The 287,122-nt window shown below is 41.1% G+C and overlaps 2 protein-coding genes across 12 annotated transcripts; both read left to right on the forward strand.

The window, feature by feature from the left end:
* Nucleotides 1-1,509: 1,509 nt before the first annotated feature.
* Nucleotides 1,510-225,044, forward strand: UNC80 (unc-80 subunit of NALCN channel complex). 9 transcript variants are annotated; one of them, XM_089672076.1, is made up of 65 exons: nt 1,510-1,689; nt 6,417-6,465; nt 12,537-12,693; nt 13,403-13,698; nt 13,820-13,943; nt 18,366-18,439; nt 18,655-18,803; nt 18,891-19,152; nt 19,677-19,808; nt 20,572-20,788; nt 21,708-21,848; nt 21,954-22,222; nt 24,478-24,867; nt 26,832-26,963; nt 36,327-36,474; nt 39,388-39,536; nt 42,101-42,264; nt 45,073-45,171; nt 51,567-51,817; nt 52,136-52,242; nt 55,819-55,878; nt 60,596-60,752; nt 63,831-64,003; nt 75,284-75,496; nt 76,040-76,211; nt 86,862-86,995; nt 89,744-89,909; nt 101,449-101,652; nt 102,535-102,632; nt 107,640-107,840; nt 108,309-108,416; nt 123,768-123,906; nt 133,659-133,840; nt 133,931-134,062; nt 134,257-134,443; nt 135,258-135,389; nt 135,481-135,624; nt 141,756-141,856; nt 142,864-142,950; nt 143,243-143,426; nt 143,511-143,605; nt 146,200-146,289; nt 149,299-149,400; nt 161,945-162,125; nt 162,221-162,489; nt 162,827-162,961; nt 164,011-164,152; nt 165,280-165,376; nt 165,493-165,663; nt 167,042-167,134; nt 167,225-167,443; nt 167,569-167,769; nt 169,554-169,677; nt 169,882-170,007; nt 171,836-171,959; nt 174,326-174,532; nt 175,576-175,760; nt 175,941-176,106; nt 177,989-178,168; nt 178,387-178,525; nt 184,861-184,917; nt 191,332-191,413; nt 195,791-195,953; nt 205,452-205,648; nt 219,240-225,044. In XM_089672076.1, exons 1-65 carry the CDS (start codon nt 1,598-1,600, stop codon nt 219,504-219,506), a joined length of 10,188 nt encoding a protein of 3,395 aa, XP_089528202.1. In that variant the 5' UTR covers nt 1,510-1,597; the 3' UTR covers nt 219,507-225,044. The 9 variants fall into 9 exon arrangements, with proteins under 9 accessions (XP_089528202.1, XP_089528210.1, XP_089528219.1 ...); XM_089672084.1 differs by having other exon boundaries at nt 135,261-135,389; XM_089672093.1 differs by having other exon boundaries at nt 134,296-134,443.
* A 19,589-nt stretch (nt 225,045-244,633) lies between these two features.
* Nucleotides 244,634-274,166, forward strand: RPE (ribulose-5-phosphate-3-epimerase). Of its 3 annotated transcripts, none has more exons than XM_089672159.1 (6): nt 244,634-244,812; nt 256,749-256,828; nt 259,333-259,472; nt 267,777-267,911; nt 271,049-271,135; nt 273,701-274,166. In XM_089672159.1, the coding sequence occupies exons 1-6, from the start codon at nt 244,691-244,693 to the stop codon at nt 273,821-273,823; spliced, it is 687 nt and encodes a 228-aa protein (XP_089528285.1). In that variant the 5' UTR covers nt 244,634-244,690; the 3' UTR covers nt 273,824-274,166. The 3 variants fall into 3 exon arrangements, with proteins under 3 accessions (XP_089528285.1, XP_089528295.1, XP_089528303.1); XM_089672169.1 differs by having other exon boundaries at nt 244,779-244,899; XM_089672177.1 differs by lacking the exon at nt 244,634-244,812 and adding an exon at nt 247,504-247,524.
* Nucleotides 274,167-287,122: the final 12,956 nt, after the last annotated feature.

Raw genomic sequence — 287,122 nt, forward strand, 5'->3', positions numbered from 1 at the left:
CCAAACACGGAAAGGTTTCTTCATAGTGAGAGCTGTGAAAATGTGGAATAAACTCCCTCAAGAGTTGGTTCTGGCCAGCTCAGTGGATTGCTTTAAAAAAGTCCTGGATTCTTTCTTGGATATACAGAATATAACTGTATACTAACATTTCTAGGTAAAGTTGATCCAGGGAATATCCGATTGCCTCTCGGGGGATCAGGAAGGAATTTTTTTCCCTACAGGACCAAATTAGATCATGCTTTGCTGGGTTTTTTTTTGCCTTCCTCTGGATCAACTGTGGGTATAGGATTATAATTTTTTTTTCTTTTAATTGTTGAACGGGATGGTCTTTTGTCTTTTTTTCAGCCAGACTAACTATGTAGCATGAGTTAATCAGCAGGTTTCAGCCAATGATTTCGGCTGAAACCTGGTGATTGGCTGTGTTCAATCACAGAACAGAGTCCTGTGTTTACAAACAATCTGGATGTTTCTTCTCCCTGCCAAGCAGGGATAAAAAAAACCCACCAAATCTCTTAGTAAAAGCAGCACATGTTACACACATTACACTTGTTAGGCGTACAGTTAACACCTTGATTGCCCCTAGATGTTAACCCCTTTCCAGCCAGTGTTATAAGTACAGTGTATTAGTGTCACTATCGACCTCAGTGTCAGTTAGTCAGCTAGTGTACTTCCCAGCAAGTGTCTGTTTGTGGCAGATTGCCCACAACACTATCACAGTCCCACTATAAGTGTGTTACCAGTATCGCATCTATAGCTGCATAAATTCTACTATATCATCATTTGTAGATGCTATAACTATCACACAACCCAATTACTATTCACTTATTGGGATTTTTTTTATTTTACCAAAGATATGTAGCACATTGCATTTTGGCCTAAATTTGGGAAGAAATTTGATTTTATTGGATATGTTTTATATCACACAGTAAAAAATATCTTTTTTTTCAAAATTCTCTTTTATTGTTTATAAAATAAAAATAAAAAACCCAGTGGTGATCAAATACCACCAAAAGAAAGCTATATTTGTGTGAAAAAGATTAGATAAATTTAATTTGGGTACAGTGTTGCATGACCGCGCAATTACCAGTTAAAATAGCGCATTGCTAAATAGCGCATTACTGAATAGCAAAAAATGCCCTGGTCATGAGGGGGTTAAACCTTTCCGGAGGTCAAATGGGTAAAGGTCAGCTTCCTCAAATAAACCAAACAAAATGATTTTTCAAAGTTAATAACAGGAAAGTCCATTGCAATTCTAAAGCTGAGCTAAAACCATATATGAATGAAAAGCAGCTGTTGGCTAAATTCCCTCAATGATCTATTCTGTCTATTCAATAGTAAATCATAATACAGTCTGAATATCAAAGCCAAATACTGTACATTAATAATTCGTTCATCCATTGAAGGGATGTTATGAAGCACAAGCAGCGATTCCTGGGCTCAGGGTGCAGTTCTCCGACTCTCCGCTAGAGACAGGGCGCTGTCCACAAGGGGAGGTGCTGAAAGCAGAAATCACAGGAGCGGACATCTTCCTGAGCAGAAGACGGGCAGCGGAGAGCCGCGGAGGGGAGACGAGGCTGGAGGACTACAGGCTGCCATCATGGTGAAGAGGAAGAGTTCGGAGGGCCAGGATCAGGAGAGACTCCGCGGGATCCCACTGCCCATCCAGATCTTCCTGTGGAGGCAGACTAGGTACATGACAGCTTCCTATTCAATCATATATTATAGAGATGTCATTATTTCCAGGTCATCCTACTCATCCTACCATCTCCGAGTCATACATGATTGGCCATGCAGTATATATATATATATATATATATATATATATATATATATATATATTAGCCTTCCAGATGTCTGTCTCATCTAACATAGATGTCAGTGTTTCCAGATCATCCTACTGATCACAATCACCCTAAGTAAAACCACACACACACACACACACACACACACACGAAACAATCACGTAGGAGGCTTTTATATGTATATATATATATATATATACATATATCTATTCCTTCTACGTGATTGTTTCATTTCATAAAGATGTCATTATTTCTAGATCATCCATCCATCCTGATGCTACTGATCTCAATCACATCTCTAAGTGATACATGATTACCTATCACTGCCTCTACATGTATATATATATATATATATATATATATATATGTGTGTGTTTTCACTTGATTGTGATCAGTAGGATGTTCTGGAAACATTGACATCTATGTTAGATGAGACAAACATCTGGAAGGCTAATATATATATATATATATATATATATATATATATATATATATATATATATGTCTCCTAAATGCTTGTCTCAAAAATGTGTGTCAGTTCATATCCAATGATCATATTCACACTTTTTAAATGATGTCTCTCTCTCTCTCTCTCTCTCTCTCTCTCTCTCTCTCTCTCTCTCTCTCTCTCAATATGTGTGTATATGTATGTATATTTATATTGGGCTCCCCCCGGCATGATCATACCCCTTCCTATATCTATCATTTCTGTGTCGCTGAGCTTTCCCTCCGACTGTTAAATCCTATACACACATTATTTTTATTTCATGCTTTTTTTTAACCACCAGATGTCTCCATTATTTTTTTTTGTGTTACATCACAGTATTAATTACTTCCAGTGCATCTACAAATTGGTTTTCTTTCAGACTTGCCCAGCAGTGCATAGATATAAACCTCTATAATGCACAGTATATTGTCATGTTGTAGCACAGGCTATACAGATGCAGACATAGATAACTATATGGTGACAATAAATGGCTTCTGATCATAGTGGAGGTGACTTCTGTTACCACTGGACACACAAGCACAGAGCAGGAATAGTGCAGCACAGATGAAAATCAGGATTCATGTATATTTCATGAGTGTAGCAGAGCAATTGCACGGTTCAGTTCCAGCAGCCACCACAGCTTTCATGTACTGGAGAAAATACCCAACAAGTGGTAAGGAGAATGAAGCAGAAATGAGAGTGTTTTATAGAGGAGTATCAGCCATGGCCATATGACAGATAATAGCAAGCCTAGAGCAAGAGGCAGGGCAGGCTGTCACTGAGAGCAGAGCCAGTGCATCTCCATCCTCATTATTATTGCATTTCTTAATAATGACCCAAGCCAGCAAGATAAGGATACATTGAGGTTGATTTACTAAAGGCAAATATGTTGTTCACATTGTAAGAGAAATTTCCTATAGCTTAGCGAATGCGGTTAAGTTCTGTTGGTTTCCATGATCATCACATGCAAAAATACAGTTGTTTTTACATTGTCCCTGCATTTGATTGGGTATTCTATGCAAAGTGAAATCTCAATGCCTTCAGTAAGCTATTGGAAATTCCTTTGCAAAGTGAACAGTCTATTTGCTTTTAGTAAATCAGCCTCATTGTGTGAAAGAGCAATGAATAACGATCACATTGAGGTGTAATGGGTTTGAGTTACTAAAAGCAAATAGACTGCTCACTTTGCAAGGGAAGGGAATTTCTCTCATGACGCGTTCCTTCAATTTTACACTGCAACCTCTGTGTTTCTGCTGTTAGGCAGGACGCTGCACAGAAATCATATTAGGCTATTCATTTCTATGTGGTTACCAGAAAAGATATCATTCATGTGTTTGAAAATATCAACTCCTTATATACCGGGTTCATTTTAAAGTGGACGTTTTGTCATTTTTTGGGATACAGAACCAAACACATTAATTACATGTAATGGTGTGCTAATCATGTTCTAAAAGCTGTTGCTTCTTGTAAAGATCCTCCCTATATGTCATTTTCCTAGCGGCCAGATATTGCCTGAAGCGGCTATCTTCTGTTGCTGTAAGGGTTAACAGCAGCTAGTGTGAAGAGTTGTGCCATTTGCACTCTGCCTTCTGCCTTCTCCACCATTCAGAGATCTGCAATGCGTTTTGTGATTGGGCGGTGGGGATCCTGTTCTCCTCCATTCACAGAACAAGATACATTGTGGGAGAACCCTCCACCCCCACCCCCCTAAAAAATGAATAAACTTTAGTTTTAGTAAGTGTGTCATTAGAGGAATATGGAGGATACCCTTGCTAACCTCCTTTTGAAAATGCTAGTTGTCACGCCATTATGCTGCCACACTGCCATCATTACTTTTTGAGTAACTGATCTGAAATTAATATGCAGATTAGAAAAGCTAGAAGTTCTTATTGGCATACTTAATTTCAGTAATCCAAAGGGGTCACCAATACAGCCAAGCAACTAGCATTTTCAGATGGAGAGGTCAGTAATGACAGCTTCTGTGCTTCCATCATGACAAGTTTCCATTAAACAACTTTTCCTCTCACAGTCTTAGAAGGTATCCATCAGCACATGGGATTCAAGTCTTTTATTGGATGTAATTTTACAACCTCCAATTTTACAGCCATTTTTTGTACATCAAGCTAGAAGTGTATACAGTGATTTTCTGATTAAAGGGGCTCTGTCATCAAATAAAAAGATACAAATAATAATAAACCCCACATAAGAAGAATATTCATACTCGCTGGGCCTGTCACCCAAGATTTGAATCTTTGCTCTTTTTAAGAGCTACACCGGGTGAAGAATATTCAGCATACAACATGTGTTTGATATTTGGTCCCCCACTGTCTGCTGTGGTTCAACCCCCCACTGTTATGTCACTACAGAACACAGTAGCAACATAGCAGCCTACAGGTGGAGCCACAGTGCACAGTGGGGGACCAGGCACCCAACACATTCAGAAGTAGACTTGTGCAATTTGTTTCATTTTGATTCCTCTTTTGGATGAAAATTTCATTTTCAGAGATTCAGATGTATCCGAATCTCAGAATGAACACAGAAACTAATGGTAACAAGTAAAAAAAAATTAATGAATACATTTGTTTCTTTTGTTTCATTTGGATGACATCACGTGATGTGTCAGTAGTTTGGGCCTATGAGGAAATTAACTCAATTTTCAAATTTGTTCGATAATTTGGATAACAATTGGATCTGAATTTCATTCTATTCATTATTTCGGATGTACACGAGGCCAGTTAATATTGTCCAAACTGCTTATGCCATTTCTCCTGGTGGGTTGGACTAACATCTAAAAATATTTTTGTTTCTGATATTTTCAGAATGTTTCTGATTCGATTCCATCCAATTCAATAATATATTGAATTTATAGCAATCTTCTGGAAAAACTGCAAAATGTTTCGAATCCACCCAGACCAATGAATATATGAAACGAATGCCAAAGGTGTGAAATGAATTCCGAAAAGGAATCAGTTAAAAATAACGAATATGACAAAATTAAATTAGTCAATTAATAAATGCATCTGAAACAAAACAAAAATTGCTTGTGTGCAGAAGTATGTGGGATGCTGAAAATTCTTTAGGTAATGACAGCAGGGAAAGTAAATATTAATACTCTTCTTTTTTTGTGTCCTTTTAATTTAGTTTGGTAACAGAATTCTTTTTTTTTAAGCTTCACACTGGACAGATATAAAAATGCATCCCAGTCTAGTATTCTGTTCATTGAGATTATTAAATGTAGTTTTACATACATTTAGCATATACCTAAGTCTGTCTTGATAATAGCCTGTATTCCCCTGCACAGCAGCAGTTACACGGGGAGAACAAGGGGCTGCAATGTCACTCATGGCTATAATAATTTGCAGTTCTGTCGTACTTCAGTTGAGAGCTGAGAGAAAACTTCGTCAGTCGGCTGCTTTTCCTTCATTGTTCACTCACAGACAGGCTGGAGGCAGGGAGATGTCCAATTATACTGCTTAGAGGCAATGGAGTGAGTTATCAACCGGTCTGTACAGTCTGGCAGGGGGGCCAAAATAGAATACTGGCTGCAGAGACTTCAAAAACTTTTAGCAGATAAAACATTTCATGTGTATATCTTTCAACTCTGCATTTATATATTACACTGCAGTTCAACTCTAAAGGATTATGTTTAAAGCTGAACTCCGGGATATGTATTTTTTGTCTAAATACAAGAGTCGTGTACTCTTATTTAAATCTTGGTGTCCTTTGTTTTCTTTTCTTCCATATCTGGGTAGTAATCCAGTGTGATTTGTCTTTGTGCAGGAGCTTCCTATAATAAAGACCAGTTACTTCTGCTGTCTTTCATTGTGCAGGGTGGCTGGTCTTGTATCCAGTCCATCCTGTAGTTTTCTGCAGGCAGCCTGTAGGGGAGAATCTCCCACAGCTCTGCTGTCTGCTAAGGCTATTTGTAGTACAGTGGTGATGTCACCACTAGTTTTACAAGGTAAAATCTGGATTTTTAAGCTATTTGAAGCATACAAGGAGGATTTATATCTTTTGTGGCTATTGAACAATATTTTCAAATAAATATGTTGTGTCTGGAGTTCAGCATTAATCAATAATGTAATGTGTCTAAAGTCTGTATGAACCAGTCAATCTTGTTGTTGCAGTGCATTTCTGAGACCCAAGCTTGGCAAGCAGTATGAAGCATCTTGTGTGGTAGGTATCATATTTTTTAGGGGTTTTTTTGTCTGAGGAGTGTTTTTCCCCAATTATTATTATTATTGCTATTTAATATGTATCAGCCTCTTCAATCTTCACAGGAGATTGCCATATACTGTGCAAAGAAAAACAAACTAAGGCTGGCCATACACTATACAATTTTCATACAATTTTCTGTCCAATTTCTACCCAATTTCCTTTGGATTTACCTACAACTGTGTAGCGCAAGGGCCTGCCTGATTGGATACAACTGAAAGTGTTGTTTAGGTTTGACCTCATATTATATGGTTTTTGGTAAATCTACAGCACAAATCTCAAGAAAATTGTATAATGTATGGCCAGGCTTGATTTGGCTTCTAACAGAAAGCTTTTTGGATTCTGAGATCCTTCAGGCTAAGACTGGCCACACATTATACAATTTTCTTGAGAATTTTGCTTTACATTTACCGGAGGGATTTCAGAATCCACAAAGCTTTTTGTTAGAAACCAAATCAAGCCATACAGCAATCTGCACAGGTTGCCTTGATGTGTCTAGCATGTCTGTTCTCATTCATAAGACTTGAGTGGACCATTTTGTTTGTGTGGTTCAAGTATACAGGTGAAACTCGAAACATTAGAATATCGTGCAAAAGATCATTTATTTCAGTAATGCAACTTAAAAGGTGAAACTAATATATGAGATAGACTCATTACATGCAAAGCAAGATAGTTCAAGCCGTGATTTGTCATAATTGTGATTATGGCTTACAGCTCATGAAAACCCCAAATCCACAATCTCAGAAAATTATAATATTACATGCAATCAATAAAACAAGGATTGTACATAGAACAATATCAGACCTCTGAAAAGTATAAGCATGCATATGTATTCAGTACTTGGTTTGGACCCCTTTTGCAGCAATTACTGCCTCAATGCGGCGTGGCATGGAGCTATCAGCCTGTGGCACTGCTGAGGTGTTATGGAAGACCAGGATGCTTCAATAGCGGCCTTCAGCTCTTCTTCATTGTTCTGTCTCATGTCTCTCATCTGTCCCATAGATTCTCTATGGGGTTCAGGTCAGGTGAGTTTGAACCAGGTTTTGGTGCTTTTGGCAGTGTGGGCAGGTGCCAAGTCCTGCTGGAAAATGAGTTCAGCATCCCCATAAAGCTCTTCTGCGGAAGGAAGCATGAAGTGCTCCAAAATCTCCTGGTAGACGGCTGTGTTGACCCTGGACTTAATGAAGCACAGTGGACCAACACCAGCAGATGACATGGCTCCCCAAATCAACACATACTGTGAAAACTTCACACTGGACTTCAAGCATCTTGCAGTGTGTGCCTCTCCATTCTTCCTCCATACTCTGGGTCCTTGGTTTCCAAATGAAATGCAAAAGTTGCTCTCATCAGAAAAGAGGACTTTGGACCACTGAGCAACAGACCAGGTCTGTTTTTCTTTAGCCCAGGTAAGACGCTTCTGACGTTTGTTGCTCAGGAGTGGCTTGACAAGAGGAATACGACATTTGAAGCCCATGTGCAGGATCCGTCTGTGTGTGGTGGCTCTTGATGCACTGACTCCAGCCTCAGTCCACTCCTAGTGAAAGTCCCCAACACTTTTGAATGCCCTTTTCCTGACAATCCTCTCCAGCCTGCGGTCATCCCTGCTGCTTGTGCACCTTTTTCTTCCACACTTTTCCCTTCCACATAACTTCCTATTAATGTGCTTTGATACAGCACTTTGGGAACATCCAACTTCTTTTGCAATTACCTTTTGAGGCTTTCCCTCCTTATGGAGGGTGTCAATTATGGTTTTCTGCACAACTGTCAGGTCAGCAGTCTTTCCCATGATTGTGATTCCTACTGAACCAGACTGAGAGACCATTTAAAGGCTCAGGAACCCTTTGCAGGTGTTATGGCTTAATTAGCTGATTAGAGTGGGACACTTTGAGCCTAGAATATTGCACCTTTTCACAATATTCTAATTTTCTGAGATTGTGGATTTGGGGTTTTCATGAGCTGTAAGCCATAATCATCACAATTATGACAAATCACGGCTTGAACTATCTTGCTTTGCATGTAATGAGTCTATCTCATATATTAGTTTCACCTTTTAAGGTGCATTACTGAAATAAATGAACTTTTGCACAATATTCTAATTTTTTGAGTTTCACCTGTATGGCAGCTGAGTAAGGGCTGTGGTCTGGGAAAGTGATGGAAAGGAGATGTGTGGCTGCAGTTTTCTGCACTGGAAGTTCTTGAGTCTGTAGACAAATGGAAGCTTAGAAGAGTACAGTAGATAGCAGTATCATGATTGGGATAGCAGCATGTTTTCTCATAGGTGGTAAGATTGTAGGAATGAGTAAAGCCTACTGTGTATGAATAAGTGAATGCCAAAAGCGACTGTATGTGCTTAACATCATATTAATTTTAGGAAGCACTGGCTCTTATTCTGTTTTGAAAGATAAAAGAACATTAACAGGATATTACACATAATATTCCACATATGTGTCTAATATGTGTGACCTGTCATTTTCTATTTATTTCCTATGATTGTCAGCTACATGTGGCTATTGTGCAGTATTTTCCTGACTGCAGTATTTCCAAAAAATACCATATTAATGTCATTAGATGGAGCTGATGATCATAGGAAATAAATAGAAAACAACATTTAATGCATATTACACATACTGTAGTATAGGAATTATTTGTTGTGGCTGTAAAGAGGCTGAGACATTAGGATTTTTATTTGACTGTGTAAAAATACAGGGCACAGTGTACTAGTCAGGAACTTGAGATCTTTTTAGACAGTTTTATTCTTCCACAGTTGGTCTCTAAATAAGGAATACCTGGATTCTCCCCTGATGCTCTAGGAGTTGAAGGATGTGGTGGCCAGTTTCTCTAATAATGGCCGTCAGATGGAAATTTCTAAATAATATCAGGATACTGCCCTCTCTTTTCTCCTTTAGACATATAATGAGGCCACTCAATGGAGGCCTTACCTATTCCTGTGCATAAAGCCACAACTGTTGTCCTTTTTAAGAAAGATAAGAATACCTCCCCATCTCATTATCATCCACAGATGTAAAAATCCTTTCATGTAGACCAGGTGTATCCAAACGTTCTAAACAAAGGGCCAGTTTACTGTCCTTCAGATGTTAGAGGGGCCAGACTGTGGCCAGTGGGAGAAGGAAATGCCCCAGCTTCAGTGGGAATACACAACGTCTCAGGTTTGGTGGTCAGTGAGATTAACAAATTACATAGCACCTGTGCCCAGTAGGTGGAGGAATAGTTCCCCATCAATGGTATTAGTGAAAGGAATAGGGCCCCATTGTTGGTGTTAGTAGGAGGAACAGTGCCTAATCAATTATACTCTACCAGTGGGAGGAATAGTGCCCAATCATTTATATCAGTGAAAGGAATAGTGCCCCATCGTTGGTGTCAGTAGAAGTAATAGTGCCCCATTGTTGATGACAGTAGGAGGAATGGTGTCCCATCGTTGGTGTCAGTGGAAAGAATAGTGCCCTATCATTAGTGTCAGTAGGAGAAATAGTGCCCTTTCATTGGTGTCAGTGGTAGTAATAGTACTGCTCAGGGCTGCCCTGTATCCCCTATAATTTTCAATCTCTCTATTGAACCAGCTGCTGCCCTGATTAGATAATCATTAGATAAATAGTGGGATTTATTACAGGAGAAGTAGAGAACAAAAGCTAGCTGTTACCCATTCTTCTCTCCTTCATGTATATCTGTGTAGAATTTAAATGTTTCTAAGGACTTTTTAATTAACTGGGACAAGTCCATACTTCTTCCAATGTACTCCATTCAACAACTTCCTACAAGTTCAGTGTCTCCTATTGAGATAGTGTCTGAAATTAAGTACTTGGATGTCTAGATTCAATACCCAAAGTTCTCCTTGTGATTAAAGGATTTACTAAATATACCCCTTTGTGGCTTAATGATTCCCTGACTTATATCTACTAGATAGGTATATTCCCCAGTGGAGACAGGCACATATTGAAAAAACCATAGTTTAGGCACGTGTCACTAAAGGTTTGATCTCACATCTGTATGCTCTTGGTAACCATTCAGCTTCTATCTTTCATTTTCAAAGCTTAACTAAACTAATTTAAGATAGAAGCTTATTGGTTACCATGTACAGCTGCTCCTGATACTGTCAGCTCAAGTTTTGATACATTTCCTGCAGCAGAGTAAACACAGATGGAAGCAAGACTTGGGTATCATATCAAATGATTATTGGGAAAAGATCCTCCGATTGCTTCCAAGAGTTTCTCTCTCACAATCCAACAGGCTCCCATTATTATGTATTCTGCACAATACCTATCAAACATGTGGTTGCGGAGTTATCCTTGTTGCTCTAGGTGCGGTAGAGATCAGGGTGATCTCTGTGTTAGTGTTACATTTGCTATGAAAGTTCCCCAGTCTGGTTTGATATTGGAACACCAAAAATCAAACAATAATCTCAATAAAACAATGTCTTTATTATATCTGTCAATTTACCCTATTATTTGTATCCTGGGCTTCTTTGATGCTTTAAAACTTGGCCAATTCTGGTATTTTGTGGTGTGGACCGTAGGTATCAGTCTGCTATTTCAGCTGTAATCATGTCTGACCTACCCCTATTTTCTTTTGTTCTTGTTTTGTGCTTTTATTAATTTTTTTTTGTTTTCTCATCATTATGTGTTGTTAACCTTTAAAACTAACCTCTGGATAAAATAGTCAGGTTTTTATTGCTAATAATTCATCAGGATATTAATTGCATCTTGGGCTTTTTTGATGCTTTAAAACTTGACCAATGTTGGTATTTTGTGGCGTGGACCCTAGGTATCAGTCTGCTATTTCAGCTATAATCATGTCTGAACTACCCCTATTTTCTTTTGTTCTTGTTTTGTGCTTTTATTTTGCTTTATTTTTTGTTTTCTTGTTGTCATTATGTGTTGTTAACCTTTAACACTAACCTTTGGATAAAATAGTCAGGATTTTATTGCTAATGATTCATCAAACCATACCACACAGACATCCATAGGTAACCCTTGTAAGTGCATGATTTTACAGTAGCACTGTACAGAATCCAGCAGAAAAGAGAAGACCAGCACACCAAGGAGCTTCTGAAGTAGGATTTACTGAAGTTCCATATCGGCAGAAGAGTTAATCTGGCCATAGATGGTTTGAACTTCGGCCAGTCCCTGCAGGGGCAGACTGATTGTACCCAATTAGATTGTTTTACGACCTGGGTACAACCAGCCTGTTGGATTTTTCATGTAACTATTGCCAGTGGCTATAGCTGCTAGCAATAATAACTGTGCTCTCCCGGCAGGGATGCCCCCCCCACACAGGTTGTAGGAAAGAAAATCACATAATCTATGGCTTGCTTTACACCCACTTTTTGCTGATATTGGACTTGAGTAAGATTCTATTGACTTTCTCTACATTGTCCTTTCTATTTGTCCTGATGTCCTTTATCAATGGGACTGAGAGTGAAGAGAATCCAAAAAATGTTGGTTGTCACCAGAAATCTTCCTGTGGGGATACTTGTTTTGGTAACAACAGTCTGAGTGAGTTTTTAAAAGTCTTTGAAGAGATTTCCTCTATCCTTCTGGTGCACCTCTGAGACATGAATTAAAGAAACGCCCCCTAATGGTACACAGGCAGTGAAAAAATAAAAAAAATTGACAAGGGTTTAAACCAATCTCTGTTGTGCATATCCTAAACTGAAAAAAAGTATTGGCTTTAGATATGTTTTAAGCTGTAAATGGCAGACTGTAATAGATCTCATTTCAGCTTCATGAAGTGCATAGTCTGCACTGCTGCCCTTTAACCACTAGATGTTACTGTGTATACATCAAGTATTTGATTAACAGCCCAATAGAAGACCAGGCAACAAGTGCTGAAGGTGCAAAAATCCCATATTTGTCCTGGAGGACTAGAGTATGTTGTGTACAGATAGTCAATTATTGTAGTTGCCAGGGAACCCTGGCATTCTTGGAAGATATTTAAAGCTCAGCAATAACAAAAGATTTGTAGTACAATATATCTGCACAGTGTTAATGATTACTATTATTTTCTTTCTATACTAGTCATTTGAAAGAGTTTTGGTTGAAAACAAGTTGCATGGCCTTTCTCCTGCCCTCTCAGAAGCTATCCAGAGCATCTCTCGATGGGAATTAGTCCAAGCTGCACTTCCACATGTTTTACATTGTACAGCGACATTGCTCTCCAACAGAAACAAATTAGGTTGGTATTATACCTGGTGTTTGAGACGTTTGACCTAAGTGTTTCGCAGACGTGTGTTTTCTAGTAACTGTAATATTTAGTTTGCCAACATATAAAAAGCTTCATCTTTCTTCTGATCAGACTAGTCTTCATGGCCTGTTTGACTTACACTGTATTAAAGTGTTACTAAACCCACAACAGTAAAATCAGTCTGTATTTGCAGTAAAGCATTCTTGTTGTACTCACTGTGGAACCAAAGGGGTTAATCCTTCGCATTGTGTAAAAAGGCTGTTTTATCCTGTCTTCTCTGATCTTCCCCTTTTTCTATTGTCCCCAATCCACCTGGAAATAGCACAGAGCTCTAGAAGTCACTCTGCACATGCTCAGTTTAGTGTGTATTGCTAGAGAGTCTTTTTTTTTCTTTCGAGGGTGCATGTGATCAGCACAGGGCCGATCGGCGCTGTGCAGATAGAAGTTCAGGGGTTATGCAGCCTCATAGGACAGTTAGAAAACTCCTCCTACAAGCTTTGACCAGTGCTCAGCTGGACACTGATAGAGGTCACAAGACTGCTATATACTGTTGATGAGAAATGGTATTGAGAAGTTTATATTTACTACTATATTTGCATTTCCATGTAGTGTGTACTGTGGGAGACTAGATGTGGTGAATACAGGGTAATGGGTTTTGTAACACTTTAAGGTCCTAATCATAGTTTTATTTTCCACATAGGTCATCAGGATAAGCTTGGTGTTGCAGAAACTAAGCTTCTACATACTCTTCATTGGATGCTTCTGGAAGCTCCACAGGACTGCAGTAATGACAGGTTTAGCACTGACCGGAGTTCTAGCTGGGGTGCTGGTAGTGGTGCCTTTATCCATCAAGAAAACCAAGGCTCTCCAGGACAGCCTAGGCAAAGTAATACCAATGAAGAGGATGAGAACAATCGGAGGAAGTTCCTACAGAATTCTATGGCCACGGTGGAACTCTTTGTTTTCCTTTTTGCTCCTCTAGTCCACAGGATTAAAGTAAGTGGCTCAAAATCCGATTGCATGGGTATTTTTTTATCATGAACCATCTTCTGTGTTATTCTAATTTGCTTGTGTAAAAAGCTAAGAGCTAATTAACAGGGTTTTTTTCTTTTTTAAGGAATCCGATTTGACTTTTCGTCTGGCAAGTGGCCTTTGCATCTGGCAGCCAATGTGGGAACACAGACATCCTGAGGTTCCTGCTTTTACAGCACTGGTTAAACCTATCCGTAACATCATAACAGGTAATTTTGTTTATTTCTTTGTTCTGTACTTAATGGGAAAATAATACTACTTTTTAAAGCAGAACTAAACCAATTGATTTAACAGATGGCAGCTTCCTTGGCTGAAAAAGACAAGAGGGTATAGTTCTGCTTTAAGTAAAATTAAACCTGTCACAAAGCTGAGTTAAAACTCATGTGGAAAAAATGCATACTTTAACTGCTTTCCACCCAGCCACTGTACTGAAACAGCTGGGTGGGACAAGCGCCATTCTTAGAGGACGTACCTGAACTTACTCTCAGACCCTGGGCTCCTTCGTGGCCCTAGGGTCATGCAGCGGTGCAACCCTGTGATGATGTGTCCCTCTGACACAGCGCATCAAAGATCAGGATATGGGCTCTCTGATTGGCTGCCCAATCATGTGTTGGCTGTGTCTAATCACAGCCATTACGCAATGTAAACAGAGGCACGTGCCTCTGTATCGGCTGTCCCCCTGATCTCAGTGAGAGCTCAGTGAAGAGGGGGAGATGGGGAGTTGCTGCAGCCTTTCAGCGATCTGTGTATAGTTGCTGTTTTTACTGTGCAGATACACGCCATTCCACACCACTGCACCAAGCACCATCTGTCCCTGTCCAAGTGCACACCAACATCTGTACCAGTGTCCCATCAACATCTATCACAGTGTGCCAGTGCACAAAACATCTGTCACAGTGTACCAGTGTCCCATCAACATGTGTCATAGTGTACCAGTGCACAAAAACATCTGTCACAGTGTACCAGTGCGTATCAACATCTGCAATAGTGTCTCATTGCAACATCAACATCTGTCAGTGTTCAGCTGCAACATCAACATCTGTTGGTGTCCCTAGTGGACTGGAAACATCTGTCAGTGTCCACAGTGAACCAACAACATCTGTTACAGTATAGCAGTGTCCCATCAACATCTATCACAGTGTACCAGTGCACATCAACATCTGCAATAGTGTTACATTGCGACATCAACATCTGTCAGTGTCCCATTGCAACATCAGCATTTATCGGTGTCTCTAGTGGACCATCAACCTTTGTCAGTGTCCACTGTGGACAATCAACATCTGTCACAGTGTACCAGTGCACAAAACACCTGTCAGTGTACCAGTGTCCCATCATCATCCGTCACAGTGAAACAGTGCACAACACATGTGGCAGTGAACTAGTGTTACATCAACATATGTCACAGTGTATTAGTGTCCCAGCAACATCTGTCACAGTGTACTATTTTCCCATCAACATCTGCAATAGTGTCCTATTGCAACATCAACATTTCTCATTATGCCTACTGGACCTTCAACATTTGTTGGTGACCCTAGTGGACAGTCAACATCTGTCAGTCTCCAAAAATGTTAAAGGTAGACAGGAAATTGGATGTGTGATTTATGCCCCTATAATACCTTATTTTGGGCCTCTGTAGGTAGCTAGACTGTGAAAAAGTCTCACACATGTTGTCTCGCCATACTCAGGAGAAGTAGCAGCATGTATTTTGGGGTGTATTTTTTTAGTATATGCATGCTGTGTATTCAAAATATTTTATAAATTGACACCTTTGTGTAAAAAAAAACATTTTTTCATTTTCTTCCACATCTTCCAAAAACATGTGGCAAAAAAATGACATGTTCAAAAGACTCATAGAAAATACATTGGGGTGTTTGCTTTCCAAAATGTGGCCATTGTGAGGGTGTTTTCATTGTCCTGGTGCACCAGAGCCTTCAGTAGTGTGATAGATAGTCAAGAAATTAGATGCGTAATTTGCGCTCCTTAAAAGCCAAAAGGTGCTTCTTGGATTTTGGGCTCCTCTATGTGGCTAGGCTTTGAAGAAATCTAACTCATGTATCTCCTTACTTGGGAGAAGTAGTAGAATGTGCTTTGGGGTGTAATTGTAAATGTGCATATGCCGTGTGAGAAATAAGTTGTTAAATTGACATTTTGTGGAAAAAAAAATGTATTTAGTTTCTTCGTTATCCAAAGAATTGTGGGAAAAACCAGGGCATGGGCCTGTGCAGTAAGGAGCTGCAATATAAAAGCCTGTATACAAAAGAGCAAGTGCAACAAAATAAACCATAATACAAAATTATAATACAATTATAAATCAAAAATGTATAATATATTAATGTCCAAAATGGTGATATTAGTCCGTTAAGTGTCTGCTTATTTCCACTTTTGTGATCCCACAAAATCCCCAAGGGCTCATGTACACTGCAGCTGCTAAACTCATGTTTAGGAGCTGTTCAGTGTTTTTTTCAGCAGCCCCTGAACTCACCCTAATGTTTTCCTATGTGTCCGTGTACTCATCTTCGTTTACAGTCGTTTACAGGCAGTTGAATTTACAGTCGTTTACAGGCAGTTGAGTTTACAGTCATTTTTTTGAACACAACAAACTTGCATTCAGATGTCGATGTTATCAGCGTTTCAAATGCAAAACGCTTGTAAACACGGCTAAACGTGGCGAATCACGTTTATAAACGTTTGCGGATTTAAATTTGTATTTTAACTCTTCCAGCTCCCAATGCTGTCCAGAGCCTTTTTTCATCATGAAAAATACTTGCAAAGAGTTTTCAAGGTGTTCAGATGGACAAAACACTTAACAGAGGATGTTCCTACCAAGCTTGTCACACATTGTAATGACCAATTCACACCTCAGACCTCTCCCACCCTTGGAAACAAAAGATATGTTAATGCACATGCACACCTCAAATTCCTCATGCAGACCCCCTGCCAGGTGACCTTAATGACTCACTCCACCAGACACCTTTCCCACCCTTGGAAACAAAAGAAATGGTAATGAGCAACACCTAACTAATGTCAACACATACTGCTGTGTCTGCTTCTACTGTGTGTATTTCCCTGAAACAGTCTAAAATAGTTAATAATTTACCACTTTTCAGTGCATTCTGGGCATTTGGGTGGTTCTCCTGTGCTTGTCTTTAAAAAACGCTTCTAAACGCAAACGCGCATAAACATGCATAAACGCGTTATGCAAACGCGGCCAAACAGACGTTTTTTAATCTACGTTTTGTAGTAGATCAGTTTCCATAATTCAGAAATGTCCCTTGTACATGGGGCCTTAGTAATAGATGTATGATAAACCGTAATCTTCACAGAGTCAGAAGAACACTCTTGTGCTCAGAGGAAATCCATGTGCCCAGCTCCAAAGCCCAAAAGGACACACTCCAGCTCCTTGCTGGATCCCAATGACCACTGTGTTTACAAATAATCATTCAACGCTTGAAGGGTTAAAGCATTCCGTCGGCAAGCGTGTCAGCTCCACAGAACTAGCACAGGATGTACAGCCACAAACTTTCAGAGATAAATGATAAGAAGCAATTCTATAGTGTAAAATTGCTACATAAGTTTTATTAAAAGAAGCAAAGTGCACACTCAGAATAAAAAACAAGCCTCTAGGCATCAAGCTATCAGCCATAGATTAGCATTCCTATAAGAAATAAAGGGAATAAGACAATAAATGGAATTCCTATGAGAAGAGCCAGAAAAGTAAGCTGAGAGAGGGGTGCAGGAACACAGAGGGACTGTGGGAGACACCCAGAGGGACCAGTCAAAAGCCAAAGGCCAAGGTTTAAGGCCTAAGCAATGACACTGCTGAAGAGAGGAAGCCAGGTGGCTCGCTATTATTTTACAGTTCCTGTTTTGATGGTGAAATACTCCTGCCTGGGTAACTACTTTATGTTGGACTTTAAAGTGGTTCTCACACAGGACTCAAGCAGGACTTGGCTACTGCTGCTGTCAATCAAATGCAGTGAGGAGGAAGTGGGGGCGGGGGATAAGCCCTACTGTATGTCTCTATAGAGTATGGGTCCATAGACGCACACAGCTTAGGAGCAAACAAGCACTTTGTGCCCCTTAGCAAGTGGTTTACTATGGGGGCACGCGAAGAAGAGGAAGAGTCAAGATTGGCAGCGGGGGACCCTAGAAGAGGAGGTTCAGGGCCGCTCTGTGCAAAACCATTGCACAGAGCAGGTGAGTATAACATATTTATTATTTTAACTTAAAAAAAATTACCTTTAGTGTCACTTTGATTTTGTTTAATAAAAATGGTCCGACAAGCCCAAACACATATCTATCTTGTATATGTACTGTAGTTTTTTGTTTTGTTATGGGTTTTTTTTAGAGATTTAACCATGACCTATGACTCAACAGTAAGTAAAGGGGAAATCACTTTAATGAACAATGTGATAACAATAAAAATGGAGGTTCTAGTACCCCACCCAAAAATGTTTAAATAAATACAGTCTTGACATGATAAATACAGAATAAAGTATTTCATTGTGAAACAGTCAGTGTAACAGGTATTTGGCTATGTTTTGTGTCTTTTCCATAAGAACAGTAAAAGTGGAAATAATACACCTGACATATATTGTAATGTTTAAACTATTTAAACATCTATATTTTAGCAAAACGAAGTTCACCATGCAACAGTCAGAATCAAATTGTGGATTCACCAAAGCAGGATGTAGGATCCACACAGGTACAGCTCTTTGAATACAGTATTTTCCATGATTAATTGCAACATCTACCAAGGGTGTTAAATAAAGCTAGAGTTGGAGAAATGTTCAGGTTCTACCCATAATTATTCAGATCATAAAAAGGTCCTTTGTACAAACCCATGTGCCTATTATACTGTGTTTTTAATATACTGTATTATACACTTGGTGGTATATCAAATATTCTTTATTACGGCAGGGATTTGAGGTTGTGTCTGAAGTAGCTCAGCCTGACTCCATATCCCCCAGTCCACGACCTACTGCATCCAGTTGTCAGAGGGCCAACTCTTTTGATGGTTGTGCCACCTCTCAAACATCACAGGAAAGAGGACCTCCTCCACTTCCAAGGTACCATACTTATTATTAACTTTCACACATAATTAATAATTATGGAATGTTTATAGCAACTTTTATATGTTTTCTGTTCATTTTTAGACCATCACTGGTGATTCCACCATGCCAAAAATCCCGTTATGCCACATACTTCGATGTGGCAGTACTAAGATGTCTGCTCCAACCCTATTGGTCAGAGGAGGGGACACAATGGTCACTTATGTATTATCTCCATCGGCTCAGACACATGCTGGAGGAGAAACCAGAGAAGTCACCTGAGCCTGAGGAGCCTCCAATTCCACGTCCTCGCAGTAGCTCCATGGTGGCAGCTGCTCCTTCTCTTGTCAACACCCATAAAACCCAGGTGGGAATTTACTTGGATAAAGCTTTATAAAATGAAAGTTTTTATATTTAAAGAATTGTTATACTTGTATAGGAATTAGGACATTTGTCATTATTTTGAACAATATTTGCATTTTTTACACTACCACCATTGCATAGATAGCCTTAACACTTCCTCTACCAGCCCTTTACTATTTCTCCTAATTAGGCAGAAGATATGTTCCATAACAAAGAGTGAAAAACCTATATTGGTTGTGACATGCTGCACTCCAGAATTTAACTTGTGATTTTAATCTGAAAATATTTATGAACTTAACGTTGGGAATAAAATAGAGTTTTGTCATAAATAGAAATCTGGAGAATTTCTGATTGGTTTGTGCCCTTGTTCTGTCCAGGTCACACTCTGTTGATCGCAGTGCTCCAGCTAAGTTCTGTCATAATGAAGGCTATGAAAAATAGGAAGATCTAGTGATATTAACTCAGCACTGAGTATAATTGAAGATCTGGACAAATACTTTTGAAATCCTTACCTCCTTTATTTTATAGGATATGACTAAATGTAATGAAGAAGACAGATCCTTGGGCGCAGAGCCATATGCCAAAGTATCACTGACTAATCTTCGAAGACCAGCAATACCAGATCTTTCCTCTGATCTTGGGATAAACATCTTCAAGAAGGTACGATATCAAGTTTTAAAAAATCTAGAAGGTGCAGAACAGCTAATGAAGAAGCATGGATTATAATGTGTAAAAGCCTTTACCTCCACTCTACAGACCACCTAATTTACACCTCAAAGTATTGCATATTTCCATCTCTGTAAAGTTTGGTTTCAGTAAAAAAAAACTTTTGCCTGTTAGCAGTGATAGATGGTGGTTTCCTTCCACTGGGCACTTAATGTTTGGCTACTTGATCCCTTCGATGGCAAAATATTAAATGGCATATTTTATTGTTGGTTGCTTTCCTGTTGGAAAGATTACCCCCCACTTCCTGTCAGTACAGAAAATCATGATATTTCCAATAAGGGACACAGACAAAAGCAGAAACACATTAGCAATGGAAACTGTTTTATTAAAAATGTTTTTATTGCTCTCCATGCAGGTGACAGTCGCTCCCCCATTTCTTTTACCGGCTTCACAGGGGCAGCAAATAAAGGAAAATCTTCCCAATAGAATTACAGACAGAAACTTTAGCTCTGCCCTCACTCTATTCAATTTACTAAAAACTCTTGTCTGTTAGAACAGCACTATATTAGCAGGGTCAGGGGGATCTGAGAAGCATTATAATGCAAAGGTTGTTTGCAATTTTCTTTGCTAAGTGAAGAATTCCATTTATTGTTCTATTCTTTTTAGCAGACTGGAGATAAGTGTATATTAAGAACTTTTCAGCAATAACATACTGGATTAGACATTAATATTGAAACTCAGTTATGTACTTTTGCAGTTTAAGAGCAGAAGAGAAGATAGAGAGAGAAAAGGATCCATACCATACCATCATCAAGGGAAGAAGCGACAGCGCAGAATGGGGGTGCCATTCCTACTTCATGAGGATCACTTGGATGTATCCCCAACCCGCAGTACGTTTTCCTTTGGGAGTTTTTCTGGTATTGGAGAGGACAGGCGCACTATTGAGAAAGGGGGCTGGCAAACCACAATATTAGGTGAGTTTGGTTGCTCAAGGCTTTGCATATTAGTTGTGAGTGGGCAGCCATGTGTAGGGTGTAGGCTGGAAATAACTGCATATTTTTCACAGCCCTCACTTTTTACTACCTATCAGACAGTAAGAGGAGAAAAGTTTTAGGTATACTGGAGAGGATTGTAAATAATTTTTGTAGTTTTGAAATAGGGTGGGATTATCAAAAAAACCTATACACACTGCTTATAAGGATACCAAAAAGTTCAGGAAAGGTTATGCCAAAGCATAATGCCGCTTTCATCTGAAATAAAGATCTAGCATGATATCATTATACAAATATAGAGAAAAGAAGAGAGAGATATTCTAGCCAAGACAAAGTAGCTTGATTTGTATTCAAAAGTTTAAAATAGCTTTTCTATTTATATAGTGCAGCAAGTGAAATCCAAAACTCCATCGATTCTTTGTCAAGCTTGGTACAAAATGAAAAATATAGAAATTTGGCAAGGTTAATCTGATTGTTTGCTCTGTTTTCTTACTATATATGGGAGGCAACTGACACTGAAATGCTAAACACCTTAATGCCATTTTGAGAGTATTTCAGCTATATGATCTTGCTTTCCTGGATTCTTGTATTAGATGGGAGGAAGTAGATGTCTCTAGATTTTGGGATGTGATCGTTCTATAAAAGGATTTAGAAAGGGTAAAGTCAAGTGTTTTGGTCTAAGCCAAGCGTTTTGGTCTTATGGGGTAAGCCTAGTTTGTAACCTCTACTGATTCAGCTAATGTTTCTGCTTGTTAACTGTATATCATATTAAGGTGCTAACATGGTGCATTTTCTTAGAATGGTTTTCATGTATGCTATCCAGTAATTACAAGATTGCCAAAATACTATTTTTAAATGTTGATTAATTGCTAACAGTTGTAAAATGTTAATATTGCTCAAGGTAAATTCACCAGACGTGGAAGCTCTGATACAGCTACAGAGATGGAAAGTCTGAGTGCAAGACATTCCCACTCCCATCATACTTTACTAAGTGACATTCCAGACCATTCTAACAGTCATGGAGAGAACACCAATAAAGAGGGTAAGTACAATGTAAAGGGTGGTCATTTAAGTCATGTGTATGCTATGTAAGATTCATCATGTGATAGATATAGTAAGATAACATAAGCATACTGAATCATTGCAGTGAGATCTCAGATTTCTACCATAACCGTGGCCACTTTCAACACCACGTTGGCTTCTTTCAATGTGGGCTACGCTGACTTCTTTACTGAGCATATGAGAAAACTCTGCAATCAAGTTCCCATCCCTGAGATTCCACATGAACCTCTTGCCTGTGCTAATCTGCCCCGTAGTCTTACTGATTCCTGCATAAACTACAGCAGCCTTGAAGACACAGATCACATAGATGGTACCAACAACTTTGTCCACAAGAACGGAATGCTGGATCTAGCTGTAAGTAAACAGAGTATTTAAATTTATAGATATCCATAGAACATACATTATAAAGGAAACTATAATTGATTTAGGTCAATTTATCTTATTTTGTTTTAACATGTTTAATAGCCTGTTCTTGCACAGAGCCTTCATAGACCTATGAAGCTATCCACATAAAAGTTAGAGCTGCCTCCTGGGACAGCTCCATACAACTCTATGAGCAGGGACAATGCTAGACTATTCTATTTTGTGCCCTAGGCAAGACACCCCCCCCCACATCGGCAAATGCAACCTGTGCAGGGAGAGCTGGGAGGAAGTGATGTTGCGGGCAGCATGGGATGTTTCATCTCCCACGGAAAGAATGAGGATGCTGGAGCAGAATTATCATTTAGCGGCAGGGCATATGAATGGCTGAATGGCCGGGGGTCATCCTGTGCCCTCATTATTTATTTATTATAGGTACTTGTATAGTGCCGTCAATTTACGCAACGCTTTACATATATATATTGTACATTCACATCAGTCCCTAACCCTCAAGGGGCGTACAATCTAAGGTCCCTAACTTACATTCATACATACACATACTAGGGACAATTTAGACAGGAGCCAATTAACCTGTGTATGGTCAACAATCCAATCCAAGATGCGGGCTTCATGGCCAGTCATCATCCCTCCTTCACGTGCCCAGACTCCCCCTCCTATCTACCCCTAGGCCAGAGCAGGTGGAGATGGAGAGAGGGTGAGATTGGTAGAGCTCCCGGGAATCCCCCCCACTTACGTGGCTGGCCTGGCTAGCTCACCCCTATCCATATTCCCAAACAGAGAAGGCTGAGCCTGAGCTGGGGCCTCTGATCTCCAAGCCAAAGCCCCTGTGGCAGCCCCTGGGTAATTGCGAGCTCTGGGGGAGGGGGTCGCTACCTGCTCCTTCTCCCAGCCCAGCGACTCTGCACCAGCAGCTGCCCAGATGGAGCTTATTCCTGCTACACTCCGCAGAAAAAAAATCAGATAATCTGACTCTGTCTATAAATTTCAAGTTGAGCTATCAAGCTCTGTAAACAACCAGATTTTATAGCAAAACACAAATAGCCAGGAAAAGTAGCCTTGCGCTCTACTGACTACCATTTTATCCTCTTGGTGTTGAAATGTCTCATATCAGATGAAAAAATTGTTAATTTTGCATGACACAATAGGAGCTTTTCCTGCACTGCTTCTGTATGATCTGTACTGTCAGTCACATAATCTACTTTCAGTACTCAATTTAAAACCCTGTCCTGCTTTTTAAGTGCACCTAGTAGATTTTATCCACATTGTTTAGCTTATCTGCATACTAGACAATATGCAATACATGCAGATATGCATTACCTCTCAAGGTAATCACATTACTCCCTGGGACAAAGTCTTCATCTTCTTTTCTCCTCAACAGATTGCCACTATCTCTGTTCATGCAACATCTAGATTAAGAACCCACATACTGGATTGATGACACAGCTAGCCCAATACCAACACTTGGTCCTAATACCAACACAACAGTCTTTAGCCTTGATACCCAACCTGTGTCCATTGGTACTTGTACTTGTTTTGCAGCTCTTAAACCCCAGCAGCCAGGAATTCGTGATTTTTCTACCCAAGCGCTTACTCAGACCTCAAAGAGCAGGAATGTGATAGTACTGATTTGTAAAGTGGTCTTTAGCAGTCACATGTAACAAACCACAGGAGTTTGTCAGAGACCGAGACATACTGCAGGAACGATCAGAGATATGCTGCAGAAGAAAGTCAGAAACTGGGGACTTGGATAGCACTGGTTGGTCCTTAGCAGTCTCATGTAACGTCCCCAGATTCTGACTTTCTTCTGCAGGATATTCCCAGTCTTCAATCATTCCTGTAGTATATCATCAGTCTCTGACCATCTCCTGTGTTTTGTTTACAGGCTCTGACATGCTGCTGTAGCGTTACATATACTGAACCTAATGTGTGGCCATATGAGGATGTCTGAGGACACATACAGTATATGGCACTTTATATTTAGTAAGTCAACCACCCTGCTCCATGTTCTTGGCAGTTTGCACATAAGGCACGGTCACCTAATTAGACCTCAGGGGCCTATTTATTATTAGTAAAGGTTCATAACATATTATGCTATTGCTATACTGTATGTTAGAGATCAATAAATGATTGATGTGTGCCTGCTGCTGCAATTTTCATTAATGTATTAAGCCATGCAATAACTTCCCCAACAGACTGCATATGACTCAGATATTTTATTTCCTCTCTAGGTTGTTCTTAAAGCAGTTTACCTTGTTTTGAACCATGATATCAGCTCTCGTATCTGTGATGTAGCCCTAAATATTGTAGACTGTCTGCTGCAACTTGGGGTAGTGCCGTGTGTGGAGAAAAAGAGGAAGAAGAGTGAAAACAAGGAGAATGAATCAAGTACTGTTTCAGGATCTAGCTCAGTTGCTGCAGAGAAGAGGCAAAGTGAAGGAAACTTCCAGATAAAATCAGGGACCCGTGGATCTAGCTGTGGTTTTGGGGGCCCTTCAACTGGTGGTGGTGGAGCAAATAGTGGAGCAGGAGGAGGAGGAAGTGGTGGAGGAGGAGATGGTGGTGATGATGGAAGTGGTGGAGAGCGATATTTTGAAAAGAATGAGAAAAGCTCAGAAAAGGTCATTATCAGACACAGAAACTCTTGTATGTATGGAAACAGAATATCATATATTATTGCCTTACAAAACGTGTTTATAAAAATCTCCTTCTGGTTAGCTATATACATTGCAAAAATTGTAGCTATTTCTAGTGAAAAGCCTTACATGCAGGGGCGGACGGACAACTCACGGGGCCCCTGGGCAATAGGTGATCATGGGGCCCCTGTGTCCTAGCCCACACTCAAACCACACCCAAAAAAGCCTATGAAAGGTACCAGGGGCACTTCATGGGGCCCCCTACTGACCCCGGGCCCTCAGGCAGTGCCCAAGTTCCCAAATGGTCAGTCCTCCCCTGCTTCCATGTTTCTGTTCTGTAGAAACTGAAATAGGCAATTCCCTTGCACTTGTAGAAATAAGTACCATGTTGGAAGTTCTGTCTTTGCTATAATTATATAATCATTCACAATGTGGTGTCAAAAATATTTCTACTTGGCATTCCATATAGCTCCTTGTGTACATATCTCACAAAAAGCAGCCTGCCCATTTGACCTTTGTCTGTGCAAACTTCTGGAAAAGGCCATGAACCAGTGACAGGGGCAGGGACAGGGGGCTGAGGTTCCTGAGACAACATGACTATAACGTGAGGTCTCTTTGCCATAGTTGCAAGAAAGAACATTTGGATTTTTTTTGGCAGTTACAGAACTTTATGGCTAGGTTCCATAAACAATACACTACAATATACAGTACACCAAATGATTACGTAAATAAATATGATTTCTTAATTTTTTCTTAATGTTCACCTCCTGGAAGGCAATTTCAACATGGAAAAAAGATAGAACCTCTGTCAGGTTTTTATTAGCAGATGTTGTCTTTATTGGGAATACATTTCTTTACTAACTGTTGAAAAGAAAGTTATATAAATTTCTCCATTGAGGTCATCGACTACAATTTTTTATTAAAATAGGGAAAAATCATAACCTGTGTCATGTAATTATTACGATATAGAGAATTCTTTGGCATGTGTACATCATCATACAGTGTGCTGCATATATATAATTATTACACTCTGGGGTTTATTTACTAAAGGCAAAACCATTTCAAGTGCAACTGTATTCATTTTCATTAGTAAATGTAATGTAGTAAAGCTTCACTTTGCACAGAATATCCAATCAGATGCAAGCAGAATAACAAAAAAAATGTTTGATTATGGAAATCAGCAGAGCTTTATCACATTTACTGCGTTCTGGTAAAATGTGGTGACTGCAACTGAACTTTTAAAAGTTTGCCATTTGTAAATTCACCTTTCTGCATTTACTTGTTTCAGTGATAACCATGCTCCTTATTTTTTTCCCTGCTCTCGCCGGGACAGAAGATGATGTGAAATCTCTACAATAGAATCATGGACAGCTGTTTTGGCTGAAGCTGTACTGTGAATATTGTAGCAGCCTACTTACACATTCTGAAGCTGTATGCAGAACAGCCTCAGCATATGTGAACAGTGATGTGGTTATGTGCAGGAATATGGCCCCGACTCCCAGCCAAGTACTCTTTGTTTACATACACTGGAGCTGTTTTTGGGAGCAGCTCTTGTACACATAGTCTCAGCATTGTAATTCCAGAGGTTAAAGGGGGCAGAGCAGCAGAGGGCAACCAGAAAAAACAGAATCCAACACACCTAAATGTGCTGAATAATTCTAATTCTTCTGCCTATACGTCTGCAGTATATTACTAAAAATATTGTGCAGAGGAGCAATATGAAGAACATAAAACCGTAAAACACAGTTTTATTAAAGAATCAAAATGGTCTTGGCTTGGTGACTGGGTCTCTTTATGAATATCCGTTGATCGGTTGTTTACTGAATAAGGCATCTTTTAAAAGATCCACTAGCTTTGCAATTTTTAAGGATTTTCTTACTTAATTTTTCATCAATTCTGAAGTTATCAAATATTGTATATCCCCACTTATCTGTTCTCTGTTTTATTAGGATGAGAACATTCCAGTCACTACTCACAAGCTGGCACTCACCATGCTGATCAAGCTGGTGAAATCACTGGGCTGTGCATATGGTTGTGGTGAGGGACATCGAGGGTTATCTGGAGATCGCCTTAGGAACCAGGTACAGTATGGAATTGTTTTGCTAGAACATTGATTATAAGCATGCCATATGCATTTCTTCATTCTTACTGTATATGTTATTTTGCTTTGATGCAAGATAAAAGTGATGGCTGATTACATTCAGTATATTTTACATAAACACAAATGATGTAGCGCTCAAGCATAAATGCAATACATGATGGTGATCACCACGTGGGATAACTAAATGCTCATTACTGACATAAATATGTGCGCAGCAGAATGTGTAGAGTCCTTAATGCACACATAACACTGCAACCGATGCACACAGGAAAGTCCAGTGATCCGTGTCACATTCCTCCTAAGCATGCAAAGTGGAGGAATGTGTATGAACCCACACACACTCCAATGTGATCCAAAAATGGCTAGAATGGCCTCTCACCTCCAGCCTGCGACCCTGCAGGGCCACAGCGCATTGAGTAAAATACCACCACAAGGACTAGGGTGTCCTCCTCTCGATACCGTATCTTGGGGATATAAGTACAGCTTCCACCTCTCCTTTGATGTTTTTATGGGCCAGTAAGCGGGATGAATCTCAGCTCAGATCCCCATAAAACAAAAGAACATATCCTCCATAGTGCAAACTGTTTATTTACGTTAAAAAAGAAATGACGAACACACTCACATGGGCAGAGTGACATCCAGCGTTTTCCCCATATGCTGGGTGTAAGCATAGACCTCAAAGGTGTTCCAAGATGGCGCCACGCCGGAAGTGCGTCACCACGTCAAGCCGTCGACGCGTTGCGTCACGTGACCTCGTGACTTCATCAGGACTAACGTGATTGGCCTATCGCACTTCCTTAAATAGGTCTGTATTAGCACCAATGGGAATCCATTGGGCGGGATCACGGCGGCCATATTCCTGTAGCCCATAGTTAACAACCGCAACACACAGGATCCAGGACATAAAATACCCGGGACTTGATAGAATAAGGTCGAAGCTATGCCAAACTAAGCTGCAACCAAACATAAAGTGACCCGAATATTGGAAACTATATGCCAAACTTCCCAAGATAGGGTGTACATTAATACCCACCCAATACCACTTATAAAAACAATATATGGTTAAAAACTAAATGATGTATAAAAAATCCATATAGGGTATATCATATAACTATGATCAGTCATTGAAGCCCAAAGTAAAATCAATAGGATATATCTGGGTCAAAATTGTATATATACAATTCCACCCAACCATAAACATAGCATAACATAGAAAGACACATAAATAAAAACAACTATAAAACTCAAAAATGTAAAAATAATATAATGAGATATCAATAAAAATTGATGGACCACCTTTAAGCGTATGCTCATCACCCCTCATATTTACAAATGATATACCAGAAGAAAATATTAATGATAGTAGTACTCAGAATATACGAAAGGTCAAAAAAACATGGATGATACAGATATGATGTCAACATTGAAACAATAAATAAAATCAAAAATCGCTAATAAAACAATTTAAATCAAATTCAATATTGAGTCCTTTCGGTACCTGTGTATCCATATTGAAAATCCACTTTGACTCTGTTTGGCTCAATACCCTGACCTTGTGACTCCCTCTCCAGTGTCTACGGTATTTCTCCACTCCCCAAAAAGAGAGACTTGCCGGATTTTTATTATGATATTGTAAAAAATGTTTGGAGACACTGTGTTTCGGAAAGCCCTTTCGGATGTTTTGGACATGTTCTCTAAGTCTGACCCATAATGGTCTTTTTGTCCGTCCTACGTATTGGAGGCCGCACCCACATTGCAACACATATACCACCCCCTCCGTCCTGCAAGATATAAAATCCTTAATCTGGAATTCTTTTTGGTTACTGGTGGAGATGAAGGACTTACGTCTGGGGTTAGGGACTTTGATAGCTCGACATGCATAGCACGTTTTACAAGGGAAAAACCCCTTTTGATCCAAAAACGTACCTTTCTTATTATTACTCGGTGGGTCCAGAACATTATGTACTAGTGTGGACCTCAATGTAGGTGCTTTCCTATATATAAATTTTGGGGCTGATGGTAACATTTTACACAATACCGGGTCAGTAAGTAGAATCGACCAGTGTTTTTTGAAAACATTCTCTATTTTTCTATAATTAACCGTAAAGTCTAACACAATAGCCAATTGGTTATCAAATTCTGTGGTCTTTTGTTTGTCCACTAGAAGACAACTCCTATCCATATCACCTACTTCGGTGATTTTATTTTGTATAATATCTCGTTGGTATCCTTTATCCACAAACCTCTTTTCCATAATTTCAGCCTGCTTCATGTACTCTTCTTTTACAGTGCAATTCCTCCTTAGTCTAATCAGCTGACCTTTTGGGATGTTCAACAGCCATGGGGGGTAATGGCAACTATCCAATGGGATGTAGCCATTACAATCTACTTTCTTAAAGAAAGTTTTGGTGCACAACTTACCCTCATGTGTATAGACACATAGGTCCAAAAAATTAATAAATGACCGATTAACCTCCCATGAGAATTTGATATTCCGATTATTACCATTCAGCCGATTAAGAAATGCCAATAGGTCATCTTCTGTACCATCCCAGACGATGAAAACGTCGTCGATGTATCTTTTGTACAGAATTAGTTGCTGTGGGGATTGATGGTATACTGCCTCTTCCTCCCAGTGGGCCATGAAAAGATTGGCCACACTGGGAGCGAATCTAGCCCCCATAGCAACACCCCTGGTTTGCTTATAGAAAACATTTTTGTACCAAAAATAATTGTGAGATAGGCAATAGTCCAAACATTCTGTAATATATCTCCTCTGCGTCCAGTTGAGATGACTAAATTCTCTTAGACCCCAATTGACTGAGTTGACTGCATCCTCGTGGTTAATTATTGTATATAAAGCCGATACATCAGCACTTGCAAGAACCAATTGGTTACTCCCCTTTATATTATCCAGCACCTGAATGAGATGCTTGGTATCTCTCAAATAGGCTTTAGTATTACTAACTAGAGGTTGGAGGAAGACATCCACATACTGTCCCATTCTTGACATTACGGAATCTATCCCATTCACTATGGGCCTCCCTGGTGGGTTCTCCGAATCTTTATGGATCTTGGGTATCATATATATAACTGGTATTCTGCATACTTCTGGATTTAAATATTGTGCCTCTTTTTTGTTTAATAATTTCTTGTCTTTTCCTTTTTTGATAAGCTTCACAAGATCTTTTTTGTATACATTGGTCGGATCCTTAGGTAGGGCTAGATAAGTGGTCACATCACTAAGATGCGTATCCATTTCTTTTTCATAGTACTCTTTAGTTAGTATTACTATACCCCCACCTTTATCAGCTGGCCTGATAATTATGTCATTTCTCTTCTTTAGTCTATTCATGCCAATTGACAACGCTCTATTTTGTGTTCCTTTCGTAAGTTTTAATTTCTTCATGTCCATATCTATCATTTTTTTAAAAACCTCAACCTGACTGTTGCTATTCAGCTGAGGGTTAAATATAGACTTGTTTCTCAATCCTGAATGAACAATATCATTAGCAGATGCATTAGATATCGTATTTTTCGCTCCTGGTAATCCCGAGAAAAACTTTTTAATATTTAATTTTCTGGCATATCTAAGAGTATCAACATAAATATTGAACCCATTACCTGTTTTAGGGGGTGCATATTTGAGTCCCTTGTCTAGGACTAATAATTCTTCAGTGGTCAATTTGATCTTACTCAGATTAAAAACTCCTTTTCCTATGACTCTCTTTTTCTTTTGGATCTGGTGGCCTCCTCTGCATCCCCTCCTCTGTTTGGGCTTCTCCGGCCTGGACTGAATTCCGCCCTGTCCCTCCACAAAAAATCCCTGTCATGATATTCTTGTCTTAAAGGGTCAAACCGATTATGTGTGGGAACTGGGCTCCTCTCATTAGGACGATAGTAGTGTTCAGGATTATGATAAGGTCTAGGACTCCTATCATAATAGGTCCTAGAGTTATGTCTTGATCTGGCATTATTATAATAGTTATTATTGTAATTATTATTATTATATGGTTCCTGTCTTGGTGGTCCATTGTAATACTGGGCTTGTTGGTAGTTTGGTCCTCGTGGAGGATAAGATCTAGGTGGATAATAAGGTCTCCATTGTTTACCTTTGTTTGGTGGTTTCTTTTGGTAAGAGCTGTTATTCTTTGACTTTCCCCCATTTTTTGGGGTCTGCTGGGTGGGTTGATGATAATAATTCGTATGTGAATTACGAGGTGTGTTATTATTTGAAGTTTTAGAGGGGAAATGGTTATCAAATTTAATCTCCTTTACTGGTGTAGTATTTATTGATGCTACTTCATTGTCGATCAGGGAACTTTGCCATTTAAATACCTGATCTTTCTTAAAATCGTTACAATCCCTTTGATATTTTTTAATTTTACGATGCTTAACCTCTTGATCCAGACTATCTAGATCTTTGCATAATCTTTTAGTGAGGTTAATCATATCCGGAGTATCTTTAAGAGGTTCTAATTTGGTTTTGATATCATTGATCTGTAATTCTACACTTCTCATTTTCCTTTGTTTCCTTTTAAGGAGAAAATTAACCAACTCTAACCCCCTCTCCTGGAAAAAATTAAACCATTCTTCTACATCCTCTACCTCTAATAAACCGTCACTAATAGGTACCTCCCATCTGAGACGCCTAGGTACCAACTTCTCTTTCAAATATTTTTCGTAAGTGATTAGATCCCACCATATACTTATTTTTTTCTCCATAAGGTGGCCTAACTTTCTAAAATGTGTTTCTAGATCACTAATGTGATCATTGTTAGGTTTGGAGAAGATATCTTCAATATTTATAGCTCTACTTTCTATAAACCCAAACACATCCATAATATGCAGCAAAAAGGGTAAAGTAGGTAAAGAATGTGTACAATATAATACAGAAATCCTTTTGCGCTCTTATGAAGGCCAAAAACGATTCTATCTGGCATACACCAAATATTCTGCGGCTGCTAACATCCAATCCTATACCAAGCAAGGAATAATAACATACATAAACACAAATGATGTAGCGCTCAAGCATAAATGCAATACATGATGGTGATCACCACGTGGGATAACTAAATGCTCATTACTGACATAAATATGTGCGCAGCAGAATGTGTAGAGTCCTTAATGCACACATAACACTGCAACCGATGCACACAGGAAAGTCCAGTGATCCGTGTCACATTCCTCCTAAGCATGCAAAGTGGAGGAATGTGTATGAACCCACACACACTCCAATGTGATCCAAAAATGGCTAGAATGGCCTCTCACCTCCAGCCTGCGACCCTGCAGGGCCACAGCGCATTGAGTAAAATACCACCACAAGGACTAGGGTGTCCTCCTCTCGATACCGTATCTTGGGGATATAAGTACAGCTTCCACCTCTCCTTTGATGTTTTTATGGGCCAGTAAGCGGGATATTAAGACAAGAATATCATGACAGGGATTTTTTGTGGAGGGACAGGGCGGAATTCAGTCCAGGCCGGAGAAGCCCAAACAGAGGAGGGGATGCAGAGGAGGCCACCAGATCCAAAAGAAAAAGAGAGTCATAGGAAAAGGAGTTTTTAATCTGAGTAAGATCAAATTGACCACTGAAGAATTATTAGTCCTAGACAAGGGACTCAAATATGCACCCCCTAAAACAGGTAATGGGTTCAATATTTATGTTGATACTCTTAGATATGCCAGAAAATTAAATATTAAAAAGTTTTTCTCGGGATTACCAGGAGCGAAAAATACGATATCTAATGCATCTGCTAATGATATTGTTCATTCAGGATTGAGAAACAAGTCTATATTTAACCCTCAGCTGAATAGCAACAGTCAGGTTGAGGTTTTTAAAAAAATGATAGATATGGACATGAAGAAATTAAAACTTACGAAAGGAACACAAAATAGAGCGTTGTCAATTGGCATGAATAGACTAAAGAAGAGAAATGACATAATTATCAGGCCAGCTGATAAAGGTGGGGGTATAGTAATACTAACTAAAGAGTACTATGAAAAAGAAATGGATACGCATCTTAGTGATGTGACCACTTATCTAGCCCTACCTAAGGATCCGACCAATGTATACAAAAAAGATCTTGTGAAGCTTATCAAAAAAGGAAAAGACAAGAAATTATTAAACAAAAAAGAGGCACAATATTTAAATCCAGAAGTATGCAGAATACCAGTTATATATATGATACCCAAGATCCATAAAGATTCGGAGAACCCACCAGGGAGGCCCATAGTGAATGGGATAGATTCCGTAATGTCAAGAATGGGACAGTATGTGGATGTCTTCCTCCAACCTCTAGTTAGTAATACTAAAGCCTATTTGAGAGATACCAAGCATCTCATTCAGGTGCTGGATAATATAAAGGGGAGTAACCAATTGGTTCTTGCAAGTGCTGATGTATCGGCTTTATATACAATAATTAACCACGAGGATGCAGTCAACTCAGTCAATTGGGGTCTAAGAGAATTTAGTCATCTCAACTGGACGCAGAGGAGATATATTACAGAATGTTTGGACTATTGCCTATCTCACAATTATTTTTGGTACAAAAATGTTTTCTATAAGCAAACCAGGGGTGTTGCTATGGGGGCTAGATTCGCTCCCAGTGTGGCCAATCTTTTCATGGCCCACTGGGAGGAAGAGGCAGTATACCATCAATCCCCACAGCAACTAATTCTGTACAAAAGATACATCGACGACGTTTTCATCGTCTGGGATGGTACAGAAGATGACCTATTGGCATTTCTTAATCGGCTGAATGGTAATAATCGGAATATCAAATTCTCATGGGAGGTTAATCGGTCATTTATTAATTTTTTGGACCTATGTGTCTATACACATGAGGGTAAGTTGTGCACCAAAACTTTCTTTAAGAAAGTAGATTGTAATGGCTACATCCCATTGGATAGTTGCCATTACCCCCCATGGCTGTTGAACATCCCAAAAGGTCAGCTGATTAGACTAAGGAGGAATTGCACTGTAAAAGAAGAGTACATGAAGCAGGCTGAAATTATGGAAAAGAGGTTTGTGGATAAAGGATACCAACGAGATATTATACAAAATAAAATCACCGAAGTAGGTGATATGGATAGGAGTTGTCTTCTAGTGGACAAACAAAAGACCACAGAATTTGATAACCAATTGGCTATTGTGTTAGACTTTACGGTTAATTATAGAAAAATAGAGAATGTTTTCAAAAAACACTGGTCGATTCTACTTACTGACCCGGTATTGTGTAAAATGTTACCATCAGCCCCAAAATTTATATATAGGAAAGCACCTACATTGAGGTCCACACTAGTACATAATGTTCTGGACCCACCGAGTAATAATAAGAAAGGTACGTTTTTGGATCAAAAGGGGTTTTTCCCTTGTAAAACGTGCTATGCATGTCGAGCTATCAAAGTCCCTAACCCCAGACGTAAGTCCTTCATCTCCACCAGTAACCAAAAAGAATTCCAGATTAAGGATTTTATATCTTGCAGGACGGAGGGGGTGGTATATGTGTTGCAATGTGGGTGCGGCCTCCAATACGTAGGACGGACAAAAAGACCATTATGGGTCAGACTTAGAGAACATGTCCAAAACATCCGAAAGGGCTTTCCGAAACACAGTGTCTCCAAACATTTTTTACAATATCATAATAAAAATCCGGCAAGTCTCTCTTTTTGGGGAGTGGAGAAATACCGTAGACACTGGAGAGGGAGTCACAAGGTCAGGGTATTGAGCCAAACAGAGTCAAAGTGGATTTTCAATATGGATACACAGGTACCGAAAGGACTCAATATTGAATTTGATTTAAATTGTTTTATTAGCGATTTTTGATTTTATTTATTGTTTCAATGTTGACATCATATCTGTATCATCCATGTTTTTTTGACCTTTCGTATATTCTGAGTACTACTATCATTAATATTTTCTTCTGGTATATCATTTGTAAATATGAGGGGTGATGAGCATACGCTTAAAGGTGGTCCATCAATTTTTATTGATATCTCATTATATTATTTTTACATTTTTGAGTTTTATAGTTGTTTTTATTTATGTGTCTTTCTATGTTATGCTATGTTTATGGTTGGGTGGAATTGTATATATACAATTTTGACCCAGATATATCCTATTGATTTTACTTTGGGCTTCAATGACTGATCATAGTTATATGATATACCCTACATGGATTTTTTATACATCATTTAGTTTTTAACCATATATTGTTTTTATAAGTGGTATTGGGTGGGTATTAATGTACACCCTATCTTGGGAAGTTTGGCATATAGTTTCCAATATTCGGGTCACTTTATGTTTGGTTGCAGCTTAGTTTGGCATAGCTTCGACCTTATTCTATCAAGTCCCGGGTATTTTATGTCCTGGATCCTGTGTGTTGCGGTTGTTAACTATGGGCTACAGGAATATGGCCGCCGTGATCCCGCCCAATGGATTCCCATTGGTGCTAATACAGACCTATTTAAGGAAGTGCGATAGGCCAATCACGTTAGTCCTGATGAAGTCACGAGGTCACGTGACGCAACGCGTCGACGGCTTGACGTGGTGACGCACTTCCGGCGTGGCGCCATCTTGGAACACCTTTGAGGTCTATGCTTACACCCAGCATATGGGGAAAACGCTGGATGTCACTCTGCCCATGTGAGTGTGTTCGTCATTTCTTTTTTAACGTAAATAAACAGTTTGCACTATGGAGGATATGTTCTTTTGTTTTATGGGGATCTGAGCTGAGATTCATCCCGCTTACTGGCCCATAAAAACATCAAAGGAGAGGTGGAAGCTGTACTTATATCCCCAAGATACGGTATCGAGAGGAGGACACCCTAGTCCTTGTGGTGGTATTTTACTCAATGCGCTGTGGCCCTGCAGGGTCGCAGGCTGGAGGTGAGAGGCCATTCTAGCCATTTTTGGATCACATTGGAGTGTGTGTGGGTTCATACACATTCCTCCACTTTGCATGCTTAGGAGGAATGTGACACGGATCACTGGACTTTCCTGTGTGCATCGGTTGCAGTGTTATGTGTGCATTAAGGACTCTACACATTCTGCTGCGCACATATTTATGTCAGTAATGAGCATTTAGTTATCCCACGTGGTGATCACCATCATGTATTGCATTTATGCTTGAGCGCTACATCATTTGTGTTTATGTATGTTATTATTCCTTGCTTGGTATAGGATTGGATGTTAGCAGCCGCAGAATATTTGGTGTATGCCAGATAGAATCGTTTTTGGCCTTCATAAGAGCGCAAAAGGATTTCTGTATTATATTATTCAGTATATTTTACCTTCACCAGGAGGTAAAAAGTCTAATTGCATTTTTTATTACTCTTTCAGGCTCAAAGCTGCCTTACTAAACTATATAAACTGGACAAAGTCCAGTTTCGGCAAACAATGAAAGACTATGTAAACAAAGACTCATTAAATAATGTAGTGGACTTTCTTCATGCTCTTCTGGGATTCTGCATGGAGCCTGTTACTGATAGTAAGTGTTTCAAAACTACAATGGAAAGTAACAGTGTGTAAATTCATCGTAATGTACTTAAAGTATAAATCTACAGTAGTTCTCAGGGCTACAGTGACTTTACAGGTAAATGGGGATGTTTAGATTAAAATGTGTGTTATATTGTAAATTCTACAGTCATGTCCATAAATATTGGGACATCGACACAATTCTATACACCACCACAATGGATTTGAAATGAAACGAACAATATGTGCTTTAACTGCAGACTGTCAGCTTTAATTTGAGGGTATTTACATCCAAATCAGGTGAATGGTGTGTGTGTGTATCTTTCTATCTATCTATCTATCTATGTATCTATCTATCTATCTATCTATCTATCTATCTTTCTATCTATATATATATATATACAGATGTGTTCAAAATAATAGCAGTCAGACATCACTAACCTGATCAATCACTGTTTTTGGTACAAATCATATTTCTACATGGCAAATAATTTACTAACAGGTGTAGTAGAATAATAGAAATCCAACAGACCCAACAGTCATGACATGCATGCTGCTGATTCTGTGTAATTGAATCACTAATTGAAAGGGGCATGTTCAAAATAATAGCAGTGTGAAGTTCTATTAGTGAGGTCATTCATTCTTTGAAAAACAGGTGGCAATTATTGCCCTTATTTAAGGAAGGAAGGCAGCAAATGTTGTACATGCTGGTTACAGTGCATTTCTCTCTGACATTCTGAGGAAAATGGGTCGTTCCAGACATTGTTCAGAAGAACAGCGTACCTTGATTAAAAAGTTGATTGGAGAGGGGAAAACATATAAGGAAGTGCAGAAAATGATAAGCTGCTCAGCTAAAATTATTATTATTATTATTATTATTATACAGTATTTATATAGCGCTAAAAGGTTTGTTCAGCGCTGTATATTATAGTGGGGGACAGTACATGAGACAATACAGTAACAATACAATACACGAGGGGGTCAAGGGCCCTGCTCTTTCGAGCTTACAATATAAAATGATCGCAAATGCTTTAAAATGGCAACCAAAACCTGAAAGACGTGGAAGAAAGCAAAAAACTACCATTCGAATGGATAGAAGAATAGCCAAAATGGCAAGGACTCAGCCAACAATCAGCTCCAGGAAGATCAAAGAAGGTCTAAAGTTACCTGTGAGTACTGTTACAATAGAAGACGCCTATGTGAAGCCAAACTATCTGCAAGAAGCCCCCGCAAAGTCCCACTGTTGAAAAAAAGACATGTTCTGAAGAGGTTACAATTTGCCAAAGAGCACATTGACTGGCCTAAAGAGAAATGGCGCAACATTTTGTGTAATGATGAAAGTAAGATTGTTCTTTTTGGGTCTAGTGGCCAGAGACAGTTTGTCAGATGACCCCCAAACACTGAATTCAAGCCACAGTACACTGTGAAGACAGTAAAGCATGGTTGCGCAAACATCATGATATGGGGATGTTTCTCATACTACGGTGTTGGTCCTATTTATCACATACCAGGGATCATGGATCAGTTTGAATACCTCAGAATACTTGTAGAGGTCATGCTTCCTTATGCTGAAGAGGAAATGCCCTTGAAATGGGTGTTCCAACAAGACTACGATCCCAAACACACCAGTAAACGTGTAACATCTTGGTTCCAGACCAACAAGATTGACATTATGGAGTGGCCAGACCAATCCCCGGATCTTAATCCAATAGAAAACTTGTGGGGTGACATCAAAAATGCAGTTTCTGAGGAAAAACCAAGAAATAGAGAAGAACTGTGGAATGTAGTCCAATCATCCTGGGCTGGAATACCTGTTCACGGGTGCCAGAAGTTGGTTGACTCCATCCAACACAGATGTACAGCAGTTCTCAGAAACAGTGCTTATACAACTAAATATTAATTAAGTGATTCAAAGGAAAGCAAAATCTTCAAACATTTTTCAGTTTATATAGTGAATGTTTGAGTTTGTAAAGAAGAATACAAACACTGCTATTTTTTTGAACAGTCTAATATTCACTTTTCTTCAATTTTTTTTAGAGGAACAACACAAATTTGGTATATTTTTCTTCATGTTTTGATTTGGAATATAATGTGTAGTGTTTCCAATGCATTTGTGTGTATGGAAATAAAAGCTATTAGAAGGATTTTGAGCTTTATTCACTTTTTTCAACACACTGCTATTATTTTGAACACAACTGTATAAAAAACATAAAACTAATATGAATGTTCATTTTAGCATGCTGACATTTCATAATATAATCCAGGGCTACTTTTTAGGAGAACAGCATTATCTAAGCATGCAACATGTATTATATAGGGTTCCATACGAATATAAAATGCTTGAAAATACCCAACAGTAATATGAGAAGCATCCATGCCCAATGAAACACAGATAACTCTTTCTGTGTATCTTAAAGGATGTTATTTTTTTCCATTAGAATGGGCCTATTAACACAACTATTCCTTCATTTCTATAATTTCATCCCAATGTATACTCACAAAACAGCCGCTTGATTGGAGGACTTTTCTGTGTGGGCCATAAACACTGGCCAGTACTGACTTCTTTAATAGTCCAGCCCTGGTGGAAGTTGGTTCAACAACTGAAAGCTCTTGACCTTTCCAGAAAGACTATGGGGTATGAATGTTCACACAACTTTCACCCAAAATGAACAATTTGTCAACTGAATCCAATTAGAAAAAGTTCTTCGGTGAAAGCTGTGTGAATCTTAGGTGAAAAAAATATAAATGGACAGTTGTGTGTAAATTGAAACCTGGGCACCCATATTGAGTAATACTGATACCCCTGTTTCTACAAAGGCCATTTTTATCACAAAACTAAAATTGATGTCTGTTATAATGGCTTTCTCTTCAATGTCTCTATTAATAAGGGTGTAAGAATTTTTTAAATGGTTTATGTGTTTTTCAGACAGAGCTGGTTTTGGGAATAATTTTGCCACAATGGACAACAAGTCTACATCTCAGGGTGTGGAGGGCATCATTGTGAGTTCAATGTTTAAGTCTCTAATCACACGCTGTGCTTCTACTACTCATGAGCTGCACAGCCCTGAGAATCTGGTAAGATCCTGAATAAACATTGAGGTTAACATGAATGTTTAATCTTTTTGAATAACAATGATAAGAGCTAAGGAGATATACAGTAGAAATGAATAAAAATGTTGTTGCTGTGTGACAATACTTCTTTTCTTGCTGAATGTAATTTTAATTAATTATATTACTACAGTAAAACATTGTAAATTGTGTCAATGCATAATAAATACCATTATAACAGTAATGGGAATCTGTTGGGATAGAAACATGAGAACTGTCATTGTTTATTGTTTTTAGGAATGCACGCTCCATGGCTGTCATTCTTTTATTTGCTGTACTACTTGCTATCTCTGGCCTGGAACAAGCATATATTATCCATACAATATATGTTGGACCACCTTGACAAGTGGTGCTCAATCAGAATTTAAAACTTTTAATGTAGCCTCTGACTCTTCAGAAGAGCTTCAGGACATATGATCTTGCACATCATAAAATCACTAGTTTTTATTACCAGTAAAGGAAATAGGGAATAATAGTAATTCAGTGTTTTTCTATGTAACCTGCAGTTTTTAGGCATAATCACTCTAGTATTGTAAAACTGTAGCACAGAAGGTCTGGCCTAGCTCTACATGACAGCGAAGCATCAGTCAGCACCAAGTATGCCAACAATAACACCCTGTAGTATGTTCAGTGGAGGTTTTGATTTCATTCTCAACTCTACTTACACAAAAGGCTATAAGTTCAGGAAACAATAAGCATTATTTTGTACTTGATTCTCTAAAATGTTTGTGAGGTTACCAAGAAGTTGATTTGTATGTGTGCTTATCTGCCATGACGAGGAAAGTACATAAAATGGATAGTTAGTAATATTTAGTCATTTCAATAGCTATTTATTTTAAAAAAGAAACTAATCAGAGCAGAGTTTGTTTTTGATTGTCTCTGAATAGGGAATGGTACACATTGACTTGACACACTTCAAGCCAAAATGTTCCTCAAGGGCTGCCAGGAATGACATCAAATGCCACTACCTATTAACATTTTTCAGCATTGTGGCCCATTAGACTGGTGTTAACTGAATAACTGGGCTGACCTTCTAAAAATTCCACTCCCCTCACTCTCTCTGGCTCTCTGTTGATGAAAAAAGCATGAAGCAGGTAAAGTCAGAATTAAGTCAGAGCTGACTGACAACATGTTCTGGGTCAGTCACCACCACTAAGGGAAGCCATTTGTTTCAGCTGTAAAGCGATCGATTATTACACTTAGCAGTCAATTTAGTAGTCTTGCAATACCAAAAGTGCCACACTATAAATAGTGTAATGTGAACATTCAATCAAAATCACAACACTGCAATAATTTATATATACATGGGTTATAAAAGCATATTTATAGTATAAATCAAAAGTGCCAAATCAATAAATAATTATATATATATATATATATATATATATATATATGTGTGTGTGAAGTAATAATAAAGTCCATAAAGTGTGTTCCAACAAAGAAATTGGCACAAAATTTACAAGAAAAGGTGAATCTTCATATGGATACAGCCTGAAAACGACTGTGATAGTACAATAATTCCACCATCAAGGTAACAAATGGCCACTCACCTTGAATCATGGACCTTTACATAATAAAAGTCAATAGTGCTTGTGTTTCCCTTTACCAACTAGGAGAAACTCAATAAGCTGAACTCACTTTTGAAACTCTTAAAATCCACCATGTGAGTGAGAAAATCCACCACCTAAGCAAAAGATGGATGCTCACCTTAAATTATAGATCCTTAAAGATTAAAGGTTTCAATGTGTGTATTTCCCTTTAACTGCTGGAATGAGCTTAAGGCAGTGTTTCTCAACTCCAGTCCTCATGGACCCCCAACAGGTCATGTTTTCAGGATTTCCCTCAGATGAAACAACTGTGGTTATTACTAAGGCAGTGAAACTGATCAAATCACCTGTGCAAAATAATGGAAATCCTGAAAACATGACCTGTTGGGGGTCCATGAGGACTGGAGTTGAGAAACACTGGCTTAAGGTAATGGGCTCTCTCCCGAACTCCTTTTCCAATGTAACCAGCTCCACTGTAAAAAGATGTAGCTCATAAAAATATAAGACCCAATAGTGCTCCTTGTCTTACAATTCTAGGTCTCTTTTATTAAAAATGTAGAATCACACTCAAAGAGTAAACAAAAATATTGTGGTAAGTTAAATCACGGAGTGGGGTAATACCCATGGATCACCGTTCAATCCATATTCCAGCTGACAGCTCCAGTATCACACAGGTTAGGCTACTGATGTTAGAAGGAGAACCACTGCTGTGGACAAAGTGCCTTAAATAGCTCCACCCTCTCGTTAAATCAGGATTCATTTAGTAGTAACCAATATAGTAGCGTCACTGAGCTCTAAACATTGCTTGTGTAACTCTAGCCTTAGATATGCATTCTTTGAACAATTTTAAAGATAGGAATAGACTCATTTGAGACAAAGCTTTTTTTGGGTTTGGTTGAGTTGACAGTAGGACAGTTGTTTTATACAATATTGATCTTTGTTGTGATTTCACTGCATCTGTCTCATTTGCTTTTACATCGACAGGGTCTGTATTGTGATATTCGACAACTGGTACAATTCATTAAAGAAGCTCACGGCAATGTGTTTCGGCGCGTGGCCCTCAGCGCCTTGCTGGACAGTGCTGAGAAGCTAACACCAGGGAGGAAGTCTGATGATTCACAAGAGCCAAGACCTTCAGGAAGCAAAAGGTTTTCCTTTTAAACATACTAGCTTTGCTACAGGCTCTTTATATACATGCTGTGCTCTGCTGCTGGATGTGTGGCCGCTTCAAGCTCTTGACTTCCATTTTCTTTCTTTTACCTTTTACTTTGTTTATTTTGTTTTGATTATTGTAACATATTCGCAGCTCTGGTGTGTAGTAAGACTTATGTACAAAGAGGCAATAAATGAATGTGACTTTTGTGGTGCCATTGGCTTACACTAAAATCAATGAAAAACCTGCCAAGTTATAAAATGATAATAAGGCATGTTATACAACCCTGTTTTTCAAACTGTAGTGTGCATGTTTGTACATAGGCCCTGCTCTATATGCTGCTAAAGCTATCTTTCCATCTCCTAGATAGTTCTTTTTTTTGCTACTATCACTACAACTAGTATATTTAGAAGCTACAAGGATATCAAGAAAAAGAAAAAATATGTATACACTAACAAACTTTCTTTTAACTAAGGGCTTGTTCAAATCATTAGTGTTGGGCTGTGTTGGACAGATATCCATATGTCCCATGGCTTCAGTTTACCCCAACCACTGAAAAATCATGTTTTTCTCAATGCAGAGCATTCTGACAAGCTGCAATACACTGCAATGTGTGCCAGTGGTAAAAAAGCCTCAAGTTGGAAAAAAATAAAGGTTAATCACAAAAGCCATATTAAAAACACATTGCTGCACACCACATTGTAGGGCAAGTTAAAAACTACATACATGTGCGCTATTGCATAAACATGCCCTAAAATCGTGTCTACACTTTGTGGCCACTGCTATTCATTGGAGAAAACAGAGAACAGTGAACCTAATAAGTAAAATCAGAGAGAGTCAGCTTCAGTCTTTGCTGCTGTCAAAAAGCAGAGCTGGTGACTGAAGGAAGGACGCTCAATATGATTCAAATAATCTCACACATTTTTCTAGTGCCAAGATTAAAATTGCAAACTGCAAAGAGTTTGGTTTCATATGCCAAAAGTTTTTTACAGTTTTAATGAATATGGTACAAAAAAATGCTCTCCAGGGGAAGTAATGCCACATCATGAGCTCCTGACAGTATATTGTATGAAACACTTTCCAAGGATACATTAGCTGTTCAAGTTATGTCAGTTTTCTATGCTAAAGAAATAGTGAAAGGTCAGTGTGTTTTAATAAAATACTGAACTTTTCATATTGAGAAACCCATTTATTTTGCACTGTTAATTTACTACTTGCAACTGTCTTAAACAACCAATCAAAGGTCCTCCCTAATCAAAAAATAGATTTAAGGGGTGATTAAATATGGAGTAATGAGTGAACTTTTACTTCAAACACATATACACTTACAATATATGATTTTTATATAATTTTATTATGTATGAATTTTAACATGATCCTGAACCAGTATTTGAAGCAAGCACGGGCCAGGCTCTATTTTTTTTTTAAAGCTTTGCAATACAAATATATTATGTTAGTCAATATTAGCCATAGGTTTCTGCTTCTAATTACTACTAGAATATAATTCTTGAAAGCCAAATTGTAGGTCATGCATACCTCAAATTTGAAGTGCCTAAGCAAACCCACTTTACAACAATATTTAAATGTGGGTGGGCAGTAAGGATAAAGCATCAGCATTGACAGAAGATGCATCGTTGCTCAGTGAATTTATCCATTTAAGCATCTGTGCTTATTAAACCATTTGTCCCAGGACTTGCTTTCTTTTCTGGGTTCCATATCGAAACGTTAGGGCCTGGGCATTAAGAATGCATTTGAAGTGCTCTATTTTTACACCAAAGTGTGCCCATATGTGATCAACTGCAAAGAGAAGAACATGCGTGAAAGTTTCCCTTTTGTTTGTGCAATCATTTTTCCAGGCAGTATTTACATATATCATATATAATTAATGTATACATAGGTCAAGTACAAGCACTGCAGAATTCTCTGTAACCAGTGTAAAAAGTTCATTGTTGATACTCATTGTGTTTCGACATATATCGATTTTTGTGAATCCCAGTTATTTACAGTAATTTATGTGCAACAGCCTTGAATACTTGACTTCTGGAGACTGCAGTGAAGGCTGCAACAATGTTTAGTTTGCATTTACCCCACTAGCTAACCATGCTCACTTCCTTCCCACTAGTTATTATTAAATTGATAGCCTCCATAGTCTTGGTTATTCTAAGAGACATGTCACTATGTTTAATGACAGTGGGCCTACAAGACCAGAGCCTGGGCTTGTACTTAGTTGCCACCTCTGTGACCCATGAACTATGATCCATCTTTAGTGAGTTAAAGTAACTAGTACATCCATGTTGAAAACCTTATAACACCTTCTGAAATCTGTGCAAGTCAGTTTTGACCTCAGGGTAAAAATGTGTTTTAGGTGAAACCATATTGTTTGATTTTACTGAGTTTAAAGTTGATAACAATTAAATTGTTTATGAGCCCCATTGCACATGGCAGCTTTATTATGCTGTGGTTGAAGAACTTTTAGATGACAGATATTGTACACCTTCATAGGCTACACCTAATATCTTGTAGAACGAATAGGCATACAGCTACTGTATACTGTTCGCTATATTTCAGCGTTGAACTTTTGCTTCCATGCTGTTTCATTCCATTGCTTGCTGCTGCTCAATAAAATTCACTTAGTAGAGGAACTGCAAAATGAGATAACTGTTTATTTAGAAGCTTTGTTGTGGATAACACCTGAAGCTTGTTTTTTAGCATTCCTTGGTGACAAATTTATGCTAGTCAGTACAAAGGGACCAGGGCATTGGTTGACTTTTCTTTCCTCTGGTTGGCCCTATTGCACCCTTAGACCAGAAGAAGGGAGCGCTCCTGAAAAGGGTCGGGTGTCCTATGCGCCCGAGGAGTGCCGAAGTTACATCTCTAGCCACCCCCCACAGACTCCAGAGCAGTAAGTAAGGCAATTATTCCAAAGACCTAATTGTGTCTTCACTGTGTCCACTGATATCAACTTGTGTTACAGAGAGCTTCCAATGTGCTTGGGTGAACTCATGGCTGAATCATTGCTTCAGTTTTGATATTAGTATTTCATGATATTTAGCTTTTGAAATTGCAGTGTATGCTATTAAATGTGTTTTCATTATTGTCTTGGACCAGGAATCCTAAAACACCCTTTTGGCCTATACCAGTCTTTTCAATGTACTGCTAAATTATCACCAGTAAGAAACAACTTCCCTATACTCCATCTCCTTCCTATGCTTTGCTTCCCTACTTTGTGAGACCCACTTGAAATTTCCTAGTTTTATGTGCGCAGCATCAAAGCCTCTAAAATTATATACATACTCTCTAGATACACATGTGCCATTCAAGAAATGGACATACTTTATTAGCGCCATTAAAAGGATAAGTTCACCTTTGAAATATGTTACATACTCCATCCATTTTATGTGATAGCAACCTGTGACAGTGGGAGGGGGATCTGATGTTACAGTTTGAAACTAATGTGGTCTCAGGGTCCCCGCCCACACAGCCGCGTCATTCATTTACAGTTTCCTGTAAATGAATGCCTACAAGTACCATCATACATTACCCAATGAACTACAAGGGCGCTGGTGAGTGCTCTGGTAGTTCATTGGTCTTCCTGCTTTGAGGTATCAGTGTGCCTGTATGAGGTACGGACAGACAACTATGCTAAGAGTCTGCAGGAGCCTGAGATTGCACCTAGGGTCTGCTGATCATGAGTTCAATACTATACAGGCTCCTTAGAAAAAAATAATAAATGCACATTTTCTTACCTGCAAGGAAATGTGCATTTATTATTTTTTGCAAAAGGGGAACTTATCCTTTAATGTATATAGGGAATTTACTACATATTATGGACAAAATCTAAAATTAGGACTAGACCTAGCAACGAGCCTTATGACAAAATGTGTCTAAAAAGGAAAGGGAGGTACTTTTTTGTCTATAGTATGAAACCCGAAACATGAAATTCAATTTTTATTAAATACATAAACAAATTAAAAAAGACATCCACTGTAATCTATATCTGTCATTTATGTTAGCATGTGTGCTTCAAATTGTTTAAATCACTAGTGAAAAAAAAAAGATTATTATTGGTAACTTTTAAGTTGCTATTCTGTTACTTGCTATTAATTGTGAAATTATGGATAGAAAAAGGGTTACTTCCAAGCCTTCTCCTTGCAACCTAGATTACAGCTTTACAGACATACTGTTATTATTTGCTTAAACCCAACAGCAAAAATGTAATATATTGCAGCTTACCAGTCCTTAGACCCAGACTTTTTTCCCTTTTGTTGACCTGGTGATCCTGCCAAGTTCACACTGCATGACAACATTCACTCACTGTAGTATAATGTTGGAGAATCCATATTTTCACCCTAGGACAGGGCTACAGAACACCTCTGTAATACTGGAGGGCAGATGTTTTGTAGTCCACATAAATGACATGATCAAGGCCAATAACATTTCTATTTGATAACAGTGCAGCAGGGGTAGAGAGTATAGGATGTTATGAAGATCAAATAGTTCTTTTGCAATTATCAAACAGATATAACAACATGCTTTTAGTGGTATGTTTAATAGACCAAAAGGAAACAAAGTTAAATATTAGAGTTTACATACACTTTAATGTATGTAAGTGAACTCGTGCAACCTCAATGAATCTGAAAAGTATTGCAAAAAATAGTCTACAACATTTTTATCCTACTGATTTTAATCAAAGTAGATCTCAAATAATCTTCTCTTTTTTTAAAGTAATGTTTGTTTTCAAAGCAGACCTATTGTCAGATATCTGAATGCTAAGTAATGTGTAAGGATAACACTTGAAGGTGTTTATTGTCACTCACCACATTTTCAGTACTCCCACTAACAATGACTTTTCCCTCTAGAACAACCTTTTTCAACCAGGGTGCCTTGAGGTTGAAGTGCCTTGGCAAAATGTCTAAAAATTTCCCAAAACTTGTATACAAGCAAGCAGGTGGAACAAGCCTGCCTTTTAGGTACACAAAGCCAAAGGTTTTCATTGTGCACCATTACAACCTTCTATCCACCGGCATTGATAAGGAGTTGATAAGGAGGATGTTGGTTGCCTGCCCAGCATCCTTGTTTGACCCTCCCCTGTCCCTCTCCATCAGCACTGAGGTCACATTAGCTCTGTGATGGTAAAAAACTGAGGGACAAGAAAAACTTTGGAATATTAGTCAGTACCAGTGTGTAACAGTGTATTTGCTTTGGAAGGATAAATCACCTCTAACATTGGGTGTCCTACATGTATGGATGTTGCTGCATTATATAAAACTATTAGAATAGTTTTTTTACATTTTAGAATGGGTGTCTCAAGACAGTCCATAATTTTAAAGGGTGCCTTGACTGAAGAAAGGTTGAGAAACAATGCTCTAGAAGGTCGGTGCTATATTTGTTCAGGCACTATCCAGGGTCAACATCTACTTTATGGACAAAGATGGTTCAATCATGTACATTTTAACAGAAGGGTCAGGGTAGTTTGACATGGAAAAGGATCATTTACTTTTACATTTATTTACCCTTTAATGTATATATATTTATTCATATTTCCATATTTCTGCAGTAATCTTGTTCGTTAAAATAGGTGATTGTAATACATGGGGCATTCAAGTCAAACTGGGACTTTTGAGTTTATATAATAAAAGAACAAATTTCAAGGAGTGGTAACTGCATTTATTTTTCAACATACTCCCCTGCTACATTTATACACGTTTCCCAGTGTTTAATGCCTGGAAAGCTTTGGCATAGAAAAAATTGTCAGTACACCCGAACCATCCTAAGACAGCCGGCTTCACTTTGTCATCATGTTCACTGTTCCCACAGAAAGATTTGTCTCTTGTGCAATTTCATGACAGGTTATGCATCGATTATCCAGCATCAGCATCAGGCATTTCACTCGCTGAATGTTCACAGGAATGACTGCTGTGGGCTGGGAACCACCACATCTGGGATTGTCACTGATGGACATACGGCCATCTTTGAAACATTTACACCATTCACATTTCTTACTGGGGCTGAGTGTCTTCTCGATGCTTGATGTCTTCTGTAGATATCTGTGGGTTTTATGCCTTCATTCACAAGAAACTTCATCACCACTTGCTGTTCCATGTATGCACAAACACTGTTGTCTGCCATTTTGATTATCGGTCTCTGGACTGGCCAGCATCATGTTCGCTGCCTATCAGTAATAGGACACACTTGCCACTTACTACTGCATGTAGTACTGTACCCTATCATCACTTTTATAACTGTAAAACTAAAAGTCTCAGTTTGACTTGAATGCCCTCGTAAATAAGAGCTGCACAAAGCCAACTAATTGAAAGAAAAAGTCAGTAAGAATCAATTTCCATATTTCCAATCAGCAAGCTCCCTTTTTGAATATCTAAGATGCTCTAAGAACAAGTGGAAACAATATACTGTATTTTTGGGGTTCTTATCTAAGGCAGTCTTCTTCTCCTAGAGACAATCTCCCTTTCTGAGCAGCTTCTTCTTCCACTGAGTAAAGAACCCAACTCCCTTCATGCCCTTGAGCTGCAGAAGTTACAGTGACAGATCTGTTCTCTGCTTCGGAAGTGTAGAGTCATCCTGAAGAAATCTGTTTGCTTGGCTTATTTGTGTTTGAAATCAGGAATCAAAGTCTCTGCAAAAGCCCACTATTTATAAAATAGAAGAAGGAAGGGGAGTTTACTGATATATGTCGTGCACCAGACGTTTTGTGTTCCTTTATTTGTACATTATCAGCACAGGATTGCCAGAACATCATGAGTCATTTAAATCCTGTATAATAGTCATTTTGTTTTGTATTTTTGTTAATTCGGTTTTGTTTAGGTTAAATTACTAAATAGACCTGCTTTTTTCGTGCTTAAGTTTTTATTGTTCTATTTTCTTGTTAATGTAAAACTCCAGTTTTTGTTGTTTTTGTCCCCATTAGTGATTCCTCCCTTAATCCATGTGTGTCACCAGTACAGAAAAAACGTGGAGACACACACAGCAGTAACATTTTTTTTGACAGTGAGGGAAAGGGGTTAGAACCTCTGTCTGGTTTTAATTGCTGTCTGCGTCTCCTTTGTTCAGAATTTGATAACTTCTCCGTCTGACAATGCTACTTGGCTATCTGCCCTGCTGACCCCACTGCCTTGTATACACTGATCTGAAACAATTATGCAAGTCAGGTCTTCTGAAATGTCTGTCATTCCTGAGCTGCAAATAGCACCTTTTGCGGGTCAGTGACTAAAAAAGTATTAAAACTGCATTGAAAAAAGACCCAAGCAACTAGCATTTTCCGAAAGTGGTCAGCGATTGCAGCTCATCTTCTGAAAAAAGGGGAAATTAGTAGAATTTCACTTAATTAAGCATATTTAAAAATAAAATTCTGTTCTTTGATTCCACTTGCAAAGTCTATTGCCTTGTCCATTTTGTGTGCTGAGCTTCAATTTGTATTAAATTGCGTAGCATTTGGAGGTATGGGAAGCAGGGGTGGACTGACCATTTGGAAACTCGGGCACTGCCTGAGTGCCCGGGGTCAGTAGGGGGCCCCATGAGATGCCCCTGGTACCTTTTTCATAGGCTTTTTTTAGTTTGGGCAAGGACACAGGGGCCCCATGATCCCCTATGGCCCCATGAGTTGTCAGTCCGCCCCTGATGGGAAGTTATAACAATAGATAGTTCTTGATTTCAGCTCTGTACAACACGTGTGTTATTGTGGTGAAATATTGCTGCAGAAAACATAAAACATACTGTACTATAATGTTTTTGTTCAATTTTGGACAGGGAAGGGTTAAAACACTGAGATTTTTATTTGTTGCTGTCTGTGTCCCATTGGAAAGATTTTCCTTAACTTCCTGTCATTTTTTCTAAGTGAGGGGAAATCCTCCTTTAGACTGCTGTAACCAGAACAAGACCTGCCTTTCCACTTGTTGTGGTGACAACTGTAACATTTTTGATTTTTATATCACTTTCTGTCTCAGTGACAGTGGTCACCAAGTAAAACAGAGAAGGTAATTCTCTAGAGTGGGGATGCAGACAATAAAAAAACTGGAAAGGAGACTAACTCTTTCCTACTCAATCAAAACAAAATTATAAGGTTTTACTAGACATTCACTTTTAAGATAGAAACCCCTACACAAAAGTTTACATTTAAATGGGCCTCATTTAACATTAGATATTTGAATATCCAGATGCCAAAAGATGTTTTGCATCTGTACACTCTTAACTTTGTTCCCCTTATCTCTACAGAATTATTGACATGGGCAACATGAACATGGGGAGATGCAATATAAGTAAAGCATAAGTATGGCCAGAGCTTTTTGGCCCTACTTCCCTGTGGATCACAGGAGTGCAGTTAGGAGTCCGAGCCACTGAGAGCCTGAGCCAGCTGCTCCCACCCTTGCCACAGTGAGCGCTGGAGGAGCACAGCAGAGAGCCAGTGACTGACAGTCACTGGCTCTCTTCTCATTGAAGACTGGTCAAAGTGGTCTTTGATCACTCAGTTCTTAGTCTCAAAAGCAGCGGGGAACAGATGTAGCATCAGACCAATGCTTCATTCACCTAGATGAGTATAATTTTTTAAGAACTCCATACGTCTCTTTTAAACAAAATGCCCTACCCCCAATTCTTTATCTTCTCCAGACAATCCCAATTTATATCCACTTGACTTATTTCAAATTGATTCAATCCATCCTTAATAACTTAATTTGGTCATTCAAACCAGCTCACATTAAACAGGTGGTCCTTCCCAGACCGAAGATATCCAGAGGCATGGAACTCCCCGAATTCGAAATCTACCAAATGGCAGTACACCTTGCACTAGCCCTTGACTAGTGCAGACACACCTTGACTAAACCATATCCCCTGCCTTCACCATTGACCACACGCCTGTGGTGCTCAGGGATCTGCCCTGACTGCTGACCTATGCAAACAGCCCACCATAGCTCACCGACAAGGCATGCCTGTAATCAAGCATTTACCACATATAGCATCTCGCCTTCACATTCTCCACTTTATCTGGTTGGGGGGAATCTTGACTATCAAGACAGAGTATTTGACTATACCATATACAACAAAGTCTGTATACTGTTGGGGGTTTTACTGTAAAGTATAACCTGTGACATAACTTCTATAATGTATTCAATGCAATCTTTGCCGATATCTTTTGTACTTTTTCCAAAATAAAAATAAAGAATGCAAAAAAAAAAAAATGGCCACACTTATGATCATCAGTTGATAAAGAATGTTATAATAAAATAATAACTATTTTAACATTTACAGTAAATGTAGATTTTCCCACTTTGCTTTATTTCACAGCAATGCCGACAATTTAAATGTTCACCCCGATCTGTCTCGCAGTGATGAACAAATGCAGGGAGCGGGACTGGGACGCAAGGATTTTTGGCGCAAGATGTTCAAGTCACAGAGTGCAGCCAGTGATACCAGCAGTCAATCAGAACCAGACACTTCGGAGTGCACTACAGCTCATTCTGTCAATACCAATGAGAGACGCTCACGATCCAGGTCTCGCAGGATATCCCTCCGGAAAAAACTGAAGTTGCCTCTAGGTTAGTGCTCTTTGATAATATTTATCAGTTATATGTATATACAGTAAGTGGGCTTATTCAACCAGGCAAATAGTAGCAATGTTTAATAACCTGTACCAGTCAACAGAATCTGACCAGATAATCTAAAATTTGATTTCCTTCCCTAGATTACTGTATTTTGTGCATCATTGCATTCCTCGCATTCTTTTTTTGAATAAGCCTATTAATGGGATTCTGTACAGCAAAGCAGAAAAATGTAGACATCTTGGGCATAGGAATTTAGAACTGCAATGTGTTTCATATTGTATTAATATTATTTTCACATGTCTGCATATTTAGGCAACTGGCTGAAGCGCTCCTCGCTTTCTGGGCTGACTGACAATGTTGAAGATCTTTTGGACATTAGCTCTGTGGATCGGCTTTCATTTATCAGACAGAGCTCTAAGGTGCACTTTCATATTTAAAAAAAAAAAAGCCATATTAATCATTCACAAGAACTATGCATGATGTTTAATGCAGAATAACACCTTGGAATAAAGGTGACCTTATTTGGAGGTGTAAAAGCTCCACATGTAGCATAGTAATGATTCACTGCTACTAAGAAACCTTTGGACCATTATGTATGCTATGTGGGAATATGTACTGGATTGCTATCTGGCTGGCTACAATCAACTTCTACAATGAAATCTCACCATATCAGGGCAACACAGCTCATTGAAGGCTGATCCTCACATACATTTAGCACTGGGGTTGATTTTTTTAAAGGCAACCATGCTGTTCACTTTGCAATGGATTTTTGCTTTAGTTTAGTGAATGCGGTGACATTTCATTTTGCAAAGAATACCCAATCATGTGCATTGAAAATAAATTAAAATAAAATAAAACAATACTTTTGTTTTCACATGATTGGATAATGGAGGTCATCCAGATTAGATGATGGAAGCCAACGGTCACCTCATTCAACAAGATGAAGGGAACATTCCCTAAAAAAAGTAAAATTTTCTTTGCAAAAGCCTTTCTGCCTTTAGTAAATTCACCTCTCTGTGTGTAAATTCCTGATGATACAGAATTTGGTGGCATTTAGTTAAAAAAACAATTATACATTGCTACAACACTCCAGTATTTTGTTTTTGAGGACTGATATAGGACAGCTCTGTAATAAAATAAAAAAAACTCCGCACATGAAAAATGACTTTTGCTCAACATGTCAAACCCAAAATATTTGAAACATAAAAAGAAATCTCATTTGTGACTGAATATTAACAGAGATCATTGCCAGCAATAATGCATCTTCATTGGTTAAAATAACATATAAACACAATGACATAAACCCAATATAAAAGAAAGGTATGGGTCTGAGGTAGTGACCCTGGATCTAATTAATCAAATGTCATTCATATAATTAATTAATAATTACATTTTATAAATATATAATTATTGGTTGGACTGAGAGCTCTCAAAGAAGAGGGACAGGCATAGAGAGTGAAGAAATGCAGAAAAAGAGTGGCCACTAGAAAATGCAGCTGCTATATTGGTGTATCTATTCCCTGTCCATTGGTCATTTTGTGTAAAGATATGCTGGATAAGCCATAAGGATCCAAGATGTAATGGAGATGAAGGAATGAACTGGAAGACATAGAAATGACCAAATAGTGATTTCACTGGATCAATTGCATTGAGTCATCCTTAATACATGTGTATGGCTATAGAGTGTCCAGGTCAGGAAAGGAGCAGCTGATGTAATAGAGGAGGACAATAAAATGTGAAGACTGCCTGTGGATATAGATCCACTTTCATATGTGTATAGACAGATACCTCCCTGGAATTCCACTGGAATGCCCTTGACTAGGGTGTGGGTGAAACTGTCTGCATGTAATAAACTGTTTGTAACAGTCGGCTTTCTATATAAAGTAGTCTTGATGGTTAATTGGAATGTTATTTCTATTGACAAGTCTAAGAATGTAACTTTGTTTTGGTGCCAGTTACTCGTGAAATGAAGATTGTAAGGATTGATCGAACGTTGTATTAAGGATGGCTCAATGCAATTGATACAGTGAAATCACTATTTGGTCATTTCTATGTCTACCAGTTCATTCCTTAATATCCATTACATCTTGGATCCTTATTGCGTATCCAGCATATCTTCAAAAAAGTGAGAAACAGACAGAGAGGAGATACACCAATATAGCAGCTGCATTTTTAGTGGCAACTCTTTTCTGCATTTCTTTACTCTCTATGTCTGTCCCTCTTCTCTGAGAGCTCTCAGTCCAACCAATTATTATTATTATTATACAGTATTTATATAGCGCCAACAGTTTGCTCAGCGCTGTACATTATAATGGGAGACAGTACATGAGACAGCACAGAAACATTACAATACAGGAGGGGTTCGAGGGCCCTGCTCCTTGGAGCTTACAATCTAGGAGGGAGGGGAGAGTGGTACAGGAGGAAATAGCTGTGGGGGATGGAGTGGTGGGAAGAGTGGAGGAGATTGGCAATTAGGTGAGGGCAGGGTAGGCTTCTCTGAAGAGATGGGTTTTCAGGGTACACCTAAAGGTGAGGAGGGTAGGTGACAGTCTGATGGATTGGGGTAGTGAATTCCAGAGGATGGGGGAAGCCCTGGAGAAGTCCTGGAGATGGGCATGGGAGGAGGAGACCAGGGAACTAGAGAGCAGAAGGTCTTGTGAGGAGCGGAGAGTGCGTTTTGGGTGGTAGATGGATATCAGGTCGGTGATGTAGTTTGGGGCAGTGTTATGAACAGCTTTGTACGTCAATGTTAGTAATTTGCATTGGGCAATCGGAAGTTAGTGGAGGGATTGACAGAGAGGGGTGGCGGATACGGAGCGGTTAGTAAGGTGGATGAGTCTGGCCGCCGAATTCAGGATAGACTGAAGCTGGGATAGCCTGTGTTGAGGTAGGCCGGTGAGGAGGGAGTTACAGTAGTCAAGTCGTGATAAAATAAGGGAGTAAATGAGTTGCTTTGTAGATTCTGGAGTTAGTAGCGGACCTATTTTGGAGATGTTGCGGAGGTGGAGTCTGCATGAATTTGTCAGCAATTGGACCTGGGGCTGGAAAGACAGATTGGAGTCTAGGATAATAATAATTATATATTTATAAAATGTAATTAAAAAATATATGAATGACATTTGATTTATTGGATTCAGGGTCAGTACCTCAGATCCATAACTTTCTTTTATATTGGGTTTATGTCATTGTGTTTATGTGTTATTTTAACCAATAAAGGTTCATTATTGCTGTCAATGATCTCTGTCAATATCCAATCACAAATGAGATTTCTCTTTATATTTCAACTATTTTGGGTTGAGTAAAAGCCATTTTTCATGTGCGGAAGTATTTTGGATGTTGTGGCAAGCTCTCCTTCCCCTTATTTACATATTCTGAGACACAAGCCTAGTAGAATAATTTTTTAATTAAATTTTTGTATGACAGTTCTGTACTACTTGATTTGTTTGGGTATCAGAATGACAAGTTAAATGTCATCAAGTCTTCGTAAATTTTGGCGCCGAGTTTATATAAAAAAATATTTTACATTTGGATCAGTCCTACTGGTTTAAATTATTAACTGGCTTCCTTTATGTCTCACTGACTGCTGCAGTAAGACCCTTTACTTACAGTGCTAGATCCACGTACTTTATTTATCATATACAACAGTTCACACTTGCATATTTGAAAATTCATATAGTGAACATTTCCAAATTCAGTAATGATTTTCTTAGACAATTAACTCTAATCACTGACTTGTGAAAAACAGGGAATAATGAATTGCATCAAATGGTTATTGAACCTGTAGGTTAAAATCAGCTAGCAACTGTATCAAGTGTGAAAAAAGGATGTGATATGCTCTCACCTATGAAATAGAAGCAACAAAATACATGAAGGTTGCAACTGAATGATTACTGCATTTGTATAGGTTTGTTTTGAGAGGGAAATGGCATGACCCATTTTCTTTTATTATCAAATAACTACTAGCTGAACCTGTCTGCTCCTTCTCATTTGCATAGAATGCCACTGGCATTAGGAAGAGCTTGCCAGCAAAGGAGATGGAGGAGATAGACAAAAAGGTAAATAACTTTAAAAGGAGCAAATATCTAGCATGGCATGTAAGCATATATAACTTATACACAACTCCTTGTTTTGCCATATACCATTGAGAGAGAAGATTGTGGAACGCTACAGGTAACTGTTCTACTGCTCTACTGAGTATTAACCCTGCTGTCCCTCTACTGATTGCAGGCATAGGGGTTGATTTGCTAAAGAGGCTGTTCACCTTGCAAAGAAAGTTGCACTTTTCAAGGGGACTTCCCCTAGACTTTATTGAATTGCACTTTGCAAAGAATACCCAGTCGCATGTAAGGAAAATAAAAAAAGCACATTTTTGATTGCACGTATTTGTCTGATGGAAATCAACAGAATTCCACCTTATTCACTAAGCTCTGGGAAAAGTTCCTTTGCAAAGTGCAACTTTCCATGCCAAGTAAACAGACTATTTGCCTTCAGTAACACAATCCCATAGTAATAGTCAACCTGACTTGCTTCATGAGATGCAAGGACAATTGTAGCAATATTCAGCTGTTCACAAAATACATGGTCCAAAAAAAAAGCTTAATGTCAGTTAATGGGGCGCAGAGTCAATTTGCAGTGATCCAGTAGTGTGAAAAATTAAATATTGTGCAGTGTAGTCCTTGTGTGCAAAAGTGCAGTGATCTTGCTGTACAGCTTTTAAGGCTTCCTATATGTTTTTTTTTTAAAGCTTAACATAAATGCTAATCTGATAAAAATGCTAAAGGTGGTTAGTAGAGGTTAGTCAAATTCATCTGCAATTGTTCTGTAGTGCAAGGTGGGGTAGTAAATAAATTTGCATCACCCCACCCATGGAACCATGGCAGACCCCATTAGATCTTTTGTTGAAGCTGTTCCCCTTTAAATTCTGACTTATCTAGGCCAGTGGTCCTTGCAAGAAGACAGGTATAATAGTCTTCTCATGTGCCAGTCAGGATCTTTAATTAGAAAAAGAGATGCGTCATCAGTCAGTTATGGTAGATTGGCAGCTACAAGAGCATCCTCCCTTGTCACGGCCGTAATTGTGTGGTTGTGTCCCTTCGATACTTAAGGTGACATTTCTTCATTTATTGGTGGTTCAGTTGATTAGCTTGAGCTGTAATAGCTGAGCTAGGTTTATGGTTAAAAAACTTTTATTAATTAAACATAGATGATGATTATCTTAATAAATACAACTACATGGCTATTTATAAACCAATAATAAAGGGCTGCAGCCAATTTTAATTTTATAAGCACGTGTAACATATTTATGTATTGTTATTTTTATTAGTTCTGCCTATGGTCCCATATGTTTCAGAACTTTTTAACATTACAGACCAAGTGAGTTGAATGTGATTAATCATTTTTTTTCTTTGGTGATGTACTTGCTGCATTTTAGCTTGTGTTTAATGTCCATGTGTGGCAGTATTTTGTAGAAGCTTCAAAAAGCATTTTAATTAATTTGAAAGCATACTGCATTTAATGAAAACATTTTTTAAAGCTGAATTCCAGGCAGATAATAATTTTAATTTTTCATAGAAATAGCATAGGTACATGAATTCAATGGAATATCTTCAAGCTCCTTCGCAACAGCACTTGGACTGTAGGGAGGAGGAGCAGCCATCTGAGATAATCAGGGCTCAGTTGCTTACAAGAAGTATGCCTATAGGATAGTACAGTGATGACCTCATCAGTGTTCTTCAGCTCCTTCATTTTCTATGTATTAAGATGTTATAGGCTGTGAATAGGACTGCATTACATCAATATGGGGTAGCCTGCTGAGACTGTCATGACATGGTTGTACTTACCGACATCGGAACCGGAACCGGTATCTGAAAAGATTAGCTGAACAGAGTTACATTTCCTTTGTCAGGTAATACATTAGACCTGTATGTATTTAACTATATCTTTTTGTCTGGAGTTCTGCTTAAAAAAGCATATTAATAAAAAAAATATCAGAATTCCATACAATGTGACTAGAAATGACATGTGCATTTGTCAACTTCTAGTAAGCACCCAAATCAATGTTCTTTTAAAATGAACCTGTTCTTTGTACTTACAGAGCAAGGTGACAGATTTACTTCACCTTTCAGGGTATAAAGTACATGCAGTTACCTTCCACTCACATTCCACCACTGTATTTCATCACCTTCCCAACCCAGGATATACCCACAACTTCCAGGTATGGGATAACATACCAGGATCTACCCCGTGGTGGTCAATTTAGTTACTATATAGGGCCTCAAGTGCAGACATGACATGTCTTGAGGACCCCACAATAGCTTTGATTTTGTTACGTAGCTGACACACTCACCGGCACGTGTCCATGACAGCCTGGGCCCACACTAAGTGGGTTGAATGATGGTGACCATCATCCAACCTAGGAAATGAGCAGAGCTGGACCTTGAAGGAGTAAGTCTGTAGGGACAGTACCAGGGACAATATATTTTTTAAGGCTGGATATAACAAAAAAAAACCTGTTGCTGCAGCTGTATACCCTTTAACCTTGTTTACTTTAACTCAGGATTTTGCACATGGAGTCTCAAGGCCCCCAAATGCTCAACATCAAATTCCCATGCTTTTAAGTTGTGTCTGTTCAATATGACCGCTCAGGAACCTGTAAGTGAAAGCCTGAAGCCCAAAAAGATAAATTAGCTACTTTTGAAGCAGAATGAGTCATTTTGTGGCCCCAAAAACTTTAACGGGAGCACCATATAAACCTGAAATTAGCACTTTTCCAACCTAAACTACTATCTCTAGTAACTGGCTTTTCTTTGGCTAATTACAAAAACACTCAAGCCTGAAAACACCTGAAAAAATGTGCAAAGAATAAAAAGCTCCAGAATTAGGTGTGAATGCAGCTTTATAGTTGTAAAAAAGTTGAAACAGCATAAAATGATTTTGTTTAATTGTCATATTTATTTATTTAATTTATTTTACAATTTTGTCTATAATTTTATACTCTTATATTGTATCAATTATTTCCTTTTTTAAACATTTATGGATGGATTTGTGCGTGTAAATAAATCCATTCATGGTAAACTGCTGTGAAGTGAGTGCAGTTGTGAATCACAACAACCTTATGCAACAAACCTACACTGAGTGCAGCAAAACAGGCTTCACACTCCATCATTCCCTTTGTTCTTTATGGGAGTAAAAGGAATGTATACAGCCCCTATTTAACTTTTGATTTTTCTCAAAAAATAAAAAACAATCAATTACCACTGAAAGAAAGCTCAATCCATGGGAAAAAAGGATGAAAATTTTATTTGGGTGCAGCGTTGCATGACCGCGCAATTGCCAGTTAAAGTACTGCAAAAAATGGCCTGGTCAGGAAATGGGAGAAATCCTCAGGAGGGCAAGTGGTTAAATTAACAGTTAGCAGCAGCTTTGCTATGCAGCACAGACCTGTTTTGTATGTAGTTATAAACCCCTACATATACCCAGTGAAGTGACTTACCTCACAGGATACACAGAGATTTAAAAAAGTCCTCCTACATAAGCTATACCTTTTTATCTGCAGCCTCCCTTCTCTACAGCTGTTAAAAGTCAGAATTTATACAGCTTGCCTGAGCTTTGAAAGCTGAGAGCAGATTGGAGGGAAGAAACAACCCCCCCCCCCCCACACACACACACACACACAGCACACAGGAACAGAGCTGAGTCTGTCAATCACAGGCTGTGTGCTGGAGCTCCCCGTCACCTTTTTTTCTCAGGGTGTCAGGAAACTTGTCAGAAGTGACTCAGAACGAGACAGCAGAAAAAAATGACACTGCTCTGGATTCAGACAGGTACACACTATAGAGGGATATGCTTCATTCATATTTTATGTAAGCTGTTTGCAACTTTAAGTAATACCTACGCATGTAGTCCCTCCCCCAACATGTGATTGGACAGTGAAGGAATCAGCAACAGACTATTTCACTATGGTCTTCTTCTATCAGCATATCTCTTTTTTAGCACATCGGCACTGCAGCACAACCGATTGGTTCCTTGTGTTGCTCCCCCCTCTTCCATTCTTAAATTGGAAGGAAAGTCAAAACCTAACTAAGCTTAAACTCCCACTACTATTCTAAGCTTATTCTTAATACGTTGCAAAAGGAAACATGTCTATACTTACCTATTCTGAAGTCGCTCTGGTCTGTTCACATGATCGGCTTCCAGTGCAAGCTTCAGTGTAGAGGAGGAATAGCCGACAACAAATGCCCCATAGTAAGCCTATGGGTGATATCACCTCCCAGGTTCTGCAGCCCGTTGTTGGCGATCTTTCCTCTACACTGAAGCCGGCGCTGGAGAGATCATGTGATCAGACTGGAGTGACTTCAGAATAGGTAAGTATAGGCATCTTTCCTTTCACAGGGTAGATAGAATGGAGGTGGGAGTGGATTTAAGCTTAGTTCAATTTTGACTTGCCATCAACATTACCTCTGCTGTACACTGGATTGCAAGAGGCTGATATGCAAAAGTCAAATGCAGGTACATACACAGCTTGCATTTAAATCATACATGTAATGATTTAATAATGAATACAGAGCTGCATTAATTTGGGTCTTTTATATCTGCCTGGAGTTCAGCTTTAAAATGAAATGTTCAAGCCACAGTTACAGAATGCTAAATGATTAAAGCGAGTAGCTGGTTTTTAAATACATGTATTCAGTTAACAGTCATGACTACTTGGTTAACTTTTTTTCTGAGCGAGTCCTAATCACGTAAGTATACTCTTGCTTCTTCTTGGTGTAGGTGAAATTTACTAGTGCTGTAAAGCTGTCTGAAGCTGGGCCAGGATCAGGAATGGATGGCGGGCGAGATGAAGAAGAAAATTTTTTCAAGCGTCTTGGTAAATGGCGCTCAAGCAGAAGGAATACATCCAGGCTTCATCACACAGAAGAAAAAGATGGTTAGATATCAGGGTTCTCTTTTTTCTGTTCCTTGACAATTATTTTACCTTCTTCCATTGAAATTTTTAACACTTTTGCTGCTGAGGTGACTTGCAACAGATTCACTGCAACCTCCTTCATTAGCAAAATGTGACCCATAACAATACCTATTTCTCATAATTCTTTCACAGAATCTCCAGCAAACTTATTCAATCCACCCATCTATCCTATCTTTTACATTTCCATTTCTTTCCTTAATTCTCATGAAATAACACCATAGCTTCACTGAATGAAAAAAAATCAATTGTGTTTCAAAATGCATCTGTTACCTGTTTGAAAAGAAACAGAGCAATTATCTGATTCAGGTCAATGCTTAATCTATGATGGTAATAGTACCAAACAAGTCTATGGAGGCATTGTAAATATTCTGCTAGCCTCGGTGACTCATTTATAGGACTGTGTTTTTAAGCACAAGCCTGTACTCTCAAATCATTTGCCTTAATTGCTGAATAATTGGGTGACGGTGCATTTTTGACACATGAAATTTGGAAATGACCAAACGGCATGTTTCAGAAAACATCCCTCACAAAATCTTTCCTCCATTTCACGGCATGCTTTCTTTAATTTACCAGCACAAATTTATCAAAATTTGGATGCCCAGTATCCCAAAATTTGCATTCCAGAATCAGTTCCATATATTATGGACTCCTAATTCATACTATTATTTTTAGTTGTCTATTTTATACAAATATATTTTTGTTATGACTCCAAAGCATTTTAATAAGACAAAAATTCCACCCGGATACCTTGTTTCAATTATCTCTTTTCTTCTGTGTTTGCATGACCAGCATCTGCATAACCATTTCCAAAATAAGACACTGTCCTTCTTGCATCAGCACTGTTATACTGAGATTATAATAATGTGATAAGTCTGCTGAAAAACTGTATTCATGTACAGCATTGATATTCATCATAGAGAATAAGAAAATGGTGAGGCTATTAAGGAAAAGAACATTGTTAATATACTCAGTGAAATGATGGATGCATGAGTAAAGCAAGCTATAAGGGGCTGTGATGGTAAACGTGAACACAACCTATTTGTCATGTTTATGGCTAATTGCCAATTTAGCCTTAATACTGTGTACCCTACTGAAATATTCACTTTAGCCTTACTCTAAATGAAGAAATTTGGAATATCCTTTAAGCAGATTGATACCATATACTGGGGTACACATATGCTGATATGTTTTTGAGTCACTGTACTGAGATGGGCAGAGTTGAAGACTTTTGTTTGACATGGGGTTCTCGGCAGATGATGGTTGTGATGGAGCTGACCTCAGGACACTGCCTTTGGCTGCATTCAATCTCTGTCTCTCTGCTCTCGTGGTGACGTGCTTTGTGAAGTGTTGTACTCTGCTCACATTTGTTACTGTAGTTTTTATCATGTGTTAACTTTTATATATACAACAGGTCGAAAAACATTAGAAATGACTCAGTGAACCTGTTTTGATCATAGGGGATTAGAAGTGCTTAAGAAGGTATAACTTGCTTGGACAGCAACGAAAATAGAGCGACAGATGTAGATAATGTCCAGATTGAATTAATGTATTATTATATCCAGTTAAAACATCCAAAGCATTTTGGGGGTTCAAAGGAGTCCCCTTCACCAAGACTTGAGATTATAGAGAGTCTTGACTGTTGCTTGATGTAATTTTTCTAAAAACAATGTGCTGGATAATAACCTATCAAACCAGAGACTGGGAGCTGGCTTGTTATCCAGTACTAATGCTTCTGAAATATCACACTAAGTTATAGTTCAGACTTTGTACAATCTCAAGCCCTGAAAAGGGGGCCTTTTGGATCCCCCAAAATACTGTTGATGTTATTCTTCACTCAATATATAGATAAATAATCTTTTTTTGGACATTATCTAAAATTTGTGTTCTCTTTTCTTGCCTCTTCAAGCATATTTTTCCCAGGAACCAAGAGTCAGTTTCTTTAAACCAGATTGCAACTTATGCAGATCTTTATAACTTTATGCCTAATCACAAACAAAAGTGCTCCTCATCTCCACTACTATGTCAAAAGTGATAAATGTCGACCACGTTTCTTCTTAATTCTGCTCTACTGTCTTAGCTACCGACTGATATATTATACATTTTATATAATATACAGTATATGTGTACTATGTAGAGATGTGAGGATGTCGATTACACCTCCCTACTGTGCAATACCATGTTACTATTTCTGACTCCAGAAAAATACTTTTCAATATTATACAGTATAGCAAACTTCTTTGTTTAGTGTTTAGTTGGTAGATGGAATAGATAGATTCAGAACGCAAATATATTGTAGGTGAATGCTGCAGTTACTGATTGATTCAATATACAGTACAGTTCTGCTTATTTCGCATATGAATCTCCTCATTAGAAATGTCTAACATTGGAAAACTGATGCAACTTGAAAACATGTATTTGCCTTTAATTAAAGTCTATTCAATCGAGAAAAAACAGCAGATGGTAGATGCTTAACAAACATGAACATTATTCAGCAATTGATTGATGAATGCTTTAAAATAGCTGAGTTAATAAGCAGATTAGTTTACCCAGTGTTATTCCAATCCCTATGTGCAAACTACAGAGAACAAAAGTTAAATTATTTCTACACTGGTTTAAGCCAAGCTGAATTAGGGATAATGTATTAATTTTTATAAGCTATTCCACACCCTAGCTTTGATCACAAGTGATTACGCTGCTTGTGTTCTGTTGGCTGCAATGCTTTAATTGTATTTTCATGTAAACAAACTTTTATATATGCTAATATAAGAAGCCACAGGGATTGTGTGGATCCCAGTAGATATGAAAACTGTCATTTTTAAGGCAACGGTGTGTGGAATACCTTGAAAGATCATTGTGTATACATGTACCCCATAATACGCTGGGTGTTGTGGGTGATTTCACCATGTGCGCTTAGCTTCAGACCACGCATTAGATTAGAATTCTGGGGAAATCCAGTGTTTCGGGGTTCAAAATTGGCTTTTTTATTTGTGAGATCTTGTGCTCTTTCCCCTTCTTTCCTCCCACCTTTGCATTCTCCAGGATGTCACAGCTATGATGACCATGGCATAGCTCATCTGGAGGCTGGAAAAAGTAAAAATGTGGTCAATCTGGGAGCCATAAGACAAGGAATGAAGCGATTCCAGTTCCTCCTCAACTGCTGTGAACCAGGGACTATTCCTGATGCCTCCATTCTTGCTGCAGCTTTAGATTTGGTAAGTGGTCAACTAAGGGCTTTATTTATCAATAGAAAAAGGAAAGTTCCAGCCAGAATCAAAAATAGCAGTTATGTGGACATCAACAACCAAATTCAGAACTGACTGCGCTTCCTGCATACCCAAAACTTTGTAGAACATTTTTCATCTGTAATCAGACGACAGTAATTGTTTCCTCTTTTGGATATACTGTATATTCCAGAAAGTTGTGCTTTATTTGAAGTGTAAGTATAAGTGGAGCAATTTTGATGGGATTCATATTGCTGTGATTTCACCTATGTGATATTTTTCCAAAGCAAAAACTCACAGTTTTTTTCTTTGAGATGCTTAGGCAGAATTTGCTAGAAGGAGAATTATCTTCTCTTTTAAAGGGTGTGTTTGGTTTGGGTGTATTTAGGGTAGTTTAAATCATTTAGTCTTCTTTGGATTTGTGTTTTTTTTTCCTTTTTTTGTGTTATTGGTCATTATTTATATACTGTCATTTGAAAGTTTTTTTATTTTAATCCTTTTTCAGTTAGCATAACCTGAATAAATATGTCTAAATGGGCTGTGAACCATAGCTCCACTTCTCAACAGGGTTAAAGTAAAAGAGGTAGAAGATATAAGGAGTGAACAGAGCCTGAACTTTACTTATATTAAAAGCAACACTTAATTTTTCCTTGCACATTTATCACATACAGTACTGATCTACATTGTGGAAATGCCAAGCAATTTAAACATGTGTGAAGATAATGAGGGTCTCTACACTACTGGATAGTGTATAGTCTATGAGAAATTGTCATGTGTGAAACATGTAATAGCACAGATTCTGTATGGTTTAATTTAGTAATGAGATTGCTATACAGTTATATGTGATCCATTAGTACTGTTTTTTCTTGGATAGTGTACCTATTACTTGTATTTTTTCCATGGAACCCAGGACAGACATGAAGTCAATAGAATGATTAATAGCAAGGAAACAGTGGCGTAACAATAGTCATAGAAGCCCTCATGGCTGCTACAGAGCCTGGGCTTGGAGGGGGCCCCCAATAGGGAGGCAGTTAAGGAAATCTGAACTGTGAAGTTTTCAGTTTAGAAGGGTTGAGGTCAGATTTGAGGATTGGAAGTAGCCACAGATCCTGCTTTCTTTTTTTTTTTTTTTACTTTTTTTTTTCTGCCAACATTTCTACTTTATATACTCTATGATACATTTCCCTCCCACCTCCGCCCCCACCCCATATCCCATCTGCCTATTCTACCTTTTCTCTGCGTCTTCTTATATCAGCAAGTGAAATTTTTCTGTTGTTTTCTTTATTCTTTCCTATACTTCATATATAATCTAGTTTTTTCCCAGTTCTCCCATTTCCCATAGTAAACCTCCATCTTATCTTCTTGGGTATGACACAACCTTTCCATCTTTTTGATCTGCTCAACTCTTTCAATCCAGTCCTCTTCCCTTGGTGCCTCTATTCGCCGCCAGAACTTGGGTATCAGGGCTTTTATATAGTACCATATCCCTGATTTTTTATATTTATTTACTGTTATATCTGTGATATGCAAAATGCATACTTCTGGGTCTAGATCTATGTCTATTTCTGCACATCCCCTCCAACACAACAGTGAACTCTCTCCACACATCTTATTTTCTACTTTTGGTGAAATGTGCCATCTTGTCAAACACTTATAGTTCATCTCTACTTCTCTCATAGAAACGTTCTCGTGAGTTAATCTATACATTCTCCTCTGCTTTTCCTCATCTATCACAACTCCCATATCCATTTCCCATTTTGTTATATATGTTGGCTTTGTGTTTGTGTCTAATTCAGTGAGTATTTTATAAACTCTAGCAATCCCGTGTTTCCCATCACCTTGTGTTCCCAATACCTTTTCGAACAAGTTCCAATTGTCTCTTGTCCTTAAAGGTCTTGGCAGACTTCTAACAAAACACCTCAATTGGAAATACGGCCATTCATCTAGTTTAGTGAAGATCTCTCCCTCTTTTTTTTTCAATTCGCCAAATGATCCTATTTCATCCCCCACCAAAATATCTCCTAATTGCACCTTGTCTTTTTTAAACCACCTCCCTCCTATTTCTTCTCTGCCTGGGGGAAAAAACTCTGTGTTTTTTAGTGGAATCAGTGTGGAATTAAAAGTCCATTTCATACTTCTGTGTAGATTATCCCAAATCTTTAAAACATTCAAAGTGTATGTATTTACATTATCATTTAAACCCCTATACTGTGTTGGCACCCATATCATTCTTCCCAAGTCTATTCCAATGAGTTCATTCTCTATTCTCACCCAGCTTTTTTTATAATTAAATATCCAATCTATGGTTCTTACCAATATTACTGCTTTGTAATATCTTTTAAAGTCTGGGAGCCCTAAACCACCTCTTTCTTTCCTCCTACTTAACAGTTCGTATGACAGTCTTGGTTTTTTATTCCTCCATATGTATTTTGTTATCAGTTTCTTAATTATTTAAAAAAAAATCTCTGGGAGTTTAATTGGGATCATTTGGTATCTATATATAATTTTTGGTACTATTACCATTTTTACCAGATTAATACGGCCCATCCATGTCGGGGTTCCTCCCTCCAATCTTTTTAACTCGTCTCTAATCTCATTAATCAATGAAATATAGTTTAATTTATATAGATGTTTGTGTGAGGCTGTAAGTTTTACTCCTAGATATTTTATATCCCTATCTTTCCATTTAAAGGGAAATTCCTTTTGTATCTTTTCTTTTTCATTTTTTAAGATGTTTATATTTAGAATCTCCATTTTGATAGTTCTCCATACTCCTTTAATGACTTCATTAAATTTGGAAGTGTTATCCTGGGATTTCCTACGTAGAACAGCAAGTCGTCTGTGAAAGCAGCAACTTTATGTTCTGTATCTCCTATCAGGATTCCTTTTACATCTCTATTCAGCCTTATTGTTGACAATAATGGTTCTAGTGATATAACATACAACAATGGGGACAATGGGCATCCCTGTCTTGTTCCGTTTGACATCTCAATGGGTTCTGACCTCTCCCCATTTACCCCAGTAACCACAGAGGGGTATCTGTACAGCTTTCCTATCCACTCTCTCATCCTAGACCCAATTCCCAAGGCTTCCAGAGTATCCATCATGAATCTCCAGTTCACTCTGTCAAACGCTTTTTCAGCATCTATAGAGAGTAACACCACCGGTTCTTTTCCCTTTTTACTCTTTTGGATTAGCATCAGTGATCGTACCCCATTGTCTTTACTCTCCCTCCCTGGAACAAAGCCCACCTGATCCTCATGTATCCATTCAGGCATTAGCTCTTTCAATCTATTTGATAGGACCTTTGCATACAACTTAGTGTCTGTGTTCAATAGTGAAATAGGTCTGTAGCTCGAACACTGAGAGGGATCTTTTCCCTCTTTTTGGATGAGCACGAGTTGGGCTTGTAATGATTCTCTTCTTACTTCCATCTCTCCACCTAGTGCAGTGGTGGGCAACCTTTTTTTTCAACTGAGCCAAATCTCGCCAAAACCATGATTGAAATTTATTTTGAGAGCCACATTTTTAAAACTGAAAATACATCTCCCATATAGTAATTCATCCCCCATAGTAATTCATCCCCCATATAGTAATTCATCCCCCATAGTGTAATTCATCCCCCATAGTGTAATTCATCCCCCATAGTAATTCATCCCCCATAGTAATTCATCCCCCATATAGTAATTCATCCCCCATATAGTAATTCATCCTCCATATAGTAATTCATCCCCCATAGTAATTCATCCCCCATATAGTAATTCATCCCCCATAGCAATTCATCCCCCGTATAGTATTTCATCCCTCGTATAGTATTTCATCCCCCGTATAGTATTTCATCCCCCGTATAGTATTTCATCCCCCATATAGTATTTCATCCCCCATATAGTATTTCATCCCTCATATAGTATTTCATCCCCCATATAGTAATTCATCCCTCATATAGTATTTCATCCCTCATATAGTATTTCATCCCCCCATATAGTATTTCATCCCTCATATAGTATTTCATCCCCCCATATAGTATTTCATCCCTCATATAGTATTTCATCCCTCATATAGTAATTCATCCCTCATATAGTATTTCATCCCCCCATATAGTAATTCATCCCTCATATAGTATTTCATCCCCCCATATAGTATTTCATCCCCCCATATAGTATTTCATCCCCCCATATAGTATTTCATCCCTCATATAGTAATTCATCCCTCATATAGTATTTCATCCCTCATATAGTATTTCATCCCTCATATAGTATTTCATCCCCCATATAGTATTTCATCCCCCCATATAGTATTTCATCCCCTCATATAGTATTTCATCCCTCATATAGTATTTCATCCCCCCATATAGTATTTCATCCCTCATACAGTAATTCATCCCTCATATAGTAATTCATCCCCCATATAGTATTTCATCCCTCATATAGTATTTCATCCCCCCATATAGTATTTCATCCCTCATATAGTAATTCATCCCCCCATATAGTATTTCATCCCCCCATATAGTATTTCATCCCCCCATATAGTATTTCATCCCTCATATAGTAATTCATCCCTGATATAGTAATTCATCCCCCATATAGTATTTCATCCCCCCATATAGTATTTCATCCCTCATAAAGTAATTCATCCCTCATATAGTATTTCATCCCCCACAGTACTATTCCCCCCCCCCCCTTCTAGTAAGCCAAGTCCCCCGTGTCAATTCACTTACCTTTTGCGTTCCTCTCGCTGTCTTCCCGCGCCGTTCGGGTCTTCAGGGCGGACTGTGAGAGGAGCCTAGCTCCCCTCCCCTCACGTTCGGCACGCTGCCCCGCCTACACACATCCTGACAGCCACATCCGCAAGCCGGATTAAAAGGTCCGCGCGGACTTTTGGGGCTGCCAACCGAGAGGAGGCAGGGGAGCGGCCGACCGAGAGGAGGGAGGGGAGCAGGCGCCCGGCACACAGAAGAGCCGCATTAGACTGGGTAAAGAGCCGCATGTGGCTCGCGAGCCGCGGCTTGCCGACCACTGACCTAGTGCATTCATGTAATTTTTAAGTTTTGGTACTAAAATTTCACTAAATTTTTTATAATATCTCACTGTATATCCATCAGGTCCTGGACTTTTCCCCGACACTGTCCCCTTCAATGCTAATTTTATTTCGTCCTGTGAGATATCTGCATCTAGGGAGTTTAGTTGATCCTCGCTTAATTTTAGTAACCCAGCCGTTTCCAAATATTTCTTTCTTTTTTGGTTCTTCTCACTGTCTATAGTTTCTGAACCTTCCAGGGGGCTTATATTGTACAGTTTCCTGTAATATTCTATGAAGGCTTTGATGATATCTTTATTTGAATGCATCAGGTTTCCTTTAGCATCTTTTATTTTTTCTATATAATTTCTATTTTTCTTTTTCCTCAGGGCTCTCATCAGATACTTTCCAGGTCTTTCTCCCCATCTATATCTCTCACTCAAAACTCTATTATATACTTTTCTCCTCTCCTCTTCTATCATTTCTTTCAATTCTTCTTTCTTTTTTTTTAACTTCAGCTCTATTTCTTTTGTTATTCTATTCTTATGTATTTGTTCTAATTTACCTATTTCTTCTAAGAGCTCATTCATTTTCTCCCTTCTTTCTTTTTTCTTTCTTGGCCCAATCGCCATTAATATTCCTCTTATATACGCTTTATGGGACTCCCACACTGTGGCCATTGACACCTCCCCTGTCTCATTCTCCTTAAAAAAGCGTTCAATCTCCTCCACCTTTTTTCTGAGCTATTTCCTTTTCCACTAAGAGTGTCTCATTCAATTTCCATCCCAGCCCTCTGATTTTCCTCCTCCCCCATTCCATTTTCATAATAACTGGGGCGTGATCTGATAAAGATATTGTCTCTATTTCTACCTGGATCAGATGGTCAATTAATTGATGTTCTATTAATATATGATCTAATCTTGAATATCTCTTATGCATATTTGAGAAGAAAGTATAATCTCTATCTTGCATATGTGTAATTCTCCAGGCATCTACCAATTGACTAATGTGTAATTCTTTTTTCAATAATTTCAGGGCCCTACTTCCTTCTGTCTTTATATGGGAGGTGGCGTCTCTTTGTGGGTCCATACAAAAGTTAAAATCCCCTGCCAGGATCAGACGTCCTTTTTTAAAGTCCATCAACTTCCTCAACACTTTTTTCAGATACTCCTCCGGTTTTTTATTAGGACAGTAGATATTGGCCAGTGTACACTCAATCTCCTGTAACTTGCCCTTTAAAAACAAAAATCTCCCATCTGGATCTGTTTTTCTATCTTCCAACTCAAACCTAATATTCTTTGCCAAACCTATTGCTACCCCTTTTGCTCTTTTAACCGGGGAATCTGCATAGTACCATGTTGGGTGATTTCTAGACCTCAGCCTAACATTTGATTTTATCTCAAGATGTGTCTCCTGTAGAAATATCACTGAGGCAGCTCTATGGTGTAATTCTTTAAATAATCTATATCTTTTCCCAGGGCAGTTCAACCCATTTATATTATATGTTATAAACTGAATCTCTTCCATCTTCCTTAAATTTCCTCTTTTCTCCTCCATCTATATTTTTCATTTCTCTCTCCTTTTCTCATTTCCTCTTCTCCTCCCTTCCTCTCCTCTCCTCCTTCTCCCTTCTCACTTGCTTTTATATCGTCTTTTATCTTGCAGAAAAAACAACCCTTCCAACCTTCCAACCCCTCCCTCCCCCCTCCCCTCCCCCCTCTTTTTAGGCCTAACATTTGCCTACTAATCATTTATGGATTATAAAGTCCACTTTTGACTGTCCATGGACAACTTTCCCCTTGTCTAACCTCCCCATAACTCCCCAAGTCCCACCCAGATTTATCACAGGCACAGAAAAAAAAAAAAAAACGAGGACGGTAGGGTGAGGATAGAAAAAGATAAAGGAGAGAAAAAAAAAAAAACCCTATTTCTCTTCCTCCATCCCTCTCCCCCTCTCCCCTCCCCTCCACCTCCCCCCCCCCCCACATATTGCCAGTCCTCTTTTCTCTTCGTTCTATTTTCCCATTGTTCTTCTTCCCAGCCAGGAATTTCCATTCTTTGGATTTTTAAACTGTCACAGAAATTTTTCAAATCTTCTGGAAACCTGAGGTATGCTGTAGTCCATTTTTCCATCCTATTAAGCATTCGGGAGTCCCCCATCTATATTGCACATTTTGTTCTTTCAACCTTTCCAATAGGGGTCTCAAAGTTCTCCTTCTCCACAAAGTCTCTGGAGCCAGATCTGCATATATCTGTATGTCTCCTCCTTCATACTTAATTACTGATTTTCCCTTGGTCTTCTTCCAGATTTTTTCTTTATCCTGAAGTTCATAGAATTTAACTAGTATATCTCTCGGCCTTTCTTTCCCCAGATTTCTCTGAATTTTTCCTTTTCTAAAGGTTCCTTCTATTTTAGACCTTTCCATTTCAGAGCTGTCTGTTATAGTGTTAAATATTTTACAAACCACCTCTTGCAGACTTTCTCCCTTTGAGTTTTCTGGGACCCCACATATCAAGATGTTTCTCTTCCTGTCTTTGTTTTCTTGTATCTCAACCTTATATAACAGTTTTTCTTGGGCTTTCCCTATATTAGTTAGTTCTTTTTCAAGTTCAGAGGTAGCCTGGGTCTGACCTTTAACTTTCTCCTCCGTTTCCTCAACTCTTTCCAACAGGTGTCCCAGATCACTGCGGTTATTTACCATTTCTTGTTTTATTGTTTTCTCCAGTTCTTTAAACATTTCTGCCATTTCTTTTTTATTAGGTATTTGTAGATCTTTTTCCATCTCTATATTGCCTGATATTTGCTGATTACTAGTATCAAGGCCTAATGATACTCTAGGACTTCTTTCCATACTAAGATCTGCTTCTCCTTTTTCAGTCCTGCTCTGGGGTCTTTCTGGGGTTACGTTTCCTTGGGATGTGTATTTTTTAATTGTACCAGTCTGGGACCCTTTAAGCCCACTTCCTTTTACATTTTTATTTTTCATTTTTCTCTGTGGCACTTATCCTTCTTATACTCCTTTATAAATTCGTGGGTAGGGAGGGGAAATAATTCTTTAAACTTTCAAATCTCTGCCCTGTCCCCCTGCTGGTTTTCCTTTTTCTTTTTTTTTCCTCTTCTTCCTTCCCTCCTCTCCCTCTCCTTCCCCTTAAGCCTCTCTTCTTCTTTCTGCGAACCTCTTCCACCTTTTGTACAGTCTCCAGGGGTCCCCCCTTTCACTTACACTCTATTTCTTGGGGGTCAGCACAATAGTTCCTCAAATGCAAGTCAAAAAGTTCATTCATAATCACTCACCCTCCTCCTATGTCCTCTTCCAGTGAGTGCCTTCTCGCTCAGTTCCTCTGAGGGTCCATTCATGGGGGGGAACTCCCCAGGGTCTCTTCAGACTCCGTGTCCAGGTCTGAGTAGGCTCAAGGGGTATCAGGGGGATAGGGGGAGAATGTGTCGGCCACCGGCAAACAGGTCGGCGTTGCTCTCTCACTGCAAAACGCCGGCCGGCTTCCCGATCTCCCAGTGGTGCCTTGCGGCCGGTCACGTGATCGCGCCGGCCCCCTTCGTCTCCCAGCGTCCAGGGACTCTATCTCTGCCAGTCTCCAGCCGCTCCTCTCTCTCCCGTCGCCTGCATCAACCTCTCCTCCACCGGGAGCCGTCAGGCCAGGTAAGTCCCACACCGCAGGGCTCTAACATGCCTAAGGGGATAGGCTTGGAGGCTTGGGGAGGTCAGACAACGGAGCTCCGTCCACGAGCTCCTACATTGAGCTCTCCCCTGCCGCCATGTTCAGGCCCCGCCCACGCCACAGATCCTGCTTTGTGCAGCAAGAAGCATTCGCTTATCTGTCTTAGCAGTGTAGAATTATTGCCCTCAGAATTCTGCCACAGAGTAAAATTAACCCTGTATTTCTAATGCTGTCAAAAATTTCAGATTATCCTCAGTTAAAACCTTATAGGATAGCTGAGTTTTTTAGTTTCACAAAAGAGTTTAAAGAAGTGTGAGTTTAAAGACGGTTTTATTTGGGTAATTTGGTTATTGTTACTACATCTGTATCTTTTATGTACAACACTGGCCCCTTGTAGTCTGACTATGTTTTAGGTATACTTTATATTAAGATCAATAACACATTTTGTCACAGTTGACACTGCCAGCTGCTACAGAGAAAGTTAGCCACGTTCGTCCCACCATCCAAATTTTGCTATGGGGCCCTGTGATTCTTAGTTATGCCCTCGCAAGAAAACAAAAAAAAAGTGTGGAAATAATGTACTACACTAATTAAATAAATAATAGTTGTGGTTACGGCACCTATAGAATAAACTGTGAAGACTTTAAAGTTAAACTCCAGGGAGATAAAAGCAAGCATTTTCTTGTTATTTTTGTAATGTAGTAAACCTTGTTTTTGACCTTTTGCTATTTCATTTGTATGGAAAAGTTATTATTTCTGACATTCTACTGTAAAGTTTGAGGCCCAGAAGTGTTAATTTCAGGATGAAGCTGGTACAAATAACTAACACAGCTTAAAATCAAGCTTTAACTAAACATCTTTACTTGTTATGATATGTAAAGTGATAAATGGACCCTTTTATGCTCAGATTTGTATGCCATCCAGCTTGTTTTCATTGTTGATTGTAGCAATTTGTGGTTATTTTCAGCTTTGCATCGTCTGGTTCATTCCTCTCCATTTGTGATTTGTGTCTGTGTTCTGTGATTCCATTTATATCCATTCACTCCTCATACCTTCATATATGTATTGCCTCTTCTACAGATGGCAGGTAAGATAAATATAATAGATAATTTCAGGAGCTGCAAGCAAATTATTTTTATATATGGGTACTACATACTTTATAGCAAATATACTGTATTGCAGTTATGGCACCTATAATCAATTCGTTCAACACCCATAACTGCCTTATACAACATGTAAGTTATTTTTAAACTGATGAATATTTAAATATTTGCATTGTTTGAATATTATCTTTATATGAGTAAAAATTGCTTAAAACCAAGTTTTTATTTGCTATGATTTAACTTTATCAGAACATCTAAAACTAATATTTCATTTTAGGGAGATTTTAACATGTTACTTTACCCACCAGACTGTTTTATTTCTTGCAGGCCTTATCTTATATAGTTTCTAATTACACTATATCTTCCTCAGGGGCAGACTGACAACTCATGGGGCCCCCGGGCAATAGGGGATCATGGGGCCCCTGTGTCCTTGCCCAAACTCAAAAAAGCCTATGAAAAAGCTACCAGGGGCATCTCATGGGGCCCTCTACTGACCCCGGGCCCTCGGGCAGTGGCCGGGTTTCCAAATGGTCAGTCCGCCCCTGATCCTCCTAACCATACAGCCTTGTAGCTGTTGCATCAATGGCTAATGTAATTCTTTCTGCTTGCTTTGTGATGTTCAACTAACAAAAATCTAACACTTAGACCTTCTCATAATTATTACAACTCATCTGAAGAGAAAATATATTTTTGTTGATGTCCTAGCATGGTGGTTGACGCTGAGATCTTGGTACCTGACAATCTCTTCCGCATGTAAGGTGTGACTCCAAATCATAAGCTGATCCTCAGGTTCACCCTAACATTTAACTCTCTTCTTACTCAACCACTTAAACTTATCTCAAACCCTAGATCAGCATTACTCATTAAATAAAGCAAAAAAAAAAAAATAATGATAATAATAGTAATAAAATACAGTAAAAAATATACTGTAATTTTACACTTGTGGTCACTGTGGGTAGGAGACCAGCTAAAGGATACCCTTGATTAACCCCTAATACTTTTCAAACCACCTAAAATGTAAACCCTAATCTAACCCTGAACCCCATCTTTCGACTCTAAACTATTACCTCATTCGTACCTTAACCCTTACCATCTTACTTTCATCCTAAAATTTAGTGCAGTACTTCATGCCTTAAACTGTAACCTTAACTCCAAATTTCTAAGTCTAACCCAGTCCCTGTACTTAAACTCTAACCTAAGTTAACCTCTGAAAAAACTTACTTAATTCTTCTTTGCCAAAGCACCATTCTGTTTAGCAACAACGGCCAAATTAATTCAAAGAGAAGGTTATACAGTTTACAGGGTTGTCTGTTTTTAATTAAATGTTAAGATATCAAGTTTTGGCTTACTTACATTTAAGAATTACAGGTCCATAAATTATGTAATTTACAGTATATATCAAAAGTTCAAATTCCACAGCCTTTCCTGTTGTTCACAGATTTTTATATCATGCTTTTTTCTCTCTGTATGTTAGGAGGCTCCTGTGGTGGCAAGAGCTGCTCTCTTCCTGGAGTGTGCACGCTTTGTGCACCGGTGTAATCGTGGAAACTGGCCAGAATGGATGAAAGGACATCATGTTAACATTGCCAAAAAAGGCCTTTCTCGTGGTCGATCTCCTATAGTGGGAAACAAACGTAATCAGAAGCTGCAATGGAATGCAGCCAAGCTGTTCTACCAGTGGGGAGATGTAAGTGCACTTAATAGTTGAGCTCTACAGACTCCTAAAGCTGGTATGGTGTAGTCATTTTACAAATGAGCCATTATGGAATTCATAAACTAATCAATGGCTGTAGAACTGAAATATGAGGTTTCAGTTACCAAGAAAGAGGAGTCCCAGGGTTTGCACAAACAACAAGGCCTATACTTCTGGTAGACTCAATAGCTTCATGGTGACAGAGGAAAATAATTACTAAATATTAGTGACGGCCTATAGATCTAATCAGCAATTGCACTATACTTGATGGTATGATCATTTAATGATATCGCCTAGGTGATGGCATTACATCTGCTCCATGTGATGATGAAGAGGAAAGGGCAACCCATGCCATGCTTTCTTTTTTATTTCAGGATACAAAGAGCATACATTATACCTATGTGCCAGTCATCAAATGCTGTTTATTTTCCGGTGATGGATGGCAGTGCAGTTAATCAAAAGAAAGTGAAAATGTTTTCTAACTAGTAGGCTCCTGGCCTTCAAACTACTACATACATAATATTAATGTTATTTCAGGTAATAGGTGCCCGTCTTAATGAGGTTTGTCACAGCGAAAGTGAAAGTCCAGCCAATCTGCTAGGCCTTATCTATGATGAAGAAACCAAGAGAAGGCTGAGAAAAGAGGATGAGGAAGAAGACTTTTTAGATGACAGTAAGGAGAATCCCTTTACTACAAGAAACCCTGCTTGTAAGGAACTCTGCTTTAGGAGCACTCTATTTCTTTTTTTCTCTTAATAATTCTTGCTTGGATATTTCAGACAGGTTTATCACCTGTTCCTTGTTTCTCATATCAGATCGGCCAGCAGTGTTTTTTATACCAAGTCAGGAGGTTTAAAGGATAACACTCATTCTTTAAACTTCACATTGTCCGAAGTCCTGACCTTGTGTAAAGAGCCTGCTATGGCTGGATCATCCTGAGTGACCAAGATGCAGGTGGCAATCCTACACCGAGGCTGTATGCACAGAACTCTTTGCACGTGCCTTTGGTAGACAGAGTAATAGAGGCCCCCAAAGTTATTCCTTGGATATCAGAGTGAGGTAAAGTTTTCTAAACTCTCTTATCTATCTATGCTGATCTTCAAGTATACTATGGTAAAACTGGAAATTGTTGGGTTTTTAGAGTTACATGACAAAAGTAACAACAGCAACAAAACAAAACTACAAATAGATTGGCTTCAGAAACAGATAAAACGTATGTTTTTTTTAGTTTGACCGCAACGGTTGAGATCAATATGTGCATCATCACAATAAGAGGATAGTGAAATACTAATTGAAGAAATACAATTATTGGATCTATGCATCCTGACACATTTAAAGCATACCCAACAATCTCTAGACTAAAGAAAATGAAAATTCGCATTGGTTTTAAAGATGAATATGCCCAGTAATTCTATTGGAGAACTACATAGCATTGCTCTATGATGTCTCTGTGATCTTTATTTCTTTAGCTGAAATGGAATAAAGATTACAATGTAAATTATTCATAGCTTCTACATCCCCTAACCTAAAGTGCAGCATCTGTTTGTGTCCAGATGGGTCTATACCATGTGCCTTATTGCTCTGTGGAAAATACTATGTTTATATGTCTTTAAGGCTCTTTCTGTGCAGTCTGTCTCCATATATTTCCAAGGCATTATGTTCTAAATTATCTAAACTATAATAGAATTATTTGACCGTCCAGTTATTTTCCCTTAAATACCAAAACCACAAATGTAAGCAAAAATGTAAAAGTGACAAAGGAATAGAAAGTGTATTGTTTTATTTCCTAACATTGGTTCTGTTTAAATGCCTCACCACTGAAGCATGTCTACAAATAATGCCTTGGCCATATGTGTGCAAACTACAATTCTACTAACTAGAAAATGCCAACATGTTAAACATTTTCTAGCTGGCAGCGAATTCAAGATAAAATTAATATACAGCTTTTGCAATGTTAAAACCTAAGGGTTGTGCTTACTTTAACTGGCAACTAACCTTACTCTATTAAACAAAAACAGCAGATATAATGAATAAGTCACTGTGTATGAACCAGATGTTTTTTGTACATTTATTGTACATTTTTTAAATAGCCATGGGTATGCATTTTATATCACTTGAACAATTTCACTTTTACAGCATTAAGAGTTAAAAATATGAAGGGCAAAGGAAAAAAATTTGAATACATTTTTTTCCCAATTAATAAGAGGAATTTTTAGAAAACAGTTTTTTAGTAAAGGAATATAAAATACAGTGCAATGGGTGTTTCACAGTTTGGGGTAATTTTTACTTTAGTCTGTGATTATTGATTGATAGAGGTTCGATTTTGGCTTTAAAGTAAAAATAAATAGAAATCATTTGCATTACTAGTGTCACTAACTTGTTTTGTAATGTTGAAGGCAGGGGCGGACTGACAACTCATGGGGCCCCCGGGCAATAGGGGATCATGGGGCCCCTGTGTCCTTGCCTAAACTCAAAAAAGCCTATGAAAAAGGTACCAGGGGCATCTCATGGGGCCCCCTACTGACCCCGAGTTTCCAAATGGTCAGTCCGCCCCTGGTTGAAGGACATTTCACTACTTATCCAAGTAGCATCTTTAGCTAGATGATTAGTGAAATGTACTTCTGGGTTTTTGTGTCTACATAGAAAACCAAAGCTCATATGATTATAATATTACAATCATGTTAAAAGTTAAGCTGGCTATTATGTTACATAATATTTAGACATACCTGTATATGGATCAGCCAACAATCTCACAATGGGAGAAATTTATAAAAAGTGGAGCAGCCAGATTCTGGAGCAGCTGTGCATGGCAACCAATGAGCTTCCATCTTTAGCTTGTTCAGTTAAGATTTGAAAATGAGCGATAGAAGCTGATTGGTTGCCTTACACAACTGTTCCAGATTCTGTCATCTCCAATCTTGATCAATTCAATGTCTCTTAGGCCAGTTTCTTCACAAAACAAAAGAAAGCCAGTCACAAGTGGGTGGGTTTTTTTTTCAGGGCAGTGTGGGAGAGAGGTGGGGGGAGGACTGCATGCAGATAGTCCAAATAAAATAATTGCAATCCAACATGGTTTTGTAACTTGCCCAATTTCTTTGTTCCTCAAGACTGCTAGTTTGAGGCTGTTGAGTACTTTTCCATCAACAATGGATCTTCACCCAATAAAGGCCAGTTCAAAAGATTGCTATCTAATAGGCTATCTGCCCATTTCTGTGTATCTAAAGCTATTTTTTAGTTTTGGGTAGAGTAGACATAGGATAATGTTTGCTGTCTGTGTCACGCTGGAGAGATTTTCCTTCACTTTCTTTTCTAGAGGTGCAAGTAAAGGAATTCCTATATTAGAAAGCTGACATAGAAACAAGGGTTCTCACTGGAGGATTTACCCTCACTTCTTGCTTTAGTGACAACTCTGCTTACTTTCTGTCTTAGTGACAGCAGTTACCAGGACACATAGACACAATGTAAATGCATTATTCCTTATTGGGCCATTTTACTTAAAGTATTTAGCCACTTAGTAATGCTGTACCTATTTTAAAATGAAACAAAATACATTTCATCACTAAAAAGCATTCACCTTTCCTGAAGGCTGGGGCTACAAAGTTGAATAAGCAATTAAATCTGAACTCCAAGAATGTTAAAGCACAGTTTATTCAGTGATGGATAGTTTAAAAACGTATTAGAGGCACGTTTATGCAGAACTAACCTAAGTACCTGCATCTATATCAATATCAGACTCCTCTAAACCTCTTCATGCTTTCAGATTAAGGGAAGAGGAGGATAGAGGGATAGAGCAGAGATTTGACTTAATGAGTGTAATACTGTTCCTTTATTGTCCAGCCATGGGATGGTGTGGGTTCTGGACCAGGCTGTATTGCTTAATTGCAGTCATTTGCAGTGGTTTCTAGGATCTGGCTTGGCTGTTTGTCAGGAAAGCCTGCATGGCAAGACTGGCTGAACAGTATTTCAGATATTTTGTCAGATATAATAGAAAATAGTTATGTATTTTAACTTTGTATTTAGCTGTGTGCCTGGAGTTTAGTTTTAAGACCTTGCTGCCAGCCACCTCATTTGAAATCAATAAACGGTCAACTATGTAGCTCTGGGTTTATTTTGCTAATAATCAATTACTTCTCCTGAATGGAGAAATAAACTGTTACAAACTTTGTTACACTTAGAACAACCCAAATATCTGGATCATGCATAAAGACTTAAAAGAGAATGTAACACGTTTGTTACAAAAATGATGCAAATTTGTTCAAGTTAAAGTGACCATTTTATGCTGGTTATGTTGTCCATGTAATGGCTTTTTATGTTTTTTAATCATGTGTATGTGGGAATATTTGTATTATCAGATGTGCAACCAGATCAAATATAGGAAAATATAGTATAATATTTTTTTAAATGCAATTGACTATTCTAAATTTGAATCAATATTTTAGAGTATATTTTGAAGACTATGCATTTTATGTTTTTTGTGTTAGAGAAATAATTTGGACTGTTGAATACAGGCAACCTGATGAATAAATCATCTTGCCTTGTTTTATACTCTGGTTGCACTTTTCTGAATGATTAACATTGCTTTCTTTTTCTAGCTATAATATACTGCATGCATCTTACATGTTGATTATTATATGGTCTTTGCATGCATGTTGTTGAAACATGTTGAGAATTCTGCCCATTTTAATAGTTCTTTAATAGTAAAATATCCCATAGTATTCTCTAATGACATACTATGAAATAATGTAGGATACCACAATATAGTCTATTATATGAAATAAATATATAAGTAATTGTTACATTCATCAATATAGAGAAAGAAGGCAGAGCATTAAGGCACTTTGCATTTTTTTATGCCATTGTACTTAACCTCTGTACAGGACAAGAGCCTAACACCAGCCATAGAGTACAGAGGTGAAAGTTAGAACATCTGTCAGATTTTGATGCTGTCTCTGTCCTTTTTGGGGAGATTTTCCTCTCTTCTTTTGTCCTGTCATCCATACAGGTAGTGAGGGGATGTCTAACATATGAAGGCACAAGAATAAATAACTCCAGCTCTTTTTAGTAGAGTATAGAAGCATGACAACCTTCTGTCAGGTCACTTCCTGTCCTGGTGGCAACTTGTGACAGGCTGTCACTGGGACAGGAAGTGAGGGCAAATCTCCACAGTGGGGAAACTAACTGTAATCAAAACTGGTAGAGGTACTAGGCTCTACCAACAACAAAAAAGAAAAACACAAGCTGGGCATCGATACTTTTTTTTAAAGAATTGCAGTGACTATGGTAAGATATTAGGATTTAGTAGCCTCACGATAAGTTATTTAGGATATTCTACCTCCAATCCCTCTCCACTCTGCCTTTAGTTATACTTTATAACCCCTGTGTGTTTTTTTGCCATGTGTGTCCCATTGGGGAGATTTACCTTCACTTCACTGTCCCATAGCCAACACAGGAAGTGAGAAGAAATCCTTCAAATTTAAGGGAATCCCTCCCCCCACGCCCACAGGTCAGGTTGGAAGACTTCCCTCTATTACTTTTCTGGGGACAACCCAACATTTGGGATTTTCTTTTACTTGGCCTTTCAGTGATAATGGTAAGCAGGACAAATTGAGAGGATGTATCTCTGTAACGGGGGCACAGACAGCATTAAACTCCTTTTCGGTGTTCTAATTCCTCTCCTCTCTTTCTAAAACTAAAAAAAAAAAAAAGGTTTTTTTAGTGCTGATTGTAACGTATGTACATATATATATATATATATATATATATATATATATATATATATTCAACGCATGTGCACATGCCTGGTAGTGAATGTCAATGTTAGAAGCTTTAAAGACAGGTGTTATTTCTGGGGGGGGGGATGTCAGGGTCAAAGGTTAGGTGGGCAATAGTGACCAATACTTCATCACCCCCAATTAGGATCTGTCCAATTTGGCAGCAACCTCATATGCCTACAACCCAGTTACAAGTCCTTGGTTATTGCTGTCATACATTTATACCCTACAAATTAATACATTTTTGAAACTCAAGTTGTTGGCATGAACAGCTTGCAGGCATCATTTTTCCAGCATAGGTTGGATTTCTTTACTTTAATTCAAGAATCGACCATAGGATAATTTTATCATTGAGACTTTGTCTTATAGGTAAAGCAGTTTCTCAACATGTTTTAAATTTTCAGGACATATCTGACAGACTGTTCAATTATGGATCCATATGAGCATCAATATATTTACATTTTGAGAAAAAAAATTAAATACCCATAATTGCACAGATATTGTCTTGATGCACACTAAATAATGTAAATATATTCGTAAATGTTCAATGTCTGCAATGCCATACTCTTCCCTCATTATTTGGCATCTATTCTAATTTCACCCCTTGACTTTATTTATTTTATTCTTTCAGGTTGGCTTTTTTCATTTTTTATTTCTCATACCTGCATCCTTTACATCCTTGCCTCCTCATAGTTTCACAATGAAAAACTGCACTCGGACGCAAGTCTGATGTGTAGCTATAGCACAGCGGTCAATCCAGTGAGCGACCCCTGTGAATCATAAAGCAAGAAAGCAGATGCTGATTTAATCCTCCATGTAGCTGAAAATCAAAGGTTACACGGAGGCATTAAATCAAATTGGTACATTTAGTAGCTGACATCTAATATAATGGTTAGGAAGGGATGACAGAGCAGACACTTCAACCTACCAGAAATCATTCATCATTCAGGTCACACTCTGTACTGTGTTTATAACTGTCTTTATAAGCAAGTTTAAAGCTGTCACCAGGCACAAAAACTTTCATTTACATTAATATTCTTTAATAACAACAAAAGATATAAATCAATGTTGTGTGCTTCAAATGCTTTTACAAACTCAGTTATTATTTTGTAAAAGTATCAGTGATTTCATGACTGTGCTGCACATAGCCTATGAAGAGCTATGGGAGGAACCCAACAGGCCCCACCCACTACAGACTGCCTGCAGAAAACTAAAGGAGGGAAGGCCACCCACCAGGAGAAAGAGCAGCAGTGACTGGTATTTATTACAGGAAGCTCCTGCACAGAGGTAAAGTTTCACACTGTACAGATCTGGAAGAGTTACGCTGATCACACCAAGATTCAAGTAAGAATGCACATGCTTCTGGTACATAGGCAGTATTAGCTCACCCAGAGTTCAGTTCTGAATAACATTTACACATTAATATGTGAAATTGGTTCCAGAAAGGGGCATAGCACTTCTTAGTTTTAGGTAAGGTGGAGAAAGATTTGAGACTGTGTCATTCATTTTGTGTCTTCAAGGGGGAAATTACCCCTCACTGCCTGTCATGTGATCACAGAAAAATGTGGAGGAAACTGCCCCTGGTGGACTCAGACCACAATAAAAACTGACAGAGATTCTTACTTTCTCTTCCAAGTACTGAGAAAAGTCCTTGTATTGCTGTGTCTCCACTGGAGAAATTTGGTTCACATTCACCACTGACACAAAGCTCTCCAATGGAGACATGAGCAGTGGAAAAAAGAACTAATAAGAGTTGTAACCCTTTTTCCACTCAATCCATAACTCATAAAAAGGTTTTGGCTGACCTTGGGCTTTACATTTTAGTTCTGTAAATCACAGCACTCCTGCACAGACAGTTTTTTTACCTTAATGCGTTATCTGTCCCCCAGCCCCCCCCCCCCCAACTGTCGACTAAAGCAGCCTTTCTCAACCAGGGTGCCAGCACCCTGGGGGTGTCTTGAGGTTTCTTCATGGGTGCTTTGCCAAAATGTCTAAAAATTGCCCAAAACTTGTATACAAGCCTGCAGGTGGAACACGCCTGCCTATTAGTTACACAAAGCCACAGGTTTTCTTTGTGCACTATTATGACCTGCTAGCCGCTGGCGTCCTGACAACCAATGACATCATCAGTTGATAAGGAGGATGACAGCTGCCTGCACAGCATCCTAGTTTGACCCTCCCCTGCCCATTCCCATCAGTGCTGGGGTCACATTAGCTCAGTGATGGAGAAAAACTGAGGGAGAAGAGAAACATTGGAATACTACTCAGTACAAGTGTGCAAAAGTGTATTTGCTTTGGAAGAATAAATCACCTCTAATGTTGGGTGTCCTACATGTGTGGATGTTGCGATGTTATATAAAACTATTAGAATAGTTTTTCACATATTAGAATGGGGTGCCCTTTTAAAATTATGGACAGTCTAGAGGCACTTCATTTTAGATTGGGGTGCCTCAAAACTGTCCATAATTTTAAAGGATGCCTCGGGACTGTAAATAATTTTAAAGGGTGCCTTGACCGAAAAAAGGTTGAGAAGCACTAGACTAGAGTCTCCCTTCTCATACTTACCTACATCGATCCAGTGCTGTGCCCATTTGCAGCAGCACTGGTCTCTCCCCCTGCTCTCATAGGACAGACTGATAGCACTGGAAGCCATTGGCATCTGCTACTGTCAATCATATCCAATGAGGAGGGAGCAGAGGGCTTGACAGAGCTATTCTGTGTGTCCATATAGTGGGAGAACCCGCACATGCTATGGGGGCACATTCAGGAGAGGAGGACTGGACAGCACCAGTAGGGGACTCCGAAAAAGAGGTAAGGGGCCGCTCTGTGCAATATCCTTGCACAGAGCAGGTAAGTATAAACCTCTTTTTTAATTTTAGGTTAAAAAAAGAAAATTATCACTTTACGTCACATCAGCTTTAAGGTTTACTTAAAGTGGAAATACACTGCTTCTGAGCACCACAAGCCAAAAATGCTATTTATTTCATTGTCAATATTCAAAGCAACCTCCCCAATTCATCCATGTCTCCATGTTTTATTTTGCTTAGAAACCATTTTGAAAAACACCCCCTGGAATTTCTGGCAGAGGTCATCTTGAGTAAGGGCAGATGATTCATGTAACACTTACTTCCTGGAATCCATCTGTCCTTTAGCTCAGGCATTGGCTGAGCTGAGAACCCTCCCTCCCCTCCTGAAGACTGCTGGGATGTATGACATCATTTGCCTAGGCATGGAAAAAGTGTTACAAGTCTGCCTTGAAAAATGTAAAACAAGTAAATATGATATAATTTCCTATCTATTTACTAATGGTAGCACCATGAGGATTACAAATAGCCAATGTTGATTGAGAAAGTGAAGTTCTACTTTAAGTAAACCTTACTCCAGTTTTACCTTTTAAAATTAAAAATTAAAATTCTTGCTTAGGGTCTAACACCACAAATGTCTGATATTACAATTATATTAGCCAGAAAAACTCTCCCTTACCCCCTTTTCTACTAACTTTTCCTGACTTCGTGGGTAATTTTTGCCAGCTGCCTACCTATTGTCCTGTTGTACTGATTCAATAGTCAGCAAGGGCTGGATATCAGGATGGCAGTGGCTCAGGCTTAACAATGAAGTAAGGAATTACTTAGATTTAGTCAAACTAAATCAAACAGACACACAATAGAAGCTCTTCTGGTTAAGCAACATAAAAGCTGACCATAGACAATTCCAGTCGGCTGACCAAAAAAAAATTAATGGATTCCCCCTTTCACACATTCATCCTCCCCATTGTATTCTGACAGCGGGACCCCTCTGCTGCCAGCATACATTGATCATCGTTGCAACCAGTTGGCTGCATACCCTGATTGAACACAAATTGTTCAACAGCCCTGTTCAATCGCTGTTGATTGCTAGGTAGACTACTCTTAAATGGGAATGGCCATTGGTTTATTGAAATTTGTCCAGTCCCTGCTGATCCAGGTGAAATTTGATCCAACTATGGTCGTCTTAAGTCTTTTACTTTTGAAAGATTATAATTTATTTCAGGTTCATTTTAGTCCAGCTCAGGCAGTCTATGGAAATACTATTTAGAGGGTTGGCTGAACTTATTGACATAGTCCTCCAATCAACTTCTACTGCATGTTGTTCAGCAGTAAATTTCAGAGCATGTTGTGATGCCTACAGGGTCAGTGTTCACTATAAACCATTTGAAGAGTGAGGATCAATTAAGTGATTTGGTAAATGGTTCTGGGCCACAATGATCAGAATTTCAAACTTTTTATTTGAATAGGATAATTAAAAAGTAGGGATGCACTGATACCAATACTGTTCTGGTATCAGTGCTGATACCAAGTCTTTTCATACTTGTACTTGTGAAAAGGCTCCTGATACCTGAAACCGATACTTTATGGTGCGATTTTCATAAATACAAAATGTCTGGATGCAAATTGCACCGAAAAGAAAATCATGGAATTTGAACAGGAATGCAATTCCTCTCCAAATCACTTTCATTTTCCTCACTGTTCCAGTGTGAACCCAGGCGTGTCAGAACCTGGGTGTCAAAAGCTGGGGATTTCTGTCCTCTCAGTGCAAGGATGACAGTATGAGCTAGACGGCTTTTGTTTGGTCAGCACTGCCACAGTGCTGACCAATCAGAAGCTGTCTAGCCCCTACTGTCATCGCTGCAAGGAGAGGAGAGAAAACTGCGGGGATTTCAAATCCCTAGACCTGTGAAGCGACTTTCTCTGCTCTCCTTGCAGGGATGACAGCTTTTCCTTCTGTGACAGCATGGGATCTGTGCAGGGAGGTTTCCCACACTGCTCCTGTGTGAACTCAGACTATGACAAGCCTGGGTTCACACAGGAGCAGTGAGGAAACTGCATGCGATTTGGACAGGAATTGCAATGCCAGCGGTAGGCAGTAGAGAGTGGGGGAGAAGCGCACCAAATCTCCTGCTTTCAATTTTGGTGGTCTTTCAAGAAGTGCTCCAAACTTGCAGGATATAATAGAAGTGTGCTTCCCTGGTTTCAGGTACAGGGCCATATCAGAGGGCTTCTACGGCCACATGTGGCCTGGGGGGCACAGGTTTAGCACCCCTGCTATAAACTGTGCCTGACTGTGCTACTGTTGTTTGTAGCTTTCTTTGAACCCTACAGGCATAACAATTTCCATGAACAACTATGTTGAACATTACTAAAGTGAAAACTAACCACGGCACGGGTCCTTCACTTCTTTAGACCTCAGTAGAGGTTTTGCTTATATCCTGTTGTTATTTGGCCTACCTATTTTTAAAATAAAAAATATGATTTTAATTTCCATTTACTTGGGTAACATATTTAGAAAACAAATGCCAATTTGATTGAAAAAAATATATAAACTTTAGCAGTACAAGATAAAACAAGAAACAGAATACAAACATTTAAGATAATTGGAGTAAAAACTTGCAATGTTTGGGACTGGCAATCCTGGATTGGAGACCTTATATATGTTCTTCTTTCTGACCCATGATGGCTGATCTCTGGTGTTGGAGGTCTGGTTGTGTCAGTCTCATGTTGGTACATTTCTAGGCATCCACTGCTCCCCTTACCAAAAATATCAATTTATAGGTTCCGTAAACCCTACAAAGTGCGGCTGCCCTTTTGCTCTGAAGATGTCTGCATGTCAGTTGCTCCTGGAGATCACCACTTTCTTAAGGGAAACATTCCCATGCCTGCCCAGGCCTAGGGCTGAGCCTCTTGTGGTATGTCAAATGCAACAATATATTATCATTTGATTTTGTTTTTTGTTTTTTCTGAAGCTTTATATCGATAATGGTAGGTCATTGGGAATACATCAAATTCAAATGTTCAATTTCAAACGTTCTTCATGTTGCATATCCTGAGGTTAAATATGATCTAGCAATAATGTAATGCAAGAACTGTTGTTAAGTAAATGATACAACCATGTTCTGGACCATTTAATGATACAAACTAAAGGGAGGAGAAAACTAAACAAATATATATTCCATATTTGGAAATTAAATATATATTTAATATTGTTTAAAATACAAAAAAAACCCAGACAAATAGCTAAATGCAGATTTAAAATACACCTACTGTATACAGTCAGGTCCATAAATATTGGGACATCGACACAATTCTAACATTTTTGGCTCTATACACCACCACAATAGATTTGAAATGAAATTAACAAGATGTGCTTTAACTGCAGACTGTCAGCTTTAATTTGAGGGTATTTACATCCAGATCAGGTGAACGGTGTAGGAATTACAACAGTTTGCATATGTGCCTCCCACTTGTTAAGGGACCAAAAGTAATGGGACAATTGGCTTCTCAGCTGTTCCATGGCCAGGTGTGTGTTATTCCCTCATTATCCCAATTACAATGAGCAGATAAAAGATCCAGAGTTCATTTCAAGTGTGCTATTTGCATTTGGAATCTGTTGCTGTCAACTCTCAAGATGAGATCCAAAGAACTGTCACTATCAGTGAAGCAAGCCATCATTAGGCTGAAAAAACAAAACAAACCCATCAGAGAGATAGCAAAAACATTAGGCGTGGCCAAAACAACTGTTTGGAACATTCTTAAAAAGAAGAAACGCACCGGTGAGCTCAGCAACACCAAAAGACCCGGAAGACCACGGAAAACAACTGTGGTGGATGACCAAAGAATTCTTTCCCTGGTGAAGAAAACAGCCTTCACAACAGTTGGGCAGATCAAGAACACTCTCCAGGAGGTAGGTGTATGTGTGTCAAAGTCAACAATCAAGAGAAGACTTCACCAGAGTGAATACAGAGGGTTCACCACAAGATGGAAACCAGGAAGGCCAGATTAGAGTTTGCCAAACGACATCTAAAAAAGCCTTCACAGTTCTGGAACAACATCCTATGGACAGATGAGACCGAGATCAACTAGTACCACAGTGATGGGAAGAGAAGAGTATGGAGAAGGAAAGGAACTGCTCATGATCCTAAGCATACCACCTCATCAGTGAAGCATGGTGGTGGTAGTGTCATGGTGTGGGCATGTATGGCTGCCAATGGAACTGCTTCTCTTGTATTTATTGATGATGTGACTGCTGACAAAAGCAGCAGGATGAATTCTGAAGTGTTTCGGGAATATTATCTGCTCATATTCAGCCAAATGCTTCACAACTCATTGGACGCCGCTTCACAGTGCAGATGGACAATGACCCAAAGCACACTGCAAAAGCAACCAAAGTGTTTTTTAAGGGAAAGAAGTGGAATGTTATGCAATGGCCAAGTCAATCACCTGACCTGAATCCGATTGAGCATGCATTTCACTTGCTGAAGACAAAACTGAAGGGAAATGCCCCAAGAACAAGCAGGAACTGAAGACAGTTGCAGTAGAGGCCTGGCAGAACATCACCAGGGATGAAACCCAGTGTCTGGTGATGTCTATGCGTTCCACACTTCAGGCTGTAATTGACTGCAAAGGATTTGCAACCAAGTATTAAAAGTGAAAGTTTGATTTATGATTATTATTCTGTCCCATTACTTTTGGTCCCTTAACAAGTGGGAGGCACATATGCAAACTGTTGTAATTCCTGCACCGTTCACCTGATTTGGATTTAAATACCCTCAAATTAAAGCTGACAGTCTGCAGTTAAAGCACATCTTGTTCGTTTCATTTCAAATCCATTGTGGTGGTGTATAGAGCCAAACATGTTAGAATTGTGTCGATGTCCCAATATTTATGGACCTGACTGTATAAACTGTTTATTTGCAGAAGAATTTTAATTCTGTTCATTCGGTAATAGGATTTATACAGTTTTTGCACACTGCGTACCACATTTACCTTTTTCATCACACTGGTAATATATTGTCCTGTGAGCAGGTAGGTGGCACAGGAAGCCCCAAAACCTCAATGAGAAATTATGTCAGGTGCCTCAGCATGCAGCATAGCAAGGGTTTGTGAAATACCAGACAGTATGAACAAAGTTACACTTTCTTTGGCAAAGAGTTCACAAATATGTACTGTATTTTAACTGTGTAAGCTTTTTGCCTGAGTTTCCTTTTACTGTGTATTACAGAAGAGCTTTAAAAGACTCCATTCCTAGTGATAGTTAACATATATTTTGGTAAAGAGGTCCTTCAGTTAAAATGATCATTCAGTTAAAGTTGTAATCGGGTAAATGAGCAATTAAAAAAAGGTTAAATTGCCCCTTAATTAAGTCTCAGGGCACTGTATTGCCTTTTGATACTAAAAAGTGATTTCTGAACTCAGGTTACTTATCAATGTTCCTGCTGCCTGACTATCAAAAAATGACATCCAACTAAAGGCGTTCTTGTGTGATAGCATAGATTAGTGTTTGTGTGTTAAAGAATGATCCCTGGGTGGTTGGATTATTCTACACAATGCCCCAAATAATATTTTTATATTTACTCTTAGCCGCAACTATGAAAAAAATGCATTCATTAAAGCTAAGCAAAGGCAGACTTGTAACTCTGTTTATGACCCTGTATAAGGATCTGGAGACTTGTCGACTTCGTCTGGATCCAGAGATGGACCGGCACAGATACGAAAGGAAAATAAGTTTTGCTGGAATCCTTGATGAGAATGAAGATTCTAAAGACTCTCTGCACAGTAGCAGCCACACCTTGAAGTCAGACACAGGATGTGAAGAAAAGAAAGGTATGGGATAAAAGCAACTAGTCTAACATAAATATAATTACACAATCTTTATTGGCTTCTTTAGTGTGATTTTGTTTTGCTTGTGAATGATATAATTTAAAGAACACCTTGCAGATCTGTCAAAGCAGGAAGAGACTGCCAAATGTCCATAGTTGTTGATTTGGATTTTATTTAAAGTATATGTTTAAATATCAGGATTTCATTATTTCTATATATATTAATGTGGTTGATTAAAGGCAAACAGGGTGTTCATTTTGCAAGTGAATTTCACCTTAGCTTAGAGAATGAGGTGAAGCTCTGCTGACTTCTTTCATTAAATCATTTGTAAACAAATAAACTGTTTTTTTTTTTAATTTCCCTTGCACTTGATTAGGTATTCTTTGCAAAGTAAATGTAACCACATTCACTAAGCTAAGGGAAAATTCCATTGCAAAGTGCAAATTTCCTTTGAAAGTGAACAACCCATTTGCATTTAGTAAACAATGTCTTTAACCAGTAAATAAAATAAATATATGTGAGCGCACACAAAGAATAAAGCAGCTGTGCACCAGGTAACCATAAAAAACCTCTAAACAGACAATGTAAATAAGGAGTGCAGTGCTAAAAGGAAATCACAATATGAGTATTCAAATGTATATACACCATTAAATATACAGTGACATAGTTTTTATGACTTCCTGTCATAAAAACTATGAAATTCAATCAGGAGGAGTGACATCACAGGCACAGAAACCTGCTGTATATAGCTAAAGGAGGGAAAAACTGGCACGCTAGGAGCAGCTGGTGATCAAGACCATATGAGGGAGTCTACCGGATTCTAGATACTTTCCAGATTGGCAGATGACATCAGGAAATATACACAAACGCTCATTTAATTGCGCGTTCTGGTGAGTGCACATTCTTTTCGCACTTAATATCACAGCACCTTACCCATAGGAGGATGCAGTTGCATTGGAGCACCTCAAGTCACTTCAAGTCACCTAATGAACTGTATATTTAATGGTGTATATACATTTGAATACTCATATTGTGATTTTCTTTTAGCGCTGCACTCCTTATTTACACTGTCTCTAACCACCCTGCCTTATTCCAGGCCATGAACATGTTACGTAATGTACAAAATATTCTTCCTTAAAGTGTTACTAAACCCACAACAGTAAAAATCAGTCTGCATATGCCGTAAAGCATACTTGTTATACTCACTGTGAACCTAAGGGGTTAATCCTCTGCATTGTGTAAAAAGGCGATTTGATCCCGTCTTCTCTGTTTTTCCTCTTGTTCAAATGTCTATGTCTTATCTCCTGATAAGACAGACTGAACCTGTAGCCAATCTGCACATGCTCAGTTTGGTGTGTATTGCTAGAGAGTTTTTTTTTTCTTGGGAGAGTGCATGTGATCAGCACAGGGCCAATTAGCACTGCCCAGACAGAGGTCAGGGGTTATGCATCCTCCTAGATCAGAAAGAAAACTAATCCTACAAACTTTAACCAGTTCTCTGCTGAACACTGATAGAAGTCACAAGCCTGCTCTAAGTGCTGATGAGAAAAGGTATTTAGCAGTTTATATTTACTAAAATAATTGCACTTCCATGTTCTGTGTACTGTGGGAGACCAGATATAGTAAATGCAGGGTCCTGGGTTTAGTAACACTTTAATTTTAAATACTGTTAATAATGTGAAAATGAACAATAACATAGTGAGGTCAGTAATGCGTAAATAACAAGACTTTTCTTCCCAATTTGATTTATATAAATAAATGATATGCAATAAACAGTGAGACATTGGTTTGCCACTATATGGTTAACTGCTTGGCACCAGCAAATATAGCGGCTGGGCCTTGAGAGGCTGCATATTTGCGTACCCGATGTAAACAAATGTGCCAAGAGCATGCATCCTACTTGTGATCAGGAGCTTCCTGATCATGTGACCGCTGTGACAGCCACTCATAGTAGTCACAGGACCCTAAATGTCGTCCCGCCTTCCAATGTCACAAACCTCTTACAGGGCCGTTAGGTGATGGCGCCAAGGGGTTAGTTTAGTTCATGTTGACTATCTTTGTTTTAACTCAGTGTTATGCAAAATAGCAGCTAGTAGAGCTGAAGAAACAGTCATTTACTAAACCAGTAACCATTTGTTTCAACATGACACTTAAGGAAACCTTGTCACCAAGTCTAACATTTATTTACATGCTTTTTTTAGTGATAGAAAATCTTTGAGTCCTAAATGTGTCTATAAAATGTGTTACTAACAAAATCTAAGATGGCAGCTTCCTTGGCTGTAAAAGACAAGAGGGTTTAGTTCCACTTTAAATTTGCAAGGGTTGTAAATAGAAAAGAGTGCATAAATGCATTTGGCTATACCATTGGCTTTGACAGATTCCTGAATAAGCTACACAAATGTACAGCCTATAATGCCATCTACTGTATATCATTTGAAGGTATTAAGTGCTAAAGGCATGGATTGGTGTTGACACCAAACTGTTAAAGTGGTCATTTGTAGCTGCTATGTAGCCTTATTTGCAGTTATTTAAGTTCAAAGTACTTGTCTCACTGAATATGTTCAAGGGGAATCACATTTACAAGATTGGACAGTTTAATGTTTTAAAATGATATAATGTTTTCTGCTATGCCAAAAGGCTTCTCACAAACTCCATTGCTTGTAAAATCGATTAACTTCATTTTCGACCTCTCTGGCCTCCTAATTTAATCTAGTTATATCAATTGTCTTAAGTCTTCAACAACCCATCTAACACGATCTGTTTATTGTTAATGGATTTGAATGCTAAGAATGAAAGACGCTAGAAATGTTTAACAGTGGAGGTCAGAGTACGTACAAATTATATATAAGTATGTTTTTGTGCCACTTTTTGTGAATTTTTAGGTGAGTGATGTCATTTTATTTTTTCTCCCGTGGTGCTGTCTTCAATCAAGCCCCATTTTTGAATTTTTTTCTTTTTAAAGTTTGTATATCATATTGCAGAATGTGTGATAGAGGCTGGCTCTGTAAACATTTTATATTGTACTGCTTTCATAGAGGAATGGATTTTGAATGCTTAAAATGCTTATAGAATGTGTAAGAATAGTAGGTCATTTTTAGAGTGATAAGCCTTCATTATCCCTTTCACTAATGAAAACATATAACCGTTTACTAAGCAGCTGACAATTACATGTAACGTTTATACAACATGACTTGGCATCCTTTCATCAAATTCCTTTACTCGATTAATTTTAAAATTGTATAACTTGTATGCCTTTATTGAGTCATAGCTTATTTAAGTTGGTCCAACAATACTATGGATTAATACACTTGTAAGGACCTACTAACCTTCAAAGATGTTTCTAACTATTTACAGACTTTGACAGAAATTAAGATATTTCATATTTTATATAAGGATAGTACAAAAAAGGCAATGGCAGTTTCTGATTATTTTTAACCAGGGACCTTTCATACTAGCTAACTGCAAAGTCTCCTTGCTTTGTAGTCCTGAGCTTAAATCCTACCTAGGACACTGTCTTCTTAGACATGTATGTGTTCCTTGTCTACTTGGGTTTCTCACCACAATTCAGAATATATTGCTAAATGTATTGGCCAGGGTGTATGCAGGTATGGTGGGGGCATAAGGTTGAGGGTCCATTGAAAGCAGGACTGTGAATGGTTATTTTTATTGGTTAAATTTGGTGTACAATACATGTTATGAGTACAAAAATGCAAGATCCAACACTTTTGAAAATACTGGTTGCCTGGAAATGTTTTCTGAATCACAGACCTGGAGAATGAAAGCAATAGGGGATCCTGTATTCTTATGGCATGTCATTGACCCAAGAAAGCATTCTGGGTCAGCATGACAAATAGGAAACTAGTGTTTGCAGAAGAAGGTTCACAATAGGAACCCCATTTTTTATGTCAGGTTCCCTTTTTGTGCCTTGTAAGTAATATTTCAGGACTGTCTACATACAGGAAATAAAGTAATAAAGCATTATATTTTAATTCCAGTGAGTGCTTTTGTAGCTGGGGTCCCAAAATACACAAATTTGATAGAAGTAAAGTTGTACTGACGGCATAATGTAAGCTGTCATTGCTTGACCTTTATCTAAGAATGTGTGTTGTCTAACTGTCTCTGGCTTCAATGCTTTCCAAGACACTGACCTGGAGCAAACATGTAGATTGGGAAAGTGAGCGTGAAGTCAAAAGTCTTAATTTGTATGCTTGCCCCAATATAATGCAGAATGTACCGAAGCCTTTCAATTAGCCAAGGAACTAGTATTTTAAAAAAAATAGTGTTGCAGATTTTTTATTTACTCAGTACAGATTTCTTTTCAAATTAATGTGTGCTTTGCCCATGCAGGTTAATGGTAATGCCACCCTTCCCTTTCCTTGACTCCTGGCTGCTCAGTTCATACACCAGGAGAGAACACAGTCCTGTGTATGCTCTGAACATGAGAACAAACAATGTGCTGGCTTCGGATTTTGTAAAATTGTCATTGGGCACACTGGCACCGGTTGGGCAACACTCCACAAAATGGGGACTACCCTCAGGAACAGGAAAGGAGAATACACACAATCCAATGAGAGTACCAAACAAATGTCCAAAGGTCCAGGGTAATATAATTATAAAATTGATTCAAAGCAGAATAAATCCAATGATCAGGGGCCAAACACACCCCTCCCTTTCATCAGAGCTAAAAATGGTTGTAAACCAGTGAAATGAAAAAACATATCTCTCCGTAGTGTGTTGTAGCCTCAATCCAAAGCACTTTATTGTGGTTCCTTCCTGCTCTCTCTTCTTTTTGCTATCTCCATGAACCATGTTACTCTGACACTACAGAATCCTGGGGAATGGCACTTCCCCCGCCAGCACACACCAGCTGATTGACAGCTTAAGCTATGCATGTTTCCCAATAAGACTTTTGGGGGGGAGTCTATATCCTTTGCTCAGGTCACAGATTACACTCAGCTCCCTGTTCTGTGTTCTGCAGCAAGTGATGTCAGATCCCTGCCCCCTCCCTGCTAGAGCTCAGAATGCTGTGTAAAATATGTACTTTAGGAGGTTGTAGAGGAGAGAGGGCTGCAGGTACAACTTTTATAGGAAGATTTTTTTTTATAATTTCTGTGTCTCACCTGAGGCTACTCACTTCAGTGGGTATATGTAAGGGTTGCAGCTCCCCTCTCAACTCCTCTCCTTATACTTACCTCAGCCCCATCTCAATCCAGCATTGTGCATGAGGGAAGCAGCTATCCTGGGACTCTCTCTTACTTCACTGGCTCACACAGCTGCAGGACCCATTGACTCCCGCTGCTGTCGATGACAGCCAGTGAGAGAGCAGGGGTGTGGGGACGAGACATGATCTGTGTGTGAATGGACATTGTCACCTGGATTTTCTATGTTCAGATGTAATAGCCACTCAGCAGTCAGGATGGAGAGTACTAAGCCATATTCTTTGTTTAGGCTGACACTGGAAGCATTCAGCTCTGAGCACTTCTGCGTTCAGTTTTGTGCTAGCAGCTTCTAGGTAAGCAGCAGATCAGGGATCTGTAGACATATTAGGGGTGTAGTTTCTTGATGTTTTTGTAAATGGCATCTGTCTCTATGTTTATACTGTCACATAAGAGTCACATCAGCCCCCTCTGTAACCAAAACTTAGCAGATGCTGTCATGACTTTATCATGGAAGATTCCATTAGAAATAGTAGAACTGGAAGAAATATTATCTCACATATCTTAATTTCTGAGGTTCAAATGTTTACACAAATTATGAATTATATCAAAGTCTGGTTCACATTAATTATTTTGTATGTATTTCTATTTATTTTTATTACAATTAATATAGGTGTTGTAATTAATTAAACTGGTTACAGTTTCTGTGCTGGGCAACTAATATTTCCCAAATAAATGCCAATGTTATTTAGTCTCAGTTTGGTGGAAGGATAGCAATTGTATAAATAGCAATGTGATATACTGTGCGTGTGTTTGCTTTTATTTATTAAGAAGGAGAACCAATTCAAATGCTTTATCTGGTGAAGTCACGCTATCACAAAAACCGTTGTTTTTATATAATAATGCATCTATCGTCTCAAAGAACTCTAGTCAGTCACTAAGACCAGAAAATATGTTTTCAATTGTCTAATAAGCAAGAATATAGATATTAGAATATTTCTTCTATTTATATACAGTATGTATGTTCCATCACCCTACACACATTAGAAACTATTTTTAAAGTGAACCTTTGGCCAAAGCAAAAAAACAAAATTACCGGCTGCAAGTGTATGGCCGCCTACATTGTCCTATCATTATCTATGGATGCTGAAGGAACTCTCACTTCAGAGCAACCTGGAATCTCCTGTAGTTATTGGAGATCCCATTTTAAGAACCAAAATCCGTCTGTACTCTTTCCTTCTCTCTTGCACTACTTTTTGGTCTGAAACAGGGGTGGACTGACTATTCGGGCACTTGGGCACTGCTCGATGGCCCAGGGTCAGTAGGGGTCCCAATGAGATGCCCCTGGCACCTTTCATAGGCTTTTTTTGATGTGGTTTGATTGTGGGCAAGGACACAGGGGCCCCATGATCCCCTATTGCCCGGGGACCTCATGAGTTGTCAGTCCGCCCCTGGTCTGAAATAAACACCTCTATACAATGGTATTTAACTATTTTACTAACAATCACGTATCCCATACGTTCTGGCTTTAAAAGGGACAAAACAAGCAGCAGCATTAAGCGTGTTTTTATCGCTTTTAGCAGGTTTCAGATGTTTTAGTAAAATGGATATCAGCAGCTATAGTCCTATTTTTACAGGATTCAGTGTTTCGGGGGTTTTAAGTAATTTTCCAATCAAAAAATGCAGATTTGTGCAAAAAAGTTGCTCTGGAGGTGACAGGGTTAACTACCAAATGTGTTGATGTACACCATTGGTGGTCAACTTGATAACTAAATAGGCCCTCAAGTGTGGCCCCTGACATGTCCAAAGGGCCACACAATAGAATTTGTACTTAATTATACCAGTTCCTGCACGTAACATGTTTACATAATTTACACACACTCTGGTTAAATTGCATTGCAGTGCTATTTTGTTTACGTTTGCAAGTATTATGTGCTGCAGCACGTTGAGATGCATTGCAGCGTGTCAGAATGACTGCTGCCAACTCAGAATCGTGCAGCAGCATGACGTCAGTACTGTACAGGAGTGTAAATATTACACTATTTGAGGCATATGTGCTCTTTGTGAGCTTTATTTCATCACAGCTTGTCCAGACAGAGTGGTAGCTGTGGATACAGTCATTTGGCAGTTACATGCATTTATGGAACTTCTGTTTAGACACAGGGGTGTTCATTCTGTTGCAGTGGCAGCCACCAGTTTTGATGAGTTTTGAGTTCACAGGGAGACGGTGACATCAACGGCATTTTTGAATTACGTTACTGCAACCAAGAGCACTTTGTGGTGGTGGACTGATGCTTTCAGGGGTTTTTTTTCCACTGAAAATTTGATTATATGGACGGTTATTTTATTTTTACTCGATTCTTGAACTTTGTTTTTTTTTATATGTCTTTATTAGACACACAATTTTGTATGATCGGCGCTGCACTTTTATTTTTGTACACATTTACTTAGGTTTGGTATATTACCTATTGGTGTCAGCTGCCTTATATTTCCAGATATAGTGCAGATATTGTTTGCTTTATTTTAGTTATCTTATGTTGTCAACCAATTGCTGCTGCTAACTTTCTTGTTTGATTTAGCAACAGGCTCACTTTAGCTTAAGAAGGTGAGGTGAGAAAAATCAATCAAAAAACCTCTTTTTGCAGAAACCGAACAAAACCATAGTCTTACTCGCTATCTAAAGATGCAATCTCCCTAATTTAAAGTGTTACTAAACCCACAACAGGAAAATCAGTCTGTATATGCAGTAAAGCATGCTTGTTATACTCACTGTGGAACCTAAGGGGTTAATCCTCTATATTGTGTAAAAAGGCTGTTTGACCTTGTCTGCTCTGATCCGCCCCTCCTTCCACAGTCCCCAATACATCTTCTGATAGTACAGGGCCCTAGGAGGTGCTCTGCACATGCTCCGTTTGGTGTGTATTGCTAGTTTTTTTTTGGGGGGGTGCATGTGATTGGCACAGGGCCAATCAGCACTGCCCAGACAGAGGTTCAGGGGTCATGCAGCCTCATAGGACAGTCAGAGGAGAATGAAAACTCCTCCTACAAGCTTTAACCAGTGCTTAGCTGGACACTGATAGAAGTCACAAGGCTGCTATATACTACTGACAAGAAAAGGTATTTAGCAGTTTATATTTACTAAAATAATTGCATTTCCATGTTCTTTGTACTGTGGAAGACCAGATATAGTGAATGCAGGGTCCTGGGTTTAGTAACACTTTAACATAATATAAAGGGAATCTGTTAGCAAGCAAAAAGCACTTGGGCATTCAGGTTTTGTTTTGGTTAGCATAGCTCAAAAGTGTTTTTGATACAGGTTCTGTTTGGATACACCAAAAGCAATGAATAGCTATAGACATTTTGAGCTCATATACTGTAGGTAAAGAAACTACATAGATATTTATAAAAAAGCAGAAAGTTTATTTTACATTAAGTTTAAAATCACATATAACACATATCTGTTTTAGGGGTTCACACATTGTTTCATCCAAGTAATCCCCATGTGAACTCAATGCGTTTCGAATCATCTGCTTTAGGATAACATGTGAATGATATCAATACAATGGAACCTTTGGGCGGCACAGTGGCTTAGTGGTTAGCACGTCTGTCTTGCAGTAAATGGGTTTTGGGTTCGATTCCTGCATGGAGTTTGCATGTTCTCCCTGTGCTTGCGTGGGTTTCCTCCCACACTCCAAAGACATGCTGGTAGGTTAATTGGATCCTGTCTAAATTGGCCCTAATATGTGTATGTATGAATGTGAGCTAGGGACCTTAGATTGTACACCCCTTGAGGGTTAGGGACTGATGTGAATGTTCAATATATATATATGTAAAGCACTGTGTAAATTGACAGCGCTATATAAGTACCTGAAATAAATAAATAACCTAATTTCTAAAATCAATACAAGCGATACAAGGTCTGCTGGGACAAACTCAGTGTGAAGCTTTTTTTCCAAAAACAAGGGAGACAGAGGATGATACAAAATTGTAGAACATAGAAATTGGGTTCCAGTGTATAGATTATCATTCACATGTGCTCCTGAAGAAGATCATTTGAAACACGTTGAGTTCACTGATGGATTGCTTGGATGAAACAATGTGTGAACCCTTATAATGGATATGTGTTATATGTGATTTTAAAGCTTAATATAAAATAAACTTTATGCTTTTATACAAATATCTATGTAGATTCTTTACCTATATGAACTCAAAAAGTCCATAGCTACACATTGCTTTTTTGTTGTATTGGTTAGAATAGCAAATACCTAAAACCCATGTTTTGACTGTTGATGACAGTAGTCCTGTTAAAAAAAAATCCCTCACTTTATGTTATGGTAAAAACATTCTCACCTAGTCAGGAACAAGGGCAGATCTCCCTAACATGACAGAGTAGCAAAAAAAAAAAAACACTACTAGTAGGGTGAAGCAAAGTTAAAACCTCCAATAAAGTAGGCAGGTCTCCTGTTATAAAACAAAGGACAGGTAGCCTGTAAAAAAAGAGATTCAACACATACCTTTCCACTGGGTGGTGAGTAAAACCTTTGCCCTCGTGAATAGTGTGTGTTGGATAGTGTAACCCCATGCTCTTTGGCTCTTCCCACTGGCCACTACTGTGTCCCATAGTGATGTACTGACCAGTGGGAGGGAGCACAGTGCTAAGTGGATGACCAGTTATCTGACACTCCCAGAAGTGTCAAATACCATGGGCAGCTGAAGCTCCTAAAAAGATCAAAGATTTTAAGTATTAAACTTTTTTTTTTCTTAAAGATTGCCTGTCTTTCAATGTTAATGTTTTCTTACTGTCTGTATGTCCATTAGAGATTTCCTTTCATTTCCTGTTACAGCAACAACATTGTCAGGAGATAGGTACTGGAGAGAAAGTTCTCTAAAATGATACAGCCAGTAACTAAATAAATCAAATAAAAAGCTAACTGGGGTTTTAACTGCTTTCTATCCTATCCAAAGTTAAAAAAAAGTATTGCTAGAGACACCTTTTAATCTCTCAGTGTCTGGATTAAAGTTACAGTGTAATATAAAATATATCATCTGGAATATTGAATTTTTGTGGCCAGGCTTTCCATTTCTGAACATCAAACCCACTAATTTTCTGGCAATAGAAAATTGCTGTATCTGGTTCTACATGTCACAGATTTGCGTTATCAGCTTACTTCCATAGTTTGCAGTCAAAATTACATTTTCTGCAAAGCCAAAAGTATACATAACCTTGTATTTTTTAACACATTTTTCCATCAGCTTTTCTTCCAATTGAAGTAGCAATTAACTACTATGTAAAAACTGGGTGAAAAAAAATTAAATCAGGTTATGCCCTCCTTTCACAAATTACTGGCAGCCATTCGATAATAATTTATGAACCGGGCAGTGTCAGTTCTGTTACTCTCAAATTGCATTTTATGTTGTACTCAGACCAAGGACCTGTGTCGATGGACTTTGGCATTGTGTTGATGGCATCAGGTTGACGTCAGGTTGACGTCAGTTTGACAGCGTTCTGAAATCATTCAGAATTACTGACAGGTGCCTCTGACCAACAGTTGACGTCCTCCTCACTTGCGCTGACCTTTTTCAAGACTTGTATGGGAATACAAACCAACTTGAAAATAACAAAAGCCCAATAACACAGGCCCCACTGAATTCAAGTGACTGGAAACATACAACTTTTTTTTTTTTTATTTCTGGATGGAGTATGGAATGGTTAGTTCCATTGTCATGTCCCTGCTAGGGAGATTCATCGAAACAGAAAGTAGTGGTAAATCCAGAATTTTAGCGTTCCTATCAAATCAAAAAATCTTCCAATGGGAGATTTTTTTTTATGTTGGTCGAACCGGATGGATTAGTGTCTTTTTTCATCTAGATTAACTATGTAACACCTGTTCTGGTAACAACTAAATAAGAAGAGAATTACCATCTCTTCAGGAGGTTTCCTCTTACTTCTTGTTGCATGTCTGGGGCAGGAAGTGAAAAGAAATCTCACCAGTGATACACAGACAGCAAAGAATAATCTGAAAGGTTTTAAGCTTTCCTTACTCAATCCAAAACTAAAAACGTTTTGCTTATACATACAATTTAAAGAATTGAATGATACATTGTGATTTGCTTTGAATTCGATTGTACTGTTAGTTATACCACATTTCATACAAATGGACTGTGTAAGGTTCTCAACTTATATTTTTATGTTACTAATTAAAATCTGGTAATCATATCTAAGGGAATAATTTTTTGACACTTTTCCTGCTGCCTCTCATTGGTTTTGACTTTGAATAAAGCAATAGATGAATTTATGGATTTGTGCAAAAGAAAGCAATCTAGTAGATGTGTTCACAAACAATTGAAGAAGAGGGAACAATTCCTCTTGTGTTCTTTCAATGCAGTTCCCAGCAGGAAGATCAGGATAGGAGGCTCCCGCCTGCTCCAGATAAAAGGAACCCGCAGTTTCCGGGTGAAGAAAGGGGGCTCCCTGTCCAGCATTCGCCGGGCCGGCAGCCTAAAGAGCACCAAACTTACACGGCAGGACTCAGGGTCCGAGAATGAGGACATCCAGCTGTCACAGAGCAGGGACACTGTAACTGACATAGGTAATGCAGTGAAAAGTTTTCTAAGGGGAGGTATGATAGAGAGGACAACAGTTTTTTGAAAACAGAAAAGATGGAGGTAAAGAATGTATCTGTTGCTCCCATTGTTTACATTATAATACTCAGTTACATTTCTTTCTTCCACTTCCAAAAAAAACAGCCTCAGAGATATAAAAAAGATCCATTAAAATGAAACAAACTTAAAATTTCCACCCACGGTAAGAGTTTCATAAATGTTCCCTGAATGATCATGGTAGAAGAAACTGCTGCAACTTTCCCATTTGGTACAATTGTATCAAAACCAAGGTATAATACATAATCTGGCATATAAACTAGATGTTTAAGAACCACTATGTGAGATTGCACCCGACAAATAATAGTTATATTTACCTCCATTATAAGTAATGTTATTCAACATGTTTTCTATATTAGTCCGTGCAACAAACCAAAAGATAACCTCAAATAAATATTTTGTTATTGGACGCACATTCAACATATATACCCATAGCAACATAAAACAATATATAGGCAATAGTGTATTTTCATTAGAGCAGAGTATTTTTTATAGTGCTATAATACTTAACAAAGTATTCTTGGCAACAATGTTCTTTGCAGACTAATTGTGTGGTCTGCAGCATCTCCAAGATGCAGGGAATTCGTTCTCCACTTTTTGTCCCATCCCTTTGAAAAAAGGGGACATGTGCCAATAGATGTGCTTGTCTTCACCAACCCAGCTAGTGGTTAGAGGGGGAGGGAGTTGGGTAGATGTGTTGTGTTGCTTTTTTGTGAAATCATCTGTGCATGGCTGAGCTGATTCATCTGTACCCCAGTGATATTTTTGGGTTTTATATACTTATGGCATATTTAATGTTTGTTTCTGAGAAGAAGGGAGCCCATGGAGCACTAGTGAACCCAGTATTGAACCAGATGGGGGCAACATTGGCACTGAAGAAAGCTATCACCGTAACATGTCTTGGTTGCACGTAAGTAGTGAAAAGTAAAGTACAGGTCTAAAAAAAAAAAAATACATGGTGTATAAGAATACTGGACCATACACAACATTGAGTACCATGCTGAACTAACAACACTGGCAGGCTGAAAATATTTTAAAACTGAACTCCATGCAGATATAAAAGACAAATGAATGCAGCTTTGTATTGCATAGTACATAATTAATTGTATTTTTATTGCATGCAGTGTATATACCTGGATTTTATTTGGTATCAGCCCTTTTCAATCTCTGTACAGCAATACATATCTTTGGCAGGAAAACCAGCTCCCATATACTATATTTACTTTATCCATGTAATTGCTGCTGAATTTGCATTCTTTCTATTTACAGTCAGTTCCATAAATATTGGGACATTGACACAATTCTAAGATTTTTGGCTCTATACAAGACCACAATGGATTTGAAATGAAACAAACAAGATGTGCTTTAACTGCAGACTGTCAGCTTTAATTTGAGGGTATTTACATCCAAATCAGGTGAACGGTGTAGGAATTACAACAGTTTGCATATGTGCCTCCCACTTGTTAATTGACCAAAAGTAATGGGACAATTGGCATCTCAGCTGTTCCATGGCCAGGTGTGTGTTATTCCCTCATTATCCCAATTACAATGAGCAGATAAAAGGTCCAGAGTTCATTTCAAGTGTGCTATTTGCATTTGGAATCTGTTGCTGTCAACTCTCAAGATGAGATCCAAAGAGCTGTCACTATCAGTGAAGCAAGCCATGATTAGGCTGAAAAAACAAAACAAACCCATCAGAGAGATAGCAAAAACATTAGGCGTGGCCAAAACAACTGTTTGGAACATTTTTAAAAAGAAGGAACGCACTGGTGAGCTCAGCAACACCAAAAGACCCGGAAGACCACGGAAAACAACTGTGGTGGATGACTGAAGAATTCTTTCCCTGGTGAAGAAAACACCCTTCACAACAGTTGGCCAGATCAAGAACACTCTCCAGGAGGTAGGTGTATGTGTGTCAAAGTCAACAATCAAGAGAAGACTTCACCAGAGTGAATACAGACGGTTCACCACAAGATGGAAACCATTGGTGAGCCTCAAAAACAGGAAGGCCAGATTAGAGTTTGCCAAATGACATCTAAAAAAACCTTCACAGTTCTGGAACAACATCCTATGGACAGATGAGACCAAGATCAACTTGTACCAGAGTGATGGGAAGAGAAGAGTATGGAGAAGGAAAGGAACTGCTCATGATCCTTAGCATACCACCTCATCAGTGAAGCATGGTGGTGGTAGTGTCATGGCGTGGGCATGTATGTCTGCCAATGGAACCGGTTCTCTTGTATTTATTGATGATGTGACTGCTGACAAAAGCAGCAGGATGAATTCTGAAGTGTTTCGGTCAATATTATCTGCTCATATTCAGCCAAATGCTTCAGAACTCATTGGACGCCGCTTCACAGTGCAGATGGACAATGACCCAAAGCATACTGCAAAAGCAACCAAAGAGTTTTTTAAGGGAAAGAAGTGGAATGTTATGCAATGGCCAAGTCAATCACCTGACCTGAATCCGATTGAGCATGCATTTCACTTGCTGAAGACAAAACTGAAGGGAAAATGCCCCAAGAACAAGCAGGAACTGAAGACAGTTGCAACAGAGGCCTGGCAGAGCATCACCAGGGATGAAACCCAGCGTCTGGTGATGTCTATGCATTCCAGACTTCAGGCTGTAATTGACTGCAAAGGATTTGCAACCAAGTATTAAAAAGTGAAAGTTTGATTTATGATTATTATTCTGTCCCATTACTTTTGGTCCCTTAACAAGTGGGAGGCGCATATGCAAACTGTTGTAATTCCTACACCGTTCACCTGATTTGGATGTAAATACCCTCAAATAAAGCTGACAGTCTGCAGTTAAAGCACATCTTGTTCGTTTCATTTCAAATCCATTGTGGTGGTGTATAGAGCCAAAAATGTTAGAATTGTGTTGATGTCCCAATATTTATGGACCTGACTGTATCTATGCAGTGATGTGATCATGTCATCACATCCACCAAAGAGGCTTTGTTGGCCATAGAGAGTGAGTAAGTCAGGGCCAGAAGAGCAGTGACTGTCCACCTTCCTGAAGGGTAGGAGCCCTAGCATGGCCAACAAAAATAAGTGAAGTTATGTAGAAGCAACTTTTTTTTAAAAAAGTAAGGATTACAGTGCCTTGAAAAAGTATTCATACCCCTTGAAATTTTTCAAATTTTGTCATGTTACCACCAAAAATGTAAATGTATTTTATTGGGATTTTATGTGATAGACCAACACAAACTGGAACATAATTGTGAAGTGGAAGAAAAATGATAAATGTTTTTCAAATTTTTTTACAAATAAATATCTGAAAAGTGTGGCGTGCATTTGTATTCAGCCCCCGAGTCAATACTTTGTAGAACAACCTTTTCGCTGCAATTACAGCTGCAAGTCTGTAAACTTGTAAGTAGTTGTGCCAAGTCTGGCTGTAGAGGATTAAAGTGGTTGTAAACCCTTACATATTGCAAACTTTGTACTTGTTTATCTGCAGTCATCTCTTCTCTATAATTTCTAAAGCACACATTTTACACAGCATCTCAGAGTTCTAGCAGGCAGGGGGAAAGGATCTAACCTCACACATTGCAGAGCACATAGCTGGGAGCTAAGTGTAACCTGAGACCTGAGTGGAGAGAACGTGCACATCCCCTTCAAACGAAGTCATAGACAAATATGCACATCTGAGGCTGTCATTCAAAGGCTGTTTGCTGGAGCTTCCCTCCCCCATCCTCCTCCATCTCTTGGAGTTGGCATTAGCTATCAGAAATGACTCATGCAGATAGTAGAGCAGGCAGGCAGCAGACAGATATCACACTAAGTGCAGCAAGTACACACTATAGATGAATATGCTTTGCTCATTTTTCTTGTCAGAGGTTTACAACTATTTTAAAGAGAACATGAAACTAAGGTTTACTGAGTTTTACTGCCTTCTTTACAGTGTTAGTAGCTCACTGATTGTTTTTTTTTTTGCCTCAAACTGACTGTACTTACCGTACTAAAGGGAAATACAATGATTTGGATCAGTCCTACTTTTTTAAGTTTATATGTTTTTAAAATGATGTTTTGTATGTAGGACTCTCCCTTTTAGGGGCATGGAATGGCTTCCTAAAGTGTTTTACACAGCTTTACAGTCAGGATCCACTCAGATGCCTGGACTGACAGCTGGCTCAGGCTCTCAGCGAGCTGCTGAGAGCCTGAGCCAGCTGCTCCTGCCCCCTCTACATTCCGACACTCCAGTGAGCACCGGAGGGGCAGAGCAGGAAGCTGGTGACAGTCACTGGCTCTCTGTTCACTGAAGACTGAGAACTGAGTCTTTTATTGCTCAGTTCTCAGTTTTAGAAGCATCAGGGGACAGAGGCAGCATGGGAACAATGCTGCATCCACCTAGGTGAGTATATTTTTTTTTTCTTTAAAGAACCCCATACTTCTCTATTAACTCTGAGGGATGGATCTGTGGCTTATGACAGGGTAAAAGAAAAGTTGAGCTCCAGTCACTTTTGTCTTTTTTTGTAATTTTATTTTTGATTTCAACTACAGGAGAGAGCGTTAGAGATACTGGATACTGAAAAGGGATACCAGCAAACATGTCTCACATGGGTTGTGAGGTGAACCTCAATTTCCAACCTCAAATTTAGTGTAGCTTGTTTTTGCCTTCCTTAGGTTTCTTGGTAGTCTGTTCCCTTTACTAGCAGGTAAATCAGATCTATGACTCTGTAATAGCAGTCACAGTCTTTTCTTAAATCATAATGGACCTTTCTATCTTTATGAACAATTTGTGCCCTTGACCCATTAATAGCAGCAAGGTACCATAATATGTGAGGAGCGATTCCTTACAGGGTCTAGTGGCAGTAACTTCTACTGTGGTCTCCCTAGGTACTCTTCAGTACGGAAGATTTCTTTGCAGATGGTCCATCTAGGCAGTCATCTTCTTGCTTAGGTCCCTATGAATAGTCCTTCCAGCATGGCAATTTAAATCCTGCAGAGCATTGCACACAGGCTCTAACTGGGTAGATACCATGAGGAAAGGATTACCCTTGAGGGTTGCCCCAAACATTTATCACCTTCCTTCAACCCCACCACTGGACAAACTACTCAGTGAGTGGCTGGGGTGTATAAATAATCATAACTCAGATATTGCTTCTTCCCACTCTGACCACTGGAAATACCTCAACAGTAGAAGAGAGAAGCAATCAATACATTGAAGGTATGAAAAATCTGCTGAGCACAGGAAAAGTAAAACATTGTTTAGAATGGCTACTAGCTGCTAAGCAAGCAAAGCTAGAAAAAGACTCCAGCTCATAGGGTTTTGTTTACCTATCTAGTAAATCTTGTCTAAGCGCCCAAGTAGGTTAGACATTAAGGTACAGTATAGAGAAATTCAACTTTATTTTATTATCTGCCTGTAGGTCAACTGTGGCTTCTGCAAGGCCTGGCCATAAAAGTAGCATTCTAAGCGATTGTTGCCATCTTGCATGTAAGCTAGGACCGATGGTACATTGCTTATGCTCCCATGATCATGGGAACAAGTGTTGAGCTGCCAAATTGCTCATCCACTCGTTTGTAGTGCACTCTTTCATGCACAAATCCTCATGCACTCTCCTTCCATTGTTACAGCAGTACTGAGCTCAGTTGTGGGTTTTCTTAAGAGTGGGCACAGCAGCAGCTGTTTGCCCTCAGACTTTCACTCTCTAGTAAAAATTTTGGAGGAAGCCCCCTGAGTACATAAAAAGAGCTCTGACTCTTTCAAGTGTGTGTTCACATTTTCAGGTTTACGCTGTGCAAAAGATCACATCAGAATAGACAGAGAAAACATGAAAAAGAGGCTAGCCCTCCACAATGAAAACACAATAATATGCAATATTTTTAATTGCCTGATAAACAAAACATATTTTGTAAAACTTGTATTCAAGTGTTTGTGTTTTAATTATGTATTCTTTATACTTATTAGGTTATGATCCTTTTATGCAACCAACAAAGCTTTATTTGCACCCATGTGGACTATTGCCACCCACATTGCTACCTTCATCATAGTCGCTCATGTGCTCGGCTGGTAAGAGCTCTCAAGCTGCTCTATGGAGACACAATGGATTCGCTCAAAGAAGATAACCTGGGCTGTGGATCTGGTCTTAGAGGCAAAAAAGTTAAAGAGGTGTGTATGTAAAACCTGTACTGTATATATTTGCATGTTTGTGGGATCAGTTTGTGAACAATGGGTAAAGCATTATTTTTTCATGAATCATGTAAAGTGTAATTCAATGTAAAACTATACTGACTGGTTGAGCAGTATATGTTAGTAAGTAAATTACATTCCCTTCCCTGTCCTCTGTTCACCAATCTGCTGTATGAAAGTCAAAGGTCTGAGAACATTTTCAGGCTCCTGTCTACCATTTACCTAATCTACCTCCTCAAGTATCAAACCCAAAAAAGTCAATGTGAAAACTGACAACTTTTAGTACCCCTGCTTCACCCAAATCCTGCACCATTCTGACAGGCAAAGCTACAGCACTTTTTCTAAGATAATTGTTGATTATGTGCTTCTAGATCAATAGAAATGTTTTTACTGAAGAAAAAATGATCTAGGAAGAAGTAAGAGTATTGTGTGTTTTTATGCCCATAGTGTTCAGATAAATCTTGCCTACGAACCCCATCACTAAAGAAGAGAGTTACTGAAGCCAATCTAGAAGGAAAGAAGGACAGTGGTATGCTGAAATACATAAGGCACCAGGTAAAGGTTTCCATAAGATGCTGAACTCACTTTATAATGAACAGAAAGATGAAAAGCTGGTCTCATCTTACTTTTGGGTCTCATGTATCAATATGTTCTTTCTAAGAACTCCAATTATTTCCCCAGGGGGTCCATTCAAATTCAGACAGGTCTGATGCTTGGTGGATACGATAAAGTCCTGTTCATGGAGCTAAGCTTAAACAGGACCCATGGGAACCAGTCAACATTTAGCATCTATGATGATCTGAATGGCCATTCTTGAATTGTTATAATACAACATTAAAGTTCAGATAAATTGGTAATATAGTGAGCGATCTTAATGTATAGCACCTGAGACACCCAAGGTAACCACAGTAACCTTTGAAGTAGCAATAAATAGAGATGAGCGAATCGAAGTAGGCGAAGTGGAATTCGTTTCGAATATTAGAAAAATTTCGAAAATAAGCAGACTTCGGATGCGCAAATCGAAATTTTTCCTAAAATGGCGGCGACATGTGCGGCGACGGAGCGGGGATGTCTGGGAAGGCGCGCAGACAAGGCGCGCTGACCCATAATGCATTCATTCATGACATGTGATCGCATTAGCCAATCAGCAGCCAGCCAGCCAGCACTGTGTAATGGTCGAGCTATAAATGGCGGCCATTTTAGAATTCTCCATTTGCCTCCAGTCATTCAACAGAGGCAGACCTGGCTGTATTCAGGGAGAGAGTTAGGGACACAGAAACGTTACTTAGGGACATAGAAACGTTAGTTAGGGACACAGAAACGTTACTTAGGGCCACAGAAACGTTACTTAGGGACACAGAAACGTTACTTAGGGCCACAGAAACTTTACTTAGGGACACAGAAACGTTACTTAGGGACACAGAAACGTTACTTAGAGCCACAGAATCGTTACTTAGGGCCACAGAAACGTTACTTAGGGCCACAGAATCGTTACTTAGGGCCACAGAATCGTTACTTAGGGCCACAGAAACGTTACTTAGGGCCACAGAATTGTTACTTAGGGACAGACACAGAATTGTTACTGAGGGACACAGAATTGTTACTGAGGGCTACAGAACTGTTACTTAGGGCCACAGAAACGTTACTTAGGGCCACAGAATTGTTACTTAGGGACAGACACAGAATTGTTACTGAGGGACACAGAATTGTTACTGAGGGCCACAGAACTGTTACTTAGGGCCACAGAAACGTTACTTAGGGACACAGAATTGTTACTCAGGGACAGACACAGAATTGTTACTTAGGGACAAACACAGAATTGTTACTGAGGGACACAGAATCGTTACTTAGGGCCACAGAAACGTTACTTAGGGCCACAGAAACATTACTTAGGGCCACAGAATTGTTACTTAGGGACAGACACAGAATTGTTACTGAGGGACACAGATTTGTTACTGAGGGCCACAGAACCATTACTTAGGGCCACAGAAACGTTACTTAGGGACACAGAATTGTTACTCAGTGACAGACACAGAATTGTTACTGAGGGACACAGAATTGTTACTGAGGGCCACAGAACTGCTACTTAGGGCCACAGAAATGTTACTTAGGGCCACAGAAACGTTACTTAGGGCTACAGAAACGTTACTTAGGGCCACAGAATTGTTACTTAGGGCCACAGAAACGTTACTTAGGGCCACAGAAACGTTACTTAGGGCCACAGAATTGTTACTTAGGGACAGACACAGAATTGTTACTGAGGGACACAGATTTGTTACTGAGGGCCACAGAACCGTTACTTAGGGCCACAGAAACATTACTTAGGGACACAGAATTGTTACTCAGGGACAGACACAGAATTGTTACTGAGGGACACAGAATTGTTACTGAGGGCCACAGAACTGTTACTTAGGGCCACAGAAACGTTACTTAGGGCCACAGAAACGTTACTTAGGGCTACAGAAACGTTACTTAGGGCCACAGAATCGTTACTTAGGGCCACAGAAACGTTACTTAGGGCCACAGAATTGTTACTTAGGGACAGACACAGAATTGTTACTGAGGGACACAGATTTGTTACTGAGGGCCACAGAACCATTACTTAGGGCCACAGAAACGTTACTTAGGGACACAGAATTGTTACTCAGGGACAGACACAGAATTGTTACTGAGGGACACAGAATTGTTACTGAGGGACACAGAATTGTTACTCAGGGACACAGAATTGTTACTGAGGGACACAGAATTGTTACTGAGGGACACAGAATTGTTACTCAGGGACAGACACAGAATTGTTACTCAGGGACAGACACAGAATTGTTACTGAGGGACACAGAATTGTTACTGAGGGACACAGAATTGTTACTCAGCGACAGACACAGAATTGTTACTCAGGGACAGACACAGAATTGTTACTGAGGGACACAGAATTGTTACTCAGGGACACAGAATTGTTACTCAGGGACACAGAATTGTTACTCAGGGACAGACACAGAATTGTACTCAGGGACAGACACAGAATTGTTACTCAGGGACAGACACAGAATTGTTACTGAGGGACACAGAATTGTTACTGAGGGACACAGAATTGTTACTCAGCGACAGACACAGAATTGTTACTCAGGGACAGACACAGAATTGTTACTGAGGGACACAGAATTGTTACTCAGGGACACAGAATTGTTACTCAGGGACACAGAATTGTTACTGAGGGACACAGAATTGTTACTGAGGGACACAGAATTGTTACTCAGGGACACAGAATTGTTACTGAGGGACACAGAATTGTTACTGAGGGACACAGAATTGTTACTCAGGGACAGACACAGAATTGTTACTCAGGGACAGACACAGAATTGTTACTCAGGGACAGACACAGAATTGTTACTGAGGGACACAGAACTGTTACTCAGGGACAGACACAGAATTGTTACTCAGGGACAGACACAGAATTGTTACTCAGGGACAGACACAGAATTGTTACTCAGGGACAGACACAGAATTGTTACTGAGGGACACAGAATTGTTACTGAGGGACACAGAATTGTTACTGAGGGACACAGATTTGTTACTGAGGGCCACAGAACCATTACTTAGGGCCACAGAAACGTTACTTAGGGACACAGAATTGTTACTCAGGGACAGACACAAAATTGTTACTCAGGGACAGACACAGAATTGTTACTGAGGGACACAGAATTGTTACTGAGGGACACAGAACTGTTACTGAGGGACACAGAATTGTTACTCAGGGACACAGAATTGTTACTGAGGGACACAGAATTGTTACTGAGGGACACAGAATTGTTACTCAGGGACAGACACAGAATTGTTACTGAGGGACAGACACAGAATTGTTACTGAGGGACACAGAATTGTTACTGAGGGACACAGAATTGTTACTCAGGGACACAGAATTGTTACTCAGCGACAGACACAGAATTGTTACTCAGGGACAGACACAGAATTGTTACTCAGGGACAGACACAGAATTGTTACTGAGGGACACAGAATTGTTACTGAGGGACACAGAATTGTTACTCAGGGACACAGAATTGTTACTGAGGGACACAGAATTGTTACTGAGGGACACAGAATTGTTACTCAGGGACAGACACAGAATTGATACTCAGGGACAGACACAGAATTGTTACTGAGGGACACAGAATTGTTACTGAGGGACACAGAAATGTTACTCAGCGACAGACACAGAATTGTTACTCAGGGACAGACACAGAATTGTTACTGAGGGACACAGAATTGTTACTGAGGGACACAGAATTGTTACTCAGGGACACAGAATTGTTACTCAGGGACACAGAATTGTTACTGAGGGACACAGAATTGTTACTGAGGGACACAGAATTGTTACTCAGGGACACAGAATTGTTACTCAGGGACAGACACAGAATTGTTACTCAGGGACACAGAATCGTTTAATTAAAGAGTATGTCAGACAACATGCATAGGAGTGGCAGAGGAGGCAATGTTTTAGGAGCGAGCAGACGTGGCAGCAGAGGAAGGGGTCGAGGCAGCACTAGTCGCAGCCAGAGGCCAGTGCTCCCGGTGTCATCCAGCGGTCGTGTCTCCACCGACAACCCTGCCGTCATCGATTGGTTGGCTCGGTCGTCTTCCTCTTCCCAGGTCACCTCTGACACCTACAGCCAACGGTCGGTGGGTACGTCAGACACAACCGTTAGTTGGCATGGCCCGGGAGCAAGCCCACTGAAATCACGTGTCCTCGACCTGCCCCTGTCCTTTGGTGTTCCCTCACCAAGCGAAGTATCGTATGCTGTGGGCTCAGCCCCACTGTACAGTGAGGAAGAGCTAACAGAGGGCGGTCAGGAACGGGGGGAGACATCCGCCTCTTCAGCAGCCAGGCGAAGAAGTAGTGGCGAGGAGAGTGGCTCGGTAGCCGGTCTAGAGACAGGTCTGTCTCCTGACCCACACGCAGCCGAGAGGGCTAGTAGTGAGGCGGAGACCCTAATTGATGATGATGAGGCTGATCGCACTTGGCAGCCTCGTCGTCATCAGGCTATTGCTTCCGCATCATCAGGAGAAGAGGGTGGCAGCTTGGCAGCGAGCAAAACAGTCGGTGGGTTGCCCAGGAGGCAGCAGGTTCACGGCAGTGTCAGTGGAGGCAAACGGCCACGGAGTACAGCACCAGCTCCACTGCAGCCTACCACCACGGCCAGTAGTGGTGCCGGTGTGCACGGAGGAAGCAGCAGTCAGCCAGTGAGGAGTATCGGGGGCAAAGTTTCCTATTCGGCGGTGTGGCAATTTTTTGTCAAGCCGCCCGAGGAAGTAAACGTAGCCGTATGTCGACTATGTGGCCAGAAAGTCAAGCATGGCCAGGGGGCCCATGTTGGGACTACAGCGTTGCGGCAGCATATGCAGCGTCGCCATTTGGTGGCCTGGGAAAACCGTGATAAAGATACGGCGGTTCTGCCTGCTCCAGCCCCCGCTCCATCACCCGCTCCGTTACTTGCTCCGTCACCCGACGTCAATCGCCCTCTATCAGCTAGTCAAGGCTCCAACACCTCTGCTGAGGGGAGTTGTCGCTCGTTGGCATCTTCCGCTCGTTCTGATGCTCCTTCTCCTGCTACTCCTCTTCACGGATTCCGTCAGCAGTCTTTCTTGCAATCCGTTTCCAAGAGACAACAGTTTGCGAGCACGCACCCAACGGTGCAAAAGCTGAACGTCCTCCTGTCCAAGTTGCTGGTGCTGCAGTCCCTCCCTTTCCAAGTGGTGGACTCAGCACCTTTCCGAGAAATGATGGCTTGTGCCGCGCCGCGGTGGAGAGTGCCAAGCCGTCATTTCTTCGCCAAAAAGGCAGTGCCAGCCCTGCATTCACATGTAGAAGAGATGGTGGGCCAGTCTTTGAGCATGTCGGTCTCTGCCAAAGTGCACGGCAGCGCCGACGTGTGGAGCTGTAACTACGGTCAGGGACAGTACATGTCATTTACGGCCCACTGGGTGAACGTGGTGCCGTCACAGCCGCACCAGCAACTTGGACAGGTCACGCCGCTTTTGCCTCCACGTTTGCACGTCCTTGGTCCGGCAAAGATGTCCGCCTCTACCACCTCTTCTTCCGCCGTGTCCTCAGCCGCCACCCCCGTGCCAAGTCCCATTACCCGACCGGCATATCACATGTGCAGGGCGCAACGGTGTCACGCTGTGCTGCACCTGGTATGCCTTGGCGAACGTAGTCACACAGGGGAGGAACTTCTCAGTGTAATGAACAGAGAAATCGACAGATGGCTGTCTCCGCGCAAACTGAAAATCGGAACCATGTTGACCGACAACGGAAAGAACATGGTGTCTGCTCTGCGTCAAGGAAGGTTGTGCCATGCGCCATGCATGGCTCACGTGTTCAATCTGGTTGTCAAGCGGTTCCTAAAATCCACCATCCCACTGCAAGACATCCTTAAAATGTCACGTAAACTTTGCATGCATTTCAGCCATTCCTACACCGCAAAGCACACCCTCCTTGAGCTGCAGCGGCAGAACGGAATTCCACAGCATCGCCTGATCTGCGACGTTGCAACAAGGTGGAATTCAACCCTACACATGTTAGACCGCCTTTACGAACAGCGAAAGGCCATCACCGATTTCCTGATGTTACAAGCGGATAAAGGTACTCCCCTGTGTAACTTCGATGTCAGCCATTGGCAGCTCATGCATGACACCTGCCGCTTGCTCAGGCCCTTTGAGGAGGCCACGCTATTTGTGAGTCGGCAGGACTATGGGATGAACGACGTCATTCCTCTGTTGCACGTCCTGGAACAAATGCTGTTAACAATGGCTGGTCAGCGTGCGGTAGACGTGGCGCACAGATCTCAACGCCACATGACCCCTGTGGGGGCAGGACAGGAAGAAGAGGAGGAGCTAGAGGAGGACATTTGTGCTCAGGAATTATTGAGTGAAATGGGTGGTTTTTCCACTCAGCGGACAGGAGTGGAGGAGCAGGAGCATCTGGTAGAGGAGGAGGAGACAGAGGACCCAGACGCACCGTGGCAGTATGCTGTGGAGATGGAGGCAGGGAGTCACTCGCATTCCTTGGCACAAATGGCCCATAGCATGCTCGGTTGCTTGCGTAGCGACAGCCGAATAATAACCATCAGACAGAGGGATGACTTTTGGCTGTCCACCTTGTTGGACCCTCGCTACCGTTCAAAAATGGTGGCCTTTTTCACACCTGCTGAGAGGGAGGCCAAAATAACGTACTATAAAAACCACCTATGTAGTCAGTTGGTCTCTGCCTTTCTGCGCCAACGTCCATCCTCAGACACTGTGGGCCCTGTGCGCTCGCGTTCCGCTGCCATGGCAGCAGGGGAGGGGTGGGGTGGTAGGAGCAGTGGCAGCTCCACCAGCAGCGGCTGCCTCAGTCTGCAGTCGATGATGAGTAGCTTTCTTCATCAGCGCAGTGAGGAAACTACTAACCAGCCGCAGCAGCAGCAGCAGCATCAGGTGGACCTGGAGCAGGACCTCAAACAACAGGCTTGGGCCTACTTGGACAGCACCCTGCCAACCGAGGTAGACAATCCCCTTGACTACTGGGCAACGAAACTTGACCTTTGGCCCCAACTAGCTGAATTTGCCCTTGAAAGGCTGTCATGCCCGGCCAGTAGCGTGGCATCGGAGCACGTGTTTAGTGCGGCAGGAGGTATTGTAACTCCGCGGAGGACACGACTGTCCACCCAAAGTGTGGAGAGACTCACATTTGTGAAAATGAATCAGGCGTGGATTAGTCTGGATTTCAAACCACCAGTTCCTGACACAACTGACTAAATCCGCCATGAATCATGCCCCAAACATGTGCCACTTTCAGGTCTCCTCACACTGCTGGTGTGTTCCATTTTTTGTCATAGGGTGTTGGCAGATTACGGGCCTCCTATAACTGCTGCCAGGCCCCTAATCTGCCATGGGCCCCTATACCGCCTCCTCATGCTGCTGCCAAGTCCAGAGTCTCTCATGGGTCCCTGTACGGCCTCCCATTGCTGCTGTCTCCATCGCCACACTCTGCCATGTGCCACTTTCAGGTCTCCTCACACTGCTGGTGTGTTCCATTTTTTGTCATAGGGTGCTGGCAGATTACGGGCCTCCCATAGCTGCTGCCAGGCCCCTAATCTGCCATGGGCCCCTATACCGCCTCCTCATGCTGCTGCCAGGTCCAGAGTCTCTCATGGGTCCCTGTACGGCCTCCCATTGCTGCTGTCTCCATCGCCACACTCTGCCATGTGCCACTTTCAGGTCTCCTCACACTGCTGGTGTGTTCCATTTTTTGTCATAGGGTGCTGGCAGATTACGGGCCTCCCATAGCTGCTGCCAGGCCCCTAATCTGCTATGGGCCCCTATACCGCCTCCTCATGCTGCTGCCAGGTCCAGAGTCTCTCATGGGTCCCTGTACGGCCTCCCATTGCTGCTGTCTCCATCGCCACACTCTGCCATGTGCCACTTTCAGGTCTCCTCACACTGCTGGTGTGTACCATTTTTTGTCATAGGGTGCTGTCAGATTACGGGCCTCCCATAGCTGCTGCCAGGCCCCTAATCTGCCATGGGCCCCTGTACCGCCTCCTCATGCTGCTGCCAGGTCCACAGTGTCTCATGCCATGTGCCACTTTCAGGTCTCCTCACACTGCTGGTGTGTTCCATTTTTTGTCATAGGGTGCTGGCAGATTACGGGCCTCCCATAGCTGCTGCCAGGCCCCTAATCTGCCATGGGCCCCTATACCGCCTCCTCATGCTGCTGCCAGGTCCAGAGTCTCTCATGGGTCCCTGTACGGCCTCCCATTGCTGCTGTCTCCATCGCCACACTCTGCCATGTGCCACTTTCAGGTCTCCTCACACTGCTGGTGTGTTCCATTTTTTGTCATAGGGTGCTGGCAGATTACGGGCCTCCCATAGCTGCTGCCAGGCCCCTAATCTGCCATGGGCCCCTATACCGCCTCCTCATGCTGCTGCCAGGTCCAGAGTCTCTCATGGGTCCCTGTACGGCCTCCCATTGCTGCTGTCTCCATCGCCACACTCTGCCATGTGCCACTTTCAGGTCTCCTCACACTGCTGGTGTGTTCCATTTTTTGTCATAGGGTGCTGTCAGATTACGGGCCTCCCATAGCTGCTGCCAGGCCCCTAATCTGCCATGGGCCCCTGTACCGCCTCCTCATGCTGCTGCCAGGTCCACAGTGTCTCATGCCATGTGCCACTTTCAGGTCTCCTCACACTGCTGGTGTGTTCCATTTTTTGTCATAGGGTGCTGGCAGATTACGGGCCTCCCATAGCTGCTGCCAGGCCCCTAATCTGCCATGGGCCCCTATACCGCCTCCTCATGCTGCTGCCAGGTCCAGAGTTTCTCATGGGTCCCTGTACGGCCTCCCATTGCTGCTGTCTCCATTGCCACACTCTGCCATGTGCCACTTTCAGGTCTCCTCACACTGCTGGTGTGTTCCATTTTTTGTCATAGGGTGCTGGCAGATTACGGGCCTCCCATAGCTGCTGCCAAGCCCCTAATCTGTCATGGGCCCCTGTACCGCCTCCTCATGCTGCTGCCAGGTCCACAGTGTCTCATGCCATGTGCCACTTTCAGGTCTCCTCACACTGCTGGTGTGTTCCATTTTTTGTCATAGGGTGCTGGCAGATTACGGGCCTCCCATAGCTGCTGCCAGGCCCCTAATCTGCCATGGGCCCCTATACCGCCTCCTCATGCTGCTGCCAGGTCCAGAGTCTCTCATGGGTCCCTGTACGGCCTCCCATTGCTGCTGTCTCCATCGCCACACTCTGCCATGTGCCACTTTCAGGTCTCCTCACACACTGCTGGTGTGTTCCATTTTTTGTCATAGGGTGCTGGCAGATTACGGGCCTCCCATAGCTGCTGCCAGGCCCTTAATTTGCCATGGGCCCCTGTACCGCCTCCTCATGCTGCTGCCAGGTCCACAGTGTCTCATGCCATGTGCCACTTTCAGGTCTCCTCACACTGCTGGTGTGTTCCATTTTTTGTCATAGGGTGCTGGCAGATTGCGGGCCTCCCATAGCTGCTGCCAGGCCCCTAATCTGCCATGGGCCCCTATACCACCTCCTCATGCTGCTCCCAGGTCCAGAGTCTCTCATGGGTCCCTGTACGGCCTCCCATTGCTGCTGTCTCCATCGCCACACTCTGCCATGTGCCACTTTCAGGTCTCCTCACACTGCTGGTGTGTTCCATTTTTTGTCATAGGGTGCTGTCAGATTACGGGCCTCCCATAGCTGCTGCCAGGCCCCTAGTCTGCCATGGGCCCCTGTACCGCCTCCTCATGCTGCTGCCAGGTCCACAGTGTCTCATGCCATGTGCCACTTTCAGGTCTCCTCACACTGCTGGTATGTTCCATTTTTTGTCATAGGGTGCTGGCAGATTACAGGCCTCCCATAGCTGCTGCCAGGACCCTAATCTGCCATGGGCCCCTATACCGCCTCCTCATGCTGCTGCCAGGTCCAGAGTCTCTCATGGGTCCCTGTACGGCCTCCCATTGCTGCTGTCTCCATCACCACACTCTGCCATGTGCCACTTTCAGGTCTCCTCACACTGCTGGTGTGTTCCATTTTTTGTCATAGGGTGCTGTCAGATTACGGGCCTCCCATAGCTGCTGCCAGGCCCCTAATCTGCCATGGGCCCCGTTACTGCCTCCTCATGCTGCTGCCAGGTCCACAGTGTCTCATGCCATGTGCCACTTTCAGGTCTCCTCACACTGCTGGTGTGTTCCATTTTTTGTCATAGTTTGCTGGCAGATTAGGGGCCTCCCATAGCTGCTGCCAGGCCCCTAATCTGCCATGGGCCCCTATACCGCCTCCTCATGCTGCTGCCAGGTCCAGAGTCTCTCATGGGTCCCTGTACGGCCTCCCATTGCTGCTGTCTCCATCGCCACACTCTGCCATGTGCCACTTTCAGGTCTCCTCACACTGCTGGTGTGTTCCATTTTTTGTCATAGGGTGCTGGCAGATTACGGGCCTCCCATAGCTGCTGCCAGGCCCCTAATCTGCCATGGGCCCCTGTACCGCCTCCTCATGCTGCTGCCAGGTCCACAGTGTCTCATGCCATGTGCCACTTTCAGGTCTCCTCACACTGCTGGTGTGTTCCATTTTTTGTCATAGGTTGCTGGCAGATTACGGGCCTCCCATTGCTGCTGCCAGGCCCCTAATCTGCCATGGGCCCCTGTACCGCCTCTTCATGCTGCTGCCAGGTCCAGAGTGTGTCATGGGTCCCTGTACGGCCTCCCATTGCTGCTGCCAGGAGGCAGCAGGGTCGCAGCAGTGTCAGTGGAGGCAAACGGCCACGGAGTAGAGCACCAGCTCCACTGCAGCCTACCACCACGGCCAGTAGTGGTGCCGGTGTGCACGGAGGAAGTAGCAGTCAGCCAGTGAGGAGTAGCGGGGGCAAAGTTTCCTACTCGGCGGTGTGGCAATTTTTCGTCAAGCCGCCCGAGGAAGTAAACGTAGCCGTATGTCGACTATGTGGCCAGAAAGTCAAGCGTGGCCAGGGGGCCCATGTTGGGACTACAGCGTTGCATCAGCATATGCAGCGTCGCCATTCGGTGGCCTGGGAAAACCGTGATAAAGATACGGCGGTTCTGCCTGCCCCAGCCCAGGGTTCCATTTTGTCATAGGGTGCTGGCAGATTACTGGCCTCCCATTGCTGCTGCCAGGCCTTAATCTGCCATGGGCCCCTGTACCGCCTCCTCATGCTGCTGCCAGGTCCACAGTCTCTCATGGGTCCCTGTACGGCCTCCCATTGCTGCTGTCTCCATCGCCACACTCTGCCATGTGCCACTTTCAGGTCTCCTCACACTGCTGGTGTGTTCCATTTTTTGTCATAGGGTGCTGGCAGATTACGGGCCTCCCATAGCTGCTGCCAGGCCCCTAATCTGCCATGGGCCCCTGTACCGCCTCCTCATGCTGCTGCCAGGTCCACAGTGTCTCATGCCATGTGCCACTTTCAGGTCTCCTCACACTGCTGGTGTGTTCCATTTTTTGTCATAGGTTGCTGGCAGATTACGGGCCTCCCATTGCTGCTGCCAGGCCCCTAATCTGCCATGGGCCCCTGTACCGCCTCTTCATGCTGCTGCCAGGTCCAGAGTGTGTCATGGGTCCCTGTACGGCCTCCCATTGCTGCTGCCAGGAGGCAGCAGGGTCGCAGCAGTGTCAGTGGAGGCAAACGGCCACGGAGTAGAGCACCAGCTCCACTGCAGCCTACCACCACGGCCAGTAGTGGTGCCGGTGTGCACGGAGGAAGTAGCAGTCAGCCAGTGAGGAGTAGCGGGGGCAAAGTTTCCTACTCGGCGGTGTGGCAATTTTTCGTCAAGCCGCCCGAGGAAGTAAACGTAGCCGTATGTCGACTATGTGGCCAGAAAGTCAAGCGTGGCCAGGGGGCCCATGTTGGGACTACAGCGTTGCATCAGCATATGCAGCGTCGCCATTCGGTGGCCTGGGAAAACCGTGATAAAGATACGGCGGTTCTGCCTGCCCCAGCCCAGGGTTCCATTTTGTCATAGGGTGCTGGCAGATTACTGGCCTCCCATTGCTGCTGCCAGGCCTTAATCTGCCATGGGCCCCTGTACCGCCTCCTCATGCTGCTGCCAGGTCCACAGTCTCTCATGGGTCCCTGTACGGCCTCCCATTGCTGCTGTCTCCATCGCCACACTCTCCCATGTGCCACTTTCAGGTCTCCTCACACTGCTGGTGGGTTCCATTTTTTGTCATAGGGTGCTGGCAGATTACGGGCCTCCCATAGCTGCTGCCAGGCCCCTAATCTGCCATGGGCCCCTATACCGCCTCCTCATGCTGCTGCCAGGTCCAGAGTCTCTCATGGGTCCCTGTACGGCCTCCCATTGCTGCTGTCTCCATCGCCATACTCTGCCATGTGCCACTTTCAGGTCTCCTCACACACTGCTGGTGTGTTCCATTTTTTGTCATAGGGTGCTGGCAGATTACGGGCCTCCCATTGCTGCTGCCAGGCCCGTAATCTACCATGGGCCCCCGTACCGACTCCTCATGCTGCTGCCAGGCCCATAATCTGTCATGGGCCCCTGTTGTCGCTTGTTGGCATATTCCGCTTGTTCAGATGCTCCTTCTCCTGCTACTCCTCTTCACGGATTCCGTCAGCAGTCTTTCTTGGAATCCGTTTCCAAGAGACAACAGTTTGCGAGCACGCACCCGACGGTGCAGAAGCTGAACGTCCTCCTGTCCAAGTTGCTGCTGCCAGGCTCGTAATCTGCCATGCGCCCCTGTACCACCTCCTCATGCTGCTGCCAGGTCCAGAGTGTGTCAATGGCCCCCGTACCGACTCCTCATGCTGCTGCCAGGCCCGTAATCGGTCATGGGCCCCTGTACCGCCTCCTCATGCTGCTGCCAGGTCCAGAGAGTGTCATGGGTCCCTGTACGGCCTCCCATTGCTGCTGCCAGGCCCGTAATCTGCCATGGGCCCCCGTACCAACTCCTCATGCTGCTGCCAGGCCCGTAATCTGTCATGGGCCCCTGTACCGCCTCCTCATGCTGCTGCCAGGTCCAGAGTGTGTCATGGGTCCCTGTACGGCCTCCCATTGCTGCTGTCTCCATCGCCACACTCTGCCATGTGCCACTTTCAGGTCTCCTCACACTGCTGGTGGTTTCCATTTTTGTCATAGGGTGCTGTATGGCCTCCCATTGCTGCTGCCTCCACCGCCACACTGTGGCTCCACACTCTGGTTTTGGCCCCGTGACTGCCCAAATGAGTGAAGTGTGCGGTGATTCTAAGATCGACGGCACTCATCTGCATGTCATACTGACTGTCAGTATTATTTCTCTTCCCCAGCAGACTCCAAGGGCATTTAAATTAAAGGTACAGTGTTCTGCACTAATATAAAGGCTCTCTGAAGCCTAGAAACACCCTTTTATAAGTTAAATTCGCAGCAAATATATTCGACTCGAATCTAAATTTTTTCACGAATTTGCTGGATCAGTCGAATCGAATTTTTGAATAATTCGCTCATCTCTAGCAATAAATATAAAGTGCAGCGCTTAATAAATATATCAGTAAATGAATAAATAGCAAGGTATGCGCTTCTGTAGACAAAAAAATTATTAATAGTTCAAAAATGGCACAAGTGATGGTTTCCTATGAGGCAGATATCTCAGTAAACTTGTGACTGGAATCAAAATGGAAGGGATGCGCACTCACCAGAAGCGCATGGAAATTGCGCATATAGATATAAACCACAAGGTGATGATCTGTAGTGGACAGGGTGGTGAGCTTCCCTCTAGAGACTGGTCATCAAGCCTGGTTTAGTCTGAGAATCTGCTGGGTCCAGCGGTCCCCTTAAGGATGGATGGGCGCTCAGCCTGGATACAGGGCTCCCTCCTCTGGATACCGGATACCGGATATAGGAACTTTCCTTTAAAAGATGGCCGTCGGGATTCCTCGTGGTTCCTAAGGCCTTTCGTGCTAAGACACATCATCAGAGGGGAGGCTAGAGGTCTAGCCTCCCCTCTGAGGTCTAGCCTCCCCTCTGATGATGTGCCTTAGCACGAAAGGCCTTAGGAGGAGCTGACAGAGCGTGACATCAATTTGCCGCAAGAGCCACGAGGAAGCCCGGCCATCTTTTAAAGGAAAGTTCCTATATCCAGTATCCAGAGGAGGGAGCCCTGTATCCAGGCTGAGCACCCATCCATCCTTAATGGGACCTCTGGACCCAGCAGATTCTCAGACTAAACCAGGCTTGATGACCAGTCTCTATAGGGAAGCTCACCACCCTGTCCACTACGGATCATCACCTTGTGGTTTACATCTATATGCGCAATTTCCATGTGCTTCTGGTGAGTGCGCACCGTTTCCATTTAGATTCCAGTCACAAGTTTACTGAGATATATGTCTCATAGGAAACCATAACTTGTGCCATTTTTGAACTATTAATAATTCTTTGTCTACATGAGCTCATACCTTGCTATTTATTCATTTACTGATATATTTATTAAGTGCTGCACTTTATATTTATTGCTAACATTAAAGTTCAGCCCCAGCAATCAGGGTGTCAGGAACATCAATTTAGGGCCCTCTTCCTGCATACAATGACATACAGTTCAAAGTACTTTGGGAACACTGCGACACAAATACCTAGATGTGCGAGGCAGAATTCAACTTCTTTATTATTGATCAGGCCTCAAGTAATAAAAGTAATTAATGACAACACAGCATATTTCAGGCGGTTTCCACAAAGCACCAATCAGAATACAGTAAAAAGATTTCAGTAAAATACTACATGGCTAATCATAACAGAAATGCAACAGAGTAGTAACTTCTGCAATTTCTCAGGGGAAAAACGTGTGCATAGATAACAGCATTTCAATCCCAAGGGAACATCTTGAATGAAATAAACCAGGTAGTAGGCACAAAGCAAAAGTTAGTTAACTATTAACCCTTTCACAGGGAATACGTTTTTATTACTTGATTTATTTGTATTCTTGGACACTTTGTATGGACTGACTACTCTAAAAAATAATTCAGTTCATGTTGTGTGCTTTGGTATCGATGTTGGCAAAGAATGATCCGACCCTGTCCATTCAGATGACCTGATGTGACAGTTGAGCATCGGACAATTACACTTCCAACATCTAAAGCCCTCATTAGCACAAAGTGAGATTTTGCAGCTTTTTGAAAAATCTTCATGGAATTTGGCCAATCAGAGAAGAAAGGTGTTTACCACATGTGCGCCAATTTAATCAGTAGGTACTTGCACAACAGAAGGCTGTAAGTCTGTTTTGGGAGACATCTGATGGTCCCTGGCAAGCCCAAACAGTATGCTCATGAAAGGTTGTTGGTACCAGAAGTGTATTAACTCATTTAGTATTGAAATCTGTTTATTACTTTCTAAATCATACATGTCTTCTTTGTGTGCAAATTAGGTCATGAGTTTGTCCCCAGCTCCCCTGTCATTACTGATTAAAGCAGCTCCAATCTTAACAGAGGAAATGTATGGCGACATCCAACCAGCGGCTTGGGAGCTGCTTCTGAGTGTGGATGAACACATGGCTGGAGCAGCAGGTAAGAGACGTTCCTCTTTGCATTGAAAGATGTCTATCTTATTACTAGGTTTTACCAGCAACCATCATTGTTTAAAGTGGTTTTAAAGGTAGAAAGTTTATTTACCTTAATGCATTCTATGCACAAAGGTAAAATGCCATCTGCATGCACCCCCAGCCCCCCTCCCTCCATACTTACCTGAGCCCAAACTCAATCCAGCGATGTGCATGAGAGCAGAAGCTCTCCTGGGTCTCTCCTTCCTCGTTGGCCCAGAGACAGCAGTGGGAGCCATTGTGTGAGTGAGCCCGCACTAGTGGCCCAAAACCATTGCACAGAGCAGGTACGTATACCATGTCTGTTATGTTAAAAAAAATAAAATGTAAGCCTTTACTTTAAGATTTATCATAACAGACTATATGTACAGAGATGCAATGGTGAATACCAGCAAATAATTATGTGTAAATAAGGGGGACAAAATGTCATAGACCAGGAAAGGCTGTCCACCAAAAGCAGTCTGGAATGTCCTTTGTAATAGCTAATTTCTCAGTTCCTTGCCTTTTTTGGGACACTCCACTTTGATGGGTTCACTCCAGACATAAAGAACAAAAAGACTCCAATCTGACCCCTAAGTAAAAGCACATTTACTGTGTAGAAGATGCAGCCATAATAGTCTGATACTGAATCCCCTCGCGGAAAGAACGAACAGCAACATAAACTGATCTGTTTTCTGTAGCATTGGTGTTCATTGTAAAGCTCTTATCAAATATGTTGCATTCAGTTGCCCCCATCCCACAGGAGAAACAGCGACAAGATGTGGAAAGAATGTTAAAGCAATAAATATATAGAAAGAGAACTAATATTGCTATACATAGGGATTGCTGGCCAGTGGTATCTGAGGTGTTAGATGCAGATTGAATGTTAGAAATCCAGTTAGATTGTTCTACAAATTGTTTTTGACATTGATCTTTTGTGACTTTAAAATCATTTTGTGAAAAATAAAAAAACTGTTTTATATATTTCATTGTGAGTGATGCCTCAAAAGTTAGAATTTGTTCATTGTATATTTCGGATGTGGTGCCCAGTTTCACCATCATAAAGTAGAAATCATAATCAGTTTCATCATAAAGTAGAAACAGAAGAGCGAGGCTAGAGGAAATAGAGATCCTAAAATTGTGGAAGTGTTGAATTCCTGTGAGATTTGCAGTGTATCTATCCAGATGCTTAAAGTGTACAATTTCAAAAGAATGGGTATACATGTAACTATTTTATCTACGGTACTTAAAATAGTTGTAAACCTCAGACAGGAAATTTGAACAAAGCATGTCCCTCTATAGTTCCCTATAGAACCCTATATTGTTCACTTGCCTTTTTCCAAAGAAATAGATGTCAATTTTCTCTGCTGCAGTGTTCCTCTGTTATCAGCATGAATGACTTCTGGAACGTTTTCCTGACACCAAAAGGTAAAAAGGGAGGGATCTCCAGCACACATCCTGTGATTGACAAGCTCAGTCCTGTTCTTGTGTGCTGTGTGAAGGGGTTTTGTTCCTTCCCTCCAATCAGCTCTCAGAGCTCTTGTACACTGCAGCTACCACTATACAATTTATGTCGGAGGATTTGCTTTACTTCTCTGTATCATCTGAGGCCATTCACGTTATTGGGTATAGGTAAGGGTTCACAACCACTTTAATTGTAGAACTGTGGGATTTTAATGTGGTGACAGGGTCTCTTTGATGAAAAAACTAAATGGAAGTGGAAGCATTATTTTGATATATGGAAGTGTCCCCAACTGCTGAGTAAGAGCTGCTCCCAGGAGCTATTAGAGGAAACTCAGCAAGACAGGCTGCCCATTCAGCACAAAATCAGATTGGGATACAAAAAACAGTATAAATGTCTGTGTATTAAAAATAATGCAAAATCAGAATCACAGGTATAAATCACAGGTATAAACAATCTAAATATAGCCATATATTAAATGAGTTACTCAGTATATTTACTGTAGATCCAAACCAGTGTTGTGGGAGCCACATAGACAGTTAAGTGAGAAAATATAGAAATTCATCTATAATTAAAAGAATCTATTTAATAATGTTTTCACACAAGATATATACAAATTTCAATTTTTTTTTAATTGGAAAATCTCCAACAAAGGCAATATTAAACCACAAACCAACATTTTTATATATTACTGTTTACTAATCACTAGTTGTGTTGGCTGCATTAGTTTGGCTTTCTTCCCTCTGTTTTCACCTAGTGATCTAGCCAGTAACACATCTCCCGTATTAGGGTGCCTACACTCTGGATGGAGGAGCAACAGAGACACCTTTAGACAGCAGCATTGTCAGTCTTGGGGGGGGTGTATTATATGTACTAATAGAATAAATTGAATACAGTAACAAATTGAAGCCAAACTCTAGCTAACACTTTCTAAACAGTTACAGCAAACTATATTTAAATAAACTTTTGGTGTAAAGGTTTTACTTAAAGTGTTACTAAACCCACAACAGTAAAATCAGTCTGTATATGCAGTAAAGCATGCTTTTTATACTCACTGTGGAACCTAAGGGGTTAATCCTCTGCATTGTGTAAAAAGGCTGTTTGATCCTGTCTTCTCTGCCCCTCCTCTTGTTCAAATGTCCACGCTGATAAGACAGACTGAACTTGTAGCTCTTCTGCACATGCTCAGTTTGGTGAGTATTGTTAGAGAGGTTTTTTTTTCTTGGGAGATTGCATTTGATCAGCACAGGGCCAATCAGCACTGTCCAGACAGAGGTCAGGGGTTTTGCAAGAAAACCCCTCCTACAAGCTTTCACCGTTGCTCAGCTGAAGTCTCAAGACTGCTCTAACTGCTGGTGAGAAAATGTATTTAGCAGTTTAAATTTACTAAAATAATTGCATTTCCATGCAGTGTGTACTGTGGGAGACCAGATATAGTGGATGCAGGGTCCTGGGTTTAGTAACACTTTAAGTAAATAAAAAAGTCTATATTTGTAAGCACACCTGTCAGTGGTACTGTAAATGGATTGTCTCAACACTTTAATTGTTACATCTGCAGGAAGAGCTTGATCTGTTGAAAAACAACAGACTTACAGGCCACATTACCAGGTGACAATAAATAAAAGAAAGCTAGAAAACTAATGCAGCCACCACATCTAGAAATTGGTAAGCTGCAATACAATAAATGTTTGTTTTTGGGTTTTATTACTGCTTTACAGTACCTGGCTGCTCTGAACAGGTCAGGGGCATCAACTGTTCACAGTGAAAGGTCCATTGAGAATTAGGAAGAGACTGTGACTGCTATCACAGGGTCATAGATCTGATTTACCTGCTATTAAAGGACCAAGACACCAAGAAACCCAAGGAAGTTAAAAATAAGCTACACTAAATTGGAGTTGAGGTTTACCCCCAACCTTTGTGAGACATTTTTGCTGGTATCCGTTTTGAGTATCCAGGATCTCTAACCTTTTACCAATACATTGTAATTTGAGGACCAACTTAAAGTGGAAGTTCAGGCAAAACCTAACGGGCAGCACAGTGGCTAAATAGTTAGCACTTTTGCCTGGCAGTACTAGGGTTGTTGGTTCAAATCCCAACCACAGCACCACCTGCCCTGGAGTTTGCATATTCTCCCTGTATCTGCATAGGTTTCCTCCCACACTCCAAAGATAGGCTGGTAGGTGAATTGGATACAAACGGAGAAACAGAAAAAGGGCGGACCGAACTAGTGCATTATCGTTTAAAATAATTTATTAAAGAAACAAAAATAGGTATCATACTTACAATGAACATAATAACACAGGCATGTCAAACTGAACAAGATGTATGATCCAAACAACATCTGAGTCCATACGATGGAACCCTGGATGACCAACTGGCTAACGCGTTTCAAGGACACAACCTCTTCCTCAGAGCCAGAGGTTGGCTCTGAGGAAGAGGTTCTGTCCTCGAAACGCGTTAGACAGTTGGTTGGATCATACATCTTGTTCAGTTTGACATGCCTGTGTTATTATGTCCATTGTGAGTATGATACCTATTTTTGTTTCTTTAATAAATTATTTTAAACAATAATGCACTAGGTCAGTGCGCCCTTTTTCTGTTTCTCCATTTGTATCCAGTGTATTCGGACCACCCCGGTCTGTTGAGGGCAGCAAGCAGTGCATATTCCAGAAAATTCCAGAACATTCCTATTGGGTCTACTGAGTCCTTTCCTAGCGCAGGAGTAAAGTGTTCGTTGTGTTGGTAGGTGAATTGGCTCTTGTCTAAATTGGCCCTAGTATGTGTATGTATGAATGTGAGTTAGGGACCTTAGATTGTATGCCCCTTGAGGGTTAGGGACTGATGTGAATGTACAATACATATGTAAAGCATTGCATAAATTGACAGTGCTCTATAAGTACCTGTAATAAATAATTCAAGTCTAAACCTACTTCCACCCCTACTCTAAGCCTATTCTATCTAACCCTGTAAAGAAAAGATCTGGATACTTACATAATGTGAAGCCACTCTGGTCTCCAGCAGTTGCTTCTCTGTACAGGAGAGGTCGCTGGAAATGGCCGATGACATCACCCATAGACCTACTGTAAGGCATCTGTTGTTGGCTGCCCCTCCTCTACATAGAAGCTGCTGATCCTGGGACCAGACAGGAGCAGCTTCAAAATAGGTAAGTCTACAGATCCTTTCTTTACAGGGTTAGATAGATTAGCCTTAGAATGGGGGAAGGAGTAGGTTTAACCTTAGTTAGGTTTTGCCTGAACATCCACTTTAACTGGCCAATCAATTTGTATACAGAAACCTCTTGCAGTACATATTTGTTGGCAGATCTAAAGTAGATTGCAGTCAGGTTGTAATGTGCATAACAAAGTTATTGGCCTGACATACACCTAATAAAATATAAATGCTATAATGCCAAAATATTAAAAAATGTAAACCTCCCAAGTATACTATCACTATTTAGGGGTATAGCTGGTGGGGATATCTCGTGGTAAACATGGAAAATTACACTCAGTGTAAACTGGCGTGGATTCAATATAAAAATCCACTAACCTCTCTCTTACATAAATCTTTTGCAATAATTTACCAAGTCAAGAGGCTATACTGCTTAAAGGATAAGTTCACCTTTGGGAACATCTTACATATTCCACCCGTTTTTAGACCGCCCCCCCTCAGACAGATGGTACAGAGAGAAGTCTCCCTGTACTATCTGTCAAATTTGAGGCTATGGGAACATGTTATATGTTCCACCCAAAAAACATGTTCCCAAAGGTGAATTTATCCTTTAATGGGACAGGTGCAGCATTGGACCGATACTGCATCCACCTAGGTGAGTATAATTGTTTTTTTTTTTTAATCCTGCACTTCTCTTTTAAACATCCTGAGTATGGTTAACATTTTAGAATATTTTAGCACAACTATGCCTTAGGACTCAACATGTTAGCACTGATCATGGTTCCTAGCTAGGACAGTACTGGTAAGGATAAATCATTTTATTTTCTGTACTTTTGAAAAATTTCCAGGGATGTGGAATTATCTTACTCTAATAAGTAAATGTGATACTTTGCTCTTTAAAGGAAGGTTTTTAGAAGGCCAGACAGCTAAGATATGAGCAAAGCTTCATTAGTCTTACTTATCCTGGAAAACCTGTTTCATTTTGTCCTTGTTTGCCATTTTATTCTAACTAAAAAAGTGTGCTTATTTCAGAACAGGCAATTTTGGGGATATTACAGATATAATATTAACTGGCAGTAGCTGTGAAGGTGAGGAGTGTGGAAGTATGAGAGGGGGCAGTATGTGCAAGAGAACAGTGTGGAGGATATGACAGCAGGTAGCGTGTGTGTGGTTGAAGTCAGAGCTGCTGTTAGAAACCATACAGCCAACCTGACAGGGCCCCCCTCATTAAAGAAATACAGTTTATTATGCTTCAGTTATGAACAAACACAGTGATTGAACAGTAGTGATCACGTATTGTGTTCATTCAGGAAAGGAAGGGGCTGGTTAATGTAATAAAATTACCAGACCCTTTCCCCTCTCTCCATCATGAAAGATCCTATCGTGTCTTTGCAGCTGCCGGTGAGAAGGAGAGGAGGGAAGCTGGAACTGTGGAGGCCCAGGCAACTAGGTGAATATCAGATGAGCACAGGGAGGGTCATCGGCTTGGTGGGTGGGGGAGAGGGACAATTCTTGTAACTGATCCCCTGTATGGATGTCTCTGCTGCAGCTGAAAACCAGCGGGAGACAGAGGAGAAGAATCCAGCTTTCAGATGATGCAGAGAGAGCCATACAGGGAACCAGTTCCTGTAAATGTTCCCCCATCATGCCGATCACCCTCCCTGCCCACATACAATTCACTCAGCTGCCAGAGCCCCCCCCCACTGGCCTGGGCCCCACACAGGTGGATTGGTGGTACCCCCTTATCCGCAGCCCTGGTTGAAGTGCTGAGGGGATAGCCTTAAGCAGTATGTACAAAGAGGGATAAGATTGTGAAGGTATGACAGTGGGCAGCATGTATGGAAAATAATTGCATGGAATATGACTGTGGGCAGTATGTATAGGAGAGAAGTGTATATGGTTTAACCCCTTCCCGCCGGCGCCTCCCAGACCTTTAAGAGTTTCAGAGGCCAGGAGGGGGGATGGGCGGGGTTTAGGGATCATATGACCGCCGTGATGCATCATCACGGCGGTCACATGATCGGGAAAGGTCCGGATTGAAAGAGCAGACCGTGACCGTTCCGTGAGTACTGGCCCTTTCCGTCTAGGCCCAGACGCCGGAAGGCCACACATTTGTGTGCGACTGGCGTGAAGAGGTTAATGATGGGTAGTATGTGTAGAAGAGGAGTGCAGAGGGTATGACATTGCACCCAATGTTTGAGAGGTTGTGGGGCGAGGATGCTATGAGATTGTACACAATGTACAGATAGGATGTGTGAGAAATAGGTGGAAAGAAGTGAAAAGCGGGCATTCTTTAGTGCAGGGGTCCTCAAACTTTTTAAACAGGGGGGCCACTTCACTGTCCCTCAGACCGTTGGAGGGCCGGACTATAGTTTTAAAAAAAAAACTATGGTTATCTCCTGTACTGTATCCGCATTTGTTCAGAGACTGCGGACATACAACGGCGGTAGGAATACTGGGCCGGCCGCTCTATAAGGCGCACAGACATTTCCCCCCAAGTGTGTCTTATGGAGCGAAATAGTGTCCCATCATTGGTATCAGTGGGAGGAATAGTACCCCATCATTGGTGTCAGTGGGAGGAATAGTATGTCATTGGTGCCAGTGGGGGGGGGGGGTGGAATAGTGCCCCATCGTTGGTGTCAGTGGGGGGAGGAATAGTGCCCCATCATTGGTGTCAGTGGGGGGAGGAATAGTGCCCCATCATTGGTGTCAGTGGGAGGAATAATGCCCCATCATTATTAACAGTGACACCAATGATGGGGCACTATTCCTCCCACTGACAGCAATGACACTTAACTAGCCGACCCCTGTTCCAGCATGGTGCTGCTGCAGCCAGCATACCTGGTTGCAGCAGTACCATCTGCACGGCACACTTACCGGGCGGTCAGCTGTTCTCCTTCCTTCACTTCGGTCTCTCCCTCCCTTGATTTTCGCGGGGCCGCTCGGCTCTGCCTCCTCGCCGGTGATTGGCCGCCTGTGTGCCTTTCCTGTGCTACAGTACTGGCGCCCAATCACCGGTGACTGGGACCGGAGCCAGGTAAGAGACAGCAGCCCCTGTTCGCCCCTGTACTTAGTGTCCCCTGCCGGCGGGCCGGATAAATATGCTTGGCGGGCCGCATGTGGTCTGCGGGCCGTAGTTTGAGGACCCCTGCTTTAGTGTATATTACTTTGCCTTTTTAAAATAAAGTTTTATTATTTTTACTGTGAAGGAAAAAGGATTGAGTGTGACTGAGTGCTATATGGCTGTATTCTGTGACTTAGGCTGGCCATACACTGATTGAACTTTGCCCGATTCCTGATAAACAGGCTAAAATTTACTCTATGGGTGGTCCTGCCAGCCACCTACCACCTGATATTCCTTGATTGAAAAAGCCAGGTCGGAGTTTATCAGTTGAACAGCACTGGAATACAAACAGATGCAGCAGCTGTTTGAATATCTTGACAGGCAACAGGAACAGAGGAGGAGAGGAGCAGAGACACACAAGGAGAATATAACATTGAACAGGACCTCTGGGGGCAAGTGAACACTGAAAAGTTGAGCCAACAGGCAGATGGGAGCATACTGTCTGGGGATGTAAAGCTAAACAGGTGCAATAAGCCTTTAGTGCACTTTTGTTTTTATACAATAGAGGATATACAGTAGGAACAGGGGTATTATCCTTAACACCCATCCCATTAACACCCCACTATAATTTCTAGTGCAATCTTCACCAGGATAGGAAGTAAGAACTGGAGAAAGTGCAGAGAAGGGCAACCACACTGATAGGAGGTATGGAGGAGCTCAGCTATGAGGGAAGATTAGAGGAACTGAATTTATTCTCTCTTGAGAAGAGGATATTAAGGGGGAATATGATCACCATGTATAAATACATTAGTGGTTCATATAGTGAACTCAGTGTAGAGTTATTCACCCTGAGGTCATCACAGAGGACAAGGGGGCACTCTTTACGTATGGAGGAAAAGAAATGTAATCTCCAGACACGGAAAGGTTTCTTCACAGTGAGAGCTGGGAAAATGTGGAATAGACTCCCTCAAGAGTTGGTTCTGGCCAGCTCAGTGGATTGCTTTAAAAAAGGTCTGGATTCTTTCTTAGATACACAGAATATAACTGGATACTAACATTTATAGGTAAAGTTGATCCGGGGAATATCCAATTGCCTCTCGGGGGATCAGGAAGGAATGTTTTTCCTTGCAGGAGCATATTGGATCATGCTTTGCTGGGTTTTTTTTTGCCTTCCTCTGGATCAACTGTGGGTATACGATTATAACTTTTTTTTTTTTTAATGGTTGAACTGGATGGACTTTTGTCTTTTTTCAGCCAGACTAACTATGTAACTATGTAAGGGAAGATCTCCCTAACAGGGTCACAGACAGATAAAAATCTCACAGAAATGTTAACCCTTCCCATATGAAAAAAAAAACAACAAAGAAAAAATTGGGACTGAAGTTAATATAGTACACAAGTGTTTAAGCGGAGGTTCAGGAAAAACCTACTCCCACCCCCATTCCAAGGCTATTCTGTCTAACCCTGTAAAGAAAATATCTGTATACTTTCCTATTCTGAAGCTGCTCCGGTCCGGTCTCAGGATCAGCTGTCAGTGGCAGCTTCTCTGTACAGGAGAGATCGCCGACAATGGTTGGAAATATCTGGGAGATGACATCACCCATAGGCTTTCTATGGGGTATCCATTGTTGGCTGTCCCTCCTTTACATTGAAGCTGATCATGTAATTTAAATGGAGTGGCTTCAGAATAGGTAAGTACACAGATCTTTTCTTTACAGGTTTAGATAGAATAGGCTTAGAATGTGGGTGAGAGTAGGTGTAGCCTTAGTTAGGTTTTGCCTGAACTTCCACTTTAACTATTTTATGCCTGTAGCCTCATTTTTTCCTTTCCTTTTTAAAGGAATCAACACCTCCTTCCTCGATCTTTCTCCTTTCTCTACAGAGAAACAGAGAAGAATACCATTTGGATATCATCTTCCACAGCTTATTTTACAAAATATCTTTATGTCTGTTTGTGGCACTGGGTTTAAACTAGGAAATTCTGTAATAAAATAAATCATTGTTGCTAATGTATATGGTGTATTAAATACCCCTTGCTTTCTTGCAGCTGCCATGTTCTTGCTTTGTGCTGTCAAGGTACCAGATGCTGTCTCTGAGATGTTAACATCAGAATTCCAGCACCCAGAAACAGGGCAGAGGCTGAATGCTATTCTAAAGTTCCACACACTCTGGAGGTTCAGATATCAAGTCTGGCCAAGAATGGAAGAGGGAGCCCAACAGATCTATAAGGTTCAAAATATCACACTGTTTGACTAAGATGCAGTAATGTGATCATATGGCATTGTTCAAATGATGACTATTATTAATCTAAATTTACAGATCCCTCCTCCCAGCATAAACTTTACTTTACCCTCTCCCATCTTGGGTATGCCATCAGTACCAATGTTTGATCCACCCTGGGTTCCACAGAATAGTGGAAGCGTACAGGACCCAATTAGTGAGGACCAGTCTGTAAGTAACTGACATACACACAGTTATCTCCTATATGTAAGTCATGTGGTGGTGGTGGTGGTGGTGGTGAAATGATACAACAGAGGACTGTCTTTTGTATAGATAGTGCCTCATTCTCTTCCTTAGTGCTTAGTTTAATGATAATATTATAACTTTGTATAATGGAATGTGCTCTTACAATATTTTAACTCTAGAAATCATTCTCTGCTCGTGCTGTGTCCCGATCCCACCAGAGGGCTGAACATATTCTCAAGAACCTACAGCAGGAAGAAGAAAAGAAGAGGTTGGGGAGGGAGGCCAGTCTGATCACTGCAATACCGGTCACACAGGAGGCTTGCTATGAACCAACCTGTTCTCCTAGCGCAGAACAGGAGGAGGAAGGTGTGCTTGGTGCATATACACACTGTAAAATTTGTAAAAACAAACATATACCATTACTACCCCATAAAGTCTTATCTTTGTCAACTAGTCAAAAAGCTTTATATGATACTAAGAAGAGAGTTCAAAGAACTGCACGTATAAATTATCTATAAAAAATGAAATTATGATGTGCTTTATATCTTTTAACTAAATGCAGTACATGTGAGGGTTCCAAATTATCATATTCATGTAAAAGGAAGAATGAAGTTGGAATTTGTAAGGATACATGCATCTCAAATTCTCAGAGTTTAAAGTCCAACGTCAGCCAAATAGTTTTTACTAGATTTGGATAGAGTCAAGTAGGGTTAGAACCTAATTAAAATTTTTATTTGTGTCCCCTACTGGGGTAATATAGCCTCATTATTTGTGCCAGCGACCACAGTCAATGGAAGACATTTTGATGTGGAATCCAAAATGCTATGGTTGTCACTAGAACAGGAGTAGAGGGGATATCTTCAAACAATATCTTCAATCATGTTCTGATGACAACTGTTGTCCTGTTGTGTTGCTAGAGTTAGGAAGTGTATGAAAATCTCACAAATGGGGAGAGTTGTTCCCATCTATCCAAAATGAAAAAAAGTTTTGGCTGGATTTACACTTTATTTTGCACTAGCATGCTTTTATATGTTTAGGTTAAGTTTACATATTAGTAATGAATGTTGATTCATAGCTATCACATTGAAAGACTAGCTGTTGACAGAGGTCATTATTGTGCACTATTCAAAATTCACTGGTCAGATAGGGCAGGTTTCACCTCTTCAATTTTGATTGCCAGTAGAAGAAACCGCCAACCTGAATTCCCGTCGCCTATCAGTGAGTCCATCCTGCACCTCAAGCACGTCTCACCGTAACTACTCTTTTCGCCGTGGCTCTGTGTGGTCAATACGCTCTGCAGTCAGTGCTGAAGGTCAGTCTCAGCTTTTATTAGTACCACATTCATACATTTCCAGTGGTATAATGAGAACAAATTGCAGAAACATTTTCTCTTTGTTAACCAGATGAAGAACATGCTACAGAGCATACTGCAAATCATCATGTGTCCCAGCCACCACAGCCTGTGTTCCCAGCATGCATCTGTGCTGCTGTCCTGCCGATTGTTCACCTCATGGAGGATGGAGATGTTCGTGAAGATGGTGTGGCAGGTAAAAGTTCTATTTGGTGTATTTTTTTATCCCTCTAACATATTTAAAAAGTAACTCAAAATCACACTTTTTTTGTCCATTCAGAGCATTAAGGCACACCATAAATTCTCTTAAACATTCACACTTAATAATTATTATTGGGTCCCTTTGGATTCTCCAGCAGGGATGAACGTATCACGGCTGATAAACTGTTGTAAAAAAAGAGCATGGGAAGATGGTCACTGCAATGGGGGACATTTAAGAATACAAACAAATTTAATCTATCATATAGTGGGGAGAGGGTCATGTTATTGTGACTTTGAGGTTGACAAGAGTAAAACGTCAATCCTTAAAATTACATGCTTGGGCTTTTAAGCTGCATTTGGTGTTGTGTAAAAGTACAAACTTCATACTACACTCTCTTGGCCTCAGAGACTCCGCTCTCTCCTGGCTCTCTTCCTATCTATCACAGCGCTCCTTCAGTGTTATTTATAACGCTGCCACCTCCCCCTCACTCCCTCTCTCTGTTGGGGTCCCTCAAGGTTCTGTCCTCGGGCCCCTTCTCTTCTCCATCTACACCTCCTCCCTTGGCCAACTGATACACTCTCATGGCTTCAACTACCATCTCTATGCCGACGACACGCAAATCTATCTCTCTACCCCTCGCCTCACCCCTTCAGTCTCTGCCCGAATCACTAGTCTACTGAACAACATATCGGATTGGCTGTCACTCCACTTCCTCAAATTATACCTTTCCAAAACCGAGCTCCTAGTTTCCCTCCCAGATTGAGAGTTGCTTTTTCTGGACAACTCAACTGCATTGCCTTTGTGAATTGTACATTCCCTGACCCCCCCCCATCCTTGTATGACTATTTATTCACAAAACATTCAAAATGTAGACTTTTACGTGTTTTGTAGAAAGTCGTTAGCTTCAGGACAGTATGCAAGCAAATAGAAGGAGATGATTCTGGTTTTATCTTGCAAAAAAAAATAGTGTATTAAACACAGATATGGTCAACATTGACCACATGCTCCATTAATATCCTCTCTCTGGAATCAGCCCTCAAAACGATGACAAGATGGTATCTTGTCCCTTCCCGTTTAGCTTGTCTCCATCCGTCTACCCCTAATACTTGTTTCCGAGGCTGTAATGCATCGGGTGATGTTCTCCACATATGGTGGATATGCCCCATGCTCTCTAGATTTTAGACTAAGGTTCTTAAATTACTCCAATCACTACTCACCTGCCACTATCCGAGAGACCCCTGATATACTCTTTTCCATATAAAATCCCCAGGAAGATCTAAACTCCAATTTAAATTGGCCACCCATATACTACTGGTGGCCAAACAAACCATAGCGAAAGCCTGGAAACAGCAGTTCGTGCCCTTTACGGAAGTCCATCCGTCAGCTAGTTTTTTTTCTTACTAAATGAGAAACTGTCCACTGTCCTCTTAGACACCCACGAGAGATTCCTCAAAATCTGGACTCCCTAGATCCAGCATGCCCATCCTAAGATTTCAACGAATAGCTTTACCTCCCTTTAATTTGTTCAACCCATTCGAGAGAATTCAGATGTTCTAGATGTCCATTCCCTTTAATTTTCCTTTATTTTTTCTTTCCTCTCTCTTTCTCTCTCTTTCCTCTCTTGATTCCAGTTTCTTGGCTCTCCCATGGGGTTGCCCTGCAACCTGCGAGACGTCCTGTATTCCTTAGTTCGGAAGATATTAGTATTTCTTAAACGCTATGCTCTTTGACTTGTGTCGGTGGTTGTGTTACTGCCAGACTTTTTCTGTGTACTGGCCAACCATCCAGCACAACAAAGCACGCTTTATTTTTACTTTCTGATAAGTTGATTTGAACATTATCTACTCTAACTATGTGCCGTTTGCACATGATAGCTATTGGCTGTTGCTTGTAGTTATGATCCTGTTTATGCATTTTTATGCGGTTAAAACCATATTTTGTACTTAAAAATACCAAAAAGCAAATAAAAATACTGAAAGGAAAATAGTGTATAAATGCATTATCTGAGAGACAGCGGCCACAAATATTGTACAGTGGCTGGGCAGTATGTAAGTATCTTGGGTAGGTCAAACTATAAGAGGGAGAGATTAGGCAGATTTTATCTTGAAATAAACATTAGAGTACCCTACCTCAAAGACAATAGCCATAAATATTTTTGAGTGCCAGAGCACTGAAACAGGTCACAAATGTCAATACACAGTGCAAGATTTTCTCCTCAGTAAACAACAGAAATTTGCTGCTAATGTCCAAACATTTGTTGGCACCTTTACAGTGCCTGGTCACTAAAATAGGCTGCAAACTGTGACATGCAATGCAGGATTTACCCTGCAGCATATATTCAAAATTTAGAAGTTTTGGTCTGCAGAAACATTTTGTGGCACCTTTACAGTGTTTGAGCACCCAAATGGACCATGTGGGGTGGCAGGAGCTGGACTTGGTGGTAGGGATTTTTTGGGGGGGCCAGATGCCACTTAAAAGTTTAGTCTGTAGCATAAGCAGACTGGTTCATTTTAAGGAAAGTGAGCTGGTCCACATTGTCAGGGTACAGGCAGATTCCCCTCTTAGTAACTAAACCTCCTGCTACACTGAAGACCTTCTCAAACATCACACTGGCTGCAGAGCAAGCCTGAAGCTACAGTGCATATTTTTAAGCTCCAGACAGTGGTCCAGCCTGGACACTCAACAGTCCATGGGGTCCATATGTGGACCTGGTTTAAACAATTCTTAAAAAGGGTGCTGCCACTGGTGCTCCTCCTTTCAGGGATCAGATGAGCATGTTGATCATCAGTGGGGATACTTCCACCATTAGAAAATGCAGCAGAGAGCTTCCTATGCAGAACATCCTCAATCTGTGGTATTTTCAGCTTCCTCTGTGGTAGTGGCAGTATATTATTTTACTATTGTATGAGTGATCCAATAGTGTGGTAATCCTATAGTTGTCCTTCTCTTTTATGCCCCAAATCTTGGAGTCTTTGCGCAGCATTTTAATATTAAAGACCATGCTCACCACAGATTTTCTGTAGCAGAGGAGCTTGAATCATTGGCATTTCTGAGGACAACACTTTCCTCAGCAATCTCACCCCACCCACATACAAATCCTGAAGTTTGAAAGGGTTGAGATAATCCCCTTGAAGCCTGCCTAATTTCCTACTTTTGCTCTTCACTTCCATTACCCTTACTTTCCTCCTCCTTGTATTCCTCTTACTCCTGCTGCCTCTGCCTCACAGGAATGAAGACATTAGTAAAAGGATCCTGCTGGCCCTTAGACAGGAGGAAGTCCTTCTCTTTTTTCCTGCTGCTATGTCTCCAGCGCTTGATCTAGAAGAAACATGTTTGAGAGGTCTTGGGATTCCTATGGTTATTCAAATGATGTAATGTAATAAGTCTTCACTTAAGTTCAATGACTCGACAAGGCACCTCCCAAACACAGGCCTCCCTCAAAAGGGTACAAGACTTAGATTTAGGACACTGTTCTTGTATAGGTGCACGTGTGGTGTGCATATATACATTCCAAAAAGGACACATGACCTACATGCTGTACATACATTATTTTGTATATGTTTAAAAAATTCTACAAATCACATTTGACTACAAAACCCAGTGCTTCTTTGGATAGTGATGTAAATGGTGGCACCTTAACACTTAGTGGTCTATTTATAAAAAAAAATTGATGTGCGAGTACCTTAAAGGATAAGTTCATATTTTAGTAAAAATAATAAATGCACAGGTTTTTGCAGGTAAAAAAATGTGCATTTATTATTTTTGTCTGCAGGAACCTGTAAAGCATGGGTATTGAAGTAAATTCAAAGAGGTCTGCTCACTAAAATCTTCTGGCTGAGGTCCGAAAATAAATGTCCCCATTAGTGTTCCCTCTTACATCAGGTTCCCCCTCCAGAGTATTTTATTACATTGGGTGCCACCATCAGACTTCCCCCTAAATCGGTTGCCACAGTCAGAGTACCCACCTATATCAGGTGTTCTCATCAGAGCTCCCCCTTAAGTCATGTGTTTCCATCAGAGTGACCCATACATCAGGCATTTCTGTTAGAGTGCCCCCCTTACATCAGGCACTTCCGTCAGAGTGCCCCCTTACATCAGTCATTTCCATCAGAGTGCCCCCTTACATCAGGCATTCCCATCAGAGTGCTCCCTTACATCAGGTTTCTGCATCAGAAAGCCCCCTTACATCAGTTGTTCCCATTAGAGTGCCCCATTATATAAGGTCCCCCATCACGGTAACACCTTACATAGGGTGTGCCCGTCAGCTTGCCCCTTTACATTAGGTGTCACCATCAGAGTGAAACTTTACATCATGTATCCCCATCACATCAGGTGTGCCCATCAGAGTGCTCCTTTACATCAGGTATCCCCATCTCAGTACCACCTTACATCAGGTATTGCTGTCAGAGTGCCCCCTTACACTCAAATTACCTCTTTCCATCATATTTCCCCATCAGAGTGCCCCCTTCCATCACATGTGCCCATTAGAGTGCCCCTTTCTACAGTATGTGCCCATATGTGCCCCCTTAACATAACATGTGCCCTTCAAAGTGCCCTTTAACATAAAATAAGCAGCATGCTGATGGGCACATTTTATGTTAAGGGGCACTCTGGTGGGAACATTTATATTATGGGGCATTCTGATGTGCACATTTTATTTTAAGGGGCACTCTGATGGGCACATTTATATTAAGGGGCACTCTGATGTGCACATTTTATGTTAAGGGGCACTCTGATGAGCACATTTTATGCTAAGGAGCACTCTGATGGGCACATTCTATGTTGTGCCCATCAGAGTGGCCCTTAACATTAAATGTGCCCATCAGCATTACTCTTTAACATTAAATGTGCCCATCATAGTGCCCCTAATATAAAAATTCCCATCAAGGTCCCCCAGAAAGAACACCCCCTACCTTGAAGGCAGACAGGAGCAAGAGGCAGGAGCTTGCCAAGATCCTTTCTGAAGGGGGCAGGGTGCGTGCTTTTGGACAGGCAGGGAGTGGAAGCCTGGAGAGACAGCAAGCTACAAGGGGCAGGGCGTCTGCGTGATGTCATCAGTTGCATGGACGACCGTGCTGCAAAGCGGCGCATTCTACTCTGGTGGGCTGGCGCTCCGGGCGGGAACGCTACTCGGGCCATTCTCGGACCGCGATCTGCCATTTAGTGACCGCTGCTGTAAAGCAATACCATGCAGGTCACCTGCTGATCTGTTAGTATATCTGTTTGCCCATACGGGATGTACGAGCAAGCGGATATACTGACAGGAAGAATGAATGAGGACTACGAGCCGAAAGACGTTAAAGCTGTTAGCTGGTAAAGCGGGGGAGCAAGGGGAGAGGAGGCCGGTTTGATCATAACATATTACTTGTACACCCTGAGTATGGGTGTAACATGTAGTTTGTCACGAAAGGTCAACTTATCCTTTAAGTCTTCTCTAAGCAGTCACAAATAATCACTGCATTGTGTATAATATGATACTGCACTATGGGCTGTAGATGGAGTTGATGATCAGAAAAAATAAATATATTATACACAATACTGTGATTATTCATGATGGATGTGCCAATGCTTAAAGTAGAAGTAAAGGTTAATATAATTCAAGTTTAAAACTTTGCCTCCCCCTGCTCATACACAAGCTGCACACTGTTTGCAAAATATCTCATTGTAAATTCCTTTTTTAAATCTGCTACAGTGCAGTTATGTGATCGCTAAGCTCCGGTAACTTTATGTCAATGAGTGGCTCAACAACAGGGCTGAATTTACAGACCTGTGACATCACCTGCCAGCTTCTGTTGCTCCACCATTGTTGGTGCTTCCTGCCATCAGCCACACACTAATATATTTTTCTAAATAGACCACAAACACAAAGGAGATTCTCTGGTGGAGAATCAATCACTATCATTATAACACACGTACTTGGAAGATTCTCCTGCAGAGAACTTTTGCTTAATGTGAGATTCACTGGTTTAAAACTATGCCCCTACTATATATATTGAAAACATACCCCACAGGACTTTTAGAGGTCTGGTTTGTTAGAGCTTGCTCCATAAGTAATTTTTATGTATTTCTAGCACTGGACTAGTGTCCCTTCCTTCATGTTCATTGTTTTCTTTTTTTTCCTGCAGTGAGTGCAGTAGCCCAACAAGTGCTCTGGAACTGTTTGATTGAGGACCCATCCACTGTCCTAAGACATTTCCTAGAGAAACTCACCATCAGCAACCGACAGGTAACATTCACTTACATTACAAAACAGGTTCTACTGTCAGTCAGCAAGAAAACACAACATTGTAGACCTTCTTCATCTGAATTAATAAGGGGAGTACCTGTAGGGTTAAGATGTTGTCAGAACAAATGACAAATGGATACATAATGGACAGGCGGAACGTTTATCTGGGGCAGAAGCAGACGTACCATAGGCCTGCCTTTTTCATGAGTATATGAGAAACCGAACATTTGTTTTTCCTCGTGTTTGCCACTGTGCTATGTTTCCTGTTCATTGTTTTTTTTTTCTGATAAAATGGCCACAGTTGTCTTTCTAGGACATACTGCCATCTCACATGTGATATTCTTATCTACTTGCTTACAGTATTTCAATTAGCTGATTTTATGTAGGGTTGCTAGCTGTTCAATGTTTTCTATTTTTTTCTCGCTCCCTCATCACTAGAGTTGATTGACAGGAGCAGGAGCCAATGGCTCCCGCTGCTGTCGATCTGCCCAGTGAGGAGGGACAAAGCCAGGAGAGCCGCAGCTCTCATGCACAGTGCTGGATCGCAATGGGGCTCAAGTAAGTATAAGGGGGGGCAGGGGGGCATTCTGTTACACCAAAGGTTTTTTATCTTAATACATAGAATGCATTAAGGTAAAAAACCTAGAGGCTTTAGAACCACTTTAACCCGTTCCTTCATGCACGCATACAGAGATATTAGTTAAATAAATGTAACAGAATACAGCATGTAGAATTAGCTGCAATGAAATGCATTTTTCAGTATGAACTAACTGAACCATATTAGTTTGGGGAAAAATCAGTAGAAAGGCAAAGTTTTGTAGAAGTTTAGCTCAATTCAACAAAAATTAATTTGCTCCATAATAGGGTCAGACTATAGCTGCAGCACAATCAGGTTTTTGTTGCCGTAAACCTGATTTGTAGCATATACTTTCTGTTTGTGTTTGCTGATAAATGTGGTTGGATGGTTGGAATGTATGAACTAGGTTATATTTTGATTTTTTTTTCAGGATGAGCTCATCTACATGTTGAGGAAGTTGCTTCTGAACATTGGAGACTTTCCTGCACAAACATCACACATATTGTTCAACTACTTGGTGAGCTGAAGATGTGTATTTGACTTTGAATTTTTAATCACAATACTGATATATGTATCTTCGCTCTATGAAAAATGTTTAAAGAAATATATAAAGAATTTACTTTAAAGTGGACACCAAAAAAAGCTAATCTCAGTTGAACCCTAGATGTCATGGTATTACTGGAGATAGGAATGATGGTTACTAATAATGACTTAGTAGAAGATCACCACTATTTCATGTCATCCAAATTTAAAAAGAAAGTTACACCTTAGTTCATGTTACATTTCTTATATTCATTTTTTTTTCTTAGGTGGGCCTTATTATGTACTTTGTTCGCACACCATGTGAGTGGGGAATGGATGCCATTTCAGCAACCCTTACCTTCTTGTGGGAAGTGGTAGGATATGTGGAAGGTCTTTTCTTTAAGGACTTGAAGCAAACGATGAAGAAAGAGCAATGTGAGGTGAAGTTGCTAGTAACAGCCTCCATGCCAGGTAAGGAAATGCCTTGACCAGTGTCATCTACTCCTGCTTAACTATTCGGTGAGTAACTTGTTTTTTTTTATTTTCGGCTTGCAGGAACAAAGACACTAGTGGTTCATGGCCAGAATGAGTGTGATATCCCAACCCAGCTGCCAGTTCATGAGGATACACAGTTTGAAGCTCTGTTAAAGGTACAGCAAATACAGCCAACAACAGACAAGAAAAAATAGACAGAGAAGGTCATATATGAGCCATTTGTGCTTGTAGGCAGGTGCAGTCCACTGTCTCCATTGCAGGTGGTGCTTGACCCAAGTGGTACCACATCCAGGAGAAGAAGTCAGGAGAAACCTTCTTTCTCTATGGTTTCCTGGTCCCTGAAGGTAGCGCTGCATCCAGGTGATCCTTGGTGTGTCACGTACCTGATGTGAGACTGAATTGACGAGGTCGGCCTCACTTGTGTCACTAGCCCTGACCCCGCTGAGGTTGGAACAGAGGGAGTCTAGGGACCAGGGGGACAAGAGCGCCAGTGGTTGTTGTTTGCAGCTCTTGCAGATAAAGAACTTGGAAGGCAGGTGATCCTCTGATTTAGGCACCATAATAACAGACAGAGCAGGTTCTGTGGATTGCCAAACGTGCAGCAGAGCAAGGTAGGTAGCAAGGACAAGAGACTGGAGCAGGGTCATAGAATAGCCAGGGTCATCAACAGTCGGGCAGCGCGGTACAGAATCAGAAGGAAAAGCCAAAGTCAGGAGCAGAGCCGAAGACAGGAACTGGTAGCAGGAGAGTAATCGAAGTTGGGTTAGGAACAAGCCGGGTTGGTAACGGAGGAATTGTACAGGAACAAGCAGGACACGGGGGGGAGCTGAAGACCAATCGGCACTGAACCTGAGCAGAGGCACTCCTTAAATGGGCCGCCTGGCACCAATCTTCGCCGTGCGTGTGCGCGATCGCACGTTCCTGCGCGCATGCGCACAACCGGCAATTCTGCGGGAATTCCTATGCGCATGCACGTTCCCGATCGCGATTCTTCTTGCCGGAAATCCCTTACATGGTGGCTATCTTATATATTTATATGTCCCTGTCCCCAGGTTTTGGCCTGCATTTGCGAGTGGGTATTGTAGGGCTTAGGTCTGTTAGGGACAGAACCAGCGGAAGAGAAAAATTTCCGGACAAGGAGGGAAAATGTAGGGCTTGCAACTTTTCTGAACATCTCCTTGCTTGGGTACATGACGGCCAGGCCACACTCTGCTCCTCCTCACAGGCGCTGTAGGTTTGACTGAAACTTGCTCTTTACTCACTGTTGGGTTCCGTGAGTGTTCCTGGTTAGGCTGTCTTCCCACTGGATTGTTGTGACTGTTTGCATTGCTCCATTTCAAGTTCTTATATCGCACTTGGACTGCGTGTGTTATTGGCAACGCACCACACTGCACCGCACCTACATGCTATTACAATTTTCTGAATATATTTTTCGGCTATATGTATGAGTTTGCCTTTGATTTTGTAGAAGGATAAGTTCAGCTTTGGGAACATGTTACATATGCCACCCATTTTAGGGTGGAACATGTAACATGTTCTCGATCTTGCAGCCATCACCTGCTGCCCCCCCCCTGTGACAGAAATACAGGAAGAAATTCCCCATACTAGCTGTCAGTTTTCGCATCATTCGTTCACAGTGTTCTGTGAAAGAATGGACTACAAGTCCCAACAGCCTTAGCAGCTGTCGGCTTGTAGCCCTCAATGAACTACCACAGCACTGTGAGAGATGTGGTAGTTCATTGAGTCTTCCTGTTAGCAAGTATCGGCTTGCCTGTACGGGATGTATGAGCAAGCAGATACACTGACAATCTCCAGAAGACCTGCTTGGCACCAGCGATCTGCAGATCGCCAGTTGCAATGCCTTACAGGCTCCTAACACAAAAGTGAATAAACTCACATTTTTTTGTGCATTTATTATTTTTTGTGGAAAGGTGAACTTATCTTTTAAGCAGTATGATCAGTATATTCTGTAAAATGCTCTGTGTCGTATCCTGATATAATTGATTTAATTATTGTAGAAGGCATAGTATCAACATAAAAGCAATATTACCTTACTACTATGAACTGTAAATCCTGATCACAATGACACAAGCATTAACACTTATCTGGGATCTTCATGACTTTGTAATGAGAACCAAAATACTAATGCCAGCCTGGTAGTGTATTATATATTTAATTTCCACATTAAAGACCCTTTCACATTCCTGCTGCTGCTATGCATTTCTTTTACTATGATTAGGCTGGCAATGTCTATGTGACATAAATGGTTTTGAGAAAAATATTTAGTATGCAAGATTGTCTGTATACTTTGGTTCTTGCTTTGAAGAGTTTGCTGCAGAATTGCTTCTTCTGTAATGTTACTTTACTGATTGTCGGTGAAAAAAAGAAGTTATGCTTCTCAGCAGTGTGATGACCTTGTACAGTTTTCTTTGAGGATAAACAGGAGTTTAGCAATGACTGCAATTTGCACACTTGTTTTTAAAACTTGTAGGCTGCATTTGCTGAGATTCTCATGCCATTAGCCTGATTGTCGTGCAATCATTTTACTTTCTAATTCACTGACCCAGAACAGGTTTATAGATGAGGAATTTGGACTTAACTTGCTGCACACTTCTTCTGGGTATCGAAAAGTCTCACTCAGAGATGGACAAAATTAGCGCTCATAAGGGGATCAATCACATTTTTCTTTTTGGTTATTTTCAATTGAAACAATTGAATATTTCATATTTCCCTCTATTTTTCTTGTCAGGAATGTCTAGAGTTTTTCAACATAGCAGATTCACAGGCTGCAAATTACTTTCTCATGGATAAACGATGGAACCTGACTCATTATAATAAGGTAAGTTGAAGGTCTGATCAGCTGGGCTAACTCTGAACTGAGCTGCATTAGATGTATGTACAGTATATTCAGCTGTAGGTATCAGCTGGCTGCTACTTTCAATATTATAAGCAGGAAAGACTTTGAAGAGGGGCACTTGTAAAGTAAATGTGATCCCTTTCAGAAAAACAGCAACAAAAATTAATTTTGAAAATAGAAATGAAAGGCAAAACATTTGTGTATATACAGTATACTATATATATATATATATCCACTTGCTGACCACATAACCAAGTTATACAGTGGCAGCTTGGCACTCCTGCACCAGAACATGTACCTAGTATGTGATCCAGCACTTCTGGGTAGGGGGCATGCACACGCGCCACTGCCGACCCGGTTGTGCTGTGATTAGGCACACCACAAGTAAATCAGCAGGTGCCGCCAAATGGATGGCCGTCGATAATCACCCACTGATCGGCGAGGAGGAAGACAGAACAGCTCTGATCTGTCAGCAGGAACGTGCTGGAGTTTGTTTCCCTGCAAAGTAGGGAATAAAATACAGCACATTCCTTAGTGAAAGCACCTGAAAGTAAACACAAAAGCACAGGTTAGACATACATTTAACCCTTTGATTGCCCTAGATATTTAACCCCTTCCCAGCCAGCATCATTAGTACAGTGTCAGTGCATATTTTTAGCACTGATCACTGTATTAGTGTTAATAGTTCCCACAAAGTGTCAGTTAGAGTCAATATTTGTCAGATTGTCCACCGTGATATTGCAGTCCTGCTATAAGTCGCTGATCGCCCCCATTACTAGTATAATCTCAGTATATATACCATAGATTGTAGACGCTACAACATTAAGGTAAAGCAATCAATAAACGCTTATTGGGATTTTTTATTGATCTAAATTTATAAAGAAATTTTATTTTTTTTTATTGGATATGTTTTATAGCAGAAAGTAAAAAATATTGTTTTTCAAACTTTTTGGACTTTTTTTCATTTATAGCACAAAAAAATAAAAAACCCAATGGTGATTAAATACCACAAAAAGAAAGTTCAATTTGTGGGAAAAAAATTATATAAATTTCATTTGTGTACAGCATTGCAGGACCTCAGAGTTGTCAGTTAAAGTAATGCAGTTGCAAAAAGCAAAAAATGGCCAGGTCATGAAGGAGGTCAAGTGGATATAAATACCTTTTTTTTCTTTTTTTTTAGAAGTGGTCACATAATATCTGTCCTCAGCTGCATAGGTCTAAAGAGCTAGGGGTGGAGAAACAGCAGTACACTGATATTCCCAGTGAATGGCTGTACGGGGGAATGGGCGTGTCAGCACAAGTCTGATCATTGGAGGTCAGGCAGGCTGTTATTCCAGCCATAAAACTGACCACCCTGAGATGGATGTGTTCTCAAGCCATGGATGTGGTCATGTTTGAAATAGAATAGCAGGGGGACTGGCAGGATCCCCAGGAATTTCACACCAAGGAAACAATACACAGAGAACAGGATACTTTTTAACACAAGTACACAGTACAATGGGCAGCACAGTGGCTAAATGGTTAGCACTTCCACCTGGCAGTACTAGGGTCCCTGGTTCGAATCCCAACCACAGCACCACCTACCTGGAGCTTGCATGTTCTCCCTGTGACTGCGTGGGTTTCCTCCGGGTACTCCGGTTTCCTCCTACACTCCAAAGACATGCTGGTAGGTTAATTGGCTCCTGTCTAAATTGGCCCTAGTATATGGATGTGAGTTAGGGACATTAGATTGCACACCCCTTGAGGGTTAGGGACTGATGTGAATGTACAATATATATGTAAAGCCCTGCGAAAACTGATGGCGCTATAGAAGTACCTGAAATAAATAATAATAAATAAACAACAGATACATATCTGGAATCTGAAATGTTGGGTTAACATTTTTTTAAAGCAGTTCTAAAGCCTAAACATTTTTTACTTTAATGCATTCCTTGCATTAGGGTAAAAAATGCTTAGGCATCAGTATCAGCCCCTCACACCCCCCCCCCTTTTATACTTACCAGAGTTCTAAGTCAATCGAGTGCCACATCTGCAGCACTTCTCTCCCCTCACTTCCAGGTCTCACAGGCTTTTCTGAGGCAGTGGGAGCAATTGGCTGTTACTGCTTTCAATCAAAGCCAATGAAGCGGAGGGAGTCCCGCTGTATGTGTCAATGGACGCACCAGAGGGGCTCAGGAGCCAGCCCGCACAAGTGCCCCTATGGGAAGTGGCACTTGGTGCAGGGGAGGAGCTGGGAGTTCCAGCAGGAGACCCGAGAAGAGGAGGTTTGGGGTCACTCTGTGCACTTCTATTGCACAGAGCAGGTAAGTATAGACATGTTTGTTATTTTAACAAAAATCCTTTATAGCAACTTTAAGCCCTCGTTTACACTTACAGCTGAAGTGGGGGGGGGGGGTAGTAAAACGCAGCTCATCTGTACCTTTTTCCATCCACCCCACTTGCAAATGTAAAAATAATGAACACATTAAAAAATTACAAATTCATATATATACCTTAGCAGCACAACTTTAAAGTTTTAGATGTTCTGAATCAGTTTAATTCAGTTTGGGACTTAAAAAATGTTTTGTAAGTGCGCTCATAAGATACTTTCTTAGTGCCCATAGCAATCATGCAACTCCCAAGTGTATATCTGCAGTGCAGAGTTGAAAATAAATGAAATATCCTGATTGGTTGCTTAAGGCAATAAGAAATTGCTTGAACTTCCTATATTGATTTTTATTTTGTTGCATTGGCCCTACTAGTATCAGTGAGAATTTTGTTTCCATAGTAGTAGCTGGGAGGTGGGGGGGGGGGGGATTTAACAGGGGAAATCAAGTGGTGTACCTTTGTAACAAGACTATATTGCATTTATATGTTTGAGTGCCCTTTGGAATCTCAGCCCAGTGTTCAGTTGTTTGTATTTGGGTAGAGTTGTTCATTATCTAAAATATGTAGATGAAACATGAAATAGTAATATCTCTTATTTGCGTTTTTATCGTTCAAATAATTTAGACATACGTACGTGACATTTATCCATTTCGGAGGTCAGTGTCTCCACAGCTGAACCTGGTACATATGCCCCCTGAGAAAGGACAAGAACTTATTCAGAAGCAGGTATGTTAGTGTCATGTTTCTAAGAATTCCTATGAAATGGTCTTTTGAACCAAATTTCTCAAATGCCCAAATGTCTCTGATTATGGTTTCCAAAAAGTAGTTGTAATCTGAGTTTACTTTTAAATGTTTAAAATATGCAATGCCTTAACATGCAGTAATGATATTAAAAACCTTAGAAATTGCAAGCTCTTGGCCTATGATGTGTAACCATAGGTATGTATGATTAATAGGATACATAAATACTGTATAATAATGAGTGTCTTTTTCAAGGATATGCATTCCTGACTCCTTTTGCTCTCTCCTACGCTTCTGCTCTTGATCACATTGAGCTCTGCTGTAAAAAATGATGAATGAGACTCTTATGGATTAGGCATCTTCATTTTGGCACCTTTGTGGGACAAGTTGACAAAAAAGGCATTGGCTCTTAGCGAAATAGAAAATATTGATCAATCCTACAAATTGATTGCTTCCACTGCTTGTAAGTGGTTGTGCATAGAATGACATTGGTTATACATACATAAACATTTTCTGAATAACTATAATAATGGTCCCATATTATAAAAGGAACTGTGCAGGTTGGAAAACATATCGGATAAATCAGAGATGAATAAAGATGAATAAAGATAACCTTGATGTGAATGTACAATGTACATTGTATATGTAAAGTGCTGCGTAAGTTGAAGGTGCTATATAAGTACTTGTAATAAATAAATAAATAAATACATAAATAACCTGATAATGGTAAAATTAATCAAAGGAACAAACAAAGGAAACCATTTGTATACTGTCTGGTCTCTAAATCATTGCAAAATGATATTTATCAAAGCTGGAAAACAGAGAGAATGCTGTTTTAATTGCTGCCTCTTTTGTCAAGCCATAAGAGCTGCCCAGCATGTGGTAAATGTTGGATACACATGCTGTGTAAAGAACTGATTGTATGGGGTAGGGATGGGCTTTATGTTCGAGTCGAGCATAAGTTCGACACGAACATTGGGTGTTCATGTGTTTCGGCGAACACACAAAGATCATGGGCATTCGGTGGGCTATTCTCCCGCCATGTCCCACAATGCACAGCTGAATTCACTGTGAGAGCCATGATTGGCCATAGCAGCCTTGTGTAGTGTGTTGGTGGAGTTAGATAAGTGAGGATAGTTAGTGGTGTGTTAGGAGACAGTGTAGTCAGTGTAGTGCGGTGTTGTGGAGCAGTGTAGTGATGTCAGTGTTGTTTTTACAGCACTTCTGTATCACTGCTGTTTCCTTTTTTTTTAATTTGTTCATTTTTTTTTTTTGGCAGCATCAGGTTCTGTTACCGCTTTTTTAGTTTCCCCCCTTGTGTCACAGGTGTTCCTCCTTCGTCAGCAGTGGTTTCCTTTTTTTTAATTTAAATTTTTTAATGTAAGTTAATTTTTTTTTTGGCTGCAGCAGTACTAAAAATAATTACAGCATCTTTGCTGTTCCTCCTTCTGCGTTGCAGGTGTTCCTCCTTCTGCATCAGCAGTGGTTCCCTTTTTTTTTTCTTCTTTTGGATTTCTCAATTTTTTATTTGTTGCTGCAGCACCAAAAATATTGAGGGGATAATTGCTGTTCCTCTGTCTGAATCACAGATGTTCTTCCTTCTGCGTCACCTTTTTTTTGGCTTTCTTCTTTTTTTTACATTTATTTTATTTTTTTTTACTGCTGTGGCAAAAATAATTAAAGTATCCATATTTGCTGTATAAAAAAAATCATAATAAAACAGTTTATAGTGCACCAAGCACAAAAGTATTGCACCCATGCACCAAAGTCTCATTCCACACTCAAAAATAAAACGTTATAAAAATCCTTTAAAATAATCCCCATCATGTCAGGCCAAAAAGGCATACACTCATAGTCAGCTAAGAGAGGGCAAGTAGTCTTTGTGTCCACAGTGAAAAGTGGTGGTCATGGACATGGTATATCCTCTGCAGGCAGGGCACGCTTGTCCTCTTTTTCTGGTCCTGGTCGAGTTGTTGAGCCACAACATGCAGAATAGGTGGTGGAGTGAATAATGAAGCCATCCTCCTCATCCTCCGTCACCCAGGATCTTACTAGTTTGCCTTCCACCACAGCTGCCAACGCTGCCTATTCCATAGGCTACTTGTCCACCACAGCTACTCCTTCCATAGCCCCACCATTATGCACGGAGGAGTCACCGGAATTATTTAGTCATAGTGTCAGTTACATGCTGCTGGAGGATGAGCAGCAATTTGAATGCTCCAATATTGATTCACAGATTGAGAAAGGGAGTGACGTGAACCTAGAGAGAGGGGATGCCAATGAGGGAAAAGAAATTGGCAGTCATGTTCCCTCAGCTGCAGCACACTGTCAAGTTGGCTCCAGTGGCGAGGATGAAGGGGGATGATGAGGTCACTGATTGTACTTGAGTGCCCGAGAGAACAGAGGAAGAAATTGAGGAGGCACAACTTCAACGAGGCAGGATATCCTCCAGGGGCAGGCGTAAGGGCAGCCACCCTATGGCATCACACAACAGAGCTCCACAGGTACAGGGTGCTGCTGACTCCTGGCTGACTTCCAAAAGTTCTATGGTGTGGGATTTTTTCAACACGTGCAGCAGACCGCAGCGTTGATGTTTGCAGTATCTGTCTGAAGCAGATCAAGAGTGGCCAAAACACCAGCCACTTGGGTACCACATGCTTGACAAAACATATAATGACTCATTGGCAACAGCACCTGAAAGACTCACATCCCAGACTTCTCCTTGCTCCTCATCTGGGATTACTACCCCTACTATAAAACCTCAAGTCTTCTCAACAGCCTCCACGGAGAGGAGTAATGCTATAGAAATGGGTTCCACAGGTCATTGCACCCAATCTGCTAGCAGTACACCACCTGTTGATTTCACCAGGCAAATTTCGCTACCCCAGTTGCTGAACCGTAAAAAAAAATACTGTCCCATCCATCTACATACTCAGTGTCTATATGCTAGCTTGGCCAAATTGCTAGCGTTACATTTGCTGCCTTTCCATCTGGTGGACTCTGCCCCTTCCATGAATTTGTGGAATGTGCTGTACCACAGTGGCAGGTTTCGAAAAGACATTTTTTTTTCACATAAGGCATTCCAGCTCTGTACCATCATGTGGAAGTGTCAAGGTCCTACCTTTTCCCTGTGGTTATGTTACTTCATGTGCTGGTGTCCATCTTGGATTCTGCTGTGCATGATGGGAGCCCTTTTATGCCTTCAGGTTTCTGTGGTCCATCCTCCAGAGGGGTGTGGCTGATGACATATAAGCCTGTGGCCCGCACATGCTCTTTGCACTTGTGTCTTGTGTCTTTGTGTTGCTGTTACTCTGTTCTGACTCTCGTGACTCTCCTGGTATCTGATTCGGCTTGTCTTGACTATTCTTTGTATTCTCCTTTGATCTGACCCTCTGTTGCTGAACCCGGCTCGTGACCTGTGATTCTCGTCTGCTGTCCTGTACTGTCCTGTCCTGTTGTTGTTGACCCCGGCTTGTCTGACTACTCTTTTGTCTCTTCCACCAGCTACACGCCATTGGCGGCGGCCATTACCGCAGCTGAGGTGTCTCGGGGGCCGCGACCTGGTTCCTGGCTGCGTCAAGTCCATCCCCACCATCAGGGGCCCTGGTGAAGGGCAGCCTGGGACTTAGACTCCGCGCCCTGAGGGACTTCGGTCTGTGGGTGGTGGTTGTCGTCAAGCAGTGCGTTACATTGTTAGGCCTGCCTGTCCGTTCCTCAGCTCCTGCCCTGACATTACACAAGTGCCATGAACCCTGACGGTGCAGGCACGCCTTCGCTCCCAATGTTAGTCGCCAGACTCGATCAACAGGATCACCTGTTGGATCAGTTCGCTCAGGCGTTGCAAACTCTGCTTGCACGCACCGCGCACCTTACTCCTGGTGTTATTAGGCCGGTTGTCGCTCCGGTGGTCGCTTCCGCTGCTGTTCCGCTTGCTGTGCCTACCGCCGCGGCTGATGCGGCACCCGCGGTGTCCAGAGGTATGACCGGTTCAGCCCCTCTTCCACAGCGCTTTGGGGGTGAGCCGAGTCAGTGTCGTGGGTTCCTCAACCAGGTGGGTATTTATTTTGAATTAATACCCCACGCCTTTCCGTCTGAGAGGTCAAAGGTGGGGTTCCTCATCTCACTACTCTCAGACAAGGCCTTGGCCTGGGCAAATCCCTTATGGGAGAGGAACGACCCGGTGATTCAAGATTTTTCTGGTTTTGTCGATGCCTTCCGTAGGGTATTCGACGTACCGGCTCGTTCCGCCTCGGCGGCCAAGCTGCTCATGACCATGCATCAGGGTTCACGGACCGTGGCCGAGTACGCTATAGAGTTTCGTACCCTGGCGGCAGAGGTCGGTTGGAACAATGAGGCTCTGGTGGCTGCGTTTTCCCATGGTCTTTCTGACTCATTGAAGGACGAGATTGCAGCTAAGGAACTGCCTGTGGTGTTGGAGGAGCTCATCTCTTTCCTGATCCTGATTGACACCAGGCTCAGGGAGAGGCCTTCACTCAAGGAACGCCTGCGGAGGCCTTCCAATCGACTGGCACCTGCGTTTTCTGTCCCACCCGTTCCTCCCTCTCCTCCCACGCCTCCTGGGGATAGCTTGTCTGGTGGGGACCCCATGCAGCTGGGGTTTGCTCGCCTTTCGGAGGGGGAGCGGGCCGCTCGGCGTCGGGAGGGTCGCTGCCTGTACTGTGGCCTCGGTGGGCACTTTCGGCAGTCTTGTCCGGTCCGTCCGGGAAACGCTCGCACCTGAGATCATGTCGGGGACAGATCTTGGGTGGAGTTTCCTCGTCCCCGGCGTTCCGCAAGGATAAGCCACTGATCACCGTGGTCCTTTCTTGGACAGGGGGCTCGGTGACGGCCCAGGCGTTGGTAGACTCTGGGACCGGTGGGTTGTTCTTGGACAGCTCGTTTGCTGCGCAGCACTCCATTCCCCTGCAGGCTCGTGCTGCCCCATTGGTTCTCGAAGCAATAGATGGCAGGCCCCTGCAGCCGCCGCAGGTTACCTACGAGACCCTGCCAATAGAGGTAGCCATTGGGGCTGTTCACAGGGAGTTGGCCTGTTTTCAGGTGATTTCTTCCCCACACTATTCGGTGGTTTTGGGGTATCCCTGGCTCCAGAGGCACAATCCAACCTTCAATTGGCAAACAGCCGAGATTCTCTCATGGTCTCCACAGTGTGGGGCCGGGTGCATCCGGGGGCCGGTTAAGGTATTGTGTGCCTCCTCGGACTCTGCGTTGCCCACCGACTATGGGGAATACCGGGACGTGTTCGATAAGGTACGCGCTGGTACCTTACCACCGCATCGTCCTTACGACTGCGCCATATCCCTGCAACCCGGGGCCACTCCTCCACGTGGCAGGGTGTACCCTCTCTCGGTTGCGGAGAATAAGGCCATGGAGGAGTACGTGGTGGATGCGCTTTCCCGGGGGCACATTCGTAAGTCTACTTCTCCAGCAGGAGCGGGGTTTTTTTTCGTAAAGAAGAAAGGTGGGGAATTGAGGCCCTGCATCGATTATAGGGGTCTCAATCGGATTACCATTAAAAATGCATATCCAATTCCTTTGATTTCTGAGTTATTCGACCGCCTTAAGGGAGCAACGGTCTTTACCAAACTCGACCTTAGGGCGGCGTACAACCTCGTACGGATCAGACAGGGGGATGAGTGGAAGACCGCGTTTAACACCAGAACTGGGCACTACGAATACCTGGTGATGCCCTTCGGATTGTGTAACGCGCCCGCGGTCTTTCAGGAATTCATAAACGATGTCCTTCGTGATTTGTTGCAGCAATGCGTAGTGGTTTACCTGGATGACATCTTGGTTTACTCTACCTCCATGGAGTCCCATGTCCAGGATGTTAAGCAGGTGCTGCAACGATTGCGTGAGAACGGACTCTTTTGTAAACTCGAGAAGTGCGAGTTCCATCGATCCCAGGTTGCCTTTTTGGGCTACATAATTTCCGCGGAGGGATTTTCCATGGACCCTCAGAAGGTTGCGGCAGTTCTGCAGTGGCCTCGTCCCAATGGTCTTCGGCCCATTCAGCGCTTTCTGGGTTTTGCCAACTACTATCGGAAGTTCATCAGGAACTTCTCCACATTGGCAAAGCCTCTCTCTGACCTAACCAAGAAGGGGAGTAACCCTCACGAGTGGCCATCCGAGGCCATCAGAGCTTTCGAGGCTCTGAAAGCTGCCTTTGCTTCGGCTCCGATTCTTTCGCATCCCAATCCTGGGTTGCCCTTCGTCCTCGAAGTTGATGCCTCCGAGACGGGAGTAGGGGCTCTCCTGTCTCAGCGTCGGTCACCCGATGGACCCCTACTTCCCTGCGGGTTCTACTCCAGGAAGCTTTCCTCGGCTGAGTGCAACTACCAGATTGGAGATCGGGAGTTGTTGGTCATCATTCTGGCTCTCAAGGAATGGAGGCACCTGCTCGAGGGTTCCGCGGTTCCGGTCCTCATTCTTACCGATCACAAGAACCTGACTTATCTTTCGGAGGCCAAGAGATTGACACCCCGCCAGGCCAGATGGGCTCTGTTCTTGTCACGCTTCAACTATGTGGTTTCATATTTGCCTGGTTCCAAGAATGTCAGGGCTGATGCGTTATCACGGCAATACTCTGAGTTGTCCAGGGAGGACTCTGAGCCAATCTCACTTATACCTCCAGATCAGATCCTGGCTGCCATTCGCACCAGTCTGACCTCTCCCCTTGGGGAGCAGATTTTGGCGGCTCAAACTGATGCTCCTCCCGGGAGGCCGGAGGGTAGATGTTTCGTACCCGAGGGATTGCGCACCTGCCTGCTGCGTACCTACCATAACGCCAAAACTGCCGGGCATCCAGGGAAGAACCAGCTGTGTTGGGTCGTCTCTCGCTTATTCTGGTGGCCAACCCTCCGTGCCGACATTGCCTCTTATGTAGCGGCATGTTCGATCTGTGCCCAGAATAAGTCTCCACGGCATCTCCCTTTGGGTCTTCTGCAACCCATTCCCAATGGGGAGCGTCCTTGGTCACATCTAGGGATGGACTTTATTGTAGACCTCCCGGTGTCTCGGGGTCATACGGTCATCCTCATGATCGTCGATCGGTTTTCCAAGATGTGCCATTGCATTCCACTCAGGAAATTACCCACAGCGCAGGAACTGGCCACGGTCTTTTCCAGGGAGATTTTTCGCCTGCATGGGTTACCTAAGGTGATTGTCTCAGACCGCGGGAGTCAGTTTGTGTCCAGATTCTGGCGTGCCTTCTGCTCCCAGTTGGGTATTAGTCTCTCCTTTTCATCAGCCTACCACCCGCAGTCCAATGGGGCTGCGGAGCGTTCCAATCAGGCCTTAGAACAATTCCTTCGGTGTTATATTTCAGACCATCAGGATGATTGGGCCGATCTCCTGCCGTGGGCAGAGTTTGCCAGGAACTCGGCGGTCAACTCCTCCATCGGGATGTCTCCCTTCATGGCCAACTATGGGTTTCAACCCGCGGTATTACCTGAGAGGTTCTCACCACAGGACATTCCGGCTGTGGAGAACCATCTTGCTGCCCTGCGTTCTTCTTGGGGGCAGATCCAGAGGGCCTTGAGGGACTCAGCTCAGCGCCAGAAGTTCCAGGCTGATCGCAGACGGTTGCCCGCTCCTTCATACCAGGTCGGCGATCGGGTGTGGTTGTCTACTCGCAACCTCAATCTTCGGGTGCCCACACCCAAACTGGCTCCCCGTTTTGTCGGTCCTTTCCGCATTCTCCGCAAAGTGAATCCGGTGGCCTATGCACTTGCCCTTCCGTCTGGGATGCGGATCTCCAATATCTTTCATGTTTCCCTGTTGAAACCTCTGATCTGCAATCGCTTCACTACCTCTCTTCCTCGGCCCCGTCCTGTCCGGGTTGACGGTCATGAGGAGTACGAGGTGAGCCGGATCCTGGACTCTCGATTGGTGCGCGGTCAATTACAGTTCCTGGTTCATTGGCGCGGTTATGGTCCCGAGGAGCGTTCCTGGGTTCCTTCCGCGGATGTCCATGCTCCTGCCCTCCTCCGCGCTTTTCATACCCGCTTTCCTCAGAAACCTTTTGTTGAGCCGCGGAGGGGGAGGGGCCCTTGAGGGGGAGGTACTGTCAAGGTCCTACCTTTTCCCTGTGGTTATGTTACTTCATGTGCTGGTGTCCATCTTGGATTCTGCTGTGCATGATGGGAGCCCTTTTATGCCTTCAGGTTTCTGTGGTCCATCCTCCAGAGGGGTGTGGCTGATGACATATAAGCCTGTGGCCCGCACATGCTCTTTGCACTTGTGTCTTGTGTCTTTGTGTTGCTGTTACTCTGTTCTGACTCTCGTGACTCTCCTGGTATCTGATTCGGCTTGTCTTGACTATTCTTTGTATTCTCCTTTGATCTGACCCTCTGTTGCTGAACCCGGCTCGTGACCTGTGATTCTCGTCTGCTGTCCTGTACTGTCCTGTCCTGTTGTTGTTGACCCCGGCTTGTCTGACTACTCTTTTGTCTCTTCCACCAGCTACACGCCATTGGCGGCGGCCATTACCGCAGCTGAGGTGTCTCGGGGGCCGCGACCTGGTTCCTGGCTGCGTCAAGTCCATCCCCACCATCAGGGGCCCTGGTGAAGGGCAGCCTGGGACTTAGACTCCGCGCCCTGAGGGACTTCGGTCTGTGGGTGGTGGTTGTCGTCAAGCAGTGCGTTACATTGTTAGGCCTGCCTGTCCGTTCCTCAGCTCCTGCCCTGACAGGAAGGCAATGTTTTGACCTCGTTGGACAGGGCGGTCAGCAGCAAGGTCTACATTACTGCTGACATGTGATCCAGCAGGCATGATCAGGGACGTTATACATCCTTCACGGTACACTGGGTAACTCTGCTGGCAGCTGGGAAGGATGCAGGACAGGGTTCAGTGTTGGAGCTTGTTCCACCACCACGCCTACAAAATGCTGGTGGTGATTCTGCCACATGGTTCTGCTCCACAACCTCTTCTTCCTCTATGGCCTCTTCTACTGAATTGTTCTTTGAACCAGCAATGCTCCATAAGCATTCAAGGGGCTACGCAAGCAAACTCATTTGTGACATGCCCACCAGGTGGAACTCAACATTGCAGAGCTCATCCTGCCTTCACAAAGGAGCATCTTGAGGATGCTTTGAAGAAAAATGTGTGTAACACCTTTCCAGACACTGGGAGATTACCATTACCTGGACAACATGTTTTTGAGGCTTCATTCAGTCAAAGGAAGAGCGGTGGAGAAGGTGGCCAGCTGATCGATGCCTTTAAATAATTTTATAGTCCTTAGCACCCAGGGCTGTTAGGTTTAAGCATCCATCGGCAGCGTCTGCATCATATGGTGCAGGATTATCTAGGGGCAAGAGCAGACTTGGTGACCTTTACAACTAAGCATCCACTGGGTTACTGGGTCTTGAGGATCACTGGCCAGAAGTCGAGCTACTGGCCTGTCCTGCATCCAGCATGCTTTCCAAACAGATATTCAGTCCTACTGGAGGTTTTGTGATGGATAAAAGACTCCATTGAGTGGCTGACATTTATCAAAATGAATCAGTCCTGGATCAACAGCAGCTATCAAGCCCCTGATGCTTATGTAACTGATTAAATTTGTTAGGGCTCTTGGATCCCTTGAAGACTGCCTATGCTGCCTATCCTTTTCCTGGACCTTGATTCTGCTAGCTTCCAACAATGTATTTGGTTTAGGGCACCACCAACACCCAAGGCCCAATTTTTCTTTACTTGTTTGACAGGTGCATCTAATTAACATTTTTTAACATTTTTCTCTAATTGTTAACAATGGGTAACAGTAGGGCCCATTCCTGTGCCCAGCAAGAGTAACTGTGAGGGAGGTACAGTGTTAAGGCACCACCAACACCCAAGGCCCAATTTTTCTGTACCTGTTTGACAGGTACATGTTATTTAAAATTTGTACATTTTTCCTATAATTGTTAACAATTTTTAACTGCAGGGTTCATTCCTATGCCCAGCAAGAGTAACTGTGAGGGTTTACAGTGTCCAGGCACCACCAACACCCAATGCCCAATTTTTCTGCACCTGTTTGACATGTGCATGTAATTTCAAGTTTGTACAATTTTTCTCTAATTGTTAACCATTTTTAACTGCAGGGTCCATACCTGCACCCAGCAAGAGTATCTCTGAGGGGTTACAGTGTTCAGGCACCACCAACACCCAATGCCCAATTTGTCTGCACCTGTTTGACATGTGCATGTAATTTCAAGTTTGTACAATTTTTCTCTAATTGTTAACAATTTTTAACTGCAGGGTCCATACCTGCACCCAGCAAGAGTATCTCTGAGGGGTTACAGTATTCAGGTACCACCAACAGCCAAGGCCCAATTTTTCTGCACCTGTTTGACAGGTGCATCTAATTTAAATGTTTTAACTTTTAACAATTTTTAACTGCAGGGCCCATACCTGCACCCAGCAATATTAACTGTGAGGGGTTACAGTGTTCAGGCACCACCTACACCCAAGGCCCAATTTTTACGCACCTGTGTGACAGGTGCATATAATTATAATTTGTAGAGCAGCATCCAATCCTGCACTCGTAAAAAATAACTCTTGAAGAGTTACGGTGTGAAGGCACCACCAACTGTTCACCCTCCAAACACCCCACAATGCACTACACTCTCATAGAGTCCCCACCCCACACTATATAAGACAGAGGGGAGAATACTCTCCCTGAAAAAAAAATTATATGAATAATAATAAAAAAAAGTAATTATATAGATTTTTTTTAAAATAACATAAAAAATACATTGAAAAGCAAAACAGCATAGGGTCCCTCTCTTCCTAATCCTTATAAGTTAAGGGAGACCCCACACTTCCCCTCCCCCCATTTTTTTGGGGTGGGGTTCCCCTTAAAAGTCATTCCTAGCTTTAAGAGTCTGGTATGACTTTTAGAGGGAACCCCACGCACATTTTAACCCAATTTTGGGAGGTGGGGTTCCCCTTAAAAGTCCTACCAGGCCTAAAGGGCCTGGTATGGCTTTTAGGGCGAACCCCAAGCACTTTAAAAAAAAAAAATTACTGTGGGGTCCCACCTAACCTTCCTACCAGACTTAAATGGTCTGGTATAGATTAGGGGGGACTGTTTTGTTTTTTTGTTTTTAAATGTCTTTTTTTTTTTGTGTCAGTCCTGCTGCAACAGGTTCTATACATTGTATAGATGTGAAACTTTGCAGGTAGTTTAACGGCCCCCCCCCAGCATGATATGTACCCCCCCCCCAGCATGATATGTAAAGGAATTTTCTTTTTTTTTAACTTTAAGCAGTGAAAAATGACTGCTCCTTTCAAAACAGTACTTTTTAAAAAAAAAATTCACTGATTCGTGTCCCTCAGGGCAGTACTCGAGTCCCCATACCCCCTATATGGTCAATAACTTGCATGTAAGCCTTTAAAATGCGCACTTTTGAATTTACAAGTTCGAGTCCCATAGACTTGCATTATGTTCGAGGTTCGTGGTCGAACTTTCATTAGGTTTGAATGTTTGACCGCGAACCGAACAGGGGGAGTGTTCAGACAATCACTAGTATGGGGGTATCATTATTGGTTACATACTTAGAAATATGATAAAGACCCTGGGAAGAGCATTTCCTCCCTTCCAATTTTGATGTCTCCCTTGTCAATCCGTAACCTATACCTCTTGCCTTATTGGTACCATTCCTTACCAATACTGTGATTTTCCCTCTTCTCCCCCTACCGTGGAACCATATGCCCCTTTCCACCCTCCCTCCCCCCTTCCCCCCCACCCCTTCTTGTTAGGCCTCATTTGCCATTTAATAGTCATCTATGTTAGCGATGCCTGACATTGTATTATTGGGTATCTTTACTGTGCAATTACTGTACACCTTCAATGACCCATACTCTTACTTATTATCTTGTTTTGTTTCATGTTAAAACAATAAAATATTTGAACAAGAAATATGATAAAGTCTAATTTTTGGTATTCAACTGCTTGATTTATGGACACAGGTGGAGACTTGACTCTTGTACACAGAAGTGAAAAAACACCACTTTTTTACTGATTTGAAATAAGATGCAATATTGTCTGTGGAACAATGCACACAGCTGTGTGAAGATCAGTAATACAGCAATGAGTACAGAGTCGTAAAATGAAAATAGAAAATTTTACATTTGAGTTCAGTAATTTACATGCATACACCAGTTTACGCATCTTTAAGCATGTTTATACGGGTATAAATGAGTATATTCCAACATTGTGGCAATGAATTTTACTCGTCTGTACGCTTATGCATTTTTACATGCCTATACTCAACATTACCCAGGTCTTTACACATGGTTTTGTTTACTCGGGGACTTTCTGTTAATAAGTTCCTGAGTAAACATCAGTAAATTCTGACGTCCGTGTGCAAGGGACCTCATGAGCCTATTGCAATGACCATCCTTTTTAAATTGGTGTTACTGCACTGAACTAGCAAAGACCAAAAAATTGGCAGCTTTGACTTTTTGTGCTTAGGGTATTTAAATACAATTTTAATATGAATATATAATCTGTAATACATTTATAATCCTCAGGTGTTTACTAGAAAACTGGAGGAAGTTGGAAGAGTTCTTTTCCTAATATCCCTAACCCAAAAGATCCCTCCTGCTCATAAGCAGTCTCATGTATCCATGCTTCAAGAAGATCTTTTACGTCTACCTTCATTTCCAAGAAGTGCCGTTGATGCAGAGTTCTCACTGTTTAGTGATCCACAAGGTAAACCATTACTTTACACAAAATGTGCTTGTGTATTGTGATGACATTTTTAGAATTGGATAGTATCAGATTCATTATTTTGCTTATTCCATTAGGTGGAAAAGAACTGTTTGGCTTGGATACATTACATAAAAGCCTGTGGATAAAGCTGTTGGAGGAGATGTTCTTGGGCATGCCCAGTGAATTTCCTTGGGGAGATGAGATAATGCTTTTCCTTAATGTCTTTAATGGTGCTTTGATTCTTCACCCAGAGGACAGTGCCCTTCTCAGGCAATATGCAGCTACGTGTATCAACACAGCTGTACATTTCAACCATCTCTTTTCATTGAGTGGGTACCAGTGGATTCTGCCCACTATGCTCCAGGCAAGTGAAAAATAGATGATTGTATTTAAACCTGACAGCAGAATCATGAATAATTTTTAGAAGGAATTTTAATCATTCAAACACTACTGAATAGATAGGGATACCAGACTCTCTAACATGATCAGCTCCATAAAATATACTTCAATATGATCAACAGTGCATATGAAGGTTGAGCATTATAATGGTAACTTTTGTACAACAGGGCTAAATATGACTCATCGAAATGCATGTCATTTATTATTATCCTGTCTAGTGTGAAATAACTGCTTTTGTTTATGTCATTAATATATAATACTACACAACACAAAATGAAACACCACTATTTTCTTTCATTCAGGTATATGCTGACTATGAAAGTAATCCTCAACTTCGCAAAGCTATTGAGTTTACCTGCAGACAGTTTTATGTACTGCATCGTAAGCCATTCGTGCTTCAGTTGTTTGCCAGCGTCGCTCCTCTTCTTGATCTTCCGGTAAGAGGCTCCCTGCCATGGCTTTATTTCATTTGTTTCATTGACTAAATGTCATTATTAAGTTCTTATCTATAATGATTGTCCTTGGACTATGCTAACATGTATGATAAAGATTTCTTATAGAGCAGAGCAACCAATTTTGTTTTTGTTGAATTCCATTCCTTTTTCTAGGACCTCTATTCATTTTTTCACTGTTCTGGGATCTTAAAAGATACTAGGCTCAAAACACAAAGTTTTAACATAAAATAAGGATCTCAAACTTTTTTTTTTAAATCTTTTTTTAAGGCTCTCAAATTTAGCTACATGAATTCAATTACAAATCTCAACTGAAAAAAAGTGTCTCTCTCTTTATTTTTTTAATCCAAACAACTTTTATTGTCCAGACAATGAACAAAAATGGAGCAGAGTTTACTGAATCTCTAATAATATTACTGCTCCAGAAGAATTATACATAGATAGAACAAAATGGATCCTGTAACATACAGAATAACTGAAGCAGTGACCAATCATAGCAGGGAACACATGGATCCAAGGCTATCTTGACAATACATCTCTTTTTAAATAAATACTGTATATGTATTCTGTGTGAAATAAATTCTACTGTGAGAGTCATCATTTGAGGATGCCAACAGTCATGAGTGAATTTTACTCTCCTAATTTTATGTTTGCAAGTTTCAGGCTATTCTAAGTATGTTCTAATATTGTATCAGGTAGTCAGCTGAATGCTGACTCCTGTCAATCCTTTTTATAGTTTTGATAATGTGACTGTCCAGTGAGTGTTTTTCTGGATATTGATAAAGATGCAGGTGGTCAGGACTTAAATCAAACGCAGGCTACCCTACAGTATATTTTTGGTCTTTGGGTTAAAGCAAGAACAACTGTAGGAAAGCCATGAAAATATGGAGAGAATATCTATACAAATATACTTATTTATTCATAACATATAAAGATCTAACACATTGCTTGGTATTTTAGTGTCAATTTGGAAATTTTATTTTTCATTATATTTGTACTGTTTTTATCTTCTGACCCAACACGTTAATCTACAGGATGGTGTAAGCAGTAGCTCTTCTAGCAAAGGTGTGTCTTCTCAGTGCTTATTTGACCTTCTTCAGTCTTTGGAGGGAGAAACACCTGATAATCTCGATATCCTGGAACTTGTGAAAGCAGAGCGTCCCCTTAAATCATTAGGTAAGTATACATACAACATATACAAAACATAGAAAAACTTTTTAAAGAATGGAATAAAAAAAAATGCAGCTTGTGCTTATGACTTTTCAAAGTAATTTATTTTAAAGACCTAAATGAGATGTTGTCGCCATGCCCATTCAAGGTAAAGTGACACTATCTATGTAGCGGGGCCCCCAACATGCTCATAGCTATCTTGCTATTGCTGCCTATGTAACTTTTTCTGAATCCTCAGTTAGCAAAACTACATGGTGTGGGGAGCATGTGACCTCTGTTCAAGTGAAAACTCAGTTTTAGCTGGCCTATAGAGCCACTGAGAGTCAGATAAAACTGTACACATACATTCAAACATGATCAAACAGAATATAACAAATTTATAAAAACTGATTTACAGAAAATGCTTCAAAACATAAAAAAGTATTTGTACATTACTCATTATTATTTTCAGAAAAATCACTCTGTTTTTCTGACACTGTTATCACCTTTTTCTCAATTGCAATTTTCATTTACTGATGCTGACCTTGCATTTTTGTCATTAACAATACTTTTTCTTCTGCCTTTGACACCCCTAGAAAGACCAAACTGCTCCCTCCTTGCTTTCTTCCGGCCCACCAGGGTGTCTGGCTGCTCCTGTGAAGCCTCCAGTTCAGTATAAGTGACAGCAAGGACCAGGCTGAGTTTGTTGTGCCTGTTTGGTGCATCAGAACTCACTATTATCTCTGATACTGTGAAGGCACTCTCCCACACACAGGAGTAGATTTACTAAAGTTGGTGAACTCAGAAACTGGTGAAACTGTGCATGGTAGCCAATCACCTTCTAACCTCAGTCTATTCAATTAAGCTTTGGCAATAAAACCTGGAAGTTGATTGGTTACTATGCAGAAATGAGCCTGATTTTGCACTCTCCAGTTTTAGTAAATAAACCCAGCTTCAGATAATGGAAGGTTCATGTACATCAGCCACTCTGCCTTGGTGATGTCAGGACCAGTACAGATCCTACTACAGAAAGCCTCTGACACTAAAGGGTTACCTGATGACAAGTTCTATTTAAATAAACAATATTTCTTTGCCAACTGCAGTGGGAGAACCAACAGTTAACCAGCTTGTGCTTCAATTATATTTCCATCTAGATTTCTGTTATGGCAATGAAGACATGGCATTCTCCATCAGTGAATGCATAAAGCTGTGTGTAACAGTGGTAGCCTATGCTCCAGAGTCATTTCGCAGGTACCTAGCCTCTGCTGAATTAAATAGATTTTAAGTGAATGGATGGGACTGGGAAATTATGTAAAATTTTTACAAGAAAAAAAATGGTATCAGTTTTCAAAATGTTCACTTCTCAGCCTCCAGATGTTGATGGTGCTAGAAGCTCTGGTTCCCTGCTATTTGCAGAAGTTAAAACGGCAGACATCACAGTTGGAGACAGTGTCAGCGGCTCGTGAAGAAATTGCTGCCACTGCTGCCTTGGCCACATCACTTCAGGCTCTTCTTTATAGTGTAGAAGCTTTAACAAGGTAAATAATATATTATTTAAAAGAGGAATTTCTAGTTTCTGGCCCCACATGTTTTTTTTACAACTCCTTGCTCACTTTTGTGTTTTAGTGTTTCTCTTTCCCAAAGAAAAGGATGATTCTACCCTATACTTTTAAACTCATTATACATAAATAAAATGTAAAGTAGTTTGGGGTATATTTCTTCTTTATGTTTTTTTATGGCCAAAATTTAAAAAAATTTCAAATTTAAACATACCTCCCAACATCTTAAGCTGAAAAAGAGAGACAATGTGCAAATGGAAGATATGTGCCATACAGATTGCAATGCTCGGGAGTGTGTAATGACACCCCCCCCCCCTCCTAGTTCCTTCTCATCACAGACCCCAAGTACCTATCACCCCCTCAGTACAGATCCCCATCCCTGCCTACAACACAGTCCCCTTTCCCCTTAAATTCACCCTCCAGTTGGTGGAGATCTGACATCTGGCTGTGGCAGAGGGAAGTCTTCCCCTCAGTTGTGGATGTGAGGGAGCTGAGGAGGTGCCTCCCTCTGCTTTGCACATAAATGAGCCAGAGGGAAACCCTGTCATCAGATCATGTATACGCAAATTACACAACAACCAAATTAATACTCAAATAGTGCAGCAATTTGCATATGAAGAAACTTTGGCCACAGTGTACAGCTTTTGGGGGACTCAGCTGAAAAGGTCCAGGACTGTTGGGAGGTATTGATAAGTATATTTTGTTCTGTTTTTGTTAGGTAAATATATTTTATTGCAAATTAAATATTATGTAGTATTTCATCAAGCTAGCAGGTGAAGCTATCAGCTTCTTTTCAAATTCTTTTATCTGACTCAAGTTTTGTTGTAAAAAGCCTGTATTCTACATAGCTGTTTAAATTAAGCTGAAATTTACACAGAAATAAATGAGTCAGAGCACTGACTTGTTGGATAGATCATTCTGAGGTTTTAGTGAACTGAAACAAACCAAAAGATGGACCACATCTGCTGTACTGTCTTTTATGTTAATCCATGAGAATCCTTTCTGTGCATATATTCCCAACTTTACCATAATGAATATTCTTATGAAAAAAGTTAAAAATAATTTTAAAACTATAAGGGTGATTTACTAAACTTGACAGTGCAATATCTGGTGCAGCTGCATGGTAGCCAATCCGCTTATAACTGCGGCTTGTTCAACTAAGCTTTGAAAAAAAACCTTAAAGCTGAGTTGCACTAGATATTTCACTGTCCAGTTTTAGTAAATCAACCCCTATTTCTTCAATCCTGCACATACCAAAAAAAAAAAAATATATATATATATGGTAAACATTCTCTTGAAATGTAGATTTTAGATATTTTAACACAAAGTCAAAATATTAAATCAATAATATTTTTAGGCCCATGACAGCACCTCAGATGAGCCGAGGTGATCAAGGCCACAAGGGAGCCACAACAGCAAACCACACTATGTCAGCTGGGGTCAACCTGAGGTAACAATTAATTTCAACGTGTGATACCACTGAATATAAGTTACTTGTACAATATCAAATAAAAGGTTAAATCAATACCTTGTTTTCCAGAGATAATCTTCACCTGCTGGAAGAAGGTCAGGGACTACCCAGGGAAGAACTGGATGAGAGGATTGCTCGAGAAGAGTTTCGGAGGCCACGGGAGTCTCTGCTCAACGTCTGCACAGAGTTCTATAAACACTGTGGTCCTAGGCTGAAGATTCTGCAAAACCTGGCTGGAGAACCACGTGTGACTTCTCTGGAACTCCTGGATGTGAAGTCACATATGAGGTCTGGATCTTACTGAATTGCTGGCTGTTCCAATTCAGAGATGATGAATAATAGTGCATCACAAAATTGTCATAAAATTTAAGAGTCCATAACCAATTCACCATTTTTTTTGTCTCCAATTATAGGTTGGCAGAAATTGCCCATTCACTCCTGAAACTGGCACCTTATGACACCCAGACTATGGAGAGCAGGGGGCTCAAGCGTTACATCATGGAGATGTTGCCCATTACAGATTGGACAGCAGAAGCCGTGCGGCCAGCTCTTATCCTCATCTTAAAGAGACTGGATCGTATGTTCAATAAAATACACAAAATGCCAACTTTAAGGTGAGCAGATAGCACAGAAACATGCATTGAGTTTCTGATGTTGCAAACCTTGAAGTAAGGGCATAATGCTTGATTACTTTCCTCTACTGCTGTCCACAAACAAGATTATGGTGGTTTCTCTGGGCAACAGCAGAGGAAAGCAACGTATGAAAAAACAAAGGTAGGTAAATTCTAGCTATAGGCACAGTCTTACTATTTAGGCCACAATTCAAAACTAGTTACATGCTCTTAAAGTAATATAGGATAATTTTGATGGATGCTGTTTAATAAATTATAGCAATACAATAAAAACTTTTTCAGGGAGAATGTTAGCATGAGTACACTATGCATCCAATATCAAAAGACAGATAACTTAGCAGATCTTCTCTAGCAGTCAGAGTAAATATGTTGATTCAGTGTGATACTTCTCAGTAGTGTGAGAGCTTGCCTCTTCCTCCCTACACACTCTTGTTGGCCCATTTCAATAATGAGGGGAGGGCAAAATCAATTGCCTCTAGGAATTTCCAGAGCTTAGCTTGTTCAGTCACCCAGCATTCAGTTATAGCAGAAAGGAATGATAGCTGCTGCAGGTATGTGCAGGTACCTGTGTGTGCCAGCATTTTATGCCTGCTTGCAGTTCTCTTTTTTTCAGTAACAGAGTCCCTATAAAGCAACCTTTAGTTACAGGAAAGTTTGTAAATTTCCAGGGGAAGCATGCAGCTTTAGTCTTTCTTTAGAATACTATGGGTGCTCCAAAACCTGGGGTACCTGGGATGAAAATCTCAGGTTTGACAAGGAAGGTCAGGAACATGTCCACCTTCCCCCAGAATTTGACACATTTGGTGCAATTTCTAAAGAAATCTAAGGCTTTATGAAAACACCGGTTCCTGCTGTACACCACCTATGTTAGTTTATCAGTTTTCATGTAAGTCCAGGCAAACTTTAATATCTGAAGTTTTCCTTGTCGGCTTATTGACCTTCTGACTCTTTTGCCATGTGCAGTGCAGTGTACTTTCAGCAGAATTTAATTTATTTCATGGAATTGCTCTAATAGCAGCTTTATAAGAACATCTTCATTTTCATTATCCAGATTAGGTTAACACTATAATTCTAAAATTAACAAGTCATCTATCCTTGCAGATTGTTATTATTTTTACAAATTCTAAAGCTGAGCTCAAGGAATTCAGCCACTTTCTAAAATCTGTCATGCCACCTCGTGCAATTATCTCTTATATTTACAACTGACAGTTTTACTGATAGCCGGGAGTACAGTGATACTGACAGGAGTGATGCTGACAGGAGTGATGCTTCTCACACAGCAGCAGCTCTGCCCACTACTCCTCCCCTCCTTTCTCCATTCACAGAAGGCTTTGTATTTTGTGAATGGGTTACTGTAATACAAAGCATTCTGTGATTGGACAGGATTGGGAGAGGAGCAGACAGAGCAGCTGCATACAAGTCTGCAGAAGCTGAAACCAGAAGGTCCAACATGGTAGCACCAGAAGTATAGCGATAGCTACGCTCCTGGTGCTCAGTAAAAATGTTATTTGTAAATGAATGAAGTAAGTCCACAAGGTGGAATACACCTGATTCGACTTAACCCATACTAATCTGGCATATTTTAAAAAGAAGCTGATTTCCAGGAGTTCAGCTTTAATGAGCTGTTAGTCTAGTTCAGAAGACTTTTTATGAATATTTATTCACAGGATGATGTTTGTGCTCCAACGAGTCAGATCTCAAATATAGTTTTGAAGCCTCATTTTGCTGTTTTAATTTCTCTAACCTTACCTCCTGTTGTATTGCAGGCGACAGGTTGAGTGGGAGCCTGCCAGCAATTTGATAGAAGGGGTTTGTTTGACACTTCAGAGGCAGCCAATCATATCCTTCCTGCCTCACCTTAGGTCACTGATCAATGTGTGTGTGAATTTGGTGAGTAGGTTTGTATTGGAGGGCCCTCCGTTTTGTAACTGGGTCACTGTCCTACACATCTGTGATTATTTCCTGCATGCTCCGTGGAGCCCTGTGTGAGGAAGTACTTCAACGTGTGTTGTTTACATTCAGCGGTGTTTGTTTCCTGTTCACATTATTTCCATTTGATCTAAATGCCTGACCTACATTGCATTTACTTTACAGGTAATGGGTGTTGTGGGTCCCTCTAGTGTTGCAGATGGATTACCTCTCCTCCATCTTAGTCCATACCTTTCCCCTCCTCTACCCTTCAGTACAGCAGTTGTCAGGCTGGTAGCACTGCAGATACAGGTTAGTACGTGGCCTAGTTTGTATATAATTACATTTTTAATTTTTGATGATACCTCAACTACGTCTTATGTGTGTTGTGAAGACCTACAGATACTTTTACCCAGGACCTGCTTGCACAGCTCAGTATACACTCTCAGCATACACTCTCAGCACAATGTCATTGTGCCAGGATGAATGACTACTGTGTGCATGTGTGGGGGTCCCAACATCCCCACCAGCCCATCAAGAGGCTGAAAACCCAGAAAAAGTCTGGGGAGAAAATCCCTGCAAGGTACCCAACAGTCTCATCGCTGGAGCAAAGGTGAGTATTCTGTTGACTGTAGTTCCACTTTAAATGGATTCTTGTCATTAAGCTTTGTGTTAAAGGTAACCTATAAAAAAAATAGAGGCTACCATTGCTTTTTCTTGAAAATTACCAGATTTCAGCTGTTAAGTGGTCCAGTGGCTTTGATACTATTAGAGATTCTGACCTGAAACAAGGATACAGATCAAGTGTCCTAACTTCACTTTGACCTTGTAATCTATATGCTTGCTCCAGGTTAAGCCCCATACACACGATCAGAAAATCTTATAAAAAATGTCATTTTCAATGGGTTCGTACAACGATTTGGATTGTTAGTACACAGCAATCATCTGAAATTACTCAAAGGGACAAGAAGAAAATTCTTTGTTGTAGATACCAGACCGTTCCATTTTCATTTAACCAGTACAGTTTTTATCCAAAAATACAATACAAATACATTAGAATACATTACATTACATCACTTTCGAATTTTTATTCTGTCATATAAGAGTTTTAACTTTAGTAACCTCTTCACTTTTGATATAAGGCTCTATGTACACTGCAGCTGATAAACTCACGTATAGGAGTTTTCCTGCGTTTTTTTTCAGAAGCACCTGAACTCTCCCTAATGTTTTCCTATGTGTCCATGTACATTATGTCGTTTACAGTCATTTACAGGCAGTCGAGTGTACAGTCTGTAACTGCGTTTCTAAGCGTTTGGAAAAGTTTTTTAACTCTTCCATTTCCAGATGCTGTCCAGAGCCTTTTTTCATCAAGAAAAATGCATGCAAAGCATTTTCCTGGTACTCAAATGGACCTGGTACACCATACTTTGAGGTTTCGCATGAAAGAAAATATGTTAGACACTGCTGCAATAATTTCTGCACAGAAATGAGCTTGAACACATCCAAACACCACAAAAAAAGACATCTAATCTCAATACTGCTCTCTCTGCTTCTGCTCTCTCTATTTCTCTCAAAATGTCTGAAATAGTTCATTTTTTGCTGTTTTTGCAGTGCATTCTGGGCATTTTGGAAGGTCTCCTGAGGTTATCTTTAAAAAACGCTTCTAAACGCAAATGCTCATAAATGCGCATAAACGCGGTATGCAAAAGCGGCTAAACAGACTTTTTAACCTACATTTTCCAGCAGTCAGTTTCCATCATTCAGAAGTGTTTTCCAAACGTCCCATGTACATGGAGCCTAAGACTAGCATGCAACAAAACCGGACAATCATTCATCGGATATTCTCAACGTGTATTCGGGGCTTTAGTGGTTTAAGAAGTACTGAAGCCAGAGATAGCCAGGAAACGAACAATTTCAAAAAGAGGTTGGCAATGGCAGCACCAATTATCTAAGCACAGGATCCTTTATGTCTGTGGGGGCATAATCTTACACCCAGCTCCTAGTTGATCTGAGATTAGGTCGTCAGTACTTGATGTATGAAATCTTTTGTGACATTATATTTATTTATACTAAATCTATAAATTCAACATTTTATAAATAACCTTTTTATGTGATGCTATGATTTATGTGTGTGCTTTAGGCTTTAAAGGAGGATTTCCCCTTGAGTCATGTGATCTCACCTTTCACTAATTTGGAAAGACGCGAGGGGATGCTTCTCAACCTGCTAATTCCTTTTGTGTTGACAGTTGGATCAGGAAGCAAAGGTTTGGCATATATGACATACTGTATCATTCCATTCTTTTTTATTGCTTATCAGTTCTTTGTTAATTTTATTGCTGTCATTTTTACTAGTAGTTTTTTTTTATAATGTCAATATCTGCTATGGAACTGTGTAGAATAAAAAACTAAACATGAGCCCTTTGGTACTTGAAAACCAAAAAAAAGCAGAATGAAAATGAATGCTGAAGATTTTCTTAATATTGCTGTGCACCATTTCCACCTCCAGACAATTAAGCTGCTAAGCAGCACAATGATATAAATCATCCAAAAAATATATGTTTCATAATGTGCTGCGCTATTATGAAAATGTGCAGCAAATATCACTTAAAGTGTTACTAAACCCACAACAGTAAAATCAGTCTCTGTATGCAGTAAATCATGCTTGTTATACTCACTGTGGAATATAAGGTGTCATTCTCCGCATTGTGTAAAAAGGCTGTTTGATCTTGTCTTCTCTGATCCTCCCCTTCTTTTGATGTCTCCAACCATTTGCATAGTTAGAGCAGCAGTGGTAAGTCTGCACATGCTCTGTTTGGTGTGTCTTGCTAGAGAGGGTGCATGTGGTCATCACAGGGCCAATCCAAACAGGGTCAGGGGTTATGCAGCCTCATATGACTTTCAGAGGAGAATGAAAACTTCTATAAGATTAACCAGTGCTCGGCTGAACACTGATAGAAGTTACAAGACTGCTATATACTGCTAATGAAAAAAGGTATTTAGCAGTTTATATCTACTAATTGCATTTCCATGTTCTGTATGCTGTGGAAGACATAATATAGTGAATGCATGCTCATGGGTTTAGTAACACTTTTAGTACCGTCAAGTAAAAAGATTCCATGAATAAGTAAACATCAATATCAAATAAAATAAAATACTTTTTTGAATGATTTGTATCATTTTGTTCATAGCAGCTTTATTATATGGAAATAAACCAGAATGATGGATGCAGTGAATGAAATAAATAAATTAAGCTGCATTCCTTTTTGTCTATCCCTATCATGAATCTTGCAAATGATAACTGTATAGAAACTGCTTAAAAATATTCAAAAACATTTAAGTGAATGTTGGTATTCACACTATAGTACAAGCAAAGTTGCGTTTTTATTAAATACTGTACAATGCAAGGTAAAGTTGACTTATCATTAAAATGTATACTTCATGTAAATCAAATGGTCACGTGTTAGAATTAACTTTTTGTGCAAACTACATGTCTGGGCAGCCTGAATAACATCGTTCCTGACTACCAAGACAATCAAAAAGGCTGCTACCATGTTCTACACAGAAACAATGCCTGCCATAAATTAACTGACATTGTAAGACTCTTTATGATACAGTATGTTGATGTCTTTTACATGTACAGTAAATCTAAGAAACATTTTAAAAACTATACTTACAGTTTAATTTTGTTTTCCCCTTTGTGCACCTTAAGCTGACCTTAGATAGTAGAGGCCAGCTGAATGCACAGAGGTATGGTTAAACCACTCTTAGGCATCTTTCCCATCCAGTGCTTTACCAAATGCAACTGTTTTTGTTTAGCCCAGTGTTTCTCAACTTTTTTTCAGTCAAGCCACCCTCTAAAATTATGGACAGTCTCAAGGCATCCATTCTAAAATGTAAAAAACAATTCTAATAGATTTATATAACACAGCAACACCCACACACGTAGGACATCCAACATTAGAGGTGATTTATTCTTCCAAAGCAAATGCACTTTTGCACATTGGTTCTGACTAGTATTCCAATGGAGGAGATGGACAGGGGAGGGTCAAAGAAGGATGCTGTGCAGGCAACCTACATCCTCCTTATCAACTGATGATGTCATTGGTTGTTAGAACGCCAGCGGCTAGAAGGTTGTAATGGTGCACAATGAAAACCTCTGATTTTGTGTAACTAAAAGGCAGGCTTGTTATACCCGCTGGTTTGTATACCAGTTTTGGGTAATTTTTAGACATTTTGCCAAGGCACCCTTGAAGGAAACTCAAAGTACCCCAGGGTGCCTGGGCACCCTGGTTAAAAGAGGCTGGTTCAGCCTATTAAGCAGGATGGGAAGAATTGGGAAGAAGCACTATAGATAATCATACAAGGCTTTCTAACCTGTCCAAATACAACTGCCCCAGAAAAGGCTTGAAACCCCAGGTATTAGATCATCACCTAGTGAGGCCCCCTGTCATCCAATGTCAGGGAAGACCTTAAAGATGAGACACATCCCCCTGTGTTTGATTGTTTCCAGAAGGATGTTTTTGGAGTACAGATGTAGAGAGGCTTTCTTTTTTTAAAAGCATCAGCTGTCTCAAAATGTTTGCATCTTCTACCTGCTAAGATCTGTTTTGTAATTTCTGCAATCTCTCAGATAGCCCCTGTCTGGAGCAGCCTGAAGTCTTCTTGCTGTTGCAGACTGTGATAAATATTCTGCTGCCTCCACGTATCATAAGCACTTCCCGTAGCAAGAACTTTATGCTGGAAAGTTCACCTGCACACTGTTCTACCCCTGGTGATGCTGGGAAAGATCTTCGAAGGGAAGGACTTGCAGATTCTACCAGTCAAGCTGCTTATCTTGGTAAGGTTCTGTAAGCCAATGGTTTATTTTTTTGTTTACATTATGCAGCCTTTTGTCCCACAACTATCTACGTTCTCATAATCACAAAAAGAATGCTCTTCATACAGCGGTTAAAGCGACCCTGTTACCAACTTAAAAAGGTGCACAGAAAAAGTATTTTAAATGTTTACTTGCAGTGTTTTCCTTTCCATAAATCATTTTTATTAATTTGCAAAATAACTTTTAACTTGTTAGAAAATTAGACTAGTTGACTAGGCCAGGAAGAGACAATTTCCTAGCTGAGCTCCAACCCTACTTGCATATTTTAGGGCCCCTGCCCTTCTGGGAGTGTGTAATTATTTTTTGTTGTGGCCCAACATACCCCAACACCACAAACACACACATACACACTTCAGCTCCCTACATTACCTTATTTTTTGAAGTGGGCAGTGAAGGAGCGAAGGGGGAATACTGTCACTTGAGTAGCAGGTCAGAGTCTCGTGGCACTAAGGGAGGCTTTTACGGGTAAAAACTTGCATTAAATGTAATTAAAAAGTTTTTTTTGTAGAAATTACTTGTCTGGTGACACTTTAACACTGCCTTGGTGGACTAGGAATAGCTATTGTCAGGAGATGTAGACATTTTTTAAAAAAAGCTTTCTATAAACATGCTTCAGTTAAATGTGCATGTTCATGTACTAAGCATACGCCCTTGACTATATCTCATTGGGAAATAATAAAGAAAGTTCAGAAAAGTATATCTGAACAGTCAATTTTTTTGTATTTTTTGTTGTATAGACATACTGTATATAAAGGTCAGGTAGTGATCATACTATTTCTATGCATAACTGAAGTATGTCAGATTCCATAATATGCTGGTCATAGAGCACCAGTTACTGTATAGATCAAAATAGAGATTCCATATTGTTCACGTCAGTTCTGATTTGCTACAATAAGAGGTCTCAAGAAAAGGTTAACTTTAGCTGAAAATGGAAAAAGCCTTTAGGAATGATATTTAGCACAATTCTCCACTCTCACCTCAATCATTTATTCTTTTTTTTACAGCTCTGAAGGTTATTTTGGTCTGCTTTGAACGCCAGCTGGGAAGTGAATGGTATCAGCTTAGCCTGCAAGTTAAAGAGATGGCTCTGAGAAAGGTGGGGGGATTGGCTCTCTGGGACTTCCTCGATTTCATTGTAAGAACTCGGATCCCAATATTTGTTCTCCTTAGACCTTTCATCCAGTGTAAGGTGAGCAAATGTCTAATGGTGAATGCTATTGTTGGAATATTTCAAGCTTTTAGTTCAGGTCAGCTCTACGTTTTTCATAGCAAAGTCAAGTATTTTGTTCTAAACAGCAACATTTAACTGTGTCTATATTTTGAAAATATTGGTTTATAAGGATGAATTTTTCTCCCACTCCCCCACTAGTTGCTAGCACAGCCAGCAGAGACTCAGGAAGAGCTGAGTGCACGACAGCACATTGCAGACCAGCTGGAGAGGCGTTTCATCCCTAGACCTCTGTGCAAGAGCTCCCTTATAAATGAATTCAATAATGAGTTGAAGATCTTGAAGGAGGCAGTTCATAGTGGTTCAGGTAAGACTTGGACAATCCTAAATGTGCATTTTAAGCATCATGTATAAACTAGACATCCATTTAGTTTAAAAGAGAAGTGCGGGAATCAAAATTAATAAACATTTATATTCAACTAGATGACTGCAGCATTGATCCAAGCTGCAGTGTTCCCATGCTGTCTCTACATTGGGAACCAAGCAATCAAAGATTACTGATTGCTCAGTTCTCACGACCTCTCTGTTCTCTGCCCCTCCAGTGCTCACTGGAGTGCCAGGCTGTGGAGGGGGCTGGAACGGCTGGCTCAGGCTATCAGCAGCACACTGAGAGGCTAAGCCAGCTGCCAGTCAGGCTTCTGGACAGATCCCAATATTATTTTTGGAATCCCTGGACCAACTCTGTGACGTCAGCTGACAGTAGACCTTAGCACACTTTAGTAGTGCAGAACTAAGTGCACTCCTGTGACCCACAGGAGAAGTATGGCCAAAAGAGTTTTGGCCATACTTCACCATTAACATAGGCTAGCCTAAAACTGGATCAGCCAACACATATTTGTGGATCTAACTATGGAAAACTTGCTATGCGTTAGCATTTTCCAATCATGCTCCTTGAATCATACACCAGGAATGCATTATGAAAGGCTTTGCTTAGTGGAATTTTCTCACTGCCTACAGTGTTTCTAGCGAAGCAAACCTCTTACTTTTTCACGAAAAATGTATAAATTTGATGATCTTAATATTCACATGCATCTGATTCACTAGATATTAGAATACAAAGCTAATTTCACAGTATTTAAACATTTTAAAATTAGGTTTTATTTTTTTACCATCATCTGCACATTTGTGTCCCTTTTAAAAGAGAGCTGTGGGTGTGAAGAAGGAAGAGAGAGCTATAAGAAGGTAGATTATAAAGCAAATTAGAAAACAGTCAGCATGTTAATACTAAGGTGGAATGAATCAGCAAGTAAATTATAGAAAGAGGGAAGTGAAGCAGATATTATATAGAAAGTTAATAGAGGAGAGCAGAAAAATATAAGGTAAGAAGTATACAGTCCGGTCATGGCTATCCGGTGAGTTTTCTGTGGTGAAGGTGGTGGTACGTGGGTGATTCGTATTCACTGAAGAACTGAGGATTATTGCAATGGAATAAGAGTACTTTACACTTCACAGTTTACATACACTTTATCGACATTTGATTACTTTTAATTTTTTTGTTCATTAACACAGGATATTTCACTTTGTATCTTTTTTATATATTGTGTATGATATTTTGAGTTGCTTTGATGCATAAGGATTGTGGATTATTTAATACCTAGTGCAGCTACATTGGGTTACACATAGATCCACACATTGAAAGTGTGGTGGGAGCAGCAGCTTGGTCTGGTTTGCTATACATATTTTTATTGTGAATTACACTTAGAAGGAGGGCACCTGTGGTGTGGGTTTGTTGTTTTAAAAAATGGAGTGTCTGCTAAATACAAAAGAAAATTTAGAAGAGATTTTGCTGAACTATATACAACGTATAAAACAGACACCACAGAGAAGGACCATGATTGTATGAAGAACTTTCTCTGCCCATTATAGGCAGAGAACAGCTTTGCTTTTGAGATTGTTCATTTTTTAGGTTTGCCATCGGTTTATGGTTTAGATTTGCAGCTAGGGTTATCTTTAGGCACAAATCATGTTTGTGTGTTTTAATGTGGTGAATATTTTTTAAATCAGCTCACCTCATATTTGAAGAGTTTCCAAAAGTACATCCATGGCACTAAGACAATTTAGATACATTTAAGATTTTATCTGACATTTCTGTTATAGCTATTCTAGAATATATTCTGATTATGTTGATTTGCAAATGGTGGAAGGTAAAGAGGCTCTTATCTCTCTATTTGTCTAACTTCTTTTTTAAGCATATCAAGGGAAGACATCCATCAGCACAGTTGGGACCTCCACCTCTGCTTACCGTTTGAGCTTGGCCACAATGTCTCGCTCTAACACAGGAACTGGAACAGTGTGGGAACAGGACAGCGAACACTCACAGCAAGCCTCACAGGACACACTCAGTCGCACTGATGAAGAGGAGGAAGAAAGTAAGTTGAAGAGCCCAGTAATAAGGAGCCCAAGCAGGCTATTTTAGCATAAGTGGATATCGGACAGCATATTCAATAAATAACTATTATTTATTCTTAAATTTATTTTTACATTTATAATTATAACATTCCAACATGGGTCAGTGTTTAAAAACTTACCATAGGTTCTCACTTTTCCTAAGCTACTAAAAAAAAATTATTTCTTTCTGTCCCTTTAGATGACTCTGTGAGCATGCCCAGTGTGGTAAGTGAACAGGATGCGTACCTCTTGAGTGCCATTGGTAGAAGACGTTTCTCCAGTCACACATCCAGCATGTCTGTTCCCCAGGCTGAGGGTGGCATGCTTCCCAGCCAAAGGTAAACTGTGCTGTCCATCCATCGCATAATTTCTAAAATTTATATAATGGAAATAGCTGAACCATGTCATGCTTCTGGTGCAATATGTTTTCAAGAACATTATATAATGGCAAAACATTTTTTTACGGTGTTCTCTGTGAATCTATGGCTCCATTGACAGTTAGTTTTTTGCATTTATTCTGCATTATTACAATGCCAAAATGACTAATTACAGAGCATCTGGAAGGTGTGGATGTAAAAATTACATTGTTACAGGTATCATCTACAAGACAAGCTCTATAAGGGAGCTGTGCATGTGTCAGTCTTACTAATTTGAAAAATTATTTAATTATTCAGCAAACTGCATGTTATGATGATTAGATTAAATGGGAATATTGCAAGATCATCATTAAGAACATTATAATCAAGACTTGTGAGCTGCTATATCAGATACTTCGTGCCAAACCAAAATACAATTTAGTGGATCGCCTACACCTAATACATACAAATGTGCCTTCTACATATATTACCAAAATGTGCCGTGTTACACTTTTACCAATAGAATTCATAAATATGTGCAATTTCACTCAAATAATATATAAGTGCAATTTTACATAAATCCACTATATAAATAATAAAAAATTGTCCATATATAATTCTTCACAATTCTTGTGTTCTCTTTAATATTTATATTTAGTGCTTCTTAATCCATCTTCAGTGTCAAAATTCACTTCAAAACCTGTGCACCCCCACCGGTTGTGCTCTCACCTCAAATACATGACCAAACCGTTAAGTGAGGTCATATAAAGCTTGTGTTCCTTTAATTGGACCAAGTGTGGATGGGATGGTATTCAGCTGAATAGGATCCCGTTCGCTCATCTAGCGGCTCTCCTCCATCGGTGGGTATGTTAAGAGAATAACCAGATCATAGTGCTTTATCCTTAAACACTCATTTATTAGTATACAGTAGTACACCCACATGATCAATATACAGAAGCGCTTTGTGCAATAAATTGCTTCCTGAATTTTAGCAGTGGTGATAACCTGTGTGCAGCCAGCTGGTCTCACTATAGAACCATCGAGCATCGTAACGTAAAAGCCCCTCCCCTACGCGTTAAGTCACTTGGCTTTATCAGTGGGAATGATTGGATGACACTCCGCTTGTTAATCTTTATAGTAGCCATTTTATAGTAGCCTGCATGGCATCAGCCATGTCTCAACAGTCTGCTGCACACCAAGCAAAAATCCGACAGCACTGCCACTATCAATTCACAGTACAATGACTATCTATTGTTTTTAGCTAACCCTTCTCTAGAATTAGAGTTTTATATCGAAGTTTACATCCACATATAGTCCGGGATGCCAACTCTTTACATACTGCCTTAGAGCCATTTTATAGGAGCCTGCATGGTGATTGCCATGTTCCTGTGATCTGCTAACATTATACAATAAACCAACATCTCCGCTGTTATTAAGTTGCTAATGCATATTATAAAACTGATACATATCTATTGTGGCTAGCCTCATAGTTTTATTTAGATTTTATATTGGTGTTCAAATCCACAAAGTGTGCTGGACTGCTGTGTATCACCATACCACCTACTCTGGGATGTGAGCACCGCTACCCACTGCTGCAAAAAAAAAAAACAAACAAAAAGAACAGCAATAAGCGTGGGGTAATATTTGATGGATTATGTACTATTGTAAACCTACCCCCTTAATGAGTGCAATTAATAATTAAAAGACCAATATTTATTACAATATACAAAACAAAAATTAAACTGAGATTAAATAAATTAAATTTAAAATATGTAAAATTTAAATAAAATAAAATATTAAATGATGTTTAATAAAATTTATAAAAAAAATTAAGTTTTTAATAAAATATTTTAGAAGGAAATTTATGAATTAGCATAAAGATTGGATACACAGATCATGCATATCCAGCTAATTTATACAAAATATTTGTTAAAAACTAATCATAAATAAATATTAAAACATAAGCAAAATGATATCTCACCCCCTGTTTACTAAGTATTACCAATGAAGCATGTCAAGTCAAACTCCTTATTAAGACCCAGTGGTGCCAAACATTTAATTTCCTAAATCCACTTTGATTCCTTTTTGCTAACTTCCCTGATCTTGATATCTCCTCTCCAGTGACTTGTGTGTTTCTCTATACCCCAAAACTGTAGTTGACTGGCATCTTTATTATGTGTCGTATGGAAGTGCAACAAAAAATTATGATGTTTGTATCCCCTGTTAATATTATAAACATGTTCTTTTATTCTGTTCTTTTATTCTGTCCTATATTTGAGATTGCAGGGACATTTTAGAGCATACACCACTCCTTTAGTTTCACATGATATAAATTGTTTAATAATGTATTCCTTCCCTGTGTTTGGGTTTTGGAATGAAGATCTTCTTTTGAGATTATTTTTGGCCCTACTACAGCTGTAGCATCTCCCACATGCGTAGAATCCTGTGCCTTGGAAAAAAGTGGGGTTGGGTATTAGGTTAGGTGGTTCTATAACATTTTTAACTAATTTATCCCTTAAGATCCCTTGGATTAAGAAGCACTAAATATAAATATTAAAGTGAACACAAGAATTGTGATGAATTATATACGGACAATTGTTTGTTATTTATATAGTGAATTCATTATTAAGAAGAGTTTTGTTATGGCTGTCAGCACCAGCTTGGTAAACGTATATTAAACCGCAAGATCTCTTAAGACAGTGACTCATATAAGACAAATTAGGTAATTTACATCCTGAAAAATGTAGTATATGTATTTCACTATTGTAAAATTACAGTAATGAGGAGATATGCCTTTTTGCTTTGACAAAGCTATTATTATTATTGTATTGACCATTGTGAAATAGTTCCTCTGATTTCTCAGCTGTAAATTACTAAAAAAAAAACCTGTGTTACAGGTTACAGCATTTTTTCTTACATCGTGCAAATTTCTCTTTTTCAATTAAATTTCCTGCCAGTAATCTTTATTGTCCTATAAAATCTGGTTCCATGTTACAGTTGTCAGAAATTTAGTTTTACTTGTGTACTAATGTTCATTAGCAGAGGTAGACAGTCATAATATAAAGAACAGTTCAGGCAACTGCATCATGGAAAAGCATGTGTTTCTTGTTTTGTGAGACAACTTAGCTGGAACCAAGAGAAATCTTAATGAGTAGGGACTGTTTTAATTTGATTCACTGTATTTCTGCACATTGATTAGGTATACAACTGCAATTTATGGCTGTTTTCTATGGACAGTTGTTACTAATTCTTCAAGTCCTTGTGCTTATATTAGTTGTATTTGTGTCTGCTATTGCTTACCATATACAATTTACAGTCTCACATTTTATTGTTGATATTGAAATCATTTGTGTAACAGAGGATAGCTCTTCATGTCTGTTAGTGTTTAGGTGCTCTACTATAGCATTACATTCATGATGGCTATCGTATTATTAAAGCAGCAGAGCTAACATTTTTCATGTTTCCAAAACTGTCCTATTAACTCTATGATTTCAGATTGAATGCCAGATATAATTTCTGGTCAAGAGCTATTGGTAACAACCAAACGACCACCAGTCATAAGTGCGAGTGATGTAAATGTGCTTTCTGTGCAAGTTTGTAAGAAAAGTCTTTAGAGTAGAGTCACAAGCCATCTTAGGTGCTTTAGGTATGTTATACAGAATCCCCCTAAAACATTCCTGCTGGAATAGCATTAGCCATTTCTAACAAAGATGAGCTGGATACAATGGAATCATTTTATTGGCTACCTGGACAAGGAACTCCTTAGAATTCTTTAAGAAGAGCTTGATCTGTGCTTAAAAACTTTGAACTGCCATTTTGTATGGCTACTTTTTATCTCCTGTGCCATAGGCGGATTCAAACTTACAAAGATTGATCTTCAAGGCCATCGACACTGCAAGTTATTTACTCTTTCAAGTAGAACCAAAAGTAATTAAAAGAACCACGTTACCCCAAAATACATGTGAAATAGATACTTATACTTTTCACAATGTGTATGTGAGATTACATAGAAGTCGTACTGATAAGATAATCTGCTCAGTACCGAAAAATATTGCTTTCACCCCTCAAATACCTGTTTTAAGGATCTTCTCTTTTGATATTCTCCTGAAATTTTTCAAATGTATCTGTAGATGCAGAACCCCTGAGGATAGAAAGAAAACTGTCACTGCTAACTTACAAGTATGCAGAATGAAAGTTGAAACTCTTCAGACTTCCAATTTACCAACCTAATAGAAAGATGAGGGATGACACCCATATATATGCTCCTCTCCTCCTGACATACCCCTCTACTTAAACCACTACCCTTGGTACCTCTCCACCACTCTGCAAAGATTTATATTTATTGAAATACAATTCAAAAATGTTAGCCCTACATATTGTAAATGTATACCTCTCACCATTTTCAGTTATATTATAGCTAATTGCATCATCACAATATACAGAAGAGTTTAAAATTTTATATATTTCACAACATACTGTACATTATATATTGCAAACACCTTACTGAACATTTGTAAAACCTCTCTGGGTTTGGCCTAATGTAAACTTTTAATAAAGATATATTGAAATACAACTTTTTAAGCTTCACTGGCTGCAGGTTTGTTTCATGTCAGTGACCCACTAACCGATGGAACTAGAATCTGGGTTACAGCCCAGAGCCTGCACTTTCAAAAACAACTCAGCAGTGGCAACTCCTATTTTTCTAAACTTGATTTCACTTCAAATCCTTTCTCATTTGAACCAACTCATTAAAATTACATAAGTTGGGTATAGTGGCCCCTAACTGGCTTCTGCCTAAAAAGAAGCACACATGCTAATTATCTCACTGTGACCAATACTGGAATCTGGGATCCAGAATAAATAATTTATAGAAACCTCATAAGCCACTAATATGCATTTATTGCATAATACATAAGCTTTCCATGATGCAATGCAGCCACATGATGTTATATTTGCTGCTGGTCTTGGAATCAGTACATACTGCTGATTGAAATATTAATCAAGTGTTGTATGACCAGTAATAAAATCACTACAGAATGCACAAACCCATGTTAAGGCTTCATGATCAGCGATTATTAACAATGACTGCTCAAGCCCTGAAGAAGGGGGAGGATTTTCCTCTGAAAAGTGTTGGCTTCATCTGATGCTCTTAACCATTAAATGTTTCAAAAAGTCCTTTAAGTGAGATGTAACATTCAAGATCACCTGATGAGTGCTTTCTTGTGTCACTGTCAGAGAGGTGAAACCTAGGACCAGAACAGGGTCCACCTCTATTAGAGTTCAGTCACAGGTTTGCTTCTTTTAAGGAGGTATCATCTTACAACAGATCCATCAGAACCAATTTTTACTTCTATCGGTCCAGCGCCATCACACACACATCATCTCAAAGGGTTTATATTTCTGTCCATCCAGTCTTGAGATTTGTGCAGCCCTATCAGAAAACATAGCTAGACAGGTGACATGACTTTTCTCTACTAAAGTTAATAAAAAAAAATAAAATAAAAGTAGGGCTCACCCCTGTCCCCAGCCTATGACTAGACAGTGAAGGAGCAGCAGCAGACACATAAGTTCATTGTTCTGGCTTTTCTTCCTATCTGTATATTCCTTGTCAGCACAAATGTAGTACACCACATCTAGATGGCCTCAAAGTTTTTTAGTTTTTATAACTGCCTGGTGTTTGGCATTAACTAAACAGGATCAATGAAGCTATTCCTTTTACATTATGTTGTACTTGTCCTTTACAAAATCCTGGACTACAGCTTTAATGAAAAGATCTGGAAAGCATATATTTTATTTCCCTTGAAGCCTGGATGATAAATAGCTAATGTACTGTATGTATATGTCATCACTATGAACAGAACAAGATTTCTGTAATCTATTCTCAATTATGAATGCATGAAATTTAAGTGACCATATGAAATTGCCTCATGCATTAATATGCATCCACTGATGTGTATGATACCTTGAGAAAAATGATTTCTGAATTGCTGTGTATTGCTCTAGTACTGCTGCTTTAATGTCCAGGTCATGGACCATAAACTCTTGCTCGCTCTCCTAATCTCCTGTATCTCCTCAGTTCCATCAATGCATTCCCCTACGCCCTGAGCCCCCTCTTTTCCCCGACTCTTGTAATTTTTTTAAGTGTAGAATGCCAAGAACCATAAATGACTTGCCGTTGGTTTGTATGTTAGTTGAGTTCTTTTATTTAGAAGTTTTTGTTCATTTTTATATTTTTGCATGCAGATTTTCTGTTTGTTTTTGTTTTCTGTTTGCTTTTTCTATCCCTTCAATGCTTCATCTCCCTCCCCCTCCTGCAGCGAACCTAATGTTCTTGACGACTCCCATGGGCGTGATGGCGAGATCAGCCTGTCTAGGTATGAATGCTTCCTGTCTGTCATTGTGATGTAGGAGGGAGAGAGGATGGAGGCCAGAATGCAAAAAATGTCCTCCCTCTCACTCTCATTTTGTCTCTCTGTTATTCTCTCCATTGCCCATTTTGTCTGGACGTAAAAGGTGCAGATCCCTCTCTGGTCAGATCCGAGGGTAATATCTATTATATTTATTATTATAGTAACCTGTACTCAGTGTACCATAACAATCTGACAAAATATATTTTATGCTTTTTGCATTTTCTCTATATTAGTTTATGTGGTTTTACATAAAGCAGCTTGTCTCTGACCTAAACCAAAAAAACAATTCAATACAGATAATATAAATAACCTGCCAGTATCCTATATTTTTGTGGAACTCAGGTTGTGGGATCTTTCCACCAGTGTTCCTAGCTCTTCTCATTGTATCACTACAGCCTTTACAAAGAAGTACCACTCTTGCCACTTGGTACTTCATTTGCTTTTCATTACAGAAAAATGCATCAAGATAAGTGACGCTTTAAAGGCTAAAGACATCATAAAGGCCAAAGAGAGGCAGCAAACTGGAAATTTTAACAACACTGGAGTACAAAACAAGTAAAAGAAAAAGTAGGAAATGTAATTCATTCTTGTCCACATGGGTCATCATGCAAGTTGTGATGATGTCATCTTATCGTATGAGCTACAAAAAAAAAGCCAAACTGTCTCCTATAGAAATCTACTGATGAAATGATTTAGTAAAAGAAACCAGTTAAAAAATAGATGTTTCATTGTAAAATCTTGCAGTTTATTTGCCGCATTTTATCCTGAAAGTTCTTAAGACTGGAGGATTTGGTTGTCATCATGTATTCCAAATTGTATTGTTGAATTGCCATAGTGCACTTGCCAAATATGAAGATCGAATGGGTTAGACAGGCCTGTACCCAGCCCAGAGAGGCTTTGCACCTTTCACTATTCAGGCTTGTGATCTGCCCGCTGTAGACTGTGTAGTTAGAAATATGTTTTATCTCTCACCTGTTCCTTCCCAGGGGTCCTTAGTAGTGATTACAAAAAGATATGATGAGTGTTGAACTTAGGGTTCTACAATAAGAATCCATTAAACACTAAAAATGTTATCATTAATAGAGAGCTATGAGCCTCAGCTATTAGTGTAAGATAAAAGTGAGAGAGAACTAATAAAAACATTGGACATGTGGTTAGGAAGCCACATTCTATGTACCTAGCTATTCCAATATTCTTTAATATGGACAGCCACAGCAGTCCTGGAGCTTGCAGTGGATCACTTCCAGTCCTAAGGGGCTAATCGATTATCTTTATCCCCTGATGCAAAGGAGAAGCTGAGAGACACTGTGTTAGTAATATGGTTGGTGGTCATTGTCTGTACTTTTAAAAAAGTAATATGGTGCACAATCATTAGAACATTTATATACTTAGTATCTCATTGTCATTTCTTCATTATCAATGTTATTGATGTACAAATGTTTTGTGACTTAGAAAACAGAGACTCTTCAAGCATGTGCCTACCACTTACTGACAAAGTGGTCTGGGGCAGTCTTAGAAGAATTTGGTCACCACTCCTACAATTCACTCGAATTGTTTCAAAGTCATTCCGCTGGGACTAATAGTTTCCAGGCTAGTTCATCAACTTATTGTAGACTGGAACCCCAAGTATTACTGTCATTGTTCTGTATTTAAGTATCTGGTTGTCACTCTTCTTAGTTCCCAAAAAGTGTGGTCCGGCAATATACATGTTTTAAGTGTAAATATCTAGGGGATTAAAGGCAGACTTTGACATTCCATATGTGGCTCTGGCTGCTACAATATCCAAACAGAGACACAGCAACAGCTGCCTGGTGCACGACAGGATCCTGGGACCAGGATGACAGTGCTGTTTACCCTTTTGATAAGCGAGTTGCAGTTTTTAAAATGTGAGCTTCCAATTTATGAACTTAATAAAAATTGTTGGTTTGCTGCACTTCAGTGGCGCTTCCCTTTTTCTGCTTGCATTCTGTTTCTAGAGTTCACTTCTAACTCTTGAATAGCAGCCACAAGTTTGAAGCAGACCATAGGAGTGTTTTCCTTGGACTCCACATTGGACTTTAATTGGACTTTCAAGCTGTGTTGTATAAAGGCTTAGCCCTACAGTTTTAATCCTTTATACACCATAAATGCCATTTTATTAGTGAAGGTTTATGTAGAACCAGAAAAATCTCAGGCATTTGTGCAGCAGCCCACATTGACTCAATAGGTGTGATTTACTATAGGTAATAGGTAAATAGGCTGATTGCTTTGCAAGAGAATTTTCCCTTAGCTTACATTCATCATCCAGGCATATCCAGTGCAACCAAAAAAAGTACCATTTAAAAAAAAATGTCCTTGCACCTGCTTGGGTATTCTTTTAAAGTGAATTTTCACCACATTCACCATGCTAAAGGACAATTCCCTTGCAAAGTGAACAACCTATTCACCATTAGTAAATCAACTCAAATGACAAGGTGAAATTGTGAAAAATGTGTCTGAGGTTGTTGTTCTAAATCAGTGTTGCCAACCGCCTGTATTTTTACAGGCAGCCAGTAAAAACCAGGCACTTTTCTTCTGCCCATAAATGTCTATAAAATGTAAAATGTGTGGCTTGGCATTCCAGAGTGAATTTTCATTTTGCAATGGAATTTTCCCTTAAGCACTGCTAATGTCTATCTGCATCCAGTCACGCGCAAGCAAAAATCCTATTTTTACATTTTTCTTGCATGTGATTGGGTTTTCTTTGAAAAGTGAACTGTTACCACATTCACTAAACTAAGGGAAAATTTCCTTTGCAAAGTAAACATGCCATGCTCCTTTAGTAAATCAGCCACACTGGATTTAAGCAGAGATAAATTGCGTCAATACACAGTCTAGAACTATGTTTTTGAACTACAATGGATATAAAAAGTCTACACACCCCTGTTAAAATGTCAGGTTTCTGTGATGTAAAAAAACGAGACAAAGATAAATAATTTCAGAACTTTTTCCACCTTTAATGTGACCTATAAACTGTACAACTCAATTGAAAAACAAACTGAAATCTTTTATAGGGGAAGTAAACATAAATAAAATAATGTGGTTGCATAAGTGTGCAGACTCTCTTATAACTGGGGATGTACCGGTGTTCAGAATTAAGCAATCACATCCAAAATCATTTTAAATAGGAGTTAGTACACATCTGCCACCATTTAAACTGTCTCTGATTAACCCCAAATAAAGTTTAGCTGTCTTACAAAGAACTGGACGTGCCTCCAAAATTGATGAAAAAACAAGAAGAAAACTGGTCTGGGAGGCTGCCAAGAGGCCTTCAGCAAAATTAAAGGAGCTGCTGGAATATCTGGCAAGTACTGGCTGTGTGGTACATGTGACAACAATCTCCTGTGTTCTTCATATGTCTAGGCTATGGGGTAGAGTGGCAAGATGGAAGCCTTTTCTTATGAAGAAAAACATCCAAGCCTGGCTTAATTTTGCAAAAACACATCTGAAATCTCCCAAAAACATGTGGGAAAATGTGTTATGGTCTGATGAATCCAAGGTTGAATTTTTTGACCATAATTCCAAAAGATATGTTTGGCGCAAAAACAACACTGCACATCACCAAATGAAAGCCATACCCACAGTGAAGCATGTTGCTGCCAGCATCATGCTTTGGGGCTGTTTTTCTTCAGCTGGAACTGGGGCCTTAGTCAAGGTAGAGGGAATTATGAACAATTCCAAATACCACTCAATATTGGCACAAAACCTTCAGGCTTCTGCTACAAAGCTGATCATGACAACGACCCAAAGCATACATCCAAATCAACAAAGGAATGGCTTCACCAAAAGAAGATTAAAGTTTTGGAATGGCCCAGCCAAAGCCCAGACCTCAATCTGATCGAAAATCTGTGGGGTGATCTGAAGAGGGCTGTGCACATGAGATGCCCTCATAATCTTACAGATTTGGAGTATTTTCACAGTCAAGATGTGCCATGCTGATAGACTCATACCCAAAAAAACTGAGTGCTGTAATAAAATCAAAAGGTGCTTCAACAAAGTATTAGTTTAAGGGTGTGCACACTTATGCAACCATATTATTTTAGTTTTGTATTTTTACTTCCCTCCACCTAAAAGATTCAACTGAGTTCTGTAGTTTAGAGGTAGGTGGAAAAAGTTGACATTTTAATGGGGTATGTAGTTTTTTTATATCCACTGTATATTGTGATAATCTTAAATGCTGCTTAGAGAACTGTTATACCATTTCCTGATATGCTGTTACAGTATGGTGTTGAGAAACTTTCTAGTTCCTGTGCAACATCAGTGGCTCAATAGAACATTAAGCTATTCTACCTTTTTGATGTTGCTTAAGTGTTTCTGTAGTTTTTCAGTACATCGAGAGTAGAAACAGTGAAGGCCATTTATCAAACAAATTAGGGACATAATGTTCTGCACATGTATTGCAGATCAGGCTTTCTCTCATTTTGTAAAGTACATGCAATGTATTTTTACAACCCCTGCAACTGTAATCCTGAGCATCCAACTGAGACAGCTTGAACTTGAAGCACATACATGCACGATAATGGCACTGCAACCCAATCATGCAATCAGGGCTGGCAAGAGCTCTCTGTTTCCACTCACCATGCCTGACTTGTGGTCTCCACCCAGCAACACTAGAGTCCTTCCATGTAGATAAATAGAGCCAACAGTAACGCAAAAGTGCTAGTGTTGGCTCTGTTTAGAACGTGTACTCGAACGATATAGAGAGTAATTTTGTTCATCCTCACCTGCTTTATCTACATAGACACACAGTTAAGAAGTGGTCTGGGGAAGGCTGATTTTGTCATAGTACTTTTGAGCAGCAGAGGGAGGAATATTTGTGAATCAAGCTGCAGTCTTACTGTGTTCACTATTCACACTATACTGTATATTTGGTGTTTGTTGAAGAGTTTTATGTAAGGACATCGTGCAAGTGTATGAATGTGGAAAAAACAGAGATGTATAATAAAAGTAGTGTGGTATTCCCTGTCTAATAATTGGTCACTTCGTAAACATGAAAATGGTAGCCAATGCTTTAAAACACATACGGAAAATGACTTCTTCAGAACATATTCTGATTTTTCAAGTGTTGACCATTGTCTGAGCATGTCTTGATAAAATGCTTTAGAACATACTAATGTTTGGCAGTAGATATTGTCAAATTACAATGTATCACATACACTCGGAAGTAATAACAGGATTGAGTGTAGCAAAGGGCTGAATGAACAGGGTTCCTCAAGAACTCAGAATATCATGTTTTTGTTTTTTATCATCAAATACACCTGCTCCTTTGTTTTGTCAGTGGGCCTATGTTGAAAGTCTGTGTTCACAGTACCTTCTTATGATCAATATATTTTAATTTTTAAGATTAGCTTCACCATGATCATTACCTAGCAGCGTATGCACACCCAACTGGTTTTATCCAATGACTGTGAAAGCGCTGGTGCTTTGGGAAATCCATTTTGGGTTACCATAGAAGGGGTATACTGCATTCTACTTAATCAACAAGCAAACACATTTTAGTTCAAATTGGTTATTATGTGCATGTTGAATAGGTGCTCAGTGACTGTCCAGATGTGTCAAGGTGTTGCAAAACACCAGCTTGGTATAAAAATTCAGATTTGTAGACTGTTCTGATTTTATTTGGTTTGGCCGAGGATTGTTCCCCTTATAGATGCAACTACTGTTTTGTCCATCAAGAATATTTTTTGCAACAACAGTTCATGCAGCTTGAAATAAAATATATCGATCTCCACTAAAAAATCTCATACTGAATATATTCTGTTACTGGAATGAAAACTATAGTTATAAACTATAGCAGTTTCTGGAAGCAGCTCTTGCTAGGAAATTAAATTATGGCATAACCCTGTTTGGAGTCCTTTACTAATATCAGCAAGGTAATAAATGTACTGCCAGACAGAATTTATGTATTGTAACTTCTTTACTGATATACAGAGAAATACATATGCCTGAGTTAGGTATGTATAGATGTAAAGTTCCATATGGCAAGTTGAGTTTAAGTAAAGGTAGAATGGTTGAATTATGTGCTTAACCTTGTGCAGGGAAGTACACTGGTAGCCATGGACAAAAAATGAGTAACATAATAGAACTATGAGCAACTGTAAACAAACAGCATTATTAAAATTTCAGGACTATTACTACCCCAGGTGACTTTTTTGTAGAGAATCATGGACATGGAAAAATGCTAACAGGTAATAGTTATTAAGGACTCTCCCCTTGGCCACTGTTGTTAAACGTACACTGGATCACAGTGCTTAGTCACCAATTGATGATAAATGTTGTATATGTTTCTGTATACATCTTCCATACGTCTTCCTCATATGTGTGAACATTCCATTTGTTAATACTGTTAACACTCAACAGGGTAGCAAGTGTGCAGAGTGAACCTGGTCACCAGAATCTTCTCATTCAGCCACCATTGGGGAGGAAGAAAGGACTGAGGCAGGTAAGAACAAAATGTTGAGGATGACCAGCTACATGGTGTCAACCTCAAAAAGGAACTGTTTCAAGATGTTTGGCTTTTCCTATACATCAAACCTGCACACAAGGTATTGGTAATATGCTTGTTGTTTAAAGTGATGACCTGACTACATCTACGTTTGTTGCAAAACCCATGTTTACTTGTATGTCAGCATTGTGAGATATCATCTCGTAAACCCCACCATTCTTTCTTACAGTTCAACATCTCATAAACTAAACTTATTGATGCATAATGTAGCTTGGACTCGGTAATTTCAGCTGCTACTCCCTGTTGACTTCATTATTATATAATGCTAGCTAAGGGCTCTGTAGAACTTTCAATGCTTTGCTTATTTTGTGGTTTTGGCTTATGCATCGTATGCACTGTGCTGTATGTGATGATGTATAGTGCAGACTGTCTAGCTGTAATCAAATGCATTTTTGGAAATGAAACCAAAAATTGGTTGGTTGCTATGAGCTGAACAACATCACTATATGCTTCAGTCCATCTGCTCACAAGCCACACAGCATTAGGATTTATGAAGGCCAACTGGCTCCCTTTAGATGTGGATAAATGCAACTTATTGTATTTCATTGAAATCATATTTGCAGTGATTAGGGCTAGGACTGGGGCGAGGATGTAGCAGGAGGTGAAGCTGTCCTTGGCGCAGTGTCTATGTATGTTGGGAGGAGGTGCACGAAAAGGCAGCAGCCTGTAAATTACATAGAACTGAGAGCCCTTCTCCACCCCTTCCATCTTTAATAACCTACCTTGCTACCTGGGGGGTGTTCTGCCTGACAGGAGGGGGTTTATTTACTAAAGCTGGAGAGTCCAAAATCAGACTCCCTTCTGCATAGAAACCAATCAGCTTCTAACCTCAGCTTGTTCAATGAAGCTTTGGCAATGAAACCTGGAAGCTGATTGGTTTCTATGCAGAAGGGAGTCTGATTTTGGACTCTCCAGCTTTAGTAAATAAACCCCGAGGTGTCTGAGCAGAGGAGCTGGGATATCTCCAGTGAGGATTTTCATTGTCTGCACCAGTGGTGTACTGAGGGGACTGCGATTAGCACTGGGTACTGGAAATCTGTGGCAATATGTTGCATATTGCCACTGACATCAGGCAGAAGCAGTGCTGTAGTGCAAGTATCTTATATCCCAGCTGCAGAAGATGATCGGGGTGCCCATGTCATGTGGAAGGGTGGTGCAGTTTGGCATCTTCGCCTTGGGTACTGGATGACCTTGACTTGGCAGTAATTTGCAATAACTCATAGCAAGCAATCAGCATTCAGTAGCTATACTATACAGTACAGACCTAATGAAAACTAATTCCTGACTTGTGATTTGTTGCTTTGAACTGGAGCATGTCTCTACTGTATTTACTATATTATAAAGGCATATATATATACTATACATATGTATAGCTATGATTATATGCAAAAAGCATATAATCAAACAATTTTATATCTCATAAAAATAATAAGATAATATTGTTTCATTATTATAATTCTCTAATCACCATCATGTCTGTCTGTCTCTGTTTGTGCCACTACATGTAGTATGTATTTCACAGCGTTGAGCAATATTTTCAATATATATATTAGCAATATTAATCAAATACAGTATATTGCATAGTCTTGGATGCAAAATTACTTATTCTGTGTTCAAAAATATTTGTTAGAGTTTGTATACTTATACTGATATTGACATAATTCAGATAGCGGTATGATACAGCAAATTATTCAACCTCATACATGCATCTTCCTTCCATGAGTCTTCAAAACTCATGTATGTGACTTTGATCAGATGGCAGAGGTGGAGTACAGTAAACATATGGCTGGACAGCACAGAACTCAAATGTATAATATTTTCATCTCCTCTCTATATTCTATATGTGAAGATATCCTTAGATGTATGTATATGTTAAAATAAACAATTATTAAACATTTAAATGCATACACACGATTATGAATTTATAATTACTTATGCAGGTTATCTGTGGTAAACACCACACTAGAATTAAGTACAAATGATTTTAACTGGTTATTTCGAAACCACTTTGCGGTCCTATTCTGAATAAGGTCAGTAATTAAGAGAAAAAAATATTCAATGAGAAGTATAGAGCGTGCAGACTCAACTCGGTTAATAAATTGCAAAGGCTTTATTCACATCAAATATACAAATAACATGATTTATGTGCATAGCATCCAGCAATCAGTTTTTGGTAGGTGCAATGTTTTATACTTTCAAAATATACATTTTGCTGACATATCAATGTGGTTTTGCAAACAGCAGCAGCCCTGCTTTACTAAAGGAATATGCCCGATGTTCTCTATATTTATAATCGTATTGCAGTAGGTTCTAAATCATAGCCCTGTAATTTTTCTGGAGGTTCATCAGAGAAGTCCAAATTAAATGTCAAACAACTAATACAAAACCTACTTTTAAAGTTGTTGAAGCTGCAAAAGGTAGTAGAGTATGAATATACTTGTTCATTTTACTTGGATAAAATACTAGCTAGCATAACATCACTATTAACAACAATGCCATCAATATGCACTTTACTGGTCAGGGTTTTAAAGCACTGGCCAAAAGTAAGTCTGCACAGAATGGTATCTTGCTTTTTATCGGGTCTAAATACCAAGGTTAACATAATCTATCATAACTGCCTTAATGAGATTCATAGGTAAAGAGTAACTGAAGATCTGAAATACTTTTTACTTTTTTTCTGGGCTCTTTCTAGTTCCTGAAAGTTGAGGCATTTTGGTGATGTGACTTATGTTGAAGAGTAGTGGATAGTCAAACTAAGCAGAGGTCATTAGATGGATACCCTTACTGAGCAGAGGTCATTTGACAAAAGTTCTAGACTTTTGAAATGTGATATTTGGAACAATATATTCTCCAGGAAAGTATTTCTTATAAATGCCTTTTTTTACAATGAGTCTTCCTTTTGGTCAAGTTATGTCATGGGTCCTCTTCCTCCTCAGGTAATAAGTCGGTCCTAAATGCATCAGAGAACAATACCATTCAATGAAGTGGCACTGTTTTCTCTACTGTTCTCCTTAGGCCAGGGCAGCTTGATGATGCCCCCAGGGGGTGTCACCTTCATGCCCTGGGCTCAAAGAGAGTGGCTTGAATGTTACTAAGCATCAATCAATCAGAAAGAGGATGGACACTGCATCACAGAGACAGTGTAAAGGGGGAGGTGAATATTAAAACAAAAGCTGCATTTTTGTTTCAAAAATAGCTGGCCAACTAATAATTAAAACTAAAAAATGCCTGTAATTGAGCTTTATTTTAGTAACCTGGTGCATATCATACTTTTCAGTAACATGCTACAAAGCATAGCTTGCAATTTCTTTTGTTTTTGCTAGTTGAAATATATATTTTTAATATTACATCCTTTCTGTTTTTGGTTACCAAAAGACATGCATTTGAAGGCTAAACATTTCTAAAGATATCTTCACATTTTGCATAAAACAGCACATCATAATCAAATGAAATAATTGTATCATTCCTAAATACATATTAATTTATTGCCTTGTAAATTGACCACCATGACAAAGTGAATCCTGCAGAATTACAGAACAAGAAGTCTTAAAAATATATAACAATTTTTGAATTTCTTCAAAATTTAGCATAGTTTGCTTGGCTAATTCTGTGAAATTTCTTGAATATTTGTATAAATGTTTGAATTATTTTGGAGTAGTACCTGAGTACCTTTGGCTACAATTCTATATTTATGAATGATACACTATATTTCATATTTCAGCAAAATGGCAATATAGAAAATATATTTCCAAATGCTGCCGTAGAACTAATATCTTTGCATGCGTTGTAAAATATTAACCTGACATACTAAGACTGTTAAGCTTTCATGGAATACTACTGGTGATATACTGATAATTCCTACACCCTTGCTCAATTCACTGGAGTTGACAGGTCTGAATATAAAAATGGTAAGTCTCACATCTTTCTGTGACTAACCTCTCAGTTACTTGATGTTTTCCTATTAGATGTGTATAAATGTCACCAGGAAATTGTCTGTTTTGTTAATGAGTATTTATGTAATCACCTAAATCTAGAGAGCAGTATTTCACCTTTCCACTTACAGTGTGGTGAACTACAGACCTGTTAGCTCTACAAATGTGTGTTATTAACATAAGCATGCCTAGAATTGTAGACAATGTTTAACATCTTGATTTACAGCCATAAATAGCACATCTGAGTCTATAACTGATTCTTGGTACTCTGTAGGCAACCATGTAGATGTTGAGGTTTACTGAACCAAGCCATACCTTGTTCGCACTATTTACTATAATTCTTCCTGAGTGTTAATATGTCCCCTGTATTGTGGTGTAACAGGGGGCTTTCTCTCCTTCTCACCTGGTTCAGCTACGAAGGCCTTTACTTTCACGTCAGAAAACACAAACTGAACCAAGAAGTCGCCATGGGGCTAGACTCTCAACTACTCGTAGGAGCATACAACCTCGAGCCAAGCAGATACGAGAGGAAGATCAAAAAGCAGGTTAGGCTCTATTCAATTTTAACATAGAACTCATAGCACTACTAAATCATTTGTCTTCTAAATGTTATCACAATCAAGCATGTATAAAATGGGGATTAAAGTGAGATATTGGTAACACAAAGTACACCTGTTATCCAAGATTTTAAATTAAATGAAATATGTCATTTTTCATTCATAGTTTATACCTTTCTGTCACTCTGGTTGTGATTGTCATGTTCTTCTTTGTAAAATACTGCTTAATGTCCCATACACAAAAGACTCCTCTCCCAGTTTGCTATTCAGGTCTGGGAGTTACCCATCAAACAAGCTGGCAAGTTTGTAGCTAATTCAACTCCTCCATGGTATGTGATACTTATACTTGAAACCACATGACCTTGCCCAAAATAATTGTTTATATGCCCCTGTAAGATATTAAATACTAGTAATGGGGTAATACATTCTTTGCTAAATACGCTAAATATCTGAAATCAGTGTGGTGAATCCCAGTGCTGAGCTTTACAAACTGAGGAATTTATGTCAATGAAAACATTGCTTTCCACTAAAACATAACAGCTATTCTTCCAACATAGTTAGATAGGTGACTTATTCACCCACATGATATAAAGTAGTTTATTGTAATAGTAATTTAACTACTACTGTGTAGTAGTAATTTAAAAACAAAAGCGGGTGTGTCAGCCAAAAATTATTTCAAGTGATGATTATTTGGGATATGGCCAGGTAACAGAGGCAGAATGTTTGCTAAGTTGTGGTTAGGGTCCTATACCTATACTTACCGAAATCACGATCTGCAAGTAGTTTGTATTTTTTCTCTGTTGTTTTATTGTTTTTTTACTCAGTAGGTTAATGGGCTTCTGCCCATGGTGGCCCTATTAAGTAAGTGCATAACTGCAATAGGGACTTTCAAATGCAAGCTCCTTTGTTGCAGAGACAGTTTCAAAGTTTCAATAAGCTCTCTAAAGCATGATAGCGATTATATATATATATATATATATATATATATATATATATATATATACACTGTATATACAGGTATATCAGTATAAAAAATATGTAAAATAGATGGGGTCTTCTATTAGACTAACAATACATGAACAGCTTATATTTGAATGCATTATGACAATGCTGAAAACATTTAAACTAGAAAAATCTAGTTGAAGGAGTAGATTCAGTAAGGCAAAGAGCATTGTGCCGAGGTTCTCCCACTTTTCTGTGGTCCTGCATCTGCAAAGATAGGAATTATAGATATAATCAATGCCTTCTCAATTACTCATCCAAACACACTACACTCTAGTGTGGGGCATTACAATTAGGTCATGAAGCCCTAAGTGCAAAACAATGCAATTACATTGGACATAGATAGTTGTTTAAAGATGATCGGTGGTGATAGACATACAGGGCAGCCAAGGCTGACCTCCTTCTTAGAATACTAACTACCTGACTTTCTCTGGTTTCAGCACTGAATCACAAAATCATAATAAGCATGGGCATTAGAAAATCACATGAAGTCTTGATCTGCATTATTGTTCTAGATTTGTGCCTTGGAAATCACAAACGCCAATAATAATGTCAAATTATAGGTTCATTTTATGTCTTAACTCAGTCAAGTGCAGTTGACAAACGTGTGGGCCAACACAGACTCCTGGTTGAGTAGTAATGGCATGGTAAAAGGTATCCTCCACAATTAATTCAATAAAAGACACAGCATAGGGAACCCATCATAACTCAGCCAGTTTTGCACTTATATATTTACTGAAAACGTATTCTGTATTTCAGTTTAGGATATATATATATCATTTGAAAAAAAAAAAATATATATATATATATATATATATTTATATATTATCAAAGACAGGTTGAACTGATAGTGGCAGTAGTAAACCATGCATGAGGCAAGGAAACCCAGAAACCAAATGAAGGTGTATTCCCACCCAAAGCTCTGCAAAGCTTCTGGGCTCCAGGACCCACAATGTGCTCTATTGTGATTCTAAGAAAACAAAAATAGTTTTTCTACTTATCAATCATATCTTCATTCAAGATAAAGCTTCACAGATGTGTTCCACTCACTAAACAAGCAATTAATAAATGGGGTCAATTCACTAAAGCAGCGGTCCCTAAATGGTGGACTGCAAACGGCCCCAGCAGCACTGGCGCTCAGATCGTCAGCCCACAATGACAGATCCGCTGCTGAGCAGGGCGGTTGTCATGGCAACATGACATCACATGTGCGCTCCGCCCCTTTCACCTGTCTCTCCATCTCCCGCTCCCTGTCTGTACACAAGCGTCCAGCAAGGATCCTGGCACAGCTCCTGTCTGCCCTCAAGGTAGGGTGTAGTCTTACAGGGGCACTCTGAATGTTAAGGGGCACTCTGATGGGCCCAACATAGAATGTGCCCATCAGAGTGCCCCTTAAAATAACATGTGCCCATCAGAGTGCCCCTTAATATAAATCTGCCCATCAGAGTGCCCCTTAACATAAAATGTGCCAATCAGCATGCCCTTATTTTATGTTAAGGGGTACTCTGATGGGTACATTTTAGGTTAAGGGGCACTCTGATGGGCACATGTTATGTTAAGGAACACTTTGGTGGGCACATGTAATGTTAAGGTGCACTCTGATGGGCACAACATAGAATGTGCCATCAGAGTGCCCCTTAATATAAATGTGCTCACCAGAGTGTCCCTTAATATAAATGTGCCCATCAGAGTGATCCCTTAACATAACATGTGCCCATCAGCATGCCCCTTATTTTATGTTAAGGGGCACTCTGACGGGTACATTTTATGTTAAGGGGCACTCTGACGGGTACATTTTATGTTCAGGGGTACTCTCACGGGTACATTTTATGCTAAGGGGCACTCTGACGGTCACATTTTATGTTAAGAGGGCACAAAGGGGCACATACTGTGGAAAGGGGCACTCTGAAGGGCACATGTGATGGAAAGGGGCAGTCTGATGGGGAATATGATGTAAAGGGGCACTCTGATGGGGAAATATGATAGAAAGAGGTACTTTGAGTGCAAGGGGGCACTCTGATGCGAATACCTGATGTAAGGTGGCACTGTGATGGGGATACCTGATGTAAAGGGGCACTCTGATAGGGACAACTGAGGTAAAGGAGCACACTGATGAGCACACCTGTTGTGATGGGAATACATGATAAACGTTTCACTATGAAGGTGACACCTTATGTAAGGGGGCTACACTGATGGGCACACCCTATTCGGACCTTGGCCAGAAGAAAATTTTAGTGACCGGACCTCCTTGAATTTTAATTCAATACTCCTGCACTAAAGGTTACCGCATGCGATATGAAGGTCACGTTACTCATTTTTTGGAAATATTGCATGAGATAATAAAAGAGTCAATTCATCAAAGTAAAATACTGAATGTGAGGTAAATACCACATATTTGTTAAAATAATGAGATAAACACCACTAAAAAAATTAGATAAGTCATTACAGTCAATGCACACACAAATACACACACACATTCATTATTTATCACCTGGTGTTTGCTGGTGGTATTTTAGAAAAGTACAAAATAATAATTAGAGGAACTCTGCACTGGCCAGGAAGTGAAAAGTATACAATAAATCATTGTGAAGATGTTTTCCTCTGAGTTTAGGAATGAAAATAAATGGTAACATTTCATCAGAGGGAGATCGTTTTGTGAATGAAAGCACACTAGAATATTTTCATAGTTTCACATTTTTGCTGTGTGCCTTCTGGTGCAGTGTTAACCTGCAAAAAAAATTGCAAAAAAAAAAAAAATGCCAAAAATAGCTGAAAATGTAAACACTAAATATCGCAATTCATAAATATTTAACACATTCGGTAAATAATGCATGTTTTTTAGTGAATTAACTACTTTTGAGATAAATACCTCATATGTTATTACTCAAAAATTCATGCAGTATTTATATTTTAGTGAATCGGCCCCATTGTATCCAAATTTAAGTCAAAACATGTACAAACAGAAACACAACCTAATGACAAAATATATACATCAGAACAAGATATAACTCCCTGCTGAAAAATCCTATCCATACATAATCTTTATAATTCCTTCCACCGTCAGAGGACTATCTTCATGGGACTGAGATTGAGCTCTGCAGTCACTCTTGCAGCAGTTGTTTTCTTATTCCGGGTCACAATCCTGCGCAATGTCCTTTTGGCTCTTTTGGTCAGTTGACCATGTTTATGCTTAACAGGTGACATTTTTGCAAAAACTGTATATGCTGTCTTAACCTTTGATACTGTACTTCGCGACATGGCAAATAAAATGGCAACTTCAGTCACAGAGGCACCAGCTAAGTGGGCACAAACAATTTGCCCTCTTTGAAGCTCAGTAAGCTCTGACATTGGGCAGCTTCTCTCATTTTGTATCTCTTCAAAGATGCTGAGGTAGGTTTCAACATTGTCCTTCAGGAGCAATTTCTGTAAAGCATTCAGCACCAGTCATCAAGGTGTAGGAGCTGGCCCCTGTGCCACCATATGCCTCTTGGATATCTGTATCTGCTACTGTACAGACAGATGTATTGGCTGTTGTCCCTCTAAGGAGGCCTGGTGCAATTCAGTCAGCTGTTACATTTGCAGTAGCTGATTAGTCTGCTGTTGGTTAAGCCGGCCATAGATGGTTTGAATCTTGGCCGATTCAGCAGGGAGAATACAATGGCTCGCTGGGAGAATACAATGGCTTATTGGGCGTGATTCCCTTGTCAACACTGATGTGGTAGCAGGAAAGAAGTTTGCACTGTCTATGGCCTGCCTTAGTGTTTGCTAACATAAGCTGTTTTACAAGCATTTTATGTCTCTTTAGGCCACTGTCCAAATCCGAGAACCATATTATAAGGGGGACAGGCTCAAATGGTAGTGGCAGTGTTAAACATGCATGAGACATGGACACTTAGGAAAAGTTCAAGTAGATTTGTCCTGCAATTTTATTCAGAAATGCAGCAAATGGTTTCAATGTAGAAAGGCTTTGTACAGTAAGCCCATAGCATAAGGGCTTGTACACACCAGCTGCTGGTATATGCTGGGAGGAAACAGTGGCAATGTGCCAGTCCTAGAGGATAGCACTGTTTTTTTTGCTTCTTTTTTGTTAGAATATAATTGAAATTTCACAAGTGACATTTATTTCAGTTCTACTGGCTGGCAGCATGGTGCGATGGATTGCAGCACACCATACTACTGTAAAAAAAGTAGTGCATGCAGTACTCTTTTCCAGTGCACTCCACTGCAGTGCTGTGGTGTTAACTAGCCTCGTAGGCAACAAGGCTTTTTGCCTTTCTTGCTTTGGGACTGTAGTAAGCAAGGCTGCCTAGTACAGTCCCAATATCCCTGGTGTGAACAAGCCCTAAAAAAAAAAATCATCTTCTTGTCTGAACAAATAACAAAAATCATGTCAGTTCCTGACCAACAGGGTGTCTCCTAAAGAATTTCCCATAATAAACAGGCAGCACATGTAGCTTCTTTAGTTGTCTGTCAGCATTCAACCTTTGCATACAACGACAGACTTCCAGAGCAAAGAGAGCAGGAAAGAGAGAGTATCAGTCACCTCACATACAGGTGAAACTCTAAAAATTGGAATATCGTGCAAAAGTTCATTTATTTCAGTAATGCAACTTAAAAGGTGAAACTAATATATGAGAGACTCATTACATGCAAAGCAAGATAGTTCATGCCATGATTTGTCATAATTGTGATGATTATGGCTTACAGCTCATGAAAACCCCAAATCCACAATCTCAGAAAATTAGAATATTGTGAAAAGGTGCAATATTCTAGGCTCAAAGTGTCCCACTCTAATCAGCTAATTAAGCCATAACACCTGCAAAGGGTTCTTGAGCCTTTAAATGGTCTCTCAGTCTGGTTCAGTAGGAATCACAATCATGGGAAAGACTGCTGGCCTGACAGTTGTGCAGAAAACCATCATTGACACCCTCCATAAGGAGGGAAAGCCTCAAAAGGTAATTGCAAAAGAAGTTGGATGTTCCCAAAGTGCTGTATTAATTGCACATTAATAGAAAGTTATGTGGAAGGGAAAGTGTGGAAGAAAAGGTGCACAAGCAGCAGGGATGACCGCAGCCTGGAGAGGATTGTCAGGAAAGGCCATTCAAAAGTGTTGGGGACTTTCACAAGGAGTGGACTGAGGCTGGAGTGAGTGCATCAAGAGCCACAACACAAAGACGTATCCTGGACATGGGCTTCACATGTCGTATTCCTCTTGACAAGCCGCTCCTGAACAACAAACAATGTCAGAAGCGTCTTACCTGGGCTAAAGAAAAACAGACCTGGCTTGTTGCTCAGTGGTCCAAAGTCCTCTTTTCTGATCAGAGCAACTTTTGCATCTCATTTGGAAACCAAGAACCCCGAGTATGGAGGAAGAATGGAGAGGCACACACTGCAAGATGCTTGAAGTCCAGTGTGAAGTTTCCACAGTCTGTGTTGATTTGGGGAGCCATGTCATCTGCTGGTGTTGGTCCACTCATTAAGTCCAGGGTCAACACAGCCGTCTACCAGGAGATTTTGGAGCACTTCATGCTTCCTTCCGCAGACGAGCTTTATGGGGATGCTGACTTCATTTTCCAGCAGGACTTGGCACCTGCCCACACTTCTAAAAGCACCAAAACCTGGTTCAATGACCGTGGGATTACTCTGCTTGATTGGTCAGCAAACTCGCCTGACCTGAACCCCATAGAGAATCTATGGGGCATTGCCAAGAGAAAGATGAGGGACATGAGACCAAACAATGCAGAAGAGCTGAAGGCCGCTATTGAAGCATCCTGGTCTTCCATAACACCTCAGCAGTGCCACAGGCTGATAGCTTCCATGCCATGCCGCATTGAGGCAGTAATTGCTGCAAAAGGGGCCCAAACCAAGTACTGAGTACATATGCATGCTTATACTTTTCAGAGGTCCGATATTGTTCTATGTACAATCCTTGTTTTATTGATTGCATGTAATATTCTAATTTGCTGAGATTGTGGATTTGGGGTTTTCATGTTCTATAAGCCATAATCATCACAATTATGACAAATCACAGCTTGAACTATCTTGCTTTGCTTGTAATGAGTCTATCTCATATATTAGTTTCACCTTTTAAGTTGCATTACTGAAATAAATTCACTTTTGCATGATATTCTAATTTTTCGAGTTTCACCTGTATACAGTATAAAGGTCTATGCACAGCTGAGAACAATAACAAAGTCTGGCTACCAGGTAAGATGTGGTCCAAGCAAAGGAGGCTTATTCCCAGTCAAAGCTCTACAACGTTTCTGGGCTGCAGGAACCAGAACGGGATTTGTTAAAATTCTAAGAAAGCAAAATGCTTTTTTTCTCCATATTACTCATAAACCCTGGAGTCCCTCACCATGTGTAGGTAAGAAGCCAAGATGACACATTTATACTATCAACTGCTCTGGATTCTGGAGCCCTGAGGATTTGTAGAGTCATGAGTGGGAAAAGCCAGTGATTGTTTGCAGCTTTGCTGAATTAAAGCGCAGGACAAACCTGTGCTCTTTACAAAAATATATGTTGTGACATAAAGAAAAGTGAGGTGGTTGAGAGACAATGTGTTTCACCTTGAATGCTGTCATATGTGGGGAACTAAGGTGAAATCTGGTTCGAGTGTTCCAAGCTACCTTGGCAGTGTGGAATCTGAGCCAGGTTTTGCTTTCCACTTTTGACCAGCAGCAGGTGGGATGAAGAAGGAAGGGCTAAAGCAAGAGGGTATGCTGGCCTGGGACTCAGGAAAGCTACCTGAGAGAGAGCTGCATGTTAAAAGCTCTCTGTAAGAGAAAGAAAAAGTGGGCAAAATACTGGTTTTGTTGGTGACTAGAAGCCCTTCACCTGTCAGAAAGGAATCTGTCCTGTTTATTTAGTGCCTGGATGGAGAGGAAATCCTCTCCATCCAACAACAACATTGTCCTTCAGGAGCAATTTCTGTAAGGCACTCAGCAGCAGCCATCAAGGTGTAGGAGCTGGCCCCTGTGCCACCATATGCCTCTTGGATAGGGCCTGTATCTGCTGCTGTTTTATTTAAAAAGGTTGCAAACAAAACAAAGCAGAAAATAAATATTTTCTGGTTTGTTTTGTTTGCAACATTTTTAAATAAAACTGACTACAAACTAGAATTTAAAAAAAAGACCTGCCATTTGGACACACATTTGAGCTAACCCCGAACCCTCACTTGAGCTAACCACTTGCTAGAAAAACAGTTTCAGGACTTTTTGGTCCACTTTTATATATGACAAAAAGCAAAAGTTTAACATACAAAAGGTTACCCTCCCAAGGATTACATCACTTCAAAATACAAATGAAACATAAATGCCTTTTAGCATCCTGGATTGCTTTCTCAGCCCTGCTGTTTAAGCCTTTACCTTGAACTTTTGCTGCGCCCTCCAACCATTACACAGCACCACTGTGCTTCCATACACCTCTGTACTTTTTGCAGCTCTCTCTGTACATTCTGGACTTCAGGCTTAGGGCCTCTGTTCCTCCACAGACTTCACCCACACTGTGCAGACATGCTTGCCTCTGATTCCTCCCTTGCGAATTTCTGGGGAGGGTGGGTCCCTGATTTGCTATCAGGCCTTAGATTATAAAGTCTGTGCAGACCGACAAGATCCAAAGACAAGGGTAGAGTTTTCTTCCCTCTCAAAACTCTTCAAAGTCTCTGGATTCCAGACCTTGATCTTGGAATTACAAAACTCAGATAAAACCGAAAAACAAACAGTTGTCTCCCCTCAGAACCGGAGTCCCTTACTCTGCATCTGTGCGATCCCTGTGTAGGCTTTAATCCTACTAATATAGTAGCAGGCAGGGGCAGACTGACCATCTGGAAACTCGGGCACTGCCCGAGGGCCCGGGGTCAGTAGGGGGCCCCATGAGATACCCCTGGTACCTTTTTCATAGGCTTTTTTGAGTTTGGGCAAGGACACAGGGGCCCCATGATCCCCTATTGCCCGGGGGCCCCATGAGTTGTCAGTCCACCCCTGGTAGCAGAGCCTAGCTCTCTGACAATATATACACAAACATATTATGCTGTTGCTCCTTTCTACCCTTCTGACCTGTGCTATCTTGTTTTACACGGTAGAAAATTTTAATTCATACTCCAGGCGTACTTGTACAGTGTCATCCTCATAAACCCTAATCTTTTGGGGATTTTTTTAGTATTTTTTTCTCTGGAGAAAAACAGAAAAGCAAGACATATTCTTAAACGTGTAACCTTTGTATTCTCTTCTACATTAGATGAAATAATTAAATAAGGAGAAACTTGCTAATACTTTTAGCACACCATGATAGATAGTTGTGTTAATATCCCTTCACGTTTGGGCAAGGGGGATCATCTGAAACCTGGACACCTAAATTCTAGTCAATCTTTTTTCTCTACTCGAGTATCCTGTGTATTACAGCCAGAATAAACTAACATACAGTATTCATTTGTAGTTCTCTGTGTTCTCACAGATCCCTTTAAATCTTTTATTTTCTTTACAGCAGATCAGAAGAGATCTGTAACCTTTACTGAAACACAACCTCAGCCCTCCACATCTCATGCTGAGGTGCCCCCCATCGCTCCACGCTCCGGCTGCAGCCCTGCACCATCAATCAAACAGACATCTGCAGAGAGCCCTGTACTCACCTCGTCTCCATCCATCACTGTAGCTGACCTTCACAGCCAGACTGACAGCCAGGTAACACCACAAAAAGGTTAGAGCATGTGTATCTCACTTTCCTCTAATGGTCAGTTAAGCTCATTAACCAATTCAATACCGGGCAGTTTTACCCCTTCCTGCCCAGGCCATTTTTCAGGTTTCAGCGCTCTCACACTTTGAATGACAATTGCGCGGACATACAACATTGTACCCAAACTAAAATTTTATCATTTTCTTCACACAACTAGAGCTTTCTTTTGGTGGTATTTAATCATCGCTGGAGTTTTTATTTTTTGCTAAATTAACAAAAAATTCCGAAAATTTTGAAAAAAAAACACGTTTTCTTTGTTTCCGTTATAAAAGTTTACAAATAAATAATTGTTCTTCATAAATTTAGGCCAAGATGTATTCTGCTACATGTCTTTGGTGAAAATAACCCAAATTAGGATGTATTTTTTAGTTTGTAGGAAAGTTATAGAGTTCACAAACTATGGTATAGATCTGAATATTGATCAATCCTGAAGTACTGACAGCCAATCTAATTTCTTGAGGTCCAAGAATGTCAGAACAGTACAGATATCCCCCAAATGACCCCTTTTTGCAAAGTAGACAGTCCGACGTACTTCATAAGAGGCATGGCGAGTTTTTTGAAGTTGTATTTTTTTGTCATAATTTTTCGGAAAATGAAAAAATAAAAAAAATTATTTTCACAATTTTTTTTTACATACTGTCACCAGCGCAGTACAGCGTCATCATATAACTAGCATGGCGGTGAACAGGGACACTGACTGGTGACAGTGTGAAAAAAATATATATGTATATATATTTTTTTTTATTTAAAATTTTTTATTAATTTGTTTTCTTTTTTTTAAGATTTTTTTTTCATATTTCACTATGCCCAAAGTAGTACAATGTTACCATAGTAACATTGTACTACTTTGGGGAAGTAGGGAAGTGATCAGTATTTACTTTGCTGTAAGCAAGCATTTACCTGAATGACATTGATTCATTCGGGGGTTTTTTTTTTTTTGTGCTTAGCTGTGACTTGGCCACAGCTAATCACATGACATGTGCATGTGATCAGCTGTGACCATTCACAGCTAGACACTAGTATACAATGGATGGCATGAATGAAGCCATCCATTGTATACAACTGTCATGTGACCTGCTGTGATTGGTCACAGCAGGTCACATGGTACCGGCAACGAGGGGCCGGCACTCAGATCTGTCATCGGCCATGTCCGAGGTACATGTTTGTACTAATGCCCATTCAGTGCTGAGTTTTACACAGTCCTGTTAGGCAACAAAGCCCAGATGGTGACCTTTTTGTCAAATGCAGTAATGTAATATAACTAGGTCACCTCCTTGTCCCCAACCTATGTCTGAACAATGATGGAGAAGCAACAAACATTCAACATTGTTCTTGACAGAGCATGTGCATTCAACACACCTTACTGGCCCCCAGGGCTGTCTCTACCTCTTTGAAATGTGTGATTTTTTTTTATTGTTTTTTGTTTGTCTGCCAGGAATGTAACTTTAAAGATTTAAGGCCAAATTGATATGGGGCCCATGAGTTTGTTTTTGACCTGTAATTAGATTATCATAAACTATTAAATAAGAAAACTGTAGGGGTAATCATTTTGGTGAATGCCAACTTCCTTCAATCAGAGCGGTCACTACAACTCAAAAACATACAATACCAACTGATGAACCTAATATAGACACCAGGTCCGAAGCCTTTGCTATTAGTAAAACAATGACTTTTGATTTTGAGTTGGTGTCTATACTAGGTTTAGCAGCTGTGATTAGGTGACTCTACAACGGACTGCAATGTATCCTTGTGGGTGGCCACATGTAAGCGGATGTGCATCCACTTATGCCCACCCAGATTGTAAAATGTTTCTACCAACCTGACTGTCCCTTTTTGCTCCAACACAAGATAGAGAAAACATTGTAATGGATATGGATGACACATATGTTACATCCATCATCCTTCATTCTGATCTGACTCAGTAAGAGAATTAGTCTAGGATCCCTACTGAAATGGGTGCCCATGTAAAGGGGGACCTTGTTGTGTAGTAACATCTCCAAATGGTGGTAGTAAATTTCTGATTGTGATGGCATTGTCACACTCAAGTAATATCTGTATGTTCAGTCTGACTATTGTGTGAACAATGTATACTTGGAAAGGACATTTCAATTCATTCACATTCATGATTCTCCAAGCAGAAATATGATTTTAGTTGACCCATGGAGAAAAAATGACGGCGTCTTTTGAGATTATGAAATTATATCTAAATAATCGTACAAAATAAAATGTAGCTTTTCTGTAGGGACTACTAAACATCTCTAACCATCTCTCTCCATTGGAGAGCAAACGCATAACCCATCTAAACTCCCTGCAACTTCTATACATATTTGTGGAAATCATGCAAGCAAGTTATTTTTTTTTTTTTTTGCACTGAGGGACCCACACTTTTGTGTTTTTTATTAAGTTCTTGAGGAACATCAGCCAGGTTTCACAAAACTGGCAACTGTTTTATGTACAGTGGAATTGGCAAAAGGTCTGTTGCAAAGTTAGTGGCCTTGTGAGAACTGAAAAGAATGTTTACATTCACCCTTAAGCAACTTTACTCCCAACCACTCCTTATATCGACAGCAACTAGGCTTACAAATATTTACTGTGAAAATATGAGCTGGGAGGGAAGCAAAAGAATGAACTGATTTAAAGAAGGAATACATTGATCTAATAGCGTATGCAAATAACAATTATGTACAGTTATCCTGCAAATAAATCAGAAATAGATTTAACTACTACTTTATTTAAATACTCAGATTGTAAAAAAGATGCTACATATAATTTCCAAAATAGAATAAAAGGTAAAAATAGGTATTTGACATTTTGCCACATTCCCAAAAGTAAAACAAAATATCATTGCCTTTGCTGTTCTGACGTCAACATAAATTTTGGGATTTTTTTTCAGTTTAACTTTTGATGATAACAGTAAACAGGACAAATAGATTGGGTGAATCTCTGTAACAGGGTCACAGACAGCAATAGAAGTCTGACAGGTGTTCTAATCCCTCGCCACACGATCCAAAACGAAAAAAAAAAAAAAAGGTTTTGGCTTTAGTTACATATTAATTTGGAAATTGCACTTATGATTTTGGATGACACATGATTACATTGGGTGACCATGCCAGTTGGGAAGACACCACTGAGTGAGGGTTTAGACTTTATTAAGCCATGCAGGGGTGTAGTTACCACAAGGGATTTGCCTAGGGTGGCATTCTTCAGGGGGGCAGCACTGCCCCTTGGAACAAGGGATGGAAGAAGGGACACACGCCGCATGGGGACCTGGTGGGTTCTGAGAGATGCTGTGGGTTCCATGAAGGTGTATGCACAGCCCAACTCTCGTTCCTGGGGATGTCCGGAGCTGTGAAGGTGAGTAGCTTTCTCTCTCTCGAAATGGGAGATGGTGGCTGGTGTATGGGGGGCAGTGGTAGTGGAAGGTTCGGGTGGAGGGCAGGGGCGCTCATGGTCAATGTCAGGTTTTTTCTGCGGGGGGGGGGAGTGGTGCCAATTTTTGTGTTGCCTAGGGCAGCACAAATCCTAAATACACCACTGAAGCCATGGCAATTGGCTGGACAGGAACCATGTGCTACATTGTGCCGAGGCATGGGATGAGAGGTTTTTCTCTGTCCCTGTCAGGCACATAAGACACAGGGTAAGTGTGTGGAAGGTAAGGAAATGATTCTTACTCTCCCTGCTCAGAATGAGCAAAGTACAGGATCGCTTAAAGCTATCTATAGACATGAGATGACAGTCACCCAGTACAGACAGTTTCAGCTAGGTTGCCTGACAGTCTCATAAGTATTATTCCCAAACTTAACTGCTACATGACCACAACTGTTCCATACATGGCAACAGTCACGGATTTTCTGGGACAGTCCGCAGGATGTCTCTCCTGGACAGGCACTTTGGCTTCTGAATAGTTGCTGAGGAGTGGTTGTGTGATGCTGCCACGTGATATTGTGGGTGGGCTCAAATCTTCCGTGTCCACCTTCAGTATTTACTCCTGCTGCCTGCCAACATAACAGAACCGGGATGAGGGTAACTGCACAAATCATGGGGATGAGGTGTTAGGTGACCCAGTTGTACTGAGGGAAGGGCTGGTATGGTGTACTGAGGGGGGGGGCATTGGAGGCATTGGTGTACTTGTGGGGGGACAATGTTGGCATTGGTGTACTGGGAGGGGGAATTTGAGGCATAAGTGTATAAGTGTACTGGGGGGTATTGTTGTACTGAGGGGGCAATGGAGGTATCGGTGTACTGGGGGGCATTGATGGCATAGGTGTCCCGAGGGTGGGCATTGGAGGCATCGATGGACTGGGGGGCATTGCTGGCATTGGTGTACTGAGGGGAGCATTGGAGGCATCAGTGTACTGGGGGGGCATTGGTGGCACTGGTGTACTGAGCAGGGCATTGGAGGTATCAGTCTACTGGGGGGGGCATTGGAGACATTGGGGTACTTGGGGGGGTATTGGAGGCATCGGTGTACTGAGGGGGGCATTGGTGTACTGGGGGGAACATGGTGGCATTGGTGTACTGGGGGGGGCATTGGTGGCATTGGAGGCATCTCTGTACTGGGGGCATTTGTGGCATTGGAGGCATTGCTGTACTGGGGGGCATCGGTGTACGGAAGGGAATTGGTGGCCTTGGTGTACTGAAGGGGGCATTGGAGGCATGGGTGTACTGGGGGGGCATTGGTGTACTGAGTAGGGCATTGGAGGCATGGGTGTACTGGGGGGCATTTGGGTATGGGGGGCATTGGTGTACTGAGGGGGGTATTGGTGGCATTGTTGCACTTGGGGGGACATTAGTGGCATTGATGTACTGCAGGGGGCATTGGTGTACTGAGGGGGTTATTGGTTTCATTGGTGTAGTGAAAGGGGGCATTGGAGCCACTGGTGTACTGAGGGGGCATTGGTGGCATCAGTGTGCTGAGGGGGGGGGGGATTGGAGGCATTGGTGTACTAAGGGGGTATTGGTGTACAGAGGAAGGGCTTTGGTGGCAGTGGTGTCACTGGAGGTGTCTGTGTACTGGGGGGGCATTGGTGGTATTGGTGTACTGGGGGGCATTGGTGGTATTGGTGTACTGGGGGAACATGGTGACATTGGTGTTCTAGGGGGGCATTGGTGGAATTTAAGGCATCTCTGTACTGGGGGCATTGGAGGCATCACTGTACTGGGTGGGCATTTGTGTATGAAGGAGGGGAAATGTTGGCCTTGGTGTACAGAAGGGGGTATTGGAGGCATGGGTGCACTGGGGGCATTGGTGTACTAAGGGGGGCATTAGAGGCATGGGTGTACTGGGGGGCATTGGAGTATGGGGGGGCATTGGTGTAATGAGGGGGATATTGGTGGCATTTGTGCATGGGGGGGGACATTAATGGCATTGGTGTACTGCAGGGGGCATCAGTGTACTGGGGGAGGAAATTGGTGGCATTGGTGTGCTTAAAGGGGGGGCATTGGTGTACTGAGGGGGGGGGGCATTGGAAGCTTTGGTGTACTGGGAGTGCTTTGGGGGCATTGGTGTACTGGGAGGGACATTGGTGGCATTGGTGTACTGCGGAGAGCATTGGTGGCATTGGTGTACTGACGAGGGAACATTGGAGGCATTAGTGTACTGAGGGGGGCATTAGTTTACTGAGGGGGGCATTGGTGTACAGGGGGCATTGGTGTACTGGGGGGGGGTTGGAGGCATTGGTATACTGGGAGTGTGTGCTGGGAGGGGCATTGGTTGCAGAGGAGTGTTGGAGGGTACAATGGTCTGCTGGGGAAGGGGGTGAATTTGGTGTCAGAGGTGTCCAGGGGGATACAGAGTTTTGTGGGGAAGACGCATTGGAAGCAGAGGTGTGCTGGGGTGGCATTGGAGGCACTGGTCTGCTGGTGTATACACAGATGTGCTGGGGGGGGGGGGTTAGAGGCAGAGGTGTGCTGGGGTTACAGGTTACAGACATTTTTGGAGGGGTATAGAGGTATGCTGGGAGGGTACAGGCATGTGTCAGAGGTGAGCTGGCACACCATTTACGAAAGCTTGCTACTTATTCAGCATCATTTTTCTCTATGGGGTATCCAGAGGAGCACCAGGTCTTGCACCATCCTAGCAGCACTCCCCCTTGTTACTACAGTATTAAACCAAAAAGCAAACATTTAAAAAAAAATGTATTCAATTCTTAGATGAGATGGCTGTATTCGTCTTCTTTTTAGGCTTCTTCTATTTTCACCTAGTGATCCAGCCAGTAAGTTTGTTGTTTTTCAAAAGAACAAGCCTTCTTGCAGATGTATTAGTTGGGTGGAGACAAACCATTTAACATTGGCAGGGGTGCTTACAAAGATCAGCTTTTATTTATTGATGTAAAACCTTTATCTCAAAATCAACAAAACAGATACTGTAACTGCTGGGGTTTGGCTTCAATTTGTTAGTGTATCTAAATCTGCTAGTACACTCCCCTCCCTCAGACTGGCAATGCTGCTGTTTCCCCGCTGCTCCTTCATCCAGAGTGGGGACACTCTAATACAGATGGAGTGTTACTAGCCAGATCAAGTGAAAAAAAGCCAAAAAAGGTAAAATGCAGACACCACATCTAAGCTGCAATATTTTAAATGTCTGGTTTTGGGTTTAATACTGCTTTAATTTACAATATTTTACATTTTTATTGAGCACCAGCAACATAGCTATAGCTATACTTCCATTGAGCTTAGGTTAAGGATATGCTATTATAGAACCGCACCCCTTTAAATGAAAGTCTTATTCCTCACCTCGACTGGCTGGTTGGACACAAAGGTGTCCCTAGAACTTTTTTTAAATGTTAGCAACTATGCTGTTCCCTGCAATGGTAAGTAATGGCAGTAGCATTTCTTAGCTCTTCTCCCCTCTCTGTAGCAACAACCAAGGAATTCAACAGAATCAGGCAATCAAGTTTGTGAACACATCAGATGCCTACATACAGCTACATGCATGTCCATGGACATCCTAAAGCTGGCCATAAACATTATAGCAAGCTGTTCAGCCAGGTTTCTCCACTAAGGCAGGCCATAGATGATGCGATTTTATTTTTAAAAAATTGCCCGATTCCCCTAAAAACACAGCTTATGTGGGAATCCCTCCCGTGGTGCTATTGTGTTCTCCCAGTGGGGAGCTGTCTCTTCTGGGAAAACATAGTGATTATTGCTAATGGCTATAGCCTGTAAATAATTGCCAGACTAGTTGTACCCAAGTCGATCATTAGATCGACTTAGGTACAGTCAGCACGCCCATAGATGTTTAGAATCTCAACAGGTTCAGCAGAACAGGCCAAACCAGCTGAAATTTGAATCATCTATGGCTGCCATAAATGGAAGTGCTGTAGTTGTACAAGTTCTCCTATTTAGGGTCATGGAAGACCAAAACATTTTTCAAGCTTCCAAATAATTTTAAACTGCAAGGCTGTTGTGCACTGCCCCAATAGATATTGGATTGTCACCAAATCTGGCTGAGACTGTCATCTAATGTCTATGGGCCCCTTCAGTCTAGCACAGTATAGAAGTCATCAGGGCCAATGAGAAGGATTTCTCCTAGAGACACTGGCATTTGTGTTACCAGTATTAATTATTAGCCTACAAATGAAAGACTCGTTATAGATATTATTGAAGTAAAATTGCCTAACGGTGGTCAATAATTCACGATCAGTCCTTCTCATGCCTAAGGACAGTGGTGTGCTCTAAGGCTAGATGGCATTCATAAGCCTTTGTAGAACATCCTTGTACAAGAAAACCTCTGATGAAAAAATAGAGATTTAATACAAAGAAAATACAAAGTTTCAAGTCCATTCTGTTTTCTTTGAAAAGAGACCTTTTCCAGGCCTGCAAACCACATAGCTTCCTACACACACAGCCCCTGGATCAAGGATAAAGATAAAAGTATCTTTTAAGTCTCTTGTTTGGCTAGATTGAGTAGTTTAACCTAGGCTTGTTTGTCTGATATAGTGCCAAAAACTGCTGAGAGCCTTTTTTTAAAGTTTGCAGTAATAATTACAGGATTTTGTTACAGAAATAAACTAATTTTGAATGTAAGCTAATAAAATCTCTACAGATGTTCTGTGATGTGCTTTGGGATATTTTTACAGTATGTAAACATAATATACTTTTAGCATATATCAGGAAAGCATCAGATTGTATATTTTTTAATCTTTTACAAATATTTTTATTAAAATGGTTGTAAACCTCAGACATGAAATATGAACCAAGCACATTCCTCTATAGTGTACACTTGTCTCAATCCAGAATACTAAGTGTCATTTCTGTCTGCTGCCTTGGTCCTCTGCTATAAGCATGGGTCACTTCAAATTGTGACAGGGGAGGGCACAGCCTGTGATTGACAGCCTCAGCTTTGTTCCTGTGTGCTGTGTGAAGGGGGGGGGGGTCTCTTCCCTCCAATCAGTTCTCAGAGCTCACCTCACTGATGTAACTTCAGCTCCCCGCCCCCTACTTTTCAGAGCTGAGAGATCCTTTGTAAATTCTGAACTTTGAATGGATGTATGGGAAAGACAGCTATAGATAAACAGGTACAACGTATGTAAAATTATTTGTTTCATCTACACTGGTTATATGTAAGGATTTACAACCACTTTAAGGTTTTCAAAGTTGAATAACAAAAGGTACAAATGACAATACCCAGAGAAGTACAATAAAATATCTTAGAAAGGGTACATTATTTGGCGCTGAAACATACAACTAGCCCAAGTGATCTCAAAACTATACAAAATTCTTCACTAGCCAAGGGCAAGTCCAGAAAGTCTGCAAATTCAATAACTTTATGTCATATAGTGCAGATCAGTAGGGAAAGTATTGCCTATATGGTTGTATACCCTGGGGTAAGAAAGAAAAAAGAAAAGGTGGGGGGAGAGAGGGGAAGGGCTCCAACTCTCAGGACAGGGGGGCCCGGAAACCAGAAAAGAAAGGAGAAAGGCATGAGAAGGCCACCAAATGATGAAGACGGCCTAATGAGTAAAAAGAAAAGGTGGAGGAGAGAACCAGGAGGAAAAGAGAAAAAGTGGACTTTACTCAGGAAAAGAAGGAAGGAACGTGACCTGTGCAGTTCAATGCAATATGCCATCTTGGAACTGGCTGTGCTAATAGCCAAATCTATAGCAGGGAGCGGTGCAGACCTAATTGGTCATTAAAGTTTTTGCTAAGATCCCAAAACTTCAGGAACTTTGAGTGGGTGTCTATGAGAATGGACAAGCGCAGGGGCGGACTGACAACTCATGGGGCCCCCGGGCAATAGGGGATCATGGGGCCCCTGTGTCCTTGCCCACACTCAAAAAAGCCTATAAAAAAGGTACCAGGGGCATTTCATGGGGCCCCCTACTAACCCCGGGCCCTCATGCAGTGCCCGAGTGCTCGACTGGTCAGTCCGCCCCTGGACGAGCGCTTCTTGTGCACCATAATTTCCATAAAGTGCTGTTTAACTTCAGCAAAATTAAGGAACATTTGGCGCCATACATAATTTTTTAATCTTAACGAAGCAAATGTAAACAGCAATAACGCTTTATTGTTTACAATACAATTTTTAATACGGAAACAGAACATTTGTTATCTAAAGTAAAGCAGGTTTACTTAAAGGAGACTGTTGTGCTATTATTTCACTACGTTTTTATATTCATTGTACATTAACATGCTTGTGCATGCATATCTTTGTTCTGTTTATGTAGACATTTGTTGATTAGCCAGTCAGTGGTTTAATGGAACCTCTACTCAAAAGCTGTTATTATAAAATATCCGCTACCTTGGGGGTACATTGTTTTAAATGATCTGGCCGGTTCATATAATTATATTGTGGGAAGGAGCAGTACAGTACAATCATGATGTAGCAATGCAAAGCAGGTGGCCAAACCAGAGTTAAGAAATAAACAAGAATGTCAGCATGTACATACAGTGTATATACATTGGAGTATTATACTAGAAATGGGGCATACAAAATCTGGTGCAGCTGTGCATAGAAACCGATCAATTTCCAGGTGGTACTATCAAAGCTTAATTGAACAAGCTGATTGGCTACCATGCACAGATGCACCAGATACTGAATGCTCTAATGTTAGTAAATCTCCCCCATTGCATGTATATATATATATATATATATACAGTCAGGTCCATAAATATTGGGACATCGACACAATTCTAACATTTTTGGCTCTATACACCACCACAATGGATCTGAAATGAAACAAACAAGATGTGCTTTAACTGCAGACTGTCGGCTTTAATTTGAGGGTATTTACATCCAAATCAGGTGAACGGTGTAGAAATTACAACAGTTTGCATATGTGCGTCCCACTTGGTAAGGGACCAAAAGTAATGGGACAATTGTCTTCTCAGCTGTTCCATGGCCAGGTATGTGTTATTCCCTCATTATCCCAATTACAATGAGCAGATAAAAGGTCCAGAGTTCATTTCACGTGTGCTATTTGCATTTGGAATCTGTTGCTGTCAACTCTCAAGATGAGATCCAAAGAGCTGTCACTATCAGTGAAGCAAGCCATCATTAGGCTGAAAAAACAAAACAAACCCATCAGCGAGATAGCAAAAACATTTGGCGTGGCCAAAACAACAGTTTTGAACATTCTTAAAAAGAAGGAACGCACTGGTGAGCTCAGCAACACCAAAAGACCCGGAAGACCACAGAAAACAACTGTGGTGGATGACCGAAGAATTCTTTCCCTGGTGAAGAAAACACCCTTCACAACAGTTGGCCAGATCAAGAACACTCTCCAGGAGGTAGGTGTATGTGTGTCAAAGTCAACAATCAAGAGAAGACTTCACCAGAGTGAATACAGAGGGTTCACCACAAGATGTAAACCAGTGCTGATCCTCAAAAACAGGAAGGCCAGATTAGAGTTTGCCAAACGACATCTAAAAAAGCCTTCACAGTTCTGGAACAACATCCTATGGACAGATGAGACCAAGATCAACTTGTACCAGAGTGATGGGAAGAGAAGAGTATGGAGAAGGAAAGGAACTGCTCATGATCCTAAGCATGCCACCTCATCAGTGAAGCATGGTGGTGGTAGTGTCATGGCGTGGGCATGTATGGCTGCCAATGGAACTGGTTCTCTTGTATTTATTGATGATGTGACTGCTGACAAAAGCAGCAGGATGAATTCTGAAGTGTTTCGGGCAATATTATCTGCTCATATTCAGCCAAATGCTTCAGAACTCATTGGACGCCGCTTCACAGTGCAGATGGACAATGACCCAAAGCATACTGCAAAAGCAACCAAAGAGTTTTTTAAGGGAAAGAAGTGGAATGTTATGCAATGGCCAAGTCAATCACCTGACCTGAATCCGATTGAGCATGCATTTCACTTGCTGAAGACAAAACTGAAGGGAAAATGCCCCAAGAACAAGCAGGAACTGAAGACAGTTGCAGTAGAGGCCTGGCAGAGCATCACCAGGGATGAAACCCAGCGTCTGGTGATGTCTATGCGTTCCAGACTTCAGGCTGTAATTGACTGCAAAGGATTTGCAAACAAGTATTAAAAAGTGAAAGTTTGATTTATGATTATTATTCTGTCCCATTACTTTTGGTCTCTTAACAAGTGGGAGGCACATATGCAAACTGTTGTAACTCCTACACCGTTCACCTGATTTGGATGTAAATACCCTCAAATTAAAGCTGACAGTCTGCAGTTAAAGCACATCTTGTTCGTTTCATTTCAAATCCATTGTGGTGGTGTATAGAGCCAAAAATGTTAGAATTGTGTCTATGTCCCAATATTTATGGACCTGACTGTATATATATATATATATATATATATATATATATATATATACATATACAGAAAAGCAATAGCTAAGGGGAGATTGGGAGATCATAATAATATCATTAGGATTAACTAAGGATTAAAAAGAGATTAATTGGGAACATGGACTATTTAATCACTTTTTTACTTACATGGTAGATTTAACAGACATATGCAGATCAAATGTCCCCTTAAAAATTGCTTTAAATGAACCAGAGTAATTAAAATTAATAATAAACAATAGAGGCCTAAGGTTTGGGGAAGCAGAGTAGATTTAAAGTGGTTGTAAAGGCTCAAGGTTATTTTACCTCCCTTTATTCTATGTGCAGTAGTCCCCCCTAATACTTACCTAAGCCCCATCGTGATCCAGCGGTGTGCACAAAAGCCTTAGCTGTCTGGGGACTCTCCCACCTCATTGACTGAGACCACAATCACAGCCAGTGAGCCAATGAGGAGAGAGAGGGGGCGGGGCAGAGCTGCAGCTCTGTGTGTGAATGAACACGCAGAGCAGCGGCTTAGGAGCGAGCCCGCTTGGGTGCTGTCATAGCAAGCTGCTTGCTTTGGGAGCACTCGCCAGGAGGGAGAGACCAGGATTGCTGATGGGGGACGCCAGGAGAATCAGGGCTGCTCTGTGCAAAACTGTTGCACAGAGCAGGTAAGTATAACATGTTTGCTTGCTTTTTTTTATTGACTTTAATATCATTTTAATGGCTTATAATTTTTTTGTTTTTTTTAACAAATTATCTTTTTGCAGTAACAGGAGAATCAGCGCGCTTGTTTTATAAACAACCCCTTGTGATCACTATGAACTCACCGTCATAATGACCACATGATTAGGAACCAGAGTAGTTTCTGATTAAGGCCTCATGCACACAGGGCGTCAGGCATTTATTTCTCACTGCTTTCAAATGGCCCTCTATGTTATCCTATCTGTCCATGCATACATAGACTTTTAGAAGCTTTTAGTAGCAGTAGCATTTACCAGCAGGAAAAAAAAAACAGGGCAAGTGTGTCCAGGAGCAGCAGCGTTTTGGCAGAAAAATCGCTTGATGGCGCTAGGCACATTAAGCGCTTAAGCGTTAGTTCATTTCATCAATTCGTCACTTCATAAACTATCATTCTGGCCAATGAAATGAATTATTGCCTAAGCGTATTTAGATCATTTTCTGCATATACATTGCTGCCAGGAGGACAGCTTCTAGGAGAGTTTTTTTTAACGTCCTGTGTGGCCTAATAGTGTGAAACCAGTGTTGTCAGTGACTGTTGCAAGCTTTTTGTTTCAAAACAGAATGTAAATTACTTCTCCCTTAGCTGAGGCATTGTGCTGAGAAAATGTTATCTACAGACTTGGGGATTGGGGGGGGGGAGAAAGGGTTAAGAAAAATCTTTCTGTAACTCAAAATGTGTACTTACTAAATGCACCATAGGTGCTAACTGCAGTAATCTGTAACATGGCACTGCCTATGTCTGACAGTAGGTCATGTGGGTTTTCTATTTTCTTTATTATTAAACTTGCCTTTATAGAAAACAGATTATTCCAGGCGTCAGCCTTCAAATCACTAAAATAAAAATTTACAACAATTGCAATTGCAACATCTCCTTTAACGTCTTGGTTATTATATAGCCATAAAATGAAATACTTGCAGAATAGTAAAAGTTGCCTGTATTTCTGTATGCAAGTTCCCCATTGTTCATTGTCTGTATTGCACATTGCTGATAAAACATAACTTTGTTTTTACACCTGGTATGTACTAAATATCTGTTATCTAACTTTGTATTTCAGAGAAGGGGACACTTCCTGAGGAAGGAGGACTCAGAATCCAGTCGGGGAGCAGCAGCCCCACTTCTCCACAGCTCACCAACCTCCCATCTTTCGGATCCTGAAGACTTTGCTGGACTGGAAACCAGTAGCCTTCTTCAGTACACAGATACTGTCCTTCATATCAGCGAGGATAATGGCATGGAGAACCCACTGGTGTCAGGACACTTTCATTTCACACAGATCGAGCTGGGGGAGACAGATATTGACTTGGATGAATCTCATGTTTAGCTTTTAGATCTAATCAGCTGCTCAAGTTCTGTTATTTTTCTGTTTTGTTCTCACCCATGCCTGTAGAAACTGTATAGTCCTTGTACTCCCTCCTTTGTAATTGTTTCGTTTGCTCTGGAGGGTGTGTATACATATGCTGCTCATATGACCTTGCTGCTTTGCTCTAAGAAAAAATAGTTTTATATTATTAATTAAGGTTCATAGATGGATATGGCAGTGTGGATACTGTGCTTATCTATTTGACACACAATGATCACACTTTGATCTACAGTTGATTATCTTTCATTATACATATATGCTTCATGACACAGAGAACGTGGCTTGCAAGACTTTTGTATATAATTATTATTATTATTATTATACAGGATTTATATAGCGCCAACAGTTTGCTCAGCGCTTTACAATATAACAGGAGACAATACAGCAACAATACAGTTCAATACAAGAGGGATAGGAGGGCCCTGCTCCTCGGAGCTTACAATCTAGGAGGGATGTATAATAAAACATGTAGTTAACATAGATACATTGAATTCATCATGTAAAAGCTTACCAAAGCATCCTGTTGGTTCTGTGAACTGGAGGTTCGATTAGGAACACATTTCATAGGCCCTCCTAATGACAGGATCTGGGTCAAATTTCTACATCTATGATCCTTGTTATTTGGACAAAGCATAGGACTCATTTGAATAAGGCTCCTTGTGTGGTACTCAGGTATACTTAGGAAACAGCTCACTTGCAGCTGTAGGTATGCTGCAAGGTCCATGCTGTTCTGCAACCCCTTTATCATGCCTACCCCTAGTGTTGGGGGTCAGGCACTATAGCTCTGTCTTCCCATATAGCTTTGGCAGGCGCGAGCTAAGCACAGCAAACAGGTAATTGCAGTTGGCAGACAGGCAGAGAGCTCCAATGGCGGTCCGGGTTCAAGACAAGCAACGTTCAGGGAGTAGTCAGGGTCCAATCTGTGGTCAAAAGGCAGGCTAAGTTCAGAGAGTAGTCCATAGTCAAATCCAAGGTCAAAAACAAGGAAATACAAATTAGCTGGCAGGGTGGGGATCAGGTGAAGGTAAAGGTCAAGGATCGGGAACAAAGCAAGTAAACTGTGAACTTAAAGCACATGTTGAAACACTATCACCAGCATGACGCTAGGAGCTTGACAGGCTTAAAACAAGCTTGGACTCTACCCAGAGGCTATGTCTATATCCATCACCCTGCAGCTGGACAGTCAGACAGAGGGAGAACAGCTCAGCCAAAACTGGGTTGTTGGAATGAGACCAGCAGCTGCCATGGAAAAGGTGCGCTTCGCACTCCTGCCACCCTTTGTATCAAAAATGACATATTTTTTCAGTTCTCCTCCTTACTGGAATAGTAATGCATAGTCACAACAGTAACCTATAAAGTCTTACTACATATTATTTCAATACTATTACTTTACAACTTAATGCCTACATGTAGTACAGTTTAAACTTTTACTTGGTGAAGTCCTGTAGATGCTACCAGATACTTGCTGTTACCTTCATTATTATTATACAGGATTTATTTAGCGCCAACAGTTTACGCAGCACTTTACATTAGTCAGAAAAGACCATTTCTGTTGTCCTATATGGTTTAGTGATAATTTATCTTTTTTCTGGGACAGATCTCATGGTTGAGCTCCATCAACTGCTATTGCACAGTCCATTGAAATAGTTTTAGTGAACAGTAGCGTTATAGTAATCAATAAACCCATATACACAGCTGTATCTACATAAATGTTTGCTGTATTTAGCTGAGCACAAAAAAAGGACACTGCTGCAAATTTTACAGGCGTAGACCTGCAGATTTTACACACGTACATATATGTATAATCACACATAAACATGAAAACTTCAGGTGTGTGTTTAATGCAGGAAATTTTAGCTCTGCCAGCAAGAACCTTTCTTTCATGTAGAAAATACATGTATACCAATGTGAATGAGCCCTAAAGCTTCTGTCAGTGGGTTGTGGGATAACAGGCAGTGGAGCTTAGTTATGTAATCAACCCAGGAGGTACATTTTAACTAAATCAGAGAAAGGCTCATAAGACACTTTTATAGGCAATAAAGCTAACAGCAGGCATCTTGGCATAATGTCTGCCTTTTAAGAATTGGTAGCATTGTTGCATTAACCATGCTATGCAATGTTGACATCGACTATAAATAAGCTGTCAGCTAAAGTGGAGCTAAAATAAAAAAAAATTCTGGTTGGTAGGATTTTTGGCAGCCCCTTTCTTGCCCCTTATATTTATATTTTGCCAGGAATGGAGCTGGGTGCTATGTCAGTGCAGCTCCAATGTGCATGGGCAGGACTTACACCATCAGTAACTTCCCAATGTCAGAGCTGAAAAAAGCTGAACCCAAAAGAAAACTAGCTGAAGATATTAATGGCAGTGAAGGATGAGCACAGATGTCGTATCGCAGAAGGAGGGCACCCTAGGGGGTAAGTGAGCCACAAATATGCTGTGCAAACTTGCACACTATGGCAAAAGCCCTACCATCAAAGTGGTAAAGTTGAGCTTTAACACTAAGTGAATGGATCTCCTCACAGGGTTTTCGACCTTTTGATTCACAGGTCCAGCTCTGTGATGGCTATTTAGCCTTGTACAAGTGTTTAGTTAGAGAGACCTTCCTAACAAGCTCTTCGCAAGTTTTTGATGAGTCACAACTGTAAATCAACTAGAGGTAGATTAGATCTCTTAATGCTAGGTTGGGCATTTTTAAGGCAGCTCAGATGATTAATTTTTTTTCATTCAATCAGTGGGTTGAACAAAAAAAATAACTTTATCCCTCCATTCACACATTCAAGGTGGATGGGAGAATCCTTCCCATTGACCCTTTGATGGCGGGGACACCTCTCTGCCATCAGAATACACTGATCAGCAATGCCAGCTATAGCTGGTAGCGTTTATCGAGTGGAAATTTTCCAACAGGCAGTTGTACAGAAATCAGTTGGTAGATTGACTTATGTACAACTACACTGCCCATACATGGATCGAAATGCAGATGGTGTAGGCCAGCTTTAAGCAGCCTCAGTGCAGAAAATCTTCTGAGTTGCAGAGAGTGTTCTGTAAATATAAAAGGATAGCTATGCCAAACTAGAAAGTGTACGTCAGCATAGACGGGAGAGGCGAGGAGATGAATGCCATGGAGAGAAGATGGTAGCTCTGCTTACCTCATATAGGTGCAGTAATGTGTGGAACAGAGGCCAACCAGGGACATTGGTGAGGACCAACAGAAAATGGTCAGATCTGCTAAAAGTCATGGTCATCTTCTGTCTATATAGGTAGCTTAGGCTACCAGCATACTAAGGACAAGTTGTTATTTCTCTGCCATATCCATCTCTATGAACCCTGAGCCTCTGACTCATGAAGGACCAAAGAATGCAACTAAAAACCAACTCCAGGCACTTAGTTTCAATGTGCTGTAAGTTCTTTGTGAATGTCTAGTAAATTCACCTTGATCATCTATTTCTACGCAAGCCATAGCACAGGCATACTCTGAAAAATGCTGTCTTTCTGTGATGTACATGTGACACATTTCAGCCTGAGCACATTATCGGCATAGTATATATGTGGCAGCTCATGTTGCTGTGACACTGGGAACCCGGGCAGCTTTGCACAGTGATTGAGGCCTTACGTGTGACCTACGAATTAGAGTGTGTATGTGCTAATCTGATTTACTATAAGTATTCAGGTTCCACTGTTGTGTTATATTCTTTCCTATTATAGTAGTGGTACTGATGGGGTTACCCTAATACAAGTAATTCATCCTATGTATTTCATGTTATATAGAATGCTTTTATAAGTAGAGGTTTCCTTGCTGAGCATTCCACAGTAACACACAGTGATGTCTATGTCATTGTTTATACGGACTCCTTATTAAGCATACTGTATGTATACAGGTTATACCTGGGAGAGTACTTATGTATGGTCTCTTACATTTCAAGGGGACCTGTCATGACAGAAATACGAGAGCTGCCACTGGTGACTTTCTTTCCTTGGCTGTCATGCTGATCCTCTAAGCTCAGGCTATTGGAACAAGTTTACAATTTGGATGATTCCACTTCACTTACTGTATTTCCAGATAAGGAGCTAAGAAGGTTTAAAACAAACCAACTCTGGCAAGCTGTCATGTTTGTCTCTTAGGCTAGGTTCACATCTTTATGTGAGCACAGCCGCCCATTGATTTAAATGGGATGCCATGCCTCCTGAAATGTAGGGAAAAGGTCCCTGCAGCATTTTAGGCTAGGGTCACATCTGTGTGGCTCTGCAAGCTGCACTTTGCGTGGGCACAGCAGCCCATTCATTTGAATGGGCTGAAGTACGTCCTGAAATGCAGAGAAAAGGTCCCTGCAGCATTTTAGGCTAGGGTCACATCTGTGTGGCTCTGCAAGCTGCACTTTGCGTGGGCACAGCAGCCCATTCATTTGAATGGGCTGAAGTATGTCCTGAAATGCAGAGAAAAGGTCCCTGCAGCATTTTAGAATTCACAGCACACACGGGAATTGCAAATGCAGTGCGGTTCCCAGTGCAAGAACGATTTCCAGTGCATGCAGCGTTTCATTAACATTAATGGCACCTGCACACAGCTACTGTATTTTTTTATGCCGGTGGTTGTGGCTGCGGGAACAGGTACATTCCCGAAGTGGTAATCATGTGCACAAATGTGCAAAACCTACCTTTAACTGGTTGCCTTTAAGAGGTGGTACTAGCTGATCTGTGAAAATGATGCCTAAGATTGGAAGATAGATGCTTATCCTGTTTACACACACATTTCCAAGGAGATTGCTAACTACTTGAATTAAGAAAAGGAAGTATTATATTAATATCACTCTCTATTGAAAACATACAGACTGGATTGCATTTTTTAAAATACATGTACTTAGTTGCTACAAAGTTCCCCATCCACCCTCCCTAGTCCCTCAATACATAGATCTGGTTCCAATCTTAGCAGATCAGTACTTACCTTGTCTGTTACCTTTGGCCTCCCATACTGTCTAAGTCCCAGCCAGTAAAAATCTAGAACTAGGCTGCATGCATTAACATCCCACAAACTTGATATAGCAGGAGCAGCATTCAATTCAAGTCTATGGGATGATAGTGCTCTGCAGTAGATTTTTACCAGCTGGACTGCAGACAGCGCAGGAGGCCATAGTCATCAGACAAGGTTGGTAAATACGGAGCTTTTGAAGTGGGAAACCAGTTCTGTGTATTAAGGGTGGCTAGGAAGGGGGTTTGGGGAAACTTTTTAGCAAAACATGTACATGTACTGTAAAGCTGACCTCCTTGCTATGGTTTTCTACATATTGCACACCATTGTTTTGCACTGCCTTATTAAAAAAAAGCCTGCATGTCTTCTTACCAAGAGAACACAGCATTCAATTGTTGAAATAATTCCTCCGCAATGAAAGAAGTGACTGCTGGAGATTCACAATTATAGTTTTTTGTCAAATGTATATCAGAAAGAAGTTACATATCCATATATGTTCTATGTGCTGTACAAAAAATAAATATCTATTTTAAAATGTTGTGGTTATCGAAATATTTCAAACACAGGTATATCTGAACCTTCATGAATATATATATTCATTTACATAGTACGTGAGACTTCATTCACACCATACATGCATGAAACTGATGCAACAATTAACAGATTTGATTTGCATAGGCTTGTTCACACTGTGCACAGAGATGTGCGTATTTATTACGTAATTGCTTTCTATGTGTCCTGTTCACACCATAACACTAGTATCGTGCAGATTTTTTCTGCATAGAGATATGTAACATGAACTCTCTGCAAGGGCACAAAAAATTGTTCTCTACGTGCCCTGTTCACAATGTTGATCATACACATTGGAGATTCCTGCGCAGAAAAATCTGCACATGATACCAGTGTTGTGGTGTGAACAGGGCACATAGATGCTACTTCACCTAGAAGTTTTGGGTGTTTGCTCACACCTTTCTGTGTTCTAGCCCTTCCCTTCCCTCTCTCATAATGGCAATAGCAAGTATACAGACCCAGGAACTTATAGGATAAGTTCACCTTTGGGAACATGTTATATGATCCAACCGTTTTTAGGGTCGAACATGTAACATGTTCTCAATGCTGCAGCTGCTGCCCGATTCTCCCCCCCCCCCGTGACAGCAGTACTGGCAGAAGTTCCCCGGACTAGCAGTCATTTTTTTTAAATAGTGCAGCCATGCAGTGCTCCGCCCACACGGCCACGTCATTCATTCACAGAATTCTGTGAATGAATGAACTACAAGTGCAGACAGGCCTAGCAGCTGTCGGCTTGTAGTTCTCATGAACTACCACGGCAGTGTGGAATGTCGTAATAGTTCATTGATTCTTCCTGTCAGTATATCTGCTTGCTTGTACATCCTGTATGGGCAACAGAATATACTGACAGGTCTGCAGGAGACATGCATGGCACCAGTGATCTGCTGATCGCTGGTGAAATGATTTTCACGCTCCTACAACAAAAATAATAAATGCACATTTTTTACCTCCAAAATAATGTGCATTTCTTATTTTTTTGTCAAAAGGTGAACTTATCTTTTAATAAGATAGAGATCTCACCAATAAGAAATCCTCAGGTAGTTTAGAGCTTGTATTAAACCCAAAAGCAAACATTTATGATATTGCAGCTTACCAATTCTTAGACATGGTGGCTCCATTAGTTTTCTTTTTTAGGCTTTCTTTCCTTTGTGGCCAGTAAGTCTGTTGTTTTTCAACAGAACAAGCTTTCCTGCAGATGTAGCAGTTAGTGGGCTGACACAAATCGTTTAACACTGACAGTGGTGCTTACAATGAGCAGCTTTTTATTCATTTAAATAAAACCTTTATCTCAAAAGAAAAACAACTGTTGCTGTAACTGCTTATAAAATGTTAGCTGAAGTTTAGTTTTATTTGTTAGTGTATCTAACTCTGCTAGTAAATCTAGGACAACACTACCCTCCCCCCAGACTGACAATGCTGCTTTCCAAAGGTATCTCTGTTGCTCCCTCATCCAGAGTGGGGCACTCTAATACTCTAAGAGGTATTTTTCTCGCCTAATCACCAGGTGAAATCAGAGGGAAGAGACCTAAATAAGGAAATGAATGCAGCCACCACATCTAATGATTGGTAAGCTGCATCAAAATTACATTTGTGGTTTCAGGTTTAATACCACTTTAACTCTACAGTATCTATCAAAAGCTTAAAGTGGAACTTTAGTCAGAAAAATTAAGTCTTGCTAGATCACTTCAGGCTTGTACATTTTGGAGGTATAGCTAATATCCAGTAATACATTGTCTCACCCTATTCGGCACAAGCGCAGTTGGTCTCTATTTTTAGGCACTATGCCAAATTTGTAGAGATCGATATGCTGACAGCCTAAAGATTTTCTGCTGTTCAGGGCTCTGGGCTTTAGAAAAATGGCAGCCTCTAGCAAGAGGAGACAGCAATGCTGAAGGCAACTTACAGCACACACTAATTTTGGTAGTTTATTAATGTGGAATATACTGTATGTTCCTTGCTAAAGAACATTTTTTTTATCAAGTTGTTATGGGTAAAGTTCCACTTTAAGTTTAAGTTTTGTGTGGTTGGACTTTTAACATGAAGCTATGACAGAGGTTTGCTCAAAGTCAAGTGCCTGCCAAGAACACCACCAATCATACAGCACCCACCCCTTTTCTCACTTAGGTCGTTTTCACACTTCTAGGATGCAGGAAAGCAAGCAAAATCTTACAGGTTTCCATTACACACAAAACTTGCAGGTTCACTGTGGTGCTATTCATTCCTAACGCACTTTCCTATAGTGCATGAGAAATCGCATGCCAAAACGCAGGAACAGCGAGACATCTGTATGTCCATGATAGGGACAGAATCTGCCAACAACTACTACATGGCATGTTCAGAGTACCAAAGCATGCAGACATGGTGAGGCAACTATTCCCTTAATTGAGTAAATTTCTAAATTCCTGGGAGTGGTCACCGCAGGGGTGCTCTTAGTAAAATTTGGGTGCGGGGCTCCAATGTGTGAACGGACAAATGGTCACAGCTCCAAACACTTTATCTGCACTGCGCCTCTTAGGGCTAGGCGTTTTGGCTAAGTCCAGGGCAATTTATGTTACCAGGCCTCAGGGCCTAGCCTGTGCACTATTGCATGGCCACTATTTATTTTATTTTTCTCCACTGTTTTGATACTTTCAATTATTTGAGTTTTTTTCTCACTGGATGGAGGGTGTTGGTCCTTGGGCCTGCCTTGAAGTTTAGGGGGAGGATGTGTGACCATTAGGTTCCTTCCTCCCCCAATCCTTGGGGGTCTCTCTTCAAGAGAGAGCCCCTCAACCTAGTTTTCAGTGGTCGGCTTTGGCTGGCCAGGAGGAGAGGGGTCCATCAGGCCTTTTGGCTAGGCGGACAGTGGTGGAAACCTTGACCCTGTCAGGAGTCTTGTGCCCCAGGGGTTCAGGGTAGAGGTCCTACCCCTTCGGGGGGACGACAAAGCACACCTCAGGTGCACTTCTTTGTGTGGTGTTTTGGCACTTGCATGTTTTTTGTTCACTTACTGGGATTTAGTTTTTTCATACCACCTCGAACTTCAAAAATCAAATGACTAAATTCCTGTATATTACATTGAGCATTTCCATAGTTTATAATATAATATGTTGTTTCTGAAAGGGCCAGGAAAGGTTAGAACCTCTGAAAGATTTTTTTAAAATGTCGCCTGTGTCCCTATAAAGTTGATTTTGTCTCACTTCTTGTCTGGACAAGAAGTAATGGGACATTGATCCAATAGGGAAATAGACAAAAATAAAACTAGTAGAGGGAGAAGGGTTAGACCTAAGCCAATGGTTTTAATGCTGTCTGCAAATATCTGTTCCAGCTTACAACTGCATTACAAGGACAGGCAGAAATGGAAAATCTCCCCATTAGGGTCACACAGAAAAATAAAAACTTGACAGACATTTAACTCCTAGAGTTAGGCCTCATTTACAAGGAAAAAAACGCATGGACAGCAGCAAGAGACAGTGTGATGCTGCAGCTGGGCTGACGGGGCATGTGAACAGCTGTAGCTGTACAAAGCAATGGCAGTCTGGCAAGAGCTGTTGCTGTCTGCATGTATTTGCACATCCAGAGGTTACTTGCAATTAGGGACAGATGTCCATCCTTTACACTTCTGTGTGCGTTCAGGGTTGGGGATCTTTCCCTATCTGCAAGTAACCAGCCGCTTGTTCTGGAGATACATGTGAAGATCAGCGGACAGCTGCAGCTTCTGTCTGCCTGTCATTGCTTAATATAGAGCTATCTATATCTGGCCATACATGGATTGAAAGCAGTTCAGCAGGGACTGGCCAAATTTCAGTCTAGGTATGGCCTAGTTGGTTGTACACAACTCAATCTATCAATTGACATGTGTACAAGTAGCCTGTTGGTTTTTTCCTGAATGCTCAGTGTCGCCAGCTACAGCCATCAACACTAATCATTGTAGTCTGCTGGCAGGGAAAGCTTCCCGCTGCCAGAACAAAATAGAGCTGCAGGGAGGATTCCCCCATCCGCATACAGTGTGTGTTGATTGGGGAATTGGCACACATTTTGTTTTTCACTTAATCTGCTGGTTGAACCCCCCAAAAAATGTATAATGTATGGCCAGCTTTAAACTGTATTCACACTATACCAGCATGGGAATGCATGCAAAATCGTGCAGCTTTGCATTCATTCACAAAGCACATTAAAACACGTGTCGCACTAGCGGTGCCATTCATTGGTAATGGCACCCCCAATGTGTCATGTAGAAGCATGGTATTTCACATGGAAAAAAAACAAACGGCAAATGCAGTAAAATGAATGAGTTAAAAAACATAGAAAGCTTAAAGTGATTGTAAAGGTAATATTTTAAAATTAAAATAATAAATATGGTATACTTCCAAATGGAGTTGCACAAAGCAGTCCGGAACATCCTCTTCTGGGGCCCGCCACTGCTACTCTTAGCTCCTCCTCTTCCTATAGGGACACACATGCAGGCTTGTTCCTAAGCCAGGCTGTGTGCATCCATAGACACACACACACACACCACAGCCCTATCTGCTCTTCACAGGATTTGACTGACAGCAGCAGGAACCAATGGCTGAAGCTGCTGCCTATGTGTTCTGAGACAAGAGAAACACAGACTAGCACCTCTGCAGGCAGGCAGAACGCTGGATCAAGATAGGTGTGTAGGAAGGTGAGCGGCTGATACAATTACTGAAACATGCATTAAAGTGAAAAAAAATGTCCTGCCTTCACATTTTAGAAAGTGGAACCACTTTCTAAAATGTGCTGCACTTGGTCCAACCTATTGAAAAAAAACAGCCATGCGTAATGCCTGAAGACTTATGTTATTGTGGGAATGGGGCCTAAGAGAGGGTTATACCTTTTTGTTTTAGTTCTGCCATCTGTGTCCTATTGGGAAGATTTCCCTTCACTTCCTGTCCCATAACCAAAACAGGAAGTGGGAGGAAATCCCTTCGAAGTGAATCCCTGGTTGTCAGCAGAACTAGTGTCCCCATTGTAAGATTTCCCCTATATTCCTGTTCTTGTGATAACTCTTGGTTTGGTATTTAGAACATATAGGCAGAATGAATCTCTCTAATGCCGCTGCATACAGTCGTGGCGAAAAATATTGTCCCCACTGCATTTCTGTTAGACCACGCACCACTTCACCCAGAAAATTGTTGCAATTACAAATGTTTAGGCATTCTCATGTTTATTCCTTTTGTTTGTATTGGTATGACACAAAAGGTGGAGAAACAAAAGCCAAATCTGACACATTCCACGCAAAACCACAAAATTGACTGGAGAAAATTATCGGCAGCTTCTATTTAATATTTGGTAGCACACCTCTTGGACAAAATAACTGAAATCAATGGCTTCCTAGAACCATCAATGAGTTACTTCCACCTCTCTACTGGCATTTTGGATCACTCTTCTTTCGCCAACTGCTACAGATCTCTCAGATTGCAAGGGTTTCTTTTCTCAAATGCTGTTTTGAGATCTCTCCACAGGTGCTCTATGGGATTGAGATCTGGACTCATTGATGGCCAGTTCAGTCCTCTCCAGCGCTTCGTCTGAAACCATTTCTGGGTTCTTTTTGACATGTGCTTTGGGTCATTGTCTTGCTGTAAGACCCATGATCTCTGATGGAGACCCAACTTTCTGACACTGGGTCCTGCATTGCACCCCAGAATTCTTTGGTAGTCTTTAGATTTCATAATGTCATGTACACAGTCAACACATCCAGTGCCTGAAGCAGCAAAGCAAGCCTAAAACATCAGTGAACCTCCACTATGTTTGACTGTAGGGACTAGATTGTCTTCTTTAACCACTTGCCTACTGGGCACTTTCACCCCCTTCCTGCCCAGGCCAATTTTCAGCTTTCAGCGCTGTCGCACTTTGAATGACAATCGAACAGTCATGCAACACTGTACCCATATGAAATTTTTATCATTTTTTTCTCACACAAATAAAGCTTTCTTTTGGTAGTATTTAGTCGCCACTGGGTGTTTTATTTTTTGTGCTATAAACGAAAAAGAAGCAAAAAATTTGAAAGAAAAAAGATTTTCTTTGTTTCTATTATAAAATTTTGCAAACAGGTACATTTTCTCCTACACATGATGATTTCTTTCAGATATTTTAGGAAAATACAAAAGCGTTGTACAGAGCCAATTGAAATTAATATACAGACGCTTTTTTAAACCAGCGTCTGGCTTTAGGGGAAACTAGGTACAGATTCATGATCTGGTCGTTGAAGTCCACCCCTCCCATGTTAAGGGGTTAGTCTTGGACACAGAGGGGCTTCTTAACAACACCAGATGCCATGCAAATTTGTTCTGTCGTGTCTGGGTGAATAAAAGACAGGATGAAAACATCCGGTTTGTCTTTCCACTTCACTGTGAGCAATGCATCATTTCTCAAGCAGGCTATCCCCCCCTTTCTAAGTCGGGAGCTTACAAACCATTGAGGGGAGCCCCTGCGATTAGGTCGTACAGTACCACATGACCCAATTCCAAAATCGTATATCTAAAAAGTGGTACGCTTGTATACTAGCTGTCCATGTACAAGTGGTACCCCTTTTGAAACAAGGGTGACACCAAGTCCCATGCTATCTTGCCACTGCTCCTTATGTAGTCTGCGCATTTGGGGGGCTCCACATGACTATCTTTTCCCTCGTAAATACAAAACTTAAATGTATAGCCTGTTGCCATCTCACAGAGCTTATACATTTTGACCCCATATCTGGCATGCTTGCTGGGGAGACACTGTTTGAATGCAAGGCGGCAATCTGCAAATTTCTAGTTAAAGTGATTTATGAGGGGACGAAGTTTGTGGAGCCAATCATATTCAGGATTACCCTAAGGATGATAGAGTGTATTGATGTAATGCATAAATCGCATTATATTCTCATATCTACACCTGGCCATGGCAGCAGAGAACATGGGCATATGATGAATTGGGTCTGAGGACCAATATGACCGTAATTCATTTTTTTATGATGCCGATGTTGAGGGTTAGGTCCAAAAAAATATAAACTTAGAAACTGTGATACATTTCCATTCGAATTGTCTGGTAAAGTACGAATTTGTACTGGTCAGCATATAAATTGCTTTGGTCCACAATTGGGCGATACAGATCTTCTGTGAAAAGCGGCTCAAAAATAAATCAAGGGGAGTAGTTAAATTTGCTGTTTCCACCCAAATTCAGGGTTGGGCAGTGAATGGGGGAAGTACGGGTACTGCACAATCTGTGGGCTGCCAATCAGGACTTGCAAGCACATCAAGAAGGACACAATGGTCTCTATGGGCCTGTGTTTGAATTCTTGGTGGCTGCGGGGTGCTACTAGTGCTAGCCACCGCACCAGCTTAGACTGCACTTCAGGGACTTGCCACCAGATACTGCAGTGCTGGTATGTAAAAGGACAGGATGTACTGGGCTGCTGGTGCTCGCCCGCTCACCGAAAGGTAGTGCGGTACTAGTACTGGACCTCTGCTGCATATGAATCATTGTGCAATTCTAGCACCTCAGGAAGCTGGGCACGGGGTCGGGTATGCCTGCCCCTAGCAGGGACCTCTTCTTCATTGTCTGAGCTGCCTGTCTGGGTGCCGCTACTCTACAGGCCGTATTCTGAGCTTGATCCTGTCAGTGAGGACTCCCCTTCGCTTTCATCTGACATACTCAGAATCCTGTAGGCCTCTTTACCAGAGTACCTTTCTTTGGACATTTTGGCCACTAAATGTATAGGTACCTAGTGCGACTCACGGGAAAAGAGCATCTGGCTGTCAGGGACCACTTGAATAGCTGCAGATAAAATGTACCTGCTAGTGCCAGTAAAAATCAGACCCGATTCTGCTAAAGCTGCGGAATTGTGTGCAATGTATCGGAAGTGACAGTGATCTATTGACACTGCATCTGTTGGGGGAGAGCGAAGGGGCTAAATGCAAGTGCTAGCAGATGTCGGGGCTGATCCCACTAATGCCGTGTTTTTGGAGACACTCTACTATTGGGGACGCTAGTATAGTTCTGATCTGGTCAAAAATACTGATCCATTCAGATGCTATACTATTAATGGAAGATTATAGTGTTGCTGGCAATCAAAGGGTAAAATGTGATGGTAATGTAGTGGCTCGCAATCTGACACTTTCTGAGAGGGACATTAATGCTATATGATGTCGCTAATACATTGATCAGTGAAAAAATCTGTACACTGTACCAATGACACTGAAGTTTTAAAGTAATGCTATTACTCACAATAGATGCGCTCTCTTCTGTCACTGGAACCTAAAAGGGCCCCAGGAGAGAAGATCACATAATTTCCTGTGCCTTTATTTTGTAAACATAGGCAGAGGCTGAACTGTGATTCGGTACAACCAATCAGCAGGTCCAGGCCAAAAATCATTGGCCCGGACCTGATGACTGATTGGTGCTGTATTGAATCACAGTACAGCTAGGCTGGCAGACAAGCGCCCTCTGCCTGTGAACGCGCTGTAGTGGCTTTTGGGGGACTATTTATCAAAAACATAATTTCATTCCAACAGCAACAAGCCCAGCCGTCTGTTAAGGGTTAACCTTTCTTGGTTAGAATTCAAATGACCTTCTAGTGAAATTATACCCACACAATGAGTGGAAGGAACCTGTTCCCGAGACAATAGGTTATTTGAATCTCTACAGGTGGTCCCAAGACAGACAATTGTGAGAGCTTATGTTGGTGACTCTGAGACTGGCAAAAGTATATATTATCAACAAGTGCTATTTGTCTATTGGAGTTGAGGAGATTGCACCTACAAAAAGTTAATTAGAAAGTCAAATACAACGTTGGACTTCCAAACAGAGAATCACCACACATGACCAAATTAACAATACGTAAGACCATACTTGTAAGTCTGAGAAGATTAAACAAAACCTTGGAGAGAGTGATAAGCCAACATACTTCTCAAATGAAGGCTACAAGGATAACTGGTTGTTTACCCTATTATCTTAACAATGGACAAGTAAACAGAGGTTTCCTGTGTCATTCCTAAGACCAAAAGGTGAAACTCAGAACTTATATTTCTACCCACAAAATCTCTTAAAGAAGAGACACATTATTCCCACTCTTTTTCAAACAAAAATATATTCAGCAGAGTTGGGGATTGTATACCACTAAATTGAGTAAGAAATGGTGAAAAGTAAGATATTTTGTGAATTGGTATCAGTTGTATGTTTCCATCAGAAAGCAAATGTTCACACAAGTTTGAATCTCAGGGAAATGAAAAACTGAATGCACATATATCTTTCTATGATTCCCATCCGAAACATTAGAGGTAGAATCAAAAATATTTTTTTTGGATAAGATATATATTTAATACCTAAAATCACCTTGTGTTCCACCCAAGGTATGAGTCATCATAAATACTCAAATTGTTTTGTGATCCCTGACTGCCCCCCAGTGGACAGGTGAGAGATATCTTAGGTACATACACTTCTTGACCGGCCAATCAAAAAGCCTGTTGGGAGGGTCTTTTAGAACAATGGTTTGGATGGTATAAAAAAGCCATGCACCTCATTTAAAAAAAACAAGCTGAAAAAACAAGCTGAGAGAAAACCAAGCTAACAAAAACAACACAGAAAAACCCAAGGAAACCGACAAGCTGAAGAAATCTGATGAGGCTGAAATCTATCCTATCTGAAGAACTGCTACTTAATCCTTTCAAACTTTTAAAAACTGTTACTAAACTTCTAAACTCTCTGTACTTCTACCATCCTACATTATTTTTCCAACATTACCACCTATTGCACCTATACCATCTCTCACTTGCCCCCTGCGGCCATCCCTGAAGGCGTTTCAATTGCCAGCTGAATCCACTGGGGAGGCGTCATAATCCAGGTTCTGGGTGTGGTGAGACTGTTTAGATCTAATATTGTATTGTATATTTCCTCTGTTGCTTAGAGTGATAATAATTACATTAGAGTGATAATAACTGCATTGGGTGTTCATATATAGATAGAGAGATCCATATTATTACTGCTAAAAATTGTTTGGTGTCATATTGAAAATTTACATATTGCATAAATAATTAATTTTATTGGTTGGAGTATAATTTATCAGGGAATATTTTCTCCCATTCCTATGGCCACGTTTTGGGAGAAAATGACCTCTGAGGTACTCTAAATTACCATTTATCACTAAATTTAATTGTAATCTTTATTATCATTATTTAGAATATTGTTTGGTGTATAATATTGGTATAGTATATCTTTGATCGTGTGTACCAGTATCCATTCATCACCAGTCTTTTGCGTTTTGTGTTAATATATATATAATTTTTGTACATAAATAAATTTATCTATTTATTTATTATAAGGCAATTCTTGTGTATATGGTACGAAATCATACTGGCTAAAAGGACTCAAGGTATATTAATAAGTGGTGATCAAATTATTAAGGTGTCCAAATTATTGGTTCATTAAATATGTGCCGTATTTTAACGGCTGGAGGCACTGTAATATTTTATCTAAGGGAAAGGGACACCGCCCTTCATAAGTAGAATAAATCCTTACATAAACCACCACAGCGCATCACTTACCTAGTACATGATCCAGCGCAGGGGATCCGCTGTGCCACCGTAATCCTAAGTGAGGCGGTCGGCAAGCAGTTAATCAGTTTTGCAGTAGAGATCGATCACTAAACAGAAGCCACAAAAGAATAATATATAATGCTACAGCTGTCCATTGTGTTGCATTGTGTTCAGAAAAGACAAACAAATCTGATATGCACCAATTCTTCTAACACAGCGCACCAGAATGCATGGCAGTGCCTTGATGTGTGGTGGGGTGCACTGCAACGCATATGTGTTAGAAGTGATGTGCTGGGGTATCATTGACAAGGAATGGCACTACAGCACACTAAGGCATGTATAACATGTGTGGACATGCATTGCAATAACGCACAAAAGTATGATTTGGTGTTTAATCATGGCAGTTCACAGTACATCACAATACACAGAATCCTCCAGAACACTAACCAGCCAGTCAGTAAAACAAAATGTTTGCACAGTTGTGTTTGATTTATGTTGGATACATTTGCAAATATATGTGAAGCCGCACTGCCACATCAAGGCCCCTATGCACAGTGCAGTCACTAGTTAAAAAACAAAGAAAACAGAGGTTTTGGTTGCATATATCTGCAATCATATGTGAAATCACCTTCAATTATAGTCAGTCCAAAACATGCTTAAAAAAAAATCGACTGGCCTCCAAAATCCTCTTAAAGCCAGTACAACACCAGCCTCAAAAAAACCCTCCAACCTCCCCTCACAGCCGGTCCACCACCCTCCTGCAGAAAAGAGAGAAGTCTACAGGCCCGACGTGTAGAAAAGAGAAAAATAAAAAAATCTTAAATACTGCGCTAATGTGAATATACAAAAATAAAAAGAAGTATAAAGTGTAGCAAGAGTACCATATACTGTACATCGCAGTTCAAGAATAACAAAAATGTATCTGTTGCGCTAATGGACTAACATGATGATATACATATGATCTTTTTGACTTCTCTGGGTAGAAGGTTAAAAGTGTTTGGCAAGCACATACTTGTCCTTGATGGCCTTCAAACTCCCCTTCACAGCCAGTCCAACGCACGCTTTCATAAAAGAGAAAAGTCTCCCGGCCTCCAACCTCCCTTCACATCAAGTCCAACGCACGCCTGCAGAAAAGAGAAAAGTCTACTGGCCTCCAACCTCCCCTCACAGCCGGTCCAACGCACGCCTTGAGAAAAGGCACTTTTTATGGCATTCCTGTTAGTGATGAGAGCTAGTGGTATTGCTCTCTTGGTTGTCCATGGAAATTTTATAATAAAGTGATGACATAGACAAGGCTCCAGTGGTGATGAATTGACTCGGAGATCCTTTGACTCAAAACTGATAACGAAGAGACAAATGTAGACATGTCTACTAAGCCGGCCATTTAGATATCTGCGTTGATGTTGAAGAACTCTAAGATTATATTACTGGTACACTGCTCCCAAAATATGAGTCTATTCATCCTACTGCACAATGGAAACAGACAGAGCTGCAGATTCCTCTTGATACATTTGCAGATTAACGCTCTGCACATCATTCACACACAAATCAGTAAGGTAAAAGTAACCTTCCTACCTATCTGAACTGTCTATTTTTTGCATGTGTTTTGTTTTCTTCTTCTTTTGCCTGGGATTTTTGGACGTTTTTCTGCAGGGGGAGCTGATGGCACCTCAGTGGGGGGAATCTCAATGTTGCCTGCACATTTTGGTGGAGTCTCAATATTGTCTTTACATTTTAGTGGAATCTGGAAGTGGACAACACATTTTGGTGGAGTCTTAACCTCCTTGGCGGTATGATTCTTTCCGATTTTTTGTGCTGAAAGCGGTACCATTTTTTTGCATGGAAATATGTAGTTTTTTATTGTATTCTGTAATTTTTAGGAATAACTCACTGAAATCTGTCCGAACAAGAGTCTATTAAACATTCCGGATATGATAAAACTTGAAACACGAAATCATAAATTATAATTTAATAAATAATCATAAAAAATAATAATATAATAATAAATTTAATTCAATAATATAATCAAACCAAAAACACTGAAATTTGAAATACAGAGGCAAATTCGCACATCACTGAGCAAAGTTGCAAAATCGTTTTCAGTGTCTGATGACGAATTTCCCCACGAATCATTATCACTCAATTCTGCAAGTGGTTCTGATTTACTATCGCTGCTCTAAAACCGCTTTTGATGTAAAGGGACGCTTTTTGGACGCCATGGACTTTTCTCAGTTTCCAGGCAGAAAGAACAGTCAAAATGCAGGCAGGGCACAGGGCAAAGCAGTAGGGACAAAATACATGTGAAATGCATTGAAACAGCAATGACAGCAAAAATGACATTTTTTAAAAATTTCAAATTTCCCGCTGGTTCCGGCACCCGTACGTCCCGACGTCACAGGGACCAGAACACAGAAGCTGGATGCCGGCATCGGCCGGAGGAGATGGCCGGGGACGCTGCAGGGGACACATCGCGGGAGCGAAGGACAAGGTAAGTGCTGCAGGGACCCTCAGAGTAGCGCCGCATGGTAAGCCCGAGTGTAGCTCGGGGTTACCGCTTTTGGTATAGAAATTTTACCCCGAGCTACACTCGGGAATACCGCCAAGGAGGTTAATGTTGACAACACATTTTGGTGGAGTTTCAATGTGGACTTCACATTTTGGTGGAGTCCCAATGTGGACTTCACATTTTGGTGGAGTCTCAATGTGGATTTCACATTTTGGTGGAGTCTCAATCTGAACATCGCATTTTGGAGGAGATCAAGCTCTCCTGGTTTGTTTTTTTTGGTGTTTCTTCTTTTTCCTGGGATGACTGGAGGTTCTTCTGTAGGGGGAGTTGATGGCACCTCAGTAGAGGGAGTCTCAATGTGGACTTCACATTTTGGTGAAGTCTCAGTGTTGACTTCACATTTTGGTGGAGTCTCAATGTGGATGTCACTTTCTGGTGGCTTCTTACTATGAACGCCACACTCTGCTGGAATGACACACTCTCATTGAGTCTCACTGTGAACGTCACACTCTGATGGAGTCTCACTGTGAATGTCACAATCTAGTGGAATCTCATGATGAATGTCACACTCTGGTGGAATGTCAAACTCTGGTGGAGTCTCAACGTGGACGTCACACTCTGGTGGAGTCTCAACTTGGACATCACACTCTGGTGGAGTCTCAACGTGGACGTCACACTCTGGTGGAGTCTCAACGTGGACGTCACACTGTGGTGGAGTCTCAATGTGGACGTCACACTCTAGTAGAGTCTCAATGTGAACATCACATTCTGGTGGATTTAAAATTTCTTCCAACTTCCTGGCCATCCTCTCTCCCAGTACAGCTGCTCCCTTTCCATTTAAGTACAGTCCATCCCTGCTGTAGAGCCAGAAACTGACCGAAAAGTCAACCCAGTTCTCCGGGAAGCCAAACCCATCCTCCCTGCACCAGTTCTTCAGCCACTTGTTAAGCTCCCTAATCTCCTGCTGCCTCTTCTGTGTGGCTCCAGGTATAGGCAGTATTTCTGAAAAAATGACCTTAGAGGTCCTTTTCTTCAATATAGCTCCTAAGTTCCTGAATTCATTTTGCAGGACTCTCCATATTCCTCTAACTTTGCCATTGGTACCAATATGTACCCAGCCCCATCCAACAATCTGTCCATCCGATCTACAATGTTCCCAACCCGAGCACCCGGTAAACAGCATACTGTTCGGCAACCAGGGTCTTTGTGACAGGTTACCCTCTCTGTCCTTCTAATCATTGAGTCCCCTACCACCAGTATCTGCCTATCCTTTCTTGTAACCTTGCCTCCAAGTTCACTGAAGATGTTCCCCTGGCATTTTGGTGGAGTCTCAATTTGAACGGCACATTCTGGTGGAGACGCAACGTAATCACAGTCTGGTGGAGTCACAATGTAAGCATCACATTCTGGTGGAGTCGCAATGTGAATTTCACATTCTGGTGGAGTCGCAATGTGAATGTCGCATTCTGGTGAAGCTGCAATGTGAACGTCGCATTCTGGAGGAGTCGCAATGTGAACGTCGCATTCTGGTGGAGTCGCAATGTGAACGTCGCATTCTGGTAGAGTCGCAATGTGAACGTCGCATTCTGGTGGAGTCGCAATGTGAACGTCGCATTCTGGTGGAGTCGCAATGTGAACGTCGCATTCTGGTGGAGTCGCAATGTGAACGTCACATTCTGGTGGCGTCGCAATGTGAACGTCACATTTTGGTGGAGACGCAACGTAATCGTCACAGTCTGGAGGAGTCGCAATGTGAACGTCATGTTCTGGTGAAGTCGCAATGTGAACGTCACGTTCTGGTGGAATCACAATGTGAACGTCACATTTGATCTTGCTCACTGGGGAAGGCCTGCCATGTGAGCTGTGTCTGTGGTAAGGACTGCATACATCTGCAATAAAATAAGAAGAATCAAAATTAGCACCTTCACCTACATTTCATATATTTTTCTTTATACAACATCAAATTATAGAGAGAAAAGTTCAAAACTCCAGTGCCAGGGACAATAAATATACCCGACATGACAGGGACACAGGGATGACTATTGTTGGCCTTCGTATAAAAATGCTGGTTTCCTGGTACTCCTCCCTACCCACTGGCTGTGATACTTTCTACAAATCCGTGAGCCATGAAGCCGGCAACAAGTATTTTCAGTGGTGTGATGATGACCTATCATATTTAATAAGTGGGCGGGTCACAAAGAAAGTTATGAAGCTGCACCTGCCTGGCTGTGCCTTGTGGTAGGGGTTGGTAAATCATCAGACCAGCTAAGAAGAATTACAAAAAGATTTAAAAGAAAAACAGAGGTTTTGTTAACTGGCAGCATTGGTCAGAAAGTGTCATTTATCAGCCCTGAGATCAGACGGAAGACGGGTCAATTGATATGGAGTGGGTCATACTCAACCCTGACAGTCTACTGATATATTTGCTTTGGCAGTAGGAATATTTGTTTGGTTTTCCTATCATTGTTTTATAGATATGCATACTGTCCCTTTCATTGATATACACTGTATATTAACCAGTTCTACGCCGCCCTATAGCAGAAATACTGCTACAGGGTGGCACGGGTGCGCAAGAGCACACACACACACATATATATATATATATATGTGATTTTGCAGTTCCAGGTAGGGGGCGCACATGCCCTACCTGTGCCGCCATTTGTGGCCTTGGCTGTCAATCACCAGGTCCTGGCCGGTGATTACTCATGTGGGTTGATGAGGCTGCACTGACAGGCAGCACTGATGAGGCGGCACTGGTGGGAACTGAGGAGGAGGCACTGATGATGCTGCACTAATAGGTGGCACTGATGGGCACCACTGCTGATTATCAGTGCAGATGTCCTCTGTGACACTTGCCTGTTATTGGCAGTACTTTCCTCATGCTGTCACAGCGTGGGAAAACTGCTGCCAATAACTGGCAACTGTATTTATTTTGTGATCAGCTGTGTCATTGAGGGGAAAATGTCACCAGCACACCGAGGCTCCCCAATATGGGTCCAAACGTTTTCATGAACGATCACATAGTTACAGCAAGGCAACGTTTCAGAGTCTCGCAGGACCCCTTCATCAGGTCACATGCCTGTTGAAGGGGTCCTTTGAGACTGAAATGTTGCCTTGCTGTAACTATGTGATTGTTCATGAAAACGTTTGGACCCATATTGGTGATCCTCGGTGTGCTGGTGACATTTTCCCTTGCTGATTCTGTTCGGTTCCAGCCGACGGTCGCCGCAGCACCCATATACACACAGCCATGTTTAACGCAGGAACGTGTGTTTGGATTGTACACTTGCATTGTGACATTGGACACAGCTGATCACGTGGTAAAAGGCTGCTGTGATTGGCCTGTTACCTTATCATGTTATTAGCTGTGTCTGTAGGACACAGCGATCACAGACAACACTGGGTGTCGCATTCTGGGAGGACGTCATATGACGCCCCCCTTAGAACTGGACAACCGTGCTGTAGCCGTCATTTGGCTATATCCCAGTTGTCAAGTGGTTAAAGGTCTCATTCCTTTTTCTGAAAACAATAGAATGACTGAGTTTACGAAAAAGCTGGAATTTTGTTTTGTCTGTCCACAGCACATTCTCCAAAAAGGATTTGGCTTCCTCAGGAAAGTTTTGGCAAACTCAGATCAGGCTTTTTTATATTTCTGTGTCAGCAGTGGGGTCCTCCTGGATCTCCTACCATAGCATCCCTTTTCATTCAGATGGTGACATATAGTGCGAGCTGACAGTTGTACCCTGTGCCTGAAGGTCAGCTTGAATTTGTCTGGAAGTTGACCAAGGTTCTTTAGCCACCATTCGAACAATCCTTTATTGCAATCTGTGATCAATTTTTCTTCTTTGCAATCTTTGTTCACATCCAGGGAGATTAAAGTGCCATGGCTGTAAATGTCTTGACAATGTTGCGCACGGTGGACACGGGAACATTAAGATCTCACAACTCCTACAACCTCCCTCCCCCTCCATCCTACGCTCCCTCACCCACATCTTCAATCTCTCCCTCTCCTCCGGCACTTTCCCTTCCCCTCTGAAACATGCACACATCACCCCCATACTTAAAAAGCCCTCCCTGGACCCCAATGACCCGAACAACCTCAGACCCATCTCCCTGCTCCCATTTACATCTAAACTCCTCGAGCGCCTAGTCTACACCCGCCTATGCTCTCACCTCAACGACAACAACCTCCTCGATCCCCTACAGTCCGGCTTCCGTCCCCTACACTCCACCGAAACTGCCTTACTCAAACTCTCCAACGACCTGCTAACCGCCAAAGCTAATGGCCACTATTCAGTGCTCCTACTCCTTGACCTCTCTGCGGCCTTCGACACAGTCGACCACCCCCTCCTCCTCAAAAAACTACACTCCCTCGGCCTCAGAGATTCTGCTCTCTCCTGGCTCTCATCCTACCTGTCACAACGCTCTTTCAGCGTTACCTATAATGCCACCACCTCCCTCTCACTCCCCCTCTCTGTTGGGGTCCCTCAAGGCTCTGTCCTCGGGCCCCTTCTCTTCTCCATCTACACCTCCTCCCTTGGCCAACTCATACACTCCCACGGCTTCAACTACCACCTCTATGCCGACGACACACAAATCTATCTCTCAACCCCCCACCTCACCCCCTCGGTCTCCACCCGAATCACACACCTGTTGAGCGACATATCAGACTGGATGTCGCTCCACTTCCTTAAACTGAACCTCTCCAAAACCGAGTTTCTTGTCTTCCCCCCAGCCCGAACCCCACCCCCCATTGACTTCTCCATCATGTCCAACAACGCCACCATCAAACCCGCCCCGCAGGCCAGAGTACTTGGTGTCATTTTGGACTCCAACCTATCCTTCCAGCCCCAAGTCCACTCTTTAACAAACTCGTGCAGACTCCACCTCCGCAACATCGCCAAAATCCGCACGTTCCTAACTCCAGAAACCACTAAACAGCTCATCCACTCCCTCATCATATCACGACTCGACTACTGCAACTCCCTCCTCACTGGCCTGCCTTGCCGCTGGCTATCCCCGCTTCAGTCCATCCTGAATACGGCTGCCAGACTCATTCACCTTTCCAACCGCTCCATTTCCGCCACCCCCCTCTGCCAATCCCTCCACTGGCTTCCGATTGCGCAACGGATCAAATTCAAAATCCTAACGCTGACGTACAAAGCTGTCCACCATACTGCCCCGAACTACATCTCTGACCTAATATCCAAGTACCGCCCAACACGCACACTCCGCTCCTCACAAGACCTCCTTCTCTCTAGTTCCCTGGTCTCCTCCTCCCATGCCCGCCTCCAGGACTTCTCCAGGGTGTCACCCATCCTCTGGAACTCCCTGCCCCAACCCATCAGATTATCACCTACTCTCCTCTCCTTTAGGCGCACCCTGAAAACCCATCTCTTCAGGGAAGCCTACCCCGCCCCCTGCTAACTTGCCGACCTCCTCCACTCTTCCTACCACTCCATCCCCCACAGCTATCTCCTCCTGTGCCACCATCCCCTCCCTCCTAGATTGTAAGCTTGAAAGAGCAGGGCCCTCGATCCCCTCATGTTTTGCATTGTATTGGTATTGTTCTGTCACATGTTCTGTCCCCCTTTATAATGTACAGCGCTGAGCGAACTATTGGCGCTTTATAAATACTGTATAATAATAATAATCTCTGGAGATGGACTTGTATCCTTGAGATTGTCCATGCTTTTGCACAATTTTTGTTCTCAAATCCTCAGACAATTCTTTGCTGCTCTTTCTCTTCTCCATGCGGCACACTGAGACACACAACAGAAAGGTTGAACCAGTATTTCACCATTTTACCTGGTTGCCGGTGTAACTTCTACATTGTCAGAACCTGTTGATACAGGTGAGTTTAATTACAAATTACTGGAGCAGCACAAACAATGCAATTATTTCTTACAATTTTGAGGTGCCAATAATTTTGTCCAGTCCATTTTTGGGGTTTTGCGTGGAATGTGACAGATTTGTCTTTTTGTTTCTCCATTTTTTGTGTCCTACCAATACAAACAAAAGAATTAAACATGAGAATGCCTAAACATTTGTAATTGCAACAATTTTCTGGGTGAAGTGGTGCATTATCTAACAGAAATCCAGGGGGGACAATATTTTTGGTCATGACTGTATGTACTCCCTCTCTGATGCAGCAGTAAAAATGTGGCTCAGCCCCCCACCCCAAGTGGGCCTTTCTGTCTCAATAATAGTGGTCACCAAGAAAAACAGAAAGGGTGAATCTCTCCAACGGGGACACGGTCAGCAATATAAATGCGACGGGTTCTCTGCCATCTATACTATAAACATTAAAGGTTTTGGCTACATTTGGCACTTAATGAGGGAATGACAAGCTCTCTGAACAGATCCCGTCCTACATAAGGACTGTTTCTGATCCTTAGCAGACAAAACACTGCACAGCCATGTACTGTATAGACTAGAGGGAACATTTCCTTCCAGAGCAGAGAGGCATGGCGGGAAATGGATGCTCAGCCTTCTCAGGGAACACAGGACTACACCTCCCATGATTCCGTGCGGCGGCTGGGAATACATGGGCGGGTCCTGGCGGTGCTGCTGACCGGTGAGCACATTTTCATCATGTCGTCCGGCTGTAAGATTGGTCCGTCTATCCTGAACAGCGATCTGTCTCGTCTGGCGGCGGAATGTGAGCGGATGCTGCAGAGCGGGGCGGACTACCTGCACCTGGATGTGATGGACGGGTGAGAGCGGGCGGTGTGGTCGGTGCCGTGCTGGGGTATTGGGGACGGTGCTGCTTCCTCATACATGGAGTCTCATAGGACACCCAGGTGACTGTGGTAATACAGGACGCACATGGGAGGGTGAAGGTGGCCATAGCCCCGGGTTGGGGGTGCCGTGTACAGACTATGGGGCTCCCGACATTGTGTACCTGACTGGGCTGTCTGTACATGTTTATCAGGTGAGGAGGGAAGAGGGTCACATCTGAGGAGAGGCCAGGAGCAGGGAGAGGGTGTAGGGGCTCATTCACTCGGGTGCAGGGGGCGTACGCCACCAGGATCCATTCACTCGGGTGCGGGGGGCGTACACCGCCAGGATCCATTCACGCGGGGGGGGGCGTACACCGCCAGGATCCATTCACACGGGTGCGGGGGGGCGTACACCGCCAGGATCCATTCACACGGGTGCGGGGGGGCGTACACCGCCAGGATCCATTCACACGGGTGCGGGGGGAGGGGGGGCGTACACCGCCAGGATCCATTCACACGGGTGCGGGGGGGGCGTACACCGCCAGGATCCATTCACACGGGTGCGGGGGGAGGGGGGGCGTACACCGCCAGGATCCATTCACACGGGTGCGGGGGGGCGTACACCGCCAGGATCCATTCACACGGATGCGGGGGGAGGGGGGGCGTACACCGCCAGGATCCATTCACACGGGTGCGGGGGGGGCGTACACCGCCAGGTTCCATTCACACGGGTGCGCGTACAGCGCCAGGATCCATTCACACGGGTGCGCGTACACCGCCAGGATCCATTCACACGGGTGCGGGGGGGGCGTACACCGCCAGGATCCATTCACACGGGTGCGGGGGGAGGGGGGGCGTACACCGCCAGGATCCATTCACACGGGTGCGGGGGGGCGTACACCGCCAGGATCCATTCACACGGGTGCGGGGGGAGGGGGGGCGTACACCGCCAGGATCCATTCACACGGGTGCGGGGGGGGCGTACACCGCCAGGTTCCATTCACACGGGTGCGCGTACAGCGCCAGGATCCATTCACACGGGTGCGCGTACAGCGCCAGGATCCATTCACACGGGTGCGCGTACAGCGCCAGGATCCATTCACACGGGTGCGCGTACAGCGCCAGGATCCATTCACACGGGTGCGCGTACAGCGCCAGGATCCATTCACACGGGTGCGCGTACAGCGCCAGGATCCATTCACACGGGTGCGCGTACAGCGCCAGGATCCATTCACACGGGTGCGCGTACAGCGCCAGGATCCATTCACACGGGGGGGCGTACAGCGCCAGGATCCATTCACACGGGTGCGGGGGGGCGTACAGCGCCAGGATCCATTCACACGGGTGCGGGGGGCGTACACCGCCAGGATCCATTCACGCGGGGGGCGTACACCGCCAGGATCCATTCACACGGGTGCGGGGGGGCGTACACCGCCAGGATCCATTCACACGGGTGCGGGGGGGCGTACACCGCCAGGATCCATTCACACGGGTGCGGGGGGGCGTACACCGCCAGGATCCATTCACACGGGTGCGGGGGGCGTACACCTCCAGGATCCATTCAGTCGGGTGCGGGGGGCGTACACCGCCAGGATCCATTCAGTCGGGTGCGGGGGGCGTACAGCGCTAGGATTCATTCACTCGGGTGCACCTCCAAGATCCATTCACTTGGGTGCAGGGGGCTTACGCCGCCAGGGCTCATTCACTCGGGCGCAGGGGGCATACCCCGTTGGGATTAATTTACTGGGGTGTACACTGCCGGTATTCATTCACTCGGGTGCGGGCAGTAAAGGCACAGCTCAACCATGGGGTTTTGTCTTCCTGCCTTACAATGTGAGTGAGCCCTTAGGCTTCTTTTACACCAGGGGCAGTGCTGTCTACTGCTGATCGCTTTTCAGAGGGCAGTATAGCAGCGGTTGGCAGACATTTAGGAGATGATCCTGCCACCTCCTGAACGTCCCTTTTTTTTTTTTTTTTTCTTTTTTTCTTTCAATCCCAAAATGTAAAATGATTGCAATACAATTATGAAGCAAGCATTTGGCTTGTGGTTGCAGTGCACTCCCATTGAACTCGGGAAGGGGGGGGCAGGTTTAAAAGGCAGTGCCGTCTCAAACTCTGCAGCTGGGGTTAAAAATGCTGCAGCAAGTGTACATTTTTTTGAAACTCCCGAGTGCACAGCCCTGTCAGTCTGTAATTTTAGCATTGGAGTGGGAGTTCAGGTGCACATGTGAAAAAGTTTAAGTGCCTGGCCTACTGGCTTCTAAAAAGCAATTCACCATGGCTCACTTTTCAGAGGGGTGTAGAGAGTGCCACTCATGCACATTAACCCTTTTGCAGAGTCACAGTTGTTTGCATGCAGACTGACCAGTCACCACAGCTGTGTGGATGTAACCACATATCCAACCAGTTACATGTGTACACACTGCTCACATTCAGGCCCATTCATCTGTCTGTGTATACATGGAACCGTTCAATTATATCCGCTCCTGTCAGCCAGCCCTTGATTTGTACAGCTTGCTGAATACAAACATGTGACTCTTGGGCACAGAAATCGCTGAATCCTGGCAGTGTGCATGTGAGTGCTAAAGCATATGCAGTGTCTCCCCTGAAGCTGGCCATGCATCTTTCAGTCTCAACAAACGTCTTTAGATCTGCCGTGTAGTCGGAGAGCCTGTGTACAAAACGGAGAATACAAGTGGTAGGCACGTGAGTACACTGATGGCATCTGGTAATCCTGTTATGGGTGGAGACCATATCAATATTAAAGATGTTTGAATAACAGTGAATTCTTGGACACAGCATGTTTATTACACTATAAACAGAATACTAAATTCACTTTGATTTTTTTTGGGGGGGGATTATATTCCTGTCATTTACTGGGGTGTTGGTTCTTGGTTATATAGATGGTGTGGGAAACTTGAAGTAGTTATTAGTTTATAACTCCAATATTAGTTTAAAATATTTATTTTTATTATACTGTGTTTTTTTTTTTTTTTTTTTTAAATCTATAATTGAATGTCAGCAGTGAACTTGTTTGTCTAGCACAGGGGTCTCCAAACTTTCCAAAGAAAGGGTCAGTTTACTGTCCTTCAGACTTTAGGGGTGCCAGTCTGTGCCCAGTGGAAGTAAACAATATCTGATCTTTGGTATTAGGGGGAGAAATAGTTGGTGTCAGTGGTAGGATTTGTGCCCCATTTGTGTTGTCGGTGTACGGAATTATGCCTCATGGTTGGTGTCGGGAGAAGGAATAGTGCCTGATTGTTGGTGTCAGTGGCAGGATTAATGACTCAAGGGCCTGATAAAAGCAAGCAAGGGGCCGCAGTTTCGAGATCACTGGTCTAGCACATTTCTAATGTGGCGTTTTTTTTTTTTATGGACAGAAGGAAGCACCAATGCCATCTGATAGAGGGGATTCATAGTAAAATTTGATCTGTTTATGATGTAGTACTGTAGTTCTACCTGACTAATTACAAGCTGGGAGGATAAGCCAGAGCTTCTTCCAAATAATTCTGGCAGTTCTAAAGACTGGATAGTTTGTGCATTCAGCTTGACTGTTACCAGCATAAGAATTGTCAACTGGAAGATTTCTTATATTCAAGATCATACGTCCGTGTGGCCATAACTCGGATTACCCTCATGTCTGTGGTCTCACTCACATCTATGTGCTGCATTATCAGAAGTTTTTCCGTGTGTTTTACATGCAGTCTTCTGCTCTTCCGTCACTTTGGTGACCTTTTCTATGGGCTAATAAGGGTTGCCATCTGGCTAGTATTCCCCCTGCCTTGTCTGTACAAGTAGAGCGTAGACTAGGTAGACATACAGCTAAGATTGCCATGCTTGCTGTGAAACACTTTTTAGAGGCGCTTGACAGGCTGTGAGATGGCAGTATCATGCCTCCTCACCACCTGTTTTGACCCTGTAAATCCACATCACTATGCACATGTTTAAAGGGCAGCCCCGATTGCAGAATGGGTTACAATTGGTAGTGGTACTGTCTGCCAATCATCATTATTATTCAGGATTTATATCATGACGGAGGGATAATTTTGCCATAGCTACAGAGCAAAACATCATGGTGGCATCATGTTGTTTCTCCCCCCCCCCCCCCCCCCCTTCTCTCTGGCTGTCTATGCAGCGTAAGGGGGTTACTAAAATTGCAGCTCAGCCATCTATTTTACTGCTCCCTGACCGCAAGTGTACACTTTTGTGCTCCTAAATCTATCTAAAATCTTTTCTATAAATTTGTCGCTTTGTGCTAACGTTTATATGCATACAATGCACTAGGACGAGGCGGTTGCTATGACGCAGATGGCTCCTGTCACTTGGTGTCTTTGATATTTAGGACCAATAGTGTATATTTACAATAAGCCCAGTACGCATGGAAACGTTCGCTTTTTTTTTTTTTAACTCTGCTAAAGATTACAGACCTGGGCTCATAGCATAACATACAGCTGTGTTTGGGTCTGTAAGAGAAAAAAAAAAGTACAATTTACAGATCTGCAGCATATTTTGTGGCCATGTGCATGAGCCCTTGATTATTAACCGTTTCAATACCGTGTGATTTTACACCTTCCTGCCCAGGCCATTTTTCAGGTTTCAGCGCTCTCACACTTTGAAAGACAATTGCGCGGTCATACAACACTGTACCCAAACTAAAATTTTATCTTTTTCTTCACACAACTAGAGCTTTCTTTTGGTGGTATTTAATCACCGCTGGGGTTTTTATTTTTTGCTAAATTAACAAAAAAAGACCAAAAATTTTGAAAAAAAAAACACATTTTTCTTTGTTTCTGTTATAAAGTTTACAAATAAATAATTGTTCTTCATAAATTTAGGCTGAGATGTATTCTGCTACATGTCTTTGGTGAAAATAACCCAAATTAGGATGTATTTTTTAGTTTGTAGGAAAGTTAGAGAGTTCACAAACTGGGATAGATCTGAATATTGATCAATCCTGACGTACTGACAGCCAATCTAATTTCTTGAGGTCCAAGAATGTCAGAACAGTACAGATATCCCCAAATGACCCCTTTTTGCAGAGTAGACAGTCCGACGTACTTCATAAGAGGCATGGCGAGTTTTTTGAAGTTGTATTTTTTTGTCATAATTTTTCGGAAAATGAAAAAATTATTTTCACTATTTTTTTTTTTACATACTGTCACCAGTGCAGTACAGCGTCTTCATATAACTGGCATGGCGGTGAACAGGGACACTGACTGGTGACAGTATGAAAAAAAAATATATATATTTTTTTTATTTTTTTATTATATTTAATTTTTTATTACATTTTTTTAAATTTTTTTAAAGATTTTTTTTTTCATATTTTACTATGACCAAAGTAGTACAATGTTACCATAGTAACATTGTACTACTTTGGGGAAGTGATCAGTATTTTTTTTTTTTTACACAGTTTGCTTATAGCAAAGAATTACTTTGCTATAAGCAAGCATTTAGCTGAATGAAATCGATTCATTCAGCTTTTTTTTTTTTTTTTTTTTTTTTTTTGTGCTTAGCTGTGATTTGGTCACAGCTAATCACATGACATGTGCATGTGATTAGCTGTGACCATTCACAGCTAGGCACTAGTATACAATGGATGGCATCATGAATGAAGCCATCCATTGTATACAACTATCATGTGACCTGCTGTGATTGGTCACAGCAGGTCACATGGTACCAGCTACGGGAGTCGGTACTCGGATCTGTCATCGGCCGTGTCCGAGGTGCACGGCCGATGACAGATCGCGCTGCTGCGCCGCTCTGCATTAGCGCAAACTGCGCATGTGCGGGAGCACGCCAAATGGCGCATTTGAAGCCGCCAAACGGCCATTGGCCGGGCGGCTAATGGTTAAAGTAGAAATAATGGCCTCACATTAAAAAATGTATTCTGCTCTACTTAAATATCAGTTTATCTGCACTTGCAATTTTCTATTGGCCCCTCTGAAAAGTTCCACAAATACCTGTTGATCCTGCTAGTAAAGTCTACCTAATGCAGTTTCCTGTGATGGTGTGGCAACAATGCTGCACTGCTCCTGAATTCACAGCAGTGTTGTGGTCCTGTAGACTGTGTCTGCTTGCACTATTATGGAATTGATGAAGCTTTCCAATTAACACCTGACCAGACCTAGTCCTGCCCACTGCTGTCTGGATTGGAGGCATTGCCTCTGAGGCTAAAACCCTTCCACTGTGAGCTGCAGTAACTTGGGGGGGGGGGGGGGAGGGAACATGAGAGGCACAAATAAAGAAGGATTTGGCTCAGTCAGGGAAGGTGGAGTGTGTTTTTGCTTTTTTGACATAGGTTGCTGGGGAGAGTAACACTCCCTTGTAATGTATTGCAGATAACCTGTTCTTAGATGTGGTGAATGCATTTAATTCCTTTTTTCATTCTTTTTCCTCATTTTCACCTGGTGATCCTGCCAGTAACACATTTCCTGTCTTACTGGCTGAGGGTGACCCCACACACCCCCTGTAATGTATGAGCTGCTTTAAGCATTCAATATAGGATTCACGTCCTTGTATTGTATATGATGAGGCTTCACCCACAGCTGGAGGTAACTAGAGCGAGGAATTTGGTAAGTTAAACCGCCTCTTCTGCAATCCCCTAGATGTAGCAAGCAATGAACCCTTGCAGCACTGGTGTGCCCCACTGCAAGGCTGTGTTTTTTTTGGTTTTTGTGTTTGTTTTTTTTTTGTTTTTTTTTTATTCCTGGAAAGGGGAGAAAACATACCTACAAAATATAGGTTGGAAATGTTTTTAAATGTTGTAATCCAGATGTGCTATGATAAAAAAAAGTCTGTTTTTTTTAAATTGTCTTCTGAGACATCCTCAAGGAAACATGGAATGTAAACTGGTTTGAGTTTCTGGTCATATGCTTCTCACACGGTTTCAGTTAAGTTTATGGTTGATCTATACAAAGTGAATGCAAGAAACTGTTCAAGGGGTGCAATTTGTTATGAAACTGCTACACTGGCTGCTTCTGACAATGGATTGTTTGTCCTCCTGAATGTAGCGATGCCTTCTCGTTGAATGCTTTGAGAACATATGATCGATAACTAGCTAGTATGATTCTGATCAAGTGTCAGCATGCTGTTTGAGTTACATATATAAAAAACAAAGCAAAACACATAGGTTATATAGGCATGTGTTAGATAGACTCTTTAAACCAGCCTTTCTAACCGGGGAGCTGCCTGAGGTTGGCTGGAGTGCTGTGGCATTCTGATTGAGAGACACTCAGGTCAGACTAAGCTTCTGCTTCACTGCTGAACTGTACATGAACATGGCGGGAGCTCAGTCTGACAGTAAGAGCAGAAGAAAGGGGAGGTGTCTCTCTAAGGCCCCATGTACACGGGACGTTTTTGAACGATGGAAACTGACTGCTGGAAAACGTAGGTTAAAAAAGGTCTGTTTAGCCGCGTATGCATAATGTGTTTATGCGCGTTTGCGTTTAGAAGCGTTTTTTAAAGATAAGCACAGGAGAACCTCCCAAATGCCCAGAATGCACTGAAAAGTGGTAAATTTATTAACGATTTCTGACTGTTTCAGAGAAATACAGAGAGTAGAAGCAGAGACAGCAGTATGTGTTGAGATAATTAGGTGTGAGTTGCTCATTAACATTTCTTTTGTTTCCAAGGGTAGGAAAGGTGTCTGGTGGAGTGAGTCATTAAGGTCACCTGGCAGGGGGTCTGCATGAGGAATTTGAGATGTAAATGTTCATTAACATATCTTTTGTTTCCAAGGGTGGGAGAGGTCTGAGGTGTGATTCGGTCATTACAATGTGTGACAAGCTTGGTGGGAACATCCTGTATACAGTATTTTGTCCATCTGAGTACCTTGAAAACACTTTGCATGCATATTTCATGGTGAAAAAAGGCTCTGGACAGCATTGGGAACTGGAAGAGTTAAAAAAAAAATTTCAATAGCTTATAAACGCGTTTTGCCGCGTTTACAAACATTTTGCGTTTGAAACACTGATAAAATCGACTGCTGAATGCAAGTTTTCTGCATTCAAAAAATGACTGTAAACTCAAATGCCTCTAAACGACTGTAAACAAAGACACATAGGAAACATTAGGGTGAGTTCAGGGGCTGCTGAAAAAAACACTGAACGGCTAAGCCTCTCTGCCTCCCCCTAAAGTGCAGTACCTGGAAGTGGGTGAAGATACTGTAATGCAGATATTAAAAAGCGTGTGTGGTAATATAGCCTTGACCCCATCCATGCTCAGATCGATTTTCAGAGGTATTTGACAGACAATAGAGGTGATATGTTGCCTCCTGTTTTAACCCCTAAATGCATCATCACTGTGCTGCAACCGCCTGCAAAGCGCCCCGATTCACCTGGGGGGTATACTTCTGCCGCAACCTCAGCATGTGTATGACCCTGGCTGATGCCTCTGCAGCTAATGGGGGCGCAGTTGGAGGGTGGTACAAATGTAGCTGTATCGTGTGGTTTTACTGTCTTCTAACCTCTCCGAGCCCTTGCTTCACAACTGTGCAGGAAAGAAGTCATTGGTCCTTTTTCTAAAAAAAATTGTGCTGCACTGGAAACACACCACACAATATGAGGGTACCATTAAGAATTAATGGTATTCATATGTGTCTGCTAAAGTGTAGTGCGTTTGTCTGCATGTTGGGAACGTACACTATTTTGCACTCATTCCTGGACAGACATTAATTAAAACCAAGTTTTAGACTGGGGTGCCTCGAGACTGAAAGAACGTATAAGGGCACCATGACAGGAAAATAAGTTGAAAAACTGCTTTAAATCATACATGTACATCTCCATTCATAAAATATATTGCATTCTTTTCACTGAATGCAAGGTGTCTGTAAATGGTGAAGGTGCAGATGAGCATCACTTTCTCCCTTCCTCCAGTCACAGAACGCTTTGTATACTGTGAAAGGAATACAAGATATTTTATAAATGGGATAAGTGAGCCACTATGATCAACGTAGTAGAGCTGGGACCATAAGGTGTCAGAAGTTTGAAGGTTACAGAGGGGTTTGGGCTGAAGGAAATTAAGAGTTTGACTCTTTGCAGCAGCCAGTAATGTGACACCTGTCCTTAGCGGTAATTTTATTTTTAACTGGCAAAAACGTATTTTTTTTTTCCCTGTAGCGTCAGCTGTAAAGCAGTTGTAAAGGTGTTTTTTTTTTTTTTGTTTTTTTTTTTGTGTGTTTAAATAAATATGGTATACTTACCTACTCTGTGCAAGGTGCCCTTGGCTCCTCCTCTGTGTAAATTTTTTTAGAAAAAATTGGTGCACCGAAATGAAAATTCTGGTGCCGGAACGATACTGAAAATTCAGAATGCATGTAGTCGAAAACCGAACCATCTGCCTATGTGGGGATGGGGAGGCTCCAAATTTATTTATTTTTTTCTTTCTACTCATGTATATTTTTATTATATATAATTTTTTTCACTTCTGATTTTATTTTCATCATAGGGGACCAGTAGTCCCCTATGTGATAGCATATGAGTGACAGGTCCTCTTTGTGGGGGGCAGTGTACAAGGAGGGGAGCAGTGTATACAGAGAGGCTCCCTCACTGGTTGTCACTATGTCAGTGCTGGTTTTTCAGTTTCAATATTTTTATTAAGAAAGTTTTGCTTTAAGAATACAACAAGCTCAAGATATGCCCACGCAAGGGCAGAGCAGAATAATAACACATAAACAGATATATCCTGCTGACTTCTGTATTAGCCAAATAACAAAATGTCCAATGACATCAGGGAGGGACGGCATAAAGCCGAACCAAATAATAGCAGCAGTAATCCAACATAGTACCGGAAAAAGAAGAGAAAAGAAAAAAGGTTAGAAGAAAGACTAAAGAACATAAAACAAAAAAAGGAATCCGAAAGAAAACACGGAGGAAAGAGAAACTAGAAGAATTACGGATCCAGGGCTAGCACTGGTAACGACTATAAGAGGCCATAACTAGGAGACAAGGATGGCAAGGAATAATGTATCCAAGGTTCCCAAACCTTAAGGAATCTCAGATGAGAATCATGAAAAATGCTAGACATCTGTTCATTGATCAACATAGCATTCATCCGGGTCTTCACCCCCTGGAAGACAGCCGAAGTGGTTCTTCATGCTTGAGCTATAGCAAAAAATAGGTAGGATGCCAATTTCTGCTGAGACCTAGACAGACGTTTGTAGCAAACCAAAAACCCTCGGCCAGTATCCTATCAATCGCGGGCATGACCACCAGATGTGCAGGACGTCCCCGCGTAGACCACAGATCCGGAAACGCCCATCTCCACCAGTCGGATTAAAGTGAGCAGTCCTCCGCCACAATTGAAACACCCATTGAGAAACATAACAGGGGTGGTGAGGATAACCTACTGTTAAGGGAGGAATAAATTACAGAAATGAGACCTCGGGACCCTGGGGAATACTGACAAACGCGCTCAAAGGGCGTTTTGTGGTAAGGGTATGTAGAGATACGACTGAGGGATAGGACGTCGGTGCTGGTTTTTAAATGCAGTGGACAGCTTTTTTTTTTTTTTTTTTCACTATAATTCACAGAATTAGCTTTCACTTTCCCTGGAGCTAAAGAAAATCGTTTTTTTTATCTTGAGAAATAAACTAAAATGAAACCGTTTCTTTTAGCTGGGGGGGAAATTGACAGCTAATTCTGTGAGCTATAGTGAAGAAAAAAAGCCGGTAATTACATTTAAACACTGGCACTGACATAGTGACAGCCCGTCACTGTATATACTGCTCCTCTCCTGCCTTTCTCAGCCACCCCCTCACATACACAGTACACACAGTCTCCTGTATCGGCACCTGTATCTGCTACATTTTTCCTATCGGCTATTTTCAGCCGGTATGTTTTGGTGGCTGAAATTTCGGTGCATCCCTGTAAAAAATACAATTTAATCTTAATGCACATAAACACAATATAATATACAAGATGGCGTTATGCCAAGTAGATACCGAACATGTCATGCTTTAAAATTACTCGTGGAATGGCGCCAAGCTACGGTATTTAAACGTCTCCATAGGCTATGCTTTAAATGCCTGTACATTTTACCAGTGGAGAGTTACACAGGAGGCCTGGTGCCAGAATTATTTCTGTCGCTGTGATGTTCGCAGCTATACCTCATATATGGTGTGATGGCCGTTTACATATGCACGAGGGACCATTTTAAAAAAAAAATTTTTTTACATGATTTCTTTACAATTTTTAGTACTTTTATTGCTGTCACAAGGAATGTAAACATCCATAGTGACAGGTCTGTTGGACCCCAGATGTCTCCTATCACACCAAGATCAGTCTGACCAGATGCTTTCTCAGTTTAAAAATGGTGCTGTTTATATCTCGGGAAACCGGAAGTGACAATATACTAGTTGCTTCCGGTTTCCTATACCATAGAGCTGACTGGGGGGAGCTTCTGGTCCTCAAAAAGCTCTACTGTAAGCCGACAGAAATGCCAGATTCAGTTGAGGTTCTCAGTGGGATGGAGAGCCCAGAGAGGCGGGGGAGGGGTAGGTAGTTCTCTCCCGCCGCCTGTAAAAGCAATCCAGTGGCTAGTTAGCTGTTAGGATGGCTTTTACAGAAAAAAATACTTAGAAAATAATACCTGTACTTAGAAAAATTTGGCGTTTACTGTTGCTGACCTGCCCTAAAAATGCTGGTTGTCATTCTGGTCCAGTGGCCTCAAGTAAATACACTAGGAGTACTGACTTCACTTGCATGTTTTTTTCTTGGGCACTTATTTAAATGCATTTTTAGAAAGAAACCACCTTGGTAGTTTACTAATGTCTCTCACTGCAGGTTTCTCTTAAATATTGCACAATCAGTTTTTGTCACTCCTAGAATAATTCTAATAAAGAGAAAGGGAAGAGAATAAAGAATGTACAAAATAGACCTGTTTTATAATCATGTTTGTGGTACTGTGAATTTACAAAGCTTTACTTGTTGCAGGCATTTTGTTCCTAACATCACATTTGGACATCCTGTAGTAGAGTGCCTAAGAAAGCAACTGGGAAGTGACCCGTTTTTTGGTAAGCTCCAAAGGTCAAACAATTAAATGTTTAAATAAATATTGACATTTTCTAGATGTAGTAGATCTATTGTGTTTTAATAAGGCCGGGCATAGACCAGTGAGGCTGTGCAAACTACGGTTACCTATAGCAGTCAGACACATTTAGCGCTGTCTTACACTGGCGATCCTGTCACTACTGAGAATTCACCAGGGGCAGGATCATTTTGGAGGACACAACAGGGAGTGAAAACACTAGCATGGTGAATTTTCTCAATTGTGAGATGTTAGTGTTACACATGGGCCTTTAATATTACAGCAGTTAATTGAAATGAAAGTTGGTGCTGGTTGGCTGTTGTGTCACGGATCATTGAACATAAATTTTCCATTGTGATAGAGTTTAGGTTGCGCATGACCTATGCATAATTATTCAATACCTAAACCGAAACTGTGTTCACTTAAATATTAAAGTGGAACTGAAGTTTTACCCCGTCAGTTTTTTTTTTTTTTTTTTTTCCCCATCTGTGTCCCATTTGAGATTTCCCTTCCTATCCCAAAACCAAGCCACAACAGGAGATAATATATGGTAGTCACCAGAACTAGTGTCCCCATTGGAGGATTTCCCCTCTTCTTGTTCTGGTGACTAGTCAAAATTGTGGTATATTTTCAGTAATACCAATCACTAGGACAAAAAAAAAAAAAAGACCGCCATAAAAACCTGACCTAATAAACCTTCACTTTATCTAAAACTAAAAAAAAAAAAAAAAAGTTTGCCTTCAATTATGCTTTAACATATTCTGAACAAAACTGTAGAAGGGCTTTTAAGGCCCCTTGCATGGAGGGGGTGTGGGGGGGGTATATTTAGCTAGGGAGGGAAAGGTGCAGCATCCAACCCCACTGCTTGCAGTCTGTCAAAATCTGTCTGGATGGGACTGAACTCTGTACTGAGTGGAACTGGGCTTTGAGCTGGGAACATAGGCTTTGAGATGCTGCAGGCAGTGAGGCTGGATGCTGCATCCACTCTTCCCAGCCTCGCTAAGGTCCCGTGCACACTGGGCGCTTGGTGACATGACCCTAAAAAAGGCTACAAAGTTGTTTGATTCACTATAGCCTGATATCCTCTTCCATAATCAATAATGTTAGGTTTTATCTGCATACTTGTTCATATGCCCCCAGACTGCTGCAAGGCTCCCAACAAAGTTTACATTTACCATCCTTGAGCATTGTGTGAATGTACACAAATGTCACATGTGTAACGTGCACTGTTAAAGCAGCCTATTAATTTTGAGTAAGCTGCCAGCCCACCAGAATGTGTGATTTCCCTTCTGTTTTTTTTATTGGATTGGAGGTAGGTGGGTGTAAATGAACACAAGTATGTTTACATCCGCCAGTCTTTAGAGGAGAATGGAAGGTCTGATTGGGTCTGCCTGAAAAATGGACAGGTGGACGCAATCAGACCAATCGTGCGAAATAGGCCTAAAAGAGAAGTATGGCCAAAGCTTTTTTTTTTTTTTGACTAATGTACAGAACCTCCCCGGTTCTGGATGTATTCCAGCAATGTTGAGATCCACACAGATGCCTGATTGGCAGATGGGTTTCTTGGCCATTGAGTGGCACACAAATTGAGATAGTTATTATAAAGGGCCATCAACTTGAGTCCCGCGTCATAGTGAGAAAGCACTCTAAAAAGAAGTCTGCTTTGTGCTAGTATTGTGAGGTCCTCCAGTGTCATCCCCACAGCTGTAGTCAATGTGTCCAACCACCTAGTAGTCGGTCTTCCTCTTCACTGGGTTCCTTCAATCTTCCTATACATTATTCTCCAGTGATCTCTCCCTTCTGATGGTGTGACTAAAATAGGACAGTCGCGACTTCATGGGCTTCTAGTGACATAGCCAGTTTGATCCCTTCACAAATTCAGATCCTGTTGGCTATATTACCCTGTACAAGAGGATTGGACACTGGCAAACAAAAGAACTGTAGGACAGCCTAGAACAGTGGTTCTCAACCTTCCTAATGCTGCGACCCTTTCATACAGTTCCTCATGTTGTGGTGACCCCCAACCATAAAATTATTTACCCAGTAATTATAAGTCATGAAGTGTCGTTTTACCTCCAATACTGCTGCTTTCTGCACAGTAGCTGCTTTCTGCACAGTAGCTGCTTTCTACACATCTGAAATATGTGTTTTCCTGATGGTCTTAGGTGACCCATGTGAAAGGGTCGTTCGACCCCCAAAGGGGTCGCAACCCACAGGTTGAGAACCACTGGCCTAGAATAATCCCTTCTCTACCCAGCATACCTCAGTTTTTTGCTAGTGTGCCAAGGTAATAGGCGTGATTTTATTCAACTCCACTGAAAAAAGTCTAACCATTTTTCTGACCGTTGTTTGACCATTTTTATAACCTAACAGTATCTGAAGTAATGTGCCCCTCAAGACAAAGAAAAGGCCCTATTATAAGCTAGATAAATGATTGACATAACTTGTTTTATAATAACTGGACTTTGTGCTTTTTATTTTCATTGGCAGACATGCATATGATGGTGGCTAAACCAGAGCAGTGGGTGAAACCCATGTCAGTTGCTGGTGCCAACCAGTATACCTTTCACCTGGAGGCTACAGACAACCCAGGAGCTCTCATTAAAGACATACGAGAATGTGGTATGAAGGTGAGTAACATGGCTAGTGCACATAGGTTTGTTTTTTGACGGCGTACATTGCTGGCCTAAAACTAAACATGTTAACTACAAATACTTAAATATGATCTTTGTGTTTAAATATAGCTTGGCTTGTGTGGGGCTGACACAGTGGCCACATCCTTCTGTCCTCCATACACTTTCAGTATGTGTGGGCTCTTACTCAAAGCCAAGCAGGGAGGTGACCAGGCCTTATTGCTCAACTGCAGTAGAGAAAACTAAGGTCACCATCTTACAGTGATATCACTTAGGCTAATCCTAATGACACAGCACTTGATTATCTATATTAGAACCTGTCAGACTGTATCCAGTGAAATTAAAAAATGGGGGAGATTTAATAAAACTGGAAAGTTCAAAATCTGGTGCAGCTCTGCATAGAAACCGTTCAGCTTCCATGTTTGTGTCAAAGCTTAACTAAACAACCTGAAGTTAGAAGCTGATTGGCTACCTTGCACAGCTACACCAGAGTGCTCTAGTTTTAGAAAATCTCCCCCGATGTGTCCAGCAAATCAAAGAAATGTAAACATGTCCAATAGGTAAAAATGTGTCCATGATAGTCCCATGATGGGCTACTTTTACACTGCTCTGTTGCAAAAACATGCATTTTGGCACGTTTCTGGTGCGTTTTGCACTTATGAAAAAGGACATGACTCACACGCAACTGCGGGTGCATTTTTGATGTTTGCCATGTTTTTGATACATTTTCCATTCATATCAGTGGGGAGGTGCGTGTTTTTTTTTTTTTTTTTTTTACGTAAAAACTGAAGAAAAATTGATCAGTGTGAAACAGCCTAAAACATCTTGTAATCACCCAGTACTGACCACCACTACAAATAGACATACACTCACCACCTCAATTTGCTCAACTCTCTTAACCACTTCAAGTCCAGACACTTTCACCCCCTTTCTGTCCAGGCCAATTTTCAGCAATGACAATTGCGCGGTCATGCAACACTGTACCCATATGAATTTTTTTTAGCATTTAAAACTTTATTTTGGTAGTATTTATTCACCACTGGCATTTTTTTATTCTTGCTATATAAATGAAAGTCCAAAAATGTTGAAAGTGTTTTTTCTTATAAAATTTTGCAAATAAATAATCTTTTTACATAAATCTTGGCCACAATTTGTTCAGTTTATCTTTTTAGTAAAAAAAAAAAAATAACCCAAATTAGTTTATAACCAAAAATTATAATTTTTCAAAATGGTTTTTTACTTTTTTTTTTTTTTTATAACATACTGTTACCCTAGCAGTACAGTGTCACCATAGCGACACTCTACTACTTGTGGGGGGTCATGAGGATTTTTTTTTTTTTTTTTTTTTACACTGATTGCTTTTACATTCATAAAGGCTGTAGAAGTGATAATTTATCCTTCTCTGGCTGCATTCTTGCAGCAATTGAGAAATACTGAGAGCTGTGATTGGTCACAGCTTGTCACATGGTACAAGGCTGTTGTGAATAGCCTTGTACCATGTGACCTCTGTGATCATTCACAGATTTCACACATAGTGGGCACTGGATCACGCACAAGCAGGGAAGCGGGAGGACATTTATAAATGGCCACCCGCTCCTGCACTGCTCCCGTCCGGCCGTTTATGTACATGGGCCGGACGGGAAGTGGTTAACTAAGGCAATCAGACTTGTGTTCTCTTTAGGGCTGCAACCAACAATTATTTTCATAATCGATTACTTGGCTGGTTGTTTGTTAATCGGATAAAAACCTAAAAAATAAAGTGTGGTGCATAATTTAGTTAGTATGTAAAGTTTACAAAGACAATTTTATTCTTGCATATCTATATGCTGTGCTAAATATTTTTAACCAAATAACTGTGATTAGGAAAGACAATATCTAGTCCACTCTGAGAATAACAGCCAGAGATTTATATACTAGAAGAGGTTGAATCTGATACATACAATCAGACTTGCAGATCAAAATTTTTATTTTAAAAGACCTAAAATGCTGTTTTACAGATTCTCAGACAGGATTATAATATATTATGCATGAGAGACTCCCTTGTCATAGGGTCATAGGCAGGTAGCTTGATGCAAGCTACCTGCACCTGCTGTCACTTTATGCTGGCCATACACAAACAAATTTTTCCTTCTATAATTTTTGTTTTAAGAATTGTTCAACTTTCTAATCGTTAATGAGGTCCATTCAACGTTCGTTTTCAACCACAGTGATGGGAAAATTCAAAGGAGCAGAATAGAAAACTTCAAATGAATTTTCTGTGTATGTGGGTCTTCATTCAGAAATTACATTTTCAAACTGAATGTGAAGTTTTTGAACATTTGTCCATTCATCGAATGTAAAAAGAACTTTCATACGAATATTCTCATCCAAAAATCAATATGGGTATGGTCAGCATGCTTACTGTTTTTTTTTTTTTTTTTTTTTTTAAATCCCCTGTTATGATGGGTCGAAAAAAACAAATTCGCCCTTTGTAGTACAGAAATAGAAGATAATCAGTACTGTAAGGGGTTAATTTATACAGTGAAACAGGTTGTGTTTTTTTTTATTAAAATAGTACTAAAGGCTGAGGCTTTCATTAAATATAATGCACAATACTAGTAAACGTTTGCTTTATATTTAAAGCGATTTCTAAAGGTTCATCTTAACTTTTTTTTTTTTTAAAAATAACAAATGTCTAAACTTGATTACTGTGTGCAGTGGTTTTGCATAGAGCAGCCTGGATCCTCTTCTTGGTCCCCCCGCAGGCTCTCCTCCTGCCCCCTCCCTCCTGTCGGGTTGTGAGTCTCCCCCCCCCTCCTCCTCATTGGCTTGACTGGCTGTGATTGACAGCAACAGGAACCAATGGCTCCCGCTTGATGTCTCAGCCAATGAGGACATTTTCTGACATACTATGCTCAAAAAGTTGCCTACCCTTGTTTTAAATGGACACATTGTTTTGATTTATTGGACACATTGGGGTTGATTTACTTATGGTAAATATACTGTGCATCACAAGTGCAGTTGCTTTATATCCGAGGGGAAGTTCTGAAATGTGGTGAAGCTCTGCTCATTTCTTTCATCCAATCATGTGCAAGCAAAAATGCTGTGTGTTTTTTTTTTTTTTTTTTTTTTTTTTTTTTTCCCTTGCATGTTCCCCTCAGATCTAGAGCAACTGAACTTAAAGTGCACTTGCAGTGCACAGGCTATATTTACCTTTGGTAAATCAACCCCATTGTCTTTGATCAGCTGGACACATTGTTTATTTTCACTGGGTATACAGTATGGTCTAAATTCAGTTTCTAAGGACCCTTTCACAGTATTGGACCAATCGGATGTGCCATTTTTCAGGTGGACCTGACCCAACCCTCCAGACTCTTCTATGGACATGTGTCCGTTTACACCCGCCTACATCGATCCTATCCACTAAAAACAAACAGATGGGTATCTGTTCTGCATTCTGTGGTGGAATGGATCAAATGGCAGTTGGGTGTAAATGGACAGGCGGTCCGTTTTTAATTTTGACCACCTATAGAGGACAGCATAAGTAAAGCAGACATGGACCAGCCATCCGCCTTGGAACGCCTAAGCGGATAGATCACCTGCTGAGCAAGCAATCTTCCAATGGAGCCGGCCCCATGTGGAAGGGGCCTAATATAGATGATCGAACGGCATGCCATTTAGGATTAGCCAAGTGATATAACTGGTTTTGGGGGGTTATAATGCTGCTGTTGGGGGTTGTTCTTTAGTTTTAACCACTCTCTGACCAGCGACATATCTGTACGTTGATGGACTTTCTGTGGTTGGACCTGCATGCAGCTACAGCGCTTTTAAGCTTTTTTTTCTCCTTTTAGAGCTAGCAGTCGGCTCTTTTGTACAAACAATCGGAGCGGCAACTACCCACATGACTGCTTGTACAAGCAGTGGGAGTAGATGTTAAAATGTAAACACAAATTTCCAGAAATGGGTTGGGGCTGCAGTGGTTTAATGTTTTTTGATTGTAGCAAAGTGTAATTTCTTCAGTGTTGTCACATGAAAAGATAAAATAAAATTACACCATGTAAAGTAGTGAGTGTAGCTTGTATAACAGGGTAAATTTACTGTCCCCTCAAAATAACTCAACACACAGTCATTAATGTGTAAACCGCTGGCAACAAAAGTGAGTACACCCCCAAGGGAAAATGTCCAAATTGGGCCCAATTAGCCATATTACCGCCCTGGTGTCATGTGACTCATTAGTGTTACAAGGGAGCAGGTGTGTTAAATTTGGTGTTATCGCTCTCACTCTATCATACTGGCCTCTGGAAGTTGCCATGAGGTGCCATGTTCAAAGAACTCTTTAAGGATCTGAAAAGAATTGTTGCTCTACATAAAGATGGCCTAGGCCAGTGATGGCGAACCCGTGGCACGCGTGCCACAGCCGGCACACCGAGCCTTATCTGTGGGCACGCCAGGAGAATACCGTATTTTTCGCTCCATAAGACGCAATTTTTTTCCCCCAAAAAACTGGGGAAAATGTCAGTGCGTCTTATGGAGCGAATATAGAGCGGCCGGTCCGGTATTTCCACCGCCGCCGTGTCAGAATACCGGGCCGGCCGCTCAGCTCTGCAGTGGGACCGTACCTGTCCCTCTATCCAGCGGCGCGCTGTCTTCCCGGCTTCTGTTGTGTGCGTGACAGCCGGGTCCCAAGTGTGCATGCGCAAGAAGCAGTGCTCTTTGTGAATGGTAAGGCGGTACCTGGGACACATGACAGATCCCAGAAGCCGCCGGACCAATCACAAAGCGCAGCGCTTCTCGCGCATGCGCACTGGGCATCCGGCTGTCCGACGAGCGCCCACACTACAGAAGCCGGGAAGACAGCGCGCGGCTGGATAAAGGAACAGGTAAGATAAAAAAAAAAACTCTGCGGAAGTAAGAGCGGGTACCTGTCAAATTCAGGTACCCGCTCCCCCTCCCTCCCCAAAAGTCAGCAGTCATCTGTACTGTCCGCAGTCTCTGGTCATCCCTGTGCTTTCCGCAGTCTCTGGTCATCCCCTGTACTGTCCGCAGTCTCTGGTCATCCCTGTACTGTCCGCAGTCTCTGGTCATCCCTGTACTGTGTCCGCAGTCTCTGGTCATCCCTGTACTGTGTCCGCAGTCTCTGGTCATCCCTGTACTGTGTCCGCAGTCTCTGGTCATCCCTGTACTGTGTCCGCAGTCTCTGGTCATCCCTGTACTGTGTCCGCAGTCTCTGGTCATCCCTGTACTGTGTCCGCAGTCTCTGGTCATCCCTGTACTGTGTCCGCAGTCTCTGGTCATCCCTGTACTGTGTCCGCAGTCTCTGGTCATCCCTGTACTGTGTCCGCAGTCTCTGGTCATCCCTGTACTGTGTCCGCAGTCTCTGGTCATCCCTGTACTGTGTCCGCAGTCTCTGGTCATCCCTGTACTGTGTCCGCAGTCTCTGGTCATCCCTGTACTGTGTCCGCAGTCTCTGGTCATCCCTGTACTGTGTCCGCAGTCTCTGGTCATCCCTGTACTGTGTCCGCAGTCTCTGGTCATCCCTGTACTGTGTCCGCAGTCTCTGGTCATCCCTGTACTGTGTCCGCAGTCTCTGGTCATCCCTGTACTGTGTCCGCAGTCTCTGGTCATCCCTGTACTGTGTCCGCAGTCTCTGGTCATCCCTGTACCGTGTCCGCAGTCTCTGGTCATCCCTGTACCGTGTCCGCAGTCTCTGGTCATCCCTGTACCGTGTCCGCAGTCTCTGGTCATCCCTGTACCGTGTCCGCAGTCTCTGGTCATCCCTGTACCGTGTCCGCAGTCTCTGGTCATCCCTGTACCGTGTCCGCAGTCTCTGGTCATCCCTGTACCGTGTCCGCAGTCTCTGGTCATCCCTGTACCGTGTCCGCAGTCTCTGGTCATCCCTGTACCGTGTCCGCAGTCTCTGGTCATCCCTGTACCGTGTCCGCAGTCTCTGGTCATCCCTGTACCGTGTCCGCAGTCTCTGGTCATCCCTGTACCGTGTCCGCAGTCTCTGGTCATCCCTGTACCGTGTCCGCAGTCTCTGGTCATCCCTGTACCGTGTCCGCAGTCTCTGGTCATCCCTGTACCGTGTCCGCAGTCTCTGGTCATCCCTGTACCGTGTCCGCAGTCTCTGGTCATCCCTGTACCGTGTCCGCAGTCTCTGGTCATCCCTGTACCGTGTCCGCAGTCTCTGGTCATCCCTGTACCGTGTCCGCAGTCTCTGGTCATCCCTGTACCGTGTCCGCAGTCTCTGGTCATCCCTGTACCGTGTCCGCAGTCTCTGGTCATCCCTGTACCGTGTCCGCAGTCTCTGGTCATCCCTGTACTGTTAATTAGTTTGCACTACTGTACGAGTTGTTTTTTCTAAACCAAAAGCTCGATATTCAGGTTTCATTGCAGTGTTGGCACTTTGAAAGAAATAAGTTGGTTTTGGGTTGCAGTTTGGGCACTCGGGCTCAAAAAGGTTCGCCATCACTGGCCTAGGCTATAAGAAGATTGCCAAGACCCTGAAACTGAGCTGCAGCACAGTGGCCAAGACTATACAGTGGTTTAACAGGACAGGTTCCACTCAGAACAGGCCTCGCCATGGTCAACCAAAGGAGTTGAGTGCACATGCCCAGCGTCATATCCAGACGTTGTCTTTGGGAAATAGACGTATGCGTGCTGCCAGCAATGCTGCAGAGGTTAAAGGAGTGGGGTTCAGCCTGTCAGTGCTCAGACCATACGCTGCACACTGCATCAAGTTGGTCTGCATGACTGTTATCCCAGAAGGAAGCCTCTTCTAAAGATGATGCACAGGAAAGCCTGCAAACAGTTTGCTGAAGACAGACTAAGGAAATGGATTACTGGAACCATGTACTGTGGTCTGAGGCCAAGATCAACTGATGTGGCTCAGATGGTGTCAAGCGTGTGTGGCGGCAACCAGGTGAGGAGTACAAAGACAAGTGTGTCTTGCCTACAGTAAAGCTTGGTGGTGGGAGTGTCATGGTCTGGGGCTGCATGAGTGCTGCCGGCACTGGGGAGCTACAGTTCATTGAGGGAACCATGAATGCCAACATGTGCTATGACTTTCTGAAGCACAGCATGATCCCCTCCCTTCAGAGACTGGGCTACAGGGCTGTATTCCAAAATAATGACCCCAAATACACCTCCAAGATTACCACTACCTTGCTAAAGCTGAGGGTAAAGGTGATGGACTGGCCGCATCTGTGGGGCATCCTCAAACGGAAGGTGGAGGAGCGTAAGGTCTCTAACATCCACCAGCTCCGTGATGTTGTCATGGAGGAGTGGAAGAGGACTCCAGTGGCAACCTGTGCAGCTCTGGTGAACTCCATGCCCAAGAGGGTTAAGGCAGTGCTGGAAAATAATGGTGGCCGCACAAAATATTGACACATTGGGCCCAATTTGGACATTTTCACTTAGGGATGTATTCACATTTGTTGCCAGTGATTTAGACATTAATGGCTGTGTGTTCTCTTGAGGGGATAGTAAATTTACACTGTTATACAAGCTTTACACCCACTACTTTAAATTGCAGCAAAGTGTGTGTGTGTGTGTGTGTGTGTGTGTGTGTGTGTGTCAGTCACACACACATACGATGGACTGTTCAATCAGCCTAATGTCTTCTCTTGGGAGCTTCCATTTGGTGATTGACTGTGAGTGGTTTCTCCAGCAGACCCACCGAATGTAAGGAAATTCTTTTAGTTTTCTTTTTATCCTGCTATGACAATGTCAGACAAGTGAGTGTGAATGTGCAGTGCTTTGCATGTGATCACTGGAAATAAGGCGATGCCATACCTACTTTGCTCTATCGCTTGTATTTTTCTTTGAAAATGTAATAACATATTACATAAAAGCAAAATAAATGATTGTGAACCTTAAACACCCTGCCTCCTGGTTGCCCCAACAGAGTCTTCTCATTGTAGCTAGCCGTAAAACGTATACCTCAGATGCAGTCTCTGCCTGCTTGCTCAGAGCCAATTATTGTTGCAGATTCCAGCTCCGACATACTTGCAATTCAACTTTTACACTCACACGTTTCAATGCAGTCACAATAGTTGTACATGTGCTGGGACCAGCGATGGAGTATAAGGGCGGAAGTAAGGGCTGCAGTATACATGCTAATGAGTTTGCCAGAACTAGAGGCTGCAAGTCCTTGGGGGTGAAAGGGAGTTGGAGGTGCATTTTACTCCTAAATTCAGAGTATTGGAAAAATCTATGCATGGAACCAACATTTACTTTTCACTTTTACTTGATGGGAAGTCTGGTTTACACATACTAATGCGGTCTGTGTCTTATCTGAACTCCTATTCCTGTCTTCTACAGGTGGGACTGGCTATCAAACCAAATACTACAGTAGAATATCTTGCACCATGGGCAAGTCAGGTTGATATGGCGTTGGTTATGACAGTGGAGCCTGGTTTTGGAGGACAGAAGTTCATGGAGGACATGATGCCAAAGGTAAAATTAACTGCTACTATACTTGCTAATTAACATAATGGGTGGGGAAAGAAGAAGGGTATTGTGAAAAGATGTTCTTGGTCCACTGCTACAGTTTCAGAGCGTGGTTTGTAAATGTGTTTTGTGAGAGTAGTATTACTAGTAAAGAATAAAAATGCCAATAGTGAGGAAAAAAACATACATGCTGTTCAGACCATGTCATGTTCTGTGGTGTACCACAAAGGCTCTATTTTTCTCACTGAATAAAGATGTAATTCACACAACATGAATAAATGCTTTTTGTCCATATTAACGACTTGCCTTCCAGAGGATTTACCCCCCTTTCCTGACCAGGCCGCGTTACTTTAACTGACAATTATGCGTTCTTGCAATGCTGCACCCAAATGAAATTTGCATCCTCCCCCCCCCCCCCCCCCCACAAATAGAGCTTTCTTTTGGTGGTATTTGATTACCTTTGTGGTTTATTTTTGGCGCTATAAAGAAAGCAACAATTTTGAGGGAAAAAAAACAATATTTTGGACTTTGCTATTAAACATGTCGTTAAAAAAAAAAAAATTAATTTAGGCCAAAATGTATTTTGCTACGTCTTTGCTAAGAAAAAAATCCCAATACATGTAAATGAATTGGTTTACATGAAAGTTATGGCGGTATATATACTGGGCTTTTTGTTTTAATTTTTTACTAGTAATGGCGGCGATCAACGACTTATAGTGGGAATACGGCGGGCATTCTGACACTGGGGGGAACTGACTTTGTGTCACTGAATTCCCCAGTGACACCAATACAGTGATCAGTGCTAATAAAAAGCACTGACACTGTACTAATGACACTGGACAGGAAGGGGTTAACTGTGTGTGTGTTTTACATTCTGTTCTGTGTGTGGCTTCACTGTGGCCATGCAAAGCATTGTGCTGGAGCTGACAGGGAGAACTGTTCTAATTTGTTTAAAAAAAAAACAAAAAAACGCACACACACACACGCAAAAAAGTATTTAGTCAGCCACCAATTGTGCAAGTTCTCTCACTTAAAAAGATGAGAGAGGCCTGTAATTGGCATCATAGGTAGACCTCAACTACGAGAGACTAAATGCAAATAAATTCTTTCCAAATCAGCCAATGTGATTGTCTGGATTTTTTTTCTCAAATTATGGTGGAAAATAAGTATTTGGTCACCTACAAACAAGCAAGATTTCTGGCTCTCACAGACCTGTACCTTCTTCTTTAAGAGGCTCCTCTGTCCTGCACTCATTACCTGTATCAATGGCACCTGTTTGAACTTAGTATAAAAGACACCTGTCCACAATCCCAAACAGTCACACTCCAAACTCCACTATGGTGAAGACCAAAGAGCTGTCGAAGGACACCAGAAACAAAATTGTAGACCTGCACCAGGCTGGGAAGACTGAATCTGCAATAGGCAAGCAGCTTGGTGTGAACAAATCAACTGTGGGAGCAATAATTAGAAAATGGAAGACATACAAGACCACTGATAATCTCCCTCGATCTGGGGCTCCACGCAAGATCTCAACCATGGGGTCAAAATGATCACAGGAACGGTGAGCAAAAATCCCAGGACCACACGGGTGGACCTAGTGAATGACCTGCAGAGACCTGGGACCAACATAACAAAGGCTACCATCATTAACACACTACGCCGCCAGGGACTCAGATCCTGCAGTGCCAGACGTGTCCCCCTGCTTAAGCCAGTACATGTCCGGGCCCGTCTGAAGTTTGATAGAGAGCATTTGGATGATCCAGAAGAGGATTGGGAGAATGTCATATGGTCAGATGAAACCCAAATAGAACTGTTTGGTAGAAACACAACTCGTCGTGTTTGGAGGAGAGAGAATGCTGAGTTGCATCCAAAGAACACCATACCTACTGTGAAGCATGGGGGTGGCAACATCATGCTTTGGGGCTGTTTCTCCGCAAAGGGACCAGGACGACTGATCCATGTACAGGACAGAATGAATGGGGCCATGTATAGTGAGATTTTGAGTGCAAACCTCCTTCCATCAGCAAGGGCATTGAAGATGAAACGTGGCTGGGTCTTCCAACATGACAATGATCCCAAACATACCGCCCGGGCAACGAAGGAGTGGCTTCATAAGAAGCATTTCAAGGTCCTGGAGTGGCCTAGCCAGTCTCCAGATCTCAGCCCCATAGAAAACCTTTGGAGGGAGTTGAAAGTCCGTGTTGCCCAGTGACAGCCCCAAAACATCACTGCTCTAGAGGAGATCTGCATGGAGGAATGGGCCAACATACCAGCAACAGTGTGTGCCAACCTTGTGAAGACTTACAGGAAACGTTTGACCTCTGTCATTGCCAACAAAGGATATATAACGAAGTATTGAGATGAACTTTGATATTGACCAAATACTTATTTTCCACCATAATTTGCAAATAAATTCCTTCCAAATCCGCCAATGTGATTGAATTTTTTTTTCTCATTTTGTCTCTCATAGTTGAGGTCTACCTATGATGCCAATTACAGGCCTCTCTCATCTTTTTAAGTGGGAGAACTTGCACAATTGGTGGCTGACTAAATACTTTTGTGTGCGTGTGTGTACACATTTTTTTTTTTTTTTCCCCAATAAGTTTTTGGGCAAATATTTTACCTTCGTGAAAAGCATGTTTGATTAAAATGGGATTCTCTCCTTCTGTAGAGATCATACTTTTAAAGAAAAAATTTCACAAGTGAAAAACGACTTATTTCTGGCTTCTGTGTGGAAAAATGACTTTTATGCTGGCTTTTGGCCTTCCCTCTCACCGACCGGGACCTGGTGATTGACAGCGGCGGTTGTGAATGGTGGCGCCGCGCGCACCCCCTACCCGGAAATGCAAAATCGCGTATGTATATGTGATTTTGCGCACAGCTGCCGCCCTGTAGCAGTATTTCTGCCATGGTTTTAGCTGGCTGGTGCCGTTTTAAGGTGCATCAGCCACTTTTCCCCTATGGGCCTGAGCTACAGTAGCAGCAGCTCCTCAGTTCTCTTTGGTTAAATATATATGATAGCTGACAGGTTTCATTATTAGCAGCATAGTCTTTTATTTGCCTTAATTTGCATATGTGATCCATTCTAGCAGGCATTGTTTCACTGCCCCATGGTAGAAACTACTGCTCTTTTTTACTTGCAGGTGCAGTGGCTGAGGTCACAGTTCCCTTCACTGGACATAGAGGTGGATGGTGGTGTTGGGCCAGACAATATACACAGATGTGCTGAGGTAAGAGTTGGAGCTTATTGACAAACTAGCCGTTACAATTGGAGTCATTTTGTCTGGCTGCTATTTCAGCTTTTACTCAAATTTGCATTTTTGTGAGGTCATGTAATTGTAAGTCAAGATGAAGGAAAGTGCATGCTTACACCTATGGCCTCTTACAATTTCTACAACCTGTGAACACGCCTACACAGCTGATCCTCATCTTCTTCCTTGGGGCTATTTTCCAAGGGTGGATACACTTGGGAGATGGTGCCAAAATTTATATATACTGCAAAAACTGTAAATATTACAGAATGCACCTGTCACATTTGCTTTGGGAAAATTGGCAAGAGGCACATCTTAAATACTTGCCCATCTTGGATGCCACTGTGGCCAATCTTATGACCAAGTGTCTAGGCATTTGTTCATCTCTGCAAAGGAAAGGATCAGCTAAGCTGGGATTCTAAAATTCTATAAAAATACAGTATCTTCTGCTAAAAAAACAAAATGTATTAATTCAGTGTTTTGTTTTTTTTTTTGGTTTGAGCTGTGCCAATATACAAATATTCACCTTAGTGCAAAGCATGTTTGGTTAAAATTGGATTCTCTCCTACTGTAGATATCATGTGACCAAATTCTTGGTTACTTTTAAAGAAAAAATTTCACAAGTGAAAAACGACTTATTTCTGGCTTCTGTGTGGAAAATGACTGCTATGCTGGCTTCTAGCCTCCCATGCACGTTGTCTTAACAGATTGTGTAAAGAAAGAACTTGCATATGCACAGCCCACTGTCATCTTGACAGCTGTGAACCCCTAAATTCTCAGGGCAGAGCACTTCTATGTTAACTACACAGTGAACAGACATGGGTATGTGATCTTTCTAATACGCTACCTACTGGCCATCTTGATTGCTAATTTTGCTGTTCATCTAAATAAATGTAAAAATATTCTGGAATGTCCATTCATAAAAGCAATACCACATCCTAGTAAACATAAAACTGAAAACTTGTGAGCGGCTTTGAGTATTAAGATATCCAAAATGCTAATTGTGAATCACCTGCACCTAACACTCCTACCAGTGTGTCAAATCAATAACAAACTGCAAAAATGTGCTGAGCTTCACTCAATAATACTAATATCAAATAAATACATATATGTGCTTCTGTTGATAATTAGTGCCATAAAAAATTAAATAACAAACCACTATCAATAACCCTTGTAAAAAAGTGTCCATAAACATATACAAAAAAAAAAGTCCATATATACTTCAGAAATGTGTTCACTTTAAAATATCCAGTGCTTCTTAATAAATCTGTGTGAAATAAACTCAAAATTGTGTGCTCCCGCCTCAAAAATATGACCAAACCGTTAAGTGAGGTCATATAATGCTTGTGTCTCTTTTTTTAATTGGACAAAAATGTGGATGGGATGGTATTTTGCTGAATGGGATCCCCTTCACTCGATCAACACTCTCCTTCCATGGTGGTTTATATAAAGGAATAATCAGATCATAGTATTTATCCTTTTAAAAACATTTTATTAATAAAGGTAATGCACTCACATAGTACTGAATATAAACCGCTTTCTGTAAATAAAAAAAACAAAAATGTATCCTGAGTTTTGGCAGTGGTGAAAATCCTAAAATGACCAGCTGGTGTCAGTATGGAACCATCGAGCATTCTGATGTCAAAGCCCATCCCCTTAGGTGGTTTTATATATTTTTTGGCACTAATTATCAAACAACAAATACTAACATGTGCTTCTGTTGATATTAGTATTATTGAGTGAAGCGCAGCACATTTTTGCAATTTATTGATTTACCACATCCTAGTAAATTGCACAATCACAGAAAAAGGCAAATACAATTGAAATTGAAGCCTCGGTTCACACGATCACTTGTGATTCACACCGCATTCCTGTGCAAATCACTGGCAATTTGAGCCCATCTTTTTTGTATGGTACCACGTCAGCACAATTTTTTTTTTTTTTTTTTCTCTTCCTGCACTGGAATTGGATTGCATGGGTGTCATACCCATGCAGTCCAGTTCGGGCAAATGCACTGTATTCTGTGACCTGCTTTTGCGGTGTCGGTAACTTTTTTAATTGACACCCACAGCAGATTGCATGAACACAGTGTGATTGCAATGCGATGTGGGAGGAAACGCGATTTCCTGTGCATTTTTACCGCTTTGCATCAGTGTGAACCAAGCCTGAAGGCGTTACCTCTAAAATAAACACAGTACACTGTTAAAAAGTTTTTTGCTTTTTTTCAATCCAACATTCCCAAGTCCTTCCCCCATCTTGACCGCAGTTGTATACCATTTAGTGTATTTATAACCTTTCATATATTGGCCTTAAAAGTTATTTAACATTTATTGGGCCATAGTCCTTTTGTTGTGATCTTTGTTTAGTGTTCGTTCTGTAACGATGATAAATTTTAGTACCTCTCCATTTTTGTGTCATGAGAAAGAAAATGAATGTTGTGGCCTTTCATTGGTGTCCTAAGGCCAACCTTACCTATCTTGTGTGGGCACTTGTATTTATGAAAATTTTTGCCAATATCACACAAATAACATAATATTTTAACAGGCTGGAGCTAATATGATCGTCTCTGGAAGTGCAGTTATGAAAAGTGATGACCCACGCACTGTGATCAATCTGCTTAGAAATGCTTGCTGTGAAGCCATTCAGAAGCGCTCACTGGATCGATGAAATCCTCATTCTGGCCATCATTGGACCCATGTGGAACCATTCACATACCAAGAGCAGGCCCTGGGACATAGACTAGTGTGGCACAGTATTGACCACCTTCAGCAGAGTGCAGATTTTCTTTGGCTAAAGGCTGTAAGATGGATGAGGCTGAATTTTATTTCTTGTTGCGTATCAAATATATTTGCTACTGAAAATGGCTAGATTTATTCTGTGGCAAGAAGAAGTTAAAGTGGATCCAAACTCTTGAGTTGTACTGTCTTGATCACATCTAAAGTAGCTCATTCACTGGGAAAGTTCAATGTAAAAATGGTTCTGTCTTATATAAAACAGTGTTTTATCAAGACTGCTTGCAACAGATAATTGTGATGTTAAAACAAAAAGGTTTTAAAGAGATTGTTCCTATTTAAAAAAAAAAAAAAAAAAAGTTTTTGTTAAAAAAAAAAAACAAAAAACAACCTTCCATCCACTCATACTTGCCTTCCCCACTGCTCAGCTTCTTTGGAGTTTGGAATCAAAGCCCTGTGTAAACTTTGTGTTGAATCTTACACAAATCAATAACTTCCTCCCCTTCCATATGACAGTATGGCCTGACTGGCCATTCAGGACTGAGTACCGTATTCAGGGTGGGGGGGTCATATGGTCCTTCATACTCAGAATCACAGGGTATTCAAAGGATAAGTTCATATTTTGGAACATGTTCCACTGTTATTTGCTCCAGCTTTGGCAGCCTCTCCTCCTGATGCCGTTTTCTGTGTGACAGTGGTTGACTGTCACACCCCCCCCCCCCCCCCCCACACACAGTGTGGCTGCCCACACGGCCATGCCATTCATACAGAATCCTGTGAATGCATGCACTGCAAGTCCTGTCAGCTTATGCAGCTGTCGGAATGTAGTTCTGAATGAACTGCAAGGGTACTGAGTGCTCTGGTAATTCATTCACAAGTACAACAGCTTTGAAACTATATTGTGGATTTATTATTTCTAAAACAAAAAGTGAACTTGTATTTTCCGAGGATCCCACCAGGGAGCTCTACAAAGGTGAGTGGGGTTTGTTAGAAGAGAACCACAAATGTGCAAAATGATAAATTCTCTAGAATGTCTATCTGATGCTTTGTAAACCAACATTGAAATTATCCCTTGTGTATCTATACATACATTTTAAAGTCCTCTAGCATTTCACTTATGTAGCTTTAGTTATTGACAAATGCATGTACAATACATACAGTACCTACTTGCCTCCAGTAGGCCTAAATACATTTCATAATAGTAGTCCTTTTATTCTGTAGACCAGGGGTGGGCAAACTTTTTGACTTGAGGGCCGCAATGTCCCCCTCGACGTATCTGCGCATGTGCCAGTTTCAGGCATTAGCAGCCGATCGGCGATCTCCGGCACATGCGCAGATATGTCGAGGGGGACAGATCCTCATAGGGGACAGATTTTCATGCTACACCGGTCTTCACGGCGGACTGTGAGAGGAGCCTAGCGGGAGCCTAGCTCCGCGGGCCGGATTAAAAGGTCCGCCGGGCCGTAGTTTGCCCATTGCTGCTGTAGACTATTCCCTTTTTTGCAGTAGCAAGATCCCCATTTTTGAATAGATCAGAATCTAAACCTGCAACAAATCAGAACAGGCATGTCCAAATAGTGATTAACACTACACAAAAGCAAATTAATGCAAGGCACATTCCCCTCTAAATGCACTGTGAGAAGCATTCCAAATCTGGGAGCAACTGATTATAAGTAAATCAAGTGTACTTTTTAATTTAGTATAAAGTATAAGTTCACCTTTTTTTTTGATTTAAAAAAAAAAAAAAAAAAACTTTTTCTGCAAAAAAATTAGTTTATTTTTTTGCTGCAGGATCATGTAAAGCATTGAACCAGCAATCAGCAGATCGCTCCCATGCAGGTTTCCTTCAGACCTGTCAGTGTATCTGCTTGCTGTGGTAGTTAATTGAGAACTGCAAGCCGACAGCTGCCAAGGTAGTCAGGACTTGTAGTTTCTCATTCACAGAGGAGTTACGTGGCTGGGTGGGCTGAGCCTCACATGACCCCGTTTTTAAATTCGGCACATGGGTCTGGCAGGTGAACCCCTGTTAACCTCTTGCCGTCCGCCTGCTGTTTATAAACGGAAGGGCGGTGGCAGTCCAGGGGTGGGTTGCCGTTCCTAAACGGCACCCGCCTTTTCTAGCCACGCGCACCACCGCGATCAGGTGCCCGCTGTGTCTTCCGGACACAGTGAAACACCGATCGTCGGACGGGACCTCTGTATGAGGTCCCGATCATGTGATCACTGATTGGCGAATCAGTGATCACATGCAAAGTAGTAAGCAAGATGTCACTTGTGACATCATTGCTTACTACGTGTGAAATCTGTGAATGATCACAGAGGTCACATGGTACAAGGCTATTCACAACAGCCTTGTACCATGTGACAAGCTGTGACCAATCACAGCTCACTCAGTACTTCTCAATGACTGCAAGAATGCAGACAGAGAGAAAGAGAAATGATTGCTTTTACACCCATATAGGATATAAAAGCAATCAGTGTAAAAAAATAAATAAATCTTCATCACCCCCCACAAGTAGTACAGTGTCACCATGGTGACACTGTACTGCTAGGGTGACCGTATGTAAAAAATAATATAAAAATGTAAAAAAAATGTTTAAATGATCATTTTTGGATTTTTTTTTTTTACTAAAAAAAATAATGGAATACATTTTGGCCAAGATTTATGATGAAATATTATTTATTTGCAAAATTTTATTTAAAAAAAACACTTTTTCAAAATTTTTAGACTTTTTCATTTACATAGTAAAAAAAATAAAAATCCCAGCAGTGAATAAATACCACCAAAATAAAGCTTTATCTGTCTCAAAAAAATGTTAAAAAATTTATATGGGTACAGTATTGCATGACCGCGCAATTGTCATTCAAAGTGTGATAGCGCTGAAAGCTGAAAATTGCCCTGGACAGGAAGGGGGTAAAAGTGTCCGGACAGGAAGTGGTTAACTGTCGGAGTGGGGGCTGGTACTTTCAAAGCATGTTACACCCTGAATATTGGTGTAGCATGTTGTGAAAAGGTGAGCTTATCTATTAAACACAGTTGTACTGTTGTCTAACAGCATTATCAGCTCATTAATTTAGATTACTGCTCTTGGAACTCAAGGGAAGCAGAATATAGTTTACATACATATGTATTTACATTTTTGGCTGTCAGGGGACTTTAGGCCATTGTTTATATGTACTTCAGTTTGTATAAGACCATTTGTGTAAAGTAAGCTTGTACAAAGCATTTGCAGAATGTCTGCTAAACTTTGAAGCTTTTAAAACACAATTTAGAAGTGTTTAAGGGTGACTGTTTAAAAGTAAGTTGGCCCTTCCATTGAGATATTTTTAAGTGCTACTAAGCCTAGGATCTTGCATTCTCTAGATCTGGTCTTACACAGTAAACACAACATGGAAATACAATATTTTAGTAAATATCTGCTAAATACCTTTTCTCATTAGCAGTATATAGCAGTCCTTTGACTTCTATCAGTGTCCAGCTGAGCACTTGTTAAATCTTGGAGGCGGTTTGATTCTGCTCTGACTGTCCTATGAGGCTGCATAAATCCCTGACCCTCTGTCTGGACAGTGCTGATTTACCCAGTTTTGATCACATGCACCTTCCAAAAAAAAAAAAAAAACTCTTTAGCAATAGAAACCAAACTGAGCATGTGTGTAGAGTGACTCTAGAGCTCTGTACTATTAGCAGATGGATTGGAGACAGTAGAAGAAGGGGAGGATCAGAGAAGATGCCATCAAAGAGTGTTTTTACACAATGCAGAGGATTAACCCCTTAGGTTCCACAGTGAGTATAACGAGCATACTTTACTACATATACAGACTAATTTTACTGACGTGGGTTTAGTAACACGTTAAGCTGCTAGGAGACTTCAGTAAGCTTGAAGTAGTTCTAAGTTCCCATTTCTGCACCCCTGTCATTGACTTTATTAGGGAGTTTTTGTAAAGTACAAGAGAAGGTGTGAAAATGTGCATTGGTAGTTGAAACACACCAAGCTCTGAAGTGGGTAAGATTAAAGCTAGGCTCTATAAATGCAAGATTTCAATGCAGATGTGCATGTGAAGAAAAATAACAGTCCAGCAGGTTCCATTTGTGCCATATAAATGGCACCACTTGCATGGAAGCAGAATGGACTTAGTTGCTCAGATAAGATTATGCAGCTTGTCACTGAATGAAAGCTTCTATTGCAGGTGATTTACCTTTGGGCCAGATTGCTTTTTCAAGGGTTTGTCCGTCAAAAAAAAAAAAAAAGTATGTTGAGCAAGTCATCATTTTTCTCAGTAAATATATTTCTAAACGTGTTATTGATATGAAATTTTCACCACATCAGTAACAACCTATGCAATCAATACAAAGAAACCAAAACAAATACGTTCAGAAAAGAAGTTGTGTAATAAAATGGAATGACGCAGGGAAAGGGTATTGGACACATGAAAAAAGGGAGGTGCAAAAGGGCATGGGAAGCCAAGATGCCAACTGAAATCTGTCGGTGATTAGAAAGCAATTCTGCCCCTCGTCAGTGGAAATTAATAGCTGATTCAGTCTCAACTGATGGCCTATAAAAAGGTGTCTCATTTACATTGTGTCACACAAGAAAAGGGTAAGAGCAAAGAGCTCTCTCAAGACCTTTGCACCATTGTTGCAAAACATACTGATGGCATTGGTTACAGAAGCATTTCTAAACTTCTGAATGTTCCAGTGAGCACTGTTGCGGCCATAATCTGGAAGTAGAAAAAAAAAAACACATTTTACCATAAACTGGCCATGACCAAGTGCTTCTTCCAAGATTACTGACAGAGGAGTGAAAATAATCAGAAGCACCACCAAGGACCACTTGTGGAGAGCTTCAGAAAGACCTGGAATTAGCAGGTACAATTGTTTCAAAGAAAACAATAAGTAATGCATTCAACCGCCAAGGCCTATATACATGCTCCCAATGCAGACCTCCATTGCTGAAGAAAAAGCATGTTGCAGCTCGTTTAAAGTTTGCTGCACAACATTTAGAAAGCCTGTGAAATACTGGTAGAACATACTCTGGTCAGATGGGACCAGAATTGAATGCTGGATGCCATAATAAACACCATGTTTGAAGGTCAAATGGCACTGCCCATCACCCCAAAAACGCCATACCAACAGTGACATTTGGAGGTGGGAACATCATGGTGTGGGTCTGCTTTTCAGCATACGGTACTGGAAAACTTCATGTCATTGAAGGAAGAATGGAAAAATGTACCAAGACATTCTTAATAAATTCTGCTATCTACCAGGATGATGAAGATGAAACGAGGGTGGGCATTTCAGCAAGACAATCCCAAACACAAAGCCAAGGAAACTCTCAATTGGTTTCAAAGAAAGAAAATAAAGCTGCTAGAATGGCCATTCACCTGACTTGAATCCAATAGAAAATATATGGAAAGAACTAAAGATCAGATTTCATAGAAGAGACCCACGGAACCTTCAAGATTTGAAGACTGTGCGGAGGAATGAGCCAAAATCACACCTAAGCTATGCATGCAACAAGTTTATCCATACGGGAGGTGGCTTGAAGCTGTCATTACCGACAAAGGCTTTTGTTCGAAGTATTAAATACATTTCAGTTAGCATGTTCAATACTGTCCCTGTGCCATTCCATTTTATTACACATAACTTAATTTCTGAACTTGTTTTGGTTTCGTTGTATGTATGGATTGCATGGCTGACATGTGGCAAAATTTCAAGTCAATAGCACCTTTAGAAATATTTACCTAGAAAAATGGGGCCGTGTTCAATACGTATTTTACCCACTGGGTGTATTTATCCCTGAAATAAGCCAAAGGGTATGGTGTTTTTTTTTTTTTTTAAAGACGCATAAGTACTGATAAATTTTGATTGCTCTACAGTGTGACTGACTAATGATGGTCATACATCTTTGAGATGGATGTGGGAATCCTCCCTGCTGTGTCATTGTATTCTGACAGTGGAGAAGTCAGCTGGCCTCCTGCTCTGTTAGAATATACTGATCAGAACTGTACACTGATTGAAATTTAGCTGGTTCAGCAGGGACTATCAATCGACTTGTGTACAACCAGCCTGCTGGGTATTTCTGGATAAATTGGTGTTGCCAGCTATAGATAGCAACACTGATCATTGTATTCTGCCAGTGGGGAAATCCCCCCGCCTGTAGAATACAATACCACAGCAGACCGAATTCCTCCATCTACATAGTGTGGGGATGGAGTCACTTTTATTGTGTTCAACCTGCCACCCAAACAAAAAATAAATTAACCATGTATGGCAGGCATGAAGGTTTCCATGTGTTTGTTTCTGAGCAGTCAATCAGTAGAGAAAACAGGATCGGCTATAGGTAGATGGAAATTCAGTTGGTCGGCTGAATTTCAATCCATCTATGGCCAGCTTAAATCCCTTCATCAAAACCGCAGCAGTGAACAAGTCTTCCAGGAAACCTGTTCATTTGGCAACTTATGTTAGTGGAAAGACTCTCATCCAGGGCTGGAGGTGACCACTTTCTAACTCTTGAGCGCCTGGAAAGGGTGCCAGTTTTGGAGGTGCTACCATAATGTACATAGTCCCCTCTACTGCAAAACTTGGACAGTTGTTTTAACAAAGTCCTGGAAAGAATCACTTTCACATTGTCACCTACCTTTCTGGAAATTATAACATCTGTGCTGACATGACTCACTTTCCAAGACCATTTAAATCTTCTATGAACTTTAGGTCTAGTTGAGTGATTATGCTATAAATATTTATGGGCAGTAAAACATATTTTCTATGTAAGGCTGTAATATTTATACCAGGTGAAGTCTACCAGAATCTGAATGATGTGGGAAAGAACAGTGACTGTTTGGGTTGTATTTTCTGATAACAGAAATGGATTGTGAACTCCAGATAACTCTCTGCTCAGGGAAAAAAAAAAAAAAAAAAAGTGCTGTGAAGAAACTTCAATACAAAAGAGAACCAATGAAAAAGCTCACAATTTGGCTAAGTTACAACAGTCCCCTCAATTTCCGTTTCATTAAGTGTTGGAACACAGGGTTATGCACAATGGCTGCTGTGTGCCATACCACAAGTCTGATGTTTTCTGCAGTTTAGTCCAATGAAACCCACTGTATTTTGTAATTGAGAGGCATATACAGTAATAAATACACTCATTTAGATTAAAAGTGTAGCTGAACTCAAAACCATGCATTTAATATACTGCACCTTACCAATCCTTAAAATGATTTCTAAAGGTAGAAGGTGCACAGGATCTTCCCCTTACCTGAGCCCAATCTCAATCCAGCAGTGTGCTTGAGAGCAGTGGCTTTCTCCCTCTTCACAGACAGAGGTGCAGCAGCAGCAGGAGCCACTGGTCAATTAAATGCTGTGGTGGGGTCTATAGATGCAGTTAGTGTGGAAGATCAATCTTTGATCACAGAAGAGGTGGAGCCAAGAGCGCCAGCAAGTGAACCCTAGAAGAGAATTGGGGCAGCTCTATGCAAAACTACTGCATAGAGCAAGTGAGCATAACATGTTTATTATTTAAAAAATGGTGCTGCACATGTACAGTGCCTCGAAAAAGTATTTATAGCCCTTGAAATTTTCCACATTTTGTTACAACCAAAAATGTAAATGCATTTTATTGGGATTTCATGTGATGGACCAACACAAAGTGGCGCATAATTGTGAAGTGGAAGGAAAATGATAAATTGGCTTTCAAAATTTTTTACAAATAAATATCTGAAAAGCGTGTCATGCATTTGTATTCAGCCCCCTTTACCCTGATACCCCTAACTAAATGGTAGTTTAACCAATTGCCTTCAGAAGTCACCTAATTAGTAAATGGAGTTCACCTATGTGTAATTTAATCTCAGTATAAATACAGCTGTTCTGTGAAGCTCTCAGAGGTTTGTTAGAGAACGTTAGTGAACAAACCGCATCATAAAGCCAAGGAACACCCCAGACAGGTCAGGGATAAAGTTGTGGAGAAGTTTACAGCAGGGATGAGTTAGAAAATATCCCAAGCTTGGAACATCTCACAGAGCACTGTTCAATCCATCATCCAAAAATGGAAAGAGTATGGCACAACTGCAAACCTACCAAGAGATGGCTGCCCACCTAAACTGACAGGCCGGGCAAGGAAAGCATTAATCAGAGAAGCAGCCAAGAGCAAGAGGCCCATGGTAACTCTGGAGGAGCTGCAGCGATCCACAGCTCAGGTGCGAGAATCTGTCCACAGGACAACTATTAGTTGTACCCTCCACAAATCTGGACTTCATGGAAGAGTGGCAAGAAGAAATCCATAAGGAGTCCTGTTTGCTGTGTCCCCACATGGCTTCTCACAAACTGCAAATGTAGAAGAAGGTGCTCTGGTCAGATGAGACCAAAATTGAACTTTTTGGCCTAAAAGCAAAATGCTGTGTGTGGCAAAAAACTAACACTGCACATCACCCTGAACACATTATCCTCAACGTGAAACGTGGTGGAAGTATCATGTTGTAGGGATGCTTTTCTTCAGCAGGGACAGGGAAGCTGGTCAGAGTTGACGGGAAGATGGTTGGAGCCAAATAGATGGAAATCTTAGAATTAAATCTGTTAGCGTCTGCAAAAGACTGGAGAAAGGCGGAGTGCGCAAAATCACGTATACATACATGATTTTGCATTTCAAGATATGGGGTGCGCTCCCTACCCGCACCACCATTCGCATCTACGGCTATCAAGCACCGGGTCTCGGCTGTTGTTTACTCGCCAGCGCCCAGAGATTGCCGAGGATCTCCGACAAGAGGGAGCACTATTAGTAAACAAAACAGTTCTCCTCCCTGTCAGCTCATGCACACTGCTTTTAATGGCTTTGCACAGCCATGCAAAGCAGTGTGCTTACAGTGAAGCGCACACACACACCCCCATAGTAAAACACACTCAGCACACAGTTAACCCTTTGATCGCCCCGGATGTTAACCCCTTCCTGCCCAGTGCCATTAGTACAGTGTCAGTGCTTTTTATTAGCACTGATCACTGTATTGGTGTCACTGGGGATGTCATTGAAACCAAGTCAGTTCCCACTCAGTGTCAGAATGCCCGCCGCAGTACCGCTATAAGTCGCTGACCATTACTAGTAAAAATTACAAAAAAAATCCCAGTCTATATACGGCCATTTGTGAACGCTATAACTTTTACGTAAACCAATTTACACATATTGCAATTTTTTTTTTTTTTTTTTTTAAGCACAAACGTAGCAGAATACATTTTGGCCTAAATTTATGATGGAATTTGATTTTTTACTGGACATGTTTTAATAGCAAAAAGTAAAAAAAGTTTTTTTTTCTCAATTGTCGCTTTTTTTTTTTTTTTTACAGTGTACCCTAAAGCAAAAGTTGTTCTTGAAACAATTATTACACCACCTACAGATTATATAGTATTTATAACATTAAAGTCTGTTTTGTGATAATGTTCATGTTAAAGTAGTTGTAAACCCAAACTGAACATTTAGTTTAGCTAAAGCATCGTGTCTTTATTTAAATATAATGCTTGTGTGTCATCCTTTGTGGAATCGGTGCTGTAGATCTCCTGCACCAACTTCTTATTTCCCTGTAGAACAGTGATTACTGCATATTTCCATTTCTCAGCTTATGTTTTCTAGTGGCAATACAGTCCCTTGTGGTTTCTGTTGGAAGCACATGTGATACTGTAACAAGACATCAGCTGAATCTGGAGGAGATATTCTAGGATGATCATGCTAAAACTGGTAGTGCCTGAACAAGGACCTTCATGGCAGGATCACCAGGGTATTTCAGAGAGAGTTGCATAATTTAATATACTAAAAATGACTTTTGAAACTACATTAAGATATTTAAAGCTTATGTGAGAATTTAGTGATTAGGATTACATATATTTTAAAGTGGAGTCAGCAACTACATAAACTGTAGCTGCTGACTTTAAAAAAACAAACAAACAAAACAAAAAAAACCAGCCACTCACCTGTCCTACAATCCTGCGGTGTCCCCCCGAAGCCCGTTTCACCGGCATCTTCAGCGTGGGCACCCAGCTTGCTGCTCAACAGCTGGGTGCCCACTTCACATGTGCAAGTAGCGCTGTGCTTTCTGAATCCCATAGGCTTCTGGGACCTGTCACTTGTCAGGGGGGCGCAACTTCCGCTTCCGATCGCCTCCGCGATCGCAGCAGATGTGGGAGCAGGTACCAGCACCCCAAAGGTACTAATCCTTAATGCGGAGCAGGAGGACCTTTTGGGTGTAGTTCTGCTTTAACTTTTGACCTACCCCTTATATTTCCTTAGCCCTTTGCATTATTAAGATGTTTACCTAGTTAGTTACACTTTTTTAAAGATGACTCTACATCACAGTAGAAAGGGGAATAGAAATGCTGTTCAGAGTATTTTCTTATGCATGTCACAATGCCTGGGTTTGGTTTGATGTGAATCTAAGTAGTATTCTCCTGAGAAAACACATTTAGTGTCAAAGGATGATCAATGAGTTTCTATATGTGAGAGCTCTATTTCATATATATATATATATATATATATATATATATATTTGTAATTAAAAGGTTTTCCTCAAGGGAGTTGTGTTTTGAAATAAGAAGCTAAGATTCCATGGTGAATCATAGAATTGTATTATTTTCAATCTGGAACCTTCTACAGCTGGTTCATGAGAGTTGCTGAGTGCTTTCTTTCAAGGCCTGTATGTTAGTTCCAGTTTCCACAGTTTAACTCTTCCCAGTAGCTCAGTCAGCAGCAGGTAAATAGTTTTTTATTTCCTCCAGCAGAAACTACTTTAAAACCAAAATCTATAAAATCCATTGCAGCATGTTGTTTGCAATGAAATCAAATACTGCAGTGACCGCTTTGGTTCACATATATGCATTGTTAAAGTGCTCACATTTTGTAGTGCGATTTCACACTGTAAATCATATGTGTTTGTGCTTGAATGGCAGTGTGTTTTTCTCTCTCTAATTTGCATTTCACTGTTGCACAAGACCCTTTTCTAGAAATGCACTACGAATGAGCTGCACATATGTGAACACCTTCCACAGAAACACATGCAATTGCCAAAGTCACCTGAATCGCTATGCACAAAACACATTATAAATTGCATATATGTGAACCAGGGCTCACATTTTTTATATAATTATTTAAATATTACATTCACCAAAAAATATTTTTGACATGAATGATGCTTGTGCACTGAATCAACCATTTGCTTTTTACATCATTGTGTACTGCCCAAGTCCACAACAATATTTATCAACTAAAGAACATAAAAAGAACATAAAGTGTAAATCACTTACCTGCAGATGGGATGCTAGGTTTACAAATTGTCACTGACAATGCCTGAAGCTAGTGCTACATGGGCCATTTATAATAGGTCAGTCATGCTAAAATAGCCAGTAAAGTGTCACGAAACCCAGGACCCTGAATTCACTATAGCTGGTCTCCCACCGTACACAGAACATGGAAGTGTAATTATTTTACTAAATACCTTTTCTCATTAGCAGTTAGAGCAGTCTTGTGATGTCTATTAGTGTCCAGCAGAGCACATGTTAAAGCAAGTAGGAGGAATTTTAATTTTGTTCTAGGAGGATGCAGAACCCCTGACCTCTGTCTGGACAGTGCTGATCACATGCACTCTCCCAAGAAAATCCCCCCAAAAAAACTAGTAATATACACCAAAGTGAGCATGTGCAGAGAAACTCCACACAATATGTCTTATCAGGAGATAAGAAGGGGACACTGGATGAAGGGGAGGATCAGAGATGTCAGGATCAAACAGCGTTTTTACACAATGCAGAGGATAAACCTCATGAGTTCCACAGTGAGTATAACAAGTATGTTTTACTGCATATACAGACTGATTTTACTGTTGTGTGTTTAGTAACATTTTAATTGTTATGAGTAGTGCTCAGATCCTACACAGCTAGAGCAAATGACTTTCATGATGTAAGCTACATAAGTAACATACAGTAGCACTTAATTTCACATGAACATACAGTTCCGGGCAGTTGATCACTACTACATTCTACTTGTGAAACTTTCAGTAAAGGCAGTGCTTTGCTGCACCTGTTTAGTAGTTGATCAGTGTTGGCATTTTCTGGCTTAGCAGTACAGTTGCATTAGTAAGCAGTTCTGGCCTAAGTGATGAAATAGAAGTTTTTCTCTTACCTTAAAATCCTTTTCTTAGAGTAATTTGAGGGGAAAAGGTAATTGTATACTGGATGGTTAGACTGGAAAACAAAAATATTGGTAGACCAGCCCAGGATAAACCCTCCCCACTATCACACCTCAGTTTGTAGCAAGCAGTACCTAGAGCATGATCATAAACAGAGGGATGGGGACCTGTGTCCCTTGCTGAACTCAAAAGGACTTTGCAGTGAGTACAAAAATCCTATTTTCTTTCCTGCCCACTGCCTAACCCCAGGTGGACAGGTCTCGTAAAGTCATTGAAGCATTCCTTGTTCCTGGCAGAGCAGACAGTTCAGGGAGACACTGGGGCTTCCTTAGATGTCCTTCACGTGCAACATAGGGTCTAAGACGCACTGCAAGTGCCAACAGTTAAGGAACTAGACATGCAGCAACAGGGTAAGGAGATGAAGTAAAAAAAAAGAAGAGATGGAAGAGGCAGAGGTGTCTCTGGGAAGAAGATCCCTCACAAAATCTAATGCTTCTGCAAAATATGAGACATGGGTAACTCTCTGCCTAATGAAAAGGGGCCAAACATGCTGTGGACCCCTCTACTGAGAAACAATGCTGGCTGACATAGCCAGGTGATGGGAAATTTTCAGTGCCAAAATCTGATTAAACCAGACCTGGCTGGCTCTTGCAGATGTTTATCGCCTCAAGGAGATGACTGCTTTCTTGACAGTCATCTGAGTGTCCCTCAATGAGGATGCCAAGAGAAGGCATGAGGACTGACACAGGAGCCAATGGTCTTAGTACCGGATATGCATAGGCAACATGGTGGATATGGAGCCCTGTTCTGGCAGAGGACAGCCAAAGTTGGTCCCAGCTGACACACTAAAGGAAAGGGATGACATTGAGGGGTACTACTTACAACATTTTATGACCCAAGGGAAGAGCAACTAGCAAGGATTACCAACTATCCTCCCACTTAGAAAAGTGGGTACACCATTTATGCTGAAGCCTTTTTGGAGAGCTTAACTGACTTCTTCCAGCCTGCCAAAGAACAATGCTTAAGAGCCTGGGTGTGTCTATTCCAGGAGTAGGTGAAGGAAAAGGACTGGACTCAA

This window comes from Staurois parvus, unplaced genomic scaffold (assembly GCF_062004578.1).
Source record: "Staurois parvus isolate SC_StPar_1 unplaced genomic scaffold, SC_StPar_1.0 ptg000011l, whole genome shotgun sequence".
Taxonomy (NCBI): Eukaryota; Metazoa; Chordata; class Amphibia; order Anura; family Ranidae; genus Staurois; species Staurois parvus.

Excerpts from the sequence above, each read along its gene's own strand:
- UNC80 (XM_089672076.1), top strand. The coding sequence starts at position 1,598 with ATGGTGAAGAGGAAGAGTTCGGAGGGCCAGGATCAGGAGAGACTCCGC. Across the intron at positions 13,699-13,819 it reads CTCTAGTCCACAGGATTAAA|GAATCCGATTTGACTTTTCG; the intron begins GTAAGTGGCTCA and ends TTCTTTTTTAAG. Across the intron at positions 51,818-52,135 it reads AAAACTGAAGTTGCCTCTAG|GCAACTGGCTGAAGCGCTCC; the intron begins GTTAGTGCTCTT and ends CTGCATATTTAG.
- RPE (XM_089672159.1), top strand. The coding sequence starts at position 244,691 with ATGTCGTCCGGCTGTAAGATTGGTCCGTCTATCCTGAACAGCGATCTG. Across the intron at positions 256,829-259,332 it reads GGGAAGTGACCCGTTTTTTG|ACATGCATATGATGGTGGCT; the intron begins GTAAGCTCCAAA and ends TTTCATTGGCAG. Across the intron at positions 271,136-273,700 it reads ATATACACAGATGTGCTGAG|GCTGGAGCTAATATGATCGT; the intron begins GTAAGAGTTGGA and ends ATATTTTAACAG.